The sequence below is a fragment of the Erythrolamprus reginae genome, chromosome 7 (assembly GCF_031021105.1).
Source record: "Erythrolamprus reginae isolate rEryReg1 chromosome 7, rEryReg1.hap1, whole genome shotgun sequence".
Taxonomy (NCBI): domain Eukaryota; kingdom Metazoa; phylum Chordata; class Lepidosauria; order Squamata; family Dipsadidae; genus Erythrolamprus; species Erythrolamprus reginae.
The window spans coordinates 15525124-15813481 of record NC_091956.1 but is presented as its reverse complement, the minus strand read 5'-3'; the positions used below and the strand labels follow the sequence as shown (position 1 = coordinate 15813481).

The window sequence follows — 288358 nt, the reverse complement described above, 5'->3', positions numbered from 1 at the left end:
AACATTAAACTGCAGTTTCCATTGCTTTGACCATTTATCTAGTAAAGCTAAATCATTTACCATGTTACAGACCCTACCAGGAATATCAACCCTATTGCACATTTTAGAGTCATCGGCAAATAGGCAAACCTTTCCTACCAAAACCTCCCCTATGTCACTCACAAACATATTAAAGATATTGGAACACTACTACTATGTCGCCCCAAGTCCTTCTTTTCATTAAACTGGGCATACACATTTCCAGGAATTTATTACAAAACGGTTATAGATTATGATGATACTCCCAGTGATGGGCTTCTACAGGTAGGGTCAGGTACGCAGAATTGTTAGAAAAATTTTGATTTATTTTTTTTCTTTTTTTCCCCTTCTGGGCTCTGGGTATGTTTTTCCTATCGCAGTAACTGAGTTTGAATGTGTATAATTTTAGAAGAGCTGTGTGTTTGTACATACACATTCAGTTTATATAGTAGATAATGCATTTTTGTGTGTGATAGATATTGATAGGCGATACATGAATGAATGATAGGTAGGTAGGTAGGTAGGTAGATAAAAACCCACCACTGCTTCAGAGCTTTGTTACTACTCAGCTCAGTGTGCAAAATGCCTGCAAGCTTTAACACGCATCACATCGGTGAAGAGTTTCCGAATAAACGTAAGCAGCAGAGAGTGAAAAACGGGCCCATTCAAAATGCTTCCACAGATTATGAGGTAATGTCTCATAGTCCGCTTGCTTAAGACCGCGGACATCTACGTTTGCTCAAACAGTTGTGGTCCAAAATTGCAGCCTGGGATCTGGATACCTGCAGGATCACATATTTCCGACAGGTGCCTATTTATCCCCCTTTTTATGCCTTTAAAGCAGTTTGTACAATAGCTAAAACTCCCACGGTGACGTTGCCTTCTTGCAGCAAAACAAGATTTATGTCAATTGGACACCCAGTCTAGTAATGCTTCGAACTATTTAAAATTAAGTTTGCTTGTGGAAACCATGTAAAAGAAAAGCAGGGGAGATGGAGATTTAGAGGCTGTGCTTGTGAGAAATCACTCCATTGCAAGTTTTGCTCCTTATTTATTTATTTATTTATTTGTTTGTTTGTTTGTTTGTTTGTTTGTTTGTTTATTCATTCATTCATTCATTCATTCATTCATTCATTCATTCATTGGATTTGTATGCCGCCCCTCTCCGTAGACTCGGGGCGGCTAACAACAATGATAAAAAACAGCATGTAACAATCCAATTAATAAAACAACTAAAAACCCTTATTATAAAACCAAACATACACACAAAGATACCATGCATAACTTGTAATGGCCTAGGGGGAAGGAATATCTTAACTCCCTCATTCCTGGCGGCATAAGTGAGACTTGAGTAGTTTACGAAAGACAGGGAGGGTGGGGGCAGTTCTAATCTCTGTGGGGAGTTGGTTCTAGAGGGCTGGGGCCCCCACAGAGAAGGCTCTTCCCCTGGGGCCCGCCAAACAACATTGTTTAGTCGGAGCTGGAGAAGGCCAACTCTGTGGGACCTTATCGGTCACTGGGATTCGTGCGGTAGCAGGCGGTTCCGGAGGTAATCTGGTCCAATGCCATGTAGGGCTTTAAAGATCATGACCAACACTTTGAATTGTGACCGGAAATTGATCGGCAACCAATGCAGACTGCGGAGAGTTGGTGTAACGTGGGCATACCTGGGGAAGCCCATGATTGCTCTCGCAGCTGCATTCTGCACGATCTGAAGTTTCCGAACACTGTTCAAAGGTAGCCCCATAAATAAAATAAATAAATAAATTATTGGTCTTTTAAATTTCATTTTTCAGCTTGTCTGTGTGGGTGGGTGCTCCCACTTACCGTATTTTTTGGAGTATAAGACGCACCAGAGTATAAGATGCACCTTAGTTTTTGTGGAGGAAAATAGGGAAAAGAATCTGCTTACCAGATAGTCATCTGGCTAGCGTCCTTAGCCAGCACATTATTTTACCCCCTGGTTAGGGCTTAAAAAAAACTTTATTCAGAGAGAGTAGCAATGAAAGAGCTTGCAAGCCAGTAAGAGCTGGGAACATTGTTAGGGCTGGAAAGAAACATTGAGATGCGCACACATCTCCGCGTGCCCAATGCATGCATGTGCATGCAGGTGTGAGATTTTGCTTCTGCGCATGTTGAACAAGTGAAATCTCACGCAAGGATCCTTGCGCGTGCAAGATTTTGCCAGATTTTGGGTGTTTCTTTGCTTCTGTGCATGCGCGAGAGCGTCCTCGCATGGGATTTCCCTTGCTGTGCATGCGCAGAAGCAAAATTTTGTGCTGGCGAGTGCTCGTGCGCAACAATCTCGGAGGATATATCAGTAGTGGCTGGTGAGTGAGTGGGGGTTGACGCTACTGTCACTACCAGTGCACTGCACTTCCAGCTTTGAGTCTCATTCATTCATTCATTCATTTATTAGATTTGTATGCTGCCCCTCTCCATAGACTCGGATGTACTCATGTGTACATCAGTAGTGGGTTCCTACCCGAACAGTAAGGGACGGTACACCAGTAGTAAAATTTGAGCTGTGTGCACAGCTTGGGATCTCTAATGTGCATGTGAGCGCAAACCAGTGAGATTTTGCTTCTGTTCATGCGCAGGAAACAAAATCTCGTGAGGGAACCTGTGCACGCACAAGATTTTGGTGATTTTTTTTGCTTCTATGCTTGCGCAGAAACAAAAAGTTGCCACAATCTCTCATGTGCTTGTTTTCCCTTATGGGATTTGGCTTCCTGCATGTGCAAAGAAGCCAAATCTCACTGGGTTGCACCCACACGCACACCCAAGACCCCAAGCTGCGCACACAGCTCAACCTTGACTACCGGTGTACCGTTCCCTACCGTTACAGCAGGAACCCACTATTGATGTTCATGCAGAATGCTTCGAGCCTACCGACTTAAAAATGGGCATAACGTTAGGGCTGCATTATGGACATTGTTTTTGAGTGGTGCGGTGGCCCTAGGGCAATGATGGAGAACCTATGGTATGGGTGCCACAGGTGGCATGCGGAGCCATATCTGCTGGCAGGCAAGCTGTTGTCCTGGCCTAGCTCCAACATGCATGTTTGTGCTGGCCAGATGATTTTTGGCTCACACAGAGGCTCTGGGAGGGTGTTTTTGGCTTCCAGAGAGCCTCCAGGAAAATGGGGGATGGCGTTTTTACCTTCCTCCAGCTCTAGGGAAGCCTTTGGAGCCCAGGGAGGCTGAAATACGAGCCTACTGGGCTCACCAGAAGTTGGGAAACAGGCCGTTTCTGGTCTCCAGGGGGTAGGGGAAAGTCTTCTCGCCCTCCCGGGGCATTGAATTATTAGTGTGGGCACTCGCGCACATACCCTTTCAATACCCGAGGAAAAAAAAGTTCACCATCCCTGCCCTAGGGAGTAGAGCTCTCATCTCACAATCAGGAGGCTGTGAGTTTGATTCTAGGTAGAAGCAGTTATTTCTCTCTCTGGGCACAATGAGAAAAAAATCTGCTGAACAAAACCTTTGCTTTGGCGATGGGAAGAGTGAACACCCTGCTAGCTCCATTCGGTTGCCCAGATTCCACCCCACAAGGGATTATGAGGTCGTTAAATGATGCTGATGCTGATTATTGATCTTTTTTTTTCATTCTTTTCAGATTGGGCAGTCCGAAGTTTACATCATAAGTCCCGAAACCAAAAAAGTAGTTATTGAGAAAAGCTTTAAAGAAATTTCCTTTTGCTCTCAGGTATATCCACTTTCTCGTTGCTTTTTTTGTTGTTGTTCTCTTCTCTCTGATTTCTCTGTTGGTTTTCATATATTATTATTATTATTATTATTATTATTATTATTATTATTATTATTATTATTATTATTATTATTATTATGTCAGTACAACACAGCAAACAAGATCCCTATGCTGGATTTCGTATTTCATCACCAGTCGGGCGCTTCCCAAGCACCTAGGACTGCATGATGTAGCGGCGAATTATGTGTGCCGATCCCAGTAAAGCAGCCTTTTGCAATTGACAGATGGAGATTTTGTCAATTCCGATGGTTTTCAAATGTCCGCTGAGATCCTGTGGTACTGCGTCCAGCGTGCCAAGTACCACTGAGACCACTTTCACAGGCTTATGCCAGAGTCATTGCAGCTCGATTTTTAGATCTTTGTATTTCACTAATTTCTCTAGCTGCTACTCCTCAATTCTGCTGTCTCCTGGGATTGCGATGTCGATGATCCATACTTTCTTTTTCTCCACGATCACAATGTCTGGTGTGTTATGCTTCAGAATTCGGTCAGTCTGAAGTCGGAAGTCCCACTATTATTATTATTATTATTATTATTATTATTATTATCATCATCATCATCATCATCATCATCATCATCATCATTACGATTGGATTTTTAAAAATGTTTAGTTAACTGTCCACTTGATTACAATCTTATACAAGAAGTCTTCAACTCACGACCGCAATTGAGCCCAACATTTCTGTTGTTAAGGGAGACATTTGTTAAGTGAGTTTTCCAAACCCCAACCCCATTTTATGACATTTCCTGCCCAGGTTGTTAAGTGAATCACTGCATTTGATGCTTTAGTAACCTGGTCATTAAGTGAATCTGGTTTTGCCCTGTTGACCTTGTTGGTCAGAAGGTCGCAAAGGTGGATCCCATGACCTTGAGACACACAGCTGTGTTCATAAGTACGAACCAGTGGGCACGAATTTTGATCACACAGGCATGGAGATGTTGCAAAGGTCGTAACTCTGAAAAACGGTCATGTCACTATTTTCCGCGTGATTGAAACTTCGAATGGTCACTGTTCTGTCGGGCTCTCTGGTAGACTCCTCCCAAAAATTCACAGGTACAAATTTCAGACACACAAACGTTTGAAAATTCAAAACAATGTTCTTTATAATGAAAATTCCCTTAACCTAAGCCCTCTTTTGGTATAGCAAAGAGCACTGGTCTCCAAACAAACTGGTAATTTGTACAAGTCCCTTATCAGTTCTGTGATACTTAGCTTGCAGCTGTGAGGCAATTCACAGTCCTTCTTCTTTCACAAAGTGAAACACACTTTGCTCTGGTTTAGTTTCAAAGCGGAGAAAAATCAGTCCACAAAAGGTCAAAGTCAGTAAAGCAGTCACGAAACACAACGATCAGATAATCCTCCACAATGGCCAAACCCACAGGCTGCTATTTATAGCAGCCTCACTAATGACCACAGCCCCACCCAACCACAGGTGGCCTCATTTTCTTTGATAATAATATCTCAGTTGTTGTTGCCTATGAATCGCTCTCCGCATGCGTGGCTGTATCATTAACTCTTGTTCTGAATCCAAGGAGGAGCTAGATAATTGATCTCCTTCTAAGCTGTCTGCCACACTCTCCTCCTCCCTGTCATTCATGTCTTCTTGTTCAGAGGAGCCTTCATCAGCAAATTCCACCGGGGGCAAAACAGGCCTGCAGCATGTGGATGTCTCCCCCACATCCACAGTCCTTGGGGCAGGAGCTGGGCCAGAGCTAACCATAACAGGTCACTAAGTGAACAGTGGTAAATCGAGAAGTACCTTCTACAATGGCACTGAAAAAAGTATTTAAGACCACTTTTCACATTTATGACCCCAATGCGTACTTGATCAAAATTCAGACCATTGGCCATTGACCCATATTTATGATGGTCAGAGTGTCCTGGGGTCATGTGATCGCCTTTTGACACCTTCCAATAAGCAAAATCGATAGGGAAGCATGACTTAGTTCATAACAAGGGTTACCAATTGCAGTGCTTCACTTAGCACTGGGCCGCAAGAGAGAAACATTGGGCTTGGTGAGGGTTATAATTGGTTTGTAATTTGGTTTGTAATTTGTCTGATTATTTATTTATTTTTATTTATTTATTTATTGTTAGAGTTGAAAGGGACCATGCAGGTCATCAAGTCCAACCCCCTGCCTGAGCAGGAATCCTAAAGCACCCCAGCCAAAGGGCAGTCCAATCTCCTCCTGAAAGTGTCCAGAGTTGGGGAGTTCACAACCTCTGCAGGCAGGTTGTTCCAATGGTTGAGCACTCTGACCGTCAGGAAGTTCTTCCTTACTTCTAGGTTGAATCTCTCCTTGGTCAGCTTCCAGCCGTCGTTCCTCGTTCGGCCCTCTGGTGCTCTGGAGAATAGAGTGACCCCCTCCTCTCTGTGGCAACCCCTCACATACCTGTATACAGCTATCATGTCCCCTCTGGCCCTCCTTTTCTCTAGGCTATCCATGCCCAGTTCCCGCAGCCTCTCTTCGTAAGTCTTGGTGTCAAGTCCCCTAATCATTTTGGTTGCTCTTTTCTGCACCTTCTCCAGAGTTTCAATGTCTCTTTTGAAGTGTGGTGACCAGAACTGGATGCAGTACTCCAGATGTGGTCTGACCAGGGCGTAGTAGAGTGGTATTAATACTTCCCTGGTCTTGGAGTGTATCCCTCTGTTGATGCAGCTTAGGATGGTGTTGGCTTTTTTGGCCGCTGCTGCATATTGCTGGCTCATGTTTAGTTGATTATCCACCAAGACTCCAAGATCTCTTTCACAGTTACTGCTGCTAAGTGGGGCTTTTCCCAGGCTGTGTCTAGGGTTGTTTTTACCAAGATGAAGGACTTTGCGCTTGTCGACGTTGAACATCATGTTGTTAGTGTGGGCCCATAGTGTTAATCTGTCTAGATCTTTCTGTATTTTGAGCCTGTCCTCCAGGGTGTTGGCTACCCCTGCCAGCTTGGTGTCGTCTGCGAACTTAATTAGTTCCCCTTCTACTCCCACGTCCAAGATGACGTCTGATGATATTCATCCATCATGTTTGAAGAGGTCCTTGAAATCAAATGGGTTGTGGGCTGTCCACAATGTGTCCGCAGGTGGCTGGTAAGGCCTATACATGTGATAGCAAACCTATGACACGCGTGCCACAGGTAGCACGCAGAGCCATATCGGAGGGCACATGAGACTTTTCCATGTTTCAGCTCCAGCATGCATGTGTGCACTGGCCAGCTGATTTTCGGCCTTCGGAAAGGCCGTTTCATCTTCCAGACACTTCAAGGAACCTTCCCTGAAGCCCCGTAGGCAAAAAAAATTCCCCCAATGGACAAACTGGAAGTTCGGAAAAAACGTACTTCCGGTTTGCCGTTGTGCTGTTTTTTGCACTCTGGAGGGTTCAGGGAAGCTTCTTCAAGCCCCGGAGTGTAACTCAACGAGAAAACCGGAAGTGTATTGTTCTGAACTTCCGTTGGCTGTTGGGGGATTTTTTTTTCACCTACCAGGCTTCAGAATGGCCTGTGCGCATGCGCGGGAGCAGCGCGGGATGGGGTGTATGTGTATGGGGGTGAGGAAAGGGGTGTGGGCACATGCACGCATGCTAGCACACTCTCACACACACATCTTTCGCCACCACTGGTCTATACGACCAAAGAATTTCTGCAACACATTGGGCGGACATATTGTAATTTGTTTAAACAATTAACAAATGAAGTGCTGATTTTATGAAGCTGGTTCCCCCCCCTCAAAGAATTGTGGGACCCCATGACCCAAATGAGGCAATTCCATGGAAATTCCCTAATGCTAAATGTGTTGCCAGCCAATAATGATTAAAGAAGCTTTTAGCCTAAATCCCACCAGGGTTATTTCTAAAGGAACTCAGTCATAAATCATAAGGAGTTTGTTTGCAATCATTTACTATGTCAGAGAGTATTTCTGAGTCAGCCCTTAGCTACTTTCCTCCAAGGTCAAATTCTGGTTTTTGGTTGTTGTTTTTTTTACTAGGCCAGCTGGAAATCTAATTTTTCCTAAATCCCAGTTCATTTAATGATTAACATGTAGCGTGGACAGTGGAAGAAAATATGACACCCTGTTTCTTAACCTCTATTGTTAAAGCAAGGCAGACGCTGCAATCGGATGCCTTCTCACTTGGAAGCTTAGCCCAGGGGTGGGGTTCTAACTTACCTCACCACCGGTTCACTTCCTCCCAGGCCACGTGGGTGCACCTCCTGGGCATGTGCGCGTATGCGCAGTGGCAAAAAAATTCAAAATAAATAATCCACCATCACTGCTGATGACTCTAAAGTGTGCAATAGGGTTGATATTCCTGGAGGCATCTGTAATATGGCAAATGATTTAGCTTTACTAGACAAGTGGTCAAAGCAATAGAAACTGCAGTTTAATGTTTCCAAATGTAAAATAATGCACTTGGGCAAAATGAATCCTCAATCTGAGTATTGTATTGGCAGTTCTGTGTTAGCAAAAAGTTCAGAAGAGAAGGATTTGGGGGTAGTGATTTCTGACAAAATGGGTCAACAGGGCGGTCAGGCAGTAGGGAAAGCAAGTAGAATGCTTGGCTGCATAGCTAGAGGTAGAACAAGCAGGAAGAGGGAGATTTGTGATCCCGCTATATAGAGCGCTGGTGAGATCACATTTGGAATAATACTGTGTCCAGTTCTGGAGACCTCGCCTACAAAAAGAGATTGGTAAAATTGAACGGGTCCAAAGACGGGCTACAAAAATGGTGGAAGGTCTTAAGCATAAAATGTATCAGGAAAGACTTCATGAACTCAATCTGTATAGTCTGGAGGACAGAAGGGAAAGGGGGGACATGATCGAAACATTTAAATATGTCAAAGGGCTAAATAAGGTTCAGGAGGGAAGTGTTTTCAATGGGAAAGTGACCACAAGAACAAGGGGGCACAATCTGAGGTGAGCTGGGGGAAAGATCAGAAGCAACATGAGAAAATATTACTGTAGTTTACTGGAAGAGATGCTTGGAACAAACTTCCAGCAGACGTGGTTGGTAAATCCACAGTCACTGAATATCTGGGATAAACATATATCCATCCTAAGATAAAATACAGGAAATAGTAGAAGGGCAGACTAGATGGACCAGGAGGTCTTTTTCTGCCGTCAATCTTCTATGTTTCTATGTCCTAGACTTAATACCAATCTTGACAAATAGCTATCCAATTTTATCTTGAAAATGTCCAAAGATGGACCCTTCAAGCTGCCAAGCTCTGTTCCAATTTTTCTGTTTTTAGGATTGCATTTCCTTCACATGTCCTTTGGCCTTTCATTAAAATATCTGTAGAATTCATTAGATTTTTAAACTAATTAGATTGGCCTCTTAACTCGCTGCATGAGATTTCCCCATGTCTTCTATCTCCTGTGTCATCTTAGAACGCTTATTAATATCACCAGATTTATTTTTCAGGCCTGGTTTCCTGAATTGACCAGCAAAAATGTCAGATAGTAATGTTTGCACAGATAAAACACATTTTACTATATTTTATTACGAGGGTTATCCAGAAAGTAAGGTTACAATTTGAAAAAAATTACAACGTGTGTAGAAATGGATAGTTTAACTAAAGAAATAAAAAACATAGATGAACAAGAGTATACTAACTGTTGGAGTAAGTTTTATGATTGGATGGAAAAAAGGGGGGAAAAGTAAAATTAGAGAGTTAATAAATGTTAGATAATTTGGGGAGTAAATGTCAGAGGATCAGTCACAAAAGGAAAACAAAGAAAAAGATATACCAGAATAAGATCTTTGCTAAAAGTTGATGTATATATGTAAATATAATCCATATAATAGTAAATAAGCACTATTAGAAGTGTACTACAGGCGCGTCACAAATTGTCCAACTTTTATTTCAATGTTTTGTGTTTGTGTGTTTTGTTGTTTGTATTTTGTGTGTTTAAATAAAGTCTATTTTTATTTATTTTTTAAAGTAAGGTTAAAAGGCACGTCGGTCTCATGAGGAATGTTCACGGGGGAATGGGTATTACTGTTGTGTAGCGGGAAAGATCATTTAACAATTTATGTTCCTTTGGGGTTTCTGCTAAATTACAAGTAGTTCTCTCCTTCCAGAAGTTCATTTAGTGATCACTCAAAGTTACAATGGTACTGAAAAAAGTGACTTATTGCAGTTTTCATACTTATGACCATTGCAGCATCCCCATGGTTGTTGTTGTTGTTGTTGTTGTTGTTGTTGTTATTATTATTATTATTATTATTATTATTATTTATTAAATTTGTATGTCGCCCCTCTCCACAGACTCGGGGCGGCATTATGTGATCAAAAGCTTGGCAACCGGCTATTATTTATGACAATTGCACTGTTACCCCCGGGATTCATGCGATTCCACTTTTGTGACCTTCTGACTGGCAATGGGAAGTCCAGATTCACTTAACAATCTTGTACCTTGGTTCCTAAATGCAGTGATTCGTTTAACAATGGTGGTGAGAAAAGTCATAAAATGGGGTAAAATTCATTTACCAATGGTCTTTCTTGGCCAGAGAAATTTGAGGCTCAGCTGTGCTCGTAAGTTGAAGACTGCCTGTATCCCATCAATGGAATTGCTTGCTCAGAGTATTTTTTTTACTCCTTGGATGTTTCTGGAGGACAAATAAGAAGGGAAAGTTTTGGAGAGTTCCTTTTTAACAGACTTAGGGTTTTTTTTTTAAGGAAGCTCAACTATAGTCGAATGTGATGTGAAAAAGATTATTTGGGAAAACTTTAGTGGAAGCTTCTCAGTCATTTGGGAAGAGTTGTGTAGAAGTTGAGTCACAGCAACTGGAGGTTTTATTTTTCTTGTTTTGGTTGGAAATGTTTTGTTGTTTATCCAAGTAGGTTCTTTAGCTTCTGTTCAAAGAACCAAGAAAAGTTCATTTGCCGTGACTCAACATTCAGTCAACATTATAAATGAAGCTCTCCTTTTTTCCTCCACGCCGTCATAAAACTGTTTATACTCTTTCCTTTATAAACATTTTGACGCAATGATTTCTTTGCAAGACAAAAATAACATACTTAGATATCAGAAAGGCATTTGACAAAGTAGAGCACAACCTAATTCTTGCTAAGTTAGGAAAAAGTGAAATAGATAGCATCACCACCGGATGGATTCGTAACTGGCTGACAAACCGTACTCAACGAGTAGTCCTTAATGGCTCTACGACTGAGTGGTTCTCAACCTGGGGTCAGGACCTCTTTGGGGGGGTTGAATGACTGTTTCACAGGGGTCACCTAAGAGTCTAAGACCACGGGAAAAGACAAATTTCCCATGGTGTTAGGAACTAAAGCGTCTGTTCTGGCACCTTGGAACATATTTTTACAATCTGACCAATCAAGCGTTTACAGTGGGGGCGTCCCTCTGACCTTCCTGCCAATCTGCTTAAAGCTCTGTTGGGAGAATTGGTACTAGACTTAGGGGGGTCACCACAACATGAGGAACTGTATTAAGGGGTCACAGCATTTGGAAGGTTGAGAACCACTGGTTACATGAGCAGTGGGGTACCATCTTAGGCACAGTACTCTGCAATATCTTCATAAACGACTTAGTTGAGAAATCAAAGGAGAGCTTACCAAATTTGCAGATGATACTGTGCTGGAAAGAATAGCTAACAGCATAGATGAGTGATGATGAACCTATGGCACGCCTGCCACTGGTGGCACGCAAAGCCATATCTGCCAGCACATGAGCTGTTTCCCTAGCTCAGCTTGAACACGCATGTGCCTGCTAGCCAGCTGATTTTCAGTTCACATGGAGGCTCTGGGAGGGCATTTTCAGCTTCTGGAGGGCCTCCAGGGAAATGGGGATGGTGTTTTTGCCCTCCCCAGGTTCCATGAAAGCCTCTGGAGCCTGGGGAGAGTGAAAAACTGGCCTACCAGGCCCACCAGAAGTTGGGAAATCAGCTGTTTCCAGCTTCCAGAGGGCCTCTGGGGGTGTGGGAGGCCGTTTTTGCCCTCCCTAGGTATTGAATTGTGGGTGTGGGCACTCACTCATGTGTGACAGCACACACACATGCGCTTTCAGCACCCGAGGAAAAAAGCTTCGACACCTCTGGCCTAGATGATAGGCTCAAGATCCAGATGGATCTCGACAGACTTGAACACTGGGCCCTATCCAGTGAATGGCTACCAAAATTTTTACTAGCACACTGTGGGCGTGGTTTATGTATTTTCTTTCAACATCTTTTAGTGCAAATTGGGTGCTCTGGGGTGTAGCTCCATTTTTGCTATCCCACTGCATTCCTCCCCCCCCCCCCCCTCCAGGCAGTAGCCCACCTCTGGCCCTTTCTAACAAAATGAAATTTGATGTAGAGAAAAATAAAGACCTACACATAGGTTAAAAAAACCCCAAAAGTATACAAATAAACTGAATGAAACCAGGCTTAGTGGCAGTGACTGTGAAAGAGAACTTGGAGTCCTAGTGGATAACCAGCTAAACATGAGCCAGCAATGTGTTGCGGCAGCCAAAAAAGCCAACACAATCCTAAATTGCATTAACAGAGGGATACAATCTAGATCAAGTGAGGTACTAATACCACTCTGTAAAGCCTTAGTAAGCCCACACTTGGAATACCACATTCAGTTTTGGTTATCACACTATCAAAGAAATAAAATTAATAATAATAATAATAATAATAATTATTATTATTATTATTATTATTATTATTATTATTATTTATTGTATTTGTATGCCGCCCCTCTCCGTAGACTCGGGGCGGCTAACAACAATGATAAAAACAGCATGTAACAATCCAATTAATAAAACAACTAAAAACTCTTATTATAAAACCAAACATACACACAAACATACCATGCATAACTTGTAATGGCCTAAGGGGAAGGAATATCTTAACTCCCCCATGCCTGGCGGCATAAATGTTGAGACTCTAGAAAAAATCCAAAAAAGAGCAACCAAGAAGATTAGGGGACCGGATTCTAAAACATACTACGAACAGTTGCAGGAACTGTTAGCTAGTCTAGTGAAGAGAAGGACAAGGGGAGACAAGATAGCAGTCTTCCAATATTTGACCAGCTGCCACAGAGAGGAGGGAGTCCAATTATTCTCCAAGGCCACCCAAGAGAGATTCAACCTAGAAATAAAGAGGAACTTGAGGGAGTCAACACTCATAAAGTTGTTTATACCCATTTCTTTATAAATGTTTTGATGCAATGATTGGTCTTGTAGGGGATTCGCCACGTGGATCACTTCGGATTCATCTGCAGAGAGCCTTCCAAAAAGAGAGGGTTCCATTTTGTGTGTTATGTATTTCAGTGTACAGATGAAGCCCTGGTAAGAACTCAAAAATAGCAATAAGCACTTAGGCTTTTTTTTTAAAAAAAATAAGTTTTATTAAATTTTTTAAAACAATGCAAACACATACAAAACATTAATAAGTCATTCAAGTAACTGTTCATTTGCACTTCTGTAGCATCAGCATGTCAAATTTAGTGCATTGTTATCCAACTATCTGATCGTTAACCTTTTTCCCTTAATGTCTATCATTAATTATATTTGTTTTATATTTGCAAAGCCTCTTACGACAACTAATTGCTAATTACTAATTGTTTACATATTTATTTATTGCTTATACATTATTCTTCTTATCTTTAAGCCATTTTTTACCACACAATATAAAAAATTTTACTGCAATCATTCTGCAATTTCACAGTAAGCCTACTCATTTTTGCACAATCTAACTTTTTTTAAAATTATAATAAAATTCTTTTCTATAATCATTCTGCAATTTCATGGTAAGCCTACTCATTTTTGCACAATCTAATATTTTCTTCATTACCATTGTTCTGGGTTTTTGTTTCTGCAAATGCTAACCTGGAGGCCGTTATTATAAAGTAGTAATTCATGTTTGTTTGTTTGTTTGTTTGTTTGTTTGTTTGTTTGTTTGGTTTTATTTATTTATTTATTTACTTACTTACTTACTTACTTACTTACTTACTTACTTATTTATTTATTTATTAGATTTGTATGCCGCCCCTTTCCGTGGACTCGGGGCGGCTCACAACACAATAAAAACAGTTCATGACAAATCTAATAATTTACAATTTAAAATATTTTAAAAACCCCATTATTAAGCAGACATACATACAAGCATACCATACATAAATTGTATAGGCCCAGGGGAGATATCTCAGCTCCCCCATGCCTGACGACAAAGGTGGGTTTTAAGGAGTTTACGAAAGGCAAGGAGGGTAGGGGCAGTTCTAATCTCTGGGGGGAGCTGGTTCCAGAGAGTCGGGGCCGCCACAGAGAAGGCTCTTCACCTGGGGCCCGCCAACCGACATTGTTTAGTTGACAGGACCCGGAGAAGGCCCACTCTGTGGGACCTAATCAGTTGCTGGGATTCGTGCGGCAGAAGGCGGTCTCGGAGATATTCTGCTCCGATGCCATGAAGGGCTTTAAAGGTCATAACCAACACTTTGAATTGTGACTGGAGATTGATTGGTAACCAATGCAGACTGTGGAGTGTTGGTGTAACATGGGCATACCTGGGGAAGCCCATGACTGCTCTCGCAGCTGCATTCTCCACGATCTGAAGTTTCCGAACACTTTTCAAAGGTAGCCCCATGTAGAGAGCATTACAGTAGTCGAACCTCGAGGTGATGGGGGCATGAGTGACTGTGAGCAGTGAGTCCCGGTCCAAATAGGGCCGCAACTGTTGCACCAGGCAAACCTGGGAAAACGCCCCCCAGGTTCGCCTAGTGCACCAGTTGCCCTTTCATAATCCCTAAAAGACATGTGTCTGGCTTTACTTCTAATTCATATTCTTTATCCAATTACTGATCATGTTCCAAACTTTCTTAATTACTGGGCATGACCACCAGAGATGATAATATGTTCCATGTTCAATTTTACACTTCCAACATTTTGGGTCTATATTAGGGTAGATTTTAGCTAGTCTCGCTAGGGCATAATGCCACCGGTAAAATATCTTATGTAAATTTTCTTACGCACTTAGGCTTATATACCACTCTAAGTGGTTTTACAGTCAGCATATTGCTCCCAACAATTTTGGGTCCTCATTTTACCAACCTCGGAAGGATGGAAGGTCTTTGAGCCACTCAGTGATATATGACAAATAGAGATTAGGCAGATAAAGACACAGATGACCAAAAAAAAAAAAAAAGGGAATGGTGACAGCACTAAATAACAATATAACACAGACTTTAAAAGGTTAAATCAGATCAACGTTAAGGTGTTTTGCAATATTTTTAAAAGGTTGGAGCTAGGGAATTTTAGTAGATTTTAGTAGATAAGGGAACTTTAAATATAAGTTCATGATTTCTATAGATTAATGTTTTTGATATTTAGGTAGTTTAAATATTTGAGAAAGGAAGATAGAACTGTTTGAATGGAAAACGTAATTTAGGATGCTCCTTAAAATGTTTTGCTTGAGAAGGAAATGTTATATATTGTTATTTTTATGCATTGAAGCTGTGTTTTTTTATTGTTCCATGTATGTTTTATTGTATGGTGGAGAAAAAAAAATTATAAAAAAAGGATTGAACTGCTGGCAGTCGGCAGAATTAGCCTGCAATGCTGCATTCTAACCACTATGTAACTGTGGCTCAAAAGCTGGCAAAAGGTCCAGAACTTTGATTTCTCTCTCTCTCTCTCTCTCTCTCTCTCCCCCTCCCTCCCTCTTTCTCTTTCTCTCTCTTTCATTTAGGTGGATGAAATCATGATGACCTTGAAACAGGCATTCAGCGTGGCAGCCAGCCACCCAAATTTCAAAGCCCAGCCACAGATCTGTGACGGATGTCCTATGCAAATTCTTCATAAACTCTGTGAAAAGATAGAAGGTAAGAATTGTCCAGGTTGGCCTAAGCGTGTTTCCTTGGATTCTTTTGGGAGTTAGGCGACAGATATATCAAAGGATTTTTTTTTTTTAAAAACTTTTTTAAATTTTTGGGGTGTATATAATTGCATCATTGTATAAATCGGTGGTTCTCAACCTTTCTAATACCGCGGCCTCAAATACAGTTCCTCAAGGGGTGGTGGCCCCCAACCAAAAGTCTAGTGCCAATTCTCCCAACAGAGCTTTAAGCTGATTGGCAGGAAGGTCAGAGGGACACCCCCACTGTAAACACCTGATTGGTCAGATTGTAAAAATATGTTCCAAGGCGTTAGAATAGACACGTTAATTCCTAACAACATGGGAAATTTGTCTTTTCTCATGGTTTTAGGCGACCCCTGTGAAACGATCGTATGACCTCCCAAAGGGGTCTCGAGCCCCAGGTTGAGAACCGCTGGTATAGATAAAGATGAGTGGCAGGTGGAGCTCTCAGTCAGGAGGCTGTGAGTTCCCTCCTTAACATGTTTCCCTTAAAATAAGACTCTGTCTTCAGCGTTTAAATCTACTTGGCCTTTCCTACCAGTTCGGAAACGCATGTTTTGCTTGCCTCGCTCAAGTGTGTGCCACTGTTGGGGTTGCTTTTTCACCCCCTGCTTTGAGCATGAGCAGAGGGTTTTAAAAAAGAAAATGACACCGTATGGGTGGGTGGGTGGAACCTCGTGCTGCCGTCGCTACTGATTCTCCAAACTACTGGCTGTTGTGGTCTGCCAGTGGCCTGTGAAGTTGGCAGCAAAGTCGGACAGCGAGGAGGCTGGGGAGGAATGGGGGTCAGGCCTGGAGTCGACAAAACAATGTCATCTGGCAGGACCCAGGGGAAGAGCCTTCTCTGTGGCGGCCCCGACCCTCTGGAATGAACTCTCCCTGGAGATCAGGATTGCCCCCACCCTCCTTGCCTTTCGCAAACTCCTTAAAACCCACCTCTGCCATCAGGCATGGGGGAATTGATTCCTCTGGGCTGTTTCCGTTTTATGTATGATTTGTATGACATGTATGACTGTTTTTTATATTAAGGGTTTTAAATTGTTTTTAATCATTGGATTTGTACTGTTTTGTTGTTGTGAGCCGCTCCGAGTCTTCGGAGAGGGGCGGCATACAAATCTAATTAATAATAATAATAATAATAATAATAATAATAATAATAATAATAATAATAAAGCAGTGGTGGCGAACCCTTTTTGGTTCATGTGCCAAAAGAGGGTTGTGTGCTAGCATGTGTGCATGAGTCCACACCCCTTCCCTCCCCCTCACGCATGCACACTTCCCCTCCATGCTCCCCCTGCACATGCGCACAATCCCCCGCCCCCGCTGAGCATGCACACAGGCCTCACTGATGCCTGGGACGGTGAAAAAACTGCCCAAGGGGCAAACCGGAAGTTCAGGAAATGCACTTTCAGTTTGCCCATTGTGCTTTTTTTTGCACTCCAGGGTTTTAGCAAGCTTCCCTGAACCCTCCGGAATGCAAAAAACGGCACAACAGGCAAACCGGAAGTGCATTTTTTGAACTTTCGGTTTGCCCCATGGGCAGTTTTTGGCACTCTGGGGCTTCAGGGAAGCTGTCCTGAAGCATCCGGAGGGCGAAACAATCTTTCCCAAGGCTGAAAATCAGCTGGCGTGCTGGAGCTGACATAGGGCAACGTTTCACGTGCCTACCGATATGGTTCTGTGTGCTGCCTGTGGCATACGTGTGCCATAGGTTTGCCATGATGGCTCTAAAGGCTGAGATGAGCAAGGCAGTGGAACAAGGGATGGGTTTATTTTCAGGGGGGAGGTCTTATTTTCGGGGGAGGACTTTTTTTCGGGGAAACACAGTAGGTAGAGGCAGATATTTTTCTCTCTGGGCACCATGAGAATATATCCGCCGAAATGATCTCCGCATTGGCGACGGGAAGGGCACCCGGCCAGTAAACATTCAGCTCCATTCAGTTTCTGAAGACTGCACCTCGCATGGGATTACGGAGTCTTTAAAAGAAGATGATGATTGTATAGATAAGGATGTCGTGAGGCCAAAACAAAGGCCTAACGCTAACTTAATGTTGATCTGTTTATTTCTTAGGGACTCATCCTTCTAAAACTAAGTTGGAACTACAAAAACATTTAACAGCACTGAATAACCAGGAGCAAGCCGCAATCTTTGAGGAAGTTCAGGTAACCAGTGATGGCCTGCTACCGGAACGGTAGGGTGCTATGTTCCGGTAGCGATTTTCGGGGTGCGTGTGCGACACGCCCCCATGCACCCCTGTGGAAGATTTTGCTTCTGTGCAGTGTAGAGCAAGTGAAATATTTCGTGAAGCGTTTTGAGTTTTTTTGTTTTTTGTTTAAATATAATCTTTATTACAAATGAATGGGGGAAGGTTGCCGATCAATTTCCGGTCACAATTTAAAGTGTTGGTTATGACCTTTAAAGCCCTTCATGGTATCAGACTAGAATATCTCCGAGACCGCCTTCTGCCACACGAATCCCAGCGACCGATTAGGTCCCACAGAGTGGGCCTTCTCCGGGTCCTGTCAACTAAACAATGTCGGTTGGCAGGCCCCAGGGGAAGAGCCTTCTCTGTGGCAGCCCCGACTCTCTGGAACCAGCTCCCCCCAGAGATTAGAACTGCCCCTAACCTCCTTGCCTTTCGTAAACTCCTTAAAACCCACCTTTGTCATCAGGCATGGGGGAACTGAGATATCTCCCCCGGGCCTATACAATTTATGTATGGTATGCTTGTATGTATGTCTGTTTAATAATGGGGTTTTTAAAATATTTTAAATTGTAAATTATTAGATTTGTCATGAACTGTTTTTATTGTGTTGTGAGCCGCCCCGAGTCTACGGAAAGGGGAGGCATACAAATCTAATAAATAAATAAATAAATAATAAATAAATAAGGGAATACAGAAAACAAAAGGACTATTTAAACATTGGTACAAATTTGTGTAATTTTAGAGTATGCAATTTTTAAAAAAGTATACATACTTTCATGGGTGAAAAGAATAAAGAGGAAAAGTTAGAGAGGAAGAGGAAGAGAGGGAGGGAGCAAAAAGGGGAAGAAAGAAAGAAAAAAGAAAAAAAGAGATGAAGAAAGAAAAGGAATAAAACTGCAAAGTGAGAAAGAAAGAAAACGAGAATAGATGGAGAGAAAAAAAAGATAAGAGATGAAACCAGCAATAAGCTGGTGTATCGTTTCCTTACGACGTAAAGTCCATATTTATCGTTGGAGTGTCGTTTTGATCATGTAACCATAGGCAGGCTGCAAGGGTCATAAGTGTGAAACAAACGTTTCCTTTTTCGGTGCTTTTTCATCATGATTTTGAGTCGTCAGTAAATGAGCGATCATAAGTCGGGGACCACCTGAGTTTGCAGCAATTTGCCGATGCGATGAGTTAAAAGGATTAAGCTGTCCTCTTTTCTCCCCTTCTGCAGAAAATTAGGCCCAGGAACGAACAGAAGGAGAATGAATTAATCATCTCTATCCTGAGAAACATGTACGAAGAAAAGCAGAAGGACCACGTTCACCTCAGGGAAGTTAAACAGGTCTGCAATTCCCTTTTTTCCCTGATATTTGTTTTGAAAGATGGGCGGGGAAAATATTTTTCTAACAGCAATCCTGTAGGAGAGCAGATACAGGCTGCAAATTTGGGGGAAATACATCTTTTTAAATTCCTGTAACCTCAGTTATTTTCTGTTATGCCCACCCCGGAAGAGGTAAACATTTTGTGCCCCCTCCAACTCTTCACTGGGAGGATCATTTGCAATATTTTGCATGGTTTTGCTAAAAAACCTCAAGCGCTTATCAGCGTGATTGGGGTGTAATGTGTTTAAGTGACACCTTAATTTATTTGGCTTCAGGCTGTCCACTGCCAACATTTTTAGACACAGTAAACATACCTGTCTTCCCTCATCTCCCACCATAGTCACAGCGAAGCCAAGCACTACATATGCTTCACCATATTTCCTCGTCTTAGCTGTTGGGAGACTTACGTTTTGTCTCATGATCTCCGTCTCTCTCCTCCTTTCTTTTCATCCCTGTTAAAACTTTTTTCCACGGTTTCTCTTAAGGGTTTGTTATCTGCACTTCATATCTCCTGCTCTGTGCTGTGTGCTATTGTTTGGTGAAAAAAAAACCCTACTTCCTGTGGCAAAAAAAATTCACATTCCCAGGGTCACACACACACACGGCATTGCTCCACCCGCCCACCCCCGGGTGGCCCACCCCATTATTTAAGAAGTACTGCTATACACCAAAGAGCTTGCAAATACAAAGCTATAGGACAGGGGTGTCAAATTCAAGGCCCAGAGGCCGGATGTGGCCCACAGGATGCTTAAATTTGGCCTGCGGCATTGCCCTAGAAACAGCAAAGGACCAGCCCACGATGCCTCTGCCAGTGAAAACAGAGCATGTGTGAGCTGGTCTATTCTATTCTATTCTATTCTATTCTATTCTAATATTTTTTGAAAAAGTTTTTTATAGAATAGAATAGAATAGAACAGAACAGAACAGAATTTTATTGGCCAAGTGTGATTGGACACACAAGGAATTTGTCTTGGTGCATATGCTCTCAGTGTACATAAAAGAAAAAGATACATTTGTCAGGAATCATGTGGTACAACACTTAATGATTGTCACAGGGGTCAAATATGCAATGAAGAAACAATCAATCAATTATTTTTATTCTCATACAGACATTTTCACATATTTATCATCTCATTTCTCCTTTCATTCTTTTACAAAACCTTTATACATATATTCTAAATTCATCTTATTGCTTTCTTAGTTCAAGGTTGTTGGGTTTTTTTAACCATCCTCATTTCCCATCTCATACAGTCCTCCCTTCTTTCTTCTTCCCTTCCCTTCGTCTTTCTCTTTCTAAACCTACTTCTCTTCCCTTTCTCTTTCTACAAGTCTTTTAAGGGGCATGCATAAGTGCACCAGTGTGCCTTCCGTCCCCTGTCCAATTGTCTCTCCTTATCTCATTTATCTTTTCTTCCTTTCAAATATGTTCACTTATACTTTTATATCTTTTCTTCTATTCTTTTCTTTACTTATATTATTACATATCTATTCTCTTCAATGTGTATTATGTATTGGACAAAATAAATAAATAAAGATAAATAAATAAATAATACATTTTTGAGCAGTTTTTCTATTACAAAAAATGTCCCCTGAGAACGAACTCTTTTATTATTATTTTTATTGTTATTATAGAAGGGGTTCCTGTTGATTTATCTTTATTTATTTTTTTCAAATGTATTTGTTATCTTAACATCCTAGACCGTGCAGTCCTCTGGAGAGAGCATGGGAAACGAAATGCCATCCAGCACAACTCGGCTCAAGCTTGACCTGCTCAAGAGCAAAGCCAAGAGGTCACTTACAGAATCCTTGGAAAATATTTTATCTCGCGTAAGTCCCTTTCGCATCTCTTGACATCCTGACGTTGCTGCGTTGAGTGTGTTGGCCTCCAAGTCACGAAAAAATGTATTTGGGCACCAAAATAAAGAACGATATTTAAAACTGAACCACTAAATGCGCAACTAGGTATGTGTTCAAAAGGATGGAAATGACGAATGACATCATTAAATTAAAATAACGAATGGCATTATTCAATTAGATAATTGGATTGGATTGGATTGGATTGGATTTGTATGCCGCCCCTCTCCGTAGACTCGGGGCGGCTAACAACAGTAGTAAAACAGCATATGACAATCCAATATTAAAACAGTTAAAAACCCTTATTGTAAAACCAAACATACATACAGACATACCATGCATAAAATTGTAAAGCCCTAGGGGAAAGAGTATCTCAGTCCCCCCATGCCTGGCGGCAGAGGTGGGTTTTAAGAAGCTTACGAAAGGCAAGGAGGGTGGCTCTTCCCCTAGGTCCCGCCAAGCGACATTGTTTAGTTGATGGGACCCGGAGAAGACCCACTCTGTGGGACCTAACTGGTCGCTGGGATTCGTGCAGCAGAAGGCGGTCCCTGAGATAGTCTGGCCCGGTGCCATGACATTGTTTAATTAAATTAAATCTAGGATACTGCAAAATCTCCATTCCCTTCCCACTCCAGGAGAAGGATACTGCAAAATCTCCATTCCCACCCCACTCTAGGGGAAGGGTACTGTAAAATCTCCATTCCCTTCCCACTCCAGGGGAAGGATACTGCAACATCTCCATTCCCACCCCACTCCAGGGGAAGGATACTGCAAAATCCCCATTAACTCCCCACTCCTGCAAAATCTCCCTTCCCACCCCACTCTCGGGCTGGCCAAGAGTGGTATTTGCTATTAAAAATCTCTGCTACTAGTTCTCCAGAACCTGTCAGAACCTGCTGAATTTCACCCCTGTATGTATTGTATATCTTTATCTTTTTAAATACATATAATAATACCAGAGTTTTCTTGGCAGGGAAATAAAAGCAAGAACCTCCTGGAAACTTCTGAAAGTATTGATTTGGACAGTTCCTTATCCAGCACGCTCAGTACTATAAGTAAAGTAAGTGAATTGTTCCATGTAAAACCAACACAAGCAAGAGAATTGGTTCACTTTACAGTTTTCTTTCATAAAATATTTAACTTCTGATAAATTCCTGCTGTAATTATTATATTTTATTTGTAAAGATCAAAACCACTTGATCCTAAATGTGCTGCTGAGCCTGAAAAATAGGCCTATCTACTTACCATATATATGTACATCTGAATAATTACTTAATATTGTATCAGTTGTTAGGATATACACCTGAAGTAATATTACAAGTAGAGCAGACGTAAAGTGAATGCTGAGTCATGGTGCTTCAGCAGAATGATGCAATCTGTTCTATGATCTGATTGGTCAGTACAGTGATTTTCAACCTTTTTTGAGCCGCGGCACATTTTTTACATTTACAAAATCCTGCGGCACACCACCAACTAAAATTACACAAAATGACACTCTAAGACAGTACATATTATACATGTTATCCCCCCTTGTGTGTGTGTGTATACACACTCTTGAACCATTTCCAGAAACAGGTGAGGGCTGGGGGTTTTCCCTCTCTTATTCTTTGGGTGCTTTTTATCATATGCTTTAAATCAAGAGTCACTTCTCTCTCTCTCTTTTGTTTCTCTCTCTTTCCTTTCATTCTCTGCCTCAATCATTTTCTCATCTCTCTTTTTTCTCCCCTTTTTTTCTCATTTCTCTCTCTTTCTCCCTTCCTCTCCTTCTCTCTCTCTCTCTCTTTCTTGCTTTCTTTCTCTCTGTCACTCACTCACTCTCTTTCTCTCTCTCTTGATTTCTTTCTCTCTCTTTCTCACACACTCTCTCTTTTGCTTTCTTTCTCTCTCTTTCTTTCTTTCTTTCTTTCTCTCTTTTTCTCTCTCTCTTGCTTTCTTTCTCTCTCTTGCTTTCTTTCTCTTTCTCTCTCTCTCTCACACTCTCTCTTTTGCTTTCTTTCTCTTTCTTTCTTTCTCTCTCTCTCTTGATTTCTTTCTCTCTGTTGCTTTCTTTCTCTCTCTTTCTCTCTCTTGATTTCTCTCTCTTTCTCTCTCACACACATACTCTCTTTTGCTTTCTTTCTCTCTCTTGCTTTCTCTCTCTTGCATTCTTTCTCTCTCTTTCTCTCTCTCTTGCTTTCTTTCTCTCTCTTGCTTTCTTTCTCTTTCTCTCTCTCTTTCTCTCTCCCCTCTCGCAGCACACCTGACCATGTGCCGTGGCACACTAGTGTTCTGTGGCACACCGGTTGAAAAACACTGGGTCAGTACATGTAAATAATGTAACACACCTTTTGTTTGGGTGTGGTCTGGTATGATGGTTTGTTTAGTAGTGTAATATAGTGTGGTCTGATAGTGGTTCGTTGGTTGGTGGTTTGTTCTGTAATATAGCAGAGTATACTGAAGAAGCAAAAGAACCTTCTGAAGAAAGAACTCCTGCTGTCGTGTCTTTGTTGAGAAAACTACCTTGTGCCTGGTATCCGCCACGTTTCCAATGCAAATTCATTTTTTAAAAAAACTATTAATTTTTTAGAATAAAAGACATAACAAGACGTACAATGTTTAACATAAAAAGGAGCTACAATTGCTCCGCTCAACATAGAAGTCTTCTTAATACAGAAAAAAAATCTAATTATAGTTAAGATCAATACAGAAAAGTAAACATATCAATCAAATATCTCTATATAATATATGCTATCATAGAAATTTTAACTTTTCAATACTTTCTACCAATTATATAATTGTGGTTTAAACCAATTCAGAAAAAAAAGATCTTATTTATCAAATATCTCTATATGGTATATTCAATCTTGTTCTGTCGGGCTCTCTGGTAGACTCCTCCCAAAAATTCACAGGTACAAATTTCAGACACACACACATTTGAAAATTCAAAACAATGTTCTTTATAATGAAAATTCACTTAAACTAAGCCCTCTTTTGGTATAGCAAAGAGCACTGGTCTCCAAACAAACTGGTAATTTGTACAAGTCCCTTATCAGTTCTGTGATACTTAGCTTGCAGCTGTGAGGCAATTCACAGTCCTTCTTCTTTCACAAAGTGAAACACACTTTGCTCTGGTTTAGTTTCAAAGCGGGGAAAAATCAGCACACAAAAAGTCAAAATCAGTAAAGCAGTCACGAAACACAACGATCAGATAATCCTCCACAATGGCCAAACCCACAGGCTGCTATTTATAGCAGCCTCACTAATTACCACAGCCCCACCCAACCACAGGTGGCCTCATTTTCTTTGATAATAATCTCTCGGATGTTGTTGCCTATGCATCGCTCTCCGCATGCGTGGCTGTATCATTAACTCTTGTTCTGAATCCAAGGAGGAGCTAGATAATTGATCTCCTTCTGAGCTGTCTGCCACACTCTCCTCCTCCCTGTCACTCATGTCTTCTTGGTCAGAGGAGCCTTCCACAGCAGATTCCACTGGGGGCAAAACAGGCCTGCAGCATGTGGATGTCTCCCCCACATCCACAGTCCTTGGGGCAGGAGCTGGGCCAGAGCTAACCACAACACAATCTAGTAAATTTAACTATTTAACACTTTATATTAATATCTTTTAAAAGTCTTTTTTTGTGTTCCAGCAGCTATAAACCCCTCTGCCAAGTTTTATAAAATTCTTTTTCAACTTGGTTATTCAACCTCCTCCTCCTCATATCTAATTCTGCACATTCCATAATCTTCCTAAAGACCTCTTCGTCTGTTTGGAATTTCCTTTTCTTTCCATTTTTGTGCAAAAACGATCCTTGCATCTACAAATTCAAAATAACTGATTTGTTCCTGAGTAATTTGATCAGTTTTTCGTGTGAGTAAAGGCTGTTTGAATTTAGAAAATCAGGTGGAGTGGGCTCCGAGACGCACGCCGGCAGAGAGTTTGGGGGGCATGAAATGTTTACTTCTTCTGGGGGGGGGGGGGGACATAACAGAAAATAATTGAGAAGCACTGGGTTAGCAGCAATGTTCCCTCTAATTTTTTTCGGTGTGGACGGAAAAGTATAGTGTCTGAGCGACAGTCCCTTTGGGACTGGGCGGCATAGAAGTATAAATAAGTAAGTAAGTAAGTAAGTAAGTAAGTAAGTAAGTTTTCCTTCTATCGTGTGGTGTGTGTCTTTCTGGACTAATTACACCTTATGATGGTAAAGACCGGGTTTCACGTTCAAGAGAAAGTTAGATAACTTTGGGACTGGGCAGCATAGAATAAATAAATAAGTAAGTAAGTAAGTAAGTAAGTAAGTAAGTAAGTAAGTAAGTAAGTAAATAAATAAATAAATAAATAAATAAATAATAAACAAATAAATAAATAAGAAAAAATCCTTTCTTTTTTATTAAAAGAAATTAATAATTAAAAAAAACCAAAATCCATTACTATTAAAACTAAAACAGCCAGCAAAACTATTAATAAAAACAGGTGAGGGCTGGGGGGTTTTTCTCTGTTATTATTTAAGTGCTTTTACCATATGCTTTAAATCAAGAGTCACTTCTCTCTCTGTTTCTCTCTCTTTCCTGTCATTCTCTGCCTCAATCATTTTCTCATTTCTCTTTTTTTCTCCCCCTTTTTTCTATCATTTCTCTCTCTCTCTTCCTTCCACTCTTCTCTCTCTCTCTTTCTTCCTCTCTCTCACTCTCTTCCTTCCTCTCTCATCTCTCTTTCTTTCTTTCTTTCTTTCTCTCTCTTTCTCTATCTCTCCCCCTCTTGCTCTCTCTCTTTTTCTCACTTTCCCTCTCTTGTTTTCTTTCTCTCACTCTTTCTCTCTCTCGTTCTCTCTCTCTTGCTATCTCTTTCTCTCCCCCCACTTTCTCTCTCTCTCTCTTTCTCACTTTCTCTCTATCTTGCTCTGTCGCTCTCACTCTCGTTCTCTGGAGGCTGGCGAAAGTGATTTACAATGTCGGACATGCGGGCCGGCGCGCGCTCTCCCCATCTCCCTGCCAGCCTGCCCGGAACATTCAAAATAAGAAAACCCATCACTCTTACTTTGAATGTTCTGGGCGGGCTGGCAGGGGGATGGGGAGAGCACGCGCCAGCCCACGCGTCCGACATTGTAAATCGTCTTCGCCGGCCCCCCGCTGTGGGAACACCTGCCCCGCCTCTCTTGCAGCAGAGGAGAAAGAGAGGCGGATCGGACGGGCGGGCAGGGGGCAGCGGTGAGTAGCCAGGGGCGCGAGGGGGCTAGAGGTGTGGGGGGGCAGGGGCGGCCGCAGCTTCGTGCGCGCCCTTGGAAAAGGGCGTGCGGGGGGGGGGCGTTTTGGGGTGCGCTGGCACAGGTGTGCGCAGCCTACAGGGAATGGTGGTTAGCAGCCCAAGTTCTTGCATCCAATGTTAATTGATCGGAATATAAGACACAGAGGAAAATGAAAATAGTAGGAAAATAGTGGAGGGGGAAAAGGGAAGAAGAGAAAGTGCGAGGTAAAATGGATGATTGGCTCCATCAGTGATGGCTAAATTAGCTTCTTTAATCAAAGAAAAGAAAACACACCCCCATTTGGAAACCACTTCTGGGTTTTGTGGTCAAGACAGAAAGAAATGAAACTTTGATTTGGGTTTTGCTGATGAGATCATTCACAGTTTTTGCTCCGTTCGACAGGAAACATCTGTCGGCGACCAGGAGAACCATTTCCCCCCAGATGGCTCTCTAAAACCAAATGGATCGGTGGACAATCTTGACCTTCTCTCAATCTCATCCGATGGACCATTTGAAGAACACCCTGCCCAATCATCCTACCAGGCCTTCAGGAGACGAGCCAACACCCTGAGCCATGTTCCGTTGGAAACCCAGGAGTCGTCTGAATCCGTTGAAAGCTCTCCGTCTGTTTCACAAAAGAAACTTCTGAGGTATCATTCCATGACCACAGAGACTACAAACCAGCAAAAGTAAGATTTCTAGCAGGGGAAGGGAGAGGCAGGGGGCGGAAATATTTACAGGTATGTCCACCTTTGACAAAGGAGAAGGATTCATTCTTTTGTCATAACCACAGCATGGTTTGAAACGTTGAGACCAGAGGTGGGTTTCAGCAGGTTCTGACCAGTTCTGGAGAACCGGTAGTGGAAATTTTGAGCAGCTCAGAGAACCGGTACTGGGAATTTTGAATAGTTCGGAGAACTGGTAGCAGAAATGTTGAGTAGTTCAGAGAACTGGTAAATACTACCTCTGTCTGGCCCCACCCCATCTATTCTCTGCCTCCCCAATTATTATTATTATTTATTATTATTTATTAGATTTGTATGCCACCCCTCTCCGTAAACTCGGGGCGGCTCACAACAATAACAAGAACAATGTAAGAACAAATCTAATAATTTAAAAAACACTAAAAAACCCATTATTAAAAGGAAACATACACACAAACATAGCATGTATAATCTGTATAGGCCTGGGGGAGATGTGTCAGTTCCCCCATGCCTGAGGGCAGAGATGGGTCTTAAGAACTTTACGAAAGGCAAGGAGGGTGGGGGCAGTTCTAATCTCTGGGGGGAGCTGGTTCCAGAGGGTCGGGGCCGCCACAGAGAAGGCTCTTCTCCTGGGTCCCGCCAAACGACATTGTTTAGTCGACAGGACCCGGAGAAGGCCAACTCTATGGGACCTAACCGGTCGCTGGGATTCGTGCGGCAGAAGGCGGTCCCAGCTGATCAGAAGCAAATTGGGATTTTGCAGTAACCTTCCCCTGGAGTGGGGAGGGAATTGAAATTTTGCAGTATCCTTCCCCTGCCACGCCCACCAAGCCAAACCACGCCCACAGAAAAGGTAGTAAAAGAAATTGAAACCCATCACTGGTTGAGATGATTAAACAGCATCTGCTTTCCATGGGGAATGTGCTTCATGAATGCAACTTCTAAGTCGTCTTTATTAATTATTGAATTGGTTACGCTTATTAACTGGGTGAAGGAGCAGGCAAGCATCTTTTGTGATTTTGGACGTAGGATGATGGTTAACGTGATTTATTACACATTTCTTAATACAACAGTCTACTCAACTAATGGTCAGCATTAGATTGGCCCTAGGTAAGAGTTCATGGAATTGAAGAGGAGGTTGGGCTTACATGCTTTATGAGTATGTAAGGACTCCAGGCTGATTCCAATCTTGACTCCACCACTGATTGCTATCTCTTGTTCTCCTACTATTATTTGGTCTCACAATGTGAAAAAGGATGTGGAGTGCAGAGATGTAAAAGATGTAAAAAAATAAAGTGCAGAGAAGAGCAACAACGATGATTAGGGGTCTTAAGGCTAAAACATATGAAGAACAATTGCAGGAACTGGGTATGTCTTGTTTAATCAAAAGAAGGACTAGGGGTGACATGATAGCAGTGTTCCAATATCTCAGGGGTTGCCACAATGAAGAGGGAGTCAAGCTATTCTCCAAAGCATTTGAGGGCAGGACAAGAAGCAATGGGTGGAAACTAAAGAAGGAGAGAAGCAACCTAGAACTAAGGAGAAATTTCCTGGCAGGCCTGTGGCTTTCCTGGAAATGCTACAAATGTGTATGCGAGCCAAGGCGGATTTTATTTCTCATCTAAATGTACGAGGGTCGCCCAGAAAGCAATGCACCACATTTTTTTTCTCAGCCTACAGTAATGGTACGAATACGAAACTTTAGATATACAGTACATTATTTGAATTGTCAGGAGTGCATGTGTAAAGTTTGCATTTCTTCAGAAAGAGAGCGGAGCTGCAGCAGTATTTTGAAATGGTGTCTGTAAATGATGCACGTTAGAAGCAGTGTGTCGTCATTGAATTTCTCCCTGCGGAAAAAGAAACTGTTGGAAATATTCACAAATGTTTGTGTATAGTTTATGGTGAATCTGCAGTCGACATAATTACGGTTATTCGCTGGGCACAGAGGGTGAGGCCATTAGAGGACGGTTCGGCAGAGCTCCAAGGCTTCATGACCACAACAAGGAGTGGTACCAACAGGGCATACACAACCTTGTGTCTTGCTGGAGGAAGGCCATAGAATGGGATGGAGATTACGTGGAAAAATAGAGAGTGTAGAAGAACCATCCTTCTTTCTTGTGTGTAAGTTTCATTGTGTTCAGTAAATAAATGATGGAGAAAAAAATGTGGTGCATTACTTTCTGGGTGACCCTTGTAATAATACAATAAAAGATGAATTGTTACCAGTAAAATAGGAAATGAAAAGGGGAACGTTAAAATTCTGAAATAATGACGTTCCATTGTCCTCTTTTTGAACCCTGTCTCTTCCACATTTATCGCAATGGTATTTCCAACTAGACAGGGCTTGTTCAGTAAAAGTGGAGTTGTTGGTTAGCCTTTGATGTCATCTCCCTTAGATTTTATTTTATTTATTTATTTATTCATTTGTCCAATACACAAATACATAGGAAGAAAAATAGACATGTAGTAATATATATAAGGGTAAAGTGAACTTAGAGGAGAGGATATATGAAAGGAAGAGAATATATATGATAGGTGAAAGAAAGGAAAGACAATTGGACAGGGGACGAAAGGCACACCAGTACACTTATGTACGCCCCTTACTGACCTCTTAGGAACCTGGAGAGGTCAATCGTGGAGAGTCTAAGGGAGAAATGTTGGGGGTTAGGGGTTGACACAATTGAGTCCGGCAATGAGTTCCACGCTTCGATAACTCGATTGTTGAAATCATATTTTTTACAGTCAAGTTTGGAGTGGTTCGTATTAAGTTTGAATCTGTTGAGTGCTCTTGTGTTGTTGCGGTTGAAGCTGAAGTAGCCATTGATCGGTAGGACTTTGCAGCATATGATCTTGTGGGCAATACTCAAATCGTGTTTTAGGCGCCATAGTTCTAGGCTTTCTAGGCCCAGGATTGTTAGTCTATTTTCATAGTGTTGTGATTCAGCCTGAGGCTCCTCAGGGACCAGCTGCTGGATCCAGGCCCGGAGGAGGAGGACAGTGAACAGAAGGGGGAAGACCAGGCAGACGGGGGAGAGGAAAGTCAGGAAGAGGATGAGGGGGAGCAGCCTGAGAGCCCCGGGGGGGGCCTCTCCCCAGCCAGTAGCCTGGCCTCATTGGATGAGGAAGCACAGGCTATAATTGACATGAGACAGCGACGTGCAGCTCAGAGACGGGACCAATTAGAAAAGTATTGGCATCACTGAATTGGCAACAGCTGGGTTTGGGTGTGGTTCTCCTCAGCAGGGTTTAAAAGGCAGGCAAGCCCTTTCAGCCATGTGGAGCGTTATCAACTGGAAGTTCTGTGACGCTGCTTTGCTTCTCGGCGTCTCTGATCTTGGCTTGTGGCCTAGAAGACTGGAAGACTTGGGGGAGGCGTATGTTTGTTATCTCCAGCATTGTTTTTGACAGCAAGAATCCTGTTTTACTTCATGGCCTTCATGAAACATCTTTGAAGTTTCAGCGTGTTCCTGTTTGTAAGGACATTTTCTGTTACCTGTGTTTGCTTTGAATTCTATAAACTGCCTTTGATTTTTACCAGTGTGTCTGGCTTCTCTTTTTGGGTTGGTGTTTGCTTCTGGAGGGACCCAGGCAGAACACATAGGATATTCTGTTTCGAGTGGAGGAGTGAAGGGCTCTTCTGGTGAAATATCTTTGGACATTTTCAAGGGTGTTGATGTCTGAGATGTGGTATGGGTTCCAGACAGATGAGCAGTAGTCTAGGATAGGTCTGGCAAAAGTTTTGTAGGCTCTTGTGAGTAGTGTGAGATTGCCTGAGCAGAAGCTGCGTAGGATCAGGTTAACAACTCTAGAAGCTTTTTTGGGGATATTGTTGCAGTGGGATTTAGCACTTAGGTCATTCGATATTAGTATTCCAAGGTCTTTTACTGAGTGTGGGTTGGCAGTGAGAGATTGTTTATTCAGTTCGTATGTGCGGTTTGGATTCTTTTTGCTGATGTGGAGGGTAGAGCATTTGTTGGTTGATATTTGAAGTTGCCAGGTGTTAGACCAGTCTGAAACAAAGTCCAGGTCTTTTTGGAGAGTGAGTGTGTTGTCAGTGGTGTTGAAAAGTTTCACATCGTCAGCAAAGAGAACACAGTTGCTTTCGATATGGTCACAGAGGTCATTGATTTAGAGAATGAAGAGAGTTCATGGGGAACGCCACTTATGACAGGGACGGGGGTGGAGATGGCGCTACCAATTTTGACAATTTGTTGCCTGTTTGACAGGAATGCAGTAATCCAGTTGTGGAGGAGTCCTGAAATGCCATAGGATTTGAGTTTTAGGAGTAGTTTGTCATGGACCATTGAGTCGAAGGCTTTGCAAAAGTCTATATAAATTGCATCAATGGATTTTCCTTGGTCGAGGTGGGTAGTCCAAATGTTTTTGCAGTGAAGTAGTTGTAGATCTTAGAGAGTGGCTTCTTATTTAGGACATCAAGTTGTCTTGCCTTGCTTTTATGTTCAGCACAAAGCAGAATGTTGCCCTTTGGCTTGGTCCAAATTCTTGGAAGCTCTCTGTTTCACGTGCTTGACAGTTGGTTTCAAACCCATACGAGGAATGGTGAGAGAAAATACGGGGACTTTTATAGTGACCTTCGGCGTCATTTGAACTTCATCTACGTTCAGTTAATAGAGTAAAAACTCTGGTTCAGCAAACATGTCACAACTCAATATATTGCATGTCCCTATTTTTGTCAGAAAAAGGCTGAGACTAGACTAGACTAGGAATAGAATAGAATAGGATAGGATAGGATAGGATATAGACTAGACTAGAAATTAAAGTAGACTAGACTAAACTAGACCAGACTATTTATTTATTTATTTATTTATTTAATTTAATTAGACTTCTATGCGGCCCAATACCTCAGTACTCAGGACGACTAGATTTGACTAGACTACACTAGACTAAATTAGACTAGATTATATAGAATGGAATGGACTGGAATGGAATGGAATGAATATAGACTAGAATAGAATAGAACAGAACAGAATAGAATCTATACATAGAATAGAATGGAATGGAATGGAATAGAATAGAACAGAACAGAACAGAACAGAATAGAATAGAATCTAGACATAGAATAGAATGGAATGGAATGGAATAGAATAGAACAGAACAGAATAGAATAGAATCTAGACATAGAATAGAATGGAATGGAATGGAATAGAATAGAACAGGACAGAACAGAATAGAATAGAATCTAGACATAGAATGGAATGGAATGGAATGGAATAGAATAGAATAGAACAGAACATAACATAATAGAATAGAATCTAGACATAGAATAGAATGGAATGGAATGGAATGGAATAGAATAGAACAGGACAGAACAGAACAGAATAGAGTCTAGACATAGAATGGAATGGAATAGAATAGAATAGGGAAAAGAGAGGATAAGAGGAAAAGAGAGGATAAGGAGAGGACAAGAGAGGAGAAGAGAAGAGAAGAGAAGAGAATAATGGAATGTGGACTAGAACAGAACAGAATAGAATCCCAAAATGGAAAAAAAATTCAAGAGATAACTGGACTTTCTACTTTTTCTTTGAAGACATTTCGCTTCTCATGCAAGAAGCTTCTTTGGTTCTGACCGGATGGTAGGGAAGGGAAGCTTCTTCAGTCAGAGCCGAAGAATCTTCTTGCATGAAAAGCAAAAGCAAAGGGAAAAAAACCCAGAAAGTCCAGTTGCCTCTTTGACAAAAAAGCACAGAACTTTGGGACAACTTGGCGTGTTAGCCTTCCTTTCCTGAGCTTTGCACCATCTGGGGTTGCCTTTCGAGCTCTACTAACAGCATGTTCCGCATGCACAGTTTGATGTGCAGGATTGGTACATAGAGTGCCAGAGAGAAAATTGGCCTTGATGCCGTTCCTATATTTCTTTTCCCAACTCTGGTGTCTCACCAAGCTTTCCAAAACTGAGCCTCTCAAGAGCTGGGAAACAGTCCCCTTTTAAAACCTGACTTCTGCCAAGCATGAAAGCTGTAAGCAGCAATACCTGCTCCATGCATCAGTGTATTCTGTCTACCTGTCTTCATTCTGACCTTATGATTATTATGCACCATCAGTAGATCCGTGTGAGAGGCAGAGATTGCAGGAGAAGCATGTTTCAGTAAAGGTACTTTGAAGGGCTTCTCGGTGCCACTTGCTGTGCATATTGGTTCTACTCTTCATTAAAGAGGTTGAGTTATATCTTTGTTTTTACCTTTCTGTGTGCATATTCTTTATTTGACCTTCCTTCCTTCCTTTCTTCTTTCCATCCCTTTATCCTTCTCACCTCCCTCTCTTTCCTTCCTTCTTTCTTCCTTTGCCTTCCTTCCTTCTTTCCTGCTTTCTTCTATCCATTCATCCAACTCACCTCCCTCTCTCTCCCTCCCTCCCTCCTTCCTTTTCCGTCCTTCCTTCTTTCCTGCTTTCTTCTATCCATTCATCCAACTCACCTCCCTCTCCTTCCTTCCTTCCTTCCTTCTTCCTTCTTTCTTCTATCCATTCATCCAACATCTCCTTCTCCTTCCTTCCTTCCTTCTTTCCTTCCTTCCTTTCTTCTATCCATTCATCCCTCTCCTTCCTTCTTTCCTTCCTTTCTTTTCACCCTCTCCTTCCTTCCTTCCTTCCTTCCATCCATCTATTCCCCATCTCGCCTTTCCTTTCCCTTTCCCGGTCTTCTCTTGCCTTCCATTATCTTCTTTTTTTCTTTCCTTCCTTCCTTCCTTCCACCCATGTATCCATTTTCTACCCCTTTCCTTTCTTCTTCCTTTCCTTTCCTCTCCTTTTCTCTTTCCTTTCCTTTTCTCTTGCTTTCCCCCCCTCTCCTCTCCTTCCCCTTTCCTTTCTTTCCTTTCCTCTTCCCTTTTTCTCCCCTCTCCTCTCTTCCCTTTCCCTCTCCTCTCTTCCCTTCCCTTGCCTCTCCTTGTCTTCCTCCCTCCCTCTCTGCCCTTCCTCCCTTCCTTTGAAATCTCCTTACCAGGGCTGCCAACAGCTCTAACCCTTCTACCTGTCAGGCATCACCAACTTCTGCCCTGCCTCCTCTAGCTCGACTTCCATCCTCAGCCTCCTCACCCAATTTCTTCAAGCGCATTAGGCATAACTCAAGCGGAGAACAAGGCAGGCAGGTCTTGCCAAAGAGGTGAGAAGGAGAGAGAGAGAGAGAGAGAGGATGGGGGTCTGTGTGGTTGGCAAGGCATCAGTTCACCAAGATTTTCACCGGAGGCATTTGGTACATTGCAAAGAGAAGTCATGAATTAAGCCGAAACAAGTCTTAGTTATGAGAAGTAATGGGCTGCTGCCTCCCAGGAGGGGGGGCACGCAGTGGGGGTAGTAAATGTATGCATTACTTATTAAATACTTAATAGTTTTTTTTATTGTCCTTCCTTCTCTATTACCTTAGTATGATCCTTAATTACTTTTAAAATAGGAAATAATTCAATAGTATGTTTTTATCCATAAACGCTTTAATCCTTTTAATCATCTGGAACTGAACATTTATAGCAATTCAAGAAAATTGAGCTACTTGCCTAATCTGTTATCATACTGAACCTTGTGGGTTCAGTACAAAACCTTAAAATGTTCCTGTGCTCCTCATGCTGCCTATCACTTGTCCTTTTTGTGGCTATTCAAGTAATGGGACTTTGTTGCTATGTCTCGGTGCAGCTAGGCTATGAGACCTTTGACATATGCTGAGCAGAGTTTAAGGACGAGTGTGGATGTGTGATACAGCCAGTAATGACACAGACTTAATATGCTAAACAAGTATTATTTACATATATACATATCTACAAGCACAAAGCAGAAATAATCAACAAACCGCACATAGCAGAAAAATACTCCCCCCTCAAAGTAAAAGACAAAAAGGTGACTGAGCTATCCAGCATCATCGACAGGAGAGGGTGCTGGCGCCCTCTTATGGCAAACCAGCCAAAGTCCTTAAAGAGATATTGCAACTGTAAAAATACAAACTACAATTGGTAGTTTAACATACTTGGCAACCACAAATACCGTTATGTACCATGTACTAACAGACTTAATCAACTGAAAAAGAGTCCAAGCACCTATTTGAAAACTTATCTTGGTTGGTAAGCCACTCCTATCCAGTCACACGACCTTTAAGCCACCCCCCCAGTCACATGATTGTCAAGCCACTCCCACCTGGTCACATGGCCAGCAAGCCACACCCACACAATAAGCCATGCCCACAGTGTGGCAGTAAAATTTTTGGCAGCCCTACACTGCTTCTATCCTTTTAAAATTGTTTTTTATCTTTAAACATCATAACATTTTTTTCACAAATCTACATCCAAATTTCATACTTTGCTATTCACATATCTATTTACAATATATCATATATTTCCATTGCCCCTATTTTTAGTCTTTCCCATACTTTCACGCCACCTTTCTCTTATTTTTCCCGTTGTACCATTTAGTCCAAACCTTATAATAATCCGACTCATTTTGTCCTTTTAATTCTATTGTCAATTTGTCCATTTCTGCGCACCTGTATATTTGATCAGTCAATACATTTGGAGGTTTGCCATCCTTCCAATATTGGGCATAACAGCAATTGTTGCTGCCTTCTTTTTAACCCTGTTTTCAGTGTTTGTAACACACTGTCCAAAGACAACAACAGATGTGGTTCCGTGGCCTTTCCTGTAAAATGGAATCAGCCTCCAAACAGTTGTCTTTAAAAAATTATACAGCAATGTTAGCCTTTGCTTTGCTTTGATTCCTATTGCATTTTTCCTAATTTGTTGCTTATTCTTTTCTCGTTTGTATTGTTCTCTCTTTTTTGTGTCTGTTTTTCCCGTCACGTTAAACTTCTCTCGTTTTGAGCTGCCCTTTTCGATTACGCCCAGCACCTACTACCGGTCCTCTTTCCAGAAAAAACTTCATTCTTCCTCTTCTGTACCAAATTTCTTAAAATTCTTGGCTCCAGTAGATGAAAATGTCACGTCTGACTTTAGGAAGTCCACCAGGTAGGTGGGTGGGCCTGCTCTTTCAATGGATCTCTGGTTCAGAAAGAAGAAGTTTAGCAGTTGAAGTTGTTGGTTCAAATGAGAAAAAAATGTCTTCACATTTGAGATCAGCTACATGTCTTGTTCCTGGCCCTAGCACAAAACTGGCTGGCTGTTGGGATCTTCTACGATTTGGGCTACCCCAGGATGATGGGGAGCAGTATCAGATTGCTACCGGGACAGATAAGGAGGTCATGGGATCAACTTTTGTGACCTTCTGATGAGAAATGTCAAGGGGGGAACCAGTATCACTTACCAAACGAGTTCCTAACTTTTCAGTGGAAAATTAGGGACATGGAATGACTTTAACCTGTAAAATAGATGGAATACTTCTCAGGAATAGATTATGGTAGGGTGGGGTAGGATAGGATAAAAATATAGAATAGAAATATAGAATGGAATGGAATTAGAATTAGAATAGGGTAGGATAGAAATATAGAATAGAAATATGGAATGGAATTAGAATTAGAGTAGGGTAGGGTAGGGCAGTGTAGGGTAGGGTAGAAATATAGAATAGAAATATAGAATTGAATAGAATGGAATGGAATTAGAATTAGAATAGGGTAGGATAGGATAGAAATATAGAATAGAAATATGGAATGGAATTAGAATTAGAATAGGGTAGGGTAGGGTAGGTTAGAAATATAGAATAGAAATACTGTAGAATGGAATGGAATTAGAATAGAGTAGAATAGAATAGAATAGAATAGCCCTTTTGGGACGTGAACCAAAAAGGTTCGCCATTACTGCTCTATGTCATGAGTACGGTAACTATAATATGAGAATGAATCAGGGGTGAAATTGAAAAATTTTCTTTACTGGTTCTGTGGGCATGGCTTGGTGAGTGTAGCAAGGGAAGGATACTAGAAAATCCCCATTCCCTCCCCACTCCAGGGGAAGGATACTGCAAAATCCCCATTCCCTCCCCACTCCAGGGAGAAGGATACTGCAAAATCCCCATCCCCTCCCCATTTTGGGGCCAGCCAGAGGTGGTATTTGCTGGTTCTCTAAACCACTCAAAATTTCTGCTACCGGTTCTCCAGAACCTGTCAGAACCTGCTGAATTTTACCCATGGAATGAATGCTGTATTATTTACCGCAGCAAGGTAAGTTGAAATGGTTGAAATGTTTCTTTTATCCAAAAAAGTGATTACATTTAATTGCTTCTGGATTTTGTGTTTGCAATGAAAGAAAAAAATATATGAAATTTTGATTCTGTTTTTGTAAATTCGACTTATTTTTTTTGTAAATTAGGCTTATTGTTGTAGAAATGGCTTCTACATAGTGCTGTGTAAAAGCAAAAAAAATGTAATTGTAATGTTGTTATCTTTGACTGTGCCTTTTTTCCCTTTTCCCCCTCTCCCTTCTTTTTCCCTTCCTCTCTTCTTACTTTTCCATGTTTTTTTCCTTTGTATTTTATACTTCAACAAACTAATTAAAAGGTTTTAAGTGTGAGCCGTAAGAGAGTGCTCTGAATATTTGGACAATTCAAAACATCCAATATTGAGTAATTTCTGCAAAGAAGCTCAATATTTAAAGAACAAAGCTGAGTAATTTTCTCTTTCCGATTTGGATTTGCACTCAAGGCTCCTTAGAGAATTTGTATCTTTGTTTCATTCGAAAATTTAAAAAAACCAAAACAATGACATCGAAACCATCCTCTGCTACCATGACAGAAATAGAGATAAATTACAGCCCGCGTGGACCATAATAAATCATTTCTGAGAGTCGATGGATTAAGAGAGAGAATCTGCTTTCAAACGAAGTTTCTTTTATTACAAAAACAATAAAATATAATGGAATGCCTTAAGAGGCATATTAGATGCATCTTACATCATGGCAGCTAACAGAGAATATAAAAGACAATATGGAGAATCTCAACAAGACGGAAATGATACATGAATGATGTGGCAGGATTTTACATCATAATAGGAGGAGCTAATAAAACACACTGTTAACTATTTAATTACTGAATAACTCTGAATGACCCAGAATGTCTCTGGGGCTGTCAATACTCAGCGTGACAAACAAAACCTGTTTTGCTATGGTAGCTACAAATAAATAAATTCTGTGACTTCTGATTTTAGGGATAACAAATCCAAGTCCAGTGAAGCAGATTTGGTACCCGAGACCCCAGTGAAGGCTCGACGGCATTCTTGGAGGCAACAGATATTTTTAAGAGTGGCAACACCTCAAAAAGGATGTGAATCTTCCAATTGGCATGAAGGTAAAATCCATCAGCTAAAGAGATCTACTATCTTCCTAACTATCTCTTCATCTTGCAGTATATCTTCATTTTTCCAGTATTATGCGAATATAATCCTTGTTGCTGTTAAGAGGTGTAATATTAAGTACATACTTTTCTTATCAATTTTTTCTGATATTCAGTGGTGGGCTCCATATGAGTGGGGAGGTGGACTAGATGACCTACAAGGTCCCTTCCAACTCTAATAAGGCAGTAGGGAAAGCAAGTAGAATGCTTGGCTGCATAACTAGAGGTATAACAAGCAAGAAGAGGGAGATTGCAATCCCGCTGTATAGAGCGCTGGTGAGACCACATTTGGAGTACTGTGTTTAGTTCTGGAGACCTCATCTACAAAAAGATATGGATCAAATTGAATTGGTCCAAAGACGGGCTACAAAAATGGTAGAAGGTCTTAAGCATAAAACATATCAGGAAAGACTTAATTAATTCAATCTGCATAGTCTGGAGGACAGTAGGAAAAGGGGGGGGACATGATCAGAATATTTAAATATGTTAAAGAATTAAATAAGGTTCAGGAGGGAAGTATTTTTTTTAATAAACTTTATTGATTTTTTCATTAAAAAAAACACACAGACATACAAACATTTAAACATGTAGTAGGGGTTACAATTACCCCTTTCTTCTTAGAGTTAATTTTAAATACAGAAAAAGAATATATTCTTAGTTCATTAAGTCAACATATTAATCTAGATGAAAAGAAGAATTTTGTTTATATATGCTAATAAACATAAAATTGAATTAATCAAAAGAAAAAATTCTAAAGTCATTTCAATATATTCATACATTTCTCATAACATTTAATTTTAATTTTTATTTTTATCTATCCACTTATAAACTATATTCCAAATAATATAAAAATCAGATTCTTCTTGGTCATTCAGGTATTTTTAATAGGAAAGTGAACACAAGAAGAAGGGGGCACAATCTAAGGTTAGTTGTTGGAAAGATCAGAAGCAACGTGAGAAAATATTATTTGACTGAAAGAGTGATAGATGCTTGGAACAAGCTTCCAGCTTATGTGGTTAGTAAATCCACAGTAATTGAATTTAAACATGCCTGGGATAAACATATATCCATCCTAAGATAAAATACGGGAAATAGTATAAGGGCAGATTAGATGGACCGTGAGATCTTTTTCTGCCGTCAATCTTTTATGTTTTTATGTTTCTAATAATATAATATAATCTAATGTTTATTACACTATTAGCAGACAGAGAGTCTTGTTAGATTTTCAGCTTCCTCCCGACCATTCCTCTTCTAATAATTATTTTCCCAAGGCTTAGGATTGATCTAGGAATTCAGACAAATTTTCAAAGTAAAAAAAAAATTCCCCCCTCTTTTTTTCTAATAAGATTATCCCGAATTGGGAGAATTGGCCCCTAGATCACCATTACTGCCAGTTTGTGAAGATGGTCCTTTCGGAGCAACCAAAGAAGACAGAAAAAAGACATCGGAGGAGTTGAGGGAACTTTGGAAAAAAGCCATTCTTCAGCAGATCCTCCTCCTCAGGATGGAAAAGGAAAACCAAAAACTGCAAGGTAAATGCCAAATTTCTCCAAAAAAAAAAATACATATATATTTTTGTTATTTGTACCAAAGACACGAAAAAGGTCATTTAAAGATAGCATGTTATGCATTGCTTGCTGGGTTTAATAATCCTCAATACTTTACCCATACTGAGTTTATTTTATCCTGATAGACACTTTGTTTATTTTTTAAAATGGCAAGCTTTTAAGTCTTATTCCTGGAAGGGCTGATAAGGGAGCTCAGACTTTTGTCTCTTTTCAATCCTTCAAAAAAAAAATGGATTCTTTCGTTTCAAATTATATTGTCATCTTAGTATGCCTTGCCTTGTCTTTATTTTTGAAAACCTTCTCTCTTCAAGCTTATAAATTAGATTAGATAGATAGACTATATAAATTATAAATGGGAGGGAGGGAGGTGGGGAGAGAAAGATTAGGTAGATTAGATAGGTAGGTAGGTAGAGAAAGAGAGGGGGGAGAGAGATTAGATAGATGGATGGATGGATGGATGGATGGATGGATGGATGGATGGATGGACGGACGGACGGACGGACTGGCAGACAGACAGATGATAGGCCGGAAGGCAGGAAGGCAGGTAAGGATATATACGGCATATTCGGGTTTCTTTCCGTATAGGATTCAGATATTTCTGGCAACGTTTCGATATATGGTAGGTAAATAGAGAGAGAAAGAGAGATTAGATAAAGAGAGAGAGAGAGATTAGGTAGGTAAGTAGAGAAAGACAGAGAGAAAGAGAGATTAGGTAGAGGTAGATAAAGAAAGGGGAAAGAGAGAGATTAGGTAGGTAGGTAAGTAGAGATAGATAGATAGATAGATAGATAGATAGATAGATAGATAGATAGATAGATAGATAGATAGATAGATAGATAGATAGATAGATAGATAGATAGATAGATAGATGTAGATATAGATATAGATATATATTCTTGACAAATGTATCTTTTTCTTTTATGTACACTGAGAGCATATGCACCAAGAAAAATTCCTTGTGTATCCAATCACACTTGGCCAATAAAATTCTATTCTATTCTATTCTATTCTATTCTATAGATAGATATAGATATAGATATAGATATAGATATGTAGATATAGATATATAGACATAGATATAGATAGGTAGGGAGACAGACAGACAGAGAAAGAGAAAGAGAGATAGGCAGGCAGGCAGACATTTGCAGAAAATGTGTTGATGCGCCTGTCTTTTGACCTGTCCTTCTTTTTTTCTCTTCTAGCTTCCGAAAATGATCTGCTAAATAAGCGCCTGAAGCTTGATTATGAAGAAATTACTCCATGTCTCAAAGAAGTAATATCCGCCTGGGATAAAATGCTGAACACACCAGGAAGGTCAAAGGTCAAGTTTGACATGGAAAAAATACACACTGCGGTTGAGAAAGGTGAGGGATCTCGAGGGATGCCAATGTGTTGGTGCTTCGGAAAGTGTAGGATTATCTTTTTAAACAGATGCAGTCATTGTTTATAAGAATATAGTGCCATGTTTTTCGGAGTATAAGACGCACCAGAGTATAAGGCTAGCGTCCTTAGTCTGGTCAGCTTCAGCACATTATTTTCCTCCCCTGGTGAAGGGCTTAAAAAACCCTTTATTTATTTATTATTTATTAATCAGATTTGTATGCCGCCCCTCTCCGCAGACTCGGGGCGGCTCACAGCAATAATAATACAATGTAAACAAATCTAATATTTAAGTTAATTTAAAACCCCAATTTAGAAACCAATCATACATACTAGCATACCATGCATACATTTTATAAACCTAGGGGGAGAGAAAGTGTCAATTCCCCCATGCCTGACGACAGAGGTGGGTTTTAAGGAGCTTACGAAAGGCTAGGAGGGTGGGGGCAACTCTGATATCTGGGGGGAGTTGGTTCCAAAGGATTGGGGCCGCCACAGAGAAGGCTCTTCCCCTGGGTCCCGCCAAACGACATTGGTTGACGGGACCTGGAGAAGGCCAACTCTGTGGGACCTAACCGGTCGCTTGGATTCGTGCGGCAGAAGGTGGTCCCGGAGATACTCTGGTCCGGTGCCATGAAGGGCTTTATAGGTCATAACCAACACTTTGAATTGTGACCGGAAACTGATGTTGGTGTGACATGGGCGTATTTAGGAAAGCCCATGATAGTTCTCGCAGCTGCATTCTGCACGATCTGAAGTTTCCGAACACTTTTCAAAGGTAGCCCCATGTAGAGAGCATTACAGTAGTCGAGCCTCGAGATGATGAGGGCATGAGTGACTGTGAGCAGTGAGTCCCAGTCCAAATAGGGCTGCAACTGGTGCACCAGGCGAACCTGGGCAAACGCCCCCCTCGCCACAGCTGAAAGATGTTTCTCTAATATGAGCTGTGGATCGAGGAGGACGCCCAAGTTGTGGACCCTCTCTGAGGGGGTTAGTGATTCCCCACCCAGGGTGATGGTCTTTATTCTGAGACAGTAAATATGAAAGAGCTTGCAAGCTAGTAAAAGCTGGGAACATCGTTAGCACCTGGAAAGAAACAGTTGGAGCAAGTAGAGCAATGGAAAAAACCTGCAAAGACTTAGGGCTTGGAAGACATTCTTCTTCCCAGAGAGTGACAATGAAAGAGCTTGGGAACATTAATAGCACCTGGTTAGGGCTGGAAAGAAACATCTGGAGCAAATAAAGCAATGAAAAAACAATCCTACAAAGACATGGTTTGGAAAACATTCTTCGCAGAGAGTAACAATGAAAGAACTTGCAAGCTGGTAAAACTGGGAACATTGTTAGCACCTGGTTAGGGCTGGAAAAAAACTTCTTCAGAGCAAATTAGAGCAACCGAAAAAACTCTGCAAAGACTTAGGGCTTGAAAAACATTCTTCACAGAGAGAAACAATGAAAGAGCCTGCAAGGCTGGGGAGATGGTTAGCAGCTAGATAGGGCTGGGGGCGGAGGGATAGCTACATTCAGAGTATAAGACGCATCAGCCTCTTTTAGGGAGGAATGCAGCTGCGAGAGCAATCAGGGGCTTTCCCAAATATGCCCATGTTACACCAACACTCCGCAGTCTGCATTGGTTGCTGATCAGTTTCCGGTCACAATTCAAAGTGTTAGTTATGACCTATAAAGCCCTTCATGGCACCGGACCAGATTATCTCACGGACCGCCTTCTGCTGCACGAATCCCAGCGACCAGTTAGGTCCCACAGAGTGGGTCTTCTCCGGGTCCCGTCAACTAAAAAATGTCTCTTGGCGGGACCCAGGGGAAGAGCCTTCTCTGTAGCAGCCCCGGCCCTCTGGAACCAACTCTCCCCAGAGATTAGAATTGCCCCCACTCTCCTTGCCTTTCGTAAGCTGCTTAAAACCCACCTCTGCCACCAGGCATGGGGGAATTGAGATACTCTTTCCCCCTAGGCCTTTACAATTTTATGCATGGTATATCTGTATGTATGTTTGGTTTTTATAATAATGGGTTTTTAAATGTTTTTAGTATTGGATTATTATTATATGCTGTTTTATTACTGTTGTTAGCCGCCCCAAGTCTGCGGAGAGGGGCGGCATACAAATCCAATAAATAAATAAATAAATAAAAGGGTGCGTCTTATATGCCGAAAAGTACAGTTTGTTATTGAATAGATGTATCATGCTTTGGACTTTTAATGATCATATTGCTGGAGTAAAGGTGACAATTACGATGTTAGTTATGGCCTAAATCAGTGATGCCAAACCTTTTTTTTTCAAGATCCTTTTGAAAGGGCATCCCCATTGAAAGCAATGAATTATTTTTAAAGCAGGCAGTTGGTCCATATCATATGTTGGTGGCTCATTCACCACAATTCTTTTTGTTTGTTTGTTCTTAAAATCTTTTGAAAAAGGAGTCCCTCGGCAACAACGGGGAGAGATATGGAACTTTTTAGCTGAGCTGCACCAACTCAAGCATCCATTTCCAAATAAGCAACATCCAAAGGACACGCCATACAAAGAACTCTTAAAACAGTTGACTTCCCAGCAGCATGCAATTCTGATCGATTTAGGTAAGCCTGCCCACAAGCAAATCTGCTATTAAACTAACTAAAATGAAACTAACTGTTCTCCGTTATCTGTAACTGCTTGAAGAATAGAGTAGAGTAGAGTAGAGTAGAGTAGAGTAGAATAGAATAGAATAGAATAGAATAGAATTCTTTATTGGCCAAGTGTATTGGACACACAAGGAATTTGTCTTTTGTGCATATACTCTCAGTGTACATAAAAGAAAATATATGTTTGTCAAGAATCATGAGGTACAGTGTTCCCTCGATTTTCGCGGGAGATGCGTTCCGAGACCGCCCGCGAAAGTCGAATTTCCGCCATGTAGAGATGTGGAAGTAAATACACTATTTTTGGCTATGAACAGTATCACAAGCCTTCCCTTAACACTTTAAACCCCTAAACTGCAATTTCTCATTCCCTTAGCAACCATTTAGATTATTACTCACCATGTTTATTTATTAAAGTTTATTTAAAAAAAAGTATTTATTAAAGGCGGACGAAAGTTTGGCGATGACGTATGACTGTGGTATAGGGGGGAAAAACAGCAAAGTATTTTTTAATTAATATTTTTGAAAAACCGTGGTATAGCCGTTTCGCGAAGTTCGAACCCGCAAAAATCGAGGGACCACTGTACAACCCTTAATGGTTGTCATTGGGGTCAAATAAGCAATGAGGAAACAATCAATATTGATATAAATCTTAAGGATACAAGCAACAAGTTACAGTCATACAGTCATAAGTGGGAGGCAATGGGTGATAGGAATGATGAGAAAAAACTAGTAGTCATAGTAGTGCAGAGTTAGTAAATAGTTTGACAGTGTTAAGGGAATTATTTGTTTAGCAAAGTGATGGCGTTCTGGAAAAAACCTGTTCTTGTGTCTCGGCAACAAAGGGGAGAGATATGGAACTTTTTAGCTGAACTACACCAGCTTGGTGTGCAGTGCTCTGTAGATCTGTAGCGACTATTTTGTATGACAGTGTGGCTGAGTTGTATCTGTGATCGTCTCCTTTTTACTCTCTCTTTCTTGTAGGCCGCACTTTTCCGACTCATCCCTACTTCTCATCCCAGCTTGGAGCCGGCCAGCTCTCCCTTTATAATATCCTGAAGGCCTATTCCCTCCTGGATCCAGAAGTAGGATATTGTCAAGGCCTCAGTTTCGTAGCCGGAGTATTATTACTACACATGAGCGAAGAGGAAGCCTTTGAGATGCTGAAATTCCTAATGTTTGATATGGGCCTTCGGAAGCAATACGGACCGGACATGAGTATTCTCCAGGTAAAGGACCTGCGTTACGTTTGATTGTTTGATTGTTTGTTTGATTGTTTAATATTTGTTTTTTGTTCTGGTCCAACTAAGGCAAATCCACAAATCTTTTCCCAAGGCTTGTGATCCAACAGAAAAAACATATAGCCCCTCCCTGGTACAAAGCTGAAGGGATCAGATCTGGTGGCCTAGAGGTTAGAAGCCCCAGGATCAAATCTCAGTAAGGGTATGGCTAGCTGATGAGGCCAGAACATGGCAATGTATGAGGAGATGGAGAGGGGGGAAATTTTAAAATTAAAAAAAAAAAAGAAATGATTGGACGAAAGATTTAAAAACCTGGACAGTTTTTAGTTGCATGTCCAGATGAATTGTGGGAGGGCGATATGAGGGATAATTTTGATAGGTTTGTTTAGTAGGCAATGTGTGAATTTTAATTTTAATTTTCAAGACTGGAACTCTAATTTTAAAAAATCACTACAAACAAAGGCATTAAAACTTAATTTCTTTGCCTGGTTGAACTTACTCTTGACTTATGGGTAGGGTCAAAACTCAGAACTGCCTTTCAATTGCATTGTCAAGGAATCCTTGGCTTACGACAGAGCCCAATATTCCTGTTGTTAAGTGTGAGATAGAAACATAGACACATAGAAGTCTGGCGGCAGAAAAAGACCTCCTGGTCCATCTAGTCTGCCCTTATACTATTTTCTGTATTTTATCTTAGGATGGATATATGTTTATCCCAGGCATGTTTAAATTCAGTGACTGTGGATTTATCTACTACGTCTGCTGGAAGTTTGTTCCAAGCATCTACTCCTCTTTCAGTAAAATAATATTTTCTCATGTTGCTTTTAATCTTTCCCCCAACTAACTTCTGATTGTGTCCCCTTGTTCTTGTGTTCACTTTCCTATTAAAAACACTTCCCTCCTGGACCTTATTTAACCCTTTAACATATTTAAATGTTTCGATCATGTCCCCCCTTTTCCTTCTGTCCTCCAGACTATACAGATTGAGTTCATTAAGTCTTTCCTGATATGTTTTATGCTTAAGACTTTCCACCATTCTTGTAGCCTGTCTTTGTACCCGTTCAATTTTGTCAATATCTTTTTGTAGGTGAGGTCTCCAGAACTGAACACAGTATTCCAAATGTGGTCTCACCAGCACTCTATATAGCGGGATCATAATCTCCCTCTTCCTGCTTGTTATACCTCTAGCTATGCAGCCAAGCATCCTACTCGCTTTCCCTACCGCCTGACTGCACTGTTCACCCATTTTGAGACTGTCTGAAATCACTACCCCTAAATCCTTTTCTTCTGAAGTTTTTGCTAACACAGAACTGCCAATACAATACAAGATGTTTGCTAGGTGAGCTTTGCCCCATTCTGCAACCCTTCTTGCCGCAGATGCTAAGTGAATCATGGTCGTTGGTACGTCAGTCAGCTGGTTGTTAAGCAAATTTGACTTCCCTGTGGATTTGCAAAAGGGGAAATCACGTGACCCCAGGATGTTGCTGTTCTGGTCTAGCTAAGGCAGCTCCAATAATCTCTTCTCAAGGCTTTATTTCTCTTTATACTGGATAGATTGCCACAGTTACAATGCAGGTATGCGAAGTCACATTCCAAGCTACGTTTGCAAAGCTATATTTCTTCTCTAATCAGCAGAGGAGAGCCTCTTTGATCTCGGCTTTTCTCGGAGTTATTTCAAATCTAAATTAGCACAGTTTATTGTGTTATATCAAAAGCTTACTTTTCGGAAGCGAGGAATGCATGCCATATTTCAACACGCAGTTTGAACGAAAGCGTCTTCATTTTCGATATATTTCACGAAATGATGCATTGGTTAATTTACACAATTCTAACTTGCGGATTCTAAACTTTTTCCCAAATGTCTGCCCCCTTCTCCTAAATCTCAGGTTCACCCAAGGGCTGTCAGCTACACACACACACACCCCACTATCTGAAGATGAACTGTTTTCCATGCTTTCTCCTACGCCCTTATCTCTACTACTCTCTGATAATTCTCTTAAATCAGGGTACATTAAAGCTTCTGTCTTTTTGTCCTCTTCCGAATCTGACACTTCCTGAGGCTGACAGGGAATACTCACAACAGTTGCAACCATTGTAAATATGAGCTGATTGCCAAGCATTCCAAATCGTGGTCATGAGGATGCTGCAAGGCATCGTAAGCATGAAAAATGATCACAAGTCACATTTTTTTCCAGTGACGTCGTCACTTCTGTCATTAAATGAACTGTTGCAAGTCAAGGACTGCCTGAAGCCATACCTCCTGACCACACAAATCTCACCTTCCATCCACCACTGACAATTGCGGTGAAAAAAAATCCTAATTCTTCTTTCCTCCCTGTTTTCTCTACATGGGGCTACCTTTGAAAAGTGTTCGGAAACTTCAGATTGAGCAGAATGCAGCTGCGAGAGCAATCATGGGCTTCCCAAGGCATGCCCATGTTACACCAACACTCCGCAGTCTGCATTGGTTGCTGATCAATTTCCGGTCACAATTCAAAGTGTTGGTTATGACCTATAAAGCCCTTCATGGCATCGGACCAGAATATCTCCGGGACCGCCTTCTGCCGCACGAATCCCAGCGACCGGTTAGATCCCACAGAGTTGGCCTTCTCCGGGTCCCGTCGACTAAACAATGTCATTTGGCGGGACCCAGGAGAAGAGCCTTCTCTGTGGTGGCCCCGACCCTCTGGAACCAGCTCCCCCCAGATATCAGAATTGTCCCCACCCTCCTTGCCTTTCGCAAGCTCCTTAAAACCCACCTCTGTCCTCAGGCATGGGGGAATTGAAATTTTTTTCCCCCTTCCCCCTAGGGTTATAGAATTTATACATGGTATGCTTGTTTGTATGATTGGTCTCTTAAATTGGGTTTTTTTAGATTGCTTTTTAATATTGGATTTGTTACATTGTTTTCTTTATTGTTGTTAGCCGCCCCGAGTCTTCAGAGAGGGGTGGCATACAAATCTAATAAAACTAAACTAAACTTTCTTCTCTCTCTTTGATTTGCTTGGCAGATCCAGATGTATCAGCTCTCTCGGCTCCTTCACGATTACCACAGAGACCTTTATGATCACTTTGAAGCCAATGAGATCAGCCCTACCCTTTACGCTGCCCCATGGTTTCTGACCCTGTTTGCCTCTCAGTTTCCATTGGGGTTTGTCGCTCGGGTGTTCGGTAAGTCATTCCAATAAGTGTTCCAACCTAGGCATTCCCAAACCACGAAGCAGATTCCTCATCCCAACAAAACCCATTTTCTTCCTAACATTTTGTTAAGTAGTGAGCACAGTGATCGTTGAGTTACCAAGGATGCACCTAAGAAACATGGAGGCTTAGCAGATTTCCAGCTGATAGCCCAGAGATACTGTATGAGTAGTGGTTCAGTAAGACAATCCAGATACATTAAGTGTATAAATATTATTTACTTTGGCAAATAGCTTAGTCAAGAACAATCCTAGTCACACAGAATTACACCAGTCAATACTCTCAATACATATATAATATTATAAACCTCTCTGAATACATATACAATACTATAAGCCCTATTTACAAAATACATTAAACCATCATTTGAACATACAATTCTACAGCATAGTCACACAGATAAACCAGAAAGAGCAGAGAGTAATGAGAGAAAGAGAGAGAGAGAGAGAGATGTAGGGATGGATGGATGGATGGATGGATGGACGGACGGACGGACGGACGGACAGACAGACAGACAGACAGACGATGGTAGGTAGGTAGGTAGGTAGGTAGGTAGGTAGATAGATAGATAGATAGATAGATAGATAGATAGATAGATAGACAGATAGATTAGATTAGATTAGATAGGTAGATAGGTAGATTAGATAGATGGATAGATGATAGATAGATAGATAGATAGATAGATAGATAGATAGATAGATAGATAGATAGATTAGATAGGTAGATAGGTAGATAGGTAGGTAGATAGACAGACAGACAGACAGACAGACAGACAGACAGACAGACAGACAGACAGATAGATAGATAGATAGATAGATAGAGGCAGATAGGCAGAGAGAGAGAGAGAGAAAGAGAGAGAGAGAGAGAGAAGTTTATGGCTCCCTCTTATGGCTAACTGCAACACTAGCTCTTAAAGCAATAGTGTGCTAATTCATTTAAACGTGCATTGATAGTTTGTTTATATATTGCCAAACCATATAGTACTAACACATTTCTCCTGTCTCTTCCAGACTTGATGTTTCTCGAAGGAACAGAAGTTATATTTAAGGTGGCTCTGAGTCTTTTGGGAAGCCACAAGCCTTTGATTCTGCAGCATGAAAACCTGGAAACCATTGTGGACTTCATTAAAATTATTCTTCCCAATCTAGGCTCGGTCCAGATGGAAAAAACCATTAACCAGGTATGCAGTGGAGCATTGCCAGGGAAATGTAGAAGCTGCGAAATGTAGAACAACTTCCTCTTGTAATTGAGACCAGTTTTTCCTGGCCGAACTGCAGCTTATTTAGAGAGTTAAGATGTTGGAATTTCCTTCTACGGAATTAACATATTTCTAAACAATAGGCAGATCTGTTTTAAGATGTTTTGGGTAATGGGGAAGGCTATATCCCCTGCTGCGTCTTCCTGTTTTATTTGGCACAGAGTAAGTTTTAGATGCCTGAACAACATCCTATCTTCTGCAGAGATTAGCATGAATATCCTAAGAAACATAACGCCGTGTTCTTTGCACATTTAAAAAAAAAAGCAAATTTGATACTGCACAGTCTAGTCTTTAGATTTAAGGCAAAATCATTGTGAAAGGGTAAAAACAACAGGGAGGTATAACAAAAAATATATCGAACAATAAAAGTTAATCCTCTTGACTTTTTCCCATTTTAAAAAAATGGATTTAAATCAGTGTATCCAATCTCAACTGTGCAGCTAGATAAACCTTTCTTATCTGCAGTGCTTTGGATTTGAAGGCAAGCTGCTGCTTTAGAATATTTGGACACAAACATTTTACTGGTCTTCTACTCTTTAAAGCAGTTCTTCAGTTAGTAACATCATTGTTAAGTGAATCTGGCTTCCCCATTGACTTTTCTGATCAGGAGGTTGCAAACGTTTAGGATAGACAGGAAATTCTGCTTAGGAGAATGCTGGCATTCTCAAATCCCCCAATTTCCTAGCAATTAAATACCCGTGCTTCACTATGAAACTATGTGATTGGGCTTAATAAATAGACAGTTAAAGCTTGAAAATTAATGTGTAGTTACAATTGGGTTTGATACTGACACTTAAAGCTTGAATGTTTAGAATGTGTAACTCCTTAAGATTATGTATAATGTGTAACTCCTTAAGATTATGTATAATGTGTAACTCCTTAAGATAAGAGCAGGTTAATATAAGGCAACTGGCAGTTGGAACAGAGTTATTTTCAGGTGGGGAGGGGGAGTAGAATGTCTAAACTCCCAGCCCACAGTCACATGCTGGCCACACTCATGCCCGGTTTAGCAAAGTGCTAGCATCAGAGCGTATTAATATAAGGCAACTGGCAGTTGGAACTGAGTTCTTTTCAGGTGGGGAGGGGGAGTAGAACATCTAACTCCTTAGCATCAGAGCATGTTAATATAATAATGTATAAGAAATACTAATGATCTGATGGTCGTTTCAAAAAATCCTTTCTTAGCGAGCATCTAGAAGCCAAGAGGAACATATGTGCCAAGTTTCATGTTTGTAGGCTTTACAGTTCTGCAGATTTCGTGATGATGCGTGATGGGTATTTGGCTTTTATATAGAGAGATGATGAGACAAATTTGATGTTCATGTGGTATTCCATTTATTTTTCCCTTCCCACGGCAGGTATTTGAGATGGATATTTCCAAACAGCTCCAAGCTTATGAAATTGAATACCATGTACTTCAGGATGAATTAATAGATTCTTCTCTCAATGACAATCAAAGGATGGATAAACTCGAGAAGGCCAACAGTAACTTACGGAAGCAAAACTTTGATCTCCTTGAGGAGCTTCAGGTATAGGCTGAGATCATCCGAGGGCATGGGGTGAGGTATCATCAGTACGCTGATGATACCCAGCTTTACATCTCCACCCCATGTCCAGTCAACGAAGCAGTGGAAGTGATGTGCCAGTGTCTGGAGGCTGTTGGGGCCTGGATGGGTGTCAACAGACTCAAGCTCAACCCGGATAAGACAGAGTGGCTGTGGGTCCTGCCTCCCAAAGACAATCCCATCTGTCTGTCCATCACCCTGGGGGGGGAACTATTGACCCCCTCGGAGAGGGTCCGCAACTTGGGCGTCCTCCTCGATCCACAGCTCACATTAGAAAACCATCTTTCAGCTGTGGCGAGGGGGGCGTTTGCCCAGGTTCGCCTGGTGCACCATTTGTGGCCCTATCTGGACCGGGACTCATTGCTCACAGTCACTCATGCCCTCATCACCTCGAGGTTCGACTACTGTAACGCTCTCTACATGGGGCTACCTTTGAAAAGTGTTCGGAAACTTCAGATCGTGCAAAATGCAGCTGCAAGAGCAGCCATGGGCTTCCCCAGGTATGCCCATGTTACACCAACACTCCGCAGTCTGCATTGGTTGCCGATCAATTTCCGGTCACAATTCAAAGTGTTGGTTATGACCTTTAAAGCCCTTCATGGCATTGGGCCAGGATACCTCCGAGACCGCCTCCTGCCGCACGAATCCCAGCGACCGATTAGGTCCCACAGAGTGGGCCTTCTCCGGGTCCCGTCAACTAAACAATGTCGGTTGGCGGGCCCCAGGGGAAGAGCCTTCTCTGTGGCGGCCCCGACTCTCTGGAACCAACTCCTCCCGGAGATTAGAACTGCCCCTACTCTTCCTGCCTTCCGTAAAGTTCTTAAAACCCACCTTTGCCGTCAGGCATGGGGGAACTGAAACATCTCCCCCGGGCATGTACAATTTATGTTTGGTATGTTTGTGTGTGTGCTTGTTAGTACATTGGGGTTCTTTTTTAAAAAAAATTTAAATATTTAAATTTATTTGACTCTATTTGGATTTGTACGATTTGTTTATGCTTTGTTGTGAGCCGCCCCGAGTTCGCGGAGAGGGGCGGCATACAAATCTAAATAATAAATAAATAAATAAATTTCACACATCACACGTTAAGCAAGCTATTAAACAATCAAAAAATAGTACATTTCCCTTTATCAAAAATTAATTTGCATGAATTTTTTTTTCTATAAACCAATTAGGCTAGTCGTAAGGTTTCACACACCAAAATTTAAAAATGATGTTCCTAATTTAAAATTTAAGGGTTTTATACACTTGGAACCATGAGTATATAAACAGAACAAAAGCCACTGCCTTCTAGCACTGATGATGTCACTTAATTAGATAATGAAACATCTGCAAGAACAGAATTGAATTCAGAGAGCATCAAGAACTAAGCCCCTTTGTTGTTGTTATTATTGTTATTATTATTATTATTATTATTATTATTATTACTTTATTCATTAAACATGAAACTCAGTCAACTGATCATTCAAAAATGCACCACAAATATCATTGACTAGTGCTAATGTTTGATATGGGTTGCTACCAGCATTATTATTATTATTATTATTATTATTATTATTATTATTAATAATAATAATAGTAATAATAATAATAATAATAATAATAATAATAATAATGATTTATTAGATTTGTATGCTTCCCCTCTCCATAGACTTGGGGAGGCTCCCAAGCTTATAATTATAATTATAATTATAATTATTATTATTATTATTTATTATTTATTATTTATTATTTATTATTTATTATTTATTATTTATTATTATTTATTATTATTATTATTATTATTATTATTATTATTATTATTATTATTATGACTTACCTAATTGCATCCAGTTTCGGTGGAAAATGAAAATCTGCCTCTCTCTCCTAGCAATTTGCCTCCTTGCAGCTTTAGTTTCACTTTCAGTTTAGCACTGGCCTCAAATCAGCTGAGGGTAAATTGCTGGGAGGCAGAGGCCAAATCGGGTTACATTCAGTGTATAAGACGCACCCAGGTTTTCACCCTCTTTTGGGGGGTAAGAGATGCATCTTATACTCCAAAAAGTGTGGTAGTCTGGGATGGTTCCCCTGGTGGCCTCCAAAAATTTGGAGTTCAACCCCGACATCAGTTATCATTGAACATGTCCATCAGGGCTGACAGCTGAAACGTAACGAGTGGGCTTTGTTGATTACTGGCGTTGTATATTCTGCCATCATCATAAATATCCTTTATTTAGCCAAAGACTCTAAAGTGTGCAATAGGGTTGATATTCCTGGAGGGGTCTGTAATATGGTAAATGATTTAGCTTTACTAGATAAATGGTCAAAGCAATGGAAACTGCAGTTTAATGTTTCCAAATGTAAAATAATGCACTTGGGGAAAAGGAATTCTCAATCTGAGTATTGCATTGGCAGTTCTGTGTTAGCAAAAACTTCAGACGAGAAGGATTTAGGGGTAGTGATTTCTGACAGTCTCAAAATGGGTGAGCAGTGTGGTCGGGCAGTAGGAAACACAAGTAGGATGCTTGGCTGCATAGCTAGAGGTATAACAAGCAGGAAGAGGGAGATTGTGATCCCCTTATATAGAGCGCTGGTGAGACCACATTTGGAATACTGTGTTCAGTTCTGGAGACCTCACCTACAAAAAGCTATTAACAAAATTGAACGGGTCCAAAGACGGGCTACAAGAATGGTGGAAGGTCTTAAGCATAAAACGTATCAGGAAAGACTTAATGAACTCAATCTGTATAGTCTGGAGGACATAAGGAAATGGGACATGATCGAAACATTTAAATATGTTAAAGGGTTAAATAAGGTTCGGGAGGGAAGTGTTTTTAATAGGAAAGTGAACACAAGAACAAGGGGGCACAATCTGAAGTTAGTTGGGGTAAAGATCAAAAGCAACATGAGAAAATATTATTTTATTGAAAGAGTAGTAGATCCTTGGAACAAACTTCCAGCAGACATGGTTGGTAAATCCACAGTAACTGAATTTAAACATGCCTGGGATAAACATATATCCATCCTAAGATAAAATACAGAAAATAGTATAAGGGCAGACTATGTGGTCTTTTTCTGCCGTCAGTCTTCTATGTTTCTATGTTTCTAATATCCTTGTTTCCTTGTTTATTCTTTCAAGCTGGCCAATGGGAAGATTCAAAGCTTGGAAGCCATGGTTGAAGACCTGCTTAATAACAAAGGCAAATTGGACCAGACTATTGTCACTCTGGAAGCGGAGAAGAAAGCATTGTTAGAAACTCTGAAGGAACTCCGCACACAGCCAGCAAACCCCAGTCGGAAAACTCTTCCCTCCGAACAAGGACGCACAAATGGCAGTAACTGAGAATTTAAGGCTCAGCATACAAGGGAGGGGGGAGCAGACCTCCATCCTTAAGCAACTCTTAGAATTTTTCATATCGCCCATGCCTTACCTTTTCTTCGTTTGATTTCTCAAATCATGGTTGAGAACATTTCTCAAATCATGTTTCCACAGAGGAGGAAACTGTTATGGAGCTTACTCAATGTGGAAGACCTTACTCGTCTACGTCTCACATTCTTTCAAATAATACAGAGGTGGAATACAACACACAGAACAATCTTTAAGCTTTACTATAATTTGACACATTTCCACCTGGTGGCAAACGTCTGACGTTTTTTACCCTGCAGTATCCTACACTTTTCATTCACCGTAGTTGACACTGAAAGCGTTGTGGAAATTCCGGGCTGAGCCCCAATGGGCTACAAACTTTTCAAGGAATTTTAGGGACAAGCTGGAGTGATTCCTTTCCCATTTAAGGGGCTAAGGTGTATTCATTTATGAGCGAATTTCTTTCTCCACAGTGGAAAGTGGGTTCTACTTATTCACAAAATGTGTTTTTAAAACTTGCTGGGGAGACACCGAGATCGTGAACCACAAAGAAGCCAAATGTCATCCTATAATTTTGGGGACTACACTTTATTGTTGCCAATGTGATAAATATGGATTTTTGTTACTTTTAATCTAATGTAACATGGCTGAATTCTTTGAGATCAGAGTTCAGGTGATACTTCTCCCTTCTCTCTGAAGCGTTCATATCTTTATAGTTGAGTATGCCTTAAAATGTTGCTTTATTTATTTTTGATTCATTATACCACGAGCTTTTGTTTTCTGAACACAAAGGTAGTCGTTTCCTGTTTTTATCCCAGTTAACTCAGTCAGATATCAAGCAATGGTAGTTGGTAACACTTCAAACATCGCCGTTAAAAATTCTGGAGCGACTTACAAATGAAAAGATATTCTCCTTAGAAGCATATTACACTGAACAAGATTATGGTATTTGGCAAATATTTGAGGTTTCATTACTGTGCAAATCACAATTTTAAGCAGAATGGTTGGTTACGATCAGTGATGGGCTGCCAATATTTTTACTGCGACACTGTGGGTGTGGCTTATTGTGTGGGTGTGGCTTGATGGTCATGTGACCAGGTAGGAGTGGCTTGATGGCCATGTGGCCAGGTAGGAGTGGCTTGACAATCATGTGACCGGGGGTGGCTTAAAGGTCATGTGACTGGGTGGGAGTGGCTTACCGACCAAGATAAGTTTTCAAATAGGTGCTTGGAATCTTTTACAGTTGATGTCACATTATTTGAAGAGCCACAGAAGCCACATTTTCAAGCAAATGTGCACATCGATGATTTTAAAAGATTTTATTTAGGTATATAATGATGATGTCTGCGTGGTTTGCCACTGATTGAAATAAATCTTCAATCTACACTACAAATGTAATTTGATTTAATAACTTTTTCATCCTGGGTGGGGGGGGCACAATGGTTTTTGAAAGATAATTTTAAATATCCTTGTCAAATTAATTCATTGGGCACTTGAAAGAAAAGCATAACAAACCAGCACCTCTCTCCCATGTGATGTAGTGTGCTTATTTTTAAAGTAAGTGTGGACTGCTTTAAATAAGCAACGTTCCTTGTTTTTAGAAAAGTTACACTGGCTCTTCGGAAAATAATGGTTGAAATTCAGCACGTGATTTTTGCATTGATAAATACAGTGGTAGCTCTACCTAAGAACACCTCTACTTATGAACTTTTCTAGATAAGAACCGGGTGTTCAAGATTTTTTTGGCTCTTCTCAAGAACAATTTTCCACTTACAAACCCGCGCCTCCGAAACTACCCGGAAGAGGCAGAGAGAAGCCTCCGTGGAGCCTCTCTAGGAATCTCCTGGGAGGAAACAGGGCTGGAAAAGGCAGGGAGAAGCCTCCTTGGGGCCTCTCTAGGAATCTCCTGGAAGGAAACAGGGCTAGAAAAGGCAGGGAGAAGTCTCCATTGGGCCTCACTACAAATCTCTTGGGAGGAAACAGGGCCAGAAAAAGTGGGGAGAAGCCTCTATGGAGCCTCTCTAGGAATCTCCTGGGAGGAAACCACCCTCCCTGTGGTTTCCCCAATCGCACACATTATTTGCTTTTACATTGATTCCTATGGGAAGAATTGCTTCTTACAAACTTTTCTACTTAAGAACCTGGTCACGGAACAAATTACGTTCATAAATAGAGGTACCACTGTATAGGAAATGACAATCTGATTTATTTTGCTGTTGTTTGGTTTGATGTTAGACATCCCACAGGTGGATATCTTTGTTTTTCCATAATTATTTCATATGGTCAGCATCAGACACTTGCCGCCGTATCTATACACAATTAGTGTGCCCAATAATATTGGATTTGGACTGACAATAACCCCATCTGTATGTTTTTTTGAACACTTAAAAAAAAAGCAATAAATGGTCAAATTTATGTGTGATGCTCCAAAAACCCAGAAAATCCTCGTCTCCTCTCTTCTCTTTTCACCTTTCTCTCCTCTCCTCTTCCCAATTTCTTAAATATAACTTTAACATTCCAAGGATTTCTAGATTATGGATTGTGCTTCTTTGTTTTTGCTAGAAATGAAGTTCCAATAGAACACGCCGAAATTCTGCACCTAGAAAATCGGAATTCTAGGTCATTCTGCAATGATGAATACTTTTCTCAAAAAATGGTGAAATACCGACCGTTTCCTTCATTAATATTTTTTCCAGGCAATGTATTTGCCGCAAAAGGCCAAGGGTCCAGTGCACTAAAAGAAAAATGGGACAATCGCAAACCGGCGAAGGCTTTTCGTATTTTGAATGTTCCAAGTGGGCTGGTATGGAGATAGGGAGCGCACGCAACCGCCCGTGCACCCCCGACATTGAATATCACCTTCGCCAACCTCCGCTGAGAAGAACGGAGAGAGAACGAGAGTGAGTGAGAGCAACAGACAGCAAGATAGAGAGAAAGTGAGAAAGAGAGAGAGAGAGAAAGGGGGGAGAGAAAGAGATAGCAAGAGAGAGAGAACAAGAGAGAGAAAGAGTGTGAGAAAGAAAACAAGAGAGAAAGAGAGAGAGAGAAAGCAAGAGAGAGAAAGAAAACAAGAGAAAGTGAGAAAAAGAGAGAGAGCAAGAGGGGGAGAGAGAGAAAGAAAGAGAGAGATGAGAGAGGAAGGAAGAGAGTGAGAGAGAGGAAGAAAGCAAGAGAGAGAGAGACAGAGAAAGCAAGAGAGAGAGAAGAGTGGAAGGAAGAGATAGAGAGAAATGATAGAAAAAAGGGGAGAAAAGAGAAATGAGAAAATGATTGAGGCAGAGAATGACAGGAAAGAGAGAGAAACAGAAAGTGACTCTTGATTTTAAGCATATGGTAAAAGCACTTAAATAATAACAGAGAAAAAAAACCCAGCCCTCACCTGTTTTTATTAATAGTTATGTTTTTGTTTTTTCTGGTTGATTTAGTTTTAATAGTGATGGATTTTGGTTTTTTTTAATTATTAATTTCTTTTAATAAAAAAGAAGGGATTTTTTCTTATTTATTTATTTGTTTATTTGTTTGTTTGTTTGTTTATTTATTTATTTATTTATTCTATGCTGCCCAGTCCCAAAGTTATCTAACTTTCTCTTGAACGTGAAACCCGGTCTTTACCATCATAAGGTGTAATTAGTCCAGAAAGACACACACCACACGATAGAAGGAAAACCAAAAGTCTTTATCAACAGAAAAGCAGAAAAACTCCCTTTTTAAATGTCAAAGGGATTTTCTGGTACACACAAGGCACAGATTAAATGCAATCCTATTTCTCACCCAGTAACTGGGAAAATTGAGTCCAATTCCAAAGTCCAGAAAGTCCACACACAGTCTTGAACAGGAAAACAGCAAAAACCACGATCTTGACGAAACTATGAATCAGATAATCTTCCACAAAGCTAAACCAGCACGCTGTTCCTTTTATCTGTAGCACTAATTACAGCAGCCCCACCCAACCACAGGTGGCCTCATTTATCTCCTGTAATAATCCTTCAGTTGTTCTCTCCTATGCATCACTCTACGCATGCGTGGGTCTGTCATAAGTTCTTGTTCAGAATCCAGGGATGATAAGGATGATTGATCTCCTCCTGGGCTGTCTGCCAAACTCCCCCCTTCCCTGCTACTCACGCTTCCTTCGTCAGAGGAGCCTTCATCGGGAGATTCTATCGGGAACAAAACAGGACTGTGGCATTTGGATGTTTCCCCCACCTCCACCTCCATATTCCTTGGGGCAGGAGCTGGGCCAGAGCCAACCACAACATAAGGACTACAAACTTAAGTTTTTTTGCTTTTTTTTAACGTGACAGACAACATTCTCGGGTTGCTTAACTTATTCCTGGGCTTAACACACAATTGTTGACCTTGTGCAGTGCTCAATGCTCTTTGAGGCATGCAGGGCATGAAAACACATGTCTTCTCAGGCCATGGCTATGGAAAACACTTGCTTTTCTCCATTGAGTTTTGAATTGTGAGAAGCTGCAGATTTTATCTTTCGGTATAAGGGTTTTTTTTCTCCACCTTAAAAACATACATACACAACAACGTATATATCCTCAAAAATTAACAATATATTTGTAAAATCTCTTGTATAAAGATTAATAAAACATCCTAAATCACATTTCAAATCCTCACTAATTATTCTGTCTGTCTAAAAAAGAAAAAAAAACAGACTAAAAAACCAGATAGAATAGAACAGAATTATTTATTGGCCAAGTGTGATTGGACACACAAGGAATTTGTCCTGTGTGCAGGTTTGGTTTTTAATAAGGGTTTTTAGTTATTTTAAATATTAGATATGTTATATGTTAGAAACATAGAAGACTGACAGCAGAAAAAGACCTCAAGGTCCATCTAGTCTGCCCTTATACTATTTCCTGTATTTTATCTTACAATGGATATATGTTTATCCCAGGCATGTTTAAATTTGGTTACTGTGGATTTACCAACCACGTCTGCCAAAAGTTTGTTCCAAGGATCTACTACTCTTTCAGTGAAATAATATTTTCTCACGTTGCTTTTGATACTTCAGATTGTATCCCCTTGTTCTTGTGTTCACTTTCCTATTAAAAACACTTCCCTCCTGAACCTTATTTAACCCTTTAACATAGGGTTTAATAAAATAACCCTTTAACAAAGGCTATAATAGTTACTGCAAATTCAATTGTGTTCATACAAATAGTTTTTTTTTAAATTAAATAGTAATTATACCTATTAAGGTAAATATTTTTGCTTATAGCTTTTTCTGTGGACATTGTCGCTTGATGCTCCAACAATAGTCAGCCATCATACGTACATCCCATCTACTTTGATTCCATGCCTCCATGACCTTCAAATCTTGGTGGAATCGCTCACCCTGCTCATCACTGACTGCACCATGATTTTCCAGGAAGTTAGCAAGTTAGCTATGTAAAAAATGCAATTTGATGCTCATGTTGCCTAATTAACTATTATATATATATATTTGTTTTCGTATTTATATATATATATATATATATATCTCACATGTTTTGGGATAGATAGATAGATAGATAGATAGATAGATAGATAGATAGATAGATAGATAGATAGATAGATAGATAGATAGCTGAAGGAATTGAATACTGTAGCCTAGAGGTTAATTATCTGCCTTACAAGGCAAAGGTTGCATGTTCAAGTCCCAGTGAGGGTATGGCTAGCTGATGAGGCCAAAATAAGGCTGAAATAGATCTATCCTAGTCTCCCTTAATTTTCAAATTCAGCAAAAAACAAAACAAAACACGTGACATATATATATATAACTTGACGTGGTAGAAGAAAACTAACTACACTTTTGAAACAAGTCTGCCTAATTAACTATAAAAAAGCTCAAAAATCAAACTCAACAGAAATCATGTTACAAATTGTTCCCCGGTGATATTAATCTAAAAAACGACTGACTAAACAGTTTTTCTTCGTTTTTCAATTCTGATAATCATTTCCTTAAGTCTTAAGTTTCAATTCAACCCATTCTAGTTTTCATTTGAATAGGTGTCACATATTTATCTATATTTTGAATATCTTTCCATGAGGGGGAATTGTAGTAGCATCCTTACAACTAGGTGGCAATGTTGTTCTAGCCAGTTACTGGAGACCAATTATGTTTGTCCAGAATTCCCTCTTTAAAAAGTTATTGTGGCAGCTCTCAGGCCTGAGAAGAGCGGGATGCAGCCAGTACATTGTTATGGGTCCCATAGAGCGCAAAGGAAGCCCATGAAAGGGGATTTTTTTTAAAAAAAAATATACAGAACCAAATTTTTAAAAAGAAAAAGATTTTCTTTGTTTATGGATCTATTTTATATTTCATTTCAGTTGATGAATAAATAGTGGTGAAATGCCATCTCAAAAATATGGAGCTCCAAAACAAAAGGGAAAAATGGAAATGACAGAGGAAGAAGAGAGAAAGAATGAAGAGAATGTGTAAAAGAATGAGAGCGTGAGAGAGAGAGAAAATGAATGAGAATAAACGTGAGAAGGAAAGGGAAAAATGAAAGAATGAATGAGAACGCGAGAGAATGAGAGAGGATCACAATCAGTGTTAAGTGAGAATGAAAGAATGTTAAATAATGAGAATGAAAGAGAGAATGAGAGAGAGGGGGAGAGAGAGGAGAAGGGGAGAGAGTGGGAAAGAGAGAGAATGAAAGAATGTGTCAAAGAATGAGAACAGAAAGAGAGAGAATGAGAGAGAGTGAGACACAATGAATGAGAATAAAAATGAGAATGAGAGAAAAAAATGAAAGAATGAAAGAGAAAGAGAAAAATGAGAGAGGATCAGAATCAGAAAGTGTTAAATGAGAATGAGAGAAAAATGTGAAAGAATGGGAATGAAAGAGAGAATGAGAGAGGGGGAGAGAGAGAGAGAATTCCTGGAGCAGACAATTCAAACTTACATAAGTCCAGTTTTTTTACTGCTTCTTCTCCATGAGATAACAAATTCACATGTAGTCCTCAACTTACAACAATTCATTTAGTGACCATTCAAAGTTACAGCAGTGCCGAGAAAAGTGATTTCTTATTGTTTCCCACACTTTATGACCACCGCAGCATCCCCATGCTCACTTGATCAAAGTTAAGTCATATTTATGGCAACTGATTCGCATTTATGACAGTTGCCATGATCTGGGGTCACGATTAAGCCCGATTCGCTTAGCACTCTTGTTGCTAAATGAGGACTATCTGTAAATTGCTCTAGCAGCCATAGTTCCCTCTAAGCTGAGCAGTGAGCAATCGCTCACTTAAAAATCATCATCAAGTCAGAGTTTTCCAAACCTGCCCAGAAGCCGAGAGGGAAAGAGTGAGAGGGAAGGAGAGAGAGAGGAAGAGAGAGAAACAGATAGAAAAAAGAGAGGAAGGAAAAGAGAAAGAAAAAGAATGGGAGTAAGGAAGAGAGAAAGAAAATCAAAATCTAGTTTGAAACTAGCTGAACTATTTAAGTGGCATTTTGATATTGATAGAGTTGCCCTATTATGAGCTCACTGTTATAGACACACAGTACAGTATTTTATTTTGAAATTCTCTGAGGCAAAACAGGGTGGGTTTTTTATTTGTTGTTTGTTTATTTATTTATTTATTTATTATTTCTGTGCCGCCCAGTCCCGAAGGGACTGCCGCTCAGACACTATATTTTTCCGCCGACCCCCCCCCCCCCCAAAAAAAAATTAGAGGGAACACTGCTAGCAGCGTCATTATGAATTCTGAGTAGGATGCAATAATAATCGTGCAGTTTAGCCTTTGGCCTGCATCAGGATGTTGAAAGCAACTTTTTGGGGGGGAAATTGGGCAATCTTTCCTGGGACTCTAAAGCTAGTCCAGTGCTTCTCAATTATTGAGTCTTCGGAGAGGGGCGGCATACAAATCGAATAAATAATAATAATAATTATTATTATTATTATTATTATTGTTGTTGTTGTTGTTGTTATTATTTTCTGTTTGCTCCCCTTAGGAAGAAGAAAACATTTCACACCCTCCCACCCCAACTCTCCGATCTGGGTCCCCAATGGAATTGTAGTGTTAATATTATTTTACTTCTTACAAGCTGCAAGCAAACTATTGTCTGGGGAAGGCTGCTCTACCCACTTACCTGGGAGTAAGTCACGCTGAACTCAGTGGAAGCTGTTTTCGGTTAGGCAGGCACAGGCTACCGTGGTTGGGGCCCTCTTTTGACACAAGGTCAGGCCAGCTTCATCAAGCTGATGTCTTGGGGTCGCCGGCCTGGCCCATAAGCACCGCCTTACAGTGAATGGTGTGGAAGGAGGCTTCAGGATGCCGTTCGAAGCTTTCATCCAACTGCAGAGGAGGCTCCTCCTGGTCCAGCAGCAGGTTCGTCACACCGTTCATGGCTCCTGCGGTGCCCACCGAGAACAACAAGAACCCACGCAGCCACCACGCCCCGCCTGGCCTCCTTCTTTTCCGGGCTGAGAGCAGTGTGCAACTGGAAACACACTCATCCTCCAGGAGAATCGATCGAGAGGGACCACACATTTTCCCCAGGGTCACACACGCCCCCCAATGAAGGGCTGCTCATATTCAGCGCTACTGGTGCATCCTCTGAATCTGTACAGGCAGTTCTTGACATATGGCAACCAAAAGAATAGAATATAGAATATAGAATATAGAATATAGAATATAGAATATAGAATATAGAATATAGAATATAGAATATAGAATATAGAATATAGAATATAGAATATAGAATATAGAATATAGAATATAGAATATAGAATATAGAATATAGAATATAGAATATAGAATATAGAATATAGAATATAGAATATAGAATATAGAATATAGAATATAGAATATAGAATATAGAATATAGAATATAGAATATAGACTATAGAATATAGAATATAGAATATAGAATAGAATAATTAGAATAGAATAGAATAGATTAGAATAGAATAGAACAGAACAGAATTCTTTGTTGTCCAAGTGTGACTATTCTATTCTATTCTATATTCTGTTCTCTTCTGTTCATTCTCTATTCTTTTCTATTCTTTTCTTTTCTGTTCAGTTCTGTTCTATTCCATTTCATTCATTCTATTCATTCCATTCATTCCATTCTATTCATTATTCATTCTATTCCATTCCATTCCAATTCTATATATTCTATATTCTATTCTACTCTCTAATTCTATTTTCTAATTCTATATTCTATTCTAAATTCTATTCTATTCTGACATCCATCACTCTTTCTGCTGCATTCCTGACCCGTTTTCACACAGTTTTCATAAATAGACCCGCGTGGAGTGCATTGTAGTAAACCAGCCAGGAAGCCAAGGGGTGTATTACTACGAGGAACACCTCTCTTTCCTTTTATCTAATTTTCTTGGGTGTATATTTCTGGAAGGGAGGGGGTGAAGCCACTCACCTTGTAGGCATGTGTTTTACTTGTCCAAATGATTATGTCATATAATAATTAATACTACTGTTATTATATGATATATATTTATATTGTACTATAGAATTATTATTAAGATATAATTATGGCAAGACATCAAAATTTGGGAGGAACTCAATGCGCCTGAAGAACCGGAAACTGTGATTTTTTTCATTCTCGTATATCTAACAGCCACCTAAGTTCTTAGGGGAACAAATATGTTAGCCAGAATCCCCTTGTTGTTGTGGTTCAGCCTGAGGCTGCTCAGGGACCAGCTGTATCTCTGCTGGCTCCATGCCCGGAGGAGGATGACAGCGCAGAGGAGGGGACTGAACAGTCGGATGGGGGAGAGGAAAATCAGGAATGGGATGAAGGAGAAAAGCATGAGAGCCCCGGGGGGGGGGGCTCTCCCCAGCCAGTAGCTTGGAGTCATTAGGTGATGACGCACAAGCTGTCATTGACATGAGACAGCGACGTTCAGAGCAACGAAAGGAGCAGTTAAAGAGATATTTTCACCATTGAAGTAGAAACAGCTGGGTTTGGGTGTGGTCCTCATCAGCAGGGTTTAAAAGGCAGGCAAGCCCTTTAAGCCATGTGGAGTGTTATCAGCTTGGTGTGGCGTTATCCTGTCTTGTTTCTCGGCTTCTCTGTTCCTGGCTTGTGGCCCAGAAACTTTGGAAGATCTGTGGGAGGTATAGGTCTGCTATCTACAGCTTTGGTTTGGCAGCAAGAATTCTGTATTGCTGCATGGACTTTTGGCCTTCGTGAATATATCTGAAGATACAGCATTTTCCTGTTTGTAAGGACATTTTCTGTTACCTGTGTTTTTTCTTGGATTTTATAAAACTGCCTTTGCCTTTTACCAGTGTGTCTGGATTCTCTTTTTGGGTTGGTGTTGGCTTCTGGAGTGACCCAGACAGAACACTTGTGGTGCATTGTTTGAAGGCAAACCAAATGCTAATTGAATATCTCAATTTTAAAATTAAAAATAAGACTGGGGAGAAAAGGGATGTGTGAACCCCAATTAACTTCAACAAATGCTGTCCTGCACATTGGCAAAAAGAATCAGAACACCAAATAGAAGCTGAATAAACAAGAACTTGCAGATGACCCTCACTCTGTAAAAGACCTTGGAATACTCATATCAAGTGACCTAAGTGCCAAAGCCCATTGCAACAACATCACCAAAAAGGCTGCAAGAGTTGTTAACCTAATCTTATGTAGCTTCTTCTCCCGTAATATCATGCTACTACCAAGAGCATACAAAACATTCGCCAGACCAATCCTGGAATACAGCTCATCTGTCTGGAACCCCCACTGCATATCGGACACAAGTACACCAGAAAGTGTCCAGAGATACTTTACGAGAAGGGCCCTCCACTCCTCTACTCGCAACGGAATACCTTATGCAACCAGACTTGAATTCGTGGGTGTAGAAAGCTTAGAATTACGTCGCCTTCAGCATGACCTAAGCATAGCTCATAAAATTATCTGCTACAATGTCCTACCTGTCAACAACTACTTCAGCTTCAACCACAACAATTCACAAGCACACAACAGATACAAATTCAAAGTGAACCGCCCCAAACTTGACTGTAGAAAATAAGACTTCAGCAACAGAGTAGTTAATGCCTGGAACTCACTACCTGGTACTCATCACCAAACCCCCAAAACTTTACCCTTAGACTATCCACTGTTGACCTCACCCGATTCCTAAGAGGTCAGTAAGGGCCGTGCATAAGTGTACCAGCGTGCTTACTGTCCCTGTCCCATTGTTCCCTTGTATCAGTACCCATCTTATGTATATACACAATATTACAGTGGTACCTCTACCTAAGAATGCCTCTACCTTTGAACTTTTTTATATAAGAACTGGGTGTTCAAGATTTTTCTACCTCTTCTCAAGAACCATTTTCCACTTACAAAACCGAGCCTTCAAAACAGTATCCAAAAAAGGCAGAGAGAAGCCTCCGTGGGGCCTCTCTAGGAATCTCTAGAAACCGATAAGGTCTCACAGAGTTGGCCTTCTCCCGGTCCCGTCGACCAAACAATGTTGTTTGGTGGGCCCCAGGGGAAGAGCCTTCTCTGTGGCAGCCCCGGCCCTCTGGAATCAACTCCCCCCAGAGATTAGAATGGCCCCCACCCTCCTTGTCTTTTGCAAATTACTCAAGACCCACCTTTATTGCCAGGCATGGGGGAATTAAGATATTCCTTCCCCCTAGGCCATTACAAGTTATGCATGGTATGTTTGTGTGTATGTTTGGTTTTATAATGAGGGTTTTTAGTTGTTTTATTAATTGGATTGTTACATGCTGTTTTTTATCATTGTTGTTAGCCGCCCCGAGTCTGTGGAGAGGGGCGGCATACAAATGCAATAAATAATAATAATAATAATAATAATAATAATAATAATAATAATAATCATCATCATCATCATCATCATCATCATCATCATCATCTCCTGGGAGGAAATAGGGCCAGGAAAAGCAGGGAGAAGCCTCTGTGGGGCCTCTCTAGGAATCTCCTGGGAGGAAACAGGGGCGGAAAAGGTTGGGAGAAGCCTCCGTAGGGCCTCTCTAGGAATCTCCTGGGAGGAAACAGGGCCTCCACCCTCCCTGTGGTTTCCCCAATCGCACGCATTATTTGCTTTTACATTGATTCCTATGGGAAAAATTGCTCCTTACAAACTTTTCTACTTAAGAACCTAGTCACGGAACGAATTAAGTTCATAAGTAGAGGTACCACTGTATATCTATGTATATTACAAATACATACTTGACAAATAAAATAAATAAAATAAATAAATTTGTCGAACTAATGTGAAAGGAGGCTCTCTCCATTTTTCATGAGCCATGTTTTTAAAGCTCACTCTATAAACATCGGCGGAGGACTGGTGTTCATCAGGACAGACCATCTGGGGTGAGAAATCCACCCATAGGCAGATGACGTATTTTGTTCTGGGTTCACTTAAGACCAAAGCAAGGGAGTAAGAAATGCTGAACTCGAGGTCTGTAGATGATACTCGTGTCTTGCTTGGGCAAATAAATGGAGCCATCCTCCGCAGATGACCACAAGCAGAAAGTTCAAAGCTTGTGGGAATCCAGTAGGCTTTGAGGGCTTGAGGATCAGAATAACAGAGTTGGAAGGGACCTTGGAGGTCTTCTAGTCCAACCCCTGACTCAAACAGGAGACCCTATATCTATGATGGTGAATCTATGGCACATGTAGTACATGGAGCCAGTGTTCTCTCTAATTTTTTGGGGGGGTGGGCGGAAAAGTATAGTGTCTGAGCGGCAGTCCCTTCGAGACTGGGTGGCACAGAAATAATAAATAAATAAACAAACAAACAAAAAACCCACCCTGTTTTGCCTCAGAGAATTTCAAAATAAAATACTGTACTGTGTGTCTATAACAGTGAGCTCATAATAGGGCAACTCTATCAATATCAAAATGCCACAAATAGTTGAGCTAGTTTCAAATTAGATTTTGATTTTCTTTCTCTCTTCCTTACTCCCATTCTTTTTCTTTCTCTTTTCCTTCCTCTCTTTTTTCTATCTGTTTCTCTCTCTTCCTCTCTTCCCCTCTCTCTCCTTCCCTCTCACTCTTTCCCTCTCGGCATCTGGGCAGGTTTGGAAAACTCTGAGTTGATGATGATTTTTAAGTGAGCGATTGGTCACTGCTCAGCTTAGAGGGAACTATGCATGGAGCCATATTGGAGGGCACGCAATGCATTGCCTTATGTCAGCTCCAGTGTGTATGCATGCACTGGCCAGCTGATTTTTCTGCCTTGGGATAGGCCTTTTCACCCTCCAGATGCTTTGGGAAAGATTCCCTGAAGCCCTGGAGGCAAAAACAATTGCCCAACGGACAAACTAGGAGGTGGCAAAGATGAGTTTTTAAACTCTTTCGGAAGGCGAGGAGGGTGGGACAGTGCGAATCTCCGGGGGGAGCTGATTCCAGAGGGCCATGGCCTCCACAAAGAAGGCTCTTCCCCTAGGTCCCACCAGCCGGCATTGTTTGGCCGATGGGACCCTAAGGAGACCAACTCTGTGGGATGCTCGCAGAAGGCGGTCTCGGAGGTAGTCTGATCCTATGCCATGCAGGGCTTTATAGGTCATAACCAACACTTTGAATTGTGTCCGGAAACAGATTGGCAGCCAATGCAATCCACGGAGTGATGACGAGATATGGGCATGTCTTGGAAGGCCCAATACCACTTGCGCAGCTGCATTTTCGACAATCTGAAGTTTCTGAACACTCTTCAAAGGTAGCCCCATGTAGAGAGCAATGTAGGGCTTTATAGGTAATAACCAACACTTTAAATTGTGTTCGAAGACCAATCGGTAGCCATTGCAGCTCATGGAGTGATGGTGAAATATGGGTATATCTCGGTAGACCCATAATGTCTCATGCAGCTGCATCTTGGACTAGCTGCAGTCTCCAAACATTCTTTAAAGGTCCTTCCCATCCAGTGAAAGGCTGCAAAAATTTTTACTACCACACTATAAGCGTGGCTTATTTTGTGTGTGTGGCTTGCTGGCCATGTGACCAGGTGGGAGTGGCTTGATGATCATGTGACTGGGGGTGGATTAAAGGTCATGTGACTGGCTTAAAGGTGGCCAACTTGACGTCATTCACGTCAAGAGTTTGGGTTAGCGTGCCTGGCCTCTCCTCGCCTCAAAGAGGTACAATTTCCCTTACTATTAGTAAACATCCAAAATATACTGTTTAGTTCTATGTATATATGCCATATGTGTACATACATATTACACACAGGCACACAAAAACATACATTATCTACTAACTAAACTGTATGTGGATGCACACACACAAACACAGTTCTACTAAAATTATACACATTCAACCTCATTTACTGTGATAGAAAAAACATACCCAGAGCCCAGAAGGGAAAAATAGAAAAAAATTCAAAAATTTTCTCTTGATTCTGCATAACTGACCGTACCCGTAGGCATAGTTCCCTCTAAGCTGAGCAGTGAGCAATCGCTCACTTAAAAATCATCATCAACTCAGAGTTTTCCAAACCTGCCCAGAAGCCGAGAGGGAAAGAGTGAGAGGGAAGGAGAGAGAGAGGAAGAGAGGAAGAGAGAGAAACAGATAGAAAAAAGAGAGGAAGGAAAAGAGAAAGAAAAAGAATGGGAGTAAGGAAGAGAGAAAGAAAATCAAAATCTAGTTTGAAACTAGCTCAACTATTTAAGTGGCATTTTGATATTGACAGAGTTGCCCTATTATGAGCTCACTGTTATAGACACACAGTACAGTATTTTATTTTGAAATTCTCTGAGGCAAAACAGGGTGGGGTTTTTGTTTGTTTGTTTGTTTGTTTAATATTTCTGTGCCGCCCAGTCCCGAAGGGACTGCTGCTCAGACACTATACTTTTCCGCCCACCCCAAAAAAAAATTAGAGGGAACACTGCCCGTAGGAGCCCATCGCTGCTCCCATTCCATTCTATCCTATCCTATTCTCACTCCACATCTCTATCTCTATCCTATCCCATTTCATTCAAACACCACTCAACTGGGAATTTGGAAACAAACAGACAAAAAAATCCTGGAAGAAAACAATGACAAATACCTTCAGTATTGCAGAAAACAAAATTACACAAACAGGCCTTTGAAGCCACACGAAGGAAAGGAGATTTTTATCGAATTGTGACATATCCCACTTTATGCAATATCAGAGGAATGATGAAGTTGAGAAGGTGGGGGGAGAGATGCACAGATGTAATGTGATATTTTATCATGTGCAGGAACAGGCTGTGCTTCCAGATGTGGCTGGGTTGCAATCTCTTAGCAGACCCTGCCAACATATCCACCGGCAAGGGGTGCTGGGGACAACAGCTGTGCAGTGTTCAAGAAATCACAGATTCCCCCTTGCAACTTTACTCTGTCGCATAGAGCAGAAAGCAGCAGGTTTTAATTCGTCAATAACCGAATTTGCTCAATGTAAGGAATCAGTGTCTCACTTTGGGTTCGGGATGCTCTGTGAAAATGAAACCATTATGGGAGAACCGTTCAAGCAGAGAAAATCTGGTTAGTTCCATAAACCCACATTTAAAGCGTGATAGAATAGAACAGAATAGAACAGAACAGAATAGAATAATGGAATGTGGAATAGAACAGAACGGAACGGAACGGAATGTAGAATGGAATGGAATGGAATAATGGAATGTGGAATAGAATAGAATGGAATGACATGGAATGGAATAGAATAGGATAGGATAGAAGGGAACAGAAGGAAAGAGAACGGAATGGAATGTGGAATGGAATGACATGGAATGGAATAGAATAGGATAGAATAGAACAGAATGGAATGTGGAATGGAATGGAATGGCATGGAATGGAATAGAATAGGACAGAATAGAACGGAATGGAATAGACTAGACTAGAATAGAATGGAATGGAATGGAACGGAACAGAACGGAGCGGAATGGAATGGAATAGAATGGAACGGAATGTGGAATGGAATAGAATAGGATAGGATAGAATGGAATAGAATGGAATGGAATGGAACGGAATGTGGAATGGAATGGAATAGAATAGAATAGGATAGGATAGGATAGAATAGAATAGAACGGAACGGAACGGAACGGAACGGAGCAGAACAGAACAGAACAGAATACGTTTAATAAAACTTTCTGTCATTAATATTCTATCATATCTCAAGACCTAAAATGGTCACCTAACATCAAAAACATCATCAAAAAAAGCACACAACAAAGAATGTTCTTTTTGCGCCAGCTCAGGAAGCTCAAACTGCCCAAGGAGCTGCTGATCCAGTTCTACACAGGAATCATTGAGTCTGTCATCTGCACCTCTATAACTGTCTGGTTTGGTCCTGCAACCCAACAAGACCAACACAGACTTCAGAGGAGAATCAGAACTGCAGAAAAAACAATTGCTGCCAACCTGCCTTCCATTGAGGACCTGTATACTACACAAATCAAAAAGAGGGCAGGGAAAATATTTACTGACCCCTCGCATCCAGGACACAAACTGTTTCAACTCCTAACCTCAAAATGTCGCTTCAGAGCACTGCACACCAAAACAACTAGATGCAAGAACAGTTTTTCCCCGAACGCCATCACTCTACTAAACAAATAATTCCCTCAACACAGTCAGACTTTTTACTAAGTCTGCACTACTATTACTACTAGTTTTTTCTCATCATTCCTATCATCCTTTTTCCTCCCACTTAGGACTGTATGATTGTAACTTGTTGCTTGTATCCTAAGATTTTTGTTAATATTGATTGTTTCTTCATTGCTTACTTGACCCCTTTGACCAGTGGTCCCCAAACTATGGCCCGCGGGCCGCATGCGGCCCACTGAGGCCATTTATCCGGCCCGCGGTTGAGTGACAGGAGCACAGGATGTGTCTGCATCCTGTGCTCCTGGCCAGTGTTCCCTCTAAGGCGCTCTGCCACACAGCCACGCATGCAAAACAACCCCCTTTGCTTTTTTTTTTGTTTTGGCTAAACTTTAAAAAAAAAATTCTCTCGACATACATTCAAACAATACAGTGTACCATCTAATTTTCCATGAACAAAATGCAGTATTTTGTTATTAACTAATATCAATGATCAAAAAAGTTGCAAAAGTTTTTTCTTCTAATATTGTCATCCAGGTACATACTTTTCTTTTAATTAAATTCCCTCCTTAATGTTCCTTCAAAAAGTACAACGCCAATTATATTTCTAACTTATTAATCATTATGCCAAAGTGCTTCCTTCTTTCTTTATACATTTTTCTATAAACCAAGAAAACCTCTTATAGCCAATCAGATGTTAACAAAAGAAAATTTTAAAAAAACATAAACATATATGAATTTCAGACTTCTTCCCCCCTCTAAATAGTATGTTCCCATTTTGTTTTTTACTTTAAAATAAGGTATGTGCAGTGTGCATAGGGATTTGTTCATAGGGTTTTTTTATAGTCCGGCACTCCAACAGTCCAAGGGACAGTGAACTGGCCCCTTGTGTAAAAAGTTTGGGGACCCCTGCCTTTGACAATCATTAAGTGTTGTACCACATGATTCTTGACAAATGTATCTTTTTCTTTTATGTACGCTGAGAGCATATGCACCTAGACAAATTCCTTGTGTGTCCAATCACACTTGGCCAATAAAAAATTATATTCTATTCTATCCTATTCTAATATACTGCCATAATGTAAATGTCCCCAATTCTTTGCTATTTCTATGGGTCAGGCACACATGCCCAGAAATAGACAGCAAGCAATGGACATAATCTGTGATGCTTCCTGTTTGCTGGGAGGAAAATTGCTGGGAGGCAGAGGCAGATTTGTCTTGTCCTTGTTTTCGTCCCCCAAAACTAACATACATCTTATTTATTTACTTATTTATTTTTGATTTGATTTGATTTGTATGCCTTATACTCTGAGAAATATATTAATTACTTTAATATCTGGAGTTCAATTATATTGGGAAACATAGAAACATAGAAGACTGGCGGCAGAAAAAGACCTCATGGTCCATCTAGTCTGCCCTTATACTATTTCCTGTAATTTATCTTACAATGGATATATGTTTATCCCAGGCATGTTTAAATTCAGTTACTGTGGATTTACCAACCACGTCTGCTGGAAGCTTGTTCCAAGGATCTACTGCTCTTTCAGTGAAATAATATTTTCTCACGTTGCTTTTGATCTTTCCCCCAACTAACTTCAGATTGTATCCCCTTGTTCTTGTGTTCACTTTCCTATTAAAAACACTTCCTTCCTGAACCCTTTAAAATATTTAAATGTTTCGATCATGTCCCCCCTTTTCCTTCTGTCCTCCAGACTATACAGATTGAGTTCATTAAGTCTTTCCTGATACGTTTTATGCTTAAGACCTTCCACCATTCTTGTAGCCCGTCTTTGGACCCGTTCAATTTTGTCAATATCTTTTTGTAGGTGAGGTCTCCAGAACTGAACACAGTATTATTCCAAATGTGGTCTCACCAGTGCTCTATATAGCGGGATCATAATCTCCCTCTTCCTGCTTGTTATACCTCTAGCTATGCAGCCAAGCATCCTACTTGCTTTTCCTACTGCCCAACCACACTGCTCACCCATTTTGAGACTGTCAGAAATCACTACCCCTAAATCCTTCTCTTCTGAAGTTTTTGCTAACAAAGCAAAAATGGAAGGAAAGGCTGAATAAGGCAGGGAAGAGTTAACAAGCAGAGATTAAGCCTTGAATTATTGCGCAGCCACAAAGAGGCCAAGACTGCCCCACCCACAAGATCTAGAGACCCTTATCTATCTGTTCACAAAGGAAGGCAAGCCATCTGAGGACAGTCCAGTATTATAGGACTTGATAAAGTACAGTGGTACCTCTACCTAAGAACACTTTTCCTTACGAACTTTTCTAGATAAGAACCGGGTGTTCAAGATTTTTTTGCCTCTTCTCAAGAACCATTTTCCACTTACAAACCCGAGCCTCCAAAACTGTAACTGGAAAAGGCAGGGAGAAGCCTCCGTGGGGCCTCTCTAGGAATCTCCTGGGAGGAAACAAGGCCGGAAAAGGTGGGGAGAAACCTCTGTGGAGCCTCCACCCTCCTGTGGTTTCCCCAATCGCACGCATGTTTGCAAATAATGTTTTCCAAGCTCTAAGTCTTTGCAGAGTTTTTTTCATTACTTTAACTTGCTCCAAGTAAGTTTCTTTCCCACCCTACCCAGGTGCTAATGATGTTCCCAGCTCTTACCGCTTGCAAGCTCTTTCATTATTATTCTGTGCTAATGTTTTCCAAGCCCTGTCTTTGCTTTTTTTTCATTGCTCTAACTTGCTCCAAACCTTTCTTTCCAGTCCTAACCAGGTGCTAATGATGTTCCCAGCTCTTACCCGCTTGCAAGCTCTTTCCTTGTCATTCTCTGTGAAGAATGTTTTCAAAGCCCTAAGTCTTTGCAGGTTTTTTTCATTGCTCTACTGTTGTGATTCCGTCTGAGGCCCCTCAGGGAACGGCTGATCCTCTGCTGGCTTCCTGCTCAAAGGGGGAGGATGAGGAACAGGAGGTTCAGGCAGACGGGGAGGAGGAATCTCAGGCTGAGGGAGAGGGAGGACAGCCAGAGTCCCCCGAGAGGGAGCTCTCCCCAGCAAGCAGCCTGGATTCCTTAGATGAAAATGCACAAGCAATAATCGATCTCCGGCAGAGAAGAGCAACACAACGAAGGGGACAATTAGCCAGGTACTTTCAGCACTAAAGAGGCAACAGCTGGGTTTGGGTGTGGTGCTCTCTGGAAAGGCTGAAAAGGCAGACCCACCCTTCCTGGCTTGTGGAGTATTATCTTTGGGAGTCCTGGGACCTGGCTGTGATCTTTGGCGTCTTGGAATTCTGGTTTGTGACTTTGAATATTGAAACCTTGGGGGGAAAAGGTGTGGGTCTTATTCTCTACAGTGGTGGGTGTGCCAGCAAGAAGTCTGCTGTATTGTCTGGCCATCAGGACTCTGCTGTGAAGTCTCATAGCCTGCCTGTTGGGAAGAACAGGTTTTTCTCTGTGTTTGTTTTTCAAACTATAAAGTGCTTTTGCTTTTACCAGCGTGTCTGGCTGCTTTTTCCAGTTGGTGTTGAAGTCTGGGGGCACCCAGACAGAACATCTACTAGCTCAGAACTTTTCTTTTCAGTCCAAACCAGATTCTAACAATGTTCCCAGCTCTTACTGGCTTGCAAGCTCTTTCATTGTTACTCTCTCCAAATAAGTTTTTTTTAAAAAGCCCTAACCAGGGGATAAAATAATGTGCTGAAAACGACCAGACTAAGGATGCTGGCCAGATGAATACCTGGTAAGCAGATTCTTTTCCCTATTTTCCTCCCCAAAAACTAAGGTGCGTTTTATACTCCAGTGCGTCTTATACTCTGCAAAATACGGTAAGTTTAGACTTAACTTTGTGGTGAATATTCTAATTTAAAGTGACCCATATTATACATTCAAGTAAAATGAACAAACAATTCTTTGTTGTATAAAGGAATTACGGAGGTCTACCAGAACTCATTGGCTTAATTATGGACAATTATGCCTAAACCAGACACGTTTTCAGCAAGTTCCTTTATCCTTTAAGTGTTCTTTTCTGCTCTGGGGTGGAGACCCATGGACAAGCATGGGGCAGAAATAGGCAACGAATCTGAACTTGGGTCAGACTTTGAACAATAAACTATATGACTCGGGGCCTTTTCTGTGGAATTCTTTACGGGGCTGAGGCAGCTACGCCCTGTTGAAATAATTCCAGCTAATCTGGTCGATCGGGTCAGAAGAAACGACGTCTCCAACTCCACCCTAGGTCCACACCCAGAGAGAAAGAAAATTGTGGAGCACGCTTTTGAACAGGCTGCAACAGCAACTGGTGTCAATTATAAACCGTCACCTTTTAATAAGCTGTGCATAAAAAAAATTCAGCAAACAATGCATAGGAAGCAAAGTGGCTTAGGAAACTGCCTCAACATGCTTTCTTTGCCAAATGTTTTATTTCATTTTTTTTTAGCTCTCCCTTCCTCCAACAGGAATGGGTTGTATCCCTCTGCCAACTAAGGTTATGACTGGTTGAAATATACGAGGCTGAAGTTAGCGATCGTACCATTTTAAGGAATGAGTTCCACAATTTCCTGCTATAAGTACAGTGGTACCTCATGATACGAACTTAATTGGTTCCAGGAGGAGGTTCGTAAGGTGAAAAGTTCATAAGACGAAACAATGTTTCCCATAGGAATCAATGTAAAAGCAAATAATGCATGCAAATCCTTCAGTAAAATCCCAAACTTTAGAAGGGAGGCGAACAGAGGGCAGGGAGGAGCAGCTAAAGGGGGCGGGTGGAAGAAGCAAGGCTAGGCTAAAGGGTGAGTGGGAAGGAAGAAAGGCAAGGCGGGCACCCCTCCCTTTTCTTTCTTCAAAAGACACCCTTTCAGTGCCTGTGCAAGCACGCTGTTTTCCCACTTTTTTAAATGCAAACTCTTTCCCCCTCCAAGCCGCCCCTCCCTTTTCTTTCTTCAAAAGACACCCTTTCAGTGCCTGTGCAAGCACGCTGTTTTCCCACTTTTTAAAATGCAAACTCTTTCCCCCTCCAAGCCGCCCCTCCCTTTTCTTTCTTCAAAAAAGGGGGAAAAAAGAAACCCCTTCATCCCAGCAGCAGTGGCTTGGGTTCGTAAGGTGAAAATAGTTCGGAAGAAGAGGCAAAAAAATCTTAAACACCGGGTTCGTATCTCAAAAAGTTCGTTAGAAGAGGCGTTCGTAAGATGAGGTACCACTGTAGTAGGTTTCTCCCAGTAAGGGGACTGTTGTGGTTCCGTCTGAGGCCCCTCCGGGAACGGCTGACCTTCTGTCGGTTTCCAGCTCAGAGGGAGAGGCTGAGGAACAGGAGGTGCAGACAGACGAGGAGGAGGAATCCCAGGCTGAAGAAGAGGGAGGACAGCCAGAGTCCCACCAGGGGGAGCTCTCCCCAGCAAGCAGCCTGGATTCCTTAGAGGAAAGTGCACAAGCCATAATTGATCTGCGACAACGAAGAGCTACTCAGAGACGGAATCAATTGGCTAAATACTTTCAGCATTAAAGTGGCAACAGCTGGGTTTGGGTGTGGTGCTCTTGGGAAAGGCTAAAAGGCAGACCCACCCTTCCTGGCTTGTGGAGTTTTATCTTTGAGAGTCGTGGGACCTGACTGTGAACTTTGGCGTCTTGGAATCCTGGTTTGTGCCTTTGACTATTGAAACCTTGGGGGGGGGGTTGCCAGCAAGAAGCTTGCTGTATTGACTGGACATCAGGACCCTGCTGTACCGTATTATATCCTGTCTGTTGGGAAGAACAGGTTTTCCTCTGTGCTTATTTTTTCCAGTTATAAAATACTTTTGGCTTTTACCAGAGTGTCTGGCTGTTTTTTCCAGTTGGTGTTGAGGTCTGGGGGAACCCAGACAGAACAGGGGACGGACAGTGACGGACAAATGGCAGGCACTTTACTAGAAGAACTCTCCACTCCTCCACTCGCAACAGAATACCCTGTGCAAGTAGACTTGCAAGCTTAGGTTTAGAAAGCTGAGAACTACGTTGCCTTAAACACAACCTAAGCCATAGCTCATAAAAACATCTGCTTCAACATCCTTCCTTGTCGTTGACTACTTCAGCTTCAACCACAACAACACACGAGCACACAACAGATACAAACCTAAAATAAACTCAACTGCAGGAAATACGACTTTAGTAACCAAGTAGTTGATGCATGGATCTCAGTGCCAGACTCTGTAATATCGCTGTTGACCTATCCCAATTTCTAAGAGGTCAGTAAGGGGTGTGCATAAGTGCACCAGCCTTCCGTCCCCTATCCTAATGTTTCTCTTTTACTAGTATCGTGTATACAGGGGTGGGCTACTGCCCAGATATGGGGGAACGCAGTGGAGTAGCGAAAATGGAGCTCCACCCCAGAGCACCCTAATTTGCATTGAAAGATGTTGAAAGAAAAGAATAATAATTTATTAGATTTGTATGCCGTTCCTCTCCAAAGACTCTTATGCTTATGTGTCCTGTATAAGCCGCACCCACTGTGTAGTAGTAATAATTTTGGTAGCCCTTCACTGCGTGTATATAAATATTATTATATATTTGCATACCACCAATACATACTTGACAAAACAAATAAATAAAAGAAAGAAATAAAAGAAATGGCAATTAATAAGTGGAGCACAAACTTCTGCATTCGACTCTGGTGTTGTCTTTTTAATTGTGTAAAAGCAGGAGAGTAAACTTTTTTTTAAATAAGGGGGGAAAAGAGAAGGTAGGATTTATTCAACAAATTAAACCTCATGCGACAGATGCTCCATTCAAGTCTGTACTTGAAATGCCTGCCATTGCTTTTGTTTCTGAATCATTAGCTTCTCCAGATGTTAGTTTACCTTTTCTGCTGCAAAAAAAAAAGATTCATAAGAGGTCAGTAAGGGGCGAGTACAAGTGCACTAAAGTGCCTTCCGTCCCCTGTCCTATTGCTCTCCTATATCTCCTATACCTTTCTTCTATTCCTATATCTCTTCTTCTTTCATTGATATGTTCTATTACTATATCTTCTTTTCTATTCTTTCTTAGATATATTTTACTATGAGTATATCCTCTATAACCTTCATCATATATTTTACTATGTGTGTGTGTATATATATATATGTCACCTGTTTTTTTGCTGAATTTGAGGGAGACTAGGATAGATCTATTTTGGCCTCATCAGCTAGCCATACCCACTGGGACTTGAACCTGCAACCTTTGCCTTGTAAGGCAGAGCATTATCCCTCTAGGCTACAGTATCCAATCCCTTCAGTTCTGCACCAGGGAAGGGTTACATATTTTTGTGTCGAATCACCCTGGTGTATTGAAGGAACATCACAGCTCCTTATTTGCCTCTCGGCCCAACCCAGGGCCATTTCCAAGGCAGTTAATTTTATTGATAGCCGACAATTCTATCTGTATGTGTCACATGTTTTTTTGCTGAATTTGAAAATTAAGGGAGACTAGGATAGATCTATTTCGGCCTTATTTTGGCCTCATCAGCTAGCCATACCCACTGGAACTTGAACCTGCAACCTTTGCCTTGTAAAGGCAGAGAATTATCCTCTAGGCTACAGTATCCAATCCCTTCAGCTCTGCACCAGGGAAGGGTTACATTTTTTGTGTGTCAAATCACCCTGGTGTATTTGAAGGAACATCACAGCTCCTTATTTGCCTCTTGGACCACTATACAGTGGTACCTCGAGATACGAGTTTAATTCGTTCCGGACCTGGGCTCTTAAGTCGAGCAGCTCTTATCTCGAACGACTTTTCCCCATAGGAATTAATGTAAATAATTTTAATTGGTTCCAGCCCTCAAAAAACTCACAAAGTTAGTCTAAATTATGCAGAAAGACATGTTTTTAATGAAGAAATGTACATGTACATATAAATGAATAATGAAGTTTCTTTCACTTAACTTGTAAACTTTCTTAAACTTTTAAATTTACATATGTTCAACTTCTCTGCCACCCAATCCTGTAGGACAGAGGTCCCCAACCCTTTTTGCACCAGGGACCGGCTTTAAGTGATCAAGAGAGGAATGGGTGAATGAATGGACGGAGGGTGGGAAGGAAGGAAGGAAAGAGGGAAGGGACAGGAACAGAGGAAGGAAGCAAGGAAACTTATGAAAGGGGAGAGTAAGAGAGGAATGAGTGAAGGGAGGGAGGGAGGGAAGAAGGTGGGAAGGAGAAAGAAAAGAAGAAATAGAGGAAGGGAAGGTAAAAGAGAGAAAGAAAAAGAGAAAGAAAGAAAGAAAGAAAGGGGGAAGGGACAGGAACAGAGGAAGGAAGCAAGGAAACTTATGAAAGGGGAGAGTAAGAGAGGAATGAGTGAAGGGAGGGAGGGAGGGAAGAAGGTGGGAAGGAGAAAGAAAAGAAGAAATAGAGGAAGGGAAGGTAAAAGAGAGAAAGAAAAAGAGCAAGAAAGAAAGCTGCAAGCACCCCCCCGAGTCCCCCAGGCCGGCTGCAACCTTTTAAAACACGCGCGCCGCTTCGCAGCTGTCCCCTGAAGCCGAACGCGGAAGTTAGCGTTTGGCTTCAGGAGACAGCTCCTTGGCGCTTGTATCTCGAATTTGGGCTTGTAAGTAGAACAAAAATATCTCTCCCCTCCCAGCTCTTATCTCGAGTTGCTCTTAAGTAGAGCAGCTCTTATGTCGGGGTTCCACTGTATATATATACCCACTAAATCCCTCATTGTGTATTGGACAAAATAAATAAATAAATAAATAAATAAATAAATCTCCCTCCCGTTCCTACTCAACAATGCACTGCTCCTCAAGGGCTCTTTTAAAAAATCCAGATGTGCAGGCCAGGTCAGGATTACACAGGCAGTAAGGAATACACCATATGGAGTTGGGTTCTTTCTGGCATGTTTCATGGAAGCAAGGCTGAAGGGAAAAAAACAGAGCTCCCAAACATTCATCCTGTTTATTTTGGGGATACTTTGAGGAGGTGGTACCTCAGCATTCACATGAAATAAGAGTCCCGCATCAAAAAAAAAAAAGTCCAATTCCTCAAAGTTTGCAACCAACTTTAAACAAGAAAACATCAGCTTATTCCTTGACTCATTGATTTTGGTTATATTTTCAACATTTAAGTCTACAGAAGTCTTTAATTTTTTTTAATCAGTTGATTTCTGAAAGGAAGCAGGGCAAAATATGTGCAGAGAAAATAAAATCTGAGGTGGGAAGGATTATTAACAAATTCACAGGACTGTTGTGATGGGCTGAAATCTTCATGAAATTATTGACTCGTTTTTAATGTCCTAGTTTAATAAAATAGAATAGAATAGAATAGAATAGAATTTTATTGGCCAAGTGTGATTGGACACACAAGGAATTTGTCTTGGTGCATATGCTCTCAACGTACATAAAATAAAATATACATTTGTCAAGAATCATGTGGTACAACACTTAATGATTGTCATAGGGGTCAAATAAGCAATGAGGAAGCAATATTAATAAAAATCTTAGGATATAAGCAACAAGTTACAGTCATACAGTCAACATGGGAGGAAATGGGTGATAGGAATGATGAGAAAAACTAGTAGAATACAAGTGAAGATTTAGTAGAAAGTCTGACAGTGTCCGAGTCTTCGGAGAGGGGCGGCATACAAATCTAAGTAATAAAATAAATAAATAAATAAATTATTTATTTAGTAGAGTGATGGCGTTCGGAAAAAAACTGTTCTTGTGTCTAGACATTTCTTATTTTAAAAAAGACGTTTGGTGGCACTGAGACTTTAAAGATAAAAATATATGGCTAAAAAGGGGGTTGGACTAGAAGACCTCCAAGGTCCCTTCCAACTCTTTTGTTGTCCATTCCTTCCTTCCTTCCTTCCTTCCTTCCTTCCTTCATTCATTCATTCATTCATTCATTCATTTATTTATTTGTTCATTTAAAATTATACACCTGCAAATCTCACATATACCATCGTGGGCAGCTTAGCAATTATTTATTTTATTTTTATTTTATTAGTAAAATTTATATGCCGCCCACTCCAGACAATTATTAACATTATTGTAACAACAATAAAACAGTATAAAAAAATACATTAACAAACCTTAAAAACCACATATACAGTGGTACTTATACATACAAACTTAATTTGTTCCATGACCATGTTCTTAAGTAGAAAAGTTTGTAAAAAGAAGCCATTTTTCCCCATAGGAATCCATGTAAAAGCAAATGATGTGTGTGATTGGGGAAACCACAGGGAGGGTGGAGGCCCTGTTTTCTCCCAGGAGATTCCTAGAGAGCCCCCATGGAGGCTTCTCCCTGCCTTTTCCGGTCCTTATCTAGAAATGTTCGTAAGTAGAGACGTTCTTAAGTAGAGGTACCACTGTATTCCCAATATAAAACCTGCATGTCTTTTCAGAAATTAATCCAGTTTTGTTCCGCAAAGGATTGCTATGGGCGTAGAATCTTAGCCTTCCTATGCAGTATTAGCAATCAAAATTTGATTCTTAAAGTCAACCTACAGTAAATATCTGCACACTGAGTTAATCAAATTGAATCTGCAGGTCACAGAAATATTCCCTCTGCAACCAGATGTTTAGAAACCCTGGGAAATGTCCGAAAGTGCCAAACATTCTATATTTCGGATCACGAATCCAAAGAAAACCCTCCAACGATACTTTTCCTTTTTTCTTTTCTTTTGCCCCGAAGCCCTAGAGGAAATGTCTTGCTTGCATCTGAAGATAATTTTCTTTTTTGACTCTTTAATTAATTCCAATGCAATCTAATTAGACCATGTTCAAATCATGCATTATTTATAAAGACAATTTGTAGTAAGCATCGGGATCTTCGGGAGCCAAAATCCTGACTTCATTTCATTCAAGAATAAGAGCCTGGCTGGTTTAAGGGAGCGTGAGATAATTTTTTCCAAGGGTGTAGCTTTAAGCAGGGTCATCCGTTTAGGGAGATGAGAGAGAAACTTTAAAAAAAAAAAAAGTAAGATGGAATTTTGTAGAGGGATAAAGGAATAGCTTTTATCCAAGGACAGGAAGAAAATATGCTACCAAAATAACAGAAAGTAATAGATAGAATAACAATGAAAATAGAATAGAATAGAATAGAACAATAACAATAACAATAATAATAACAATATTAACAATATTAATAATATTAATAATAATAATAACAATAATAACAATAACAATAATAATAATAATAATAATAATAATAATAATAATAATAATAATAATAATAATAATAATAATTTATTGGATTTGTATGCCGCCCCTCTCCGCATACTCGGGGCGGCTAACAACAATAATAAACACAACATGTACAATCCAATAATAAAAAACAACTAAAAACCCCTATTATAAAACCAAACATACACACAAACATACCATGCATAACTTGTAATGACCTAGGGGGAAGAGCTATCTCAACTCCCCCATGCCTGGCGGTATAAATGAGTCTTGAGTAGTTTACGAAAGACAGGGAGGGTGGGGGCAGTTCTAATCTCCGGGGGGGAGTTGGTTCCAGAGGGCCGGGGCCGCCACAGAGAAGGCTCTTCCCCTGGGGCCCGCCAAACGACATTGTTTAGTCGACGGGACCCGGAGAAGGCCAACTCTGTGGGACCTTATCAGTCGCTGGGATTCGTGTGGTAGCAGGCGGTTCCGGAGGTAATCTGGTCCATTGCCATGTAGGGCTTTAAAGGTCATGACCAACACTTTGAATTGTGACCGGAAACTGATCGGCAGCCAATGCAAGCCACGGAGTGTTGAAGAAACGTGGGTGAATCTTGGAAGCCCCACGATGGCTCTCGCGGCTGCGTTCTGCACGATCTGAAGTTTCCGAACACTTTTCAGAGGTAGCTCCATGTAGAGAATAGAATAGAATAGAATAGAATTATTTATTGGCCAAGTGTGATTGGACACACAAGGAATTTGTCTTTGGTGCATATGCTATCAGTGTACATGAAAGAAAAAATACATTTTCAAGAATCATGAGGTACAACAATGATTGTCATAGAAGTCCAATAAGCAATCAGGAAACAATCAATATTAATAAAAATTATTAAGGATACAAACAACAAGTTACAGTCATAAGTGTAACATGAGAAAATATTATTTTATTGAAACAATAGTAGATGCTTGGAACACACTTCCAGCAGATGTGGTTGGTAAATCCACAGGTACTGAATTTAAACATGCCTGGGATAAACACAGATCCATCCTAAGATAAAATACAGGAAATAGTATAAGGACAGACTAGGTCTTTTTCTTCCGTCAATCTTCTATGTTTCTATGTCCTCCAAAGAGAAAGCTAAGACCAGATAATAAGTAAGTTTTGAACTACCAAGCCAACATCCTGGAGTACCTCTTTCTACCCATCAAGGTTTGATTTCACAGAAGGTGGAAAAAAGAACCAACCAAATAATGTTAACACTGTTCCCAGGTTTCAATGGAGAATTTCCAGTTTGTACCGTGCCTAATTAATTACATCAATGACCTCTGTGATAATATCGCAAGCAACTGTGTGCTTTTTGCCGACGATGTGAAACTATTCAACACCACTGACAACACACTCACTCTCCAAAAAGACCTTGACTTTGTTTCAGGTTGGTCTAACACCTGGCAACTTCCAATATCAACCAACAAATGCTCTACCCTCCACATCGGCAAAAAGAATCCAAACTTCGCATATGAACTGAATAAACAAATTCTCGCAGCCAACCCACACTCAGTAAAAGACCTTGGAATACTAATATCAAACGACCTAAGTGCTAAAGCCCACTGCAACAATATCGCCAAAAAGGCTTCCAGAGTTGTTAATCTGATCCTACGTAGCTTCTCCTCTGGCAATCTCACACTACTGACTAGAGCCTACAAAACCTATGCCAGACCCATTCTCGAATACAGCTCATCTGTCTGGAACCCACACCACATCTCAGACATCAACACTCTCGAAAACGTCCAAAGATATTTCACCAGAAGAGCCCTTCACTCCTCCACTCGAAACAGAATACCCTACGAAAATAGACTATCTATCCTGGGTCTTGAAAGCTTAGAACTGCGGCGCCTAAAACACGATTTAAGTATTGCCCACAAGATCATATGCTGCAACGTCCTTCCGGTCAACGACTACTTCAGCTTCAACCGCAACAACACAAGAGCACACAACAGATTCAAACTTAATATTAACCGCTCCAAGCTTGACTGTAAAAAATATGACTTTAACAATCGAGTTGTCGAAGCGTGGAACTCATTACCGGACTCGATAGTGTCAACTCCCAACCCCCAACACTTCTCCCTTAGACTCTCCACGATTGATCTCTCCAGGTTCCTAAGAGGCCAGTAAGGGGCGTATATAAGTGCACTGATGTGCCTATCGTCCCCTGTCCAATTGTCTTTCCTTATCTCATATGTCATATATATTCTCTCCTTATCTATATCTATATATCTATATATAGATATATTCTCTCCATATCTCTTATATCATATATACTCTCTCCCTCCCATCTACTTCTCTTCTTTTTACTTTCTATCGTCATATATATTACTTAATGTCTATTCTCTTCCATATGTATTGTATATTGGACAAAGAATAAATAATAAATAATAAATAAATAATAATAAATAAATAATACTTAAGAAAGGAAAGAAACTTGTGATTAGATATTTATATTACAGTGTGCTTTCATGGGTTAGGATGTCCTGTTTGCTTTGTTCTGCTAAAAACATGTGCTTGCTCATACCTGCTGAAAACTAAAGTTGTTTCTTTTTAAAAAAATCTCAGCATGACTTATTCCAAGTTTAAGTATTTGTTATAACAGAGGATTCCTCATCTTTGCCAAAAATCCAGAGTATACAAATGTTGCCTGGGATTAATGCTGGCTTTCTTCATGGCACCTCACAGGTCTGATGCTGTCTCTAAAATGAACAAGCAGACTACCCAAAAAAAGTCATAGATTTAAATGGCACATGAAGCCATACTTGCTGGCATGTGAGCCGTTGCCCTAGCTCAGCTCCAATGCCGGCCAGCTGATTTTTGGCTCACACAGAGGCTCTGGGAGGGCGTTTTTGGCTTCCAGAGAGCCTCCAGAGGAATGGAGGAATAGAATAGAATGGTGGGATGTGGAATAGAATAGAATGGAATGGGATAGGATGGGATAGATAGATAGATAGATAGATAGATAGATAGATAGATAGATAGATAGATAGATAGATAGACAGACAGACAGACAGACAGACAGACAGACAGACAGACAGACAGACAGACAGACAGACAGACAGACAGACAGACGATGGACGGACGGACGGACGGACGGACGGACAGACAGACAGACAGACAGACAGACAGACAGATAGAGATAGATAGATAGATAGATACATACATACATACATACATACATAGATACATAGATACATAGATACATAGATACATAGATACATAGATACATAGATAGATACATAGATAGATACATAGATAGATACATAGATAGATACATAGATAGATACATAGATAGACAGACAGACAGACGATGGATGGATGGACGTACGGACGTACGGACGTACGGACGGACAGACAGATAGATAGATAGATATTTTTTTCATAGCCGACGTTCTATATTCTGTATGTGTAACATATTTTTGCTGAATTTGAAAATGAAGGGAGACTAGGATGGATATTGGCCTTGCTGTGGCCTCATTAGCTAGCCATACCCTCACTGGGATTTGATCCTGCAGCCTCAGCCTTATAAGGCAGAGAATTAACCACTAGGCCACAGGATCTCATCCTTTCAGCTTTGTATCAGGGAAGTGTTATATGTCTTTTTCTGTCGAATACAGAATACAGTTTGTCAGCTATGAAAAACTTAATTAACTGCCTTGGAAATGGCCCTGGGTTGGGCCAAGAGGCAAAAGGAAGCATTAAGCTCCTCCCATATTTGGGTATACCAGGGTGATTCGACAGAAAAACACACACACATATATGTGTATATGTACATATGTGCCACTGTACATATGTACATATACACATGTATGTGTGTGTTTAAGTAGAACGCCTCTACTTAAGAATTTTTCGAGATAAGAACCGGGTGTTCAACATTTTTTTTGCCTCTTCTTAAGAACCATTTTCTACTTAAGAACCTGAGTCTGGAAAAATTTCCCAGGAAATTTGAGAGAATTCCCAGGAAATTTGAAAGTGGCACGAAGGCCCGGCCAGTTTCCTGCCATTCCCCCTTTAATCCCGGCGGTCTCAGGCTTTTCTCAGCTGCCAGAGGAGCCTTTCGGTGGCGCTTAAGGAGGCTTTGGCAGTCCAGAGCAAACAAAGCATTTTCCTTTCTCTGGGTGCTTGGAGAGGGAATAAACCTCTGCCAGCACCCAGAGAAAAGAAACGCTCCATTCGCTCCGGTTTCTCTTTCTAGCGCAGTGTATGAGACGCAGTCTCGTGCCTTAAAGTTTTGGGGTCTTTTGATTCCTCTCACCTCACCTTCTTCCTTCGGCAGCGACTGTCCTCATCCTCTTCTTCCTCCTTCTCCTCCCACCCAAATTCCGAGCTTTTATTTCTTTCTTAATGGGTTTGCATGGTAGTGTAGTATTGGATTGTTACATGCTGCTTTTCATCACTGTTGTTAGCCGCCCCGAGTCTGCGGAGAGGGGCGGCATACAAATCCAATAAATAGATAGATAGATAGATAGATAGATAGATAGATAGATAGATAGATAGATAGATAGATAGATAGATAGATAGATAGATTATTAGCTTTTACATTGATTCCTATGGGAAAAATTGCTTCTACTTACAAACTTTTCTACTTAAGAACCTGGTCACGGAACAAATTAAGTTCTTAAATAGAGGTACCACTGTCTGAGCTGCAAATACTCTTCTCCATCAGTATTTCCTGGTCTGTCTGCATATAATAAAAGGTCTGAAATATTTTAAAAGTTGGCAAAACTGTACACCTTCCATAGACATGATTAGCTTTGAATTTCCTTCCACCTTTCTGTTTTATTGTTGTCTATTAGCAGAGCGTTTTATGGTACCCAGTAGACACAAATTGTTCTAATCGCAGCCATAAAACACCAGCAGAGATGTCAGGCAAAGATCTGGTACCACCCATCCTAAGTCCTTTGAACTAGATATCTCCTGACAGGTGCTGCCTGTCGTGTTAAGGAGGTTCTTGGAAGAGGTGCCTCCCAAAACCTCTGTGTTGACCTAAATTGTGCCTGGCTGGCTCTGTTTAAAACAAAGAAAGAAAGAAAATAAAAGTGATGCCAATTTCACAAGGGTTGCTATAAACACCCCGGCCCCAACAAGAAGAAGACAGGGTTTGCTATGCCAAAGCTTGAAACATGATAACTTGCAGGCATTGTTTTCAGGAGAAAAAAAATTGGAAGCCAACTTTATTTGCAGCTCGGCAGAGGAAATTTCCAGCGGGACTGTTATTATGGGTTAGGAGAAGTCAATACTTTATGGGTGCTTTAGGAAATAGAAAAGGGTTTTTTTTTAAAAAAAAAAAAGTGTGAAGTCTTGATTTCAACTAAAATGTCTTGAGCCAGCTTTGCTTGAAGGCGACTTCCGAATTCGACCCTGAAACTTCACCAAGTGTATTTGTGTACACTTTATGTGATCTGCAATATTAAGGATGAGCACGAGGTGGCAGCAAAGGGTTTAAATATTCTTCAACTTCTATTGAAACATAGAAACATAGAAGATTGACAGCAGAAAAAGACCTCATAGTCCATTTAGTCTGCCCTTATACTATTTCCTGTATTTTATCTTAGGAGGGATCTGTGTTTATCCCAGGCATGTTTAAATTCAGTTCCTGTGGATTTACCAACCACATCTGCTGGAAGTTTGTTCCAAGCATCTACTACTCTTTCAGTAAAATAATATTTCCAAGCATCTACTACTCTTTCAATAAAATAATATTTCTTCACGTGGCTTCTGATCTTTCCCCCAACTAGCCTTAGATTGGGGCCCCTCATTCTTGTGTTTACTTTCTTATTAAAAACACTTCCTGGTGCACCAGTTACGACCCTATTTGGACTGGGAGTCACTGCTCACAGTCGCACATGCCCTCATCACCTCGAGGCTCGACTACTGTAACGCTCTCTACATGGGGCTACCTTTGAAAAGTGTTCGGAAACTTCAGATCGTGCAGAATGCAGCTGCGAGAGCAATCATGGGCTTCCCTAAATATGCCCATGTCACACCAACACTCCACAGTCTGCATTGGTTGCCGATCAGTTTCCGGTCACAATTCAAAGTGTTGGTTATGACCTATAAAGCCCTTCATGGCACCGGACCAGATTATCTCAGGGACCGTCTTCTGCCGCACGAATCCCAGCGACCAGTTAGGTCCCACAGAGTGGATCTTCTCCGGGTCTCGTCAACTAAACAATGCTGCTTGGTGGGACCCAGGGGAAGAGCCTTCTCTGTGGCGGCCCCGGCCCTCTGGAACCAACTCCCCCCAGAGATTAGAATTGCCCCCACCCTCCTTGCCTTTCGCAAGCTACTTAAAACCCACCTCTGCCGCCAGGCATGGGGGAATTAAGATTCCTTCTCCCCCTAGGCCTTTACAATTCTATGCATGGTATGTTTGTATGTATGTTTGGTTTTTTATATTAAGGGGTTTTTAATTCGCTTTTAGTATTGGATTATTACCGTATACTGTTTATGATTGCTGTTAGGCGCCCCGAGTTTTCGGAGAGGAGCGGCATACAAATCCAATAAAACTAAACTAAACTAAACTTCCATCCTGAACCTTATTTAACCCTTTAACATATTTAAAAGTTTCGATCATGTCCTCCCCTTTCCCTTCTGTCCTCCAGACTATACAGATTGAGTTCATGAAGTCTTTCCTGATAAGTTTGATGCTTAAGACCTTCCACCATTTTTGTAGCCCGTCTTTGGACCCATTCAATTTTATCAATATCTTTTTGTAGGTGAGGTTGAAGACTTGAATTTCTGCCTTCATAGATAAAAGTACTCCATGCTGAGACACAAGGTGTTGAATATTTGCAATAGAATTAATTTGTGTTTTCCTTCTCTTCGCCGCACTGTAATTTCTTTTTTTTCAACCTCACAGATATAACAAAGCACCCGAAGTTGTTCTTGCAATTAATGTGTAATGCAGTTTAGGTCTTGTATTATATTCCAAATTTGCACACACCTTCAGCTAGTTAAAGAAAGTAATTACTTGCTGTCAACTAATTGCAAATATTCAACACCATGTGTCTCAGCATTGCCGAGCTCACAAGGTGACTGCAAAGATAAATAGGGAAGAACAAATCACCTACTACACCTAACATCAAAAAGTCGTCAACAAAAGCACAACCAAGAATGTTCTTTCTGCACCAACTCAGAAAGCTCAAATTGCCCAGGAAGCTGTTGATACAGTTCAACAGAGGAATTATCTGCATCTCCATAACTGTCTTTCTCAGTTCTGCAAGACAGACAGAGACTTCAGAGGATAATCGGAACTGCAGAGAAAAACAATTGCTGAATCATCAATAGTTAATTTTCTCTCGTTTCTGTTCTGTCGGGCTCTCTGGTAGAATCCTCCCAAAAATTCACAGGTACAAATTTCAGACACACACATTTGAAACTTCAAAACAATGTTCTTTATAATGAAAATTCACTTAAACCAAGCCCTCTTTTGGTATAGCAAAGAGCACTCGTCTCCAAACAAACTGGTAATTTGTACAAGTCCCTTATCAGTTCTGTGATACTTAGATTGCAGCTGTGAGGCAATTCACAGTCCTTCTTCTTTCACAAAGTGAAACACACTTTGCTCTGGTTTAGTTTCAAAGTGGGGAAAAATCAGCACACAAAAAGTCAAAGTCAGTAAAGCAGTCACGAAACACAACTATCAGATAATCCTCCACAATGGCCAAACCCACAGGCTGCTATAAATAGCAGCCTCACTAATTACCACAGCCCCACCCAACCACAGGTGGCCTCATTTTCTTTGATAATAATCTCTCAGTTGTTGTTGCCTATGCATCGCTCTCCGCATGCGTGGCTGTATCATTAACTCTTGTTCTGAATCCAAGGAGGAGCTAGATAATTGATCTCATTCTGAGCTGTCTGCCCCACTCTCCTCTTCCCTGTCACTCATGTCTTCTTGGTCAGAGGAGCCTTCATCAGCAGATTCCACCGGGGGCAAAACAGGCCTGCAGCCATAGTTCCCTCTAAGCTGAGCAGTGAGCAATTGCTCACTTAAAAATCCTCATCAACTCAGAGTTTTCCAAACCTGCCCAGAAGCCAAGAGGGAAAGAGTGAGAGGGAAGGAGAGAGAGAGGAAGAGAGGAAGAGAGAGAAACAGATAGAAAAAAGAGAGGAAGGAAAAGAGAAAGAAAAAGAATGGGAGTAAGGAAGAGAGAAAGAAAATCAAAATCTAGTTTGAAACTAGCTCAACTATTTAAGTGGCATTTCGATATTGATAGAGTTGCCCTATTATGAGCTCACTGTTATAGACACACAGTACAGTACAGTATTTTATTTTGAAATTCTCAGGGTGGGTTTTTTATTTGTTTGTTTGTTTGTTTGTTTATTTATTTAATATTTCTGTGCCGCCCAGTCCCAAAGGGACTGCCGCTCAGACACTATACTTTTCCGCCCACCCCAAAAAAAAATTAGAGGGAACACTGCCTGCAGCATGTGGATGTCTCCCCCACATCCACAGCCCTTGGGGCAGGAGCAGGGCCAGAGCTAACCACAACAGTTTCCAATCTGGAATGAACGCCGCCGGGACTAATAGTGACAAATCACTCCCAATCGGCTGATGGTCAGAGAGCTCGCTGTTGCTACCAGTGGGGGTTTGTGATCACCCCACGCGATTCACAAAAGATGCACCCCTTCTTCATCTTTCCTACAGAGCAACTCTGGTCCAGAATAGACCCCCCCAAAAGCTGTGGTTCAACCACTTCCCACGATGAGCTACCTTGAGAAATGATTGTGTCGTTCCGGCATTGGCTCTTCTCCCCCACTGCACTGCACACCAAAACAACTGAACACAAGAACAGGTTTTTTCCCCCCGAATGTCATCACTCTGCTAAACAAATAATTCCCTCGCCACTGTCAAACTATTCACTAAGGCTGCATTACTACAGTGGTACCTCTACTTAAGAACTTAATTCATTCCATAACCAGGTTCTTAAGTAGAAAAGTTTGTAAGTAGAAGCAATTTTTCCCATAGGAATCAATGTAAAAGCAAATAATGTGTGCGATTGGGGAAACCACAGGTAGAGTGGAGGCCCTGTTTCCTCCCAGGAGATTCCTAGAGAGGCCCCACAGAGGCTTCTCCCCACCTTTTCCGGCCATGTTTCCTCCCAGGAGATTCCTGGAGATGCCCCACGGAAGCTTCTCCCCACCTTTTCCGGCCCTGTTTCCTCCCAGGAGATTCCAAGAGAGGCCCCACGGAGGCTTCTCCCTGCCTTTTCCAGCCCTGTTTCCTCCCAGGAGATTCCTAGAAAGGCCCCATGGAGGCTTCTCCTCACCTTTTCCAGCCCTGTTTCCTCCCAGGAGTTTCCAAGAGAGGCCCCATGGAGGCTTCTCCCCGCCTTTTCCAGCCTTGTTTCCTCCCAGAAGATTCCTAGAGAGGCCCCATGGAGGCTTCTCCCCGCCTTTTCTGGCCCTGTTTCCTCCCAGGACTTCGGTGATTTTGGGGGAGGTTGAGTGATGATACTACAGAGTCTGGTAGTGAGTTCCATGCCTCCACTACTCGGTGACTAAAGTTATATTTCCTGCAGTCAAGTTTGGAGCAGTTTTCTTTACGTTTGTATCTATTGTGTGCTCATGTGTTGTTGTGGTTGAAGCTGAAGTAGTCGTTGACAGGAAGGATGTTGTAGCAGATGATTTTATGGGCAACGGTACTGAGTTCCATGCCACTAAGCAGTTACTAAAGTCATGTTTATTATTATTATTATTATTATTATTATTATTATTATTATTATTATTATTTATTAGATTTGTATGCCGCCCCTCTCCATAGACTCGGGGCGGCTCAGAACACAATAAAAACAGTTCGTGACAAATCTAATAATTTACAATTTAAAATATTTTAAAAACCCCATTATTAAGCATACATACATACAAACATACCATACATAAATTGTATAGGCCCGGGGGAGATATCTCAGTTCCCCCATACCTGATGACAAAGGTGGGTTTTGAGGAGTTTACGAAAGGCAAGGAGGGTGGAGCTAATTCTGATCTCTGGGGGGAGCTGATTCAAGAGGGTCGGGGCCACCACAGAGAAGGCTCTTCCTCTGGGGCCCACCAAACGACATTGTTTAGTCGACGGGACACGGAGAAGGCCCACTCTGTGGGACCTAATCGGTCGCAGGGATTCATGCGGCAGAAGGCAGTCTCAGAGATAGGTCATAACCAACATTTTGAATTGTGACCGGAAATTGATCGGCAACCAATGCAGACTGCGGAGTGTTGGTGTAACATGGGCATACCTGGGGAAGCCCATGGCTGCTCTCGCAGCTGCATTTTGCATGATCTGAAGTTTCCGAACACTTTTCAAAGGTAGCCCCATGTAGAGAGCGTTACAGTAGTCAAATCTCGAGGTGCTTAGGACGACGTAATTCTAAGCTTTCTAAACCTAGGGTTGTAAGTCTAAGTTGCGTAAGGTTAAGAACTCTTGAAGCCTCTTTGACGATGTTGTTGCTGTGGGCTTTGGCACTTAAGTCATTTGATATGAGTATTCCAAGGTCCTTTACGGAGTGAGGGTTGTCTGAAAGGTCTTGTCCCGGCCATAGGAGCAAGCCATGGGAATAGAAGCCTGTGCATTTATGGTTACATCATCTTGATGCTTGTTTACCATCCATTCCTCCAGCAAGCGCTCTAAGGACGGGCTGCAAATCTCCAGCCCTGCTTCGGACGGCTTCCAGATGTTATCTCTGCAGCTTCCTTACAAGCCAAAGACTCTTCCCCACTTCAACCTCAGCTCTTCCCAATCCTATTTAATTAGAGGCAAAAAGAGCAGCTGCCTGGCTGTCTGGGAGCATACGTGTGCAACCCTTCCCTCTGCTAAGCAGGACAGGGCGTGAGGGAATATCCCTGACGCTAATGAAGGGCGGGGTGGATCTGTGCGATCACGCTTCGCTGTCTGGTGAGGCAAATTCCAAATCTCCCCGTTGCACAATCGCCCCACTGCAGGAGCAGTGACTCGGCAAAGCCCAGGATGAGGTGGTATTATTCAGAGGGAAGGCTTGAAATCGAGCCACTGATCTTACCAGGATATATTCATAGTCATATCATTTCATTTTCTCTCTCCCCCCCTCTCCCTCTCTCTCCCCTTTCTATTTCCCTCCCTCTTTCCCTTTCTTTCTTTCTCTCTTTCCCATACCATCTCCCTCTCTCTTCCCTATCTATCTCCCTCCCTCTTTTCCTTTTCCTTCTCTCCCTCTCTCCCCTTTTTTCTCTCCCTCCCCTTTCTTTCTCTCTCTCTCCCTCTCTCTCCTTCCCTCACTTTCCCTCTCCCTCTTCTTTCTTTCTCTCTCTCTCTCCCTCTCTTTTTCCTTTCTATCTCCCTCCCTCCCTTTCTTTCTCTCTCTCCCTCCCTCTCCCTCTCTGTCCCCTTTATATCTCCCTCCTTTCCTTTCTTTCTCTCTCCCTTTTGTCTCCCCCACATCTTTCTATCTCCCTCCCTCTCTCTCCCCCTTTTTATCTTCCTCTCCCTCTCCCTTTCTGTCTCTCTCTTCCCCCTTTCTTTCCCTTTCTATTTCTCTCCATCTCCCTCCCTCCCCCTCCCTTCCTCTCTCTCTCTGTCCCCTTTCTATCTCCCTCCCTCCCTTTCTTTCTCTCTCTCCCCTTTCTCTCCCCCTCATCTTTCTATCTCCCTCCCTCTCTCCCTCCCTCTCTCCCTCCCTCTCTCTCCCCTTTCTATCTTCTTCCCCCTCTCCCTTTCTGTCACTCTCTCCCCTTTTTCCCCTTTCTATCTCTCTCCCTATCCCTCCCTTTCTTTCTCTCTCTCCCCTTTAACAAACTTAAAGTAAACAACTCCAAACTTGATTGAAGGAAATAAAACTTTGGTAACTGAGGAGTTGATGCATGGAACTCATTACCTAACTCTGTAGTATCATCATCTAACCCCCAACTTTACCCGTAGACTACTGTTGACCTCTCCCAATTCCTAAGAGGTCGTAAGGGGTGTGCATAAGTGCACCAGAGTGCCTTCCGTGCCCTGTCCTAATGTTTCTCTCTTTTACTAGTATCATGTATATAAACATTGTTATATCTCTGTCTACCCCCAATACGTACTTGACAAAACAAATAAGTAGAATAAATAAACAGAATAGAGAATAACCATGGAAGGGCTGCCCATTGCTGGCATTACTGGTGCGCTTCCAGTGACCGGCGTGTCGGTACGCGTGTACAGTGTATGCGCATATGTGTACTGGCACAACATTCAGCTTCTGTGCATGCGCAGGAAGAGAAATCTCACACGAGGACTCGTACATACGAGAGATTTTGCCAATTTTCATGCGGAAGCAAAAAATTCCAAAAATCGGCAAAATCACACACGCGCAAGATGTCATTTGCGGTGCATGCGCAGAAACAAAATCTCATGTGTGGGTGCATGTGCGTGCATCAGGGATGTACAGCTGCGTGCATGTTGAAATTTTTGCTACCGCACTATAGTGTGGCCCGTACCAGGTGCAGCCCGCTACTGAGAATAACTGAATCGAAAGGAAACTTGAAGATCTTCTAATCCACAACCTGCCCAAACAGTAGACCTTATATCCATGATGCTGAACCTATGGCACCTGGAGTCATATTGGAGAGCACGTGAGATGTTGCCCTAAGTCAGCTCCAATGCACATGCACGCGCTAGCCAGCTGGTTTTTCAGCCTTGGGGAAGGCCATTTTGCCCTCCAGAAGATTCAAGGAAGCTTCCCAGAAGCCTCCAGAGTGCAAAAAATGGCCCAACGGCCAAAGCAGAAGTTCGGGGAACAGACTTCTGGTTGTCCCATTGTGCTGTTTTTTGCACTCTGGGACTTCAGGAAGCTTCCTGAAGGCTCCAGAGTGCATAAAACAGCATAACGGGTAAACCAGAAATTTACCAGTTCATTCATCTGGCTAGCGTCCTTAGTCTGGTCAGCTTCAGCACATTATTTTATCCCCTGGTTAGGGCTTAAAAAAACTTTATTTGGAGAGAATAACAATGAAAGAGCTTGCAAGCCAGTAAGAACATAAGACCATAACAATAGCCATGCTGAATCAGGCCAAAGCCTAACGAGTCCAGCATTCTGTGTTACATAGTGGCCCACCAATTATCCATGGGGATCTTGAGCAGAAAGAGAAGGCAAAACTCTCCCTTTCCCTTGACGCCCAACAAGTGGTACCCAAGGGAATCCTGCTTGCCTCAACCAACATAGAGGCAGCACATGGACATCCATTTCAATAACCACCGATACACTTGGCTTCCATGATTCTGTCTAATTCTACCTTTAAGCTATCCAGGCTGACAGTTGTAACGACCTCTTCTGGAAGAGAATTCCATAAACCAATGGCCCTCTGGGTGAAGAAATATTTCCCTTTATTTGTCCTCACTTTCTTACCTATGAGCTTTAGGGAGGGCCCCCTCGTCCTAGTATTGTGTGATAGAGAAAATATTTTTTCTCTACCCATCTTTTCTATTCCATGCATGATTTTATACGCTTCAATCAAGTCACCCCTTAAATGCCGTCTTTCAAGACTGAAGAGACCAAGGCTGGAAATAACTGAAAAGAAACATTTGGAGCAAGTAACATAGAAACATAAAAGACTGACGGCAGAAAAAGATTTCATGATCCATCTAGTCTGCCCTTATACTACTTTCTGTATTTTATCTTAGGATGGATCTATGTTTATCCCAGGCATGTTTAAATTCAGTTACTGTGGATTTACCAACCACGTCTGCTGGAAGTTTGTTCCAAGGATCTACTACTCTTCCAGTAAAATAATATTTTCTCATGTTGCTTTTGATCTTTCCCCCAACTAACTTCAGATTTTGCCCCCTTGTTCTTGTGTTCCCTTTCCTATTAAAAACACTTCCCTCCTGAACCTTATTTAACCCTTTGACATATTTAAATGTTTTGATCATGTCCCCCCTTTTCCTTCTGTCCTCCAGACTATATATATTGAGTTAATTAAGTCTTTCCTGATACGTTTTATGCTTAAGACCTTCCATTATTTTTGTAGCCCGTCTTTGGACCCTTCAATTTTGTCAATATCTTTTTGTAGGAGAGGTCTCCAGAACTGAACACAGTATTCCAAATGTGGTCTCACCAGCGCTCTATATAGCAGGATCACAATCTCCCTCTTCCTGCTTGTTATACCTCTAGCTATGCAGCCAAGCATCCTACTTGCTTTTCCTACTGCCCGACCACACTGCTCACCCATTTTGAGACTGTCAGAAATCACTACCCCTAAATCCTTCTCTTCTGAAGTTTTTGCTAACGCAGAACTGTCAGTAGAGCAAGTAGAGCAATGGGAAAAAACCCTGCAAAGACTTAGGGCTTGGAAAACATTATTTGCAGAGAGAAACAATGAAAGAGCCTGCAAGGTAAGAGATGGGAAGATTGTTAGCTGGGGGAGAGCTACATTCAGAGTATAAGATGCACCCTAATTATCAGCCCTCTTTTAGGGAGAAAAAAAATGTGTCTTATACTCTGAATGAATATGTCCACGATGCAGAGTCTATAAATATTTTCATGGCTCTTTTTTTGACTCGTGCAATATACTTATTTATTTATTTATTATTTGGATTTGTATGCCGCCCCTCTCCGAAGACTCGGGCCTCAATGATCCCGATTATGATAGGATGAACTCCTGGGTGGGCAATATTTTTGGTTTTTTTTAAAAGGAGCCAATTATTATTCTCACCTGATCTCCCAATTCAAAGATAAACCAGTCATGCTTTCTGTTGTGGTTAGCTCTGGCCCAGCTCCTGCCCCAAGGAATGTGCAGGTGGATGTGGGGGAGACATCCACATGCTGCAGGTCTGTTTTGCTCCTGATGGAATCTGCCGATGAAGCCTCCTCTGACAAAGGCAGCATGAGTGACAGGGAAGAGGGGAGTTTGGCAGACAGCCCAGGAGGAGATCAATCATCTGTATCATCCTTGGATTCTGAACAAGAATTAATGACACATCCACGCACGTGTAGAGTGATGCATAGGAGACAACAACTGAAGGATTATTACAAGAGAAAATGAGGCCACCTGTGGTTGGGTGGGGCTCCAGTAATTAACGCTGCTGCTATAAATAGCAGAGTGTGGGTTTGGCCGTTGTGAAAGAGTATCTGATCGCAGTTCTTCAGGAATCCTGTGTTGCTGTTTTCTGGACTTTGTTGATTTTTCACACCTTTGAAACCAAAGCAGAGCAACGTGTGTGTGTGTCTCACTTTGTTGGAAGAAGAAGGGGTGTGAAGTTTCTTCACAGCTGCTAGCTAAGAATGACTGCTTCAGGGAAATTGTACAGACTACCCGGTTGTTTTGGGATGAGTGCTCTTTGCAATAAAAAAAGAGTGCTTAGTCTATTTTGAATTTTGTGATAAAGAACATTGTTTTGAATTTTCAAACTTGTGTGTGTCTGAAATTTGTACCCTTGAATTTTTGGGAGGCTCCTACCAGGAGCCAATTATTATTCTCACCTGATCTCCCAGTTAAAAGATAAACCAGGCATGCTTTCAAGGCTGGTGTTCCAAAGGAGAACTCTTCTAGCTTGGGAGCAGACACATTGCGTCACGGACTGAACTCACTGATTGTAAACAAAACTATTCTGGATGTTTTAAGGCTGTCACCATTGAGTGAGCAATGCTCCACAGAAGGGCAGAAGGCATCCAAGAAGGACTTGTGGTGTCTTGGATAAATCAAATGGGTTTGGGGAGTGGTGAGGAAACTGCTTTCCCAGAAAAGGCTTCCCAGAAATTTGGCTCCTGTGTGTCGCAAGGAACCATTAAAAAAAAAGTTGAGCAATGTCCAGCTGCAAGAAGCCTTTGGGTAATGGAGCAGAACTCTGTGGCAAAAATAAACTTTCATCAACAGAGGAGATGAATGACAAGCACATGCATTGGGCTTAGGATGTTGACTTTAGCAGGACGGATGGTAACTTTTCTTTTCTTTTTAAATATTTTTATTAATTTTTCACTTTCTAAAAAAAAGAAAGAAAACACAAAAGTAAACACAGAAGAAAATCAAAGAAAATCAAATTAACAATAGTATATGCAGATATTAGCATTAAAGTCACTATATTTATATTATATTAATTATACACTAGACTATAATTTGTTCAAGTATATAAATTAGTACATGCTTTTTCCATTAACAAAATGGAAAGTGTCATTGAACACACAAGGAATTTGTCTTTGGTGCATAAGCTCTCAGTGTACATTTGTCAAGAATCATGAGGCACAACACTTAATGATTGTCATAGGGGTCAAATGAGCAATGAAGAAAAAGCAATGTAAATAAAAATCTTGGGATACAAGCAACAAGTTACAGTCATACACTCTTAAGTGGGAATAAATTGGTTTTTTAATGGTTTGGGGGGGGTTGGACTTTTTAATTAGTTAATTGGATTTAAGATATTGTGTACTGTACATAGAAATTAAATAAATAAATAAGTAAGTAAGTAAACAAACAAACAAATGAATAAACAAACAAACAAACAAACAAACAAATAAATAAATAAATAAATAGGTGATTGGAATGATGAGAAAAAAACTTGTACTTGATCGAAGTGTATAAAATCATGCATGGGATAGAAAAGGTGGATAGAGAAAAATTCTTTTCTCTATCACACAATACTAGGACAAGGGAGCACTCCCTAAAGCTCATAGGTAAGAAAGTGAGGACAGGGCCGTTGGTTTATGGAATTCACTTCCAGAAGAGGTCGTGACAGCTGTCAATCTGGATAGCTTCAAGGCAGGATTAGACAGATTCATGGAGGCCAAGTGTATCAGTGGTTATTGAAATGGATGTCCATGTGCCACCTCTATGTTGCTTGAGGCAGGCAGGATTCCCTTGGGTACCACTTGTTGGAGGGTCAAGGGAAAGGGAGGGTTTTGCCTTCTCCTTCTGCTCAAGATCCCCATGGACAATTGGTGGGCTACTGGGTGACACAGAATGCTGGACTCGATGGGCTTTGGTCTGATTCAGCATGGCTCTTCTTAGGTTCTTATGTTCTTAGTAGAAATAGAAGTGCAGACTTAGTAAATAGTTTGACAGTGTTGAGGGAAATATTTATTTAGGAGAGTGATGACGTTCAGGAAAAAATGTTCTTCTGCCTAGTTGTCTTGGTGTGAAGTGCTCTGTAGCGTCATTTTGAGGGTAGGAGTTGAAACAGTTTGTTGTCCAGGTTGTGAGGGGTGCAAAAGGCCTCATGAATTTGAAGCAGGCAACCAGGTGTGATTTAACAATTTCGCAGCAACCCCCTCGGGTGACGTTTCCTAGCTTCTCCTCCATTCATCCAGCCCTTTGCTGGCAGGTTTGGGCTGGCCACCATCCATTTCTGCAGCTTTGTCTTTTGAAACGCAGCCAGCGTGCCATTCCTGCATGGCTCACAAGGCCTCTGCTGTTCTCTTAATAGATGATAGATGATAGATGGCTAAAAGGTAGGGCAGCTTTGTTTCATGGCTTCAGGCACGAGAGCAAAAGAGAGGGAGAAAAACAAGTATCGACAAACAAAATGATTCAGCTACTGGTTCATGTGAAGTGGATTAGCGGTACCAGATCTGAGCTGCAAAAATACAGATAGCCAGTAGGTAGCAGCAATAAGATACAGGAGAGATGGATTTTGCTGCCATCTATTGGTGTGATCTTTTTCCTTCCTTCCATCCATCCTTCCTTCCGTTCTTTTTTCTTTCTTTCTTTCTCTCTCTCTCTCTGTCCTTCCCTTGATTCTTTCTCTCTCTTTTTTCTTTCTTTCTTTCTTTCTTTCTTTTTCTTTCTTCCTCTTTCTTGTGCCTTCCCTCCCTCCCATTCCCTTCCTTCCTTCCTTTTTTCTTTCTTTCTTTCTTTCTCTCTCTCTGTCCCTCCCTCAATTCTTTCTCTCTCTCTCTTTCTTTCTCTTTCTTCTTCCTTCCCTTCAGTTCCCTTCCATTCCATTTCCTCCCTCCCTCCCTTTCTTTCCTTGTCAGACTGTCAGGTCTAGATAGATAGATAAACAGATAGATGGGTGGTGGGTGGGTGGGTGGGTAGGTGGGTAGGTAGGTAGGTAGGTAGGTAGGTAGGTAGGTAGGTAGGTAGGTAGATAGATAGATAGATAGATAGATAGATAGATAGATAGATAGATAGATAGATAGATAGATAGATAGATGAGATAGATGGATGGATGGATGGATGGATGGATGGATGGATGGATGGATGGATGGATGGATGGATGGATGGATGGATAGCATGTATAGCATTTAAACTTATAAAGCACTTCATAGTGTTTTTACAACCCTCTCTAAGCAGTTTACCGAATCAACCTCTTGCCCCCAACAATCTGGGTCCTCATTTTACCCACCTGGGAAGGATGGAAGGCTGAGTCAACCTTGAGCCAGTGGCAAGATTTGAACTGCTGAACCACAGCTAGCAGTAAGCGGAAGTAGCCTGCAGTGCTGCACTCCAACCTCTGTGCCACCGCAACTCATGTCATGAAGACAATAATACATGCTCTGTCTAAAAAAGAGAGGAAAGGTGTGTTTTAAAAAAAAAAACACATGAAAGGCACAGGAGATAAATCAATGGAAGGAGGCTAAAGTTTCACCTTTTTGTCCCCTCGTTCTTTCCAGGAGCAGTTCTGCTGCTCACGTGACTTGAATGCGGAACGTGATCAGGTGGCTGTCCTTAACTGCTGTCTAGTTGGCAGGAAGACCAAGAATCCAAGCCAAACTAAACTCTTGACACCAGAAACACAAAGCTAACTCAGATAAGCAAACAAGTAGTGATAGAGAGGCTGGTAGCATTCCCTACTCAATGTGAGGAGTAATAACCTACCGTTCTTAGAGGAAATGAAACTGGACTACAACCTAGAGTAAGCTAGAGACCACGTTGAGTTAGGATTCTTCTTAGGAGAATGACTTGCATTGATCCAAGCGCAGAGAATTTTTGAAACAACATTTTTCCTAGAGCAGTGGTGGCGAACATGTTTTCGTTTGTGTGCCAAAACTGTGTGAGTGTGTGCTAGCATGCGTGCATGTGCCCACACTCTTTCCCTCCCCCCACGCATGCACACACACCTTGCACTACCTCTACGCATGCTCACAATCCCTCCTTTGCTGGTACGAGATAAACTTTTCCCAGTAAGATAACTCAGCACAACGAGCTATCACAGATTATTTTATTGCAGGCATTCACATCATAACCTGGGATAAACATATATCCACCCTAAGATAAAATACAGGAAATAGTATAAGGACAGACTAGAGGAACCATGAGGTCTTTTTCTACTGTCACTCTTCTATGTTTCTATGTTTAACTCAAGGATATGATGCGATTCTTCTGCAGAGCAATCTTTCCCATTGTGCAGGTAAAAAGAGGTTGAATCATCCCCGGCTCTACACGTTGCTTCTACATGCTGGATTACTTAGTGAAGAACAAAGAACCCGCTGAAATGCTCTCTCCAATCACCCCTCATCCCTGGTCAGAGCCAATAGGAATACACAGATGTGGTCACACGTAAAACTACATTACCCAGAGTGCAATTTCACTGCATTTTCCCTAATGCAATGTCTTAAAGAAGCATGTCTTAATTCAATCTAACTATTTCTGTCTGTGGTGACAGCACATCTGCCCATCCCCACGCATGCACACAAGCCTAACTGAAGCCTGTGGTGGTGGAAAAACAGCAAAACCATTGCCCGTTGTGCTGCTTTTTGCACTCTGGGGCTTCAGGAAGCTTCCTGAAGTCCTGGAGTGCAAAAAACCCCAGCACAACAGGGAAACCAGAAGTGCATTTTCTGAACCTCCAATTTGCCCGTTGGGCTGTTTTTTGCCCTTTAGAGCTTCAGGAATTTTCACTGAAGCCTCCAAAATGAAAAAAAATAGCCCAATGAGCAAACCGGAAGTCATTTTTCTGAACTTCCAGTTTGCCAATTAGGCGGTTAGTGTGAAATGACCTTCTCCAAGGCTGAAAGTCAGCCGGCTAGTGCTGGAGCTGACATAGGGCAATGCCTTGTGTGTTCTCCGATATGGCTCCGTGTGCCATATGTTCTCATAGGTTCTCTGTCTGTATTCCCTAGGGCAGGGGTAGACAAAGTTGGCTCTCTATGACATGTGGACTTCAACTCCCAGAATTCCTGAGCTGGCATGATTGGCTCAGGAATTCTGGGAATTGAAGTCCACAAGTCATAGAAGAGCCAACTTTGTCTACCCCTGACCTAAGGAATACAGGCAGTGTGAGGTCTTTACCTGTTCTCTTACTTGATGAGGTTCAATCAACAGGTGGCTCAAATACATGGGAGGGTTTATTGATATCAAAATAATCATGGACCCGCCAAACGGTCATGCTCCAATATACTGTAGGTCAGCAATACACCTAGTCCTTAACTTATGGCCACAACTGAGCCCAGAATTTTTCCAGTGCTCTTCGCAGAACTAGTCACATGTGTGTATTAACTTCCCTAGTATGCCCATGTTACATCAATACTCGGCAGTCTGCATTGGTTGCCGATCAGTTTCCGGTCACAATTCAAAGTGTTGGTTATGACCTATAAAGCCCTTCATGGCACCGGACCAGATTATCTCAGGGATCACCTTCTGCTGCACGAATCCCAGCGACCAGTTAGGTCCCACAGAGTGGGCCTTCTCCGGGTCCCGTCAACTAAACAATGTCGTTTGGCGGAACCCAGGGGAAGAGCCTTCTCTGTGGCGGCCCCGGCCCTTTGGAACTAACTCCCCCCAGAGATTAGAATTGCCTCCACCTTCCTTGCCTTTCGTAAGCTTCTTAAAACCCACCACTGCCATCAGGTATGGGGGAACTGAGATATTCTTTCCCCCTAGGCCTTACAATTTACGCATGGTATGTTTGTATAGTTTGGTTTTATAATAAAGGGTTTCTTAGTTGTTTAGTATTGGATTGTTACATGCTGTTTTTTATTACTGTTGTTAGCCGCCCCGAGTCTGCGGAGAGGGGCAGCATGCAAATCCAATAAATAAATAAATAATGCTAGTCAGTTACTTTTCGGCCTTGGAGAAGGCCATTTTGCCCTCCAAGGAAGCCCCGTAGTGCAAAAAACCACCCAATGGGCAAACTGGAGGTTCAGAAAATTGACATCTGGTTTGCCCATTGTGCTGTTTTTTGCACTCGGAAGGCTTCAGGGAAGCTTCCGGAAGCCCCAGAGTTAAAAAACCCAAACAAACAGCCCAACAGTTGTTCTGTCGGGCTCTCTGGTACACTCCTCCCAAAAATTCACAGGTACAAATTTCAGACACCCACACGTTTGAAAATTCAAAACAATGTTCTTTATAATGAAAATTCACTTAAACCAAGCCCTCTTTTGGTATAGCAAAGAGCACTGGTCTCCAAACAAACTGGTAATTTGTACAAGTCTCTTATCAGTTCTGTGATACTTAGCTTGCAGCGGTGAGGCAATTCACAGTCCTTCTTCTTTCACAAAGTGAAACACACTTTGCTCTGGTTTAGTTTCAAAGCAGGGAGGGGCGGCATACAAATCTAAGTAATAAATAAATAAATAAATAAATAAATAAATAAATAAATAAATAAATAAATAAATAAATAAATAAATAAATAAATAAATAAATAAATAAATAAATAAATAAATAAATAAATAAAAATCAGCACACAAAAAGTCAAAGTCAGTAAAGCAGTCACGAAACACAACGATCAGATAATCCTCCACAATGGCCAAACCCACAGGCTGCTCTTTATAGCAGCCTCACTAATTACCACAGCCCCACCCAACCACAGGTGGCCTCCTTTTCTTTGACAATACTCTCTCAGTTGTTGCTGCCTATGCATCGCTCTCCACATGCATGGCTGTATCATTAACTCTTGTTCTGAATCCAAGGAGGAGCTAGATAATTGATCTCCTTCTGAGCTGTCGGCCACACTCTCCTCCTCCCTGTCACTCATGTCTTCTTGGTCAGAGGAGCCTTCATCAGCAGATTCCACCGGGGGCAAAACAGGCCTGCAGCATGTGGATGTCTCCCCCACATCCACAGTCCTTGGAGCAGGAGCTGGGCCAGAGCTAACCACAACACCGGGCAAACTGGAAATTCAGAAAATGGACATCCAGTTTGCCCATTGTGCTGTTTTACACACTCAGGGGTTTCAGGAAGCCTCCCTGAAGGCTCCAGAGTGCGAAATAGAGCACAACAGGCAAACCAGAAGTCCCTTTTTCTGAATTTCCAATTTGCCCATTTGGCCGTTTTATCACCATTCCAGGATTGTGCACATGCATAGTGGCAGCGCAGAAGATGTGCATGCGTGGCAGGAGGGAATGGGTGTGGGCACACGCACACATTTATTTGTTTATTTTATTTATCCGATGTTTATGCCGCCCTTCTCCTTAGACTCAGGGCGGCTTACAACAAGTTAGCCATAGCACTTTTTAACAGAGCCTGCCTATTGCCCCCACAATCCCCCTTTGGTTCACCATCTCCTAGTGTGACTGTTGTATGAATTGTTAATTGTATTTTTAAAATTAGAATTTTTTTAAATGATTGTTTATGTTATTAATTAACTCACTGTAATTAACTCTGCACAATGATGTTTCATCAAGGTGTTGCCAAGTGAAAATGAAATAATAAAAGTTTCCCAGAAGGAACAAATAATGTGGGACCGTCTTCCTCGTGTAAAAAAAGCACAACAAATTTAAGGGGGGAAATTATCCTCCGTTCCATTCCCACCAGCATCACCCATGTTTGTATGCTTTTGTCCAGAATAGTTTAGAAAACAAGAAATACATATTTTCAATGTGGTTAAGAACTAATGGGGAAAAAGTAGTTTGGAGAACATTATATTCCCTGGTGGACTTATTCTTTAAAAATGTATATTTATTTAATCAATTTATACTTGCTGAGAAATTCTATACGGCTTGCAACAAAACAATGAGTGCTGAATAAAAGCAACAGCCACAAAGAGAACAATCAGGCACTGACTTCATCTGAGTCCCCATCAGGGAACAGCGTAACAATTGAATAATTTACAAGCATCACTTGAAGACACGGTGAAATTAATGCAGCACTGAAGAACAGGAAATTCTTGCAGTCTTGAGGATCAATGGTCAACATGGATGAAGTTAAGAAGAAGTAAATTGCTACAATTTTACTGAAAGAGTAGTAGATCCTTGGAACAAACTTCCAGCAGACGTGGTTGGTAAATCCACAGTAATTGAATTTAAACATGCCTGGGATAAACATAGATCCATCCTAAGATAAAATACAAAAAGTAGTATAAGGGCAGACTAAATGGATCATGAGGTCTTTTTCTGCCGTCAGTCTTCTATGTTTCTATGTTTCTATGTGAAGGGCTGCAATTTACTACCACACTATGGGCGTGGCTTATTCTGTGGGTGTGGCTTGCTGGCCATGTGACCAGGTGGGAGTGGTTTGACAATCATGTGACTGGGGGTGGCTTAAAGATCATGTGACTGGGTGGGAGTGGCTTACCAACCAAGATAAGTTTTCAAATACCTGCTTGGAGTCTTTTTCAGTTGATGAAGTCAATTATTTGAATAGCCACCAAAAGGACAAATGATAGACAGCGTTATTTGTTGAGGAGCACAGTCACATTTTAAGGTTTTGTATAGAAACCACAAGGTTTAGTATGATAACAGATTAGGCAAGTAGCTCAATTTTCTTGAATCACTATAAAAGTTCAATTCTAGATAGTGATTAAAATGATTAAAGCATTTATGGTAAAAACATACTATTTAATTATTTCCTATTTAAAAAATAATTAAGGATCATAACAAGGTACTGGAGAAGGAAGGAAAATAACAAAACTATTAAGTATTCAATAAATAGTGCATAAACTTACAACCTGTTGTGGTTAGCTCTGGCCCAGCTCCTGCCCCAAGGAATGTGCAGGTGGATGTGGGGGAAACATCCACATGCCGCAGGCCTGTTTTGCTCCTGATGGAATCTGCTGACGAAGCCTCCTCTGACCAAGGAAGCGTGAGTCACAGGGAAGAGGGGAGTTTGGCAGACAGCCCAGGAGGAGATCAATCATCTGTATCATCCCTGGATTCTGAACCAGAATTAATGACACATCCACGCATGCATAGAGTGATGCATAGGAGACAACAACTGAAGGATTATTACAGGAGATAAATGAGGCCACCTGTGGTTGGGTGGGGCTGCTGTAATTAGTGCTACAGATAAAAGTGCAGCCTGGTGTTTTAGCCTCATGGCAGTTTATCTGATTCATTGTTTCGTCAAGATCATGAGTTTTGTGCTGTTCAAGATTGTGTGTGGACTCTCTGGACTTTAGAATTGGACTCAATTTCCCAGTTATTGGGTGAGCAATTGGATTGCATTTAACCTGTGCCTTGTGTGGACCAGAAAATCCCTTTGACATTTAAAAAGGGAGCTGTTTCTGTTTTTCTGTTTATAAAAACTTTTGGGTTTTACTTTTATCATGTGGTGTGTGTCTTCCTGGACTAATAACCCTGTAATTACAGGTGGTTGAAACACGCCGGCAGAACACTACCCCACTGCATCCCTCTCCCATGGGAGAAGCAGCCCATTACTGGCCCTGACCTTGAAGGATTCAGAATGAGGTGAATAAATCTATATAATAAAAAGGGGCCAATCAAGTTTTAGAAATCATATTTAGATACCATATTTTTTCGGAGTAACTTAGATATCTTCAAGTTGCCAAGGTTGGGAAACACTGCTCTAAGGCATAAATTCACCTCCAAATCAGCCAGTTTCCAAATATGTGTGTGTGTGTGTGTATGGAAATTGTGGAGAAAAAAAATAAAAAAACATATTTTAAAAAAGAACTTTCCCATTTCATGCCCTTCCTAAGGGCAGCCAAACCTTCGACACGCCTCCCTTCTGATTGGCAAGCTGTTCCTTCTTCCAAATTTGGAATCAATCTCCAATTAAGAAAAAAAATCAAACAGAGCAAAGCAAGAAAACTGGATACCGAATGTGTATTCTTTGGCCAGAAGCCCAGCAGAGAAAACTTCGCTGCGTGTTTGTTTCCAAAGTTTGCATCCTCACCGAGAACTTCAAATTTTGTCATTCTGCCCATCAGGTTTCCCCCTCTCAAGGAAATGTGGTGGAAAATATTTCCAGAGCCATCTTCATGCCAATGTCGAATGAGAGCCGGCTTTCTTTGCGATCGGTGGGTGACTAAACAGAAACCATTCCGATTTTCATTTAAGTTTAAGGCCTTCACTTCTTGCATGTTCAATCGAGACCCCCTATCCTTGTTTTCCAACAATGAGGATAAAATAATGTGCTGAAGCTGACCAGACTAAGGATGCTAGCCAGATGAATACCTGGTAGATAGATTTCCCCCTGTTCTGTCTGGGTCACTCCGGAAGCTATGACCAACCCAAAAAAATAAGCCAGACACACCGGTAGAATCCAAACACAGTTTTATAATGGTAAAGAGAAAAGAAGCCAACAGAAAATGTCCTTACAAATCAGGAAAACACTGGAACTCCAAATAGATACATGAAGGCAATTGGTCATACAGAAACACAGGGTCCTTAATGCCAAGACGAGGCTGTTGAGATAAGAGACATACACCTCCCATTGGTCTTCAAGACTGCTGGGCCATGAGCCAGGAACAGAAACGCTGAGACAATGCAGATAACAGCAACTCCACTCTGATAACACTCCACACTGCCGAAAGAGTTTGCCTGCCTTATAAACCCTTCCCTGCTAATGAGGACCACACCCAACCCCCAGGTGTTCCTCATTCGACGCTGATAATATTTCTTCAATTGATTCCTCCTTTGATCTATGCGTCTCTGTCGCATACTAATGACAGCTTGTGCCTCGTCATCCAATGATTCCAGAGACTCTAGAGAATCCAAGCTACTGGCTTGAGAGAGCCCCTCCCCAGGGCTCCCGGGCCTTTCTTCCTCGTCACTTTCCTCTCCGCTCTCATCCTCCCCCGGGCATGGAGCCAGCAGAGATGCAGCTGGTCTTTCATCTGACTCAGGCTGAACCACAACCTCTGCCTGCATTGGTCATGTGCTAGAAGGCAGGTAGATGAGCACATTGAGACAGCAAGAAGGAATGGTCAATTTGCCTCTCTGATTTTTGAAAAAGAGAGTTGAGCGTGGGATCCTTGGTGGTTTTCTTGTAGACATTTCGTCACCCAACTAGGTAACATCATCAGTTGATTAGAAGGCTTTATTATTATTATTATTATTATTATTATTATTATTATTATTATTAATTAGATTTGTATGCCGCCCCTCTCCGAAGACTTGGAACGGCTCACAACAACAAAACATTACAAATCATACATCTCATACAAACCATACATAAAACGGAAAGGGCCCAGGGGAATCAATTTCCCCATGCCTGACGACAGAGGTGGGTTTTAAGGAGTTTGCGAAAGGCAAGGAGGTGGGGGCAATCCTAATCTCCGGGGGGAGTTGACTCCAGAGGGTCGGGGCCACCACAGAGAAGGCTCTTCTCCTGGGTCCCTCCAGACAACATTGTTTCATCGACAAACTTGGAGAAGGCCAACTCTGTGGGACCTAATCGGTCGCTGGGATTCGTGCGGCAGAAGGCGGTCCCGGAGATATTCTGGTCCGGTGCCATGAAGGGCTTTATAGGTCATAACCAACACTTTGAATTGTGACCAGAAACTGATCGGCAATCAATGCAAACTGCGGACAGACTCGGTCGCTGGGATTTGTGTGGCAGAAGGCGGTCCCGGAGATATTCTGGTCCAATGCTCTCTGCTTGTATAACAGCGACCTGCCCTGTCAATGTTGGTGTGATGTTCTGGTTCTGTTTCCTGGGTTAGGTTGTTGTTTACTCTTTGTTTGGCTTGTGTTGTTATTTTATTGAATTGGGGTGTGGTTTACTGCTTGGTTGTTAGTCTAGTGTTAATCGTGGTGTTAACCTCTGTTCATCTGGGTGTTGCCGAAGTGTTTTGGTCTTTCCTTTTGTTTCCTTTTCGGCTTTTTTTTATTGTCTCTTCTGAATGGTTTGCAGGTGTTGTTTATCTCTATGTGCCTGTCGATGGCTTCTTTGATGAAAGAACAGAAGAAGGAAGAGGAACAAAAAACACTGCATGAATCAGCGTTGTGGACATGATGGTGCAAAATAATATTTGCAGGAAGGTAGGGCGAGGTCAAGGGAATAAACCATGTTTGTTTGTTTGTTTGTTTGTTTGTTTGTTTGTTTGTTTGTTTATTAATTAGATTTGTATGCCGCCCTTCTCCGAAGACTCGGGGTGGCTCACAAGTTTAGCTATGTTTCCTCTCCTTTACCAACCCCTCCAATTCTCAAGCCTTTAATTTCTTAAATTCTTATTCCCTTTCTGAGCTCTCTATAACATTTGCTTTACCATAAAAGGAAAAGGCACAATGGGTTTTAGAAAGGGGTTTTGGGGGTGGGGGGGAAATGCAGGCATATATTATTTAACAAGATAAGGTAACATCCTAGGTTTAGAAAGCTTAGAACAACGTTGCCTTAAACAGACCTAAGCATAGCCCATAAAATCATTGCTTACAACGTCCTTTCTGTCAACGAGTACTTCAGCTTCAACCACAACAACGCACGAGCACACAACAGATACTAACTTAAAGTAAACTGCTCTAAACTCAACTGCAGGAAATACGACTTTAGTAACCGAGTAGTTAATGCCTGGAACTCACTACCAGACTCTGTAGTATCATCACCTAACCTCCAAAACTTTACCCTTAGACTCTCAACTGTTGACCTCACCCGATTCCTAAGAGGTCAGTAAGGGCCGTGCATAAGTGCACCAGCGTGCCTTCTGTCCCCTGTCCTAATTCAATGTGATAGTATGTATGTGACAGTTTGATTTTAAACGTTTAGTTTTTAAGATAATTTTTAAATTAACTATTCTATTAATTGGCTTAGAAATATTTTATATATTGTATCTTTTTATCAAAATGTTGTAAGTCACCCCGAGTCCACAGAGAGGGGCAGCATATAAGTCCAATAAGTAAGTAAGTAAATAAGTAAGTAAGCAAGCAAGCAAGCAAGCAAGCAAGCAAGCAAGCAAGCAAGCAAGCAAGCAAGCAAGCAAGCAAGCAAGCAAGCAAGCAAGCAAGTAAGTAAGTGTTCTGCCGGGCTGTCTGGTAGAAGCCTCCCGAAAATTCACGGGTACAAATTTCAGACACACACGTTTGAAAATTCAAAACAATGTCCTTTATCACAAAATTCAAAAGAAACAAAGCACCCTTTTTGTATTGCAAAGAGCATTCTTCCCCAAAACAACCTTGTCGGCTGTACAAGTCCCTTAATCATTCCTTAAGTACTTAGTTAGTAGCTGTGAAGAAACGTCACAGCCCTCCTTCTTCCCACAAAGTGAAACACACACACACTTTACTCTGCTTTGGTGTCAAAGGCATGAAAAATCCACAAAGTTCAGACACAGCGAGGCACGATCCTGAAGAACTGTGATCAGATAATCTTCCATAATGGCCAAACTAGCACACTGCTATTTATAGCAGCAGCTCTAATTACTGGAGCCCCACCCAAACACAGGTGGCCTCTCTTATCTCCTGTAATATTTCCTCAATTGGTCTCTTCCATTGTCAAGCCACTCCCACATGGTCACATGGCAGGCAAGCCACTCCTACCCGGTCACATGACCATCAAGCCACACCCACAAAATAAACCACAGCCATAGTGTGGCAGTAACATTTTTGGCAGCCCATCACTACCTCATAGGAGTCTGTTTCCTCCTTCATTGCATCCATTGTCTTCAAGACTTAGCAGCTTTGAAACAGCTGCTGAGTTTCCACCCAGCAGGTGGCTGATCCAGGCCATTGAAAAAGTGAATGGATTGGATTCCCTCGGTCCCTTGAAGTGGCTGTGGCATATGGTCCATGGTCCATTTACTGCTGACTCAGGGAAATTAGAGCCTCTGTAAAACAAAACGATACTAGAAGTCCGTTGGCATCTGTTCCTGGCATTAAGGATGTGGCTTGCTAGGTGGAGCAAAGAGTGAGTAAACAATCATTGGAAGAAATAATAGTAATGAGCAGCTGTTTGGGTGAAAAGTGCAAAAAAACAAGCTGAGTTGCCCCCAAATAAAAGCATATGATAGCTTATGGCATGACAGTTCAGCCAATAAAATTATGAAAGGTTGTTTCTTCTTTCTAGGCAGTTCAAACTTCTGACTAGTTCTTCTCTATTCTTCTTTGCTTCCTCTTTTATCACTTTGGGTATCGAGGGAATTTCTGACTTCTTTTTCAAAATGGCCACATTGTGACTGCGATTCAGCACACCATCTTTATTGAGTCTTTCTCCTATTTTTCTTCCCTTCCTTCCTTCCTTCCTTCCTTCCTTCCTTCCCTCCCTCCCTCCCTCCTTCCTTCCTTGCTCTCTGTAAACCGCTTAGTTTTACTTTAGTTTGTGTAAAAGCACAATGAAGTCTATTGCTAGTCCTTCCTTCCTTCCTTTTCTTCCACCACTCCATTCTTTCCTTCCTTCCTTCCTTCCTTCCTTCCTTCCTTCCTTCCTTCCTTCCTCTCCGTAAACGGCTTAGTTTTACTTTAGTTTGTGTAAAAGCACAATGAAGTCTATTGCTAGTCTTTCCTTCCTTCCTTCCTTCCCTTCCTCCCTCCCTCCCTCCTTCCTTCCTTCCTTCCTTCCTTCCTTCCTCTCTGTAAACCGCTTAGTTTTACTTTAGTTTGTGTAAAAGCACAATGAAGTCTATTGCTAGTCCTTCTTTCCTTCCTTCCTTCCTTCCTTCCTTCTTTCCTTCTTTCCTTCCTTCCTTCCTTCCTTTCCCCATCCCTCCCTTCCATCCCCCCTCCCCCTCTCTTCCCTCCTTTTCTTCCTAAATAATTTTGGGGTTTTGAGGAAGGGAGTTGATTTTCTTCTTGGATATTTTTCTTTAAGAAAAAATACTTTCATTTTTTACTTAAATTGTGGTCAATCTTTTTTCTAACTACATGTATATATGTTGCTCAAAAAATAAAGGGAACACTCAAAGACCACATCCTAGATCTGAATGAATGAAATATTCTCATTGACTATTTCATTTGCACAACTATTCCACTTGCATAACAGCATGTGAAATTGATTATCAATCAGTGTTGCTTCCTAAGTTGAGAGTTTGATTTCACAGAAGTATGATTTACTTGGAGTTATATTCTGTTGTTTAAGTGTTCCCTTTATTTTTTATTTTTTTTGAGCAGTGTATTTTATTGAACATGATCAGTTATATTAATTTGTATGAAACTAACAGCCCTTTTAATGTATTCCATTCGTTTTACTCATATTCCCTCGCTGAAAATTTTGGGGTGACTTATACTTTGAATGTAGCTTTTCAAAGCTTTTTTTCCCCAGCCCTAACGAGGTGCTAACGATTGCAGGATTTTTTCATTGCTACTCCTTTTGAAACTTTTTTTCCAGCTCTAAGTCTTTGCAGGCTTGTTTTCATTGCTGCTCCCTCTAAAGATTGTTTTTTCAGCCTTAACCAGGGGATAAAATAATGTGCTGAAACTGACCAAACTAAGTTTGCTAGCTACATTTAGATTTAGGTTTAGGTTTAGGTTTAGACTTAGGCTTACTTTAGATTTAGATTTACTTTAGATTTAGATTTAGATTTAGATTTAGATTTAGATTTAGATTTAGATTTAGATTTAGATTTAGATTTAGATTTAGATTTAGATTTAGATTTAGATTTAGATTTAGATTTAGATTTAGATTTAGATTTAGATTTAGATTTAGATTTAGACTTAGACTTAGACTTAGACTTAGACTTAGATTTAGATTTACTGTAGATTTACATTTATTGTAGATTTGGATTCAGATTTAGATTTAAAGTTAGAGTTACATTTAGATTTAGACTTCAGATTTAGATTATTTAGATTTACATTATTTAGATTTACATTATTTAGATTTAGATTTAGATTTAGATTTTTTAGATTTAGATTTTTTAGATTTAGATTTAGAGATTTAGATTTAGATTTAGATTTAGATTTAGATTTAGATTTAGATTTAGATTTAGATTTAGATTTAGATTTAGATTTAGATTTAGATTTAGATTTAGATTTAGATTTAGATTTAGATTTAGATTTAGATTTAGATTTAGATTTAGATTTAGATTTAGATTTACTGTAAATTTGGATTTAGATTTAGATTTAGATTTAGATTTGGATATGGATATGGATATGGATTTGGATTTGGATTTGGATTTGGATTTGGATTCGGATTTGGATTCGGATTCGGGTTTGGATTCGGATTCGGATTCGGGTTTGGATTCGGATTCGGATTCAAAGTTAGAGTTAGATTCAGATTTAGATTATTTAGATTTAGATTATTTAGATTTAGATCATTTCGATTTAGATTTATATCTGGTAGGTAGATTTCCACCCCCCTATTTTTCTCCTCCAAAACTAAGGTGTGTCTTATACTCTGGTGGTTCCCCCCCCCCCCCCCCATATAGAGTGGCCTATTGAGTGAATGATAAATTGAATGTTTTTAAGTTCTTAGGATCTTCTTAAGTCTTTTAATCGTAATTCATTGGATCAAATTGTTTTACTATGCATTCTATGTTTGTTGTGAGCTGTCCCGAGTCCACGGAAAGGGGAGGCATACAAATCCAATCAATCAATAAATAAATACTCTGAAAAATATGGTATTTATTTATTGGATTTGTATGCCGCCCCTCTCCGTAGACTCGGTATATTGTATATATTAGAGGTGGAGGCCCTTTGAGAGCTGCAATTCAACGGAATTTCATTTTAACGTATACCATTTTGACAACTGGCCAGTAAAATCAACAAGTGCTTTTTTTAAAAAAAAGAAAATACACTCAAAGTGACAATTAAGTTAGTCTAAGCCTAAGGAAAAATACCCTACCACTTATTTCTTGGTTCGTACAACTGTGTTTTTAAAAGGAAAAACACGGAGGGGTATTAACAGTGCCTGCCAACTAACTTCAGTAGATAAAATAGGTATGCAGGGAGATTTGGGTAAACTCCCTGTCTACCAAGCCACACCCGACCGAGGCCCAATGAAACGGTCTCTCTGCAAGAACTCCAGCTAGTATGTTGTAACTGCAACAGGCTGAAGTCTCCAGAGAGGTTGAAATCACTGCCAGCCAATGAAGCAAACTGTTGTCCTAGTTTTCTCTCAATCTTTTGGCAGCTCCAAACTCCGGGTCCCATCTTGGGATAAATACCAGTATAAAGATTCCAACTCACGTGTCAGCCTTGTTTTGAAACCGAGGGAAGAGGTTTGCAAAAGATGTAACTTGCTGATGTTTTTTTTTTCTTTCTTTCTTTCTTTTTTAAACACTTGTTGATTTCACTGACCGGTTGTCAAGATAACTTTTCAAAGGAAATGCAAATAAAAATTCATCGGATAAACCAACACATAAATGGTGTGGTTTCCAATCTCACTTGCTGCCCCAATTCATTGTTCTTTTATTTCAGGGAATGGTGATTAGTTTTAAGTTTATATAAAGGCTTCCTTCCTTTTAAAGAGTTGATAATGTTGACATGACTCCTAGTTGTTTCCTGACATCCTCATTTTTGTTCCCAACTATACTGAAGCCGCTTAATCTGACACCTAGGAGTAGTGAAAAAGTATCATTGGACTTCCTCGTTTTATGTATACAGTGATCCCCCGATTATCGCGAGGGTTCCGTTCCAAGACCCCTCGCGATAATCGATTTTTCGGGATGCAGTGGTGCGGAAGTAAACACACCATCTGCGCATGCGCGCCCCTTTTTCCATGGCCGTGCATGCGCAGATGGTGTTTTTACTTCCGCACCTGGGAAGACCCAGCAGCTGAGGAGCCGCCTGCCTGCCTGCTTGTCCGCCGCTTTTCAGCTTGTCCGCCGCTTGTCCGGCCGCCACTTTTCCGCCCGCCGCTTGTCCGCCGCTTTTCCGCTTGTCCGCCGCTTGTCTGCTTTTCCGGCCACCGCTTTTCCGCCCGCCGCTTGTCCGCCGCTTTTCCGCTTGTCTGGCCGCCGCTTTTCTTGTCCGCCCGCCGCTTGTCCGCCGCTCTGGGAGTTGAAGACCTAGGGAAGGTTCCTTCGGCCGCCCACCAGCTGATCTGCTTGGCAGCGCAGTAGCAGCGAGGAGCCGAAGATGGGGTTTCCCCGTTGCCCACGCAAAGGGGAAACCCCATCTTCGGCTCCTTGCTGCTACTGCGCTGCCGAGCAGATCAGCTGGTGGGCGGCCGAAGGAACCTTCCCTGGGTGCCGCCCGCCGCTCGAGAGCAAGAGGGGGAGAGATAGAGAAAGAGAGAGAAGGAAAGAAAGAGATGAGAGAGGGAGGAAGAGAGTGTGAGAGAGGAAGAAGCAAGATAGAGAAAGAGAGAGAGAAAGAAAGATGAGAAAGGAAGGGAGTGACATCATCGGGTGGAAAAATCACGATATAGCGTTTCGCAAAGATCGAGATCGCGAAACTCGGGGGATCACTGTACTGCTCAAAAAAAACAAAGGGAATGCTTTGACAACACAATAAAACTCCAAGTAAATCAAACTTCTGTGAAATCAAACTGTCTACTTAGGAAGCAACATTGATTGACAGTCAGCTTCACACGCTGTTGTGTAAATGGGATAGTTGTGTAAATGAAATATTCAATGAGAATATTTCATTCATTCAGATCTGGGATGTGTTATTTGAGTGTTCCCTTTATTTTTATTTTTTTTGAGCAGCGTATTTTATATTGCCATTTGTTGCTTTACTGTTATTATATATTACATTGTTTTTAATTTATTGTGATTGTTGTGAGCTGCCCAGAGTCCTATTGGAATTGAGCGGCATATAAATGTCACAAACAAGCAAACAAATAAATAAACAAACAAACAGACAGACAAACAGTCTCACCTACTGCACCGTTTGCATCGATGCAAAAAACAGGATATAAAGCAACTCTTGGAACAAGGCTCCCATATGCCTGACTGTGACTCAAATATAATCGAAGACATAAGATAATATTTAATGGGGAGGGGGGACTCTACCCAACGGTTTGGAGAGGAGGCAAACCTATTTCACAGGTGCTTCACTTCACCAAGACCCTCCGTTTGGGTGGAAATAGCTGATTGATTGATTGATTGATTGATTGATTGATTGATTTTATTTGTCAAACATGTATAGGACAGTAGTAGTTTGTATAAACATAGCATAAATAAAAAGTATTAATAAAAGAGGACAATAAAACAGTAGGACAAGGACGGTAGGCACAATGCTGCACTTATGCACACCCCTTACACACCCCTAAGGAACGGGGAGAGGTCGACTGTAGACAATCTAAGGTTAAAGTTTTTGGAGTTTGGGGAAGAAACCACAGAGTCAGGTAGTGCATTCCAGGTATTGATCACTCTATTGCTAAAGTCCTATTTTCTGCAGTTAAGTTTGGAGTGGTTTACATTTAGTTTGAATCTATTACGTGCTCATGTATTGTTGCAGTTGAAGATGACATAGTCATTAACAGAAGACATTTTGGTATATGATTTTATGAACTATAGTTAGATCAGATCAAAGGCGATGCACTTGTAAATTGTCTCATCCCAGTATTTCAAGTCTGGTGGGAATAAGGTATTTTGTTGCGGGCGGAGGAGTGAGGAACTCTTCTTATTAAATACTTCTGGACTCTCTCGATTCTATTGATGTCTGATATGCAACGTGGGCTCCAGACAGGTGAGCTGTGTTCCAGAATCGGTCTAACAAATGTTTTGCATGCTGTCGTTAGCGGTGTAATATTGCCAGAGAAGAAGCTGAGTAAAATTAGATTAATAACTCTTAGTGCTTTTTTGGCGATGTTGTTACAGTGGGCTCTAGCACTTAGGTCATTGGATATGAGTACAGTGGTACCTCTACTTACGAGTGACCAGATTCTTAAGTAGAAAGGTTTGTAAGGAATCAATGTAAAAGAAATAATGTGTACGATTGGGGAAACCACAGAGAGGGTGGAGGGCCTGTTTCCTCCTGGGAGATTCTTAGAGAGGCCCCACGGAGGCTTCTCGATGGCTTTTCCGGCCCTGTTTCCTTCTAGGAAGAGGCAAAAAAATCTTGAACACCCGGTTCTTATCTAGAAAAGTTCATAAGTAGAGGCGTTCTTAGGTAGAAGTACCACTGTAGTCCAAGGTCTTTGACAGAGTGGGGATCATCTACAGGTTCGTTTACTCCAAGTTTGTATTTTGTATTCTGATTTTTTTCGCCAATGTGTAAGACAGAACATGCTACACGGTCAAGGGCCTTTTGAAGGGTAGCAGCATTGTCAGTGGTATTAAATAGTTTAGCATCACCAGCAAAAAGAACATAGTTGCTTATAACATGATCACAAAGATTGCTTTGATAAGGGCTGGCACAAAGGTAGGTTCTGTCTGAATCTTCAGCAGACTGCGGCGGGGCACAGTTTAATGGAAGATTTTTCCTTTTTCTTTCCCCCTCCCTCCCAGGTGTAAACTCTTCCGTAGGCGGCTTTGAAGTTGAGTGCACACCTGTTTAGATCCCAAAGAAAGAGAAACTAGTCTTTTCCCCACTCACGCTTAAAAATCAAATATAGCCTCTGGTATCTTTTTTTCAAAGTCAAATCCATACCTGTTGAGATTGTTCTGGAGTTAACTCTTTGGTTATCCACGGGAAGGAAGAGGAAGAGGAAGAAGGAAGCTGTACAGGCAGTTCTTGACATAAAACCCCAATGGCACCCAATAGAATAGAATAGAATAGAATAGAATAGAATAGAATAGAATAGTCAGGCCCAAAGTATTATGTGAAGTTAGAGGTTTTGGCTTGACACAGCAGCGATAGCGAAATTGGAGGGGTGAGAGAGAGAGAGAAATTAATACCAACACACATTCCTTTACACAGAGTCCAAGGTCAACTGAATTAATGAAGAAGCCAGTAATCCCTGCACCGGATTGGTCCACATGATTGCATTTGTGGGTGTGGGGATGTGAAATGAACTTTAACCTGGATGGGAACTGAAGGGAAAATCAGTATTGGAATGATCGTGCATCGAAGCCAAATTGGCCATGTTAATAAATCAACCCTTGTGTGAAAGCAATGTGATATATTTCTCAAATGCTATTTGGTTTGCTGACAAGAATAGAATAGAATAGAATAGAATAGAATAGAATAGAATAGAATAGAATAAAATAAAATAAAATAAAATAAAATAAAATAAAATAAAATAAAATAAAATAAAATAAAATAAAATAAAATAAAATAAAATAAAATAAAATAAAATAAAATAAAATAAAATAAAATAAAATAAAATAAAATAAAATAAAATAAAATAAAATAAAATAAAATAAAATAAAATAAAATAAAATAAAATAAAATAAAATAAAATAAAATAAAATAAAATAAAATAAAATAAATAAAATAGATAAGAATGAGAGTAGAATAGGGTAGAAAGCAACGTAGAATAGAATTTTTAATTGGCCAAGTGTGATTGGACACACAAGGAATTTGTCTTTGGTGCAGATGCTCTCAGTGTACATAAAAGAAAAGAGACATTTGTCAAGAATCATGAGTTACAACACTTAATGATGGTCATAGGGATCAAATAAGCAATGAGGAAAGAATCAATATTAATTGATTCTATTATGTTCTGTTCTGTTCCGTTCCATTTCATTCATTTCTATTTCTAAGATTGTTAAAAGTGATCCCAGGAATAATGCAATGGTTGTAAACATGAATCATTTGCCAAGCATCTGAATTTTTATCAATCTACCGACCGGGTATTCATCTGGCTAGCTTCCATAATCTGGTCAGCTTCAGCACATTATTTTATCCCCTGGTTAGGGCTGGAAAAAAACCTTCTTTGGAGAGAGTAGCAATGAGAGTAACACTACTCACCAGAGCCTACAAAACTTTTGCCAGACCCATCCTTGAATACAGCTCATCTGTCTGGAACCCACACCACATCTCGGACATCAACTCCCTTGAAAATGTCCAAAGATACTTCACCAGAAGAGCCCTTCACTCCTCCACTCGAAACAGAATACCCTACGAAAGCAGACTATCAATCCTAGGTCTAGAAACCTTAGAACTACGTCACCTAAAACACGATCTAAGTATTGCCCACAAGATCATATGCTGCAACGTTCTACCTGTCAATGACTACTTCAGCTTCAATCGCAACAACACAAGAGCACGCAACCGATTCAAACTTAATATTAACCGCTCCAAACTTGACAGTAAAAAAAATGACTTCAGCAACCGAGTTGTCGAAGCGTGAAACTCATTACCTGACTCAGTAGTGTCAACCCCTAACCCCCAACATTTTTCCCTTAGACTATCCACGATTGACCTCTCCAGGTTCCTTAGAGGTCAGTAAGGGGCGTGCATAAGTGCACCAGTGTGCCTTCCGTCCCCTGTCCAATTGTCTCTCCTTATCTCACTTATCTTTTCTTCATTTCAAATATGTTCACCTATACTTTTATATCTTTTCTTCTATTCTTTTCTTTATTTATATTATTACATATCTATTCTCTTCAATGTGTATTATGTATTGGACAAAATAAATAAATAAAATAAATAAGAAGCCTGCAAGCTGGTAAGAGCTGGAAAGATGGCTAGTACTGTGGTACGTCTACCTAAGAACGCCTCTACTTATGAACTTTTCTAGATATAAACCAGGTGTTCAAGATTTTTTTGCCTCTTCTCATGAACCATTTTCCACTTACGAACCCAAGCCTCCGAAACTGTAATCGGAAAAGGCGGGGAGAAGCCTCCGTGGGGCCTTTCTAGGAATCTCCTGGGAGGAAACAGGGCCTCCGCCCTGCTTTTACATTGATTCCTATGGGGAAAATTGCTTCTTCTTACAAACTTTTCTACTTAAGAACCTGGTCACGGAATGAATTAAGTTCGTAAGTAGAGGTACCATTGTAAATATTCTGAGTGCATCGCTAGAATTGCAATGTAATAAATTAGCAGCACAGTGATTAAATGAATTTGGCCTAAGTTTCAAAAACGGTCACAAGAAGTCCCTTTTTTTTTAGCGCCGGCTGTTGTAACTTCAAATGAACTGCTGTAAGTCGAGCTCACTAAATGCACCGCTGTAGGTTGAGGACTACTAGTAGAAAACCTTCCAGATCTCTTTCTTCCACTTCATAGAACCAAGGTGAGGTTATTTTAAGTCTTTCTCACACCCAGACTAAGTTATCGCTTACTTTCCGATAGCAGATCTTGTAATTTCTTCTTCAAGGTTATCTGCTCACTCTTTCTGCAGGCTGCAACTCTTGGAACTGTTACAGCTACAGATAAGATACTTAAGAGTAGATTTGATGGAAGCTTATCCAATTACACTTGGCAAAGAAAGTAAAATGAAGGACAAGGCTTTCCTTCCTCTCCAAGAAAATGAGAAGTGGAGACCATCCCATGAAATGGACCAGTTGGAAACATAAAACAGGTAAGGAGAAATGTTTCTTCACGCAGCCTATATTCAGTCTATATCTTGCTTCAAGATGTGGAGCTGGCCACTAGTTGAGCTTGAAAATGTTGTGGTTAGCTCTGGCCCAGCTCCTGCCCCAAGGACTGTGGATGTGGGGGAGACATCCACATGCCGCAGGCCTGTTTTGCTCCCGGTGGAATCTGATGATGAAGGCTCCTCTGACCAAGAAGACATGAGTGACAGGGAGGAGGAGAGTGTGGCAGACAGCTCAGAAGGAGATCAATTATCTCTCTCCTCCTTGGATTCGGAACAAGAGTTTATGATACAGCCACGCATGCAGAGAGCGATGCATCGGCAGCAACAACTGAGAGATTATTATCAAAGAAAATTAGGCCACCTGTGATTGGGTGGGGCTGTGGTAATTAGTGAGGCTGCTATAAAAAGCAGTGTGTGGGTTTGGCCATTGTGGAGGATTATCTGATCGTTGTGTTTCGTGCCTGCCTTGCTGACTCCGACCTTGGTGTGTTGCTTTTTCCCCGCTTTGAAACTAAACCAGAGCAAAGGGTGTTTCACTTTGTGAAAGAAGAAGGACTGTGAATTGCCTCACAGCTGCAAGCTAAGTATCACAGAACTGATAAGGGACTTGTACAAATTACCAGTTTGTTTGGAGACGAGAGCTCTTTGCTATACAAAAAGAGGGCTTAGTTTAAGTGAATTTTCGTTATAAAGAACATTGTTTTGAATTTTCAAACGTGTGTGCGTCTGAAATTTGTGCCTGTGAATTTTCGGGAGGATTCTGCCTGAGAGCCCGACAGAACAGAAAAGAGGACTAGAGACATTTCTAATTTTTTAAATAGAGGTTTTATTGTTTTTTCCATAATACATCCATAGGTGTACCTTAATTCTTAACAAAATACACATAGTTATACGTTTCTATTTAATAGTGCATGGACCAGTATCTTAATTTGCACCTTTTATACATTAACTACCCACCTGTTTCCTCCTTTATATCATATCGCTCAATTCCAGGTGGGACTTGCCATTCCCGCCGCTTCCAGTGCACTGCACATACACGCTTCCAGTCCCTGGTGTGTGCATGCATGCGTCCCGGTGATATTTTGCTTCTGCGCATGCAGAGGAAACAAAATCTCACGAGGGGAAGCACACGTGCGTGAGATTTCAGTGGGGGTTTCTTTGCTTCCATGCATGTGCAGAAGCAAAAAATCATGCATGTGTGCATCATCTCGTGAGGTTTTGCTTCCTGCGCATGCGCAGAGACAAGATCTCACCGGGACGCACACATGCCCAAGCCAGAGACCAGAAGCTGCACACGCAGCTCCAGTTTTACTACTGGTGCAACGTCCTCATCCGTTCAGGTAGGAACCCGATACGACTCACTTTCCCCTATCTCCCTCTCTTCCCTCTGCCTTCTTCCTCCTTCTCTCCCACTTCCCTACTTCCCTCCTCTCCCCTTCTCTCCTTCCTTCTCCATTTCCTTTTCTCCCTCTTAGCTTTTCCATGAGTATACAGTGATACCTCGTCTTACAAACTTAATTAGTTCCGGGACAAGGTTTGTAAGGTGAAACGTTTGTAAGACGAAACAATGTTTCCCATAGGAATCAATAGAAAAGCAATTAATGCATGCAAGCCCTAAACTCACCCCTTTTGCCAGCCGAAGCATCCGTTTTTGCGCTGCTGTGATTCCCTTGAGGCTCCCCTCCAGGGGAAACCCCACGTCCGGACTGCTGTGTTTTTGTGATGCTGCAGGGGAATCCCTTTGAATTGTGATTGGCAGCCAATGCAAGCCACGAAGTGTTGAAGAAACGTGGGCGAACCTAGGTAATCCTACAATGGCTCTCGCAGCCGCATTCTGCACGATCTGAAGTTTCCAAACACTTTTCAAAGGTAGCCCCATGTAGAGAGCATTGCAGTAATCAAACCTCGAGGTTTATTTATTTATTTTATTTGTCATACAAATATAGTATTGTATTGTAGTATGTTTAACATAATATAAGTATAAAGTAGAGATAGAAAAGATAAAAAAGACATTTGGACAGGAATGGTAGGCACAAAGGTGCACTTATGCACGCCCCTTACTAGATTCCATTCTTTCCTGCCCCCTCCACCAAAAATGTTTGGCAAAGATTATTAGGTTCGTCGTATTTATTTTTAAAGCCCAGACTCCTTTCGGTTTTGGCAAAAACAGTATCAAACGGAGAATTCCAAGTGATCTTTGTCGTGTTCCGTTTCCTTAACAACCTGCAAACATGACATTCATTCCCCATCATCCAGAAAGTAAGCGATGCCAACTTGTAGTTAGTTACCCATGGCCTGAAATCTAAACCCCGTGCAGTGCAACACAATAGAACATCGTTGCTCAATAACTGTCTCTGTTAGCAATTTTTTTTCCTCTTTATTTGCTCGTGCTTGGCAAACAACTCGGTCTACCTAAACTTGTGTTCTAAAATTTTGGTGAAACCTTGCAAGACAAAGTCAAGTTTATTGTGTTTTTAACATTACTGAAGTACAGATTTTAATTTAATTTAATTTAATTCATTTGACTTCTATGCCACCCAATCCTAATGGGACTCTGGGCAGCTCACAACAGTAAATAATACATACAATATAACAAAAATCAAATATTAGTTCATACTTTTAACTCAAGGCAATTGTGTTGTTCAGTTGGAAAGATACCATTTATCCTGTTCACAAAAATAGGCACGGGTAGCCCTCAATTTACAGCAACAACTGAACCCAAAATTTCTGTTGCTAAACGACACTGTTATTCAGTGAGTTTTGGATTTCAGTGGATCACTGCCATTCTTAAGTGAGTAACTTAAGTTGTTAAATGAATCTGGCGTGGATCACATGATTCCAAGGCACTTCAACTGTCATAAATATGAGACAGTTGTCAAAGCATCCAAATTTTGATCACATGACCACAAGGATGCTGCAAGAGTTGTGTGAAAATTGTCATGTCACTTTATCTCCCCCTATAACTTTAAACGGTTAGAATAGAATAGAACAGAACAGAACAGAATAGAATTATTTTATTGGCCAAGTGTGATTGGAAACACAAGGAATTTGTCTTTGATGCAGATGATCTCAGTGTACATAAAAGAAAAGATAGATTTGTCAAGAATCATGATATGCAACACTTAATGATTGTCATAGGGGTCAAATAAGCAATCAAATCTTTTTTTATTTTATTTTATCAAACAATTATAGGGTGATAATTTGTACAAATAAAACATTACGTAAGTAATGATAAAAAGTAACAAAAGAAGACAATAGGACAGGGATGGTAGGCACAGTGGTGCGCTTATGCACGCCCCTTACAGACCTCTTAGAAAGGGGGAGAGGTCAACTGTAGATAGTCTAAGGTTAAAGGCTTTTGGGTTAGAAGTAGAAACCACAGAATCAGGTAGTGCATTCCAGGCATTGATTACAGTACTCTGTTGCTGAAGTCGTATTTTTTGCAGTCAAGTTTTAAGCGGCTGACATTTAGTTCAATTCAATTCAATTTATTAGATTTGTATGCCGCCCCTCTCCGAAGACTCGATTTTGTGCTTGTGTGTTGTTGCGGTTGAAGGTGAAGTAGTCGTTAACAGGTAGGACATTTTGGTATATGATTTTATTAATTATAATTAAGTCGGAACGGAGATGCCAGAGTTGTAAGTTGTCTAAACCAAGAATTTCAAGTCTGGCGGAGTAAGGTATTTTGTTGTGAGAAGAGGAATGAAGGACTCTTCTTGTGAAATATTTCTGGACTCTCAATTGTGCTGATGTCAGATATGCAATGTGGGTTTCATACAGGCAATCATATTAGGAACCACTCAATATAAATTGTAAGGATACAAGCAAGAAAAAAAGAAAGAAGCTGTACAGACAGTTCTTGACATACAAACTCAATGGCAACCAAAAGAACAGAACAGAATAGAATTCTTTGTTGGCCAAGTATGATTGGACACACAAGGAATTTGTCTTTGGTGCAGATGCTCTTAGTGTCCATAAAAGAAAAGGTACATTTGTCAAGAGTACGACACAGAAACATAGAAACATAGAAGACTGATGGCAGAAAAAGACCTCATGGTCCATCTAGTCTGCCCTTATACTATTTTCTGTATTTTATCTTAGGATGGACGACACTTAATGATTGTCATAGTGGTCCAATAAGCCAGTGTTTTTCAACCAGTGTGCCGCGACACACTAGTGTGCTGTGAGACATGGTCAGGTGTGCCGCGAAGCTCAGAGAAAGAAAGAAAACAAGAGAGAAAGAAAGAAAGAGAGAGAGAGAAAAATAAAGCAAGAGAGAGAGAGAAAGAAAGAGAGAGAGAGAAAGAGAAAGAAAGAGAGAGACAGAGAGAGAAAGAGAACAAGAGAGAGAAAGAAAGCAAGAGAGAGAGCAAGAGAGAGAGGGGGGGGATGGAAGGTGGGAGAGAGAAAGAAATAGAGGGAGGTACAGAGAAAGAGAACAAAAAAGAGAGGAAGGAAGGAAGAGAGAAAGAAAGGGATGGAGAGGGAGAGAAAAAAGAAGAAGGGAGAGAAAGTAGGGAGGGAGAGAGAAATACAGCGAAAGGGAGGAAGAGAGAGAAAAAAAATTGTCCAAACTTTTTTGAGCCCCCTCCCCCCCTCAATGTGCCCCAGGGTTTTGTAAATGTAAAAAATGTGCCGTGGCTCAAAAAAGGTTGAAAATCACTGCAATAAGCAATGAAGAAACAATCCATTTTAATAAAAATCTTAAGGACACAAGCAACAAGCTACAGTCATACTGTTGTGGTTAGCTCTGGCCCTGCTCCTGCTCCTGCCCCAAGGACTGTGGATGTGGGGGAGACATCCACATGCTGCAGGCCTGTTTTGCCCCCCCCCCCTGGTGGAATCTGATGATGAAGGCTCCCCTGACCAAGAAGACATGAGTGACAGAGAGGAGGCGAGTGTGGCAGACAACTCAGCTCCTCCTTGGATTCAGAACAAGAGTTAATGATATAGCCACGCATACGGAGAGCGATGCATAGGCAACAACAACTGAGAGATTATTATCAAAGAAAATGAGGCCACCTGTGGTTGGGTGGGGCTGTGGTAATTAGTGAGGCTGCTATAAAGAGCAGCCTGTGGGTTTGGCCATTGTGGAGGATTATCCGATCGCTGTGTTTCGTGACTGCTTTACTGACTTTGACCTTTTGTGTACTGATTTTTCCCCGCTTTGAAACTAAACCAGAGCAAAGTGTGTTTCACTTTGTGAAAGAAGAAGGGCTGTGAATTGCCTCACAGCTGCAAGCTAAGTATCACAGGACTGATAAGGGACTTGTACAAATTACCAGTTTGTTTGGAGACGAGTGCTCTTTGCTATACCAAAAGAGGGCTTAGGTTAAGTGAATTTTCATTATAAAGAACATTGTTTTGAATTTTCAAACGTGTGTGTGTCTGAAATTTGTACCTGTGAACAGTGTTCCCTCTAATTTTTTGGGTGGGTGGGTGGAAAAGTATAGTGTCTGAGCGGCAGTCCCTTTGGGATTGGGCGGCACAGAAATAATAAATAAATAAATAAATAAATAAACAAACAAACAAACAAAAAACCCACCCCGTTTTGCCTCAGAGAATTTCAAAATAAAATACTGTACTGTGTGTTTATAACAGTGAGCTCATAATAGGGCAACTCTATCAATATCAAAATGCCACTTATTAAATAGTTGAGCTAGTTTCAAACTAGATTTTGATTTTCTTTCTCTCTTCCTTACTCCCATTCTTTTTCTTTCTCTTTTCCTTCCTCTCTTTTTTCTATCTGTTTCTCTCTCTTCCTCTCTTCCTCTCTCTCTCCTTCCCTCTCACTCTTTCCCTCTCGGCTTCTGGGCAGGTTTGGAAAACTCTTGAGTTGATGATGATTATTAAGTGAGCGATTGCTCACTGCTCAGCTTAGAGGGAACTATGCCTGTGAATTTTTGGGAGAAGTCTACCAGAGAGCCCGACAGAACCCAAGCAAGGAAAAAAGAAAGAAGAAAGGAGCTGTATAGACAGTTCTTGACATACGAACTCAATGGCAACCAAAAGAACAGAACAGAACAGAATAGAATAGAATAGAATAGAATTCATTGTTGGCCAAGTGTGATTGGACACACAAGGAATTTGTCTTTGATGCATATGCTCTCAGCGTCCATAAAAGAAAAGATACATTTGTCAAGAATCGTGAGTTGCGACACTTAATGATTGTCATAGGGGTCAATGAAGAAACAATCCATATTAATAAAAATCTTAAGGATACAAGCAACAAGCTACAGTCATACAGTCATAAGTGGGAGGAAATGGGTGATAGGAATGATGAGAAAAAACTAGTAGTAATAGTAGTGCACGTATTATCTAACATGAAACAAAGCCAACTTGCATAACCGTGCCTGTTTAAATCAAATGCTTCTTGTTAACAGGTTTATTACGGCATTCCTTAAAGGGATATGTTACACCTAGCAACAGGTTTTGTGGAATTATCAACTCAACTCAACTGCAAGCGTGGTTAAGAAAGCTTTTCTTGTTTCGTATTCCTTAATTACAAGAGGGAAATGTTCCTGTCGGCAAAGAGGTTGTTAATTTTTCAGTGGCAAAGGAGCTCTCCAAGAGAAAGTGATTTATTTTCTTTTTTTTAAATAGAAATTTTTTATTTACAAATACATATAACATGGAAACATAGAAGACTGACGGCAGAAAAAGACCTCATGGTCCATCTAGTCTGCCCTTATACTATTTCCTGTATTTTATCTTACAATGGATATATGTTTATCCCAGGCATGTTTAAATTCAGTTACTGTGGATTTACCAACCACGTCTGCTGGAAGTTTCTTCCAAGCATCTACTACTCTTTCAGTAAAATAATATTTTCTCATGTTGCTTTTGATCTTTCCTCCAACTAACTTCAGATTGTGTCCCTTTGTTCTTGTGTTCACTTTCCTATTAAAAACACTTCTCTCCGGAACCTTATTTAACCCTTTAACATATTTAAATGTTTCGATCATGTCCCCCCTTTTCCTTCTGTCCTCCAAACTATACAGATGGAGTTCATTAAGTCTTTCCTGATACGTTTTATGCTTAAGACCTTCCACCATTCTTGTAGCCTGTCTTTGGACCCATTCAATTTTGTCAATATCTTTTTGTAGGTGAGGTCTCCAGAACTGAACACAGTATTCCAAATGTGGTCTCACCAGCGCTCTATATAAGGGGATCACAATCTCCCTCTTCCTGCTTGTTATACCTCTAGCTATGCAGCCAAGCATCCTACTTGCTTTTCCTACCGCCCGACCATACTGCTCACCCATAACAAACAAATAACATTTAAAAACAGTGGACGTTACGTGACAAGTCCGTTTACATTTCTCGTGATATTCATTAATACTTGTTCGTACTTATATAGCTAATATTAATAATCCATTTACAGTTTCTATACATCCTTTCAAATAAGTCTTTCCCTCTTTCTCCCTTTTTTTCTTTTCCCTGATATTTAAGCTTCTGTTTCTTTCTCCTTAATCGTTACGTCTTTTATTTTAAACTATCTATTTTGAACTTTTCCATTTTTCCATCCGACAGTAAAATTTGTCCCAGCATTTATAATAATCTGAATCTAAATCAACAGTAACTGAATTTAAACATGCCTGGGATTAAACATCCTAAGATAAAATACTGGAAATAGTATAAGGGCAGGCTAGATGGACCATGAGGTCTTTTTCTGCCGTCAATCTTCTATGTTTCTATGTTTCTTCTTTATTTTTAAGTTCATATGTTAATGTATCCATTTCAGCACAGACTGTTATGTTTTTCAATTACCCCTACTTCTTTCAATATATCATCATTTTTCCGTGCTTGTGCAAAAGTTGTCCTCGCGGCTGTATTTATGGGTAGTATCAAGTACAATGGACTTTTTTCTAGCTTCTCTTGTGCTATTCGCAATAAAAAAAAGTTCCGTTTTTATTTCTATTTTTTATCTCGCTTTACATTTGTTTATTATTTATTTATTTATTTACTTACTTACTTACTTACTTACTTACTTACTTACTTACTTACTTACTTACTTACTTACTTATTTATTTATATGACGTCCCACTCTGAGGACTCGAGGCAGCTCACAACATGTCGAAAAACAATATACAGTATACATAACTAAAAAATCCAATTAATATAACTAAAACTTTAAAAAACACTAATAGAGTTAAAAATCATCCATTACCATTCATCCATCGAAACATACTACATTTGTCAGCCAGTGGTCTAGTTTCTAATGGCCATAAGTTTTGCGGCATAAATAGGTCTTTACATTTTTACGGAAGGCGAAGAGGGTAGGGGCAATGCAAATCTCCGGGGGTAGCTGATTCCAGAGGGCCGGGGCCCCTACCGAGAAGGCTCTTCCCCTAGGTCCCGCCAAGCGACATTGTCAAGTTGACGGGACCTGGAGACGGCCAACTCATGCGGCTTGGAGCCTCCATGAAACACGTGCTTTGCTGCTCCAAATGTGCATGCGCCTTCTGGCTTAGCCCCAGCTCTTTGATTCTCATGAGGAACACACAACACAAATCATCTGGTCTATATTTAAGTCATTAAGGAGGTCTGAGGCAGTCACCTCTTTTGAATCATACAGGATGAACCTCATTACTAATACCAGAATGGCTCTGGATGGTGGAATCCAACACGTTCCCAGCTCTTAAACATGTACAAGGAATTGGATGCGAAATGCAGCTGCTATTTTAATTAGTGCAACTATGATGGATTTTGGGGGAGCATTTTTGCTTTAATCAGCACAAACTCCACTTAACTGGACCTGTTCATTCATCTGAATTTTCTCTGAGTTTCTCTGCAAACTAAAAGTTCAGCCCACCAGCCTCAAGAGCAATTTTATTTGTCTGCCCTCAGCCAACTTCTAGGCTGCCATTTCCTGCTGTGTAACTTTTCACTGGCAGCAATTAATAAATCAAATTTAAAGCCATATATTTTAATGGGAAGTATGAGCTCACTTGGTGTGGGCTGCTTCCTGGGTTTTTTTCTGAAAGAAGCATTCTCGTTTCTTGTTCCACATCTATTTTGAATTTATTTTATTTATTTATTTTTGTCCAATACACAATGAGGGTTTTAGTGGGTATATATCTATATACACAAGTAGTAAAATACATGATGAAGGTTATAGAGGAGATACTCATAGTAAAATATATCTATGAAAGAATAGAAAAGAAGATATAGTAATAGAACATATCAATGAAAGAATAGAAGAAGAGATATAGGAATAAAAGAAAGGTATAGGAGATATAGGAGAGCAATAGGACAGGGGACGGAAGGCACTCTAGTGCACTTGTACTTGCCCCTTACTTACCTCTTAGGAATCTGGATAGGTCAACCGTAGATAATCTAAGGGTAAAGTGTTGGGGGTTTGGGGATGACACTATGGAGTCCGGTAATGAGTTCCACACTTCGACAACTCGGTTACTGAAGTCATATTTTTTACAGTCAAGTTTGGAGCGGTTACTATTAAGTTTAAATCTGTTGTGTGCTCTTGTGTTGTTGTGGTTGAAGCTGAAGTAGTCGCCGACAGGCAGGATGTTGCAGCATATGATCTTGTGGGCAATACTTAGATCTTGTTTAAGGCGTCTTAGTTCTAAACTTTCTAGGCCCAGGATTGAAAGTCTAGTCTCATAGTGTTGTGATTCCATCTGAGGCCCCTCAGGGAATGGCTGATCCTCTGCCGGCTTCCTGCTCAGAGGGGGAGGATGAGGAACAGGAGGTTCAGGCAGACGGGGAGGAGGAATCTCAGGCTGAGGGAGAGGGAGGACAGCCAGAGTCCCCCGAGAGGGAGCTCTCCCCAGCAAGCAGCCTGGATTCCTTAGATGAAAATGCACAAGCAATAATCGATCTCCGGCAGAGAAGAGCAACACAACGAAGGGGACAATTAGCCAGGTACTTTCAGCACTAAAGAGGCAACAGCTGGGTTTGGGTGTGGTGCTCTCTGGAAAGGCTGAAAAGGCAGACCCACCCTTCCTGGCTTGTGGAGTATTATCTTTGGGAGTCCTGGGACCTGGCTGTGATCTTTGGCGTCTTGGAATTCTGGTTTGTGACTTTGAATACTGAAACCTTGGGGGGAAAAGGTGTGGGTCTTATTCTCTACAGTGGTGGGTGTGCCAGCAAGATGTCTGCTGTATTGTCTGGCCATCAGGACTCTGCTGTGAAGTCTCATAGCCTGCCTGTTGGGAAGAACAGGTTTTTCTCTGTGTTTATTTTTCAAACTATAAAGTGCTTTTGCTTTTACCAGCGTGTCTGGCTGCTTTTTCCAGTTGGTGTTGAAGTCTGGGGGCACCCAGACAGAACACATAGGGTATTTTATTTTGAGTGGAGGAGTGAAGGGCTCTTCTGGTGAAGTATCTTTGGACATTTTCAAGGGTGTTAATGTCTGAGATGCGATATGGGTTCCAAACAGATGAGCTGTATTCGAGGATGGGTCTGGCAAAAGTTTTGTAAGCTCTGGTAAACAGTGTGAGATTGCCACAGCAGAAGCTACGTAGGGTTAGCTTTACAACTCTTGAAGCCTTCTTGGCTATATTGTTGCAGTGGGCTTTGGCACTTAAATCTTTTGTTATTAGTATACCAAGGTCTTTAACCGAGTGGGGATTATCTGTGATAATTTGATTATTCAGTTCGTATTTGGAGTTCAGATTCTTCTTCATATTGATCCTTCAAAAATCCAACATTGCTGTCAGCCTGTCCAGACACAGCAGAAACAAAAGGTGGCAGAGATCTTGCAAAGAGCTTATAGTCCAATTAGAACTGCTCTAGGCTCTGCTTGGACCAGTTAGTTTCTTTAGAGAGTGAGTGTTGGGCCTACACCATCAGGCTGCATTCTAGATTTTGCATTCTGCAGCAAACTGATTGCTAACTCTAACAGCAGTTCAGTTACGGATGTACTACTGTTGTATAGGAGAGTGATAATACTGATTTTCCCCAAATATAAGACATCCCCGCAAAATAAACCCTTCCCCCAAAATAAGGCCTCCTACAGAAATAAACCCTTGCCCAAAAATAAGCCCTTCCCTAAAAATAAGACTTCCCCTAAAAATAAGGTCTCCTCCAAAAATAAACCAATCCCCCCAAAAAAGCTCTCCCCGGAAAATAAACCCAGGCCATTTTTCAGCCATTTTTTTCACAAAAATGCTTCAATTTTTGTGAGAAAATGGGCAAGAACCAGCCCGTTTTTCACAAAAATTGGGGCATTTTTGCCATCCACAGCACTCAAGGGCTCCCTGCAGGCTCTCCAGACTCTTTCCCACCCAATTTTGGCAAAAAAAAATTGGCAAAAAAATTACCCTTTTTTTGCAAAAATTGGGCTGTTTTTGCCTTCTAATTACCCCCATCGAGCATGACTGGAGGAGGAATTCTAGGAGTTGAAGTCCACTAGTCTTAAATGGTGTCAAGTTTGAAGACCCCTGGGTTAGGGGTTAAAGGTGCTAGGGTATTCAAACTTGGCAAGTTTAAGACTTGTAGACTTCAACTCTCATTCCTGAGCTACCATGACTGGAGGAGGAATTCTGGGAGTTAAAGACCACAAGTCTTAAAGCGGTCATGTTTGAAGTTTGTAAAAAGTGTACAGTACATGGTTGTAAAAAGTATTATGCTACATTGGTATTTTATTAAATTTGGTTCAGAATACAGTGCTACCTCTACTTACGAACATAATCCGTTCTGTAACCAGGTTCTTAAGTAGAAAAGTTTCTAAGAAGAAGCAATTTTTCCCAGAGGAATCAATGTAAAAGCAAATAATGTGTGTGATTGGGGAAACCACTGGGTGGGTGGAGGACCTGTTTCCTCCCAGGAGATTCCTTGAGAGCCTCATAGAGGTTTCTTCCCACCTTTTCTAGCCCTGTTTCCTCCCAGGACATTCCTAGAGAGCCCCCACCGAGGCTCCTCCCCGCCTTTTCCGGCCCTGTTTCCTCCAAGGAGATTCCTAGAGAGGCCCCACAGAGGCTTCTCCCTGCCTTTTCCGGCCCTGTTTACTCCCAGGAGATTCCTAGAGAGGCCCTACGGAGGCTTCTCCCTGCCTTTTCCGGTTACAGTTTCGGTTTTTAAGTGGAAAATGGTTCTTGAGAAGAGGCAAAAATATCTTGAACACCCGGTTCTTATGTAGAAAAGTTTGTAAGTAGAGGCGTTCTTAGCTGAAGGTACCACTGTACTTTTTTCCTTGTTTTCCACCTCTAAAATCTAGATGCGTCTTATACTCTGGTCCGTCTTACACTCTGAAAATTATGGTGAAAGGCAGGGTCATTGGCATAACTCTAGTACCTTTTTCACTTGACATCATTCGTAACCCTCCTCCCGTGGTTCTCACGCTGTGGTAGGAGGCATCTAGTTTGTAAAAGTTGAGCATGAATATTCATTTGCCAGGGGAAGGAAAACAGCGTTCCTGGTTTATCAGGATGATCTATAAATGGAATTGAGTGGAATTAGTCACTGGCTCTTTATTAACGCACGATACATTTGGAGATAAGAGCTAGAATTTCGGCGTTGGGTTGTGAAAGGAAGTTATCGAGCCATATTACACTTCCTGTCAAAATGTTGCCATAATCGCTTTTGCTTTTATTATATCGTGTCTTCCTATGGCTCACTTTTCATACACAATTCCCATTTTCCCCACACTATTTTTTTAAAAACTTATTCAGTGGTACCTCTACTTACGAACTTACCGTAATTTGTTCTGTGACCAGGTTCTTAAGTAAAAAAGTTTGTAAGAAGAAGAAATTTTTCCCATAGGAATCAATGTAAAAGCAAATAATGTGTGCGATTGGGGAAACCACAGGGAGAGTGGAGGCCCTGTTTCCTCCCAGGAGATTCCTAGAGAGGCCCCATGAAGGCTTTTTCCCACCTTTTCCAGCCCAGTTTCCTCCCAGGAGATTCCTAGAGAGGCCCCACGGAGGCTTCTCCCTGCCTTTTCTGGCCCTGTTTCCTCCCAGGAGATTCCTAGAGAGGCCCCATGGAGGCTTCTCCCCGCCTTTTCCAGTTACAGTTTCAGAGGCTCGGGTTTGTAAGTGGAAAATGGTTCTTGAGAAGAGGCAAAAATGTATGTATGTATGTATGTATGTATGTATGTATGTATGTATGTATTGTTTGTTTGTTTGTTTGTTCGTTCGTTCGTTCGTTCGTTCGTTCGTTCGTTCGTTCGTTCGTTCGTTCGTTCGTTCGTTCGTTCGTTCGTTCGTTCGTTCGTTCGTTCGTTCGTTCGTTCGTTTATTTATTTATTTATTTATTTATTTATTTATTTATTTATTTATTTATTTATTGGATTTGTATACCGCCCCACTACGTAGACTCGGGGCGGCTAACAACAGTGACAAAAAACAGAATGTAAAAATCCAATACTACAACAATTAAAAACCCTTGTTATAAAACCAATCATACATACAAACATACCATGCATAAATTGTAGAAGCCTAGGGGGAAAGATTATCTTAATTCCCCCATGCCTGATGGCAGAGGTGGGTTTTGAGGAGCTTACGAAAGGCAAGGAGGGTGGGGGCTATTCTAATCTCTGGGGGGAGTTGGTTCCAGAGGGTCGGGGCCGCCACAGACAAGGCTCTTTCCCTGGGACCCGCCAACCGACATTGTTTAGTTGACGGTACCTGGAGAAGGCCCACTCTGTGGGACCTAACTGGTCGCTGGGATTCGTGTGGCAGAAGGCGGTCCCTGAGATAAACTTGCCCGGTGCCAAAAATATTTTTAACACTGTTCTTTTCTAGAGAAGTTCGTAAGTAGAGACGTTCTTAGGTAGAGGTACCACTGTACTGCTAAATCTGGTTGAACTGTGAGCAGCGCCTCCTTCGTTTCTCCTTGTGCATATTTCAAGTCTGGTGGACTGGTAAAGTTTAAGTCCCCAGGGGTTATTGCAGAGTTCTTTTTAAAAAAAAAAATAAATTAAGCTTTGCATTTATCCAGGAATAACTACACCTGTGCCTTAGGTGCATAAAAACCCAGGCAGCAAATCCTCCTTCAGCATAGTAGCGCTGGCTTTGAATTTCTTTCTTTCCTTGGAATGCATGGCAAAATTCCCAGAGACTGCAGCCTGTGTGTTCACTTCGTGGAAAATATATATATATATATATACGAAAAAAAACAAAAGAAGCTGACTCAGAAGAACCAGCATGAAATAGGACACCTTTTCTGACCTCTGCTATTGTTTGGAAAGGAATAAGCAGGAAGCAGGAAATAAAAGTTCAGGCTGTGGTTTAAAGCAAAAACAGGCAATGTTATAAACAAACATCGCAACTTAGTGAAACAGGAGGCAGAAATTTCCCAACTGGTGCCAAGCTGGGTTGCTTCAAATTAGTAATTGACCTCTCCAGGTTCCTAAAAGGCCAGTAAGGGGCATATATAAGTGCACTGATGTGCCTATCGTCCCCTGTCCAATTGTCTTCTCTTACCTTATCTATCTATCTATCTATCTATCTATCTATCTATCTATCTATCTATCTATCTATCTATCTATATACATATATATACAGTGATCCCTCGAGTATTGCGAGGGTTACGTTCCAAGACCCCTCACGATACTCGATTTTTCGCAATATAGTGGCGCGGAAGTAAAAACACCATCTGCACATGCGCGCCCTTTTTTCCATGGCCGCGCATGCGCAGATGGTGTTTTTACTTCCGCACCTGGGAAGACCCAGGGAAGGTTCCTTCCGCCGCCCAGCAGCTGATTTGCTCGGCAGCATCGGGGTTTCCCCGCTGCCCACGCAAAGGGGAAACCCCGATCTTCGGCTCCTCGCTGCTGCCGCGCCCGCCGCTTGTCCGCCCGCCGCTTGTCCGCCCGCCGCTTGTCCGCCCGCCGCTTGTCCGCCGCCTGCCTGCCCGCCGCTTGTCCGCCCGCCGCTTGTCCGCTGCCTGCCTGCCCGCCGCTTGTCCGCCTGCCGCTTGTCCGCCGCTTGTCCACCCGCCGCTTGTCCGCCGCCTGCCTGCCCGCCGCTCGGTGCACGAGAGAGGGAAAGTGAGAAAAAGAGGGAGAGCAAGAGGGGGAGAGATAGAGAAAGAGAGAGAAGGAAAGAAAGAAAGAGATGAGAAAGGAAGGAAGAGAGTGAGAGAGAGGAAGAAAGAGAGAGAGAGAAGAGTGGAGTATTTTTTAATTAATATTTTCTGAAAAATCGCGATATAGCGTTTTGCGAAGATCGAGATCGCGAAACTCGAGGGATCACTGTATTCATATATCATATATATTCTCTCCTTATCTCTTATATCATATATATCCTCTTTTTCCTTCTATCTTTATATATATTACTTAATGTCTATTCTCTTCCATATGTATTGTATATTGGACAAAGAATAAATAAATAAATAAATAAATAAATAATAATAATTGAATAATTGGAGAAAACCCATAGAAACATAGAAACGGCACAAAAAGACCTCACGGTCCATCTAGTCTGCCCTTATACTATTTCCTGTATTTAATGTTAGGATGTATATATGTTTATCCCAGGCATGTTTCAATTCAGTTCCTATGGATTTACCAACCACGTCTGCTGGAAGTTTGTTCCAAGCATCTACTACTCTTTCAGTCAAATAATATTTTGTCACGTTGCTTCTGATCTTTCACTCAACTAACCTCACATTGTGCCCCCTGGTTCTTGCGTTCATTTTCCTTTCACCCATTCCTAGCCACATCTAATTGCACGATTGTGTGGTTACTGTGGGTTTTCTCCTTTTCTTTAATTGGTTTTTTACAAGTTTATCATTTCTGCTGTCATGCCTTAAGAAGCTACAGTCGCGGTCCAGATTTTGCCCTTTCCTAGTTTCTCCTAAGCGTCAATGCAGGTAACAAAAACTAAGGTTTTATCTTAGGCAAGACAACCAAATGTACAGGTATAGAATAGATGGAACGTGAATAATAGCAGTAAGCATGCAGTTAGGGTTGCTGCCCCCACGTGGCAGGGGGAGGCAGTGGGGGTAGTAAGTTTATGCACTATTTATTGAATGTTGTCCTTCCTTCTCTAGGACCTTAGTATGATCCTTAATTACTTTTTAAAATAGGAAATAATTAAATAGCATGTTTTTACCCATAAATGCTTTAATCATTTTAATCACTATCTAGAACTGAACTTTTATAGCAATTAAAGAAAATTGAGCTACTTGCCTAATCTGTTATCATACTATGAATTTTTTTTTTTGCTCGCATCTCATCTGACTCTCACAATGTTACTTGCATCCAGGATGAAGTGATGAGTATGCAAGATTTTCCTTCCATCCAGCACAAAATGGCAAACCTTCATGTTTATTCTGGCCACCCACCATTATTGATGGGGCAGTAAAATATTTTGGATGTATTTCAGAATCATTTGCATTTGGCAAAAGTTAGGGTTATTTTTTTTCCAGGGTTGAAATTTCTATTCCATAATCCTGGGTAATCGCCTAAAATAATATTAGAGCCTCCCAAGTTTTTGTCCTACTTCTTACTTCACCATGTTCAGGAATAATATACAAAATCTTGCATGAAATCTACTTACTTACTTCCAGCACTCCCTTCCTTCCTTGGTTCCTTCCTTCCTTCTACCACTCCCTTTCTTCCTTCCTTCCACCACTTCCTTCCTTCTACCACTCCCTTCCTTCCTTCTGCCACTTCCTTCCTTCCTTCTACCACTCCCTTCCTTCCTTCCTTCCACCACTTCTTTCCTTCCTTCTACCACTCCCTTCCTTCCTTCCTTCCACCACTTCTTTCCTTCCTTCTACCACTCCCTTCCTTCCGCCACATCCTTCCTTCCTTCCTTCCACCATTTCCTTCCTTCCTTCTACCACTTCCTTCCTTCCGCCACATCCTTCCTTCCTTCCTTCCACCATTTCCTTCCTTCCTTCTACCACTTCCTTCCTTCTGCCACATCCTTCCTTCCTTCCTTCCACCATTTCCTTCCTTCCTTCTACCACTTCCTTCCTTCATCCCTTCCACCACTTCTTTCCTTCCTTCTACCACTTCTTTCCTTTCTTCCTTTTCTTCCACCGCTCCCTTCCCTCCTTCCAACCCTTCCTTCCTGCCTTCCACCACTCCCTTCCTTTGTTTCTTCCACCACTTCTTTCTTTCCTTCTACCACTTCCTTCCTTCTTTTTCTTCCACCACTCCCTTCCTTCCTTCCACCCCTTACTTCCTTCTGTCCTTCCTTCCTTCCTTCCACCACTCCCTTCCTTCCTTCCTTCCTTCCTTCCTTCCACCACTTCTTTCCTTCCTTCTACCACTTCCTTCCTTCCTTCCTATCTTCCACCACTCCCTTCCTTCCACCCCTTACTTCCTTCTGTCCTTCCTTCCTACCTTCCACCACTCCCTTCCTTCCTTCCTTCCTTCCACCACTTCTTTCCTTCCTTCTACCACTTCCTTCCTTCCGCCACATCCTTCCTTCCTTCCTTCCACCATTTCCTTCCTTCCTTCTACCACTTCCTTCCTTCATCCCTTCCACCACTTCTTTCCTTCCTTCTACCACTTCCTTCCTCCACATCCTTCCTTCCTTCCTTCCACCATTTCCTTCCTTCCTTCTACCACTTCCTTCCTTCATCCCTTCCACCACTTCTTTCCTTCCTTCTACCACTTCCTTCCTTCTGCCACATCCTTCCTTCCTTCCACCATTTCCTTCCTTCCTTCTACCACTTCCTTCCTTCATCCCTTCCACCACTTCTTTCCTTCCTTCTACCACTTCCTTCCTTCCGCCACATCCTTCCTTCCTTCCTTCCACCATTTCCTTCCTTCCTTCTACCACTTCCTTCCTTCCGCCACATCCTTCCTTCCTTCCTTCCACCATTTCCTTCCTTCCTTCCACCACTTCTTTCCTTCCTTCTACCACTTCCTTCCTTCCGCCACATCCTTCCTTCCTTCTGCCACATCCTTCCTTCCTTCCACCATTTCCTTCCTTCCTTCTACCACTCCCTTCCTTCATCCCTTCCACCACTTCTTTCCTTCCACCCCTTACTTCCTTCTGTCCTTCCTTCCTACCTTCCACCACTCCCTTCCTTCCTTCCTTCCTTCCTTCCTTCCTTCCTTCTGTCCTTCCTTCCTACCTTCCACCACTCCCTTCCTTCCTTCCTTCCTTCCTTCCTTCCTTCCACCACTTCTTTCCTTCCTTCTACCACTTCCTTCCTTCCTATCTTCCACCACTCCCTTCCTTCCTTCCACCCCTTCCTTCCTTCTGTCCTTCCTTCCTACCTTCCACCACTTCTTTCCTTCCTTCTACTTCTTCCTTCCTTCCTTTTCTTCCACCACTCCCTTCCTTCCTTCCTTCCTTTAAAGACCTTGAAGTTTTGTGTTTCATGCCAACAGGCTTTGAACGCAACCACCTGAGCCATGTGCATTTCAGTATCCTGTGATGGGGTTTTTTTCCCCCTATGCCTTTTCTTTTTCTTTCTGGTTATTTCAATTTTAACAGCAAGGATACCACAGAGGTCCTGGCATTGCTTTTCCTCTGCATCATCTAATAATTGTTTTTGGAAGCCTTTGGATACTATCTCCTATTGTTTCATAACAGAATAAAACAAATATGCATTGTATATCTAATTCAAAATTCCTCAAAGGAACAAAACAAGTAAAAGAGACCGCAGGGAAAAATGGGAAAGGACTCACAAAAAAGGGTTTTTTTCTCACTGGTAATTATCTGTTTCCTTTTCTTCTCTTCTCTTTTCTCATCTTCTCTCTTTCTTCTCTTCCCTTCCCTCGTCTCTTCTCTTTCCTTCCATCTTCTCTTCTCTTCCCTCGTCTCCTCTCCTCCCTTCACTTTTCCCTTTTCTTCCCTTCCCTTCCTTTCCTTTCCATCTTCTCTCCTCTCATCTCTTCTCCTCCCTTCCCTCTTCTCTTCTTTTTTCCTCCCTTCCCTTCTCTTCTCTTTCCTCTTTTGGCTAGGGGTATCTCCAAACTGCTGATTGTGCAGGATTCTACAACTGTGATTCAACAAGCCAACCCCCCCCCCCCTTCAAGGTGTTTACTGGAGAGTTTGCTGTCTCTTTTTAATCCGCACAAACTTTGCCTATGTCAGCAACCTTTCAAGGCCAACAGTTTTTAGTTTGCTTTTTGTTTGTAAATGCAGTTTTAAGGTCAAAGGGGACGGGAAGCTTTCTGAGTAACTCAGTTAATTTCAAGATGAAACTGATCATTGTGGCTTGGATCAGCATAATAGGATGTGGGCATCTTTGAATTGGAAAAAAATATTGAAGCCTTTTATTTATTAGAACCAGTAATGGGCTGGTGCCCCCATGGGGGGTGGGAGAACAGCGCAGTGGGGGTAGTAAGTTTAGATTAGATTAGATTAGATTTATTGGATTTATATGCCGCCCCTCTCCGCAAACTCGGGGCGGCTCACAACAATAATAAAAACAGTACATAGTAACAAATCCAATGCCCACCAATCTAATTACAATTTTAAATTTTAAAAAATTCATAAAACAATCCCAATATATATAAAAAACATGCACACAGTCAATCAATCAAACGGCAAAACAACATGGGCAAGGGGGAGATATTTTAGTTCCCCCATGCCTGACGACAGAGGTGGGTTTTAAGGAGTTTACGAAAGGCAGGGAGGGTGAGGGCAATCCTAATCTCAGAGGGTCAGAGCCACCACAGAGAAGGCTCTTCCCCTGGGTCCCGCCAGACGACATTGTTTAGTCGACGGGACCCGAAGAAGGCCGACTCTGTGGGACCTAACCGGTCGCTGGGATTCGTGCGGCAGGAGGCGGTCCCGAAGATATTCTGGTCCGGTGCCATGAAGGGCTTTATAGGTCATAACCAACACTTTGAATTGTGACCGGAAACTGATCGGCAACCAATGCAGACTGCGGAGTGTTGGAGTAATATGGGCATACTTAGAGAAGCCCATAATTGCTCTCGCAGCTGCATTCTGCACGATCTGAAGTTTCCGAACACTTTTCAAAGGTAGCCCCATGTAGAGAGCGTTACAGTAGTCGAGCCTTGAGGTGATGAGGGCATGAGTGACTGTGAGTAATGACTCCCGGTCCAAATAGGGCCGCAACTGGCGCACCAGGCGAACCTGGGCAAACGCCCCCCTCGCCACAGCTGAAAGGTGTTTCTCTAATGTGAGCTGTGGATCGAGGAGGACGCCCAAGTTGCAGACCCTCTCTGAGGGGGTCAATAATTCCCCCCCCAGGGTAATGGACGGACAGATGGAATTGTCCTTGGGAGGCAACACCCACAGCCACTCCTTCTTGTCTGGGTTGAGTTTGAGTTTGTTGACACCCATCCAGGCCCCAACAGCCTCCAGGCACCGGCACATCACTTCCACTGCTTCGTTGACTGGACATGGGGTAGAGATGTACAACTGGGTATCATCGGCATATTTAGGCACTATTTATTGAATACTTAATAGTTTTTTTACTGTCCTTCCTTCTCTAGTACCTTAGTATTTAAGTACTTTTAAAATAGGAAATAATTAAATAGTATGGTTTTACCCACAAATGCTTTAATAATTTTAATCATTATCTAGAACTGAACTTTTATAAAAATTAAAGAAACCTGAGCTACTTGCCTAGCCTGTTATCATACTGAAACCTGTGGGTTCGGTACAAAACCTTAAACTGTTACTGTGCTCCTCAACAAATAACACTGTCTATCATTTGTGCTTTTGGTGGCTATTCAAATAATGTGACTTAATCAATTGAAAAAGAGTCCAATCACCTATCTGAAAACCTATCTTGGTCGGTAAGCCACTCCCACCCAGTTACATGACCTTTAAACCACGCCCAGTCACACGATTGTCAAGCCACTCCCACCCAGTCACATGGCCAGCAAGCCACACCCACCCAATAAGCCACACCCACAGTGTGACAGTAAAAATTTTGGCAGCCAACACTGATTAGAACTCTAGAAACAAAATTTGTTGAGTGTTTTCTGTTTAATGCAGAGCCTTAAGATAATGAGAAACATTAAAATTGGTATTTAATTAATGTGGTGTTATAGCTACCAAATTTATGCTCCTAATGAAGAGAGAAGACAGGATTCAGCCATAGAAGGAAAACTATTCAGGGACACATAGCCAATCTGCAAATTATATGCAGAAATATTATTTATTTATTTTTATTTATTTTCTTTTATTCTACTTATTTGCTGCCCAATCCCAAAGGACCCAGGGCGGCTTACAACAATTTAAAATTACAAACAACAATAAAAAGAAGTCAACAAAAAAACAAGCTAAGTTCTAAAACTCTAATTTTTTAAAAAATACTCTAATATAGATGGGTCTACTGAGCTATTCATTCATAAACGTAGCTATATCTCATCATTATCTTTTATAGAAACATAGAAGTCTGACGGCAGAAAAAGACCTCATGGTCCATCTAGTCTGCCCTTATACTATTTTCTGTATTTTATCTTAGGATGGATATATGTTTATCCCAGGCATGTTTAAATTCAGTTACTGTGGATTTATCTACCACGTCTGCTGGAAGTTTGTTCCAAGGATCTACTACTCTTTCAGTAAAATAATATTTTCTCATGTTGCTTTTGATCTTTCCCCCAACTATAAATAACTCAAGGTGGGAACTATATCCAGCACACCTTCCTCCTCCTATTTCCCTACAACAATAACTTGGTGAGTCTCTGTGTGATTTGCTCGAAGTCACAAAGTTAGCTTTCATGCTTAAGGCAGGACTAGAACTCACTGTCTCCTGGTGAAAAACCCAACTGGTTTATGTGGTTAAGGCAGGACTAGAACTCGCCGTTTCTTGATTTCTAGCCTGGTGCCTGTTCTGTCGAGCTCTCTGGTAGAATCCTCCCAGAAATGCACAGATACAATTTCAGACACACACGTTTGAAAATTCAAAACAATGTTCTTTATAATGAAAATTCACTTAAACCAAGCCCACTTTTGGTATAGCAAAGAGCACTTGTCTCCAAACAAACTGGTAATTTGTACAAGTCCCTTATCAGTTCTGTGATACTTAGCTTGCAGCTGTGAGGCAATTCACAGTCCTTCTTCTTTCACAAAGTGAAACACACTTTGCTCTGGTTTAGTTTCAAAGCGGGGGAAAATCAGCACACAAAAAGTCAAAGTCAGTAAAGCAGTCACGAAACACAACAATCAGATAATCCTCCACAATGGCCAAACCCACAGGCTGCTCTTTATAGCAGCTTCACTAATTACCACAGCCCCACCCAACCACAGGTGGCCTCCTTTTCTTTGATAATAATCTCTCAGTTGTTGTTGCCTATGCATCGCTCTCCACATGCGTGGCTGTATCATTAACTCTTGTTCTGAATCCAAGGAGGAGCTAGATAATTGATCTCCTTCTGAGCTATCTGCCACACTCTCCTCCTCCCTGCCACTCATGTCTTCTTGGTCAGAGGAGCCTTCATCAGCAGATTCCACCGGGGGCAAAACAGGCCTGCAGCATGTGGATATCTCCCCCACATCCACAGTCCTTGGGGCAGGAGCTGGGCCAGAGCTAACCACAACAGTGCCTTAACCACTAGTCCAAACTGACTCTCATTGCATTTTCCTCCGGTGTCAAATTTTAAGCTACATGAAAATACTCATGATTATTATTTTATGAAATGAGGTGTAAAAAAATGCAAATAAATGTCACACACCACCAGTGATTAAGACACAAATTAAAATCCACACCCTCATTTATCATCACCGACAACTGTTTTGCATCTTAAGACATTTTTTCTAGACCCCCCCCCCTCTTTGCAACCCCTTTGCTGAATCCAATTACTTTGGAACTTGAGCTTATATTTTTACTGGCTGTTTCTACTGGTCCAAATTTGGTTCTTTATTTTGTTCGGTTTCCAACATTATGTTGCTGATGGACAGAGCAACAAAGCCTTGTGCCTCTCAGATATGACATTTCTTTCCAACATTCTTTTTGGGCTGGGAAGAAAGATAACATGGCCAAAAATTATTTGGTGGAGACAGCGATAAACAAACGTTGCTAAATCAGGAAATTTTGGAGCACGACGTAAGTTGTGAAATGTAGAAATTGCAATTTCAGTGTTAAAATTGTGACTCCTTGAGATTTTACCTTTATATTGGATTAAATTGTACCAATAAGAGAAAAATTGCAGCTATGGGGTCCTTGGGGCTAAGTCTAAGCTTTGTGATATCCTTGTGGACATTTCACTACCCAACTAGATAACAGCATCAATGCTAGAAGGGAGTTTTATACCACTGATGATGTTACCTAGTTTGGTAATTAAACATCTGCAAGGAAGCCACCAGGGTCAGATGGCACCATGCCCTCCATGTAATTTATTACCTTTGTGGGAATGCAAGAATAATTCGGCAATCCAACCCTAGTCATATTAGCTAAATCAAGAAGGAATTCCTTATTTTTCAGTGGCAACATCACAGTCTTTCATTTGAGGTCAGCTCACTCCTATCTTGGTTACTTGCTAGAAGAAGATGCAGCCTTTTTTTTATATGTTATAGAAACATAGATGATTGACGGCAGAAAAAGACCTCCTGGTCCATCTAGTCTGCCCTTATACTATTCCCTGTATTTTATCTTAGGATGGATCTATGTTTATCCCAGGCATCTTTAAATTCAGTCCTTGTGGATTTACTAACCCCGTCTGCTGGAAGTTTGTTCCAAGCATCTACTACTCTTTCATTAAAATAATATTTTCTCACGTTGCTTCTCATCTTTCCCCCAACTAACCTCCGATTGTGCCCCCTTATTCCTGTGTTCACTTTCCTATTGAAAACACTTCCCTCCAGAAACTTATTTATCCCTTTAACGTATTTAAATATTTTGATCGTGTCCCCACTTTTTCCTTCTGTCCTCCAGACTATACAGATTGAGTTCATGAAGCCTTTCGTGATAGGTTTTATGCTTAAGACCTTCCACCATTTTTGTAGCCCGTCTTTGGACCCATTCAATTTCATCCATATATTTTTGTAGGTGAGGTCTCCAGAATTGGACACAGTTCTGACCCCACAGTAGGTGAGGCTCGGTTACATTTTGTTGCTCTTGCTTTGGCTTGTCTTAAAACAGGAGCATTGTTCTTTATATTATTTGCGAGGAACCAAGAGTCTAATTAAATCGAGCAGGATAGAAATCTAAACAAATAAGTCCATCAAGGGAGATAATATGGCATGCTTATCGTAGTTGCAAATTTTGCCTCGTTAAAATAACAACATCACTAAGTGACATTCCTTATATGCCACCGTAAACAAATGATTCACAGTTGGACTTTCTCAGCTGCGCTCGGAGAAATATTTCAGAGATGTAACGTTGTTGTTGTTGCTATCGCTGTCGTCCTTGTTGTAACTTGCTGCTTTGCTTATCGGCTTCTTTAAAATAGAAACATAGAAGATTGACAGCAGAAAAAGACCTCCTTGTCCATCTAGCCTGCCCTTATACTATTCCCTGTATTTTATCTTAGGATGGATCTATGTTTATCCCAGGCATGTTTCAATTCAGTTCCTGTGAATTTACCAACCACGTCTGCTGGAAGTTTGCTCCAAGCATCTACTACTCTTTCAGTAAAATAATATTTCCTCACGTTGCTTCTGATCTTTCTCCCAACTAACCTCAGATTGTGCCCACGTGTTCTTGTGTTTACTTTCCTATTGAAAACACTTCCCTCCTGAACCTTATTTAACCCTTTAACCTATTTAAATGTTTCGATCATGTCCCCTTTCCCTTCTGTCCTACAGACTATACAGATTGAGTTCATTAAGTCTTTCCTGATAAGTTTTATGCTTAAGACTTTCCACTATTTTTGTAGTCTGTCTTTGGACCCATTCAATTTTGTCAATCTCTTTTTGTAAGTGAGGTCTCCAGAACTGAATACAGTATTCCAAATGTGGTCTCACCAGCGCTCTATACAGCGGGATCACAATCTCTCTCTTCTTGCTTGTTACACCTCTAACTATGCAGCCAAGCATTCTACTCACTTTCCCTAACCGCCTGACTGCACTATTCACAAAATCACAGCTTCCCATCCTTCTGCAACTTTTCAGGAGAACCTTAATATGTCCAGATTGCTAAAGAACATTGGATTATCGCCGAAAACCTTTTCTCCCAGTGCTGTGACCTCTTCTGTGGTTTGGTTCTCTGTTGTTGTGATTTCTCTTTTACTGGTACTGATGCTGTGTCTGTGCCAAGGAATTTCGAAAGCAAACATTGCAAGGGATCTGTGTTATTCTTTTAAAAACAAAGGGAGATTGGTGGGGGAGGTTCTCCATCCAGTTTTGTGTGTCAGTGTATATTAGCCCCGTTCCCTTTTGCTGACCTGGCCAGTTACGAATTCACTGTGGCTTCTGTCCGCTATAGAAGTAGCTCAATGGCTCCATGATATGTTGATTTATCATGAGTGGAGTTCGGGTTTTGCCCCGTGTAATATTTTGAGTGTCTATGCGACGTTTCGGTGAAATCACATTCACCATCATCAGGTTGAAGTTGTAAGCTTCGTGCTGCTGTAAATATAGTTTGTTTGCAACTGCCATTTGTTCCTTATAAATAGTGGTGGGGGTGGAGATTTGGTTTGAATGTAGCAAATAGATTGGGTGGCTATGTTTTAATGATTTGATTGGTTGGTGGAATCACATCTAGTTGAAGGATTGACATGGTGATGATTATGATATGTTTTTTTTGTTTAAGGCTGGTTTCCAAATCTCTGGTAGGCGGGACGTGTCATCTCGTTTGTTCGTGCTGAGGGGGTGTTTTTCTATCTCTATGGCCTCCATGATTATTCTTTTATATACGTGTTATATATATATACGGGGGTGGGGGATGCAATGGGGTAGCAAAAATGGAGCTCCATCCCAGAGCATCCAATTGGCATTAAAGATGTTGAAAGAAAATGCAGGGTGTCCTGCATAAGTCATGCCCACAGAGTGGTAGTAAAAAATTTAGTAGCCCTTCGCTGTATGTGTGTGTGTGTGTGTGTGTGTGTGTGTGTGTGTGTGTGTGTATGTATGTATGTATATATATATATATATATATATATATATATATGTTAAAATGTTTTCAGCTGGAATTTTAAAATTAAGGGAGACTAGGATGGTCCCATTTATATTAGAGAGGTAAGGAATCTTTGCATATATATGTCTGTGTGTGTGAGAGAGAGTGAGTGAGTGTGTATACACACACAATAAACAATAAACATATACTGTATATGTGTGTATGTTTTTCTGTTGAATCCCAGTAAGGGGTGTGGTCCAAATCCCAATAAGGGTCTGGCTAGCTGATCAGAGCTAAATACTTGAAAAGATCTATACTGGTCCCCCTTCATTTTCATTATCAGCAAAAATATCAGCAAAAATTATCAGCAAAAATATTTTATGCATGTCTATACATACACATACACATACACATATACATGTGTCTGTGTGTTTAACATATTTTTTCTGATAATGAAAAGCAGGGGTTCCCAAACTTTTTACACAGGGGGCCAGTTCACTGTCCCTTGGACTCTTGGAGGGCCGGACTATAAAAAAAAAAACTATGAACAAATCCCTATGCACACTACACATACCTTATTTTAAAGTAAAAAACAAAATGGGAACATACTATTTAGGGGGGTGGGGGGAAAGTCTGAAATTCATATATGTTTATGTTTTGTTTTTTCTTTTGTTAACATCTGATTGGCTATATAAGGTTTTCTTGGCTTATAGAAAAATGTATAAAGAAAGAAGGAAGCACTTTGGCATAATGGTTAATAAGTTAGAAATATAATTGGTGTTGTACTTTTTTGAGGAGGGAATTTAATTAAAAGAAAATGAATGTAACTGGATGACAAAATTAGAAAAAAAAACTTTTGCAACTTTTTTGATGATTGATATTAGTTACTAACAAAATACCGCATTTTATTCATGGAAAATTAGATGTGCTCCTGTCACTCACCCACGGGCCGGATAAATGGCCTCAGCAGGCCGCATGCAGCCCATGGGCCGTAGTTTGGGGACCGCTGATGAAAAGGAAGGGAGACTACTATAGATCTATTTCAGGCTTATTTGCCTTCATCAGGTAGCCACACCCTTACTGGGATTTGAACCTAGGGCCTCTGCCTTATATTCGACCAAAAAAAATCACACACACACACAAACAGACACAGAGAGAGAGAGAGAGAGAGAGAGAGAGAGATCAACACACATTTTCTGAATATGATGAGCAACCACAAATTTGTAAACAGGTGGTGGTTATAGGTACCACCAGTTCTTATTAAAGGACAACAATATTCAACCAAGCATGACATGAGACTATCTGTACAAGTCCCAGATTGGATGATAAGGAAAACATTTGCAGCAGGAAATATAATCTTCATGGGAAAACACCACTGACACAAACTGAAAAATGGCATTTTGCCGAGAGTTCTTGCATTTAGTCCTTGTTTTTTGAGGGCTCTGACTGTTGGTCCCCATTTTATCCGCCAATGTTGTGCAGCCTGAGCAACTTTCAGTAGAATTATTTTGCCGGAGAATTCAACGGTGGGCCGGTAAAGCTAAATCCAATATGCCTGTTGTGAGTTCTTTTGTTACTTCCCTTCCTGTCAGGAAGTCGTGTCTAACATTCAACACAATCCCTGGATCACGCGTAAAAAGCCTCCTTTTAGAGTACTGTTATAGAATTTGGAATAGATTTTACAATTGGCTACAAAATAGGAATCAAAGTAAGAAACAGGGAAAAAAAACCTAAAACCTGAACAATAAAATATCCATCTATATATGAAACTATAGGTTAAATTTCTAATGGCAAAGAACATGTACCGACTTAAATGGTGAAGTGAGAAAGCAGTATAGATATTTTGACAGGAAACAATGTAAAATATACTGCTCAAAAAATAAAGGGAACACTCAAATAGTACATTCTAGATCTGAATGAATGAAATATTCTCATTGAATATTTCATTTGCACAACCAGGGGTGGGCAGTAGGCAGGACAGGGTGGAACGCAGTTCCACCGGCGGAAATGAAGATGCGTGCACAATTCCAGCTCATCGGCAGCTGTCACTTCCTGGATTGCTCTCCTTTTTTCCCCAACTGCTGCTGCTGCGTCTGCACTCCTTGCTTTTTTCCTCTTTCCTCCTTCCTGGCCTTGGACGACCTTCCCTCTCACCTGCCCAGCTCCACTCCAGCCTCCTGCGGCCACCTTCCACCTAAAGTGCAAGCAGAAGCTGTTAAGTCTGTATATAACCAATGTAAAACTCTGTAAAAGAAAAGATCTTGTAAATACTGTTTAAACTATGAATAAACCTTGGCCGCGTCTGATTGGCTAAGACGCACGGCCGTTTCTTTTAGGCGCGAGCCTTAAAGGTATAAAAAGGGCTGTTTTGACACTGACAGCTCAGATGCGTTCCTTGCTGAAGTCACTTAGAGAGAGCTGAATAAACGGAACCATCTTGTACTTCTTGTCTGAGTCTCATTCATTTCACTGGTGACGAGAGAACGAAGAATCCACGAGTCAAGCATGAATCATCTCCAGATCGGCCGGGCTCCCGACTACTTCGACCCCGAGAAGTCGTCTTGGGACGCCTACATGGCGAAATTTGAAATCTTCCTGGAAGCGGCAGGAATGGGAGAAGCTGAAGACGACAGGAAGCGGGCGATCTTCTTGAACTATTGCGGGACTGAGATTTTTGACCTCGTCCAAACGCTCACCGACCCGCTTCCAGCTAAATCCGTTCCGTGGGACGACCTCCAAGCAAGACTGGCAAACCACTTCAAACCAACGAAGCCTGCCGTAGTCTACAGACATCAATTTTCCAGGATGACCCAGCGTGAGTCTGAGACAATCAATCAATTCGCCACGAGACTTCGCACGGTACTGTCAAAGTGCAAATTTGACAGCCCAGAAGCTCGCCTCACAGACGCTCTAATTTTTGGGATGAAGAATGCGACGGTCCGAAACAAAATCCTGACAGAGGACGACCCAACGCTTCAGTCAGTTATCAAGCTAGCTCAAACAGCCGAAGTAGCTGACGCGGCCGCCAAAGAACTAAAGGAACACGAAAAGAAGGAGACCGTCTCCAAAATCTCCGTTGCTGTTTCCCGCGCCGAAACCACAGATGACCTCAGCCCAGCTGCCACGGACGACGACACCTGTCTCCTGCTGCCATCCGAGCAAGCCAGACAACCCAGATACCAACGTCCCTCCAACCCATGCCCCGGTTGCCGAGGAAATCACCCACGACAGCGTTGCCCCTTCAGGGACGCCATTTGCCGCCGCTGCAATCGACGCGGGCACATCGCCGAGGCTTGCAGAGCGCCCCTTCCAGAGGAGTCCTTCTCTACACCCCGCCAACAACGTTTCAACAACCAGGCACAACAACCGCGAGACAACAAATTTTCCAGAGGCTTCAATCGCAGAAACGACTCTACCGCTAACCGTGACTACGCACGAGGTAAAGCACAAACTTACGTAAATTGCGCAACTGCTAAAGGAGGGAACAAGATTATCATCTCGCTACTTTTAAATAACAAACCCTGTAACCTAGAATTAGACACAGGCTCTAAGCATTCTATTATGCCTTGGGACAAATTCAAAATGTATATGCCAAATTTTCTTAAAACTGACTTTGTTAACTCAACTTTAATAATAAGGGATTTTCAAGGTAATGTCATACCTGTTTTGGGGAAAGTAGATGTGCCTGTAAAATTTAAAAATTGTGAATATTCTCTTCCTCTGATCGTGGTTGAGGGAGCCAAACACTCCCTCCTGGGGTTAACATGGATGTCTCCTTTGGGTATTGAAATACTGGGTCTTTGTCATGTAAATGCTGAACCTGATATTCCTAACTTTATCCAAGAATTTCCTGAGGTTTTCAGCCCTACTTTGGGCACCTATAATGGGGCCCCCATCTCCTTCTCTCTAGATCCCAAGGTACCCCCAGTCAGACTTAAGCCTCGCAGGGTACCCCTACCGCTATTGCCTAAACTAGACATCCAATTGGACAAACTGATTGCCCAGGGCATCTTAGTCCCTGTAGAACAAGGGCCATGGGAAACCCCCATAGTCACCCCAGTTAAACCTGATGGCTCCTTAAGGGTCTGTGCAGACTACAAAGCCACTATCAATAAAGCCCTTCAACACCATCCATACCCGATCCCAGTAGTCCAACAATTGCTACATTCCTTGGGGGAAGGGAGAGTATTTTCAAAAATCGACCTGGCACAAGCGTACCAACAGCTTCCAGTCGATGAGGCCACATCCCTGGCCCAGACCATAGTGACCCATAGGGGTGCTTTCAGGTGCACCCGCCTGCAATTCGGGGTCAGTACCGCCCCAGGCATTTTCCAAAGTTTCATGGAACGATTATTAGCAGGTATAAAAGGAACCTCCCCATATTTTGACGATATATTTATATCAGGAAAAAACCAAGCAGAATTAAACATGCGCATCAGAGAAGTGTTGGCTAGACTTCAAGATAAGGGGTTAAAAGTAAAACCAGACAAATGTGTGTGGGGAGCCAATAGCATAGAATTTCTGGGCTATAGAATAGACAGTGAAGGAATACACCCCACAGCAGATAAATTAGAGGCCATAACCAAAGCACCCGAGCCAAATAATAAGACAGAACTCCAAGCATTTCTGGGCCTTCTTAATTTTTATTCTGTCTTTCTGAAACAGAAGGCAACGGCAGCAGAACCGCTACACCGACTGCTGCAGAAGGGAGTTCCCTGGACCTGGGGCACAATGGAGCGCGAAGCTTTTCATAAAATAAAACAGTTATTGACCTCTAAAAGCGTAGTGGTTCAATATAGCTCAACTTTGCCCATAAGGCTCACGTGTGATGCTTCGGCGTATGGGGTTGGCGGGGTATTAGCTCACATAATGCCAAACAATACAGAGGCCCCCATCGCCTTCTTTTCTAAAACATTGTCCATGGCAGAGAGAAATTACAGCCAATTAGACAAAGAGGCATTGGCCCTAGTCTCTAGCATTAAGAAATTCCATTACTATCTCTGTGGGAGGAATTTTGAACTAATAACAGATCACAAACCCCTGCTTGGTCTTCTAGCTGCCAATAAACCAACTCCTCCCTTCATGTCCCCTAGATTAATAAGATGGGCTCTATTCCTGTCAGGATATCAATACCAACTAACACATAAGGGGGGAAAGTCAATAAACCATGCTGACGGCCTGAGTAGATGCCCCATGCCCGAGTTAGTCGCAGATCCAACCCCCACAGAGGATGTTTTACTAATTGACCTTGAGGAAAAATACCTGACCACTGCCAAAGAGGTGGCTGAGCACACTAAGAAGGATTCACTGTTGTTAAAAGTAATCAATTGTATTCAAAAAGGATGGTTGGGAGACTCTGAGGAAACTGGGCTGTCAGAATTTAAATCTAAGAGGTTGGAATTATCCTACTTGAAGGGATGCGTGTTATGGGGTGACAGGGTGGTCATCCCCAATACCTTAAAACAGAAGGTACTAAGTATGTTGCATGCAGGCCACCCAGGCATTGTTAGAATGAAGGGTTTAGCCAGGGGTTACTTGTGGTGGCCAGGTTTAGATAGGGACATTGAGCAATGGGTAGCAAACTGTGACCCTTGCCAGGAGTCACGACCCAATCCCCCGAAAACAACACCTCTGGAATGGGAAAGACCCACTGGGCCATGGTCCCGCATTCATATTGACTTCGCAGGGCCTATTGGAACTCAAAACTTTTTAATTGTGGTAGACGCTTTCTCCAGATGGGTGGAAATCATTGCTATGCAAAACATTACTACTTGTGCCACCATTAAGGCATTATACCATTTGTTTGCCACACATGGGTGCCCAGACATCCTAGTCTCAGATAACGGGCCACAATTGACTGCCAGACAATTTGAGTGTTTTTTAAGCAACTTAGGGGTCAGACACGCACTCACATCCCCTTACTCGCCATGGGTTAATGGCCTTGCAGAACTCTATGTACGTGTGGCCAAAGAAGCCTTGCGCAGGGCAGGCCCAGGGGAAATACAACACAAATTAGATCAATTTCTTCTAATGCAGCATATCACCCCAAATTCCATCACAAACAAAAGCCCAGCAGAGATTTTAATGGGTCGAAAAATAAGGTCCCCCCTGGACAGGTTGCACCCTCGTTATTGTACTCAAAATGTAAATGATGAAACATGTATAGCACCTGAAAGAAATATGTATCTAGGGCAACTTGTGTTTGCTAGAAATTTTGATGGGGGGTTGAGTTGGCTGAAAGGAAAAATAATGCAACAAACAGCCCCAAAATCTTATGTGGTACAATTGGAAGATGGCCGCACATGGAGGCGGCACATCGATCATTTAAGGGGGCGCATAACACCAAATGAAGAGCCGGCCGCTAACGGAAATTCTTCCCCCCAAGCAGACATTAATTCGCAACTCGAACTTTTGGAATTACAAAAGGACTTACCACGGCCAGATGCATCCTCCAGCGACGCCGAGCCTTCCTCCTCTTCTGGGCACGGTGCGCCACCAGCATACTTGTCTCCGCAGGCCAGAGCCCCAACTTGGGCCCAGCCGCGGACAGGAGACAACTGCGAGCCAACCTCCACCATAGACATACCAGCCGGTAATGATCTGCGCAGGTCTGAGCGCACGTCACGCCGGCCCAATCGATTGGAGGACTACGTCACTTGGCTCACTGATTGACAGTTTGACTCAACTAATGAGGGAGGGGTGTTAAGTCTGTATATAACCAATGTAAAACTCTGTAAAAGAAAAGATCTTGTAAATACTGTTTAAACTATGAATAAACCTTGGCCGCGTCTGATTGGCTAAGACGCACGGCCGTTTCTTTTAGGCGCGAGCCTTAAAGGTATAAAAAGGGCTGTTTTGACACTGACAGCTCAGATGCGTTCCTTGCTGAAGTCACTTAGAGAGAGCTGAATAAACGGAACCATCTTGTACTTCTTGTCTGAGTCTCATTCATTTCAGAAGCCATGGGTGGAAGCGGTGCTGGCAGCATTTATGCTTCTGGCAACACCCGTTCACCTAGCTACCCAGCTTGAGGTGGGGGGGCGACCCAGGAAGAAGAGCGCGGGAAACACAAAGCAAATTGTCACCCCAGCGAGCGACACTGGCAAGGTTGTACATCGAGGACTTAACAGTTCACTTGAACGAAGATGATCATTCAAGCCACTCCCACCTGATCACATGGCCGGCAAGCCACTCCTACCCAGTCACATGACCATTAAGCCACACCCACAAAATAAACCACACTCACAGTGTGGCAATACAAATTTTGGCTGCCCATTACTGTGCACAACTATTCCATGTGCACAACAGCATGTGAAATTGACTGTCAGTCAGTGTTGCTTCCTAAGTGGACAGTTTGATTTCAAAGAAGTTTGATTTACTTGGAGTTATATTGTGTTTTTTAAGTGGTCCCTTTATTTATTTATTTTTGAGCAGTGTATATTTTTAATGTTCATATTTGTATGTATTCTCTATTGGTTCAATTTTTTTTACTTGTATTTATTTTTCTTTGTCTTCGGTTTTTTTCTCTATTTGTATTTTATATTTGTGTTTTTTTAATGTTGGAAAATTAATAAAGACTGTTGTACATACTCTTGATCAGTTGGAGGATGCTGAAGATATCGAGGACTCAGATTCAGATAGTGTTTTTGAAGTAGTGGGGGGCCTGGGGGTACAGGTAGTAGAACAGGTGGGAGGCCAGCCACAGGATGGGGCTATGAATTCAGGATCTAGCGAGGGAGAATCAGACACGTCCTGGGTTAACCCTAAATTCAGAAGGATTCAGGAACATAGAGAGCAAAGGTCTGGAAGAAGATATTAAGAAGAGGAATGGGTTAAATATTGTAGTGAGGTATTTGGCATGTCAGGGGGCTAGTGGAGAAGAAGGGTGGAGTTTCAATGTTGCTGAAAAGAAATATGGAGGGGGTTTTTCGCCATGCTAAAGTAAGCCAAAGTATTTTGTATTGCATTTAGTCAGTGCTGCTGTTCTTTATAGCTATGTAGTTAGGAAATAAATCTTGTCTAATTGAAGCAGGAAAAGGAATGTGAGAAATGCGGCTAGAAGAGAGATAATGGACCTGTCTGGAATGTGTTGAAGTACAAGAGAGCAGAGAAATAAACGGAATTGCTTTATTCATAAAATGATGCATTTAATGAGAGTTATTTGTAATTACTAAACCAGAACAAAGACTATTTATTTTAAAAAACAATCATGTTACTTTTACCACGGATAAAAGTATTTGTTCAACAATCCAGAGTAGACAAGATTTTCCCCTCCAATTTTATGCTGCTTTGAAGAGTCTTTCTTAAGTCCTAGTGGTCAAGGATCTAGAGCTTCACAGTCCTATTTGTCAGTCATTATCTGGAATTTACTAGACTGCTGATTGAATCTGCTATCTGGTTGTCCAGCTAATCACACCTTCAGATGTAGTTGTGGAGCCCTGCCCCCATTGTTACTTTATAGAGCTCTCCTCCTTCTTTCACCTGCACTTCGATAACTGGCTGGTTTGGTTCTGCAACCCAACGCAGAACCGAACCAACCTTTCTTTCTTTCTTTCTTTCCTTCCTTCCTTTCTCCCTTCCTTCCTTCTTTCCTTCCTTCCTTTCACTTGTATTGTATGCTGCCTTCCGATTCTTTAGCATCCTACCTACAGAACTGCAATTATCTTTTCTGCTGCCTCACCCAGCAGATTTCCAGTCGGTATTTGACAGGGCTTTGAAAAGTAATTTGGGCGTGTCGATGACTTCCAGCCACCATTTCCATCTAACACTGGGGAGGCCAGGGAAGTGCTGATGGACTGCCCCAGATGTAGACCGCTTCCCAGTGCTTTACTGCCCTCTCCAAGCAGTTTACAAACCATCATTTTGTACCAAAAGTATTATCACCCCCAAAAAATCAGAGTGATCATTTTATCCACCTTGGAATGATGGAAGGAAGGCTAAGTCAATCTTGAGCTGTTCAGGATCGAACTCCTGGAGTTAGATGTGAGTTAGCCTGCACTACCGCATTGTAACCACTGCACCACCATGGCTCTTATGGTGTAGGGGGGATGAACTAGAAGGCCTCTAAGGTCCCTTTCAGCCTGATGATTCTATATTCTAAAGCCATCTTTGAAATCCCTTAACTCAACTTTGTCCATTTGAATTTGAACCATCATTTTGTACCAAAAGTATTCATCTAAATATGTATGTATGTATGAATGTATGCAGTAATGGGCAGCCAAAATTTTTACTGCCACACTGTGGGTGTGGCTTATTTTGTGGGTGTGGCTTGATGGTCATGTGACTGGGTAGTAGTGGCTTGCCACCCATGTGATCAGGTGGGAGTCGCTTGAACGATCATCATTGTTCAAGTGAACTGTTAAGTCCTCGACTTACAACCTTACCAGTGTTGCTTCACGTTTCCCATGCTCTCCTTCCTGGGTTGCCCCCCCCCCCCCGCCTCAGGCTGGGTAGCTAGGCAAATGGGTGCTGCCAGGAGCATAAATGCTGCCAGGCCGATTCCACCCACGCCTTTTGTTTGCACCTCAGGCAGGAGGTGGCCACGGGAGGCTGAATGGGAGCCGGGCAGGCGAGAGGGAAGCTCGTCCGAGGCCAGAAAGGAGGAAAGAGGAAAAAAGCAAGGAGTACAGATGCAGCAGCAGCAGCAGCAGCAGGATAAAAAAAAGGAGAGCCAAGACGAGACCAGTAATCCAGGAAGTGACAGCCGCCGGTCAGCTGGAGCTGCGCACTCATCTTCATTTCCCTGGTGGAACTGCATTGCACCCCATCCTGTATGTATGTATGTGACATGGTGGCTCAGTGGCTAAGATTCTGAGTTTGTTCGATTGAAAGGTCGGCAATTCAGCGGTTCAAATCCGTAGAGTCATAAGCGCCTCCATTTTTTTATGTGTTTACTTCTGTGCATGTGCAGAAGCTTGGTTTGTGGTGCGCACCCACATGGCACAGGTGGAAGAAAATCGGCAGCGAGCTAAGTTGGAACCCACCCCTGGTCTACAGGAAAATAACCAAGTTCAGAGAGTTACAACTATTTTCATCTATTGCTAAAAACTGATATCAATAAGAAATCTCTTTTAAGAGACAATTATGATAAAAGTAGAGAAAGAGAATTGTACATTTTCTGTCTCTCTTTTTTCCTCCTTCTTCCTTCTTCTTCCTCCTCCTCCTCTTTCTTCTCCTCCTCCTTCCACCTCTTTTTTCTTTTTCTTCCTTCTTCTCTTCTTTCTCCTTCCTTTTCCTCCTCTTTCTCTCCTCCTTCCATCTCTTTCCTTCTCCTTTTCTTCCCCCTCTTTTTTCTCCTTCCTCTTTCTCTTCCTCTTCTTCCTCCTCCTCCTCCTTGTCTTTCTTCTTCTCCTCCCTCCACCTCTCCCTTCTTCTCCTCCTTCTACCTCTTTCGTTCTCCTTTTCTTTCTCCTCCCTCCTCCTCTTTCTTCTCCTCCTCCTTCCACCTCTTTCCTTCTCCTTTTCTTCCTTCTTCTCTTCTTTCCCCTTCCGCCTCCTCCTCTTTCTTCTCCTTCCATCTTCTTCCTTCTCTTCCTCTTCTTCCTCCTTCCTCCTCCTCCTCTTTCTTCTTCTCCTCTTTCCACCTCCTCCCTTCTCATTTTCCTCTTTCTTCTCCTCCTTCCACCTCTTCTTTCTCCTTCCTTCTTCTATTTCTTCTTCTCCCTCCACCTCCTTGCTTCTCTCCCTCTTCCTCCTCCTCCTCTTTCTTCTTCTCTTCCCTCCATTTCTCCCTTCTCCTCCTCTTCTTTCCTGTTCTCCTCCTTCTCCTTTTCTCTCCTCCTTCTTAATATGTGTGTTTCATAATACAAGGGTGCCGACATCGGCAATTATTAGAGCTAAGAAACATGACAAACAAGATGACTTATTCATGAGTGACCATGTTTAATCACAGTATTCATAGGCAGAACAAATCTCTGAGCCTGAAATTCCATGTTCCAAACTTCAGAAACTGGGAAATAATTCATTCTAATAAATGCGTAGGAATTGGATCTATCTTGGGATCAAACAAATCTGCAAGACTAGAGCCGAATTTTAAATGAATTTACAACAGGCCAGGTATAGACTAGGAAATCTGCTCAATTAGCCTATCAAAGTGTGTCTAGTCTTGAGAAGACTAAAACCATTTTGCTGGGAAGGCATTTTGGTACTACAACTCATGTGCCTAATGTTTGACAGCCCTGTATAAAACACCTAAGCGTTTTCTTTATATATTCCCATGCAGCCTTTTTTTTTCTGCTTGCCTGCTGTGCCTTTTAGAAATTGACAGGTTAAAAGCCCAGGTGGCATTCTCCTAAATTATCCCAGGATAAAACCCCTGCAGAATCCTGAATTTTTGCAGCCTGTCAGTACTACCTACTTCACCAGTTGGATTTGTCAATATATGAATTAACCAGCAATGTATGTTTGGAGGACTTAGTATAATGTTACTTTAAGGGCTAGAGCTGCAATTACCCATAAAAGGGAGTCCCATGTGTTGCTCTGTTGTTGGTTGCTATTGAGATTAGTCTTGCTAATGCTTGCTATTGCTCTATTGCTCTTGCTAACACTAATTCTCTGATCCCACTCGCTGCTAGTTTTGTCTGTGTCATTATAATATTGCTGTGTGCTAATATATTGCTATGTGCTAAATATTGGTTTATGTACTTGCTGTGTGCTAAATATTGGTCTATGTATTATACTTATGGTATTGTATGGAACTGTGTGAGAATATTATTGGTTAGCTGCTGGATGCAGAACTATATATTCTGATATCTGGTTTGTGTTCTGTCGGGCTCTCTGGTAGACTCCTTCCAAAAATTCACAGGTACAAATTTCAGACACACACACTTTTGAAAATTCAAAACAATGTTCTTTATAATGAAAATTCACTTAAACCAAGCCCTCTTTTGGTATAGCAAAGAGCACTCGTCTCCAAACAAACTGGTAATTTGTACAAGTCCCTTATCAGTTCTGAGATACTTAGCTTGCAGCTGTGAGGCAATTCACAGTCCTTCTTCTTTCACAAAGTGAAACACACTTTGCTCTGGTTTAGTTTCAAAGCGGGAAAAAGCAGCACACAAAAGGTCAAAGTCAGTAAAGCAGTAAAGTAAAACACAACAATCAGATAATCCTCCACAATGGCCAAACCCACAGGCTGCTCTTTATAGCAGCCTCACTAATGACCACAGCCCCACCCAACCACAGGTGGCCTCCTTTTCTTTGATAATAATCTCTCAGTTGTTGTTGCCTATGCATGGCTCTCCGCATGCGTGGCTGTATCATTAACTCTTGTTCTGAATCCAAGGAGGAGCTAGATAATTGATCTCCTTCTGAGCTGTCTGCCACACTCTCCTCCTCCCTGTCATTCATGTCTTCTTGGTCAGAGGAGCCTTCATCATCAGATTCCACCGGGGGCAAAACAGGCCTGCAGCATGTGGATGTCTTCCCCACATCCACAGTCCTTGGGGCAGGAGCTGGGCCAGAGCTAACCACAACAGTTTGTATATGATTACCTGACTTCGATATGTATGTAGTTGACTGTTTACGGATTAATCTGTTGTATACATTATAAATAATATTTATACTCTAACTTATATTAGTCTGTGTTATTGGCTGGACAACCACCGTTGTTTCTAAGTTTAGGATTCTAACATTGGTTATAAGCTCAGTGTGGAATGCTAACACAGTCGGAATCTAGTTTTGGTTGCCACAATCTAAAAAAGATGTTCAGACTCTAGAAAGAGTGCAAAGAAGAGCAACAAAGATGATTAGGGGACTAGAGGCTAAAATATATAAAGAACTGTTACAGGAACTGGGCATGGCTAGTCTGATGAAAAGAAGGACCAGAAGAGACATGATAGCAATGTTCCAATATCTCAGGGGTTGCCACAACGAAGGAGTCAAGCTATTCTCCAAAGCACATGAGGGTAGAACAAGAAGCAACGGGTGAAAGCTAAACAAAGAGAGGCCCCACAGAGGCTTTTCCCTGCCTTTTTCAGCCCTGTTTCCTCCCAGGAGATTCCTAGAGAGGTTCCACAGAGGCCTCTCCCTGCCTTTTCCAGTTTGGGAGGCTCGAGTTTGTAAGTGGAAAATGGTTCTTGAGAAGAGGCAAAAAAATCTTGAACACCAAGTTCTTATCTAGAAAAGTTCATAAGTAGGTAGAGGTACCACTGTACATATCTAGAGAGAGGATTCCGAAGCCTGGATCTTTTGAAGAAACTTCTAAGTCTGGGTTGGGTGGCTGGGAGAGTACCATTCTTTCTCGTTTGTTGCTCCTGCTGCCACTTTCTAACTGATGGAAATGAGTCAGTGTAAACTGACGAGTGACAAAGATAGTCTTTTTGTCACAGTTTATGCTGAGCAGAAGGAAAAGGAGAAATCTGAGAACCCGTTTAAGGTGGTACAAGTCACGGATGTGTTGTAACTCACCCAGTGGGAACTGCCACCATCGGAGGCCAGCTTAGTAGGAATGAGAGTTGAACATCTATGGCAGTGATGGTGAACCTATGGCATGCGTGCCACAGGTGGCATGCAGAGCCATATCGGAGGGCACGCAAGCCGTTGTTGTATATCAGCTCCAGCGTCCATGTGTGTGCTAGCCAGCTGATTTTCAGCCTTGGGGAAGGCCACTTTGCACTCTGGATTGGAGTGCGAAAAACACCCCAACAGGCAAACCGGAAGTTTGGAAAAACAGATTGAGTGGGTGTGGCAAACTGAGCAGGCATGGTCAACCTAACGGGCATGGTCAACTCCTCAAACTACTGGCATGTTTCCTCTTCGCATTGGGTAAACCGGCCGAAGCCACACTGACCCGATGTTTCCTCTTCATATTGGGTAGACCAAGCCAAAGCCACACTGGCCTAATGTTTCCCCTTCACATTGGGTAGACCAGACTGAATATAATAATAATAATAATAATAATAATAATAATAATAATAATAATAATAATAATAATAATAATAATATGATCCACTGGAACTTGTGCTGGAACTACCATTTCCCAGTGGCAAAGAACTGGTGGGATCATAAGCCTGAAAAAGTGGTCAAAAATGAGCAAGTAAAACTACTGTGGGACTTCCGACTTCAGATTGACCGAATTCTGAAGCATAACACACAAGACATCCTGATTGTGGAGAAAAAGAAAGTATGGATCATCGACATCGCAATCCAAGGGGACAGCAGAATTGAGGAGAAGCAGCTAGAGAAATTAGTGAAATACGAAGATCTAAAAGTCAAGCTGCAACGACTCTGGCATAAGCCAGTGAAAGTGGTCCCAGTGGTACTTGGCACACTGGGCGCAGTGCCAAAGGATCTCAGCGGACATTTGAAAACCATCGGAATTGACAAAATCTCCATCTGTCAATTGCAAAAGGCCGCTTTACTGGGATCGGCAAACATAATTCGCCGCTACATCACTCAGTCTTAGGTGCTTGGGAAGCGCCCGACTGGTGATGAAATATGAAATCCAGCATAGTGATCTCGTTTGCTGTGTTGTATTGACATAATAATAATAATAATAATAATAATAATAATAATAATAATAATAATAATTTATTAGATTTGTATGCCGCCCATCTCCGATGGTCTAATGTTTCCCCTTCACATTGGATAGACCAGGCCGAAGCCATGCTGGCCCAATGTTTCCCCTTTGCATTGACCAGAACAGGCCGAAGCCACGCTAGCCTGATGTTTCTCCTTCGCATTGGGTAGACCAGGCCAAAGCCATGCTGGCCTAATGTTTCCCCTTCGCATTGGCTAGACTGGGCGGAAGCCATGCTGGCCCAATGTTTCCCCTTCATATTGACTAGACCAGGCCGAAGCCATGCTGGCAGTCCCTTACATTTTCCAGGACGGCCTTGCGGGCGGAATCTGACCACATCACAGAGTAGATGAAGCCTGCAGGCCTATTGATACACCTGGTCTATGTTCTTACCAGAGACTGGCTAAATGCAGGCAGTTTATAAACTTCTTTAGGCCTGACTTCCGAACATTATCCTGAGCGGCCATAAAATCAGTAATAAATGATTCGCAAAAGCAGAGAACCAGGCCTGGCTGAGCAATCAAAGAACTCGTAGATCAAACGGCTGATTAAAGTACAAAAGGGGTGGGGAATTAACACAGGACAAAAGCATCATTTCTTATTGGAGCAGCTAAGGCTGGTTCATCTTTGACTTACGAACCCGCTTGAACCCAAAATTTCTGTTTCTAATGAGAGGCATTTGTTAAGTGAGCTTTGCCCCATTGTATACCCTTCCTCGGCACCATCCTTAAGTGAATCACTGTGGTTGACAAGTTAGGGACATGGTTGTTAAGTGACTCTTTGGTTCCCCATTGACTTTTCTTCACAAAAAAAGGATCACTAATCCCAGGACACTGCAATGGTCATAAATATGAGTCAGTTGCCAAGAGGCTAAATTTTGATCACGTGACCATGGGGATTTTGGCAGTGGTCATAAGTGTGGAAAATGTCATAAGCCACAATTTTTCAGTGCTGTTCTAACTCCTCTTCCTCCTCTTTTGCTTCCTCTTTCTATTCCTTCTCCTTTTTCTCTTCTTCCTCCTCCTCCTCCTCTCCTCCTCATCTTCTTATTTTTGTTCTTCTTTTTGTTCTTCTTCATCTCCTCCTCCACCTCCTCTTCTTCTTATTCTCCTCCTCTTCCTTTTTCTTCTTCTTCTTCTCCTTCTCCATCTTCATCTCCTCCTCCTTCTCCTCCTCTTCTCCTCCTCTTCTTCTTTTTGTTCTTTTTTTCTCCTTCTACATCTCCTCCTCCTCCTCTTCTTCTTCTCCACCTTCTCCTCCTCTCCCTCCTCTCCTTCTTTTTGCTCTTCTTTTTCTCCTTCTTCATCTCCTCCTTCATCTCCTCCTTCTCATCCTCCTCCTCCTCCTCTTCTCCTTCTTCTTCTTCTCCTCCTCCTCCTCCTCCTTTTAGGCCACACCCACTACGGCAATGCCCATCTAGCAACCAGGCAAGAAAAACCCTTGCTAGAATCCCACCCATGGTTAGTTTCCCTAAACAGCATAATACTGTAGTAAAAGTTACCAGGAGTTGCAAAGCTGATAGCTATCTTAACCCTACCCTGAACCTCAATTAAATTTGAGATTTAAAATTCAGCCTGCCTAAAAATGACATTGCCTACATATATGTGTGATTTAATTGCAGTGAACTAATCTGCTTTGGAATTCAATTAAGTAAATGAATCTCTCTCTCTCTTTCTCTCTCTCTCTCTCCCTCCCCATCCCTCCCTATTCCTCCCACCCTCCCTCCCTCTCTCTCTCTTTCTTTGTCTCTCTCTCTCTCCATCCCTACCTATTCCTCCCCCCCTCCCTCCCTCTCTCTCTCTTTCTTTGTCTCTCTCCCTCCCCATCCCTCCCTATTCCTCCTACCCTCCCTCCCTCTCTCTCTCTTTCTTTGTCTCTCTCCCTCCCCATCCCTCCCTATTCCTCCTACCCTCCCTCCCTCTCTCTCTCTTTCTTTGTCTCTCTCCCTCCCCATCCCTCCCTATTCCTCCCACCCTCCCTCCCTCTCTCTCTCTTTCTTTGTCTCTCTCTCTCCATCCCTACCTATTGCTCCTACCCTCCCTCCCTCTCTCTCTCTTTCTTTGTCTCTCTCCCTCCCCATCCCTCCCTATTCCTCCTACCCTCCCTCCCTCTCTCTCTCTTTCTTTGTCTCTCTCCCTCCCCATCCCTCCCTATTCCTCCCACCCTCCCTCCCTCTCTCTCTCTTTCTTTGTCTCTCTCTCTCCATCCCTACCTATTGCTCCCACTCTGTGTGTGTGTGTCTCTCTCTCTTTCTTCATCCCTCCCTATTCCTCCTACCGCCCTGCTTTCTCTCTCTTTCTCTCTTTCTGTCTGTCTGTCTCTCTGTCTATCACTCTCTTTGTCTTACTCTCTCCACCCCCTATTCCTCCCACCCTCCCTCTCTCTCTCTCTCTTTCTCTCTCTCTCTCCCCATCCCTTCCTATTCCTCGCACATTCATTCGCTCTGTGTGTCTTTCTCTCTCTCTCTCCATCCCTCCCTATTCCTCCCCCCTCCCACTCTCTCTCTCTGTCTTTCTCTCTCTCTCTCTCTCTCTCTCCATCCCTCCCTATTCCTCCCACCCTCCCTCTCTCTCTGTGTCTTTCTCTCTCTATCTCTCTCTCTCTCTCTCTCTCCATCCCTACCTATTCCTCCCACCCTCCCTCTCTCTCTCCATCCCTCCCCATTTCTCTCACTGTCCCATTCTGTCTGTGTGTGTGTGCGCGCGCGCATCCATCGTTCCCTATTCCTCCCACCCTCCCACTTTCTCTGTATCTGTCTCTCTCTCTCTTTGTCCCTCTCTCTCTCTCTCTCTCCATCCTTTTTTTCCTCCCATCCTCCCACTTTCTCCCACTCTCTCTCTCTCTCTGTCTGTCTGTCTGTCTGTCTCTCCCCTCCCTCCCCCCTCCCTCCCTCCCTCTCTTCGTTTTGTCTTAAAGAAACACAGTTCTCCCTAATGTCAGTTTCATTTCCTGGAGGGGTTTCGTTCCACAATATGTCTCCATGCTTCATTCTGGCACAGCTTCTCCAAAAGAGGCCAAGCCACCCTTTCTGGTCAATAGTCCTTTTTTTCCCCCCTTCCTGGCTGGGCGTTGCAACCTATCAGCCACAACCTGCCCTTCTTCATAATCTCCGGCTCCTCGCCAGCATGCAGAAGGGAAACAGGTCCCAGTTACTTCGCTCCTCCTTCTCCTCCTCCTCCTCCTCCTCCACTTGGCAGCTTGACAAGCGAAGCTTGCTCTGAGCCTTGGGCTTAAAACACGGTGGCTTCCCAAAAAATGAGCTGGCAATGGAGTCTGCATTACTAATGCAGCTGGCTGCTTGCTTTTTTGGCAGGCGAGCGGACTCGTTTTTCCACTCGGCGTGCTGGCAGGAGGAGTCATAGTTTTTGCAAACCCTTCCCTTTGCAATGGGACTTTTTGCCATCTGGAATAGGGCTCCACTGTGGAGTGAGCTCATCGTTATCTATTGCGCTTTCCGTATTATTTACTTGCTAGATTAGCAGTAGCCTTTAGACTTATACACCGCTTCATGGTGCTTTTCCGTACTATTTACTATTTATCCCAATGTGTAGGACAAATGCTCTGTCCTACAAATTGGGAAAAGGAATCTAAACTCCAAATAGGAACTGAATAATCAAATTATCACAGATAATCCCCACTCCGTTAAAGACCTCGGTATACTAACAACAAAAGATTTAAGTGCCAAAGCCCACTGCAACAATATAGCCAAGAAGGCTTCAAGAGTTGTAAACCTAATCCTACGCAGCTTCTGCTCTGGCAATCTCACACTGCTTACCAGAGCTTACAAAACTTTTGCCAGACCCATCCTCGAATACAGCTCATCTGTTTGGAACCCATATTGCATCTCAGACATTAACACCCTTGAAAATGTCCAAAGATACTTCACCAGAAGAGCCCTTCACTCCTCCACTCGAAATAGAATACCCTACGAGACTAGACTTTCAATCCTGGGCCTAGAAAGTTTAGAACTAAGATGCTTTAAACAAGATCATATGCTGCAACGTCCTGCCTGTCAGTGACTACTTCAGCTTCAACCACAACAACACAAGAGCACACAATAGATTTAAACTTAATATTAACCGCTCCAAACTTGACTGTAACTAAAACCCTTATTGTGTATTGGACAAAATAAATAAATAAATAAAATAAATAAATATTATTCCGTATTATTTATTTGCTAGATTAGCAATAGCCTTTAGACTTATATACCGCTTCATGGTGCTTTTACAGCCCTCTCTAAGCGGTTTACAGAATCAGCATATCGACATCCTCCCACAATCATATCTCAAGAGCTAAAATGGTCACCTAACATCAAAAACATCATCAAAAAAGCACAACGAAGAATGTACTTTCTGCGCCAGCTCAGGAAGCTCAAACTGCCCAAGGAGCTGCTGATCCAGTTCTACAGAGGAATCATTGAGTCTGTCATCTGCACATCTATAACTGTCTGGTTTGGTGCTGCAACCCAACAGGATCGACATAGAATTCAGAGGATAGTCAGAATTGCAGAAAAAACAATTGCTGCCAACCTGCCTTCCATTGAGGACCTGTATACTGCACGAGTCAAAAAGAGGGCAGGGAAAATATTTACTGACCCCTCGCATCCTGGACACAAACTGTTTCAACTCCTACCCTCAAAACGTCACTACAGAGCACTGCACACCTGTTCTGTCTGGGTCCCCCCAGACGCCAACACCAACCAAAAAGAGTATCCAGACACACTGGTAAAAAGCAAAGACAGTTTATATACTGGAAAGCAAACACAGGTAACAAAAACTGTTCTTACAGACAGGAACACTATGAAGCTTCACAGATGTTTCACGAAGGCCAGGCAATAAAACAGGATTCTTGCTGGCAAAAACAATGCTGAAGATAATAAAACCCATGCCTCCCCCAAGTCTTCCAGACTTCTAGGCCACAAGCCAAGATCAGAACCACACCCAAACCCAGCTGTTGCCAATTCAGGGATGGAAATACCTTTCTAATTGGCCCCGTCTTTGAGCTGCTCTTCGCTGCCTCATGTCTATTATAGCCTGTGCGTCTTCATCCAATGAATCCAGGCTACTAGCTGGGGAGAGGGCCCCCCCCCGGGGGTCTCAGGCTGCTCTCCCTCCTCCTCTTCCTGACGTTCCTCTCCCCGTCTGCCTGGTCCTCCCCCTCCTGTTCACTGTCCTCCTCCTCTGGGCATGGATCCGGCAGAGATCCAGCCGGTCCCTGAGGAGCCTCAGGCTGAATCACAACAACACCAAGACAACTAGAGACAAGAACAGTTTTCCTGAACACCATCACTCTGCTAAACAAATAATTCCCTCAACACTGTCAAACTATTTAATAAGTCTGCACTACTATTACTACTGGTTTTTTCCATCATTCTTATCACCCATTTCCTCCCACTTATGGCTGAATGACTGTAACTTGTTTCTTGTATCCTTAAGATTTTTATTAATATTGATTGCTTCTTCGTTGCTTATTTGAACCCTGTGACAATCATTGAATGTCGTACCTCATGATTCTTGACAAATGCATATTTTCTTTTATGTACACTGAGAGCATATGCACCAAGACAAATTCCTTGGGTGTCCAATCACACTTGACCCATAAAGAATTTTATTCTATTCTAAAAAAAAAAATCTGGCTCCTCATTTGAGCCACCTAGGAAGCATGGAAGGCTGAGTCAAACTTGAGCCTGGTGAGATTTGAACTGCTGAACTACAGCCAGCAGTTACCTGAAGTAGCCCGCAATGCTGCACTCTAACCACTGTGCCACACCGGCTGGCTTTGGTTTGGGCTGCAAACACTGGATGTTCAAGATCCTATTAAAATTAATTTCGTCATACAGTGTTACCTCTATCTAAGAATGCCTCTACTTATGAACTTTTCTAGATAAGAACTGGATGTTCAAGATTTTTTTTTGCCTTTTCTCAAGAACCATTTTCCACTTACAAACCCGAGCCTCCAAAACTGTAACTGGAAAAGGCCGGGAGAAGCCTCCGTGGGGCCTCTCTAGGAATCTCCGGGGAGGAAACAGTGCCTCCACCCTCCCTCTGGTTTCCCCAACCGACACATTATTTGCTTTTACATTGATTCCTATGGGAAAAATTGCTTCTTCTTACAAACTTTTCTACTTAAGAATCCGGTCACGGAACGTATTATGTTAGTAAGGAGAGGTACCACTGTATTTTAGAGCCTGCAATCTGGGAGTAAAATAAACCACGGTGAAAGACAGGGATAGGAATGCTTACTTTGGAAGAAAATATACATCTTACTAAATAAGTCAAATATACCTTAGCAACCATTCCACAGTGGCAACAGAATTTATCTTTATAAACTACTTGCAGAAAATGCCTTACACCAAACTTTTACATCCTCTCTTCATGTGGACATATCTTTCTTGCTGTTCCTACCACCCGTTTGCAAGCTTTAAAGAAGATTCGCTATCATCCATAAATTAATCGCTTCTGAATTAATACCGTTAAGGATGTGGGCTAGAAAATGCCCTATGCATTTTCTCTTCCTCCGCCCCTCTGAACTAAAGGATAGGAAGGGAACGACAGAGGCAGATTTGCAAATGAACTGACTTTATTCCCTGTAGCACCTCAGGGCAAGACAAGAAGTCATAAGATCCAACCTGGAAATAAATAGGTATTTCCTGACAGTGGGGACAATTAAGCAGTTGAGGGATGGAGTCAATATTTCCTGAAGTGTAAATACCACGGTAAAGGTGGGTCTTGAGTAATTTATGAAAGACAAGGAGGGTGGGGGCAGTTCTAATCTCCGGGGGGGGAGTTGATTCCAGAGGGCCGGGGCCGCCACAGAGAAGGCTCTTCCCCTGGGGCCCGCCAAACGACATTGTTTAGTCGACGGGACCCGGAGAAGGCCAACTCTGTGGGACCTTATCGGTCGATGGGATTCATGCGGCAGCAGGCAGTTCCGGAGGTACTCTGGTTCTCTGAAGGGCTTTAAAGGTCATAACCAACACTTTGAATTGTGTAATATTTGTTTAGGATACTTTTTATTCCAGATTCCCAATAAAAAACCCTCTGGTTTTCAAGGGATTTTAAACCTTATTTTCATTTGTCAAGTACATATTGGTAGTATACAAAGAAATAACGTTGTTTATATACATGATATTGGTATTAATGAGAAAGAAACATCAGGACAGGGTACGGAAGGTATGCTGGTGCACTTATACATGTCCCTTACTGACCTCTAAGGAATTGGGAGAGGTCAACAGTGGATAGTCTAAGGCAGTGTTTTTCAACCAGTGTGCCGTGGCACACTAGTGTGCCGCGAGACATGGTCAGGTGTGCCGCGAAGCTCAGAGAGATAAAGAAAACAAGAGAAAGAGAGAAAGAAAGAGCAAGAGAGAAAAAGAAAACAAGAGAGAAAGCAAGCAAGAGAGAGAAAGAAAGCGAGAGAGAGAAAGAAAGAAAGACAGAAAGAGAACAAGAGAGAAAGAAAGCAAGAGAGAGAGCAAGAGAGAGAGAGAAAGAAAGCAAGAGAGAGAGAGAGAGAGAGAAAGACAGAAAGAGAACAAGAGAGAAAGAAAGCGAGAGAGAAAGCAAGCAAGAGAGAGAAAGAAAGCGAGAGAGAGAAAGAAAGAAAGACAGAAAGAGAACAAGAGAGAAAGCAAGCAAGAGAGAGAAAGAAAGCGAGAGAGAGAAAGAAAGAAAGACAGAAAGAGAACAAGAGAGAAAGAAAGCAAGAGAGAGAGCAAGAGAGAGAGAGAAAGAAAGCAAGAGAGAGAGAGAGAAAGAAAGACAGAAAGAGAACAAGAGAGAAAGAAAGCAAGAGAGAAAGCAAGCAAGAGAGAGAAAGAAAGCGAGAGAGAGAAAGAAAGACAGAAAGAGAACAAGAGAGAAAGAGCAAGAGAGAAAGCAAGCAAGAGAGAGAAAGAAAGCGAGAGAGAGAAAGAAAGAAAGAAAGACAGAAAGAGAACAAGAGAGAAAGAAAGCAAGAGAGAGAGCAAGAGAGAGAGAGAAAGAAAGCAAGAGAGAGAGAGAGAAAGAGAGGGAGGGAAGGTGGGAGAGAGAAAGACATAGAGGGAAGTAGGGAGGGAGGGAGAAAGAGAGCAAAAAAGAGGAAAGAAGCAAGAGAGAAAGAGGGATGGAGAGAGAGAGAAAAAAAGAGGGAGAGAAAGAGGGAGAGAGAAATACTGTAGAGCAAAAGGGAGGAATAGAGAATTTTTTTGTCCAAACTTTTTTTAGCGCCCCCCCCCCTCAATGTGCCCCATGGTTTTGTAAATGTAAAAAATGTGCCACGGCTCAAAAAAGGTTGAAAATCACTGGTCTAAGGGTAAAGTTTGGGGGATTTGGTGATGAAATAACAGAGTCCGGTAGTGAGTTCCATGCATTAACAACTCGGTTGCTGAAGTCATATTTTCTACAGTCGAGTTTGGGATGGTTTACTTTGAGTTTGTATCTGTTATGTGCTCGTGTATTGTTGTGGCTGAAGCTGAAGTAGTCATTGACAGGAAGGACGTTGTAGCAGATGATTTTATGGGCTATGCTTAGGTCAAAAGTCAACATAGTTCTAAGCTTTCAAAACCTAGGATTTCAAGTATGGTTGCTTATGATATTCTGTTGCAAGTAAGGGAGTGGAGGACTCTTCTCGTAAAGTATCTCTGGACACTTTCTAATGTATTTATGTCTGAAATGCGGTGTGGCTTCCAGACAGATGAGATGTATTCAGTGATGGGCTCCTACGGGTACGGCCAGGTATGCAGAACCAGTAGAAAAATGTTGATTTTTTTTTCTTTTTTTCCCTTCTGGGCTCTGGGTATGTTTTTCCTATCGCAGTAAATGAGGTTGAATGTGTATAATTTTAGAAGAGCTGTGAGTGCGTATGTGTGTGTGTACGTACATATAAAGTTTATATAGTAGATAATGTATATTTTATGTGCCTGTGTGTAATGTGTATGTACACATATGGCATAGATACATAGAATTAAATAGTATATTTTGGATGTTCAGTAATAGTAAATAGAAAGGGAAATTGTATCTCTTTGAGGCGAGGAGAGGCCAGGCACCCTAACCTTAACCCAAACCCTTGACTTGAGCGATGTCAAGTTGGCCACCTTTAAGCCAGCCACATGACTTTTAAGCCACCCCGTCACATGATCGTCAAGCCATTTCCAATTGGTCACATGGCCGGCAAGCCACACCCACAAAATAAGCCACGCCCACGGTGTGGTAGTAAAAAATGTTGCAGCCCTTCTCTGACTGTATTCGAGGATTGGTCTGGTGAAAGTTTTATATGCTTTGGTTAGAAGAGTGAGATTGATTCATTGATCTATCGATCTATCGATCTATCGATCTATCGATCTATCGATCTATCGATCTATCGATCTATCGATCTATCGATCTATCGATCTATCGATCTATCGATCTATCTATTTATTTATTTATTTATTTATTTTGTCTAATACACAATGAGGGTTTTAGTGGGTATATATCTATATACACATAGTAAAATACATGATGAAGGTTATAGAGGAGATACTCCTAGTAAAATATATCTAAGAAATAATAGAAAAGAAGATATAGTAATAGAACATATCAATGAAAGAATAGAAGAAGAGATATAGGAATAGAAGAAAGGTATAGGAGATATTGGTGAGCAATAGGACAGGGGACGGAAGGCACTCTAGTGCACTTGTACTCACCCCTTACTGTCCTCTTAGGAATCTGGATAGGTCAACCGTAGATAATCTAAGGGTAAAGTGTTGGGGGTTTGGGGATGACACTATGGAGTCCGGTAATGAGTTCCACGCTTCGACAACTCGGTTACTGAAGTCATATTTTTTACAGTCAAGTTTGGAGCGGTTAATATTAAGTTTAAATCTGTTGTGTGCTCTTGTGTTGTTGTGGTTGAAGCTGAAGTAGTCGCCGACAGGCAGAACGTTGCAGCATATGATCTTGTGGGCAATACTTAGATCTTGTTTAAGGCGTCTTAGTTCTAAACCTTTTAGGCCCAGGATTGAAAGTCTAGTCTCATAGGGTATTCTATTTCGAGTGGAGGAGTGAAGGGCTCTTCTGGTGAAGTATCTTTGGACATTTTCAAGGATGTTAATGTCTGATATGCAATATGGGTTCCAAACAGATGAGCTGTATTCGAGGATGGGTCTGGCAAAAGTTTTGTAAGCTCTGATGAGTAGTGTGAGATTGCCAGAGCAGAAGCTACGTAGGATTAGGTTTACAACTCTTGAAGCCTTCTTGGCTATATTGTTGCAGTGGGCTTTGGCACTTAAATGTTTTGTTATTAGTATACCAAGATCTTTAACCGAGTGGGGATTATCTGTGATAATTAGATTATTCAGTTCGTATTTGGAGTTCAGATTCTTCTTCCCAATGTGTAGGACAGAGCATTTGCTAGTTGAGATTTGGAGGTGCCATGTATTAGACCACTTAAGGTCTTTTTGGAGAGTTTATTACTGTTGTGATTCCGTCTGAGGCCCCTCAGGGAACGGCTGATCCTCTGCCGGCTTCCTGCTCAGAGGGGGAGGATGAGGAACAGGAGGTTCAGGCAGACGGGGAGGAGGAATCTCAGGCTGAGGGAGAGGGAGGACAGCCAGAGTCCCCCGAGAGGGAGCTCTCCCCAGCAAGCAGCCTGGATTCCTTAGATGAAAATGCACAAGCAATAATCGATCTCCGGCAGAGAAGAGCAACACAACGAAGGGGACAATTAGCCAGGTACTTTCAGCACTAAAGAGGCAACAGCTGGGTTTGGATGTGGTGCTCTCTGGAAAGGCTGAAAAGGCAGACCCACCCTTCCTGGCTTGTGGAGTATTATCTTTGGGAGTCCTGGGACCTGGCTGTGATCTTTGGCGTCTTGGAATTCTGGTTTGTGACTTTGAATACTGAAACCTTGGGGGGGAAAGGTGTGGGTCTTATTCTCTACAGTGGTGGGTGTGCCAGCAAGAAGTCTGCTGTATTGTCTGGCCATCAGGACTCTGCTGTGAAGTCTCATAGCCTGCCTGTTGGGAAGAACAGGTTTTTCTCTGTGTTTATTTTTCAAACTATAACGTGCTTTTGCTTTTACCAGCGTGTCCGGCTGCTTTTTCCAGTTGGTGTTGAAGTCTGGGGGCACCCAGACAGAACAATTACCGGAGAAGAAGCTATGTAGGATTAGGTTAACAATTCTTGAAGCCTTTTTTTTTTTTGCAATGTTGCTTTGGTTGGTTTTGGCACTTAAGTCATTTGATATTGGCTGAAGTTAAATTATTTCAGGAGTTCCCCATCTCTCTCTGGGGTTAGCTACAAGCTGTCGGGAGACGGTTCTCCTTTTAGTCCCAGCCTCTGGGTGTAATCTGTAAATAACAATAATATCAATATTATTACAAAGTCATTCAGAGCCCCGGATGCTCTCCGATCGAATGGAAGCTGAGAAAAAAGGAGTACCCCAAACGCCTCTCTACCCTTCGCCGTGCAAACAAATCCACTCTCTTGCAAAAAAAAAAAAAAAAAAGATCTCTTCCTTACCTTCCGCAATGCAGTTTTAGGCTTCGCTATGACTCAGTTGTTTTTGAGTCTTTGGTAGAATTAGTCACCACAGTTTTGTGCAGGGGGACGGAAGGTTTGCAGAAGCTGCTAAGAAGCTTCAGTGGGGAGGATTAGAGGAAGAAAAAAAACAGCTGTCTGGGTGACTTGTTGCAGCTGTTCTGAATGGATGCACAGAGACCGTGATTTATCTTTGGACATGGCATCCTGGTTAGCTAGGAAAGTCTCCTAAGGTGACTTGGAGTTACGTCAACAGATACAGTGGTACCTCGGTTCTCAAACGCCTCGGTTTTCATACATTTCGGATTTCAAACAAAATTTTCTGTAAAAATTTGCTTCAGTATCCAAACAAAAATTCGGATACTGAACAGAAAATTTTGTTTACTATCCGAAATGTAAGATCTGAGGGGACGAGGTCAGAGGGAATGGGAGTCGGAATCCTGACACACCCCTCCTGGCTGCCCTCTTAACAGCCTCCCAGTCTCTACCTTGTAACTGCTCCAAGCTGCAGGAAGGGTAGGGCTGGCTGCAATACCGGCAGCTTCGGGGGGCTCCTTTCCTCAGCGGTTCAGTTCGGTCCCTCCAGGCAGCTGCACCAACTTTTTCCTTCCCGGCGGTGGCGGCTCCGGCGGCTTCCCTACGAGGAGGAGCAGCGTCAGGAACGTCATGTGATGAAGGTAAGCCGCCGGAGCCGTCGCTGCCGGGAAGGAAAAAGTTGGTGCAGCTGCCTGGAGGTACCGAACTGAACCGCTGAGGAAAGGAGCCCCCCAAAACTGCCGGTATTGCAGCCAGCCCTACCCTTCCTGCAGCTTGGAGCAGTTACAAGGTAGAGACTGGGAGGCTGTTAAGAGGGCGGCCAGGAGGGGCGTGTCGGGATTCCGACTCCCATTCCCTCTCACCCCGTCCCCTCAGATCCTTATCCCATAGGAAATAGAGGAAATACTGTAGATTTAATTGGTTCCCAGCAAGTCAATGGGCTGGGAACCAATTAAACCCATTTCCATTATTTCCTATGGGATAAATTAATTCGGTTCTCAACCAAATCGGTTCTCAACCACACTTCTGGAACGGATTGTGGTCGAGAACCGAGGTACCACTGTATATCAATTGTCACTCTGCCCGCCTTATTTGGGGGGATTATTTTCCTTATCCAAATTATTTCTAAGCAGTAGGGTAGGGTCAGGTATGCAGAACCAGTAGGAAAATGTTGAATTTTTTTCCTTTTTTTTCCCTTCTGGGCTCTGTGTATGTTTTGCCTATCGGAGTAAATAAGGTTGAATGTGTATAATTTTAGAAGGGTTGTGCATGCATACACCAGTGAAGGGCTACCAAAATTTGTACTACCACATTGTGGGAGTGGCTTATGCAGGACGCCCTGCATTTTCTTTCAACATCTTTCAGTGCAAATTGGGTGCTCTGGGGTGGAGCTCCATTTTCACTACCCTACTGTGCTCCCCACAACCCCGTCCGGGCAGTAGCCAGTAACCCCTGACATACATATACAATTTATATAGTAGATAATGTATATTTTGTGTGCCTGTTTTGCTTCCAGTAGAATCTGTCTCCTCTGATCAAGGAAGCGTGAGTGACAGGGAAGAGGGGAGTTTGACAGACAGCCCAGGAGGAGATCAATCATCTGTATCATCTCTGGATTCTGAACAAGAATTAATGACACATCCATGCATGCGTAGAGTGATGCATAGGCGACAACAACTGAAGGATTATTACAAGAGAAAATGAGACCACCTGTGGTTGGGTGTGTAATAATAATAATTATTATTATTATTATTATTATTATTATTATTATTTATTAGACTTGTATGCTGCCCCTCTCTGAAGACTCGGAGCGGCTCACAACAAATACAAAGCACAAATCTAAAAAGCAATTATAAAAACCCATTATAAAACAGTCATACCATCCAATCAAACCATACATAAAATGAAACAGCTAAGGGTCAGTTATGTCCCCCAAGTCTGGCAGCATAGGTAGGTTTTCAGTAGTTTGCAAAAGGCAAAGAGCGTGGAGGCAGTCCTGATCTCCGGGGGGAGTTGATTCCAAAGGGCCGGGGCCGCCACAGGGAAGGCTCTTCTCCTGGGGCCCGCCAGACAACATTGTTTTGTCGATGGGACCCAGAGAAGACCAACTCTGTGGGACCTAATTGGTCGCTGGGATTCGTGCAGCAGAAGGCGGTCCCGAAGGTATTCTGGTCTGATGCCATGTACATATGTGTACATACATGTGTAATATGTATGTACACATATGGCATATATACACAGAATTGAATAATATATTTTGGATGTTCAGTAATTGTAAATAGATAGGGAAATTGTATCTCTTTGAGGTTAGGAAAGGCCAGGTACCCAAACCTTTGATGTGAGTGATGTCAAGTTGGCCACCTTTAAGCCAGTCACATGACCTTTAAGTGACCCCCCAGTCACATGATCATCAAGCCACTCCCACCTGGTCATATGGCTGGCAAGCCACATCCACAAAATAAGCCATGCCTTTAATGTGGTAGCAAAATAATTTTCAGCCCTTCACTGCTCTTGATGCGCTGATGATAGGCTCTTGATATTTGGCTTTTGGAGCTGGCTGATGCATCACTTTGGTCTTCTTTATGTTGATAAGGAGAGGTTGTCACATGCTGCTGCAAAATTATCCACACTGGTTTGCATTTCCTGCTCTGATCCAGCATTCAGGGCACAGTCGGGTCAGCAAAGAGGAGGTCATGTAGCACAGTCTCCTTTATCTTGGTGACAGCCTGGAGTCTTCGCAGATTGAACAGTTTCCCATCGGTCCTGTATCTCAGGCTAACCCCCAAGGAACTGTTCTGGAAGGCATCTGACAGCATGACTGAAAACCTTATACTGAACAAGGTCAGTGCCAACACCCACCCTTTATAATAACAACAACAACAACAACAACAACAACAACAACAGAGTTGGAAGGGACCTTGGAGGTCTTCTAGTCCAACCCCCTGCTTAGGCAATAAATCCTACACTACTTCAGACAGATGGTTATCCAACATGTGCTTAAAAACTTCCACTGTTGGGGCATTCACAACTTCTGAAGGCAAGCAGTTCCACTGATCAACCATTCTGACTGTCAGGAAATTTCTCCTTAGTTCTTAGTAGCTTCTCTCCTTGATTAGTTTCCACCCAGTGCTTCTTGTTCTATCCTCAGGTGCTTTGGAGAATAGGTTGATTCCTTCTTCTATGTGGCAACCCCTGAGATATTGGAAGACTGCTATCATGTCTCCCCTTCTTTTAATTAAACTAGCCCTGCCCAGTTCCTGCAACCGTTCTTCATATGTTTTAGCCTCCAGTCCCCTAATCATGTTTGTCGCTCTTCTCTGCACTTTTTCTAGAGTCTCAATATCCTTCTTGCATCATGGCGACCAAAACTGAATGCAATATTCCAAGTGTGGCCTTACCAGGGCCTTATAAAGTGGTATTAACACTTCACATGATCTTGATTCTATCCCTCTCTTAGTGTAGCCTAGAACTGTGTTGGCTTTTTTGGCAGCTGCTGCGCACTGCTGGCTCATATTTAAATGGTTATCCACTAGGTCTCCAAGATCCCTCTCACAGTTACTACTATTGAGCAATGTACCACATATACTGTACCTGTGTGTTTTGTTTTTCTTGCCTAAACATAGAACCTTACTTTTTTGACTACTGAATTTCATTTTGTTAGATAGCGCCCACTGTTCAAGTTTATCAAGATCTTTCTGAATTTTGCGCCTATCTTCTGGAGCAGGGGTCCCCAAACTTTTTACACAGGGGGCCAGTTCACTGTCCCTCGGACTGTTGGAGGGCCGGACTATAAAAAAAACCTATGAACAAATCCCTATGCACACTGCACATACCTTGTTTTAAAGTAAAAAACAAAATGGGAATGTACTACAGTAGAACCCCGACTTACGAGACTAATTGGTTCCGGAAGGAGGCTCGTAAGTCGGAACGCTCGTATGACGAAACATTGTTTCCCATAGGAAACAATGTAAAGTCAATTAATCCGTGCAACAACAAAAAAAACCGCTGCCGCCGAACGCGGAAGTTAGCGTTCAGAGACAGCTGCGAAGCAGCGCGCATGTTTTAAAACGTGGCAGCCGGCCTGGGGGGCTCGAAGGGAAGCCCCCGAGCCCCCCAGGCCGGCTGCAACCTTTTAAAACACGCGCGCCGCTTCGCAGCTCTCTGCTGAATCCGAACGCGGAAGTTAGCGTTCTGGATTCAGCAGAGAGCTGCGAAGCAGCGCGCGTGTTTTAAAACATCACAGCCGGCCTGGGGGGCTCGGGGGCTTCCCCCCAAGCCCCCCTGGCCGGCTGCCACGTTTTAAAACACGCGCGCTGCTTCGCAGCTGTCTGGTGAATCCGAACGCGGAAGTTAGCGTTCCGGATTCAGCAGAGAGCTGCGAAGCGGCGCGCGTGTTTTAAAAGGTTGCAGCCGGCCTGGGGGGCTCGGGGGCTTCCCCCCGAGCCCCCCAGGCCGGCTGCAACCTTTTAAAACACGCGGGATACGAGCGCTAAGGAGCTGTCTCCTGAAGCCGAAAGCAGAAGTTAGTGTTCGGCTTCAGGAGACAGCTCCTTGGCGCTCGTATCCCGAATGTGAGCTCGGGAGGCGAACAAAAATGTCGCTCCCCTCCCAGCTCTTATCTCGAGTAGCTCGTAAGTAGAGCTGCTCGTATGTCGAGGTTCCACTGTATTTAGAGGGGGGAGAAGGTCTGAAATTCATATATGTTTATGTTTTGTTTTTAAATTTCTATTGTTAACATCTTATTGGCTATACAAGGTTTTCTTGGCTTATGAAAAATGTATAAAGAAAGAAGGAAGCACTTTGGCATAATGGTTAATAAGTTAGAAATATAATTGGTGTTGCACTTTTTGAAGGAACATTAAGGAGGGAATTTAATGAAAAGAAAATGAATGTAACTGGATGACAAAATTAGAAAAAAACCCTTTTGCAACTTTTTTGATGATTGATATTAGTTACTAACAAAATAACACATTTTATTCATGGAAAATTAGATGGTACACTGTGTTGTTTGAATGTATGTTGAGAGAAAATTTTAAAAAAATCAACCCCCCCCCAAAAAAACAGTCCTTCCTTCCTCTGTCCCTCCATTCATTTCATTCTTCCTTCCTTCCTTCCTTTCTTCCTTGTTCTCTCCATTTCTCCTTCCTTCCTTCTTTCCTTCTTTCCTTCCCTCCTTCATTCCTCTCCACTTCTCCTTCCCTCCCTCTCTTTCCCTTTTCTTTCTTTCTCTCTCTCTTTTCCCTGTGCTCTTGTCACTCACTGGCGGGCCGGATAAATGGCTTCAGTGGGCCGCATGTGGCCCGCAGGCCGTAGTTTGGGGACCGCTGTTCTGGAGTGTTGGCTATTCCTGCCAGTTTGGTGTCATCTGCAAATTTGATAAGTTCCCCATCTATCCTGTTGGTTGACGCTGTTGTGATGGAAAAGGCCTCTGAAGCTTCTCCACTGTCCAGCACACGGGCCATCATACCGTCGTGAAATTGACGTACCATCAGGATGAATTTATCAGGGCACCCAAATTTTGACATGATGCATCACACGCCTTCGTGACTTAACAGTGTCAAAAGCCAAAGTGAGATCCACGAAGGTGGTGTACAATTCACGATTCTGCTCTTGACACTTTATCTTGAAGCTGTCTGGCTGCGGAGATCATGTCCACAGTGCCACGTTTTTTGCAGAAATCGCACTGTGCTTCTGGTAATAGTTTCCGGTCACAATTCAAAGTGTTGGTTATGACCTATAAAGCCCTTCATGGCACCGGACCAGATTATCTCAGGGACCGCCTTCTGCTGCACGAATCCCAGCGACCAGTTAGGTCCCACAGAGTGGATCTTCTCCGGGTCCCGTCAACTAAACAATGTCGCTTGGCGGGACCCAGGGGAAGAGCCTTCTCTGTGGCGGCCCCGACCCTCTGGAACCAACTCCCCCCAGAGATTAGAATTACCCCCACTCTCCTTGCCTTTCGTAAGCTACTTAAAACCCACCTCTGCCATCAGGCATGGGGGAATTGAGATCCTCTTTCCCCCTAGGCCTTTACAATTCTATGCATGGTATGTATGTATGTATGTTTGGTTTTTATATTAATGGGTTTTTAATCGTCTTTAGTATCATTACTATTGTACACTGTTTTATTGTTGCTGTTAGCCGCCCTGAGTCTCCGGAGAGGGGCGGCATACAAATCCAATAAATAAATAGATCCTGTTCCAGGTGGTCAGTCAGGTAGTTCAGCAACACTCATGCAAGTATCTTGCCTTCAATGAAGCCTCTTGTATTGGCACTTCTGTGTTAGCAAAAACCTCAGAAGAGAAGGATTTAGTGGTAGTGATTTCTGATAGTCTCCAAACGGATGAACAGTCGAGGGAAAGGGAGGGTTTTGCCTTCTCTTTCTACTCAAGGTCCCCATGGACAATTGGTGGGCCACTGTGTGACACAGAATGCTGAACTCGATGGACTTTGGCCTGATTCAGCATGGCTCTCCTTAGGTTCTTAGGTTCTTATGTTCCTTCAATGTGCCCAGCTGTAGGCGAGATATTCCTTTTGTTTCTTCAGCTGTCGAGCGACTGCAGTTCAAAGGCAAGATTGTGCCGCTGTGTTATCTGACTTTGCATGCAAATGTTGGCATTTTTCCCAGCGTGGAGGGACCTTGGCTTGCCTTCTCTTTGCTCTTCTTGCTTAATGCGTCTTTGCAGAAACCGTTCCACGAAATACCAGAGTCCAGCAACATTTAATCACTGCCCCGTCCTGAAACTTAAATTGATCTGTGTATTTACTTAAACAGGATCTTTGCAAAGGAAACAAAATGAAATGGAAAGGGGGGGAAAAAGGAACTATCCCTTCCACTCCTTAGTTTAACTTCCCAGGTCAAACAATTACAGAGGGCATAATACAGTGGTACCTCTACCTAAGAACGCCTCTACTTAAGAACTTTTCTAGATAAGAACTGGGTGTTCAAGATTTTTTTTGCCTCTTCTTAAAAACCATTTTCTACTTAAGAACCAGAGCCTGGAAAAATTTCCCAGGAAATTTGAGAGCGGCATCAAAGCCCGGCCAGTTTCCTGCCATTCCCCCTGGGTTTCTCTCTCTGGCGCAGTGTATAGGAGGAGTTCTGTCTGGGTTCCCCCAGACCTCAACACCAACTGGAAAAAACAGCCAGACACGCTGGTAAAAGCAAAAGTACTTTATAGCTTGAAAAATAAACACAGAGAAAAACCTGTTCTTCCCAACAGGCAGGCTAGGAGACTTTACAGCAGAGTCCTGATGTCCAGACAATACAGCAAACTTCTTGCTGGCACACCCACCACTGTAGAGCATAAGACCCCCACCTTTTCCCCCCAAGGTTTCAGTATTCAAAGTCACAAACCAGAATTCCAAGACGCCAAAGATCACAGCCAGGTCCCAGGACTCCCAAAGATAATACTCCACAAGCCAGGAAGGATGGGTCTGCCTTTTAGCCTTTCCAGAGAGCACCACACCCAAACCCAGCTGTTGCCTCTTTAGTGCTGAAAGTACCTAGCCAATTGGTCCCTTCTTTGTGTTGCTCTTCTCTGTCACAGATCGATTATTGCTTGTGCATTTTCCTCTAAGGAATCCAGGCTGCTTGCTGGGGAGAGCTCCCTCTCGGGGGCCTCTGGCTGTTCCCCCTCTTCCTCAGCCTGGGATTCCTCCTCCTCGTCTGCCTGCACCTCCTGTTCCTCATCTTCCCCCTCTGAGCAGGAAACCGACAGAAGATCAGCCGTTCCCTGAGGGGCCTCAGACGGAATCACAACAGGAGGCAGCTTCGCTCTGGGTTTATGGGAGGCACATGCTCCTCCTCTCCGCCTTAGAGTCCCTCTCTTTTTTTTAAGTCTTAAAGTTTTGGATTTTTTTGATTCCTCTCACCTCATCTTCTTCCTTTGACAGTGACTGTCCTCTTCCTCCTCTTCTTCCTCCTCCCACCCAAATTCCGAGCTTTTACTTCTTTCCTAATGGGTTTGCAGGCATTATTTGCTTTTACATTGATTCCTATGGGTAAAATTGCTTCTAGTTACAAACTTTTCTACTTAAGAACCTGGTCACCGAACAAATTAAGTTCTTAAGTAGAGGTACCACTCTAGTATGATTTTGCCATTCGTTGAAGCTAATCCTCGTACTTACAATACTGTACCAAAAAGAGGATACCTAAATAAGTGTAGTCAGCGGAACGAAGACTATATAAACTCCTGGGCCTTTACAATTTCATGTATGGTATGTCTGTATGTATGTTTGGTTTTTTATATTAATGGGTTTTTTAATCATTTTTAGTATTTATTGGATTATTATTGTACATTGTTTTATTACTGTTGTTAGCCGCCCCGAGTCTCCGGAGAGGGGCGGCATACAAATCCAATAAATAAATAAATAAATAATGAAATGTACACTTAAATTAATAATAGAAATTCACATGCTTCTGAACCGTTAGGGAAGGTAAGTAGATTTCACCGCTGCTGCCCAGAGTGACTTGGTTGAGTTGAACAGCATTCAAAATGAATGAATGAATGAATGAATTAATGAATGAATGAATGAATGAGCCAATCAATCCATCATCTACAGCTGGATAGTGGGGCTGGGCGAGAGACTCCAAAAACCCCAATTTCTCAATTTCTCAAAGTCCTTTCCAATTTGCAAGATTGATGTACACCTTTCACAGGTCGACTGAAGGAACATAGCCACATGAGCTCATTCTACTTTATCGCACGTTTACATGAGCCGAATCTTGAAGGCCCTTTGGCAGCCCTGCCCACTAATTCGTCCCGTCTCTAATCTGATGGTTCCCTAAGTAACATTTTTTTCTGGCCCTACCCTTCCAAGGTCATTCTTATATAAGCCATTCCAGGTGGCTTTGTGAGGCCCCAGCCATGATATTCTTAGCAACAATGTAGAAGTGATTTATGGCTATCTGCCTCCTTCCACTTTCAGTTTCGCAGTCTGGTTTATAGCGCCAATTCCCTGGTGGTCCCTCATCCGAAAAGTGTCATCCAGGGAAATAAGGGACCATAAAACTAGTTACTCATTAAACGGAATCCGTTGCAATGTTAGGCTCTTAAGAGTTTCTGGTAAAGGAAGGGCCTGTATAGAGGAGACCTCAGGTTCTCATTCTCGCTAAATGTCCAAACACAACCCCCAAGAATGAAGACCCAGGACACAGATCTTAATTTGTTATCAAGTCGTTGTTGCATTGGTGAGCTGCAGTGGTGCTTTTGAAAAATGTCGATCTTGCATGGGCTTTGCCAGAACTTTGATTAACTGCAGTATTTTTCTGAGTATAAGACACACCTTAGTTTTGGGGTAGAAAAATAGGGAAAAGAATCTGCTTACCAGATATTCATCTGGCTAGCATCCATAGTCTGATCAGCATCAGCACATTATTTTATCCCCTGGTTAGGGCTTAAAAAACATTATTCAGAGAGAGTAACAATGAAAGACCTTGCAAGCTGGTAAGAGATGGGAACGTTGTTAGCACCTGGTTGGGCTGGAAAGAAACTTATTCGGAGCAAGTTAGAGCAATGAAAAAACCCTGCAAAGACTTAGGGCTTGGAAAACATTATTTGCAGAGAGAAATAATGAAAGAATCTGCAAGATAAGAGTTGGGAAGATCACTAGCACCTACTTAGGGCTGGAAAGATACTTATTCGGAGCAAGTTAGAGCAATGGGAAAAAATCCTGCAAAGACTTAGGGCTTGGAAAACATTCTTTGCAGAGAGAAGCAATAAAAGAACCTGCAAGGTAAGAGCAGGGAAGACCGTTAGCACCTAGTTAAGGCTGGGGGGGAAAGCTTCGGGGAAAAAACTACATTCAGAGTATAAGACGCACCCAAATGTTAGGCCTGTTTTAGGGAGGAAAAAGGTGTGTCTTATATTCTGAATAATGTTCTGTCAGGCTCTCTGGTAGAATCCTCCCAAAAATGCACATGTACAAATTTCAAACAAACACACGTTTGAAAATTCAAAACAATGTTCTTTATAATGAAAAGTCACTTAAACCAAGCCCTCTTTTGGTATAGCAAAGAGCACTTGTCTCCAAACAAACTGGTAATTTGTACAAGTCCCTTATCAGTTCTGTGATACTTAGCTTGCAGCTGTGAGGCAATTCACAGTCCTTCTGCTTTCACAAAGTGAAACACACTTTGCTCTGGTTTAGTTTCAAAGCAGAGAAAAATCAGCACACAAAAGGTCAAAGTCAGTAAAGCAGTTACGAAACACAACGATCAGATAATCCTCCACAACGGCGAAACCCACAGGCTGCTATTTATAGCAGCCTCACTAATTACCACAGCCCCACCCAACCACAGGTGGCCTCATTTTCTTTGATAATAATCCCTCAGTTGTTGTTGCCTATGCATCGCTCTCCTCACGCGTGGCTGTATCATTAACTCTTGTTCTGAATCCAAGGAGGAGCTCGATAATTGATCTCCTTCTGAGCTGTCTGCCACACTCTCCTCCTCCCTGTCACTCATGTCTTCTTGGTCAGAGGAGCCTTCATCAGCAGATTCCAACGGGGGCAAAACAGGCCTGCAGCATGTGGATGTCTCCCCCACATCCACAGTTCTTGGGGCAGGAGCAGGACCAGAGCTAACCACAACAAATAATACGGTATTTTCCAAGCTTGTATGCAAGATACCCTCATTTTCGAATGTCAACAAAACTCAGTAAACCAGGCAGAAGTTCCTACTCATGGCCGCTACCAGTGTAATGCTCACACAGCTCTGGCTGACCTTAATGCTAAAGCTTTCTTCATACATTTTTTTTCTTTTTTCTTTTTTAAAAAAGTGCTTCTGACGTTTGAGATCTGCTCGCAGAACTAAAACAGTAATTTCCCAGTTTTCCATGCAATGTGGGTTCGCAAATATTTATGAGCTAGTGAGTCATCAAAACTGGAGCTTTGACTATTTTGGAAGTCGCCCATGCAATGAAGGGCTGGAAAAAAAATTTACTACCACACTGTAGGCGTGGCTTACTTTGTGGCATAGTTTGCCAGCCATGTGACCAGGTGGGAGTGGCTTGACAATCATGTGGCTTAAAGGGGGTGGCTTAAAGGTCATGTGACTGGCTTAAAGGTGGCCAACTTGATGTCACTCACCTCAAGGGTTAGGGTTAGGATGCCTGGCCTCTCCTTGCCTCAAAGAGATATAATTTCCCTATCTGTTTACTACTACTGAACATCCAAAATATACTACCAACACATTACACACCAGTACACAAAAGTATCCATTATCTACTATATAAACTTGTTGTGGTTGGCTCTGGCCCAGCTCCTGCCCCAGGGAATGTGGAGGTGGAGGCAGGGGAAACGTCAACATGTCCTAGGCCTGTTTTGTTGCCGGCAGAGTCAGGGAGTGCAGTTTCCTCTGACGAAGAAGAAGGGGGGGTGACTTGGAAGAGGGGGGGCTTGGCACACAGCCCAGGAAGCCAAGCACCATTATCTTCGGTCGATTTGGATGACGAAGTATTAGACCCACGCAGGCGCAGACTTATGCATCGAAGAGACCAGTTGAGGAAATATTACAGGAGATAAGAGAGGCCACCTGTGTTTGGGTGGGGCTCCAGTAATTAGAGTTGCTGCTATAAATAGCAGCATGCTAGTTTGGCCATTGTGGAAGATTATCTGATCGCAGTTCTTCAGGATCGTGCCTTGCTGTGTCTGAACTTTGTGGATTTTTCACGCCTTTGATACCAAAGCAGAGTAAAGTGTGTGTGTGTTTCACTTCGTGGGAAAAAGGAGGGCTGTGATGTTTCTTCATAGCTACTAGCTAAGTATTTAAGGACCGATTAAGGGACTTGTACAGCCCACAAGGTTATTTTGGGACGAGTGCTCTTTGCAATACAAAAAGGGTGCTTTGTTTCGTTTGAATTTTGTGATAGACATTGTTTTGAATTTTCAAACATGTGTGTATCTGAAATTTGTACCCGTGAATTTTCGGGAGGCTTCTACCAGAGAGCCCGGCAGAACATAAACTATATGTGTATGTACACACACACAAGCACAGCTCTTCTAAAATTACACACATTCAAACTCATTTACTGCAATAGGAAAAATATACCCAGAGCCCAGAAGGGAAAAAAAGAAAAAAAATCAAAATATTTCTACTGGTTCTGCATACCTGACCATACCCATAGGAGCCCATCACTGCTTCCACCTCTATTCTGATTAGTTCTGACCAAGTTACATTGGGTACAGTGGAATTTAAATGCACCTTATTCTGCCATACTGGATGGATGATGTCTGGCTAAAAGATCTTCATGACAGATCATTGGGAAGAAAAATCTCTGTGATTTTTTAATAGCCAACACCAACATGATGGCACATATACTCAATTGCCTCTTAATTAGGTGCTGCGAATTTAAAATTTAGGTCACTCACATCCCGGTATTCCTCTAGATGAAGAAAATGTGTGTTTCCCAACTGTATTTAAGCTTTGGCAATAGGTTTACTTCCAAAGTATACACGCCACTGCAATTTAGCATTATCTTTTTGATCAGTCTTCTAGGCTACTTCAAAATAAATGTGCGAAGTTGTCGAACTCACAGAGGTGATATTTGCCAGGAATGCAAAAATGAGCTGTATGACTATTTTATAAGGGTTTTTTAAATTGTTTTTAACTATTAGATTTGTATATTGTGTATAGTCTTGTTTTGAGCCGCCCCGAGTCCTCGGAGAGGGGTGACATACGAATCTAATAAATTGTTGTTGTTGTTGTTGTTGTTGTTGTTGTTGTTGTTGTTATTATTATTATTATTATTATTATTATTATTACATGCGCAGAAACAAAAAAAAATACCGAAAATTACTGAAATCTCAGAGACATGCACGTCCTCTCATGGGATTTTGCGCAGTAGCCAAATCTCGCTCCGACGTGCCTGCCCACCCGCTGGTCACATGCAGCTCCATTTCCACCACTGGTGCACCATCGCCCTGTCCAGGCAGGAACCCAGCCCCAGTAGCAGTGGTAAATTGGAACCCCTGCCTGCTTACGACCATGGGATTAGACTACAGAAACATTCTCTAAACCCATGACGGCAAACCTATGACACGCAGGCGGCCTTGCCTATTTGTCTTCTGGATTTCTGGCAGGCATGCACACACAATAATCAGCTGTCCTTTGCACACACAGCAATGCCAAAAACCAATGGGTGCATGCACGCTGGCCAGCTGATTGTTGGGTGCAAACCCGAAGGTTTGACTTTTTTGGAGTGCAATCCCTTCGCTTGCGCAGCAGTGCTGAAAACCGGCTTGCGCATGCCCGCTGGCCGGCTGATCGCCAGGCATGCATGCGTGCTAGAACCCAGAAGTTTGGCTTTTCTGGAGCGCAGTCCCGACAAGCACATATGCGCACTACCATGCATCGTTTTTAGCACTCGGTGCCGAAAAGGTTCGCCATCCTTTCTCTCAACTATACAAATGAGCACGCAGTGATTTCAAGCTGGACTTTCAGATATTTTTCAGTAAACAAAACCCAGCCTCTTCTCCACTCCCTTCCTCTGGCCCCCATCTGTTTCAAAAGCCATGGCGATTTCCCTGTTTGCTGAATCTGTAAATAAGTAATTATTTAGTTTACTTATTAAGGGGATACCACACCCTGACCAGGACGGAAAAACCAGCCTTACAGGATCATTCCTTCTCGCATTTCGGATGCCTGAAGTTTCGTTCTGAAGTTCTCTTTCACATATTCTAACGCCGAATTCAGAGCGGATAAGGTTTGCTCTGACTTTGGAATGAGATTTGCAATCGGCTATGTTCCAATCGAGCTATGCAAACGGTACGGACGCCCTGGATCGCCGGTTCTTTCCGCTCCTTTCATTCGGAGCCAAATTTCCCACAATTCTTGCAATGATGGCTTTTTTATTCCTTCCGTCCAGGCCGCCCAACATCCACATGAAAAACAAACAGAGCCCTTAGTTTGCAAGGGCAGAGAGAGATTTGTTAACCTCTTCTATCTCTCTTTTTTTTAGTGTTTTGGAAGCAGAAGGGGGGGGAGGAAGCTAGCAACATCTAAAGCTAAGAAAACGATAGTTTTTAACTAAGGGGAGGGGAGGAAAACCCGAGTTATTAAGACATTGTCTTGCATGGAAAGTTGAACTGCAACAACATCACCAAAAAGGCTTCAAGAATTAACCTAATCCTACGTAGCTTCTGCTCCAGTAATCTCACACTACTGACTAGAGCATACAAAACTTTCGCCAGACCAATCCTTGAATACAGCTCATCTGTCTGGAACCCACATCGCATTTCGGACATAAACACTTTAGAAAATGTCCAGAGATATTTTACTAGAAGAGCCCTCCACTCCTCCACTAGCAACAAAATACCCTAAGCCAGTGATTTTCAACCTTTTTTCAGCCGCGGCACATTTTTTACATTTACAAAACCATGGGGCACATTGAGGGGGGGGGGCGCGGCTAAAAAAAGTTTGGACAAAAAATTCCTCTCTCTCTCTCTCTCTCTCTTCCTCCCTTTCGCTCTATTTCTCTCTCCTTCCCTCTTTCTCTCCCTTCCTCTTGTTTCTCTATCTCTCCATCCCTCTTTCTTTCCCTCTTCCTTCTTTCCTCTTTTTTGCTCTCTTTCTCCCTCCCTCCCTCTATGTCTTTCTCTCTCCCACCTTCCCTCCCTCTCTTTCTTTCTCTCTCTCTCTCTGCTTTCTTTCTCTCTCTTGCTCTCTCTCTTGCTTTTTCTCTCTTGTTCTCTTTCTCTCTCTCTTGCTTTCTTTCTTTCTCTCTCTCTCATTCTCTTTCTTTTTCTCTCTCTTGCTTTCTTTCTCTCTCTCTCTTGCTTTCTTGCTTTCTCTCCCTCTTGCTCTTTCTTTCTCTCTCTCTCTCTCTTTCTTTCTTTCTTTCTTTCTTTCTCTCTCTCTTGTTTTCTTTCTCTCTCTGAGCTTCGCGGCACACCTGACCATGTCTCATGGCACACTAGTGTGCCACGGCACACTGGTTGAAAAACACTGCCCTACGCAACTAGACTTACAATTCTAGGTTTAGAAAGCTTAGAACTACATCGCCTTAAATACGACCTAAGCATAGCCCATAAACCCATCTGCTACAATGTCCTTCCTGTCAACGACTACTTCAGCTTCAGCCACAACAACACACGAGCATACAACAGATACAAACTTAAAGTAAACCGCTCTAAACTCGACTGCAAGAAATACGGTTTTAGTAACTGAGTACTTGATGCATGGAACTCACTAACTGACTCTGTAGTATCATCCAAAAACCCCTAAAACTTTACCCTTAGACTATCCACTGTTGACCTCTCCCGATTCCTAAGAGGTCAGTAAGGGGCGTGCATAAGTGCACCAGCGTGCCTTCCATCCCCTGTTCTAATGTTTCTCTTTTACTAGTATCATGTATATAAATCTTATTATATCTTTGTATACCACCAATATGTACTTGACAAATAATAAATAAACAAATAAACAAACAAATAAATAAATAAATTAAGAGATAAATGTTTGGACCTTGGTTTGTGTACATTTTATATCCAAATGGCTAAAGACATTGTTTGTTTTTCCTCTTTTGCTTACTTATTAAGTAAATGGTCCTGTTTACCTTTAAAAGAAAAAATCTTCCAACAGGTTTGCTCCATAGAGTAAATATATAAGGCAAAGTGCAAGCAAGAGTTTGGAAGTCAGGTACAAAGTCTGTGTGAATGAAGATCATGCGTGCCTCCGTTCCTGAGAATGTATGAAGGAGAGAATTTGACAAACATCCTGCATTATTTTATAGAATAATAGGGCTGGCTGGGACCACTGGTGGTCCATGAGAAAATTTTGGTGGTCTTTGTTAGTTGCAGTTTTTTTGTATTGCACTAAATCAGGGGACCTCAAACTGCAGTCCCTAGGATGGATATGTGCAATGAACATTTGTGTTGCTGCAGAAGTTTTTATTTTACTTTATTTATTTATATTTGTCAAACAATTATTGGATGGTAAATTGTATAAATAAAATATTAGAAAAGGAATGATAAAAAGTAATTATAGAAGACAATAGGACAGTAGGAGAGGGATGGTAGGCACAATGGTGCACTTACGGTATGTACGGCCCTTACAAAGGGAGAGAGGTCAATTGTAGATAATCTAAGGTTAAAAGATTTAGGGTTAGGAGTAGAAACCACAGAGTCAGGTAATGCATTCCAGGCATTGATTACTCTATTGCTGAAGTCATATTTTTTGCAGTCAAGTTTGGAGTGGTTGACACTTAGTTTAAATCAATTTTTATGCTTGTGTGTTGTTGTGGTTGAAGGTGGTCGCTAACAGGAAGGACATTTTGGCATATGATTTTATGAACCATGGTTAAGTCGGAATGGAGACGATGGAGTTGTAAGTTGTCTAATTGAAGAATTTCAAGTCTGGTGGTATTTTGTTGCGGGAAGAGGAGTGAAGGATTCTTCTTGTGAAATATTTCTGGACTCTCTCAATTGTGTTGATGTCAGATATGCAATGCGGGTTCCATACAGGTGAGCTGTATTCTAGGATTGGCCTGACATTGATCTGGTTAGCAGATCAATGTTATTACTAGGGAAGAAGCTGCGAAGGATTAGGTTAACAACTCTTAGTGCCTTTTTGGCAATGTTGTTGTAGTGGGCTATAGGACTTAGGTCATTGGATATGAGTACTTCAAGGTCTTTTACAGAGTGAGGGTCATCAATACATTCAATTCAAGTCTCTCCCTTAAGGATCTTTTTGTGTGGGTCAGAGTTAAATATTTATTGGAAGTCAGATAGCGAAGATCAGAAATAGTGGTAGCACTATATAATGATATAACACAAAACTTAGTTATTGATATTAGCTTAAACATATAGAACTTCGTTTCATAGAATATGTGATATATTATGAGAAATTTCCTCTATTTTAGATACATATAGAATCTCTATTAGCTATACGATAAGTTGATATTGTATTAATTAGTTTAATGGAGATATGAAAGTTTGAATTAAGAGTCGGATATAAGAGATTTTGTTAATGTTTATATTAATGTGAAGTAATGTCTTATCATAAGGTGGAGAAAAGACTTTTTATAGAGAGGTTTAATAATTGATCATGTGCAAATTTTATAGAATTTTTATAGAATGAGGAAAGAGAGGTAAAAGCCTCCACGGAATGATGAATAAGAAAAAGAAATATATATGTGTGTGTGTGACTATAAGCATTATTATGGTGTTTGTAATTATGTATTGTTTTTATTTCATGGTGGAGAAAAATAAATATATATATACCCAAAGATTTATACCCTGCCTTAGGGTGACGGTTGTAAGTGTTAGGAAACAGTTTTAGGCCACTTTTTTTCAATACCATTGTAATTTAACAGTCACTAAATGAACTTTGTAAGTTGAGGACTACCCGTAAATGCTGTTTCTTGGATGTTTTTAACAGCCAAGAAAAAATAACCTTGATATACAGATTATGCCTCTTGGCCCCACTGCACCTAGCAGTCTTAATCAGGTTCATGGGGGAAGGAGAGGCTAATCCTGGCCTTCCCTCTCCTTAAATGAACCTGATTTAAATCTGCTCACAGGGATGATCTCATTCCACACCTATTAGTGGACAAGCATTATAGGAATGTCTAGGGAGCTTCATGCATTATTTTTTTAAAGTTGCGAGTTACCACAGCTTCGCTACGATCTGTGGGAAGGGAGGACCTGCTCTAACGGTAGCTACAGGTAAAATGGATCCCAGAATTGACGTTGCGGAGCGAGAGATCCATTAAGCGGGTTTTGCTCTGTTTTACAACCTTCCTTGCCGCTTTTGTTAAGTGAATCGGTGCCGTTACTAAATTAGTAACACGGGTCGTTACTGGAATCTGACTTCCGCGTTGAGTTTGCTTGTCAGAAGGATGCAAAATAGGATCACATTAGCTCAGGAACTGAGGTGAAATGCTCTGGGTTTCACTCGTGCCTATCGATCGTCAGCGAGCAGGTCACGAAGGAAGTCTGAGGTTCCGCCCACCTGTCCAGATACTGCCATTTGGGTTCTTTGCGTTGTGATTTTATTTGTTTGTTTGTTTGTTTTGTTTGTTTGTTTGTTTGTTTGTTTGTTTGTTTCTTTATTCATTCATTCATTCATTCATTCATTCATTTATTGGATTTGTATGCCGCCCCTCTCCGTAGACTCGGGGCGGCTAACAACAACAATAAAACAGTATATAACAAAATCCAATACTAAAAACAGTTAAAAACCCATTATATAAAAACCAATCATACATACAGACATACCATGCATAAAATTGTAAAGGCCTAGGGGGAAAGTATATCTCAGTTCCCCCGTGCCAGGCGGCAGAGGTGGGTTTTAAGCAACTTTCGAAAGGCAAGGAGGGTGAGGGCAATTCTAATCTCTGGGGGGAGTTGGTTCCAGAGGGCCGGGGCCGCCACAGAGAAGGCTCTTCCTCTGGGTCCCACCAAGCGACATTGTTTGGTTGACGGGACCCAGAGAAAACCCACTCTGTGGGACCTGACTGGTCGCTGGGATTCGTGCAGCAGAAGGCAGTCCATGAGTTGTGTTGTGAATGCCATTATCCTCCGAGCATAAATTCTACTAGGAAGAAATTCTCTGCAGAAGAGAATGGAAAGGCATTTTTTTGGTGACTTCGTTACTAAACTATTATTAGCGTGATTACAGTTTCATGTGCGCTAATTCCCTCTGTGAAGCAATCCCTTCCATACCTGTTTTGCAAAAATTAGGGCAGCTTTATAAAACCACCTTTTTAAAAAAAAAAAAAAAAAGGCAAACATGAACAAGAACGTCTTGTTGTTAAGATGGTTAAGATAGGGATGATCTTAGCCTCAAAGGTTTGCATCTCTGTCTTCAACTCTGGAATTTGGCCCCTGTAGCTGTCACCGTTTTATTGCAATTAATGGCTACTAGAAGTTGCCACTGAAATTTCACCCCTTTGGAACGAATCTATGACGCAAAACGATCATATCATCTAATAAGAATATCATATTTTTCTGAGTATAAGGCACACCTTTTTCCTCCCTGATAATTTGGGTGCATCTTATACTCTGAATGTAGCTTTTTTTTCAGCCCTAACTAACTGCTAACGATCTTCCCAGGCTCTTTCATTGTTTCTCTCTGTGAAGAATGTTTTCCAAGCTCTAAGTCTTTGCAGGTTTTTTTTTTCATTGCTCTAACTTGCTCTAAATAAATTTCTTTCCAGCCCTAACCAGGTGCTAACAGTGTTCCCAACTCTTACTGGCTTGCAAGCTCTTTCATTGTTACTCTCTGCAAGGAATGTTTTCCTAACTCTTTGCAGGGTTTTTTCCATTGCTCTACTTGCTCCAAATGTTTCTTTCCAAGTGTTAATGATGTTTCCAGCTCTTACTGGCTCTTTCATTGTTACTCTCTCCAAATAAAGTTTTTTTAAAGCCCTAACCAGGAGATAAAATAATGTGCTTAAGCTGACCAGGCTAAGGACGCTAGCCAGATGAATACCTGGTAAGCAGATGCTTTTCCCTATTTATTCCCTATTAATTCCTCATTCCTGGAAGTTGTTTCAACTTTGCCATTGCTCTCAAAATGTTAGGTGAAGCATGTTTGATCCTCCCCGAAAAAGGATGCTGCGGCATTTTTTTCCATAAAAATAAAAGGAAGCTTGTTTATTTTTACGGAAAAGGACGCCGCTGCCGCGCTGCTGCTGTTTGGGTTCAGGTTCGGGTTCGGGTTCAGCAAACTAACCCGAACTTCACGGCAAAGTTGTGGCTGTGGGTCTTGCCTCCCAAGGATAATTCTATCTGTCCGTCCATTACCCTGGGGGGAGAATCATTGACCCCCTCAGAGAGGGTCCGCAACTTGGGCGTGCTCCTCGATCCACAGCTCACATTAGAGAAACATCTTTCAGTTGTGGCGAGGGGGACGTTCGCCCAGGTTCGCCTTGTGCACCAGTTGCGATCCTATTTGGACTGGGAGTCACTGCTCACAGTCACTTATGCCCTCATCACCTCGAGGCTCGACTACTGTAACGCTCTCTACATGGGGCTACCTTTGAAAAGTGTTTGGAAACTTCAGATCGTGCAGAATGCAGCTGCGAGAGCAATCATGGGCTTTCCCAAATATGCCCATGTTACACCAACACTCCGCAATCTGCATTGGTTGCCGATCAGTTTCCGGTCGCAATTCAAAGTGTTGGTTATGACCTATAAAGCCCTTCATGGCACCGGACCAGATTATCTCAGGGACCGCCTTCTGCTGCACGAATCCCAGCGACTAGTTAGGTCCCACAGAGTGGGTCTTCTCCGGGTCCCGTCAACTAAACAATGTCGCTTGGCGGGACCCAGGGGAGAAGCCTTCTCTGTGGCGGCCCCGGCCACAGAGATCAGAATTGCCCCCACCCTCCTTGCCTTTTGTAAGCTACTTAAAACCCACCTCTGCCATCAGGCATGGGGGAACTGAGATATTCTTTCCCCCTAGGCCTTTACAATTTTATGCATGGTATGTCTGTATGTGTGTTTGGATTTTTATATTAATGGGTTTTTAATCATTTTTAGTATTGGATTATTTTGTATACTGTTTTATTATTGTTGTTAGCCGCCCCGAGTCTCCGGTGAGGGGCAGCATACAAATCCAATAAATAATAATAAAATAATAATAAAAGTTCGGCCGAACTCGCCAAACCCGAACTTCGTGGGGTTCGCCCAACACTAGTTGTAAGTCGAGGACTTAACAGTTCACTTGAACGATGGTGATCGTTCAAGCCACTCCCACTTGCTCACATGGCTGGCAAGCCACTCCTATTCAGTCACATGGCCATTAAGCCATGCCCACAAAATAAGCCACACCCACAGTGTGGCAATAAAAATTTTGGCTGCCCATTACTGTGTGTGCTCATGAGTGTGGGGGATGAAATGGGTATGGGCATGAAGTGTTCGGAAACTTCAGATCGTGCAGAATGCAGCTGCGAGAGCAGTCAATGGCCTACCTAGGTATGCCCATGTTTCACCAACACTCCGCAGTCTGCATTGGTTGCCGATCAGTTTCCGGTCACAATTCAAAGTGTTGGTTATGACCTATAAAGCCCTTCATGGCACTGGACCAGAATATCTCCGAGACCGCCTGCTGCCGCACGAATCCCAACGACCGATTAGGTCCCACAGAGTGGGCCTTCTCCGGGTCCCGTCAACTAAACAATGTCGGTTGGCGGGCCCCAGGGGAAGATCCTTCTCTGTGGCGGCCCCGGCCCTCTGGAACCAACCCCCCCCCCAGAGATTAGAACTGCCCCTACTCTCCTTGCCTTTCGTAAGCTCCTTAAGACCCACCTGTGTCATCAGGCGTGGGGGAACTAAGACATCTGCCCCGGGCATATACAATTTATAAATGGTATGTGTGTATGTATGTGTGTTTAGAAAATGGGGTTTTTTAAATGTTTTTAGTAGACATTTAGATTTGTTGTAAATTGTTTTTCACTTTGTTGTGAGCCGCCCCGAGTCTGCGGGGAGGGGCGGCATACAAATCTAAATAAACATAAACATAAACATGGGCATGTGTGCATGTGGTAGCAGACATGCACACACTCTTCTGGCACGCAAACCAAAAATGGTTCGCCATCACGGCCTGTTTCAGACAAATGGTTATCTAAACTCTTCTTAAAAATCTCCAGTGATGGAGCACCCACAATTTCTGCAAGCAACTCGTTCCATGGATTAATTGGGTTGTCAAGAAATTCCTCGTTAGTTCTAAGTTGCTTCTCTCCTTGATTAGTTTCCAACTGTTGCTTTTTGTCCTGTCTTTGGAGGTACTTTGGAGGACACCTTCACCCCTTTTTCGTGGCATGCCCTCAAAGATTGGAACACTGGCTGCTATGGTGTTGCTCCTAGTCAGCAAAAATTTTTACTGCACTGTGCGTGCAGCTTTGGTTGTCTTCTGCGCATGCACAGGAAGCAAAAACGCGCTGAAATCTTGCGAGGGGACACGTGCGAGAGAGAGATTTTGGCAAATTTTTGTTTCTATGCATGCGTGGAAGCAAACAAATCATCAAAATCTCACGCTCGCGCACATCCCCGCACTAGATTTTGCTTCTGTGCTTCTGTGCAAATACAAAAAAATAAAGAAAAAAGATGGCGGTTGTTGGGTATTTTGATTATTATTAATATTATTTGTATTAGCGGAGTTCAGCTGGCTTAATTTGCAGCGGAGTTAGCATGGCAAGTAATAACACGTGGTTCAGAATCCCATTTGGTAGCAATGAATGACCACTCCTTCATAAAGATGAAAAATACAATCTTTACTTACAATTATGTTGATTCATGCAATTGATAGATTGCAGGCAGATAAGTTTATATTCCAGTCCATATTAATAACTTCTGGATGGTCCCATGTGTGAGGATGGCTTTGGATTTCATCTCACACATGTGTCCTCAGCCGAGGACAATGGAGCACACACAGAAGAAGGTAGAAGAGGTAGAAGAGCAAGAAGAAGGGGGGAGCATCTACCCTGCAGAGGTTTATATAGCCTGCAGGGTATCTGCCCCTTTTGGTCATCAAAAGGTGACACACTGGTCAGTTAATTGCGACCTGACCATAGAGATGTGTTTACAAGACAGTGCAAGCGTGTAGTAGAGTAGTTAAACCCAACAGCGGTACCCATAGAACTGGCAGCGGAATGGTCGTGCGTAAATTACGCAATCTGGCGGCCGCTACTGGCGCGCAGTCTCCTACCGCACCGGTAGCAACCCACTACTGCCCCCCACCCCTGCTTAACTTTGCAGGAAACGTTTTGTCTCTAATAATCCTAGCAGGTGGTTTAGCAGGTAGCAGGTGGATTGTTATTATTATTTTTATTTCTCTGGGTGATCTTTTGGCAGGTAGCTAAACTTGTTGTGCAAACCAAATACGCAGTGGTTTTAATAGGGATTTTTTTTTCTGCCTGTTGCAGGATTGCAAAACTACTTTGGTAATAGAGTAAGACCACAAGGAATTTATTCTCCAGGGACTTGGAACATGAAATAATTTTGTTCCCATATGCAAGTGCGATGCGAGTATAGCTAGTCCTTCGCTTAACGACAGTTCGTTTAGTGACCATTCAAATGTTTAACGCAGTGGCAGACCATCATTCCCAGTGCTACTGGAATGCGCTGGGAGCGTGCGATTGCATGCACGCCTGGGGCAGGATTCGGCTTCTGCACATGCACAGAAGCCAAATCTAACATGAGGATGTGGCGCAAGAGATTTCCCAAAAACCAGCAAGTACAGTAAGCAGTGTTCCCTCTAATTTTTTTTGGGGGGGGGCGGAAAAGTATAGTGTCTGAGCGGCAGTCCCTTCAGGACTGGGCGGCACAGAATAAATAAATAAATAAATAAATAAATAAATAAATAAATAAATAAATAAATAAATAAATAAATAAATAAATAAATAAATAAATAAATAAACAAACAAACAAACAAACAAACAAACAAACAAACAAACAAACAAACAAAAAACCCACCCTGTTTTGCCTCAGAGAATTTCAAAATAAAATACTGTACTGTGTGTCTATAACAGTGAGCTCATAATAGGGCAACTCTATCAATATCAAAATGCCACTTAAATAGTTGAGCTAGTTTCAAACTAGATTTTGATTTTCTTTCTCTCTTCCTTACTCCCATTCTTTTTCTTTCTCTTTTCCTTCCTCTCTTTTTTCTATCTGTTTCTCTCTCTTCCTCTCTTCCTCTCTCTCTCCTTCCCTCTCACTCTTTCCCTCTCGGCTTCTGGGCAGGTTTGGAAAACTCTGAGTTGATGATGATTTTCAAGTGAGCGATTGCTCACTGCTCAGCTTAGAGGGAACTATGACAGTAAGTAGACAACTGTCGCTCACTCCACTGCACCGCTTGCTTTCACCACAGTCATGTTTAGCAATGTAAATTTGGGGCTCATTTTCTGGTTGTAAGCTACACACCACCTGGTATTACATTCATCGGTTTTACGTTGTTTAGTAGAAATCTTTAGACTAACAATGCTGTTCCGCTGAGCCAAATGAGGTTGATTTGAACTTTGTAAAATCTGGACTTTGGTACGACTGTTTGCCTCAGAGGCGACAAATTTGAATTAAAAGGTTGTCCAGGCTAGAATAATCCAAACACGCATTCAGCCGAGGGTGGGCTTCAAAAATGTTAGCAAAGGGTTCTCTGCCTGGTTGCTGGGTGGATGTGGCCATGGTTGGCATGGCATAATCAGCCACCTGCACCATGGGGGGGGCGTTTTTGCCCTCCCTGGGCTGTGAAGGCTTTTATCGATCTTCCGGGAAGCCGAAAATGGCCTCCCTAGGCTCCAAAGGCCCTTCCAGGCTCCAGAAGCCTTTCCGAACTTCTGGTAGGCCCATTTTTGACCCTTCTGAGCCTCCGCACACACCTTGCACTTACCTGCATCTAAAATGGGCCAGCCAGAAGTGGGATTTTGTGGAGTTCTCCAAACTGCACAGAATCTTAGCTAGAGGTTCTCCCAAACCACTGCAAACTCCCAGTAGCCCCACCCCAGATTCAGTCTTCTCCCTTCTGTAGGGTTTTGGTCTTTCCTCTAGGTCGCTGCGTTATCCAATTGCTTCATCCCATTTCTTAACCAATTCAATAGGTCGAACACGTCTTTGTTCAGTGCCTGGTCCATTCTGCTAACACCACAACAGTGAAAAATCTGACCCACAGTCTAGAATGCAACAGCATAGATTGGGTTGGGTAATTTTTTTTTGTCACATAGTTGCACAAATTAGTTGCAACCAGCGACAGTCCACCATTCCCGGCGCTAATGGAACAGTCCAGGAGCTCGCACACGCCCGGTGCAGGGTTCACCTTCTGCGAATGTGCAGAAGCTAAATCTCGCACGAGGACACGTGCGAGAGGGATTTCTGAGAGGGGTTGCTTTCGCGCATGCACAGAAGCATAAAGACCCAAAAACAGACCAAAATAAGGTAACAGCTGCCGTGCCGCTCCGCTGTGCCGCTCCAGCCTGTCCACTCACCCCCTCGCCATTCTCCCATGTTGCTCGTGGCGGCTCCACCACATGCAGCTTCCTCACTCCACTGTGCAACCCCCCGTCCAGCCCTTACCTCGCTCCAGTACTTGCGCAATCTCCTGCAGAGGCACTGGCCTGCGCGGGGTGCAGACCGGGCAGCCCCACAACATTGCTCCCAAAGGCCATGACTCGCTTGGGGTACCATCATCACATGCGCAGAGAGATGTCTGCAGTACGGGGGAGCAGAGAGCAGGCTACGCGGCCGGAGGTTATTGCGAGTTTGGCTACCAGTTCTAAAGAACAGGTACAAACCAGCACTGGGTTTATGGCTAAGGATTCCTTGTCCATGTAACTGCCATCATTTCAATGATTAGAAGTATGGAAGAGGTAGATATATAGGCAGGGGTAGGCTGCTGCCTGTGGGGCGCAGCGGGGTAGCAAAAAGCCGGGGTGGCGCAGCAGGTAGAGTGCTGAACTGCAGGCCACTGACTTGTAGATCTGTAGGTCAGCGGTTCAAATCTCATCACCGGCTCAAGGTTGACTCAGCCTTCCATTCTTCCGAGGTGGGTAAAATGGGGACCCGGATTGTGGGGGCAATAGCCAAGCTCTGTTAAAAAGTGTTGTAAGCCGCCCTGAGTCTAAGGAGAAGGGCGGCATAAAAATTGAATAAATAAATAAAAAGGGAGCTCCACCCCAGAACACCCCAGAACACCCAATTTGCACTAAAAAATGCAGGGCGTCTTCTTTGGCCAGCCTCTGCGTTCTTCCCGAAAGTGTTTATAAACCCCAAAGCCAGCGACTCTGCTGCAAACGAAAGTGTCTAGGAAAAGTATCCGGAGATAAGATCTGGAATTAATTTTATGTGATCTGGGTTTCTGCCTCCCTCTCCTTTCCGAGTGGCTACACTATTCTATAGAACAGGGGTCTTCAAAGCTGGCTGGAGAATTCTGGGAGTTGAAATTCACAAGTCTTAAAGTTGCCAAGTTTGGGGACCCTTGCTCTAGAAAATAAAATGAATAATGCTTGAAACCTCATGTTTTGCCAGAAACCTTGATTTTGTTTGGTTGTCTGCAGGAAGGAGAGTTAAAACTTTTATGTGGAATGGAGCATTTGGGGATGTTCACTTACACTATGAAAGTAGCAAGGAACACTTTGGATTGTTGCCTTTGAGTAACTGATTATTTATTTATTTATTTATTTATTACTTAGATTTGTATGCCGCCCCTCTCCGAAGACTCGGGGCGGCTCACAACACGTGGAAACAAATCATAAATAATCTAACAAATTTAAAATTAAAAGATTTAAAAGACCCCATATACTAACAGACATACACACAAGCATACCATATATAAATTAAACATGCCCAGGGGAAGATGTTTCAGTTCCCCCATGCCTGACGGCAAAGGTGGGTTTTAAGGAGTTTACGGAAGGCAGGAAGAGTAGGGGCAGTTCTAATCTCCGGGGGGAGTTGGTTCCAGAGGGCCGGTGCCGCCACATTGTTTAGTTGACGGGACCCGGAGAAGGCCCACTCTGTGGGACCTGATCGGTCGCTGGGATTCGTGATTATCTTGTGAGTGACCATTTTAATCATGAAGGCACCTTTGTGACAATGCTCAAAATGTGCTTTCAAAATTCTAAGTGAGATGTTTCTGTCTTTTCACTGTTCTATAGCTGCTCACTTCTACGATGTGGGTGAATTCAATGACCTGCTTGTTTTGAGTATGGGTATTGTTTTGAGGTTCTTGGAAAATCCTTGGTTTGACATGATTGTCAAGCCGCTCCTTCCTGGTCACATGGCCGACAAGCAACTCCTACCTAGTCACATGACCATCAAGACACACCCACAAAATAAGCCACACCCACAGTGTGGTAGCAAAAATTTGGGTAGCTCTCCACTGCATATAGGAATTAAGCAAAAGCAGTAAATCTAGCTGACATGTGTATGGATTGTGGCTCCTGAACATGAGTTGTCACGTGTTGAGGAACTGGAAAAACAGACTCCTCACCACACCTCTTACTTATGACATATAATACCATGGCTGTATCAGATGAATCAATTCATTATACACGCTGGGATTGCTGCGACACCAAAATACACCACATCATTGGGACACAGTACACTTCCCGTGGTCAATTCTCTTACGTTCGCCCGGAAAATGTGGCAATAAAATAAATGCTTATGTTTAATGAACCGATAAATCTTTGGGATTTCAGCCTGATTAGGTTAACGTCTTCAGTGAAAACCAGTCTAAACTCAGAAATGTGGCATGTGCTTTTGAACCTTAGATGCAATCTTGGCTTACCAACAGTAAAGGGCTCCCCGTCACCAGCACTACTGGTGTGGTTTCAGTGACTGGCGCGGGCGCATGGGTGTCTGATGTGCACACATGTCAGCATGAGATTCAGCTTCTGTGTATGTGCAGGAAGTAAAATCTCATGCGAGGATGCTTGACTATGTGAGATTTCACTGATTTTTGGCAATTTGCTTCCACATAGCAAAAAAGCACCAAAAATCAGCATAATCCTGCGAGAGAACACATCCGCATGAGAGATCTCACTTCCTGCACATGCGCAGAATCTGGATCTTGTGTGGGCGCATGCATGCACACGTCACAGATGTGGTAATGTGCATCTCCATTTTTCCAACCGGGACTGTGTAGCGCAGTGTTTCCCAACCTTGGCAACTTGAAGTTATCTGGACTTCAACTCCCAGAATTCCCCAGCCAGCATTCACTGGCTGGGGAATTCTGGGAGTTGAAGTCCAAATATCTTCAAGTTGCCAAGGTTGGGAAACACTGGCGTAGCAGACCATCCATGCAACAGTCCACTCCTGCTTACGATCCACCACGGAGTCCTAAACGTCTCTTGCTAAGTGAGGCCGTTGTTAAGTGTGTCTCGCCCTGTTTTATGGCTTTTCTTGCCACAGTTGTTAAGTGAATCACTGCAGTTCTTAAGTTAGCAACACAGGTCATTGAGCAAATCTTGCTTCCATGCAGAAAGGGTGCACAAGAGGTGTTGTGGTTAGCTCTGGCCCAACTCCTGCCCCAAGGACTGTGGATGTGGGGGAGACATCCACATGCTGCAGGCCTGTTTTGCCCCCGGTGGAATCTGCTGATGAAGGCTCCTCTGACCAAGAAGACATGAGTGACAGGGAGGAGGAGAGTGTGGCAGACAGCTCAGAAGGAGATCAATTATCTAGCTCCTCCTTGGATTCAGAACAAGAGTTAATGATACAGCCACGCATGCGGAGAGCCATGCATAGGCAACAACAACTGAGAGATTATTATCAAAGAAAATGAGGCCACCTGTCGTTGGGTGGGGCTGTGGTAATTAGTGAGGCTGCTATAAATAGCAGCCTGTGGGTTTGGCCATTGTGGAGGATTATCTGATTGTTGTGTTTCCTGACTGCTTTACTGACTTGGACTTTTTGTGTGCTGATTTTTCCCCGCTTTGAAACTAAACCAGAGCAAAGTGTGTTTCACTTTGTGAAAGAAGGAGTGTGAATTACCTCACAGCTGCAAGCTAAGTATCACAGAACTGATAAGGGACTTGTATAAATTACCAGTTTGTTTGGAGACAAGTGCTCTTTGCTATACCAAAAGAGGGCTTAGTTTAAGTGAATTTTCATTCTAAAGAACATTGTTTTGAATTTTCAAACATGTGTGTGTCTGAAATTTGTACCTGTGAACTTTTGGGAGGATTCTACCAGAGAGCCCGACAGAACAAAGAGCATTGTGTAATGCACACAACCCCATCCTAAGTATAAGTCAGTCTGTTGGAACATCCATCATAAATACGAGGTGGTTGCCAAGTGTCCAAATTTTGATCACATAACCCCAAGTGGTTGTAAGTGTGAAAATGACCCCCCCTCCAAAAAAATCACTTTTTCAATGCCGTTGTAACTTTAACTGCCATTGTAACTGCCATTTTAACTAAACGAACAGTTTTAAGGGGAGACTACCAGCATGGCAATCAAGACCAGGGAGTGAAATACTCAGTGGGGTGTTTAAAACATCACACAACATCACAAAATAAAAAATTAGGCATCCGGTTATTCAAAGCATATCTTTGAATTCCCTCAGTTTAGAAACCTTCAAACTGGTTAAAATGATATAAATCTTTGTGTGGGTTTTTGTTTTGTTTTGTTTTGTTTGACATTTACTTTCTATTTAATCTTTATTGAGTTTTTAGTTATAAACAAACTACATATAAATATGTATAAACTACATATAAACTACATATAAACAAAAATACATGAAATATAAACAGATGATGTAAATACTAGCCACTTTTGCAACTACTGTATTTCATTTCCAGATATACTTACACTTCACAATATTACTTAGAACATAAGAAGAGCCATGCTGAATCGAGTCCAGCATTCTGTGTCCCACAGTGGCCCACCAATTGTCCATGGGGATCTTGAGTAGAAAGAGAAGGCAAAACCCTCCCTTTCCCTTGACCCCCAACAAATGGTACTCAATGGAATCCTGCCTGCCTCAACCAAAATAGAAGCGGCACATGGACGTCAGTTTCAATAACCACCGATACTCTTGGCATCCATGAATCTGTCTAATCCTGCCTTAAAGCTATCAAGGCTGACAGCTGTCATGACCTCTTCTGGAAGGGAATTCCATAAACCAATGACCCTCTGGGTGAAGAAATATTTCCCTTGATTTGTCCTCACTTTCTTACCTATGAGCTTTAGGGAGTGCCCCCTTGTCGTAGTATCGTATGATAGAGAAAATAATTTTCTCTATCCACCTTTTCTATCCCATGCATGATTTTACACACTTCGATCAAGTCACCCCTTAAATGCTGTCTTTCAGGGCTGAAGAGACCAAGGCGTTGCAACATGGTTTCATAAGGGAGGTGCTCCATTTTCTTCTTCTTCTAACTTTACATATATGTAGACGTACACACATATATCTATACTTCTCTATCCTACATCTATATTATTTACTAGTTTCTTTACATTTGTTGATCACATTTTAACAATTTTCCCCCTGTTTATTTAACTTGTTTGTATTATATAGTGATGTGCCGGTGTCTGGAAGCTGCTAGGGTCTGGATGGGTGTCAACAGGCTCAAACTCAATCCTGACAAGACGGAGTGGCTGTGGGTTTTGCCTCCTAAGGACAATTCCATCTGTCCGTCCATTATCCTGGGGGGGGGGGGATTATTTCCACAGCTAACTTTAGAACACCATATTTCGGCTGTGGTGAGGAGGGCGTTTGCCCAGGTTCGCCTGGTGCACCAGTTGCGGCCCTATTTGGACGGGGAGTCACTCATGTCCGCATCACCTCAAGGTTTGACTACTGCAACGCTCTCTACATGAGGCTGCCTCTGAAGAGTGTTTGGAAACTTCAGATCATGCAAAATGCAGCCACGAGAGCAATCATGGGCCTCCCCAGATACGCCCACGTTTTGTCATCACTCCGCGGCCTGCACTGGTTGCCGATTAGTTTCCGGACACAATTCAAAGTGTTGGTAATGACCTATAAAGCCCTACATGGCATTGGACCAGAATACCTACGGGACCGCCTTCTGCCGCATGAATCCCAGTGGCTGATTAGGCCCCACAGAGTTGGCCTTCTCCGGGACTAAACAATGTCGTCTGGCGGGACCCAGGGGAAGAGCCTTCTCTGTGGTGGCCCCGGCCCTCTGGAATCAAATCCCTCCGGAGATTCGAACTGCCCCCACCCTCCTCGCCTTCCGCCGGACTCTAAAGACCTATTTATGTCGCCAGACATGAGGTAATTGATGTATCCCCTTTTTGGCTAGTAAGATTTATGTGTGGTTATGATTGGGTAGTATTGACTTTTTAAATGATAGTGGGTTTTTAGCTATAGTTTTAATTATTGGATTTGTACTGCATTGTTTATTGTTGTTGTGAGCCACCCCGAGTCTTCAGAGAGAGGCGGCATACAAATCTAATAAATTATTATTATTATTATTATTATTATTATTATTATTATTATTATTATCATCATCTCTTCTAATTTCTAGTCACTTGTAAAAGTTTTCACATACGGTAAAAAATATCTCTTTCTTGTTTCTCTTCCTTTCTTGCAATTCATAAGTAAGCCTGTCATTTCAGCACAATCCATTATTTTATTAATTTATTATCTGATGGGAGGTTTTTTTAATAATTTGTTTTTGTTTTATTCAGAGAATTAAGGTAAAATGCACATTCTCCCCCCCCCCCAAAAAAAGAGAGAAATTTCATAAAAACAAAACAAAGATAGACTAAACAATAAAACAAAACAAAAAATGTGCTTGTATCTTTGGAAGTATTTTTTTTTTTTGCACCTGTTCCTAAATATTTTGAAATCAGGGTTGCAGGTAGTGCAAATGTTTTACGTTCTCAGAAAAAAAAAGTCCCTTAAGTAACTATGAAATATTGCCATTGTGGATTTCTTAATATGTGCATAGGTGGTGCAACAATGCTTAGTAGGACAGCCAAGATCATTGTTTCCCATGTCTAGGGTTTTCTTGCGTGGACTTTGCAAGCTGCTAAGATGTATTGAACACGAAGAATCAGGTGGAAAGATTTGGCATTAAAAGGTACCATTTGAGGTTGTCATTTAAAATGCTGTTCGTTTATTTGTTCATTTGTTCAGCTTTTGTTAAAGGCGAGGAGGGCGGGGGCAGTGTGGGAGCTGATTCCAGAGGGCCGGGGCCCCCACAGAGAAGGCTCTTCCACTAGGCCCCGCCAAGCGACATTGTCTAGTTCAGTGATTTTCAACCTTTTTTGAGCCGCGGCACATTTTTTACATTTACGAAACCCTGGGGCACATTGAGTGGGGCGGGGGGGGGGGGCTAAAAAAAGTTTGGACAAAATTTTTCTCTTCCTCCCTTTCGCTCTATTTCTCTCTCCCTCTTTCTCTCCCTTCCTTCCTCTTTCTTTTTCTCTCTCCATCCCTCTTTCTTTCTCTTCCTTCCTTCCTCTCTTTTTTGCTCTCTTTCTCTATCCCTCCCTCCCTCTATGTCTTTCTCTCTCTCTCTCCTTCCCTCCCTCTCTTTCTCTCTCTCTCTTGCTTTCTTTCTCTCTCTCTCTCTTGCTTTCTTTCTCTCTCTGAGCTTCGCGGCACACCTGACCATGTCTCACAGCACACTAGTGTGCCACGGCACACTGGTTGAAAAACACTGGTCTAGTTAACGGGATCTGGAGAAGGCGGACTCTGTGGGACCTGATCGGTCACTGGGACTCATACAGCAGAAGGCGGTCCCACAAGCAATCTGCCCCGATGCCATGTAGGGCTTTATAGGTCATTACCAACACTTTGAATTGTGTCCGGAAACCAATCGGCCGCCAATGCAGTCTGTACAACTGTAACTTGTTGCTTGTATCCTTAAGATTGTTTCCTCGTTGCTTATTTGACTCCTATGACAATCAAATGTCTCTTTTCTTTTATGTACACTGAGAGCATATGCACCAAGACAATCACACATGTCCAATCATACATGGTCAATTAATTCTATTCTATTCTCTAGTCTGTTTTCTATTTTATTCTATTTTCTAATTCTATTTTCTATATTTTCTATTCTATTTTATTTTCTATTCTATTTCTAATTAGATTAGATTTAGATTAGATTTATTGGATTTATATGCCGCCCCTCTCCGAAAACTCGGGGCGGCTCACAACAATAATAAAAAAACAGTACACAATAACAAATCCAATGCCCACCAATCTAATTACAATTTAATATTAGTAATTTCATAAAATAATCCCAATATATATAAAAAACAGGCACACAGTCAATCAATCAACAAAACAGCATGGGCAAGGAGGAGGCTCTTCCCCTGGGTCCCGCCAGACCAGTGTTTCCCAACCTTTTTTGAGCCGCGGCACATTATTCATATTTTCAAAATCCTGGAAAACACTGAAAGGGGGGGGGGCGGGGCGGGGGGGCGGGCTAAAGAAAAGTTTGGACAAAAAAACCCTCTCTCTTCCTCCCTTTCGCTCTATTTCTCCCTCTTTCTCTTTTCCTTCCTTCCCTTCTTTCTCTCTCTCCATCCCTCTTTCTTTCTTCCTCTTTTTTGCTCTTTCTCTCTCCCTCCTTCCCTTCCTCTATGTCTTTCTCTCTCCCTTGCTCTCTCTCTCTCTCTGTCTCTCTTGCTATCTTTCTTGCTTTTTTCTCTCTCTCTTGCTCTCTCTCTCTTTCACTGTCTTGCTATATGTCTTTCTTTCTCTTTGCCTCTCTTGCTATCTCTCTTTCTTTCTCTCTTTCTCTCTCTCTGTCTCTCTTGCTATGTCTCTCTTTCTTTCTCTTTCTCTCTCTCTCTGTGCCTCTCTTGCTAAGTCTCTCTTTTTCTCTTGCTATGTCTCTCTTTCTTTTTCTCTCTCTGCCTTTCTTGCTATGTCTCTCTTTCTCTCTATTTCTCTATCTCTCTTTCTCTGCCTCTCTTTCTTGCTCTGTCTCTTTCTCTGCCTCTCTTGCTATGTCTCCCTTTCTCTCTCTCTCTGCCTCTCTTATATGTCGGTTGACAGCTGCGAGCGGGAGCCCCAGGACGGAAGTACCGGCAGCGCCCCGCCCAGCTGGAGCTTCTTTGGCGTCGACGGCAAGTGTCCTTTGTGGCCCGGCGGGAGGGCACTGGCGATGGGAGCGGGGTGGGGGGTTTGGCCACAGCGGCCGCAGGCAGTCGCGGGGAGATGGCGGCGGCAAGAGGGAGCGCTCTCTCTCTCTCAGCTGACTGCAAGCGGGAGCCCTGACGGCGGCAGCTGGACATGCTGCTGGACATCGTATATGCCAGGCCCGCAGCGCCAGCATGTACGACTTCCAGCAGCACGTCCAACCGCCACCGTCAGGGCTCCCGCTTGCAGTCAGCTGAGAGAGAGAGAGCGCTCCCTCTCGCCGCCATCTCCCCGCGACTGCCTGCGGCCGCTGTGGCCAAACCCCCCACCCCGCTCCCATCGCCAGTGCCCTCCCGCCGGGCCACAAAGGACACTTGCCGTCGACGCCAAAGAAGCTCCAGCTGGGCGGGGCGCTGCCGGTACTTCCGTCCTGGGGCTCCCGCTCGCAGCTGTCAACCGGCTCCTGCTCGATGCCGCGGTTTTCGGCGCTCTCCTGCTGGGCCCCAAAGAAGGAAGGCGGGAAAAAGGCGCGAAGAATGGAGCTCTCCTTCTTCCTGCCTTCCTTCTTTGGGGCCCAGCAGGAGAGCGCCGAAAACCGCGGCATCGAGCAGGAGCCGGGGGACAGCTGCGAGCGGGAGCCCCAGGACGGAAGTACTGGCAGCGCCCCGCCCAGCTGGAGCTTGGTGGCACACCTGGCCATGTCTCGCGGCACACTAGTGTGCCGCGGCACACCGGTTGGGAAACGCTGCGCCAGACGACATTGTTTAGTCGACGGGACCCAAAGAAGGCCGACTCTGTGGGACCTAACCGGTCGCTGGGATTCATGCGGCAGGAGGCGGTCCCGAAGATATTCTGGTCCGGTGCCATGAAGGGCTTTATAGGTCATAACCAACACTTTGAATTGTGACCGGAAACTGATCGGCAACCAATGCAGACTGCGGAGTGTTGGAGTAATATGGGCATACTTAGAGAAGCCCATAATTGCTCTCGCAGCTGCATTCTGCACGATCTGAAGTTTCCGAACACTTTTCAAAGGTAGCCCCATGTAGAGAGCGTTACAGTAGTCGAGCCTCGAGGTGATGAGGGCATGAGTGACTGTGAGCAGTGACTCCTGGTCCAAATAGGGCCGCAGCTTGCGCACCAAGCGAACCTGGGCAAACGCCCCGCTCGCCACAGCTGAAAGGTGTTTCTCTAATGTGAGCTGTGGATCGAGGAGGACGCCCAAGTTGCGGACCCTCTCTGAGGGGGTCAATAATTCCCCCCCCCAGGGTGATGGACGGACAGATAGAATTGTCCTTGGGAGGCAAAACCCACAGCCACCCCATCTTGTCTGGGTTGAGTTTGAGTTTGTTGACACCCATCCAGGCCCCAACAGCCTCCAGGCACCGGCACATCACTTCCACTGCTTCGTTGACTGGACATAATTCTCTTCTATTTTCTCTTATCTTCTATATTCTATTCTATTCTCTATTCTATTTTCTATTCTATTCTCTATTCTATTCTATTTTCTAATTCAATTCTATTTTCTATTCTCTTCCATTTTATCTTCTATTTTCCATTCCACTCTATTCCATTTTCTATTATATTCTATTTTATGTTCTATTTTTTATTCTATTCTCTATTCTATTCTATTTTCTATTCAATTCTATATTCTATCTTATTCTATTTTCTATTATATTATATTCTATTTTCTATTCTATTATTTTTGGTGTGGTTTTTTTGCGCCCGCTGCAGCTTTGCCTCACAGGGCGGGCGTGTGCCGGGGCCTCTCCCTCGTGTGTGTGGTGTGTCTGTGTGTTTGTGTGTGTGTGTTTGCGTGCCCCATTCCAGGTGCGGCTTGACAAGCAGCGGGGCGGGGGAGGCAGCCAAGGCAGGGAGGGAAGGAAGGAAGGAAAGGCCGGGAGGGGAGGAGGAGGAGGGCCGGCAGCGCGGGCAGCGCCAGCTGGAAGGGCCAGTTTGGCAGCCGGGGCGGCTCCTCTTTTTCCCTCAGCCGGTCGGCGGCTGCAGGCGGGGCGGGGAGGTGGTGGGGGCGCGGTGTAATTAAGCCGCCGGCTTGTGGGCGCAGCAGGCCGCAACGGCGAGGCCCGGCCCGCCCTCGCCCGGCGGGGCCTCCTCCAGCCGCGCCCCGACCCCTGGCTGAGGCGCGGAAGCCTCGCCTCAGAGCCAGCCGGGGGAGACGCCCTGCCCGCCCGGCTGAGGGATGAGGCGCGCCCCTCCCTGACCCGGCCTCGCCTCGCCTGGCCGCCTCTCTCTCTCTCTCTCTCTCTCTCTCTCTCCCTTCTCCGCCCTCTTAGTTACCCCGCAGGCCCAGCCAGCCGCGCCGGCGTCATGTGACAGCGCTGCCTAGTGCCAGGAGCCCGGCTTGGGAAAGGGAGAAGGGGGGATTACAAAAAAAAAAGAGAGAAGGAGGAGGAGGAGAAGAAGAGGCCGAGCCGGAGGAAAAGAGAGAGAAAAGGGGGGGGGGAGAAAATATTTGCCCGGGCTCTACCCTACCACCACCAGCGCACCCGGCCGGCCCCCGGGACCGACTTTCGGAGGTTTGGGTGGCTTTTGACAAGTCCAAGTAAGTCCTGCCGAGGAGGAGGAAGGGGGAAAAAAGGGGCAGAGATGCGAAGGAGGCGCAATGGGGATCTTGGAAAGGGGTCTTGGAGGAGGAGGAGGAAAGGGGGATGGCGAGGAAGGCGCAACGTGTGTGTTAAAAAGGAGCGAAGGGGTCTTGAAGGGCTTGGGAAGAAGAAGAGGAAGAGGAGGAGGAAGGGTGATTGCGAAGAAAGCTCAATGTGTCTCTTAAAAAGGAGCGAGGGGTTTTGGAGGGCTTGGGAGGAAGAGGAGGAGGAGGAAGGGTGATTGCGAGGAAGGCGCAACGTGTGTGTTAAAAAGGAGCGAGGGGGGTCTTGGAGGTCTTGGGAGGAAGAAGAGGAGGAGGAAGGGTGATTGCGAAGAAAGCTCAATTTGTCTCTTTAAAAGGAGCGAAGGGTTTTGGAGGGGTTGAGAGGAAGAGGAGGGGGAGGAAGGGGGTCGTGAAGAAGGCGCAACGTGTGCGTTAAAAAGAAGCGAGGGGGTCTTGGAAGGCTTGGGAAGAAGAAGAGGAAGAGGAGGAGGAAGGGTGATTGCGAAGACGGCTCAATATGTCTCTTAAAAAGGAGCGAGGGGTTTTGGAGGGGTTGGGAGGAAGAGCAGGATGAGGAAGGGTGATTGCGAGGAAGGCGCAACGTGTGTGTTAAAAAGGAGCGAGGGATCTTGGAAGGCTTGGGAAGAAGAGGAGGAAGAGGCAGGGGTGCGAAGAAGGTGCAAAAAGGAGCAAGGGGTCTTGGGAGGAGGAGGAGGAAGGGGGTTGCGAGGAAGGCGCAACGGGTCTGTTAAAAAGGAGCGAGGGGTCTTGGAGCGCTTGAGAGGAGGAGGAAGGACGATTGCGAAGAAGGCTGAACGTGTCTCTTAAAAAGGAGCGAGGGGTTTTGGAGGGGTTGAGAGGAGGAAGAAGAAGAAGAAGAAGGGATTGCGAAGGAGGCGCAACGCGCCTGTTGGGGATCTTGGAAAGGGGTCTTGGAGGGCTTGGGAGGAGGAGGAGGAAAGGGCAATTGCGAGGAAGGCTCAATGTGTCTCTTAAAAAGGAGCAGGGGGTCTTGGAGGGCTTGGGAAGAGGGGGAGGAGGGGAAAGAAAGGGAAATTGCGAAGGAGGCGCAACGGATCTGTTAAAGAGGAGTACTTGGGAAGAAGGAACGGGACGACTGCGAGGAAGGCTTAACGTGTGTGTGAAAAAGGAGCAAGGGGTCTTGGAGCGCTTAGGAGGAGGAGGAGGATGGGGCTTGCGAGGAAGGTTCAACGCGTCTCTTTAAAAGGAGCCTTGGAGCTCTTGAGAGGAGGAGGAGGAAGAAAGGGGGATTGCGAGGAAGGCGCAACGTGTGAGTTAAAAGGCGAAAGGGGTCTTGGAGGGCTTTGGAAGAGGAGGAGGTTGCGAAGGAGGCGCAACGAATCTGTTACAAAAAGAGCAAGGGATCTTGGAGCGCTTGGGAGGAGGAAGAGGAGCAGGAAGAAGACAGGGGGATTGCGTGGAAGGCTTCACGGATCTGTTACAAAAAGAGCAAGGGATCTTGGAGCGCTTGGGAGGAGGAAGAGGAGCAGGAAGAAGACAGGGGGATTGCGTGGAAGGCTCAACGCGCCTCTAAAAAGAAGCAAGGGGTCTTGGAGCGCTTGGGAGGAAGAGGAGGAGAGGAGGAAGAAAAAGACGGGGTGGGGGTTGCGAGGAAGGCTCAACGCGTCTGTTGAACGGAGCAAGAGGGTCTCGGAGAGCTCGCGAAGAAGAGGAGGAAGGGGAAGAAGAGGAGTTGCGAGGCAAGGCTCAACTTCTCGATTGCCAAGACCAGGGGGGTCTTGGAGTGCTCGTGAGGAAGATGAAGGGGGGGGGAGGAAGGCTCTCCGAGGAAGGCGCAACGCGTCTGTTAAAAGGAAGGAGCAAGGGGTGTTTGGAGCGCCCGGGCGGTGGAGAGAGAAGAAGGAGAGAGAAAGCGGCTCTTTATCGACGTGGCGGCCCGGGACAAAAGTGCCTCGTTGCTTGGGTGCAAATCTTGGCAGCTGCAAGGCAAGAGAGAGGGAGAGAAGGGGAGAAAGAGAAGGGGGAGGGAGAGAGGGGGGAGGGAGGAAGAGGGAGAGAGAGAAGGGGGAGGGAGAGAGAAGGGGAGAGGGAGAGAGGGAGAGAGAAAAGGAGGGAGAGAGAGAAGGAGGGAGGGAGAGATGGAGAAAGAGAAGGAAGGAGGGAGGAAAAGACAGAGAGCTTTCCCACTAGGCACCCCCACCCCAGAGGCGGTGGAGTGGGGGAAGGGGGCTTAGTGGGAGGTCTTGGGGGGGGGGACCAGCAGCCTTTTGCCCCTTCAGATCCTGGGCTACATGGCAATTCCCAGGGATTTCCTCATCTGCAATTGGCTGGGAGGAAATGGGGAGGGGAGACAGAGAAAGATAATAATAACAACAACAGAGTTGGAAGGGACCTTGGAGGTCTTCTAGCCCAACCCTCTGCTTAGGCAGGAAATGTTGTTTTTAGAGTTCGGGAAGTCTCCTTTGTATCCACTTCCCCCACACACGCCTTTGTGTGTGTATGTGTGTGTGTCTTGAATCCTGGTAAGGGTAAGGGGATACAGTATATGTATGTATGTGTATATATGGTGATTTTAATACTCTGATGAAGTCAGTAGTGATTGACGAAAGCTCAGTAACTTTTCAGTAGTTTTAAATAAATTTTAAATGTTCCAGAGATCAGGATGGCTATTGCCTCTTCATATGTGTGTGTCTGTATGTTTGTGTGTGTGTATAGTCTCCTTTAATTTTAAAATTCAGCAAAAACATGTGATATATATATATATATATATATATATGTATGTACAGTATATATGTATGTATGTACATGTATATGTATACACACATACATGTGTGTGGGTGTTTATGCATAAATGCATGTATGTTTTCTGTTGAAATCCCAGTAACGGTATGGCTAGCTGATAAGAGCAAAATAGCTTGAAATAAATCTATACTGGTCTCCCTTCCTTTTTATTATCAGCAAAAATATGTTTTGCACACACATGTGTATGTGTGTAATAATATACATATTGATATACATATACACACATACATATAGGTCTTGGCATATTTGGGTTTTTTTCCCTGTGTAAGATTGAGTTGTGTGTGTGTGTGTGTGTGTGTGTGTATAGATAGATAGAAAGAGAGAGAAAGAGATACACTGGATTGGACCGTTTGATCCCCCTCCCCATTTTTGGGGTGGGGGAGAGGAAGAGTCTTTTGTCTGTGCTTGCCCCCAACCCACCTCCATGGGTGACTTGCTTTCTTCACACACAACAATGACCCTTTTCAATTCCCAGACCCAGAAACAACTTGGGGGAAATCCATTTAAATCCTTGGGCCGGGCATCGGTTCCTGCGATTGTTTTGAATTTGCCCAGGGTCCTTCTTAAATAAGGAGGTCAGATGATAGGGAAGGTGGCAATGTGAAACGCCTATTCTTTTAAAAAAATTATCTACTTGAAAAATGTATTTGCCATTCGTCTTAACTTGAACAGGCTCTTAAAAGATTTCTATAGAATATGTGTTTTCATAAACGTATGTTTTGACATGGATATACTGTGTTGTGGTCTTAACATTCCTCCCGGTTTTTAAAGCGTGCGCGCGCACACTGCGTGTACACAAACACCTTTATTTATGGGCACCTGTATTGATTTGTATTAAAATGGCAATAATACTATTTACATAACACCCCTAGAAATGCCAGTAAACAGTATGACTTTTAAACCTAATTGGAAGAGACATCAATATTTGACTTGTGTGTGGTGGTGTTGTTATTGTTGTTTTTCCTCTCCAAATATTGTGTTTAAGAAAAGTGTAATACTGCATACAGTACAGTATTTGGAAGGCTTGCAAAAGGCAGACTTTGTAGCGAGGTGCTATCCTTTGAACATAACTCAGAATCCCACTTCTCCAATAAATTAATCATTTCCAGGTGACAAAACTTTGTTCTTGATACCAGCCTTTGTGTCAAGCAGGGGAAATTCACTCTTAAAATTGTTGTTATCGTTTTAAGTTCTTTTCGCCTTGCTGAAAATGCCGTAGTTTACACTGGGCTCAGGTGCTTTTATTTTTTTCCCCAGTTTCTGGGAAAATGTAAACTTTGTATTGAAGCCATTAGCACATTGAGTCACAGTTTTAACTCTGCAAACTTTTCTTCTGCTGTCATAAAGATTTCGGCATCTTTGAGTACCGATAGTTTTCAAAACTTGCTGAAAGGTTTCACCGATTCTTAACCACAAACCTGATCAGAACTAGGTTCTATCAATCTATTGTTACTACTGTATTTAGGCTGAAGGCAACGATATATTTTGTGTGTGCTTGTGTGGCACTAAAGCTTCGCTTGACAGCATTAAGTGGCACACAATACGCAAAATATACAATCACCCAAGGGCTTGCCGAAAGTTGAACCAGCATGTTCAGACTTCTAACTTTGGCTTTTCATGGACGCTATACTGATAAACTTGAGGTGAAAATAAACTCAGAGAATAAGAGCGATTAATAAAGAAAGAGAGCTTATTCTTCAAGCCGTACTCCTTTCTTTTTTTACAAGTAGTCAGAACTAACACTGTGGCCGCTTATGTAAAGAAAAGTCTGTTTTCTTTTCCTGTCTAGATATTCTGCCCCAAATCCTCCCACCCTTCTTAGTTATAATAAACTAGGGCCACTGTTGTTCAGGTTAAAGATAGTGTAATCTGCAGAGCAATGGGTTAGGGGGGGAAAAAACTAGAATATTTCTTGTAGGGGTGGGTAAAAAGAGGCAAACACATTATTCAAAGATTACAGTGCTGTGCGTGTATTTACTTTGGCGTAAGCTGCATTTAGCCCATTTTTGACTCTGTTCCAAATAAGTGTGTATTGTATGGGACTGCTGGAGGCCCAGCATTTGTCCTTGTTATTATTAATTTGAGAGTTGGAGCCACCTAAATCTAAGATGTTTTCCACTTCTGAGTGGCTGAGAAAATGTAGACTTCGCTTTGTAGTCTGTGGCGGTGGAGGCTCGGGGTTTGAAAACTTTGCTTCTGTCATCTGGTGTCACGTTAAGCTAAGAAGAAAAGTTGTGTGCGGTTGTGCTTAAGGGCGTGAGGGTTAAACAACAGCCTTGTAAAAACAATGCCAAGTGTAAACAGCACTTTTTTAAAAAGAGCTCCGGTGTCCACATCTATCATAAGACATCTATGATTTATTGTGGCAGAAGTTTACCGAACATCAAGTGAATTTAGAAGTGGCATTTGCTCCTAAACGGTGGTTAATCCTCTTATTATGCTTTGTTTGAACAGAGCTGGATTCGTAACTAGTGCATGTTTGATTGCAACCGTTCGTTTAATGACCATTTGAAGTTACAACGGCGTTGGCAAGGGGGAAAAAAACCAACGATTTATAGAAACATAGAATATTGACGGCAGTAAAAGACCTCATGGTCCATCTAATCTGCCCTTATACTGTTTCCGGTATTTTATCTTAGGATGGATCTATGTTTATCCTAGGCATGTTTAAATTCAGTTATTGTGGATTTACCAACCACGTCTGCTGAAAGTTTGTTCCAAGCGTCTACCACTCTTTCAGTCAAATAATATTTTCTCACGTTGCTTCTGATCTTTCCCCCAACTAACCTCAGATTGTGCCCCCTTGTTCTTGTGTTCACTTTCCTATTAAAAACACTTCCCTCCTGGACCTTATTTAACCCTTTAATATATTTAAATGTTTCGATCATGTCCCCCCTTTCCCTTCTGTCCTCCAGACTATACAGATTGAGTTCATGAAGTCTTTCCTGATAAATTTTATGCTGAAGACCTTCCACCATTTTTGTAGCCCGTCTTTGGACCCGTTCAATTTGATCAATATCTCCTTGTAGGTGAGGTCTTCAGAACTGAATACAGTATTCCAAATGTGGTCTCACCAGTGCTCTATACAGTGAGATCACAATCTCCCTCTTCCTGCTTGTTATATCTCTAGCTATGCAGCCAAGCATTCCACTTGCTTTATGGCTATTTTTCAGTAAATCAAAATTCGGACGCTTGGCGACCTAGTTCATATTTAGGACCGATGATGTGTGTCTGGCATCAAGGGATTCCTTTTGGTGACAAGCAAAATTGATGGGAAAGCCAGATTCGCTGAACGACCGGGGTTTGCTAACTTATCCACTTGCAGTGATTCACTTAACAACCGTGACAAGAAAGGTCGCAATACGGAGCAAAGTTTACTTGGCAAATATCTTGATTAACGACGAAAAAGTTTGAGTTCATTTATTAAGTCAAGGAGGACTAATCTGTATTTGAGTTACGGCTTATTTCAAACAAACAAACAAACTGAGAGGAAATAGGGTTTAATTGGTTCTCGCAAACCTCTGTGAATCAGATCCAATAAAGCTTCCAGATTTTCTCAAACACAACTTTAGAAAAAGGGAGAGAAGATGGATCAATATGTCATATCACTGCGCGGCTATCGCTAAACCATGTAACTCATTTACATTATAAGGAAAAGCATATCTTCATGTTTAAAGATTGTTTCTGGTGTTTATCTCCCCTCCCTCCTGAAGAATGTATCTCAGATGTTGATATAAATGTAAATTTTGGCTGATTTCCCCGCAAGCATCATCGTATCTGTTTGATACACCATTAGATCCCAGATCTATAAGCCCCATCTAGTTTATGAAACTAGACATTTTCTAGTGTGAAAATGTCCAGAGATTGACAGTAGTAAACTCTTGTTATCTTGCAGCTATTTTTTTTTAATTTGTTTGTTTGTTTATCTGCCTATCTGTCTATCTGTCTGTGTATCTACTTCCATCCATCCATCCATCCATCTCTCTCTCTCTCTATCTTTCTGTCTGTCTGTCTGTCTATCTATCTATCTATCTATCTGTTTATCTATCTGTCTATTTGTCTGTCTATCTGTTTGTCTGTCTATCTATCTGTCTGTCTATCTATCTGTCTGTCTATCTATCTATTCGATTTTTGTGCCGCCCACTCCCTAGCGACTGGTCGGCTTACATTACATTACATTTAATTACGTAAAATAACACTGGCGTCTCATGGTGGCGTTGCCTATTTATACTCCATAATACCATATACTGTACTTTAATTGTGGCGTTATCTCCAGAGAACAGAGAATCTGTTATTGAACCAATTTTCATGAATTAAATGCAATAAGGTAGGCAGAGACGGGACAGACAATTGTCTGAAATGACATAGCAGGGGGGTTGGACTAGAAGACCTCTAAGGTCCCTTCCAACCCTGACGTTCTGTCAGCCTAAAACAGCGCTCTTTTTAAAATTATTGTTATTATTTGTAAACAGAACCAAAATCAAACTCTGCATTCCGACAGCATCAACGAGGTTCGTTCATTATTTTAGATTTTTTTTAAAAAAAAATTATTTAGAGTCACTTGAATATTTTGAGCGGCTCAATGCATAGTGGAGAAGTACATCCATTGAGGTGGCATTGTCTCCTGTAGATACTCTACCCTGGTGATGGCGAACCTACGGCATGGGTGCCACAGGTGGCACACAGAGCCATATCTGCTGGCATGCGAGCCGTTGCCTAGCTCACCTCCAACATGCATGTGTGTGCCGGCCAGCTGATTTTTGGCTCGCACAGCTCTGGTAGGGCGTTTTTGGCTTCCAAAGAGCCTCTGGAGAGGATGGGGGAGGGCATTTTTAGAATAGAATAGAATAGAATTTTATTGGCCAAGTGTAATTGGACACACAAGGAATTTGTCTTGGAGCATATGCTCTCAGTGTACATAAAGAAAAAGATACATTTGCCAAGAATCATGTGGTACAACACTTAATGATTGTCATAGGGGTCAAATAAGCAACGAAGAAACAATCAATATTAATAAAAATCTTAGGATAGCCGTCCCCGGTTCCAGGGAAGCCTTTGGAGCCTGGGGAGGGGGAAGCACAAGCCTACTGGGCCCACCAGAAGTTGGGAAACAGTCCGTTTCCGGCCTCCAGAGGGTCTCCTGGGAGCGGGGGAAGCTGTTTTCTACCACCCCAGGCATTGAATTATGGGTGTGTGCACTCACACATGCACAATAGCGCATGCGCACCCTCTTTCGGCACCCAAGGGAAAAAAGAATCGCCATCGCTGCTCTACCCAGTTCCCTACAGATAGACTAGAGACTGTTGTTTGGATTCATCTTCTGACCAACGGCTGTGTTTGGGGTGGGGTTGTTTGTGGTAGAAGCTATCCGCCCCCTTGTTCGTCGGATATGTCAGGAAAGGTCACCTAGATTTTTCTCTGGCCTTCCTTTCTTTTTTTCTTCCTTTCCAGCCAAGAGAGAGGGGGGGGGGAGAGGGAGACTGACTAGCGCTGTTTCCTGTTCTTTGTTTCAAGGCTGGGCTTTGCGTCACACATTCCAAGTAGCATATGTGTGTTCTTTCCTGTTTCAGGCTGTTTTCTGGTAGATCAGTAAGCCCAGACCTGTCCTCTTGTCACTGCCCAAACAACGTTCAGTCTCCACCCAGCGAATTATCATGTCTCCGCACACTCCAGATTGCCTAAAAAACGCCTGTGTTATGTCACCACAAAAGAGCCTTTTCACTTGCGTGCAGGCTGCAATCTTGTTTATTTAGAAGAGGAGAGGAGAGGAAATAGAGAAGAGAAGAGAAATACTAGAATAGAGAGTAGAATAGAGAACAAAATAGAGAACAAAACTAGGACTGGACTGGACTAGAATAGAATAGAATAGAATAGAATAGAGGGTTGGGTTGGGTTGGGTTGGGATGGGTTGGGTTGGGTTGGGTTGGGTTGGGATGGGTTGGGATGGCATGTAATGGAATACAATTAGAATTATTAGAATTAGAATTTTATTGGCCAAGTGTGCTTGGACACATAAGGAGTTGGGTGCCTATGCTTCCAGTGTACATAAAAGAAAAGATATGTTCATCAAGAATCATAAGGTACAACATATAATGATAGTCCGGGTACAAATAAGCAATCAAATCGCATTAGGAACCAGTCAATATAAATTGTAAGGATACAAGCAACAAAGTTATGGTCATACAGTCATTTGTGGGAGAAGATTAATAGTAGTGCAGATTTAGGGAATAGTTTAACAGTGTTGAAGGAATTATTTGTTTAGCAGAGTGATGGCGTTCGGGGGAAAAACTGTTTTTGTGTCCAGTTGTCCTGGTGTATCGTTTTGAGGGTAGGAGCTGAAACAGTTTATGTCCAGGATGTGAGGTGTCTATAAATATTTTCACCGCCCTCTTTTTGACTCGTGCAGTATACAGGCCCTCAGCGGAAGGCAGGTTGGCAGCAATTGTTTTTTCTGCAGTTCTGATTATCATCTGAAGTCTATGTCAGTCTTGTTGGGTTGCAGAGCCAAACCAGGAAAGCCATTCTCTAGGTTATATGCATGCGTAGATTCCACAGGAACATTCACCGTGAGTCGATGACACCTCTTTTATTCAGATTGTCTATTGTCTGAGCCACCAGTTCAGTAATAAAAGATAAACTTACTTCTCTAAAAAGTTTGGCCAAGTTTTGTCTAAGCTTTCTCCCACAAATAGTTGCGAATGCTTTTAGGGGATGGTTTTTGGTGTTATTGATGGTTTGGGGCGTTTTGGTGTTTTGGATGGTGGTTGGTGTTATCGCTCGTATTTTTATCAGTCAACGAGACCGACCAGACAGACAGATGGAAATTTATTCTGTCCGCCTGTCTGTCTGTCCAGCCAGCCTCAATTATAGAAGTTTTCCAGACATAGTTTCGGATAAGTGTTACCAACGGTGATCGAGCCACTGTATTCACGACGCAAGAAAACTGAATTTTGGAATTATGATGCAAAAAAATAATAATCAAAGTTTGTTGGAATTAGGAAGGCAAATGGATATATTGTTCAGTTTGCATTTTGTTCATCAGCCTGATGATATGGCTTAAGGCTCTCTTAGGAAAAAGGTCTTTTTTTCCTAAAACCAGAAAATTGTATTAGGCTTATTTGATCAGTAACACTCCTTGTTGAAAGTGCGTGGCCTATCACAGTGTTTTTCAACCAGTGTGCCGCGGCACACTAGTGTGCCGTAAGACATGGTCAGGTGTGCCGCGAAGCTCAGAGAGAGAAAGAAAGCAAGAGAGACAAAGAGCAAGAGAGAGAGAAAGAGAACAAGAGAGAGAGAAAGAAAGCAAGAGAGAGAGAAAGAGAACAAGAGAAAGAAAGCAATAGAGAGAGAGCAAGAGAGAAAGAAAGCAAGATAGAGAGAGAGAAAGAGAGGGAGGGAAGGAGAGAGAGAGAGAAAGACATAGAGGGAGGTAGGGAGGGAGAAAGAGCAAAAAAGAGAGGAGGGAAGGAAGAGAAAGAAAAAGGGATGGAGAGAGAGAAAGAAAGAGGAAGGGAGAGAAAGAGGGAGAGAGAAATAGAGCGAAAGGGAGGAAGAGAGAGAGAGATAATTTTTTTGTCCAAACTTTTTTTAGCGCCCCCCCCCCCCCCCCGCTCAATGTGCCCCAGGGTTTCGTAAATGTAAAAAATGTGCCGCGGCTCAAAAAAGGTTGAAAATCACTGGCCTATCAGATGAGAAACACCACACATTTTCAACAAGAGCAAGCAGGCTGAATGTGCTGAAGAGGAAGTTCCCAGTGAGAACTTGAAATATCTATATATTATTATGCTAGTAAATTGAGCTGAAGATGCATTTTTGCAGGCACCACTTCTGCCTATGACTATTTATAAACGAGCGAGACCAAGGAAGACATTTTCTGGCTGAGACAATGTCCCCAAGTTCAGCTGTGATACCGTGCTGTTAAAATATTAATTTCCTCGGCCAGCTTTGTATGAATTCCCAAAAAAAAGTAAACATGAAAATTGAACAGGCGTGTGCCACTATGTTTGTGCACAGAAGGAAAGATTGATTTTCCCCACACAACAAAAAATAACTTATTCAATCAAGGAAATGACATCGTTCCATTATTAGATAAGTAACTTTTTTAATAAAAAAAGGGCTTAAATTATTTCACCTTGCGCTTTTTTTTTAATGTAATAACATTTCGCTGCAGGTCCTCCTGGATTTAGGTTTACTAATGGTTTATAGTTGCAATGGTACTGAAAAAAAGTGATTTTGGAACGTTTTTCCACATTTTGTGACCGTGGTGAAATCCCTATGACATATTTATCTGAAGTTAGTTGGGGGAATGTTCAAAGGCAACATGAGAAAATATTATTTTACTGAAAGAGTAGTAGATCCTTGGAACAAACTTCCAGCAGACGTGGTTGGTAAATCCACAGTAACTGAATTTAAACATGCCTGGGATAAACATATATTCATTGTAAGATAAAATACAGGAAATAGTATAAGGGCAGACTAGATGGACCATGAGGTCTTTTTCTGCCGTCAGTCTTCTATGTTTCTATGTTTCTATATTTATAACAGTCACAGTGTCCTGCGGTCTTGGGAATCCTCTTTTGCCCACTCATTGGGGAAGCTAGTTCCACTTAACAACCGTGTTACTTACTTAACAAGCGCAATGATTCGTTTAACAACGGTGGACGGTAATACGTAAAAAGGGGGGCAAAACTAAGGTCTCACTTATAACTGAAATTTTGGGGCTCAATTGCGGTGGAGAGCAACCACCGCAATTGAGAACTGCCTGTAGTATCTTTTATGCCATACTGCCCCCGGTTAAGAGTAAGAAGTTTACGTGGAGTAGCAGGTGTCTATATTTGTACAAGGAGTTTGAGTAGGTGTGCATGTGTGTGAGATAAAAGTCAGGATGGCAGGGAACAGCCACCGGAGGGCGCTGCCATGTTGTTTCTTTGACCCACAAAGAAGTGGGGCATCTTTGTGACCTCCTTAGGGAATTAGAGCTAAAGGATGTAATTGAAGGCAGAGTGGGTGTGGTCTTAATAGAGATTGATTCACACACGTGTCGTGGTCCCTTGCTTGCTCCATTCAGTCACATGGAGCTCTACGTGATTGACCTCAGATTGAACAGATTAACAGAGTTGGAAGGGACCTTTGAGGTCATCTAGTCCAACCCAACCCACCCCACTTGCCCAAGCAGGAGACCCTACACCATTTCTGACAGATGGCAGTCCAGTCTCTTCTTGAAAGCTTCCAGGGATGAAGCTACCACAAATTCTGAACAACACAATAACAAAAGTTGTAGGTCATCTAGTCCAACCCCCCACCCAAGCAGGAGACCCTACACCAATGATGGCGAACCTATGGCACGTGTGCCATATCTGCCGACATGTGAGCTGTTGCCCTAGCTAAGCTTTTTGGCATGCGTAGAGGCTCTGGGAGGGCATTTCCGGCCTCCGGAGGACCTCCGAGGATGGGGGAAGGCATTGTCACCATCCCCAGGCTCCAAAAAAGCTTCTGGAGCCAGGGAAACAGTATCCGGTTGCTACATGGACGGTCGAGGATGCCCTTCCACTAGTGAAAATGGCGCTGCGCATGCTGCTCCAGCTGACCAGCAGGCAGGCGCGGGCATTGGAGTGAGATTTGCTTCCTGCGCATACTCAGGAAGCCATATCTTGCACGAGGATACGCGGGCGCATACGATTTTGGTGATTTTTGATGATTTTTAGCTTCTGTGCATGTGTGGAAGCAAAAAAATTGGTGGAATCTCACACACGCGTCCACACACAACATTCCTGCACATGCGCAGGAAGCTAATCTTGCTCCGACGCATGTGTGGGACGGGGTCGTAGAGCTCCATGGGAAGAGCACCAGTAACGGCGGCAAGTGTACGGGGGCCCCGAGTCTTTGGAGAAGGGCGGTATACAAATCTAAATAATAATAATAATAATAATAATAATAATAATAATAATAATAATAATAATAAGAAGAAGAAGAAGAAGAAGAAGAAGAAGAAGAAGAAGAAGAAGAAGAAGAAGAAGAAGAAGAAGAAGAAGTTAAAAAGTGTAATCCCCCCCTACTGGGGAGGTTGAAAAATGGGCCTACCAGGCACACCAGGAGTCAGGAAATGGTCTGTTTCTGGCCTCCAGAGGGGCAGGGGGAGGTTGTTTTCACCTCCAGCCTCTGGAGCCTGAAGAGGGTCAAAAATGGGCCTATCGGGCCCACCTGAATGTAGGAAACAAGTCATTTCTGGCCTCCGGAGACTTAAGGCAATCTGCTAGGCCCAAAATGGGATGCAGGAGGGGGTCATGTATGCATGAGAGGGGCGGGGCAGCGGGAGGGATTGTACGCATATGTAGGGGGCAGGGCATATGGGGGAGCATTGAATTATGGGCGTGGACATGCACAGACGCTTTCGGCACCCGAGGGAAAAACGGTGCGCCCTCCCTGCCGTACACCATTTCTGACAGGTGGCAGTCTCTTGAAGGCCTCCAGGGATGAATTCTGGGGAATTCTGGGAGTTGAAATCCACAGGTCTTAAAACTTGCCAAGGTTGGAGACTCCTGTGCTTAACCACGTTATGTTAACTACATTTTGAGTCCTACTGACTGGCAAATTGCAAGTAAATGACCAACGTTTAGCTGAAGAGAACTTTGAGCCTAAGTTGGCTTGTTTAATCAAATCACAGTTAACCATAACGATAGTCCAAAAACTGAATGACACAACATGGGTAATTCCCCAAAAGAAGCGAAATAACTTTTTTTCCTGCACTGTGCAAAAGAGAGTTGGTAGCATATGGGGCCTGCTGCAGTTTTTTGCTATTTGTTGCTTGTCATTCAGAAGGGATAGGCAGAATAAATATAAATATGTAAAGCTGATTTTGGGGGAAGGAAGGGAAGGAGGAGGGAGGAGAGGGTAGTAGGGTGGTTGGATGAATGGATGTATAGATGGAAGGAAGGAAGGGAAGGAAGGAAGGAAGGAAAAGAAAGAAAAGAAAGAAAAAAGAAGAAACAATGGTGGGTGGGTAATTGGGAGGGAGAGAAGGAAGAAAGAAAAGGGAGGGAGGGAGTGACGAGAGGGTGCGATGGATAGATGGATAGAAGGAATTAATGTGGAAAAGAAGAAACGGTGGGAGGGAGGGAGGGAAGGAAGGAAGGGACGAGAGGGTGGGATGGATGGATTGATGGAAGGAAGGAAGGAAGGAAGGTGGAGAAGAAGAAACTGGTGGGTGGGAGGGAAGGAGGAAGGAAAGGAGGGAAGGGACGAGAGGGTGGTATGGATGGATGTATGAATGGATGGAAGGAAGGAAGGAATTAACGTGGAAAAGAAGAAACTGGGTGGGAGGGAAGGAGGAAGGGAAGGAAGGAAGGGACGAGAGCATGGGATGGATGGAAGGAAGGAAGGAATGTGGAAAAGAAGAGTGGTGGGTGGGAGGGAAGGAAAGGAAGGGACGAGAGGGTGGGATGGATGGATGGATGGATGGATGAAAGGAAGGAAGGAAGGAAGGAATAATGGGGAAAGAGGAAGGTAGGGAAGGAAAGAAGGAAGATTAAGGAGTGATTTAAAAGGAGGTTACATTGCCAATGTAGAAAAAAGTTTTTTAAAAACCCTCAAAATAATGCCTATTGATTGATTGATTTGGATTTCGATTTGGATTTCGATTGGATTTGGATTTGGATTGGATTTGGATGCTGTCCAACTCCCAAGGGACTCAGGGCGGCTCAATATTTTATTATTATTATCTAGTATAAGATGAGCAGTAGCAGGTTCCTACCAGAACGGTAAAGGATGCCACACCGGTAATAAAAGTTGAGCTTCAAGCTCAGCTTTGGGTGTCCTGCGGGCACACATGTGTGTCGTGGTCTTTTCTTGCTTCTGCACATGTGCAGGAAACAAAATCTCGCAAGGGGATGCGCAAGAGAGATTTCAACAATTTTTAATCTATTATTTATTTATTCATTTATTAGATTTGTAAGCCACCCTTATTCGAGGACTCGGGGCGGCTCACAGCATATAAGTCAAAAATACAGTACAACGGCAAATCTAATTAAATTTAAAATTACAATCTAAAAATCCAATATTTAAAAACAATCATACCAGTTCAATCATACAACATATATCTCATTTCGTTGGCCAGGGAGATGACACCTAATTGCCCCAAGCCTGGCGACATAGGTGAGTCTTAAGACTCTTACGGAAGGCGAGGAGGGTGGGGACAGTGCGAATCTCCGGGGGGAGCTGATTCCAGAGGGCCGGGCCCCCCCGCAGAGAAGGCTGTACCCCTAGGCTCCTCCAAGCGACATTGTCTGGCTGACGGGATCTGGAGAAGGCCGACTCTGTGGGACATAATCGGTCGTTGGACTCATACGGCAGAAGGTGGTCCCGCAGGTAACCTGGCCCGATGCCATGCGCAGAAGCAAAAAAAATTCACCAAAATCTCATGTGCGCGTACATTTCCACACATTCCTGCTCATGTGCTGGGATGCGCGCCTCAGGACTCCCGAAGCTGCACGCGCAATGCATCAGTAGCGGCAAAAACAGAAATCCACCCCTGAAGATGAGACAGAAAAGAAACATAGTCATGTTGTCAATATTGCGGTAATTTACCTTTCAGCATTTCTGGAGTCCCTGAGGTGGGTTTTTTTCTCAATCGGGCCTACTTCAAAGGCCAGCGACATCGTCTGAAGACAAGCAGATGAACAGGAATGTAGACTTGACCAATCTTGGATTGCTTGCCAATTCCAGCTCACCTGAAGCAAGAGTAGAAAACCATATTTGTCTTTTCTCTTGCATGTGTGAGACAGACGGTCCGGTTCACTACCGTAGTTAGACTTTGCCTGTTACACAAACAGGCTGTTGTAAACGTTGGGGCAGCCATTTTGCAAGACTGGAGTTAAGTTGCAAATAGCCTTTTCCTCACAACGTTTCACTACGGTTCGTCCTGGATTTCACGTTTACTGACCATTCATAGTTAGAAGTGATATGCACCAAAACAAATTCCTTGTGTGTCCAATCACACTTGGCCAATAAAGAATTCTATACAACGGCAGTGAATAAAAAATGATTTTGTGAAGCGCTTCCTCATGATCACGCGATCCAAATTCGAATGCTTGGCCATCAATTCATATTTATGACGGTTGCGGTAATCTGTGGTCACTGGATCCACTTTTACGATCTTCTGATCCACTTAACAACCATGTTATTATCTTAACAACTGCAGTGATTCACTTAACAAATGTAGCCATAGAAGTCGTACAAATGGGGCAAAGATCATTTAAATTGGTTGCCGATCAATTTCCAGTCACAATTCAAAGTGTTGGTTATGACCTTTAAAGCCCTTCATGGCATCGGACCAGAATATCTCCAGGATCATCTTCTGCCGCACGAATCCCAGTGACCGATTAGGTCCCACAGAGTTGGCCTTCTCCGGGTCCCGTCGACTAAGCAATGTCGTTTGGCGGGACCCAGGAGAAGAGCCTTCTCTGTGGCGGCCGCGACCCTCTGGAACCAGCTCCCCCCAGATATCAGAGTTGCCCTCACCCTCCTTGCCTTTCGCAAGCTCCTTAAAACCCACCTCTGTCGTCAGGCATGAGGGAATTGAAATTTCCCTTCCCCCTAGGCTTACAGAATTTATACATGGTATGCTTGTATGTATGAGTGGTTATTTAAATTGGGGGTTTTTAGATTGTTTTTAATATTAGATTTGTTTACATTGTCTTTTTATATTGTTGTTAGCCGCCCCGAGTCTTCGGAGAGGGGCGGCCTACAAATCTAATAAATACAAATACAAATACAATACAAACAGTGTCTCACATAAACTTTGGGTCCGTTATGATCACGAGGCGAAGACTACTATATTTTTCGGAGTCTAAGACACACCTTAGCGGTGGCAAGTAACAACCCTGGTCCAAAGGATAAGTTATGGACACTCCATAAATGTCTGTAAAGTAGGCGAAATTTATGAAAATTAAGTGTATTTTGAATTTAACAGAGATTTGGATTGACTGAACTGCGTTTGCCACTGATTTAGTGTTGTGGTTAGCTATGGTCCAGCTCCTGCCCCAACGACTGTGGATGTGGGGGAGACATCCACATGCTGCAGGCCTGTTTTGCCCCCGGTGGAATCTGATGATAAAGGCTCCTCTGACCAAGAAGACATGAGTGACAGGGAGGAGGAGAGTGTGGCAGACAGCTCAGAAGGTGATCAATTATCTAGCTCCTCCTTGGATTCAGAACAAGAGTTAATGATACAGCCACGCATGCGGAGAGCCATGCATAGGCAACAACAACTGAGAGATTATTATCAAAGAAAATGAGGCCACCTGTGGTTGGGTGGGGCTGTGGTAATTAGTGAGGCTGCTATAAATAGCAGCCTGTGGGTTTGCCCATTGTGGAGGATTATCTGATCGTTGTGTTTCGTGACTGCTTTACTGACTTGGACTTTTTGTGTGCTAATTTCCCCCCGCTTTGAAACTAAACCAGAGCAAAGTGTGTTTCACTTTGTGAAAGAAGAAGGACTGAATTGCCTCACAGCTGCAAGCTAAGTATCACAGAACTGATAAGGGACTTGTACAAATTACCAGTTTGGCTGGAGACGAGTGCTCTTTGCTATACCAAAAGAGGGCTTGGTTTAAGTGAATTTTCATTATAAAGAACATTGTTTTGAATTTTCAAACGTGTGTGTGTGTCTGAAATTTGTACCTGTGAATTTTTGGGAGGAGTCTACCAGAGAGCCCGACAGAACATTTAGTGAACATGAATGAGAAAAAGACGGTGTGTTTCTGTTAACCATCTTGGTTTGGATTTCAGCTGTAAATCAGTGTTTTATTGTAACTTTAATGCTCTTAGTCAGAGGAAGTGCTTTATGAAGCGAGAGAGATTCTCTACAGCCAGCACGGAAGTGTTTTCATTCCAAAGACGTAGCTGATTCCAGTCCATAAATTGATATTTGGCAGACTCAGTCTGAGGAATAAATTTAACTCTTCTCTCAGCTACGTTTTCATTCAGGACCAGACTTTCCTTATATAGGGTTTATAATAGCCATTGTTTATGTGGATCCACCATAACAGCGACCGGAACAAAACACACAGCTACTGCTAGGGACTTTAAATTCAAACATTAGTCATAAGTAAGGCTTATAAAAAGTGATGTTTATTACAAGAGTCTTAATAGCTTAAACTAGTCTCTTCGGGGGAAAACATTCCGAGTTCATTGCATCATTTTTTTAAAATAAAATAAAATCATCACTTTTTTTCCTTGTCTCTCGTTTCTCGTTTGTTTGTTTTTTTCATTATTGGTACGTTGCTTCTTTTGGGATTTTCCCATCTTACTCATATCAAGAGCATGAAATCTTGATCGGTTTCTGGCTGTAGGCAGCTTCGCTGGTTCAGGTCCCCGTTGAGCACCTGCCACTCAAAACACTTTGTCTGCTTAGTTGGTTGTATTTGCGATATCCACAGTCGGATTTAATAGTTGAATGACTAAAGGAATGAATTAATTAAGTTGCCAGGAATGGAGTTGCCTTTTCAGCCAGGGTTGTTATCTGATACATAGAAACATAGAAGTCTGACGGCAGAAAAAGACCTCCTGGTCCATCTAGTCTGCCCTTATACTATTTTCTGTATTTTATCTTAGGATGGATATATGTTTATCCCAGGCATGTTTAAATTCAGTTACTGTGGATTTATCTACCACGTCTGCTGGAAGTTTGTTCCAAGGATCTACTACTCTTTCAGTGAAATAATATTTTCTCATGTTGCTTTTGATCTTTCCCCCAACTAACTTCAGATTGTGGCCCCTTGTTCTTGTGTTCACTTTCCTATTAAAAACACTTCCCTCCTGGACCTTATTTAACCCTTTAATATATTTAAATGTTTCGATCATGTCCCCCCTTTTCCTTCCGTCCTCCAGACTATACAGATTGAGTTCATTAAGTCTTTCCTGATACGTTTTATGCTTAAGACCTTCCACCATTCTTGTAGCCCGTCTTTGGACCCGTTCAAATTTGTCAATATCTTTTTGTAGGTGAGGTCTCCAGAACTGAACACAGTATTCTGATGAACTTTTAAAGTGTCTGCTATGAAATGAAGTGGTGGTGGAAGGATGAAATCGGCTGCAAGGAAGCTAGGAGGAGCCCTGTGCTTTGTCATCTTTTTTTGTTAAGTGTGATGCATACACGAAAAGAAGGCCAGTTTTTGGTGGCGCAGTTGCAGCGGCCATCTTGTGTCATTGTCGTTGTTTTGACCTCCCCTCCCTTGGAGGACTCTGCTCCTGGTATTTACATTAGCTTGAAATATGTATATCAGCAGTTCTCAACCTGTGGGTCGCGAACCCTTTGGGGGTCGAACGACCCTTTCACAGGGATCACCTAAGAAACCACATATTTCTGTTGTTCTTAGGTGACCCCTAGGACTGGGACACCACTCCTCTACCGGTCTCCAGGCAAGTCCACCCACATACAAATAGACTACTGCAATACAGTGGTCCCTTGACTTTTGAGGGGGATACGTTCCAAGACTGCCCATGAAAGTCCAATTTCCGCGAATTAGAGACACTTCCTTTCTTCCTCTCCCTCCCTCCTCCATTCCTGGTTTTACTTACCCCCAGAACCCGCAGGGGCAACGGGGCAGCAAGCTGGGGGCTTTGCTGCGCTCTAAGGCGCAGGTGGTGGCGGCAGAGGCTGGAGTGGAGGCCGTGGCAGCAGGAGGTGCAATCTGGGCAGCGGCAGCCGACAGAAAACATGTGGGCCACCAGACAGCTGAGAGGCCCGGTGACGGCACGATCCGCGGTAGTGGCAGGGGTCACGTGGGCCGCCAAGCGGCTGAGAGGCCTGGTGGCAGCAAGATCTGCTGCAGCAGCGGCGGCAGGGCTCCCGTGAGCCGCCAAACAGCTGAGGGTCCCTGCACTGGCGAGATCGGCAGTGGCAGTGGCAGCTGGGGTCGCATGGGCCGCCACACAGCTGAGGGCCCCGGCAGTGGCGAGATTGGTGGTGGTGATAGGGTTCGTGTGAGCCGCCAAACAGCTGATTGATTGTGATGTTGAAAGACAGCCGTTTTTGAATTTTATATTATTGTTGTTATTATTATTATCATCATCAACAACAACAACAATATAACATAGCAAATGAGATCACTATGCTGGATTTCATATTTCATCACCAGTCAGGCGCTTCCCAAGCACCTAGGACTATGTGATGTAGCGGCAAATTATGTACCCCAGTAAAGTGGTGTTTTGCAGTTGACAGATGAGATTTGGTTAATTCTGATGGTTTTCCAATGTCCGCTGAGATCTTTTGGCACTGTGCCCAGCGTGCCAAGGATGATGATGATGATGATGATATTAATAATAATAATAATAATAATAACAATAATAATTAGTATTAAGGATATTTTATTATTGTTGTTGTTGTTGTTGTTATCATCATCATCATCATTATCAACAACAGCAATACAACACAGCAAACGAGATCACTATGCTGGATTTCATATTACATCACCAGTCGGGCGCTTCCCAAGCACCTAGGACTGAGTGATGTAGCGGCGAATTATGTGTGCCGACCCCAGTAAAGTGGTGTCTTGCAGTTGACAGGTGGAGATTTTGTCAATTCTGATGGTTTTCAAATCTCCGCTGAGATCTTTTTGCACTGTGCCCAGTGTGCCAAGGATAATAATAATACTAAATCATATTAAATCATATAAATACTTAAATAATAATAAATAATATTAAGGATATTATTTTGTTATTATTATTATTATTATTATTATTATTATTATTATTATTATTATTATTTTGCATTGCTGCAGAAAAATGGCATTTGGAAGCTCACTTCCATGGATGTTACACTGAGCTGAAATACATCTGCAGAGATTGCAGGTTTTTTATGCTACCGTAGGTACTGAGAGGAGAGAAATTATGTTTGGGTTAAAATATTTCCCGTTAGTGTATTCAGCCCAGGTGGAAAGCTAAATGCGTTGTAGCAGCAAGATAAGAGCCGGTTAAGACTTTGAACAAGAAAATCACTAATGTGGAAAGGCTGAGATAGTCTGATTAAGTACTCAGATTGTTGATACTTAAGAAGTAAAGACACAAAAGATATACCGCCTTCTGCTGTATGAGTCCCAGTGTCCGGTCAGGTCCCACAGAATTGGCCTTCTCCAGCTCCCGTCAACTAGACAATGTCGCTTGGCAGGGCCTAGGGGAAGAGCCTTCTCTGTGGGGGCCCCAGCCCTCTGGAATCAGCTCCCCCCGGAGATTTGCACTTCCCCCATCCTCCTCGCCTTCTGTAAGGGTCTGTAGACTCATTTCTGTCACCAGGCCTGGGATGATTATTTATTTATTTATTGGATTTGTATGCCGCCCCTCTCCGCAGACTCGGGGCGGCTAACAACAGTAATAAAACAGTATATAACAATAATCCAATACTAAAAACAGTTAAAAACCCATTATATAAAAACCAATCATACATACAGACATACCATGCATAAAATTTTAAAGGCCTATGGGGAAAGTGTATCTCAATTCCCCCATGCCTGGCGGCAGAGGTGGGTTTTAAGCAGCTTACGAAAGGCAAGGAGGGTGGGGGCAATTCTAATCTCTGGGGGGAGTTGGTTCCAGAGGGTCAGGGCCGCTACAGAGAAGGCCTTAGCCTAAGATTAGATCTTAGCCCTCTGTGGTAGTTGTTTGAATGGGTATGATTGATTTTTAATATAATTAAGGATTTTAAAGTAGAATGAATTGGTTGACTGTTTTTATTATATATGGGATTTTAGTAGTAACTTTTAATTATTAGATTTGTTGTTGTGTTGCTTTTGTACCCTGTGAGCCACCCCGAGTCTTCGGAGAAGTGCAGCATATAAATCTAATAAATAATAATAATAATAATAATAATAATAATAATTAGTTTTAATTAATTGGATTTAGCGTATTGTATTTTATTGTTCCTTTTTATATGTTGTAAGCTGCCCCGAGTCCACAATCCATCAACCAACCAATAAATAAAATAAAATAAAATAAAATAAAATTGCAACATGAGTGCAGTAAAATATAGAAAATCCCGAGGAGTTTTGGCTTATATTGGTTTTAGTGCGAGGGTGGATTGCTCTTACCTCCTGCTACCGGTGTGCTTCGCGCACAGTATGGGGAGTTGCGCCTGCGAGCAGGTGCGCCCCCAGTGCATTTTTGCGCATGCGCAGGAAACGCACCAAAATCTCACAAAGGGAGGCGCAAGTTTTATTATTATTATTATTATTTATTAGATTTGTATGCCGCCCCTCTCCGGAGACTCGGAGCGGCTCACAATAACAAAACACAGTACAAATCCAATACAGTAATTAAAAAATAGTTTAAATCCTTAGTATAAAAACAATCATACACCCCAAACAAAGCCATACATAAAATGTAACGGCCAGGGGGAGTTAATTTCCCCATGCCAGGTAGCAAAGGTAGGTTTTTAAGAGTTTGCGAAAGGCAAGGAGTGCGGGGGCAGTCCTGATCTCCAGAGGGAGTTGATTCCAGAGGGTTGGGGCTGCCACAGAGAAGGCTCTTCCCCTGGGGCCTGCCAGACGACATTGTTTCGTCGACGGGACCCAGAGAAGGCCAACTCGAGTCTACGGAGAGGGGCGGCATACAAATTTAATAAATAATAATATTAATAACAACTCTGTGGGACCTAATCGGTCGCTGGGATTTGTGCGGCAGAAGGCGGTCCTGAAGGTATTCTGGTCTGCTGCCATGAAGGGCTTTAAAGGTCATAACCAACAGTTTACTTGCCGTTGGGCTGCTACAAAGGTGGGAAGTGTGAAAAATGGTCATAAGTCACTTTTTTCCAGTGCCGTCGTAACTCCGAACGGTCACTAAAGGAACTGTTGTAACTTGAGAACTGTCTGTACTTCATTTGCTTTTGAATGTCTGCTTTTCTAATCTTGTTCTCTTTCGTGGCTGTGTTTCTCTCTTCAAAGCTGAAGCTTAAGACAGGAAGCCAGATAATTTTCTGCTCCGATAAGGAATTCTTTGTCTCTCAGAACAGGCACTGACGCTCTAAGCAAGGTTTCATTGATTTAAACTTGGAAGATTTTTGTTCGCTTACTTACTGACTTGACTTAGAAGCTGTTCTAGGATAAAATGACTCCGAGAGGCTTATATGCCAATCTTCCAGTAGGAAAGTTAAAAGAGAAAAAGGAGGAACAGTATTAATCACATAACTATTAAGAGTTGCTGTTGGAATGTCATGGATTTTATACAACTACCCCAATATTCAGTAGAGATATATATTCTTCAACCAGTAGAAGGCAGTGTTTATAAGTTTGCACTTTCGTCTATGGTATATGCCAGTGATGGTGAACCTATGGCACGGGTGCCACAGGTGGCATGTGGAGCCATATCTGCTGGCAGGCGAGCCGTTGCCCTAGCTCAACGCCAGCATGCATGTGTATGCCATCCAGTTAATTTTTGGCCTGTATAGAGGCTCTGGGAGGGCGTTTTTGGCTTCCAGAGTGTCTCCGGGGGGGGGCGTTTTTATCCTCCCTCGGCTCCAGGGAAGCCTTTGGAGCCTGGGGTGGCCGAAACATGAGCCTACTGGGCCTACCAGCAGTTGGGAAACAGGCCGTTTCTGGCCTTCAGAGGGCCTCCCGGGGCTGGGGGGAAGCTGTTTTCACACTCCCCAGGCATTAACTTATGTGCATGGGCACTTGCACATGCGTAATATTATGTGCACACACTTTTTCGGCACCCGAGGAAAGAAAAGGTTTGCCATCACTGGTATATGCTATGTCTTCCTTCTGAATAAGACTTCCTGCTTCCTTCTGGCAGTTAAGCAGGAAACCACATGTGGACTGTGCACTGTTGAGCTATGTACAGAATTTCTAATCGTTGTAACTAAAATCCTTCCGCAATTTTATTTATTTTATTAATTTATTTATTGGATTTGTAGGCCGCCCCTCTCCTATCCATCACTTTTTTAACAACTTTCCAGTAATGGGCAGCCAAAATTTTTACTGCCACGCTGTGGGTGTGGCTTATTTTGTGGGTGTGGCTTAATGGTCACATGACTGGATAGGAGTGGCTTGCCGGCCATGTGACCAGGTGGGAGTGGCTTGAGCCAGGGAGGGGTACGCAGAACCGATAGAAAAATTTCTAATTTTTTTGTTTTCTTCCCTTCTGAGCTCTGGGTATGTTTTTCCTATCATAGTAAATGAGGTTGAATGTGTATAATTTTAGAAGAGCCCAGAAAGGGGGGGGGGGGGCAATCACATTTTTTTTCTACCCATTCTGCATATCTGACTTGTATCCATTGGAGCCCACCACTGCATTTACTCTACTTGTGACTACATAAGAATCCCACGCTAATCCCTCTTTTAACACCGTCCCCAGGTTTTCCAATTAACAAATAACTGTTAATTCCTAACGTGCATTAAGTCAGAAATTACCGTGTTTCCCCGAAAGTAAGACAGTGTCTTACTTTCTTTTTATCCCCAAAAGCCCCACTATGTCTTACTTTCGGGGTATGTCTTATATTGGAAAAAAAATGTCGAATTTTTTGTTTTAACCATAAAATTAACATTTATTAACAACCTGAACAGTATTGTATTCACCACAAAACAGCAGATGATACCCCAGTATGCCAGTGTGTATGTTTTACTGATGTATGATTAATAGTGTGCATTACCGTATTTTAAGAAGGAGGCGGCAGTGACAAGTGCAGGGGACGGCGCGGTGACGTATGGAGAGGGGGGCGGCGCGGAAGTGGGCAGGAGGCGGCGCTCATTTGGATCAGACGGAGGCGGCAGATGCAGTGACGTATGGAGGGGGGCGGCGCGGAAGAGGGCAGGAGGCGGCGCTCATTAAGATCAGACGGAGGTGGCAGACGCGGCGACGTATGGAGAGGAGGACGGTGCGGACGTGGGCAGGAGGCGGCGCGCAGCTAGATGAAAGGGAGGCGGCAATACCCCCGTGTTTCCCCGAAAGTAAGACACATGTCTTACTTTCGGGGTACGGCTTATATTAGCCGACCCCCCTGAAACCCCCGATACGTCTTACAATCGGGGGTGTCTTACTATCGGGGAAACAGGGTATTTGAATTGTAACCGTTTGCATCAGAATGAGGAGAAGGGAGATTGACGGTACAAAAGTCAGTTGCATTGTATTGTTTTTCTTTTTGTCGATTTATGTGGGCTCCACCCGAGGGTGGGGGTTGGGGACCTCTGTGATAATAGATCTTTTCTTCTCAGAAAACTCAAAGCACAAATGGGAAGGATTCTAATTAGATCACAAAGGCCCAGTGGAAGAAGCCTAGCCTGCACAAACAAATGCATTCTTTGTTTCCATCTCTTCGGTTGCTTTCAAGATCTGTTGAGGAATTTGGACTCAAATCCTAACTGGGTAATTTCTCAGGTTAAAGAATGTTCCGAAATAAAACCTAAATAGAAAACTTAGTGGATGAACCAAATTTATTTTTAAAGTTAGCTTATACAGTGGTACCTCTACTTAAGAACTCCTCTACTTAAGAACTTTTCTAGATAAGAACCGTGTGTTCAAGATTTTTTTGCCTCTTCTTAAGAACCCGAGCCCAGAAAAATTTTCCAGGAAATTTGAGAGCAGCACGAAGGCTCGGCCAGTTTCCTGCCATTCCCCCTTTAATCCCAGCCATCTTGGGCTTTTCTGGGCTGCCAGAGGAGCCTTTCGGTGGCGCTTTAAGGAGGATTTGGCAGTCCAGAACGAACAAAGCATTTTCCTTTCTCTGGGCGCTTGGAGAGGGAATAAACCTCTGCCAGCACCTAGAGAAAAGAAATGCTCCCTTTGCTCTGGGCAGCAACTGTCCTCCTCCTCTTCTTCTTCCTCCTCCTCCCACCCAAATTCCAAGCTTTTATTTCTTTCCTAATGAATTTGCACGCATTATTTGCTTTCACATTGATTCCTATGGGAAAAATTGCTTCTACTTACAAACTTTTCTACTTAAGAACCTGGTTACGGAACGAATTAAGTTCTTAAGAAGAGGTACCACTGTACTGCATGCTCGGGGTGGTAAAAGTTTAAAATACAGTAGTACCTCTATTTAGGAACGCCTCTGCTTAAGAACTTTTTTACATAAGAACTGGGTGTTCAAGATTTTTTTGCCTCTTCTCAAGAACCATTTTGTACTTAAGAATCCGAGCCCGGAAAAAATTTCCCAGGAATTTTGAGAGCGGCACAAAGGCCCGGCCAGTTTCCTGCCATTTCTCTCTCTGGCGCAGTGTATGGGAGGCAGCCTCGCGACGGGTGTATGGGAGGCACGTGCTCCTCCTCGCCGCCTCAGAGTCCCTCTTTTTTTTTTTAAGCCTTAAAGTTTTGGATTTTTTTTAATTCCCCCCACCCTACCTTCTTCCTTCAGCAGCGACTGTCCTCCTCCTCTTCTTCCTCCTCCTCCTCCCACCTAAATTCCGAGCTTTTATTTCTTTCCTAATGGGTTTGCACACATTATTTGCTTTTACATGTTTTCCTATGGGAAAAATTGCTTCTACTTTTAAGAACTTTTCTACTTCAAGCCCAAAACCAAAAGTCTCTGATTTTACTTAGAGTAACTTTTCTACCTGGTCACGGAATGAATTACAGTGATCCCCCGATCATTGCGAGGGTTCCGTTCCAGGACCCCTCGCAATGACCGGTTTTTCGCGAAGTAGCGCTGCGGAAGTAAAAACACCATCTGCGCATGCGCAGATGGTGTTTTTACTTCCGCAGCAGCGAGGAGCCGAAGATTGTGGTTTCCCCACCGCCCACGCAAACTCCTCGCTGCCGCTCGCCCGCCCTTCGCCCGCCCACGCCGTTCGCTCGCGCCGCTTCCCAGCTGAGTCCTGAAGCCAATTCGCTTCAGGACTCAGCTGGGAAGCGGCAAGAATGAATGGCGTGGGCAGGCGAAGGGCGGGCGCGCGGGCAGGCAGGCGGCGGACAAGCCGTTCGCTCGCGCGCGCCGCTTCCCAGCTGAGTCCTGAAGCCAATTCGCTTCAGGACTCAGCTGGGAAGCGGCGAGAATGAACGGCGTGGGCGGGCGAAGGGCGGGTGGGCGCGCGGGCAGGCAGGCGGCGGACAAGCCGTTCGCTCGCTCGCGCCGCTTCCCAGCTGAGTCCTGAAGCCAATTCGAACAGCGTGGGCGGGCGAAGGGCGGGCGGGCGGCAGCGAGGAGTTTGCGTGGGCGGTGGGGAAACTCCTCGCTGATGCCCGCCGCTCGCCCTCCCGCCAGCAAGAGGGGGAAGACCTAGGGAAGCCGCCCAGCAGCTGATCTGCCCGGCGCCATCTACGCATGCGTGCCCATAGAAAAAAGGGCGCGCATGCGCAGATGGTGTTTTTACTTCCGGGTTGCAAAATCGCCATATAGCCGTTTCGCAATGATCGGGATCGCAATACCCGGGGGATCACTGTAAGTTCTTAAGTAGAGGTACCACTGTAAGTCAATCTATGATTTTTTAAAAAACACAGATAGTTGTTGCAGTAATTCAATTACATCTCAAAAAGTTTAATTGCCTGAATTCAGTGAAATTTAAAATATTAACTCAATCGCTTCACATTAGACCGGCATTGAATTATAGAGTTTGGAACAAGACATTATCCTTTCTTTCTTTCTTTTTTTAACGTTACATAGAAACATAGAAACATAGAAGTCTGACGGCAGAAAAAGACCTCATGGTCCATCTAGTCTGCCCTTATACTATTTTCTGTATTTTATCTTAGGATGGATATATGTTTATCCCAGGCATGTTTAAATTCAATTACTGTGGATTTATCTACCAAGTCTGCTGGAAGTTTGTTCCAAGAATCTACTACTCTTTCAGTAAAATAATATTTTCTCATGTTGCTTTTGATCTTTCCCCAACTAACTTCAGATTGTGCCCCCTTGTTCTTGTGTTCACTTTCCTATTAAAAACACTTCCCTCCTGGACCTTATTTAACCCTTTAATATATTTAAATGTTTCGATCATGTCCCCCCTTTTCCTTCTGTCCTCCAGACTATACAGATTGAGTTCATTCAGTCTTTCCTGATACGTTTTATGCTTAAGACCTTCCACCATTCTTGTAGCCTGTCTTTGGACCCGTTCCATTTTGTCAATATCTTTTTGTAGGTGAGGTCTCCGGAACTGAACACAGTATTCCAAATGTGGTCTCACCAGCATTCTATATAGCGGGATCATAATCTCCCTCTTCCTGCTTGTTATACCTCTAGCTATGCAGCCAAGCATCCTACTTGTTACCGTAGTTTATACTGCTTGCTCGAGGTGGTAAAAATTTTAAATGTTAATCTATGATTTTTTTGTTGTTGCAGTAATTCCATTACATTTGACACTTGCAGAATCTCAAAAAGTTTACTTGCCTGAATTCAGTGAGACTTAAAATATTAACCGCTTCACAATAGACCGGCATTGAATTATAGAGTTTGGAACAACACATCATCCTTCTTTGAATTTTTAGGCACTCTGTTTTGAAATTTTAAACTGTGATCGCGTCCTAGAAAAAAGGTCAAAGAGAAACCAGGATCTTTTTCTCAGCTATGAATAACAGGCTTTAGAAAGTTTTGGGAGCAATCAATAAGTGAATTTCACAATGCCGTTAGAAGGGGGTCCTTCTTCCTTCCTTTCTCATGTGAAAATAGGAATTAAGAAAAACGCATTTACAAAACCATATGGGATCAGTAGGCGGAAGCAGGTAAGAGAGTAACCAAGATTGCAGTCTGGGTGGTAAACAACAGCCTTCGATTGAACCCTGGCAAGACTGAATATTGGTCTCTATATTTAATCAAATGCAATTCAGTGGTAAGAAAAGAGTAAGTTTCTATATTTCGGCAAGAAAAGCCAAAATGCACAGGTATAGAATAGTGGTACCTGGCTCAGTAGAAATAACTGCGAGAAAGTGATCTTAGGAATCCTACTGGACAGTCACTTCAGTATGAGCCAAAAAAGCCAATGCAATCCTAGGATGCCTTAACAGAGGCTATATAATGGAATAGAACAGAGAAGAGAAGAGAATAAAAAAGAGAATAGAATAGAATAGAATAATGAAGAATAGAATAGAAGGGGTGGGGTGGGGTGGAATAGTACCTGTGGTACCTGGATCAGTAGAAATAACTGCGAGAAAGTGAACTTAGGAATCCTACTAGAGAGTCACTTCAGTATGAGCCAAGAAAGCCAATGCAATCCTATAGAATGGAATAGAATTAGAATTATTAGAATTATTAGAATTGGAATTTTATTTATCAAGAATTAAGGAGAAACTTTCCAACAGCGAGGACAATCAACTAGTGAGACAGTTTTGCCTTCAGAATTTGTGGGTGTTTTATCACTGGAGTTTTTAAAGAAGGGACTGGACAACCCGTTGTATGAAATTGTATAGGTTTTCTTGCCTGAGCAAGGAGTTGGACCATAAGACCTCCAAGGTCCCTTCCAAATCTGTTATAGAAGAGAGGAGAGGAGAGGAGGAGAGAAAGGAGAGTAGAATAGAATAGAATAGAATAGAATTCTTTATTGACCAAGTGATTGGACATACAAGGAATTTATCGTGGTGCACATGCTCTCAGTGTACATAAAAGAAATGATATGTTCACCAAGAATCATAAGGTGCAACACTTAATGATAATCTGGGTACAAATAAGCAATCCAATCATATTGGGAACCAGTCAATATAAATTGTAAGGATACAAGCAACAAAATTATAGTCATACAGTCATTTGTGGGATCACCTGAAGCATTAATACAAATTTATAAAGCCTTGGTAAGGCCACACTTGGAATGTTGCATTCCGTTTTGGTTGTCATGATGTTGAGATTCTAGTGCAGAGAAGAGCAGTTGAGACGATTAAGGAGCTGGAGGCTAAAACATATGACGAACGGTTGCAGGAATTTGGCCTGGCTAGTTTGATGAGAAGAAGGACCCAGGGAGGCATGATAGCAGCCTTCCAATATCTCCGGGGTTGCCACAAAGAAGAAGGAGTCAAGCTATTCTCCAAAGCACCTGAGGGTAGGACAAGAAGCGATGGGTGGAAACTAAACAAGGAGAGAAGCAACTTAGAACGAAAGAGAAATTTCCTGACAGTTAGAACAATGAATCCGTGGAACAGCTTGCCTCCAGAAGTTGTGAATGCTCCACGTTTTTAAGACGTTTTTAAAAAGAAGTTGGATAACAATCTGTCTGACGTGGTGTAGGGTTTCCTGCCTAAGCAGGGGGTTGGACTAGAAGACCTCCAAGGTCCCTTCTGTTGTTGTTGTTGTTGTTATTATTATTATTATTATTATTATTAAGGAACTGAGTATGTTTAGGATAGTGACGGTAAACGTTTTCAGTACCAATTGTCCAAAGTGGAACATGTGCCGGATTTGCTTAATGACGGCACCACTGATATAACAAACACAGTTGCTGGCTTAACAACCGTGCCTGCCCCGAAAAAAGTGTTATAATAGGGTGTGCACAATTGTCTCGCTTAGCAGTGGACATTTTGGGCTCGTAAATTGCAGACACCTGTAAATACGATATCCCTCTGTATAGAGCGCTGGTGAGACCACATTTGGAATACTGTGTCCAGTTCTGGAGACCTCACCTACAAAAAGATATCGATAAAATTTAACGGGTCCAAAGACGGGCTACAAAAATTGTGGAAGGTCTTAAGCATCAAATTTATCAGGAAAGACTCAATGGACTAAATCTGTATAGTCTGGAGGACAGAAGGGAAAGGGGGGACACGATCGAAACATTTAAATATGTTCAAGGGTTAAATAAAGTTCAGGAGGGAAGTGTTTTTAATAGGAAAGGGAACACAAGAACAAGGGGGCACAATCTGAGGTTAGTTGGGGGAAAGATAATAATAATAATCATTTATTAGATTTGTATGCCACCCCTCTCTGTAGACTCGAGGCGGCTCACAACAATAACAAGAACAATGTAAGAACAAATCTAATAATTTAAAAAACACTAAAAACCCCATTATTAAAAGCAAACACACACACAAACATTCCATGTACAAACTGTATAGGCCCGGGAGAAATGTGTTAGTTCCCCCATGCCTGACGGCAGAGATGGGTCTTAAGAACTTTACGAAAGGCAAGGAGGGTGGGGGCAGTTCTCATCTCCGGGGGGAGCTGGTTCCAGAGGGTCGGGGCCGCCACAGAGAAGGCTCTTCTCCTGGGTCCCGCCAAACGACATTGTTTAGTCGACAGGACCCGGAGAAGGCCAACTCTGTGGGACCTAACCGGTCGCTGGGATTCAAGATCAGAAGCAGTGTGAGAAAATATTATTTTACTGAAAGGGTAGTTAGATGCTTGGAACAAACTTCCAGCAGACGTGGTTGGTAAATCCACAGGAACTGAATTTAAACATGCCTGGGATGAACATATATCCATCCTGAGATAAAATACAGGAAATAGTATAAGGGCAGACTAGATAGACCAGGAGGTCTTTTTCTGCCATCAACCTTCTATGTTTCTATGTTTCTATACACAAATAAATAAAATATCAGAGTGTGTTTGCTTCTTACCTTTTATACCTGGCCTTATTTGCATACCAAATCTTATTTCTCCGCTTAGCACAGGGCGTGAGCGAAATCTTATCACAACCTTGTCCTGTTTAAACAAGTTCTTTGCCTTGGCTTCAATCCACAGGGTGGAGCAAGCAGGGAGTTTTTTTAAAAAAACCTACACTGTGGTAGTTTTGTTTTATTTTATTTTTAACACGCGGGGCAAGGCTGTTTTCTTAAAGGAGCCAGCCTTCGTTATCTGATTTCTCATTAACGCTATCGACAATTCTACGTATCTAAAACGTTGGGCACCAGGAGGGTTGGTTTCTCTTTGAAGTCGGCTATTGATTTGACTTTGAAGAACATTGCTGAGTCCTCACCTGCAGTCTGGTTGTTGACAGAATTTACAGATTATTAAGTGTTGTGATTCAGCCTGAGGCTCCTCAGGGACCGGCTGGAGCTCTGCCGGATCCATGCCCAGAGGAGGAGGACAGTGACCTCCTCACTGGAGGAGGGGGAGGACCAGGCAGACGGGGGAGAGGAACGTCAGGAAGAGGAGGATGGAGAGCAGCCTGAGACCCCCGGGGTGGGGGCTCTCCCCAGCTAGTAGCATGGATTCATTGGATGAAGACGCACAGGCTATAATAGACATGAGGCAGAGACGTGCAGCTCAACGAAGGGGCCAATTAGAAAGGTATTTCCATCCCTGAATTGGCAACAGCTGGGTTTGGGTGTGGTTCTCCTCAGCAGGGTTGAAAAGGCAGGCCCGCCCTTACAGTCTTGTGGAGAGTTACAGTCTTGTGGGAGTCCTGTGACCTTGCTTCGATTCTCGGCATCTCTGATCTTGGCTTGTGGCCTAGAAGTCTGGAAGACTTGGGGGAGGCGTGGGTTTTATTATCTCCAGTGTTGTTTTTGCCAGCAAGAATCCTGTTTTATTGCCTGGCCTTCGTGAAACCTGTGAAGCTTCATCGTGTTCCTGTCTGTAAGAACAGTTTTTGTTACCTGTGTTTGCTTTCCAGTATATAAACTGCCTTTGCTTTTTACCAGTGTGTCTGTCTACTCTTTTTGGTTGGTGTTGGCGTCTGGGGGGACCCAGACAGAACATTAAGAGTTGGAAGGGACCCTGTAGGTCATTTAGTCCAACCCCCTCGTCCTAGCAGGAATCCCTACATCATTTCAGACAAGTGGCAGTCCAAAGTTTTTGGGGAGGCTGAAAAAAAACATAACTCCCGATTGCAAAACAATAAAAAACAAAAATGCAATTTTTACAGCTTATAAATTTAATTAATTTAATTTAATTAATTAATTATAGAGACTTTTTTTAAAAAACACCATTGTTGAAGGAAAGAGCATTTATATAATTCTTATTACAGTGATACCTTGTCTTACAAACTTAATTGGTTCCGGGATGAGGTTCTTAAGGTGAAAAGTTTGTAAGATGAAACAATGTTTCCCATAGGAATCAATGGAAAAGCAATTAATGCGTGCAAGCCCAAAACTCACCCCTTTTGCCAGCCGAAGCGCCCATTTTTGCACTGCTGGGATTCCCCTGAGGCTCCCCTCCATGAGAAACCCCACCTCCGGACTTCTATGTTTTTGCGATGCTGCAGGGGAATCCCAGCATCACGAAAACGAGCACTTCGTTGGCAACAGAAGTCCAGAGGTGGGGTTTCCCATGGAGGGGAGCCTCAAGGGAATCCCAGCAGTGGGAAAACGGGTGCTTCGCTGGCAACGGAAGTCTGGAGGCGGGGCATCTCAGTGGCTGCGGTGGGTTTGTAAGGTGAAAATAGTTTGTAAGAAGAGGCAAAAAAATCTTAAACCCCGGGTTTGTATCTCGAAAAGTTTTTATGATGAGGCGTTTGTAAGACGAGGTATCACTGTATTAGATTTGTTCCATTGTCTATACTGTTTTTATTGTTGTTGTGACCCACCCCGAGTCTTCGGAGAAGGGTGCCATACAAATCTAATAAATAATAATAATAATAATAATAATAATAATAATAATAATAATAATAAAGCTTCAGTCTTTTGGATTCTAGCCAGATGTTTAATAGCGACATTCAATTGGCACTCCTTTTGTCTTAAAATTTGGCAAAACTCAGAAGTCTATGAATTTTAAAACATCAAAGTTTTACTAATCAGTTTTACTGTTTAGTTTGGGGCTTGAATTATTCTCGTCCCGTTCTTTGCAACAACAGTTCATTTAGTCTAATACTGCTGCGGCTTAGAGGTGGAGCTGTCGTCCCACAATCAGGAGGTTGTGAGTTCAATCCTAGGTAGAGGCAGATTTAGGGTTTCCTACTTGGGCAGGGGCGGGGGGGTTGGACTCAGGGACAGATTGCTACTACTGCCGCTACCAGTGCAATACGTGCACAGCTTCGGTTGTCTTGCATGTGCGCGACCCCAGCCTGGTTTTGCTTCTGTGCATGCGCAGGAAGTAAAAGCATGCTGAAATCTCATGAGTGATTTTGGCATTGAATTAATATAAAGAACGGGTCCAAAGACAGGCTACAAGAATGGTGGAAGGTCTTAAGTATAAAACGTATCAGGAAAGACTGAATGAACTCAATCTGTATAGTCTGGAAGACAGAAGGAAAAGGGGGGACATGATCGAAACATTTAAATATGTTAAAGGGTTAAATAGGGTTCAGGAGGGAAGTGTTTTTAACAGGAAAGTGAACACAAGAACAAGGGGACACAATCTGAAGTTAGTTGGGGGAAAGATCAAAGGCAACATGAGAAAATATTATTTTACTGAAAGAGTAGTAGATCCTTGGAACAAACTTCCAGCAGACGTGGTTGGGAAATCCACAGTAACTGAATTTAAACATGCCTGGGATAAACATATATCCATCCTAAGATAAAATACAGGAAATAGTAAAAGGGCAGACTAGATGGACCAAGAGGTCTTTTTCTGCCGTCAGTCTTCTATGTTTCTATGTTTCTATGTTTCTAAGAAAGCCATTAGAATACAGGATGGTATTAAAAATCGATTATAGCTTCGCTTATCGTTGTAAAAGAAGGTGCGTACCTTGCGATTAATCATTCCTGTTCTCCTTAGGATTCTAATGAGCTTGCATTTTTTTAATTTCATAAAATGCCCAGTTTGAAATTTATTTCTCTTCGATTGATTGCCTGGCATTCTGAACAGAGTTCAAAAATTGATCATTCTTCCGTTGGTTTTCTATACATTTCTAGCGCCATCTATGGATGCAAATAGAGTATCTCCCGTGAACGGCTGAGAAGGCAGGTGGTCCTCGAATTACGACTCCCATTGAGTCCAGGATTTCTGTCATTTTAAGTGACATGTGTTAAATGAGCTTTGCCCAGTTTTACGACCTTTCGAGCCTCGGTTGTTAAGGGAATCACCGCAGTTGATAAGTTAGTGACTCGGGTTTTTAAGTGAAGCTAGCTGTGCTGGTCAAAAGGTCACAAAAGTGGATCCTGCATGACCTTGGGCAGCAGTCATAAATATGAGTCAGTGGCCAAGCATCTGAACTGCAATCACTTGATCAAAGTCACAACTGTGAAAAACGGTCGCCATAACTTCGAACAGTCAGTAAATAAGTGAAGTGTTGTGAGTCAAGGACTGTCTGTATTTCAGGGACTGAATGAGCTTATTTCAAATAGTCCTCGACTTACATCAGTTGGCATGTGGCTCATGTCCATTTTTCATACTTGTGACCATTTGCAGCATCCCCACAGAGACGTGATTTACATTTGGATACAATGGTACCTCTGCCTAAGAACGCCTCTACTTACGAACTTTTCTAGATAAGAACCAGGTGTTCAATATTTTTTTGTCTTTTCTCTTCCACTTACAAACCCGAGCCTCCAAAACTGTAACCGGAAAAGGCAGGGAGAAGCCTCCATGGGGCCTCTCTAGGAATCTCCTGGGAGGAAACGGGGCCGGAAAAGGCGGGGAGAAGCCTCTATGGGGCCGCTCTAGAAATCTCCTGGGAGGAAACAGGGCCAGAAAAGGCAGGGAGAAGCCTCTGTGGGGCCTCTCTAGGAATCTCCTGGGAGGAAACAGGGCCAGATAAGGTGGGGAGAAGCCTCCATGGGGCCTCTCTAGGAATCTCCTGGGAGGAAACAGGGCCTCCACCCTCCCTGTGGTTTCTCCAATCGCACGCATTATTTGCTTTTACATTGATTCCTATGGGGAAAATTGCTTCTTCTTACAAACTTTTCTACTTAAGAATCTGGTCACGGAATGAATTAAATTCGTAAGTAGAGGCTCCACTATTATTTTTTCTTTTCTTCTTTATGTTAATGTTTTTTTCTTTTTATGTTAAAAAGGGCTATTAAGCTAGAACTAAGGATTCAGAGATGTATATGAATAAATAAGGATATATGAAAATTGAATTTAGTACTCTTAGAGGTTCCTTTGGCATCAGTGTATTATATAGAGTAAAAATACTTGATTAGATGTATTAGCCAAGGGCATTGTAAATTTGAACAAGGATGTTGAAAACATTTATATTTGATTTTTCATGTGATAAAAGAAAGGAGGCAAGTACTTGTTGAAGGATAAATACCAAAAGCAAATGCATAATTATTGTATTATAATGTAGATGGAAGGTATATGATATTGAACATGTTTTCAGTTGGAGAATTTTTTTTTTTTAATTTAACGTAGGGGGGGAAATGCTGGATTCCTAACTTAACAACCGCGGCGATTCACTTCACCAAAAGGGCCAGAACAGTCGTAAAACAGAGCAAGACTCACTTCCCCAATGTCCTCACTTAGCGACATAAATTTTGGGCTCAGTTGTGATCTCCGGCACGCAACGTAATAGACGGTATTTGTATAATTGGAAGTTCTGCAAAAATTAAGGGTTCCGAGGAGGTGTTGGATAATGTGTGGTACACTCATTTTGGAAGAGCTAATTGTGGTGTTTTGCAAATAAAATCACAACCGCCCCTCCCTCTTTGGTTTCACCTTTCTTAATTCAGGAAGTCGGTTTCAAGATGATGGTACTTTGGTTATTTCCACTGGTTTAATAACTCTACTTACCTTCTTCGATTTTGGGGTGATGAAAGAAAAAAACTGGACCAAACCTTGCTTTCAAGTTAGAATTGTAGCAGGTCACAAAAATGTTGTGATAAAGTGTGTGTGTGTGAGAGAGAGAGAGAAATTTAGCATCCTAAACACAGAAACCCTGAAGAAAACTTGAAAACGTCTTTTCTCTAATTTTTGAGCAGTTTGTCGATTGCTGTAATCCACAATTGAAACGTGCCTTTGTTAATAATACTAAACACCGTACTGAAAGGATGTAAATGAAAAATTAAAACTGTCGTACCTTTCTTCCCTCCTGTTTCTAGAATCCAAGGTATTTATCTCGAAAGAAAATGTTAATGTTTGACCCCGTCCCTATCAAACAAGAAGCAATGGAACCAATTCCAGTGGTCAGTATTTAATAAATATTAATATTTATTCTCATTACACTGTAACAAGACCGTGTGCAATGCCATCCATATTTTGCAAGATTACAAAACAGGGTAAAGGGGGCCAAAGACGCATTTTGAGCATTTATAACAAATAAATTGGATTTATATCAAAACAAGTTGCCCTGGGCGGCATAGAAGTCGAATAAATTAGATTAAATTAATAAAATTAATTTAACTTATTGATAGAATAGAAACTAATTTGGTGTAGTCAGTAATGAGTTGCAGCCGATAACGGCTGGGATCGGGGCTCTGGTAGCGGAAATGGAGATGCGTGCATGCGCGCCTGAGATTCGGCTTCTGCACATGCGTAACAAGCAAAATCTCATGTGAGGATGCTCTCTTGTGCAAGATTTTGCCACTTTTCGGTGTCTTTGCTTCCGCGCATGTGCGGAAGCAAAGAAATCGCCCAAAATAGACAAAATATTGCACGCAAGAGCATCTTCACATGAGATTATTGTGCATGTGCAGAAGCCAAGGTTCGCCTGGTGCACCAGTTACGGCCCTATTTGGACCGGGACTCACTACTCACAGTCACTCATGCCCTCATCACCTCGAGGCTCGACTACTGTAATGCTCTCTACATGGAGCTACCTTTGAAAAGTGTTCGGAAACTTCAGATCGTGCAGAATGCAGCTGCAAGAGCAGTCATGGGCTTCCCTAGGTATGCCCATGTTACACCATCACTCCGCAGTCTGCATTGGTTGCCAATCAGTTTCCGGTCACAATTCAAAGTGTTGGTTATGACCTATAAAGCCCTTCATGGCATCGGACCAGAATATCTCCGAGATCGCCTTCTGCCGCATGAATCCCAGCGACCGATTAGGTCCCAGAGAGTCGGCCTTCTCCGGGTCCCGTCAACTAAACAATGTCGGTTGGCGGGCCCCAGGGGAAGAGCCTTCTCTGTGGCGGCCCCGACTCTCTGGAACCAGCTCCCCCCAGAGATTAGAACTGCCCCTACCCTCCTCGCCTTTCGCAAACTCCTTAAAACCCACCTTTGTCGTCAGGCATGGGGGAACTGAGGTATCTCCCCCGGGCCTATACAATTTATGTATGGTATGCTTGTGTGTATGTCTGTTTAATAATGGGTTTTTTTAATATTTTAAATTGTAAATTATTAGATTTGTTATGAACTGTTTTTATTGTGTTATGAGCCACCCAGAGTCTACGGAAAGGGGCGGCATACAAATCTAATAAATAAATAAATAAATAAATCCTCATGCGAGATGTTGCTTGCTACGCATGCTCAGAAGCCGAATCTCATGCCGACGGGCGCATGCACACCCACTAGGTGCACGGGAGGCCACAACGATCCAGGAGGGAGTACCGGTTGTGGCCGATAAGTGGAACCCCCGCCTGGGTGTAGTGATTAAGGTGCTGCTGGCCTAGAATCAGGAGACTGGGAGTTCTAGTTCTCCCTTAGACATGAAAACCAGCTGGGTGATTTTTGAGCCAATCACACCTTCTCAGCCCAACTCACATCACAAGGTTGTTGTTGAAGGGAAAATAGGAGGAGGAAGGAATATTAAGTATGCTCATTGCCTTGAGTTATTAATAAAGTAAGAAAGGCAGGATAAAAATCTAATAAATTACGTATTTTTCAGACTGTAAGACCACTTTTTTGTCTTCCCAAAAGGGGTGAAAATGTCTGTGCATCTTATGGCCTCCAAATGCGCCGTTTTGGGGCTTTTTTTCAGGTCTTTTTTCAGCCTACCTTGCGGGCTTTTTTCTGCACTTTTTTCCAGGGCTTTTTTCAACACATTTTGGAGGCTTTTTCAGATCGTTTTCAAGGCTTTTTTGGCCCATTTTTGAGGATTTTTTCTGCTCTTTGGGCTGGTTTTGAGGGGTTTTATGGCCCAATTTTGAGGCCTTTTTCAGCCCATTTTCAAGGCTTTTTTCAACCAATTTTGAGGCCTTTTTGGCCCATTTTGGAGGCTTTTTTCAACCAATTTTTCAGGCCTTTTGTGCAATTTTTGAGGGCTTTTCAACCCATTTTTCAGGCCTTGTTTGGCCCATTTTCGAGGCTTTTTTCAGGCCATTTTTAGGGTGTTCTCAGGCTGTTTTTGAGGCATTTTAGGGCCATTTTTGAAGTTTTGGGGGGGACTTTTGAGGGGTTTTTCAGCCCATTTCTGAGGCTTTTGTAGGGGCATTTACAATTTTGGGCAGCAGTATTGTCATTAGTAATACGGTTTTCAAAAAACATTTCTGTATATTCCGTGAATTTTAAATTTAAGTCTAATAGAACTCAAGTTACGTCACAGCAGAAACGATTCCCCATGGGTTCCTATTCTCCAGTACATTTATTTTTCTTCTTCTTCCTCTTTTCTGCCACTGTTTCCCATTCATTCCTGTTCTCTTTCTTTTCTTCCATAGTCGTTCCACTCTACTTACATGGACCACATGAAGCCCAACAAGTACAGCGTCATCTACTCCACACCAGATATGATGCCCAACAAATTCTACCAGATTCCAGACGGACTGTGCAGCGGGGTCCAGGTGGAGCCCGTCGACCTTACGGTGAATAAACGGAGTTCGCCGCCTTCCGCCGGACATTCTCCTTCCTCTTTCAAATTCCAGACTCTATCCCGGAGAGATTCCGCTGGATTATTAAATCTCCCGTCAACCAGCCCTCCGATGAAGAAACTGGGCCCCCCAGGAATGCAGCCTTTTACTATGCCCTTAACTATTCCTCCCGTCATGGCGGCTCTTTCCCGTCACGGACTAAGGAGCCCGGGAATACTTCCGGTTATCCAGCCCCTTGTTGTTCAACCCGTCCCTTTTATGTACGCGCCTCACCTTCAACAGCCTATCATGGTGTCCACGGTTCTTTCCGAAGAGTTGGAAAATCCAAGCAGCGTCCCAGGTAAACATCTCTCCAACTGTTTTGGTCTTTTGTTGACTTCTCTTATTTTATTTTTTTTAATATTTATTTTTTGGGGGAAGTCAAGCTAAAAGGCTCTGTTCATTTTCTGCTTCAAATGATGGCAATAGCACTAGGACTTAGACCAGTGATGGCTAACCTTTCTTTCCTTGGGTGGCAAAAGAGCGTGGGAGAGTACTATCGTCCATGCGCGAGTGCCCATACCCATAATTCAATGCCTGGGGAGGGCGAAAACAGCTTCCCCCGTCCTCCGGAGGTGCTCTGGAGGCTGGAAATGACCTGTTTCCCAACTTCTGCTGGGCTATTAGGCTTGTGGTTCACCTTCCCCAGGCTCCAAAAGCTTCCCTGGAGCCGGGGGAGGGTAAAAATGCCCTCCCCCATCCCCCTGGAGGCTTTCTGGAAGCAAGAAACACCCTCCAGAGCTTCTGTGCAAGCCAAAAATTACACACATGCACATTGGAGCTGAGCTAGGGCAACGGCTCGCGTGTCAACAGATATGGCTCCGCATGCCACCTGTGGCACCCATGCCATAGGTTCACCATCACTGGCTTAGACTCATATACTGCTTCAGAGTGCTTTACAGACCTCTCTAAGAGTCAGCAGCAATGGGCAGCAGCCGGTACAGCTGGAATTGCCGATTAGTTAGTAAAAATGACAATGTGTGCGCAGCTGTGCGCCCCCATATTCCCTGGCATGCACAGCAAGCAAAATTTCATATGAGGATGCTCACATGCGCGAGATTTCAGCAATTTTTGGCCTTTTTTTTTTTTGCTTCTGCGCATGTGCGGGAGCAAAGAAATCGGTGAAAATTGCTGAAATTTGCTTCTTGCTTGCGCAGAAGCCAAATCTCACACCGGGGATGCACACCTGCACAAGCCCGCTGACGGGAACGTACCAGTAGTGCCGATGGCAGCCAGCCCCTCAATGCACCCAGGGATGGGTTCCTACCAGTGCAGGCACTCTGGTAGTATTTTTTTGGCTGAACTGTGCATCTGAGCATGTGCGGAAATAAAGTCATGCAAGGGGACACATGCACGTCGTGATGCACACTGAGAGCAAAAGGTAAAAGGAACCCACCCCTGTTATCACCCCCAACAACCTGGGTCCTTATTTTACCAACCTTGGAAGGATGGAAGGTTGAGTCAACCTTGAACCAATGAGAATCGAACTGCTGACAAGTTGGCAGAATTAGCCTACAATTCTGCATTCTAACCACTGGGGGGAGGGAGGGAGGGAAGGAAGGAAGGAAGGAAGGAAGGAAGGAAGGAAGGAAGGAAGGAAGGAAGGAAGGAAGGAAGGAAGGAAGGAAGGGCTATAGCACTAATAATTATAATTTATTAATTTTGTATGCCGCCCCTCTCCGAAGACTAGAAATAGCACTTAGATTTATATACCACTTCACAGTGCTCTACAGCCCACTCTAGGTGTTTTACAGAGTCAGCCTCCTGACCTCAAACAATCTGGGTCCTCATTTTACCCACCTTGGAAGGCTGGAAGGCTGAGTCAACCTTGAGCCTGTGAAATTCGAACTGCTGACAGTCTGCCTGCAGTACTGCATTCTAACCACAGGGCCATTATTCATTATCCTGAACTTGCTGGTGTAAATGGAAGCGTATAAAGAGAGATACTGAACCATGGAGAGCATCCGTAGAACTGTAGAAAATCCATCTCCCTAAGCAATCTTTGGCTAGCTTTCCCTTGCTTTAAGGTTGTTATATAATATCATTTATTCTTAATCAAATAATTGGTATTATTCCATTAAGCACTTGGTGTTCCTATAGAAAGGAAATCTACAGATTAAATAAATCTATAGATTTATCTATAGTGACCAGAACAAAGGGCTGGGTTATAAGGTATACTATAAAACGGCACGGTCGTTTGGTTATGTAGATTGATTCAATTCTTCTCACTACAATAATTGATATTATTCTATGATATTAAGTACTTGGTGTTCCTATAGAAAGAAAAGCAATAGAATGGAAATTATGTAGATTAATTCAATTATTCTTAATAGAAGAATTGATATTGTTCTATTAAGCTGTTGGTGTACCTATAGAAAGCAAAACAATAGAATGGAAGTTATTTAGATTAATTAAATTATTCTTAATAGAATTAAACTTGCATAGATTAATTAAATTATTCTTAATAGAATAATTGATACTATTCTATTAAGCAGTTGGTGTTCCTATAGAAAGTGAAGCATAGAATGGATGTTATGTAGATTAATTCAATGCAACCCAAATGAAAGGTTTTTTCCTCTTTGTTTACCATTCACTGACTCTGCTTACTTACTTACAGTATCCGTCATTGAATCTTATGAAAAGCCAGCACTAATTAAAACTATCAAGGTAGAACCAGGCTTGGAATCACCAAGGAATGACTACTATCCGGAGCAAATGTCTCCTCCTATGATGACCTCCTTGTCACCTCCCATGCTACAAGAGTAAGTAGCTGAGAAGTATTTGAATCTCGCCAGTGGAAAAGTGAATTGCGGTTGAAAGCTAGATGGCTTGCATTTAAGGCAAGCTCAGCAACTTTGGATAGTTAAGCTAATTCACAGATCTTGTTTCCATAGGTATGAGGCTATTCATATACAGTGGTACCTCTACCTAAGAACGCCTCTTACTTACGAACTTTTAAAGATAAGATCCAATTCTCAAGAACCATTTTCCACTGAGCCTCCGAAACTGTAACCGGAAAAGGCAGGGAGAAGCCTCCGTGGGGCCTCTCTAGGAATCTCCTGGGAGGAAACAGGGCCAGAAAAGGCAGAAAGAAGCCTCTGTGGGGCCTCTCTAGGAATCTCCTGGGAAGAAACAGGGCCAGAAAAGGCAGAAAGAAGCCTCTGTGGGGCCTCTCTAGGAATCTCCTGGGAGGAAACAGGGCCAGAAAAGGCAGAAAGAAGCCTCTGTGGGGCCTCTCTAAGAATCTCCTGGGAGGAAACAGGACCGGAAAAAGGCGGGAAGAAGCCTCTGTGGGGCCTCTCTAGGAATCTCCTGGGAGGAAACAGGGCCAGAAAAGGCAGGGAGAAGCTTCTGTGGGACCTCTCTAGGACATTTCCTGGGAGGAAACAGGGCCAGAAAAGGCAGGGAGAAGCTTCTGTGGGACCTCTCTAGGACATTTCCTGGGAGGAAACAGGGCCAGAAAAGGCAGGGAGAAGCCTCTGTGGGACCTCTCTAGGAATCTCCTGGGAGGAAACAGGGCCGGAAAAGACAAAGAGAAGCCTCTGTGGGGCCTCTCTAGGACTCTTCTGGGAGGAAACAGGGCCTCTACCCTGCTTTTGGTTTCCCCAATCGCATGCTTTATTTGCTTTTACATTGATTCCTATGGGAAAAATGGCTGCTTCTTACAAACTTTTTTACTTAAGAACCTGGTCACGGGACGAATTAAGTTATTAATTAATTAATTATAATAAATAAATTATAATAATAAATTAATTAAGTAGAGGTACCATTGTATTGAGCAAGGGAAATAAAGAGCAATAAAGAGAATTAGGGGACTGGAGGCTTAAAACACATGAAGAACGGTTGGATATGTCTAGTCCCGTGATGGCGAACCTATGGCATGCGTGTCACAGGTGGAGGGCACTTTGTCCTCTCAGCTCCAGCTCAGCTCCAGCATGCACATGCAGCTGATTTTTTGGCCTTTGTAAAGGCGGTTTCATCCTCCCTGAAGTCCCAGAGGCAAAAAATATATCCCCCAACGGACAAACCAGAAGTTTGGGAAAACGCACTTCCGGTTGGCCCATTGGGGCATTTTTTTTTCACCGACCAGCAGTGTTGGGTTCCTAGCGGTGTGGTCCCGAGAACCACACTGATATGAACGCACTGATTTTCCGTGATTTTTTTTCCTAGCGTCTTTGTGTGGAAGAAGTCCTCAGCTGTGATTCAGACGAAGAATAAAGGTCAGCATTAAGATAAGGGCGGGCGGGAGTCCTCCTTCCACACGGAGGCGCTGTAAAAAAAACATTGCCGAAAGTCAGTAGATTCATACCAGTGCGCCTCTCTGGACCACACTGGGAGGAACCCACCAACGAAAGACTGCCGTATTCGCTACCGCTGTGCCCTCGTAGGCCATTGCGGGTGCGCAGGCATCTGGTGTTCAGACACGTGCCCATTGGCATGAGATTTAGCTCCTGCACATGCGCAGCAAAAGAAATCTCATGAGGATGTGCACACGAGCGAGATTTTTGCAATTTTCGAAGATATTTTTGCTTCGGCGCATGCGCCAAAGCAAAAAATTGGCGAAAATCGCCGAAACATTGCTCGTGCGAGCGTCTATACACGGGATTTCACTGTCTGCGCATGCGCAGAATCCAAATCTAACGCAGGCGCACGTCAAGGACACGCCGTTGCCTGTGCGTCCCGAAAATCACTACCGGAGCATAGCACCTAACCGTTCCGGTAGCGGGCCATCACTGGACCCCACCACTGCCTACCAAGCTTCAAAAAGGCCTGTGCATAGAAACATAGAAGACTGACGGCAGAAAAAGACCTCATGGTCCATCTAGTCTGCCCTTATACTATTTCTTGTATTTTATCTTACAATGGATATATGTTTATCCCAGGCATGTTTAAATTCAGTTACTGTGGATTTACCAACCACGTCTGCTAAAAGTTTGTTCCAAGGATCTACTACTCTTTCAGTGAAATAATATTTTCTCACGTTGCTTTTGATCTTAGAAACATAGATAGAAACATAGAAGTCTGACGGCAGAAAAAGACCTCATGGTCCATCTAGTCTGCCCTTATACTATCTTCTGTATTTTATCTTAGGATGGATATATGTTTATCCCAGGCATGTTTAAATTCAGTTACTGTGGATTTATCTACCACGTCTGCTGGAAGTTTGTTCCAAGGATCTACTACTCTTTCAGTAAAATAATATTTTCTCATGTTGCTTTTTATCTTTCCCCCAACTAACTTCAACTAACTATCTTTCCCCCAACTAACTTCAGATTGTGTCCCCTTGTTCTTGTGTTCACTTTCCTATTAGAACAAGGGGACACAATCTGAAGTTAGTTGGGGGAAAGATCAAAAACAACATGAGAAAATATTATTTCACTGAAAGAGTAGTAGATCCTTGGAACAAACTTCCAGCAGATGCGTGAGGGGCAACGCAGTGGGGGGAGGGAAGGGGCGTGGGCACTGTCACGCATGCTAGCACACCCACACACACCCTTTTGACACCCGCACCAAAAAGGGTTCGTCACCACCGCTCCAGAGAAATAAATGAAACCGAATCTTTTATTAGGAAAGCCAGCCAAAACAATGACCGCATTTGCTAAGCTTTTGCTTGAATTTTTTCCACATGTATGTAATGTTATTGACGCCGTCCGAAGACAAATGGGTATTTGAAGAAGTGAACTCTGGGGTGGGCCGTTTCAAAAGACGAAGAAGAAAAATGAGATTTTAAGTTCAAAATGTGGTCATTTTAACCTATGATTCAACTTAACGCAGGAATCATCCTTCAGTTATAGTCCAGCCCGGTAAGAGACCTTTACCGGTGGAATCGCCAGACACGCAAAGGAAGAGAAGGATACACCGGTGTGATTACGAAGGCTGCAACAAGGTGTACACAAAAAGCTCTCACTTAAAAGCCCACCGAAGGACACACACAGGTAGGAAGCAAGCGTTGCTTTCTTTAGGGGATGAGGGGTGGAAACCACCAGGCGAGGGTTGCGACTGACCTCCGCTACCAGAGCTGATGTGTGCGCAGTTCCGGGTGACACCCGCACGCCCGTCGGAGATAAATTTGGCTCCTGCGCATGAGCGGAATTAAAAAATACCACCGAAAATCACTGAAATGTCATGCGCCTGTAAAATTTTGCTTCCTGCGCATGCGCAGAAGCCAAATCTCGCTCCGACACGCATGCGCGCACGGTGGTCACCGGAAGATGTGCACGCAGCTCCATTTCCACTATCAGAATGCCATTACGCCTCCTCCTCCTCCCCCTCCCCGTTCCAGTAGGGACCTGATACTCAGGGAAGGGCTGCAAAAAATTTTACTACCACACTATGGCTGTGGCTTATTCTGTGGATGTGGCTTGACGGTCATGTGACCAGGTGGGAGTAGCTTGACAGTCATGTGACTGGGAGTGGTTTAAAGATCATGTGACTGGGTGGGAGTGGCTTACTGACCAAGATAAGTTTTCAAAGAGGTGCTCGGACACTTTTTTCAGTTGATAAAGTCCCATTATTTGAATAGCCGCCAAAAGGATAATAATAATAATAATAATAATAATAATAATAATAATAATAATAATAATTTATTAGATTTGTATACCGCCCCTCTCCGAAGACTCGGGGCGGCTCACAACAACAATAAAAAACAATATAATGGTACAAATCTAATATTAAAAAAACTAAAAACCCTATACAGTAGTCCCTCACCTATCGCGGATGTTGCGTTCCAGACCCGGCTGCGATAGGTGAAATCCGCGATGGGGAATTTATCGACTGATAGTACTTTAGGGGGGACACTCCCTGCTCCCTTTCTCCTCCTTCCCACCAGCTCCGGATGCCTGGAGGCGAGCAACGGCCGGCTAACCTTTCCCCCCCACTACTACTTACTCTGCGCCTTAGGAAAAGAAGGGGAGGGGGGCAAAAGAATCACCGCCCCCGAGCATTCCCGACCCACTGCTGTTCTTTGCAGCAGTTCAGCCAAACGTTGTCTTTTTTGCCTTGCCCCGGCTGGAAAGTCCCTGGTGAGCTGCCCCGGCTGGTTCTTTTTTCTCTCTCTCTCTCTTTTCTTTTCTTTTTTTTCCCCCTCCACCCGCCCAGCACTTCCTCTCCCGCCCTCGAGCCCAGTCTGGAAATCCCCACCGCGTCGCGTTCCTTTCTTTGCTCACGCTCGCTCGTTCGCACGCTGCCGGGAGCTCTTTCTACAACCCCAAGCACACCGCCACCGCCAACCACTAAGCGCGCCTCCAAAGACTGCCTTCTCGGCACTGGCGAGGCGGGTTGAACGAGGGGACGGGCCTCCGCCGGAGCTCAGTCCCCGCCCCACTCATCATTCGCCCAGCCGCGGGCTGGTTGGCTTGTCCTGCCCTTCCAAACTTCTAAGCGCCGTATCTGCCAACGCTGACTTCAAAACCCGCGATGAAGTGAAGCCGTGGTAGGTGAAGCACGATATAGCGAGGGACTACTGTATAATTAAAAACCAAACAGCACATACATACCAAACATAAATTATAATAAGCCTGGGGGAAAGATGACCCAAATCCCCCATGCCTGGCGGTATAGGTGGGTCTTAAGTAGTTTACGGAAGACAAGGAGGGTGGGAGCAGTTCTAATCTCCGGGGGGAGTTGATAGACAGCATTATTTGTTGAGGAGCACAGTAACATTTTCAGGTTTTGTACTGAACCCACAAGGTTCAGTAGGATAACAGATTAGGCAAGTAGCTCAATTTTCTTTCATTACTATAAAAGTTCAGTTCTAGATCATGATTAAAAGGATTAAAGCGTTTATGGGTATAAAACATACTATTTAATTACTTGCTATTTTAAAAAGTAATTAAGGATCAAACTAAGGTACTAGAGAAGGAAGGACAATAAAAATATTATTAAGTATTCAATAAATAGTGCATAAACTTACTATCCCCACTGCGTCCCTCCTTGTGGGGGCAGCAGACCATCACTGCCGATACTCATGGAAACCTTTTAAAAAAACCAGCTTCTACTGCAGGTAATCCTTGACTTACAACTTAGCGACCATTCAAAATTAGAACAGCATAGACAAAAAGTGAATTGCGACCATTTTTTCACACTTAACAACCGTTGCAGTATCCCCACCGTCAGAGGATCAAAATTCAGACACTCGGCAACTGACTCACATTTATGAGCTTGCCGGGTTCCCCCGGGATCTGGATTTCCACTTAGCAAATGTGTTGCAAACTTAACAAATGCAACTGCCTCGCCTAACAACGGCTATCGTTGGGGTTGTCAATTGCAGTCGTAAGGTGAGGACTTCTTGCATATTCCAACGCAAGCTTGTTTGGAAACAGGTTTTATACTGTGTTTAGGGATTTATTCCTTTCCCAGTGGATTTAACAGGCTGATATTTATTTTCTCCTTTGTACATTTTGCTTCTCTGTCTGATAGCTATAAGCTTATTTTTGGGGCCTTCTAGCTGTGACTCATTGGAATATTCACCAACACGCCCTGCTATATTGGCAGTAAACTCCTTCCCCGAAGTGCTGAATTGCATTTAAAAAGTTTATGATGTGCTTTTTAAAGTAAATAAAGAATTAAGGATACAGTGGTACCTCTACTTATGAACTTAATTCGTTCCGTGACCAGCTTCTTAAGTAGAAAAGTTTTGTAAGAAGAAGCAATTTTTCCCATAGGAATCAATGTAAAAGCAAATAATGCGTGCGATTGGGGAAACCACAGGTAGGGTGGAGGCCCTGTTTCCTCCCAGGAGATTCCTAGAGAGGCCCCACAGAGGCTTCTTCCCACCTTTTCCAGCCCTGTTTCCTCCCAGGAGATTCCTAGAGAGGCCCCACAGAGGCTTCTTTCTGCCTTTTCTGGCCCTGTTTCCTCCCAGGAGATTCCCAGAGAGGCCCCACAGAGGCTTCTTTCTGCCTTTTCTGGCCCTGTTTCCTCCCAGGAGATTCCTAGAGAGGCCCCACAGAGGCTTCTTTCTACCTTTTCTGGCCCTGTTTCCTCCCAGGAGATTCCTAGAGAGGCCCCACAGAGGCTTCTTTCTGCCTTTTCTGGCCCTGTTTTCTCCCAGGAGATTCCTAGAGAGGCCCCACAGAGGCTTCTTCCTGCCTTTTTCCAGTCCTGTTTCCTCCCAGGAGATTCCTAGAGAGGCCCCACAGAGGCTTCTCCCTGCCTTTTCTGGTTACAGTTTCGGAGCCTCGGATTTGTAAGTAGAAAATGGTTCTTGAGAAAAGGCAAAAAAATCTTGAACACCCGATTTTTATCTAGAAAAGTTCATAAGTAGAGGCGTTCTTAGGTAGAAGTACCACTATATTTTTTTTCCTTCTTTCCATCTTTCCAGTTTTCCCCCCACTTATTTATTCAATTAATTAATTAATTAATTCGACTTCTATGCCGCCCAATCCTGAAGAACTCAGGGCGGCTCACAATAATATAAAATTACCATATAAAATTACAAACAACAATAAAAAGAAGTCAAGGAGGAAACAATCTAAATTCTAAAACCCTAGTTAAAACTTGTAGTAGAACAACTCAATAACACCCGTGCATTCCAATTCATACACAATCATATTCATACAGGTGGTCAAGCTAGTTGTTGATTTAGGGCCCCCAGGCCTGCCAGCATAGCCAGGTCTTTGTGGCCTTAGGAAAAGCCAGCAGGGTGGGAGCAGTACGGACATCGGGGGGGGGGGGGGGAGTTGATTACATAGAGCAAGGGCGGCAACAGAGGAGGCTCTCCCCTTAGATCCCGCCAATCTACATTGCTTGGCTGACGGGATCTAGAGGAGGCCAACTGTGTGTGCTCTAATTGGTCTCTGGGAGTTATGTGGCATGAGACGGTCCCGTAGATCAGTGTTTTTCAACCAGTGTGCCGCGGCACACTAGTGTGCCGTGAGACATGGTCAGGTGTGCCGCGAAGCTCAGAGAGAGAAAGAAAGCAAGAGAGAGAAAGAGAAAGAGAGAAAGAGAACAAGAGAGAGAGAAAAAGAGAACAAGAAAAAGAAAGAAAGAGAGAAAGAAAGAGAGAGAGCAAGAGAGAAAGAAAGCAAGAGACATAGAGGGAGGTAGGGAAGGAGAGAGAAAGAGAGCAAAAAAGGAAGGAGGGAAGGAAGGAAGAGGAAGGAAGAGGGATGGAGAGAGAGAGAAAGAAAGATGAAGGGAGAGAAAGAGGGAGGGAGAGAGAAATAGAGCGAAAGGGAGGGAGAGAGAGAGAGAATTTTTTTGTCCAAACTTTTTTTAGCAGCACCCCCCCCTCCCCCCGCTCAATGTGCCCCAGGGTTTCGTAAATGTAAAAAAATGTGATGCAGCTCAAGAAAGGTTGAAAATCACTGCCGTAGATAATCTGGCCCTAAACCATACATGGCTTTATAGGTAATAAATGGTAGTGTCGCTGAAAGCCACTTGAAATGTTGCTGTGATATTTCTCAAATTTAGAAAGTTTGTATATTGGGGATTTGGGCCAAACTTAATTAGTATTCGGCTATAATCATTGGCCCAAAGGATAGCCTAAAATCCCAAGGTATTGAAAAGCGAACTAAATCAACCTCCCTTGAATTCCACTTTCCCTTAGCTAATTCTTAGCAGTTGCTAAGCTGCTTGAGAAGATTAATAATAATAATAATAATAATAATAATAATAATAATAACAACAACAACAACAACAACAACAACAACAACAACAACAGAGTTGGAAGGGACCTTGTAGGTCTTCTAGTCCAACCCCCTGCTTAGGCAGGAAACCCTACACTATTTCAGACAGATGGTTATCCAACATCATCATCTTTTTAAAAAAATTAACTTAAATATTAGATTTGTTCATACTGTTTTATTATTGTTGTTAGCCGGAGAGGGGCGGCATACAAATCTAATAAATTATTATGATTATTATGGATGGATGGATGGATGGATGGATGGATGGATGGATGGATGGATGGATGGATAGATAGATTAGAGAGAGAGAGAGAGAGATTGATAGTTTAGATAGATAGATAGATAGATAGATAGATAGATAGATAGATAGATAGATAGATAGATTAGATAGATAGATTAGATAGATAGATAGATAGATAGATAGATAGATAGATAGATAGATAGATAGATAGATAGATAGATAGATAGATAGATAGATAGATAGATTAGATAGATAGATAGATAGATAGATAGATAGATAGATAGATAGATAGATAGATAGATAGATAGATTAGATAGATTAGATAGATAGATAGATAGATAGATAGATAGATAGATAGATAGATAGATAGATTAGATAGATAGATTAGATAGATAGATAGATAGATAGATAGATAGATAGATAGATAGATAGATAGATAGATAGATAGATAGATAGATAGATAGATAGATAGATAGATACTTTTAGTGTTGGAGCATTCACAACTCCAACACTGGATTCTTGTGCATAGGTGTGGGGGTTTAATTCCTGATCATAGGGACTTTCGGTGAACTTAATGGTGTGGAAGAAATATTGTGCTTCTTGTAAGGTTATTTTTTTTAATGTATCATTAAAATAATTTCATGTTTCTTAAAAAAAGCATTTTCCTTTTTTTTTCTTCCCCCCCCCCCCCCCCAAAAAATTCCACAGGTGAAAAGCCTTACAAATGCACTTGGGAAGGTTGCACATGGAAGTTTGCCCGATCGGATGAACTAACGCGGCATTTCCGGAAACATACCGGAGTGAAACCGTTCCAGTGTCCGGACTGTGATCGCAGTTTTTCTCGTTCTGACCATCTCGCCCTCCATCGGAAACGCCACATGCTCGTCTGAACGTCTCACGTCTCTACCCTTTTCCAGGGTTTTTTTTCCTCTCACTTTTTATCTTTTCTTCTTTTTGACCTCCACGTTCTAATTCCGATTCAGCTGGACTGGATCTTTGTATTTTTAATCTCCTCACAACTTTTCTCCATGGTCAGTAAAAGAAAAAAGAAAAAAATGTTTCCTTGGCCCTTCTCGATTCTTGCCGTCGGACAGACCGAAAGAATGTGAACAATTTTATTTCCTGTTTTGTTGGTTTCCTGGGGGTGCTAAGCGCCCCCTAAATTTGCCAGCGAATAGATAGTAGATTTCCGTCAGACTTAAGACATCTTATAATAAAGCTGATTAATTTTGCCATTTAATCAGCCAGTATATATCGATGATACAGTTACTGGGTTTGGTTGTTTTTTTTTCCAAAATCCAGTTTGCTAATCCTTGCCAGAGACTTGTGTGCCTGTCGTGAAAGGATGCACAACTTCTTTTTATGCCCAGCAATGCAATGAATGGATATTTTTTTGAATATGATTGGTCAGAGAAATATGTTTTGGAAGACACACTTTCTTTATTTTTCGGATGCAGAAAATGAAATCCTCAACTCTGGGAATGAATGAAATATAGATATAGATATATATATATCTCCACTTATCTACAGAAAGCGGGAGTCCACACGGACGCTGATTTATCCTGATCCATGTTGCCTTTTTTTTTTGGTGTGTGTGGGGTTATGTAAGTTGTCCTTTTGTTTTGCCTGGGATCAAGTGTCTTGGTAGATTCGCCGAGAGAACACTTTCGGTGGGATGCAGTGATCTGTTTTTGTCATGCGACTGTGTGAATGGAACACCCATGGTACTCCTTGTGGTGTGACATTCATGGAATAAAATTGATTTAAAATCTACCTCGCCGGGGAAGTGCGACAGGCATAGAAATTTTTGTTCCACGCCTCGACATCTCCTGCCCTCGAGAACACCTCGACCTGCCTTCGCTGAGAAAATCACCATTCCAGCAAAATAAATTCAACTCTTCCTTGTTAGAAATGTATCTCCTATCCGAGACCGTTCCGTATTCCTAAAATCCCGGAGAAAAAGATTTACGGAGAGCATAGATTCGGTCACAGTGGGTCACAAACGAAGCCCCCCGTCAAACCGTTTTACCAGCTCGTATGAAAACTTCAGCAGCCGAGTATTTTTGTAATACTTTCTCAGTATCGATAATTTTCAAAACAAAAAGAATAAAATTGAAAGATTAGATAGTTTCATCCTATAAGTCTTTCATATCTTCAGAGATGCAATTTTTATATTTGTATTAAGGAAATGAGACTCGACGTAATCCACCAGCATTTTGTCCTTTTTGCAGCCTATGGTTAAATTCGTAGGAACTGTCTCTCGTATATTTTTTAAAAAAGGAATTTTTTTTTGTTAAAAAGAGGAAGTCGACGATAACGACGACAGCTAGAGGAACGAGCAGGAGAGGAAGGGATTGCAGAATATAAACGAAACACTTTATAAATTAAAAAAATCACATACATTTCGAGTAAATAATTGCTCAGGGGCAACTTGGCTTACTCAAAACTGCTTGTTGTATTGTTCCATAAATTGTATTTTAGCTTCAGTTGTTCTGGTATAAACTTTTTCTAGCACTTTCATCATCCTGTTCCCTCTCTTACTTTAAAAAAGTTGTATTACCAAACTCTAATTAAACCGGTGTATAATATAGAACACTGACTGGACCACGTCCATTGTTTCCGATACAAAGGTGTTCTCATGCCTCAGTTAAGTCTTCCGCAGTTCCTCAAAAAATACTAACTTAAATTCCAAATTAGCTGACCTAGCTTCATCTTTCCCATCCCCACATTTTTTGATATTTCTAAAATAAGATTCTCATAAGAAGTAGGTTATAGATCAGTGATGACAAACCTTTTTTTTCCTCAGGCGCCGAAAGTAAGTTGGTCATCACCTATAAAGCCCTTCATGGCACTGGACCAGGGTATCTATGAGACCGCCTTCTGCCGCACAAATCCCAGCGACCGGTTAGGTCCCACAGAGTGGGCCTTCTCCGGGTCCCGTCAACAAAACAATGTCATTTGGCGGGGCCCAGGGGAAGAGCCTTCTCTGTGGTGGCCCCAGCCCTCTGGAACCAACTCCCCCCGAAGATTAGAATTGCCCCCACCCTCCTCGCCTTTCGTAAGCGCCTTAAAACCCACCTCTGCTGTCAGACAAGGGGGAACTGAGATAATCTTTCCCCCTAAGCCTTTACAATTTATGCATGGTATGTTTGTTTGTATGTATGTTTGGTTTTACAATAAGGGTTTTTTAGTTGTTTTAGTATTGAATTTACATACTGTTATTTATTACTGTTGTTAGCCGCCCCGAGTCTACGGAGAGGGGCGGCATAACAATCCAATAAATAAATAAATAAGCGCATGCTATACACAGTAGCGGATTGCATCCAGTACAGGTGGGATCGGCGATCCATTAGCAGAAATGAAGATATGCACGCATCTCCATGGCCCCAACATGGGTGCGTGCATGCCTACGTGAGATTTGGCTTCTGCACATGCGCCGGAAGTGAAATCTCATGTAAGGATGCTCTCATGCTTGAAATTTCACCCATTTTTGGCGTTTTCACAGAAACCTCGTTCACGCATGCATCTTCACGCAAAATTTCGCTTCCAGTGCCTGTGCAGAAACCGAATCTTGTATCAACATGTCCACACCCGCCCGCCAGACACATCTGCGCTGGTCACTGGGAGTGTTCTGGTAGCACCGGCGAAGGGGAGCCCCCACCTGGCTATACTTCCATAATTGAGACTTTCCCTTCCCCCTAGGCTTATAAAATTTATGCATGGTATGTCAGTATGTATGATTGGTTTCTTAAATTGGGGTTTTTAAAATTAACTTAAACATTAGATTTGTTTACATTGTATTACTATTGTTGTTAGCCGCCCCAAGTCTACGGAGAGGGGCAGCATACAAATCTGATTAATAAATAAATAAATTCAATGCCCACACACACCACCCCCATGCGCATGGATGTATGATCCCACCTCGCCACTCCCCCATTTCTTGACTTCCAGTGGGCCCAGTAGACCCGTTTTCTGACCTCTCCAAACTCCAGAGGCCTCCCTGGAGCCTGGGGAAGGCGAAAACAGCCTCCCCTGCCCACACGGAGGCCGAAAATATCCTCCCAGAGCCTCCACGCGAGCCGAAAATCAGCTGGCCAGTTTATTATTATTTATTATTATTATTATTTATCAGATTTGTATGCTGCCCCTCTCCAAAGACTGTACACTGGAGCTGAGCTGTACACTCATGTACACCGGAGCTGAGCTACAACAACACCTTGTGTCAGCAGATATGGCTCCACTCATGCCATAGGTTCACCATCACGGTTATAGGTAGTCCTTGACCGCAACTGGAAGCAGAATTTACATTGCTTAAAAAAGGCGGCTCTTACGGACGTTGCGTCCGATTTGTCCAAAAATAATTTGGACACAATTGTTAAAGCGAATCTGTTAAGTGAATCATGTATTCATTAAATGTGAACTTTGCTTATCAAAGGCCAACTGGGAAGGTTGGAAATGGTGGTCATACTACTTTAGCTTGTTTTTGCAACCCAAGCAACCGAATGTTGACCTATTTGCAATGCGCAATTTCAGTTTCAGTGGCGTGCAATTGAAGCTGAGAGCTTGACAGAAAATTCAATTTATTTGATACTTCAAAACAAGGGCGGGCAACAGCTTCCTTCTTGCAACTGAATCTATGCAATTAGTTTGTTTATTTATTTATTTGTTTGTTTGTTTGTTTGTTTGTTTGTTCAATTTTTATGCCGCCCTTCTCCTTAGACTCAGGGCGGCTTACAACATGTTAGCAATAGCACTTTTTTAACAGAGCTAGGCTATTGCCCCCACAATCCGGGTCCTCATTTTACCCACCTCGGAAGGATGGAAGGCTGAGTCAACCTTGAGCCGGTGATGAGATTTGAACCGCTGACCTTCAGATCTACAAGTCAGCTTCAGTGGCCTGCAGTACATCACTCTACCTGCTGCGCCACCCCGGCTCAGTTCTTACCACATGTTTTATTTTTATGCTAAGAATTTGAAAATTGTGGAAGGCATGCAGAGGTAATCTTCGACTTAGGGCCACAGTTGAGCCCACAACCTCAGCTGCTAAGTGAGACAATTGTTACATGAGTTTTGTGACCTTTGCTGTCACTATTGTTAATTGAATCACTGCAGTTATTAAGTTAGTGATACGGGGGTTAAATGAATTTGGCTTCTCTCCATTGACTTCGCTTGTCAAAAGGAGAATCACCCGAACCTGAAACACTGCAACGATCATAAGTATGAGTCTATTGTCAAGAAGCCGAATTTTGACCCCGTGGAGGCCGCAACCGTTGAATGTGTGAGAAACAATCAAAAGTCACTTCAGCGCTGTTGTAAATTTTAACGGTCAATAAATGAATCGTGCCGCTGCCTGGAGGCTGTTGGGGTCTGGATGGGTTTCAACAGGCTCAAACTCAACCCCGACAAGAGGGAGTGGTGTGGGTTTTGCCTCCCAAGGACAATTCCATCTGTCCGTCCATTACCCTGGGGGGAATTATTGACCCCCTCGGAGAGGGTCCGCAACTTGAGCGTCCTCCTCGATCCACAGCTGATATTAGAACACCATCTTTCAGCTGTGGCGGGGGGGTGTTTGCCCAGGTTCGCCTGGTGCACCAGTTGCGGCCCTATCTGGACCGGGAGTCACTGCTCACAGTCACTCATGCCCTCATCACCTCGAGGTTCGACTACTGTAATGCTCTCTACGTGGGGCTACCTTTGAAAAGTGTTCGGAAACTCCAGATCATGCAGAACGTGGCTGCAAGAGCAATCATGGGCTCCCCTTGATCTGCCCATGTTACTCCAACACTCCGCAGCCTGCATTGGTTGCCGAACAGTTTCCGGTCACAATTCAAAGTGTTGGTTATGACCTATAAATCCCTACATGGCATCGGACCAGAATATCTCCAAGACCATCTTCTGCCACACGAATCCCAGCGACCAATTAGGTCCCACAGACTCAGCCTTCTCCAGGTTCCGTCGACAAAACAATGTCGCTTGCTGGGCCTAAGAGGAAGAGCCTTGTCTGTGGTGGCCCCGGCCCTTTGGAATCAGCTCCCCCCGGAGATTAGGACTGCCCCCACCCTCCTTGCTTTCTGCAAACTCTTGAAAACCCACCTATGTCACCAGGCATTATGTATTTTTTTTAATTTATTAGATTTATATGCCGCCCCTCTCCGTAGACTCGGCTCTGTGCGCCACCTGTGGCACACGTGCCATAGGTTCGCCATCGTGGGCCTTCAAGGTCCCTTCCAACCTCCATTAATCTGTTAAAACTAGACTTCCCAAATATCCGTGACCTGGTTCTGCTCAGTTCTCCAAATTACTTTTCTGCCCGTACAAGACAGACTTGGTCGAGCAAACCGTGTGGCTTGTTTTTTCTTCACGTGGCCCAACTATTTGGGACAACTAATTGGCCAAATCAGGAAATGTCAGTGATGCCCATTATCCAGCACAAGAATCTTGCAAAGCAGCTTGAAGAAGGTGTTGTTTTATGATTCGGTAAATGCAGATGTGATTTGAAGGCGCTAACTTTGCACACCTGTACCTGTTTCTGTGGATGTGTGGGAGACTGAAGATACGTCCGCCTTCACACACGACTGTTTCTTGTTCCCATCATTATTCTCTGCTATTTAATTCAATCTGTTGGTGTTCATCCATCGTGATCAAAGAGGACCTTGACATCTAAAAGGTCTTGGGCTGTCCACAGGTGGCTGGTAAGGCATGAAATGTTCTCTCGCATGTTGGGCAGACATGTGGGCACCATTGCCGTAGCCAGTGAAGGGCTTCAAAAAGAATTTACTACCACACTGTGGGTGTGTCTTATTTTATGGGTGTGGCTTGCCAGCCATGTGACCAGGTGGGAGTGGCTTGATGATCATGTGACCGGGGGTGTCTTAAAGGTAAAGTGACTGGCTTAAAGGTCATGTGACTGGCTTAAAGGTGGCCAACTTGACATCACTCACGTCAAGGGTTAGCGTTAGGGTGCCTGGCCTCTCCTCATCTCAAAGAGACACAATTTCCCTATCTATTTACTATTACTAACCCTCCAAAATATACTATTTAATTCTATGTATATATGTTTATACACATATTACACACAGGCACACAAAAGTATACATTATCTACTATATAAACTGTGTAGGTACAAAGATACACGCGTGCACAGCTCTTCCAAAATTATACACGTTCAACCTCATTTACTTTTGGGGGTTGAATTTGACCGTTTCACTGGGGTCGCCTAAGACCATGGGAAAAGACAAATTTCCCCTGGTGTTAGGAACTAAAGCTTCTATTCTGGCGCCTTGGAGCATATTTTTGCAATGTAACCAATCGGGCATTTACAGTGGAGGGGGGTGTCCCTCTGACCTTCCTGCCAATCAGCTTAAAGCTCTGTTGGGAGAATTGGCACTCGATTTATGGTTGGCGGTCACCACAACATGAGGAGCTGTATTAAGGGGTCGCGGCATTAGAAAGGTTGAGAACCACTGATGTATATAAACAGTGTTATATCTTTGTATATTACCAATACGTGGATGGATGGATGGATGGATGGATGGATGGATGGATGGATAGATAGATAGATAAATAGATAGATAGATAGATAGATAGATAGATAGATAGATAGATACATAGATACATAGATACATAGATACATACATAGATACATACATAGATACATACATAGATACATAGATACATAGATAGATACATAGGTAGATAAAGAAAGCAAGAAAGCAAGAAAGCAAGCATGAAAGTGGAAGAAAGCGCCCCCTGGTGACCACTCTTGTTCTTTAGCCTCATTAAACTGAGGGGACAAATCAGATTGCAAAGATCTGGGGGCGGGGGGATAATGCCTAAGCAAGAGAGGCAGTTCGGGCCCTGGTCTCTGGAGCCTGCTGCTGTATTTTAGGGCTTTGTGGCATTTTTCCCCAAAAGCAGAGTTAGCCCTTTTAGATGGGTGCTGCTTAGAAGAACCTTTGGGTTTTGAACCCTTGGGTGCTATCCTGGTGTTTTCTATGTCTTTCTCGTCTCGACTGAGTCAAAAAAATGGAGGCTCCGCCCAGCAGAGGAGGCGTGGCCAAGAATCCTTAGCAACTCAGTCTCTAGGCCGATAGACAGAAACACTGCAGTCAACCCTGTTTAGAGTTGCATGGCTCAGAAGTTGCCCAACCCAAATAGTCCAGCCACAGGCCAGGATGCCAGGAACTAAAGTCTTTGCAGATAATTGAAGACAAACCCAGCAGAAAGTTATTTAAGAAAATATGTACTTTTTTTTTTTTTTTATTTATTATTTTTAAAGACAAAACAAGACATACATACATACATACATACATATATACATACATGCAAGACATATATACTACGGCGCCTAAAACACGATTTGAGTATTGCCCACAAGATCATATGCTGCAACGTCCTACCGGTCAATAACTACTTCAGCTTCAACCGCAATAACACAAGAGCACGCAACAGATTCAAACTTAATACGAACCGCTCCAAACTTGACTGTAAAAAATATGATTTCAACAAACGAGTTATCAAAGTGTGGAACTCATTACCGGACTCAATTGTGTCAACCCCTAACCCCCAACACTTCTCCCTTAGACTCTCCACGATTGACCTCTCCAGGTTCCTAAGAGGCCAGTAAGGGGCGTACATAAGTGCACTGGTGTGCCTTTCGCCCCCTGTCCAATTGTCTTTCCTTTCTTTCACCTATCTTATATATTCTCTTCCTTTCATATATCCTCTCCTCTAAGTTCACTTTCACCCTCATATATATTACCACATGTCTATTTTTCTTCCTATGTATTTGTGTATTGGACAAATAAATAAATAAATAAATAAATAAATAAATAAATAAATAAAAATACAAAACCAAACACATAACAAAAAAAAGGAGCTCCAATCGCTTCGCTCAATATAGTAGTCTCCATAATAAGAAAAAACTTTTGTTTTAATTAGATCATTTCAAAGGGAAAAAAACCCACCTACTTCATATCTCTATTTATATACATTTCAACATAATAAATTTACATAGTCTTGGGTTCATTGAGAATTTCTTCTACTCAACCAAATATAGACCCTATCCCAGATTTTATAATATTCGGTCTCTTCTTGATTTTTTCAACCGCCTTGTCATCATGTCCAGCTCTGCACATTCAATAATTTTCCTAATTATTCTCATCTTCTTTTGGAACTTTTGCATCTTTTTATCTTTGAGCGAAAACAATTCTAGTAGCTAAAATATTTTTTAAATATATATATATATATACTTCTTCTTAGCAAAACTATTCTATATATTTACACTGTAACTACCTCACTAGACGATTTTACTGTACAGTGGTACCTCGATATACGAGTTTAATTCGTTCCAGACCCGAGCTCGTAAGTCGATCAACTCGCATCTCAAACGAATGCCTTTAGACTTTGTTTTTCGCGCCGAGATAACTGGAAGCAAGGAGATTCTTGCGCCACCTAGTGGAAGCTCAGCTCATATCCCGAATTTGAGCTCGGGTGTTGAACAGAAATTTCGCTCGCGTCGCAGCTCGTAACTTAGAATACTCGCATGTGGAGCAGCTCGTATCTAGAGGTAGTAGTACACTATAATCACGAGCCACACAATAACTACTTCAAGCCAAACTAATCTTCAAGCCCCAATATCTTCAAGCCACACCTATGCAACGGTGTAACATGTTATATACATTAGTCAACCAATCAGGTTGTAGCTCATTCTGTAGACTCACAGGGACTAAGCATTCTTTCAGTGTTACACTCATTTTGGTAATTACAATCTTTCTTTTTTGCAATTGGAATATTACATCAAGCTAGGCCTAGTCCTGACAAACCCATGCTTGAATTAGAATTTAAATCTAGCCGCCTTGAGTTCCCTGGAGTTTTACTTCATGCTAATTTAATGCTGACCATTAGTTGACTAGATCCTTGTGTATAAGCTAAGGCAGGGCTGTCAAACTCCTGCCCTGTAGGCTAGAAACATCAGGCCCATCCTCGAATACAGCTCAACTGTTTGGAACCCATATCGCATCTCAGACATCAACACCCTTGAGAATGTCCAAAGATACTTCACCAGAAGAGCCCTTCACTCCTCCACTCGAAATAGAATACCCTACGAGACTAGACTTTCAATCCTGGGCCTAGAAAGCCTAGAACTAAGACGCCTTAAACAAGATCTAAGTATTGCCCACAAGATCATATGCTGCAACGTCCTGCCTGTCGGCGACTACTTCAGCTTCAACCACAACAACACAAGAGCACACAACAGATTTAAACTTAATATTAACCGCTCCAAACTTGACTGTAAAAAATATGACTTCAGTAACCAAGTTGTCGAAGCGTGGAACTCATTATCGGACTCCATAGTGTCATCCCCAAACCCCCAACAATTCACCCTTAGATTATCTACGGTTGACCTATCCAAATTCCTAAGAGGTCAATAAGGGGCAAGTACAAGTGCACTAGAGTGCCTTCCGTCCCCTGTCCAATTGCTCTCCTATACCTCCTATACCTTTCTTCTATTCCTATATCTCTTCTTCTATTCTTTCATTGATATGTTCTATTACTATATCTTATTTTCTATTATTTCTTAGATATATTTTACTGAGTATCTCCTCTATAATCTTCATCATGTATTTTACTATGTGTGTGTATATATATATATATATATACCCACTAAAATCCTCATTGTGTATTGGACAAGATAGATAAATAAATAAAATGCTGTCCATGCCCAGTTTAGTGAAGAGGGGAGAATACTTCATGTAAATCCACTGTGATGACATGAATTTGATACCCCTGAGCTAGGGCACTAAACCTTTCTGAACTACAGTTCAATCTGTGATCCTATTCCTTCAATGAAACTATTTTGTGGTCCTTTGTATTTTACATACTTACCCAAGGAAGTACCATATTTTTCAGAGTATAAGACGCACCGGAGTATAAGACATACCTTAGTTTGGGGTGGGGGGGATAGGGGAAATAATCTGCTTACCAGGTATTCAACTGGCTAGCATCCTTTGTCTGGTCAGCTTCAGCACATTTTTATTTGTTTGTTGTTTGTTTGTTTGTTCATTCATTCATTCGTTCATTCGTTCATTCGTTCATTCGTTCATTCGTTCATTCGTTCATTCGTTCATTCGTTCATTCGTTCATTCATTTTTAATTGGATTTGTATACCACCCCACTCCGAGGATTCAGGGCGGCTCACAACATATATAGTAGTATATCTGATCCAATTAATATAATTTTAAAACCCTAAAAAACCTAAAATAATTTAAAACATTCATTATCATTCACTCCATAAAACACACTAAAAAGCAATTGTTGGGGGGGGGAGATTTAATGACCCCAGGCCTGGCAACAAAGATGAGTCTTTAAACGTTTTGGGAAGGCAAGGAGGATGGGGGCAATATGAATCTCCAGGGAGAGCTGATTCCAGAGGGCCAGGGCCCCCACAGAGAAGGCTCTTCCCCTAGGTCCCAACATTGTCTGGCTGATGGGACCCTGAGAAGGCCAACTCTTTGGGACCTGACCAGATGCTGGGATTCATGCAGCAGAAGGCGGTCTTGGAGGTAATCTGGTCCTATGACATGTAGGGCTTTATAGGTCATCACCAACACTTTGAATTGTGTCCAGAAACCAATCGACAGCCAATGCAGTCCCCTAGTTAGGGCTTAAAAAAAACTTTATTAGGAGAGAGTAACAATGAAAGAGCTTGCAAGCCAGTAAGAGCTGGGAACATCATTAGCACCTGAAAAGAAATATTCAGAGCAAGTACAGCAATGGAAAAAACCCTGCAAAGACTTAGGGCTTGAAAACATTCGTCACAGAGAGTAACAATGAAAGAGCTTGCAAGCCGGTAAGAGCTGGGAACATTGTTAGCACCTGGTTAGGGCTGGAAAGAAACTTATTTGGAGCAAGTTAGAGCAATGAAAAAAACAAACTACAAAGATATGGTTTGGCAAATATTCTTTGCAGAGAGTAACAATGAAAGAACCTGCAAGATAAGAACTGGGAAGATTGTTTTTTAAAAAAAATATTTATTGGGTATTTACAAATATAAAGACAATACACTGCCATAACAGATTGTTCAAAGGTGAGTACATTCATAATTATTGGTTACATCAGACATACACCCCTCTTCCCCCCTCCCTCCCCCGGCTGCCAGACTGCAGCTGTGTTTTAGATTTATTTTCCCGGTGTTGTGTAACAGCGATGTTCTCTATCTATATGTTTATACAGTTATTTATCTCAGATTTCTTTTTCTAAGTATTGCATTTATACTATTATTGTCATAGTTATAATGATATAATCTCTAAAAAAGGAGTCAACGAACAAATAAAATTTTACTTTTGTTTTTGTTTTGTTTTTCTGATTGTAATACGTTTGCAAGTTCAGCTTTGTTTTGGTTTTTGGTTCTTGCTCATTGCAAGTTTGTCTGGGAAGATTGTTAGCACCTAGTTAGGGCTGGGGGGAAAAGCTTTCAAAATAGCTATATTCAGAGTATAGGATGCACCTGAATTTTAAGCCTCTTTTAGGGAGGAAAAATGTGCATCTTACACTCCAAAAAATTCGGTAGCTGGTCTTCAGTTGAAGAATGTTACCTAATGCTTTCAGTAGAATGGATCCATTGTTACTTATTTCTCCTGCAACCAAAACCATTTTGGAGCCAAAAATGTCATAAAGTCATGAAAAGTGCCCCATATGAGTAAAATCCAATATGTTCCTTCTTATTCCTTCCGCTAATAGTTTATTTTCCTAGAGACAACATAAAGTTTTCATTTTCCAGGAATATCTAATACCACTAGATGTCGCCAATGTTCCATGAAGATTTTACACATTATACATATACAGTACAGTGATCTCTCGATTATCGCAAGGGTTCCGTTCCAAGACCCCTCGCGATAATCGATTTTTCGCGATGTAGGGTTGCGGAAGTAAAAACACCATCTGCGCATGCGCGCCCTTTTTTTCATGGCCGCGCATGCGCAGATGGTGGAGTTTGCGTGGGCGGCGGGGAAGACCCAGGGAAGGTTCCTTCGGCCGCCCAGCAGCTGATCTGCTCGGCAGCGCAGCAGCAACGAGCAGACGAAGATCGGGGTTTCCCCTTTGCGTGGGCGGCGGGGAAACCCCGATTCGGCTCCTCGCTGCCGCCGCGCTGCCGAGCAGATCAGCTGCTGGGCGGCCGAAGGAACCTTCCCTGGGTCTTCCCCGCCGCCCACGCAAAGGGGAAGACCCAGGGAAAGTTCCTTCGGACGCCCAGCAGCTGATCTGCTCGGCAGCGCAGCAGCAGCGAGCAGACGAAGATCGGGGTTTCCCCGCCACCCACGCAAAGGGGAAACCCCGATTCGGCTCCTCGCTGCTGCGGCGCTGCCGAGCAGATCAGCTGCTGGGCGGCCGAAGGAACCTTCCCTGGGTCTTCCTCGCTGATGCCCCCGCTCGCCCGCCCGCCGCCCGCCAGCAAGAGGGGGAGAGATAGAGAAAGAGAGAGAAGGAAAGAAAGAGATGAGAGAGGGAGGAAGAGAGTGTGAGAGAGGAAGAAGCAAGAGAGAGAAAGAGAGAGAGAAAGAAAGATGAGAAAGGAAGGAAGAGAGTGACGTCATCGGGTGGGAAAAATCGCGATATAGCGTTTCGCGAACAACGAGATCGCGTGTACTGTATCTATTGCAGTGTTTCCCAACCTTGGCAACTTTTATTTTTATTTATTTTATTTATTCATTTGTCCAATACACAAATACATAGGAAGAAAAATAGACATGTGATAATATAAAAGAGGGTGAAAGTGAGCTTAGAGGAGAGGATATATGAAAGAAAGGAAAGCGAATGCTGGCTGGGGAATTCTGGGAGTTGAAGTCCAGATATCTTCAAGTTGCCAAGGTTGGGAAAACTGATCTATTGTATGACAGAAAAGTATTACCATTCGCTTCTTGCAGCGTGCTATTTTTAATGTTCCAATTTATTTCAACTGTGTGGTTGGGGTGGGAAAAAAATGGATATACAGTATTCCCTCGATTTTCGCGGGTTCGAACTTCGCGAAAAGTCTATACCACAGTTTTTCAAAAATATTAATTAAAAAATACTTTGCAGTTTTTTCTCCCTATAACAAGGTTTTTCCCGGCCAATGACGTCATATGTCATCGCCAAACTTTCATCCGCCTTTAATAAATATTTTTTTTAATAAACTTTAATAAATAAACATGATGAGTAATAATCTAAATGGTTGCTAAGGGAATGGGAAATTGCAATTTAGGGGTTTAAAGTGTTAAGGGAAGGCTTGCGATACTGTTCATAGCCAAAAATAGTGTATTTACTTCCGCATCTCTACTTCGCGGAAATTCGACTTTCGCGTGCTGTCTCGGAACGCATCCCCCGCGAAAACTGAGGGAACACTGTATGCTGTATATGGTTCCCCAGTGCAGGTTATGGTTCCAGGAAAGTTCCAATAAAATAATAATAGTAGTGGCTGCAAGAAGATTGCACAGACTGACTGCAAGCAGCGGCGTGAAAAAGTAGCAACAATGGTGTGTTGGAAGATTTGCAAGAAACACCATTTGCCTGCAGGCAGGAACTAGTGAGGCCATAAAATAGAGAAAATCATAGAAAATGAAGGCTTTAGAATTCTTTGGGATTTTAGAATTCAAACAAGCCAGCACCTGCCACATAACATGACAATTGTCAGAATAATAGAATAACAAGAGTTGAAGGGGACCTTGGAGATCTTCTAGTCCAACCCCCGCTTAGGCAGGAAACCCTACATCACTAGAAACATAGAAACATACAGAAGATTGACGGCAGAAAAAGACCTCATGGTCCATCTAGTCTGCCCTTATACTATTTCCTGTATTTTATCTTAGGATGGATATATGTTTATTCCAGGCATGTTTAAATTCAGTTACTGTGGATTTACCAACCATGTATGCTGGAAGTTTGTTCCAAGCATCTACTACTCTTTCAGTCAAGTAATATTTTCTCACGTTACTTCTGATCTTTCCCCCAACTAACTTCAGATTGTGCCCCCTTGTTCTTGGGTTCACTTTCCTATTAAAAACACTTCCCTCCTGAACCTTATTTAACCCTTTGACGTGTTTAAATGTTTCGATCATGTCCCCCCTTTCCCTTCTGTCCTCCAGACTAGACAGATTGAGTTCATGAAGTCTTTCCTGAGAAGTTTTATGCTTAAGACCTTCCACCACTCTTGTAGCCCGTCTTTGGACCCGTTCAATTTTATCAATATCTTTTTGTAGGTGAGGTCTCCAGAACTGAACTCAGTATTCCAAATGTGGTCAAACAAATGGTTATCCAATATCTTCTTTAAAACTTCCAGTGTTGGAGCATTCACAACTTCTGGAGGCAACTTCTGTTCCACTGATTGATTGTTCTAACTATCAGGAAATTTTGCCTTAGTTCTAAGTTGCTTCTCTCCTTGTTTAGTTTCCACCCGTCGCTTCTTGTTCTACCCTCAGCTGCTTTGGAGAATTTGAATCCATTTGGTTTAACAATATAGAAGAAAACGCGAGAGATCGTTGCTCCATTTAGAATGAATGAAAAATTCATTTTAAAATGAAAAATCTGTATAGTGGACGTGGTGGTGCCTGGAGAAAGCCACGGCCAACTTGCCACAACCCATTCACTGAAGGACAAGAGTTACACAAGAAACAAAAGAAATGAGTTACACAAAAGTTACACATGAGTTACACAAAAGAGTTACACAATAACAAAAGAAATGGTGGAATAAAATAGTTTTAAAAAGGATGCAACAGGAGGCAGAGAAGGAAATGTGAGTGGCAAAAAAGTTAAATATTTTTTCTACTTCTTTTAAATAATTAAATAGAATTGTTAAATTGTCCCACAGCGTGTTGTACAATGGTGAGTTGGCTTTGGTGAGCTAGTCATGGTGAATTGGCTGTGGAAAGTTGTCCCACTCCGCCAATAGTAATAGTTGCCTTGAACACCATCGGTTTCGAATTTAGTAGCTGGAACAGCAAAGTGTACAATAAGCCATAACATAAAGTTGGAGTTGATTAATTAGAATTTGCGGGCTCCTACATGAGGCAATCTATGCTCTGATTGGTCGCTGTAAGTATAAAGGGGGAGTTCTCCTTTTCCCCCGCCTTTTTCGTTTCTGTGTTTTGCATGCTGTTTAATTTACCTCAGGATGTTCTTGTGTTCCTGACTAGGTAGGTAGGTAGGTAGGTAGGTAGATGATAGATAGATAGATAGATAGATAGATAGATAGATAGATAGATAGATAGATAGATGGGTGGGTGGGTGGGTGGGTGGGTGGGTGGGTGGGTGGGTAGGTTGGTAGATGATAGATAGATAGATAGATAGATAGATAGATAGATAGGTAGGTAGGTAGGTAGATGATAGGTAGGTAGGTAGGTAGGTGATAGATAGATAGATAGATAGATAGATAGATAGATAGATAGATAGATGGTAGGTAGGTAGGTAGGTAGGTGATTGATAGATAGATAGATAGATAGATAGATAGATAGATAGATAGATGGTAGGTAGGTAGGTAGGTAGGTGATAGATAGATAGATAGATAGATAGATAGATAGATAGATAGATGGTAGGTAGGTAGGTGATAGATAGATAGATAGATAGATAGATAGATAGATAGATAGATAGATAGATAGATAGATGATAGGTAGGTGATTGATAGATAGATAGATAGATAGATAGATAGATAGATAGATGGTAGGTAGGTAGGTAGGTAGGTAGGTAGATAGATAGATAGATGGATGGATGGATGGATGGATGGATGGATGGATGGTAGGTAGGTAGGTAGGTAGGTAGATAGATAGATAGATAGAGAGAGAGACAGACAGACAGACAGACAGACAGACAGACAGACATGTATATAAAACTACAAGTTTGTGTCTGACAGGTGCTGTGCAACTCCCTGACAATCAGCAATGACAAAGTCATTGGAACAGTTTACATCCTTTAATGTCATCAGTCAATATCTGCCTATTCCAGGACCGTGGGAAAGACTCAATCAGTGGCTAAAAATGCCAAATCCAGTCAAAACATCTGGCTTTGAGGCAACCAGTGATGCTCCTACAGGTACAGTCAGGTACGTAGAATTGGTTTTAAAAAATTGATTTATTTTTTTTTCTTTTTCTCCCCTTCTGGGCTCTGGGTATGTTTTTCCTATCGCAGTAAACGAGGTTGAATGTGTATAATTTTAGAAGAGCTGTGTGTGCATGTGTGTACATACACTTTATATAGTAGATAGTATATATTTTTGTGTGCCTGTGTGTAATATGTATGCACACATATGGCATTTATACATAGAATTAAAGAGTATATTTTGGATGTTTAGTAATAATAGTAAATAGATAGGGAAATTGTATCTCTTTGAGGCGAGTAGAGGCCAGGCACCTTAACCCAAACCCGTGACATGAGTGACATCATGTTGGCCACCTTTAAGCCAGTCACATGACCTTTAAGACACCCCCCGGTCACATGATTATCAAGCCACTCCCACCTGGTCACATGGCCAGCAAGCCACATCCACAAAATAAGCCACACACACAGTGTGTTAGTAAAAACTTTTGCAGCTTGTCTTCACTGGTGACAACCCATAAATATTAACAGACTGGTTGGAATTAGCCTACACAAACCCTAAATCTGTTTAAACTAGCAAGGACTTAAAAATCTAGACAAAAGAATACAGTACTACACAATTGCCACACACTACAATCAACGATCTGCTCCGTTTTACAATTTAAGCAACATACATTATTTCCAAAATGATCGGTTTGCCATGTAGTCAGAGGACAACTGCATGAAAATGTCTTTTGACTACAATCCAATGGTCATTTTTCTTGGAATAAATCCATGAAATTAAATCAGAGCAACTGAAGAGATTTTTTTTCCACAATTTTCTTTTAATTTTTTTGGACCACTTAAATAATTTTTAAACAAATCCAAGGTGACTTCTAGCAAAAATAAAACACAATTAAAAAAACCCTAGGAAGTAGAAAAGTCAGCAAAATTACACTTAATGAAAAAAACCATTTAAAAAATAATAATATTTACATTATGCCAAAGGAAGCCCTTTGGCATAATGGTTAATAAGGTAGAAATGGTTAATAAGGTAGAAATATAATTGGTGTTGCACTTTTTGAAGGAACATTAAGGAGGGAATTTAATTAAAAGAAAATGAATGTAACTGGATGACAAAATTAGAAAAAAAACTTTTGCAACTTTTTTGATGATTGATATTAGTTACTAACAAAATACCACATTTTATTCATGGAAAATTAGATGGTACACTGTGTTGTTTGAATGTATGTTGAGAGAAAAAATTTAAAAAATTCCCCCCCCCCAAAACAGTCCTTCCTTCCTCTGTCCATCCATTTCATTCTTCCTTCCTTCCTTCCTTCCTTCCTTGTTTCCTCCATTTCTCCTTCTTTCCTTCCTTCCTTCCCTCCTTCATTCCTCTCCACTTCTCCTTCCCTCCCTCTCTTTCCCTTTTCTTTCTTTCTCTCTCTCTTTTCCCTGTACTCTTGTCACTCACTGGTGGGCCGGATAAACGGCCTCAGTGGGCCGCATGTGGCCCGCGGGCCGTACTTTGGGGACCACTGTTCTAGTCCTTCTTTTCTATAGACTACCCATACCCAGTTCCTGCGACCATTCTCTATATGTTTTAGCGTCTAGGCCTTTAATTATCTTTGTCACTCTTCTCTGCAACTCTAGATTCTCAACATCTTTTGTATGATGTGGCGACCAAAACTGGATGCAGTATTCCAACTGTGATCTTACTTAGGTTTTATAAAGCGGTATTAATATTTGTAATACTATAATACTGCTCATGGATGATCATGAGCAGTGATCTCCAACTAGCGGTAAAAGCTACTTATCTTTTCTACCAGTTCGGAAGCACCTCCATTGCGCATTCTTTTTCACCCTCTGCACATGTGCCGAAGTCTTTGCACATGTGCCAGAGGGTTAAAAAAAGAGAAAATTGTGACATCTGAGCAGGTGTCGGAGCCTCGCACTGTCATTGCTACCGGTTCTCTGAACCACCAGTGGCTTGCCACTACCAGTATGCCCAAACCCGTCCGAACTGGTAGCATTTCACCTCTGTCCCCAACCTAGGAAAGGACATAAGATATATTTCTGCAAAGGTTCTTCTGGACATGGCTGTCAATTGCTCTTCAAGCGGGAATCATGAGTCCAGGTTGTGTACCAGTTTCAGACTGGGAGATGTCTCTCCCATTAAAAATAGCAAATGACGAACTACTGTGGAACATGAAAACAGCCATCAGATCTTGTTGGTATGAGATCAGATTCCTCTCCATCCATACAGTTCCTGTAAAAAAAAAGTTAATAGATTACAGGTAATCCTCACTTTATGACCACAACTGAGCCCAACATTTCCGTTGTTAAGTGAGACATTTGTTAAGTGAGTTTTGCATTGTTTGCACAATCTTTCTTGCCAGAGTTGCTAAGTGAATTGCTGCCATTGTTAACTTAGTAATATTGAGTGAAACTGGCTTCCCCCATGATTTTGCTTGATGGAAGGTCGCAAAAGAGGTTCATATGATTCTCTGGAACACTGCAACTATCATAAATATGAGTCAGTTGCCAAGCACCCGAATTTTGGTCGCATGACCATAGGGCAGTGATGGCGAACCTTTTTTCTCTCGGGTGCCGAAAGAGCATGGGTGTGTGCTATCATGCATGTGCAAGTACCCACACTCAGAATTCAATGCCTGGGGAGGGTGAAAACAGCTTAACCTGCCCACCCGGAGGCCCTCTGGAGGCCAGAAACGGCCTGTTTCCCAACTTCTGGTGGGCCCAGTAGGCTCGTGTTTTGCCCTCCCCAGGTTCCAAAGGCTTCCCTGGAACCGGGGCAGGATAAAAACATCCACCCGCATCCTCCTGGAGGCACTCTGGAAGCCAAAAACACCCTCCCAGAGCATCTGTGTGAAAGAAAGAAAGAAAGAAAGAAAGAAAGAAAGAAAGAAGGAAGGAAGGAAGGAAAGAGGGAGGGAGGGGCAAAGAGGGAGGGAGGGGCAAAGAGGGAGGGAGGGGCAAAGAGGGAGGGAGGGGCAAAGAGGGAGGAAGGAAGGAAGGAAAAAAGAAAGAAAGAAGAAAGAAAGAGTGAAAGAGGGAGGGAGGGAGGAAAAAAGAAAGAAAGAGGGAGGGACGGACAGAGAGAGAGAAGATGATGGAGGGAGGAAGAAATAAAGAAAGAGAGAGGGGGAAGAGAAAGAAAGAAAGAAAGAAAGGAAGGAAGAAAGGAAGAAAGAAAGGAAGAAGGAAAGAAAGAAAGAAAGAAAAAACCTACCCTACCAAAAAAAATCCTATAAAAAATGATGGCCAACTATGTGTTCGATTTGGATTGTTCGCATTCTTACCTAGAGCTCTTTAATGTCTTCAGAGTTGGGCAGATTAATCTGAAGAGCTGCACGTAGATTCGCCCAGAAAATCGCATGCTTCCGCTTGTCTTCTGGCCATTCTAAGTAAGTCCTCTTCGCCATGAGAGCTTTGAGTTTGTAGTACCTGGCAGGAATGCTGTACACCGATATGGACTCCAACAGAATCAGAATTAAACCTTCAGCGTTTTCAGTGAACAGCTTGTGGTGAGCAAAATACAACTCATAATGACACCACTCGCTTTGCACGAAATTGGGAGAGAGCACAAAGATGGACTTGTAGCTTTTCTCAATACAATCGATGATGTTTTCCACGATACTCTTCCCTGGAATGAAGTTCCTCTCGTGTTGGCAGATCCTTAAGGACCCGTCTTCCTTCTCCAGATTGGGGATTAGCTCAGTTTTGACCCAGTTGGCATCATGCTCGCTGTAGGAGACAAAGGCGTGGTATTGGATCCTCTCTGGGATCTCTACCGATTTATTCTTCCAGATCCGGTGCTTCACTTGGCTCCAGCGACAGATCATCCTGACATACCAGGGAACGTCAAATCGGACACAGAGGAAGACAACGACAACTACAACAAACAGAGTGACCCCTAAAATGACTGCAATCAAGAGACTCACGTTGCACTCCAATTCAGAAATATGGAAATCTTTTAAAAGAGTCCCCTTTAGATTGCTGGGATATTCACACATATAAATATCAGGCCAACCAACTAGTGTCACCGATTCTTCTTTCTGGAGATGAATGAGCGGCCTTAATTCACAGTGGCACCCGAAGGGATTGCGTCCCCCTTTTAATCTCTGTATATTCTGACAGGTCTGGAAGAATTCGGAAAACGCGTCGAGCACAAAATTATTTTCAACGTTAAGCACCTGGAGGTTTTTAAAACGGCCGCATCCAGGAAAGGCACCGAGTCTGTTGGAAGCCAAATTTAACTCCTTTAAAGCAGTCAGGTCGGCGATCTCTTTAGGCACAGCCGAAATCTGGTTACCTTGCAAATCCAACATTTGGATACTGTGCGGTAAACATCGAAAAACGGAGTCCGTTAACTTGTTGGAGGACAAATTCAGTTTCGTTATCTGCTCGCCCCAGTGGCATTTGGTGTCGCTGTCTTTGTGGTACAGTTGATTCTGACTTATATCCATATAATTCAGAGACGTCATGTGAGTTGTCATTAAACTCACTTTGGTGAGATCATCGAGCCGATTTTTTTGTAAAAGGAAAGTCTCTAGCATAGCTAGGTTTCCGCAACCTTGTAACATTGTGTCAGTCAAAGTGTTGTTTTTAAAATTTAAATACTTAAATCGACTAGGTTTCTTAGGACATAACATAAATAATATACCCGAATCAGAAAGAGTCAAGCTGTCAATATTCATGTTTGAAAAAGTTAGGTAGATAGTGTCTTGATCGAAGATGAGGGTATCAAGTAGTGTATATTCAATGGTTAAACTTTTTAAGGTTGAGTGATCGGCATTTTCAAAAGGTCCCGCATTGAATTCCGTAATGGTTGGATATAAAACGGTGAAATGGTCAATGCTTGAATTTTCCAGGGTTTTAAAGGTGCCGCTGAGATCTTTCCAAGTGAATTTCGTATCGATTATGGTCAGGTTTAGCACTGTGCTTTTTACAGTCAGCCCTGTCAGAAATGTTCTTAAGTCTTCCATTTGCTCTAACGGGATCTTAGAAAGTTCTAAACTTTGGGTACCGTTGAACCGCAGATCTGGGAGGAGGCGGACTTTTGCGTTTTGAGGAAGCACAATCCGAACCGTCTTTGCATTGAAGACTAGAAGGCCTCCTGCCCCGTGTTCATGAAGTTCTTCTAAACCCAGAAACAGCGTGTCCAAATGTAAATCTGCAAGAGCATCGCTGCTCAAAAGTTCTCTGACACTAATTCCCAAATAGTTCAGCTTGGTTGTTTTGGCGAACGCGGTGAAGTGTGGCAGGGCGGCAAAGTCGTTGTAGGCAAGATCTACATGCTTGAGGCTTTTAACAGGAAAACCAGAAACATTCCTCAGCACATTGTGAGATAAATCAAGGTACTCTAAGGCGCCGTTGTGCTGAAAAACTCCCAAATCAATTTCTCGGATAGAATTATGAGACAGAATTAGCACCTGCAAGTTGGGAAGGGAACGAAAATCAGAGATTTCCAATTTAGATATACTGTTATCAGACAGATCCAGAACTGTGGTTTCTGTTGATAAATGCTTTGGAACAGTAAGCAGGGAACTCTTTGAGTAGTTTGCTATAAGTCCCCTTGAGCTGGCGAAATTCCATAACATCGTTGCACATATACAAAGAGAGAGAAAATTATTTGTAGCTGGCATTTTCTTTCCAGCCATTATAAGACAGGTAGATTTTTAGGCCTTCTTCTCAATAGGACATCATTCTGTTCAAAAAGAGGGGGGGAAATCATGGTTAATATTATGATAGCCTTTAATATTTTACTGTTCAATACTCTTTATAATAAACAAAACCTTAACAGACTAACAGGAATGTCTGTTAATAATATATTAACCAGGGTGGATTTGATTTACCGTATTTTACGGAGCATAATACACACCAGAGTATAAGACACACCTTAGTTTTTGGGGAGGAAAATAGGGGAAAGAATCTGTTTACCAGATATTAATCTGGCTACGCATCCTTAGTCTAGTCAGTTTCAGCACATTATTTTATCCCCTGGTTAGGGCTTTTAAAAAAAACTTTATTCGGAGAGAACAACAATGAAAGAGCTTGCAAGCCAGTAAGAGTGTAAGCGTAAATATTGCAGAATATACAGCCTCATGCTACCCGTGTTTCCCCGAAAATAACACACTGTCTTATATTAATGTTTGCTCCAAAAATTGTGCTACGTCTTATTTTTGGGGGGTGCCTTATATTTCTCAAATAAGACAAATTCACAGGCAGAAAAGCTGACACCCCCCAAAGAAAGTGTACTGTATAGTACACTGATTACGGTACGGTACCTGTCAGTATGGCACCCACACACACAAATGACGGCACTTATATGGTACAACAGTATACTCCCGCTATTGCAGCTTCTGGCCACCAGAGGAACTACAGTCTACGCATTGTAGTGGAGACTGTAATGGCGGTGAGACAGCAGCAGACTGTGTCTGCTGTACTGGACGGTACAAAGCAATGGAAGGGGCCAGCAGGGGACGCCACATTATTACGGTACCGCTATGGACAGCTTTGAATGGTACCGTATGTTTTTCCACCGTACCGTATGTAAACTTGACTACGCCTTATTTTCGGGGGGTGCCTTATATTAGCAAATTCTGCAAAACCTCTGACATGCCTTACTTTCGGGGTACGTCTTATTTTCAGGGAAACAGGGTACATAACTGAGCTCCACTGAATATACTAATTATTAATGTATCTTCTATAGAAAACTATCTTCAGATAGATTTTTTTACTCCAAAACATTTTATTAAAAGAAATTTAATTAAAAATTTAAAAAATCTGATTTGAATTTTTAAAAATCTAATTTAGATTTTTTTTTAAAAAAAAACATTGATTTTTTTATCCACCCTGATATTAACAGAAAACTTCATATTCATTCAACATCTCCTAAGACATTAGAAACATCATTTGTTGCAAATTTCTCTGAAGTAATGGGATTACTCCCTTTCTACAATATCATTTTGTTCTGTTGATTTGGGAAGGAATTAAGCAGCATAGAATACAGTATTTCCTTTGTATTCTGAGCATTTATAAGATCATTTTGTGTATTTAACATTTATTTATTATTTATTTTATTAGATTTGTATGCCGCCCCTCTCCGAAGACTCGGGGCGGCTCACAACAACAATAAAAACAATATTCTAGCGAAAACAAATCTAATATTAAAAAGCACATAAAAACCCTATCATATTTAAAAAGCAAACAACACATACATATCCAAACATAAATAAAAAAAAGCCTGGGGGAAAGGTGTCTCAACTTCCCCATGCCTGGCGGTATAGATGGGTCTTGAGTAATTTACGAAAGACAAGGAGGGTGGGGGCAGCTCTAATCTCTGGGGGGGGTTGATTCCAGAGAGCCGGGGCCACCACAGAGAAGGCTCTTCCCCTGGGTCCCGCCAAACGACATTGTTTATTCGACGGGACCCAGAGAAGGCAAACTCTGTGGGACCTTATCGGTCGCTGAGATTCGTGCGGTAGCAGGCGGTTCCGGAGGTATTTAACTCTTCTAGTTTCTTTCTTACTCTGGGGGCCTTACAAGATGTTGTAACAGGAGCTACTTCCTCCACATTGGGGCTCATCTACATTCTTAAATCTCAGTAGCTAAATCCGTTTTCTCACAGCAGTCTCACCACATAGGTCTAGCTCTTATTGCAGCATTTAAAGAACATAATGTCATTTAAATCTTTTACTTCTATTTCAAGTTTTGCTACATTCAGGTTCTGTTAAATGACGCTTGCTGGTTTTTCATTCCCAAAACACTGCCATGGAATTTGATTGATCCCACACACCTTAACCTCACCTGTTTTGTCTTTGCTTATTTGTCTGTTGCTGCCTAATTCTCTTTGGTTCTTTAAAGCTTTCGTTTTCTATGGTTCTATTTTTAAATAAAATATAAAATATATAAAATATAAAATTAAAAAGAAAGAAAATAGAAAATATATAAAATATAAAACATAAAACAACGTAAAACGTAAAACACATAAAACATAAAAACACATAACACATAAAACGACATAAAATATAAAAAAACAGAAACAGAAACATAAAAAAAGGTTTGGGTGGGGATCATTCCAAGGATTTTCTCCCTTGGAGCAAATCATTACCAGTTCTAACAATGACTGCTATTATGTCCAGGGAAAATAACTTCCTCTTCCTGATCATTTCTTTTTTTCCTTTTTCCTTCCTTCTTTCCTTCCTTCCTTCCTTCCTTCCTTCCTTCTTTCTTTCTTTCTATGTCTGTCTCTCTGTCTTTGTATCTCTGTCTTACTGTCTGTCTCTCTGTCTGTCTGTCTGTCTCTATCTGTCTGTCTGTCTCTGTCTGTCTGTCTCTATATCTCTGTCTTTCTGTCTGTCTCTGTCTGTCTGTCTTTCTGTCTCTTTGTCTGTCTTTGTCTGTCTCTCTGTCTCTGTATCTCTGTCTTACTGTCTGTCTCTTTGTCTGTCTTTGTCTGTCTGTCTGTCTGTCTGTCTCTCTCTCTCTGTTTCTCTGCCTTTTTGTCAGTCTCTCTGTCTCTGTCTCTCTGTCTTTCTGGCTGGCTGTCTCTGGCTGTCTCTCTGGCTGGCTGTCTCTGTATCTCTGTCTGTCTTTCTGTCTGTCTCTGTCTCTCTGTCTCTTTGTCTTTGTCTGTCTGTCTGTCTGTCTCTCTCTCTCTCTCTCTGTTTCTCTGCCTTTCTGTCTGTCTCTCAGTCTCCCTGTCTGTCTCTGTCTCTGTCTTTCTGTCTCTTTGACTCTGTCTGTCTTTGTCTCTGTGTGTGTGTCTCTGTTTCTCTGTCTCTCTGTCTGTCTCTGTCTCTGTTTGATTTTGTCTGTCTCTCTGTCTATTTCTCTTTGTCTGTCTGTGTCTGTCTCTCTCTCTCTCCCTTCCTCTTTAAGACCCATCTGCTTCAAAAGAGGAAGTCAGGTTGAAACAACCCAAGGGGATTAGAAACACTCCAAAACTCAACAAGCAGCATACAAGTCTAAATAATAAATAATAATAATAAATAATAATAATTATTATTATTAATAATAATAATAATAATAATAATAATAATGAAAACCATCGGAATTGACAAAATCTCCATCTGTCAATTGCAAAAGGCTGTTTTACTGGGATCGGCAAACATAATTCGCCGCTACATCACACAGTCCTAGGTGCTTGGGAAGCACCGACTGGTGATGAAATACGAAATCCAGCATAGTGATCTCGTTTGCTGTGTTGTATTGATATAATAATAATAATAATAATAATAATAATAATAATAATAATAATAATAATAATAATAATAATGGGACGTTTGAAGAGCCCAAACCTAAATTTTGCATCCACCGGATGCATTTTTATCTTTGGAAGCTCAGATCCATCCAATCCCTCTGGATCGAAGTAGGGGGAAAGTCTCTGCGCTGCTTTTGAAGCGAAAGAAGCGCGCAACTCAGGGAGACAAGCTCACCTGTCCGCGTTTCCAGCTGCGCCTGGATTCAAGCCCGAAACAACGCCGGGATCTCGGGGGAAATGAACCTACCTCCTGCCCGGGTTCTTTGGATACGGTGATCCCACCAAAAGGGGCCCCTGGAGACGCGCAGACCCGGCGGTCGCTCGGCTTGGAACTACTTTCTGAGCCCTGCGAAAGTGGGCTCGCTTCCTCTTTTTCTTTGCCGGGAAAAACCCACCCCCGACAGACCCAACCTCCCCCCCCCTCCCTTCCGGACCCTTCCGGGCTCAGCAGCTCCAGCCAAGGGCGAGAGTTTGGGGGAAAGTCCGGCGGACCGAAAGTGAAAGTTAGAAGACGGGAAGTTTCATCCTCGGCTGGCACAAAGCGGTGCCCAGACTACAAGGCGGGGAAGGAGAGAAGATGAGAGGAGGGGAGGGGGGAGGGGAGAGGAGAGGAGAATTACAATACTGTATAGCAGTATTTTCCAACCAGTGTGCCGTGGCACACTAGTGTGCCGTGAGACATGGTCAGGTGTGCCGCGAAGCTCAGAGAAAGAAAACAAGAGAGAGAGAGAAAGCAAGAGAGAGAAAGAAAAGCAAGAGACAGAGAAAGCAAGCAAGAGAGAGAAACAAGAGAGAGAAAGAGAAAAAGAAAGAACGAGAAAGAAAATAAGAGAGAAAGAAAACAAGAGAGAGAAAAAGAGCAAGAGAGAGAGAAAGCAAGCAAGCAAGAGAGAGAGAAAGAAAACAAGAGAAAGAAAGAGAGAAAGAGAACAAGCAAGAAAGAGAAAAAGAAAGTGAATGAGAGAGAGAAAGAAAGCAAGAGAGAGAAAGAAAAAGAAAGAGAGAGAGAGAAAGAAGGAGGGAAGGTGGGAGAAAGACAAAGGGAGGTAGGGAGGGCGAGAGAAAGAGCAAAAAAGAAGGAAGAAAGAAAGAGATGGAGAGAGAGAGAAAAAAGAGAAAGGGAGAGAAAGAGGGAGGGAGAGGGAAATAGAGCGAAAGGGAGGAAGAGAGAGAGAATTCTTTGGTCCACATTTTTTTTAACCGCCCCCCCTCAATGTGCCCCATGGTTTTGTAAATGTAAAAAATGTGCCGCGGCTCAAAAAAGGTTGAAAATCACTGCTGTATAGAACACAACAGAACAAAACAGAAAGAAGGATGAAGAATGGAATAGAGAAGAGGAGAGCAGAAGAGAAGAGAATTACAATATAGAACACAACGGAACAGAACAGAAAGAAGGATGAAGAATGGAATGGAAAGGAATAGAGAAGAAGAGAGGAGAGCAGAAGAGAAGAGAATTACAATACTGTATAGAACACAACAGAACAGAACAGAAAGAAGGATGAAGAATGGAATGGAATGGAAAAGAGGAGAGCAGAAGAGGAGAGGAGAGAATTACAATATAGAACACAACAGAACAGAACAGAAAGAAGGATGAAGATTACATAGTTCCCTCTAAGCTGAGCAGTGAGCAATCGCTCACTTAAAAATCATCATCAACTCAGAGTTTTCCGAACCTGCCCAGAAGCCGAGAGGGAAAGAGTGAGAGGGAAGGAGAGAGAGAGGAAGAGAGAGAAACAGATAGAAAAAAGAGAGGAAGGAAAAGAGAAAGAAAAAGAATGGGAGTAAGGAAGAGGGAAAGAAAATCAAAATCTAGTTTGAAACTAGCTCAACTATTTAAGTGGCATTTTGATATTGATAGAATTGCCCTATTTTGAGCTCACTATTATAGACGCACAGTATTTATTTATTTATTTATTTATTTATTTATTTATTTATTTATTTATTTATTTATTATTTCTGTCCCGCCCAGTCCCAAAGGGACTGCCGCTCAGACACTATGTGTCTGAGTGTTCGGAAACTTCAGATCGTGCAGAATGCAGCTGCGAGAGCAATTATGGGCTTCTCCAAGTATGCCCATATCACTCCAACACTCCGCAGTCTGCACTGGCTGCCGATCAGTTTCCGGTCACAATTCAAAGTGTTGGTTATGACCTATAAAGCCCTTCATGGCACCGGACCAGAATATCTTCGGGACCGCCTCCTGCCGCACGAATCCCAGCGACCGGTTAGGTCCCACAGAGTTGGCCTTCTCCGGGTCCCGTCGACTAAACAATGTCGTCTGGCGGGACCCAGGGGAAGAGCCTTCTCTGTGGGGGCCCCAACCCTCTGGAACCAGCTCCCCCCTGAGATTAGGATTGCCCCCACCCTCCCTGCCTTTCGTAAACTCCTTAAGACCCACCTTTGCCGTCAGGCATGGGGGAACTAAAACACCTCCCCCTTGCCCATGTTGTTTTGTTGATTGATTGACTGTGTGCCTGTTTTTTATATATACTGTTTTTTATAAGATTATTAATTTAAATTGGAACTGGATGGGTGGGCATTGGATTTGGTATTGTGTACTGTACTGTTTTTTATTATTGTTGTGAGCCGCCCCGAGTTTGCGGAGAGGGGCGGCATATAAATCCAATAAACCTAAACCTAAACCTAAACTATACTTTTCCGCCCACCCCCAAAAAAAATTAGAGGGAACACTCATGAAGAATGGAATGGAATGGAGGAGAGGAGAGGAGAAGAGAAGAGAAGAGAAGAGAAGAGAAGAGAATTACAATATAGAACACAACAAAACAAAACAGAAAGAAGGATGAAGAATGGAATGGAATGGAATGGACGAGAGGATAGGAGAGGAAATGGAATGGAACTCTGCTCTTGGTGAAGAAAGACTTTCCTTTCTTCTCCTCTCCTCTCCTCTCCTTTCCTTTCTTTTCCTTTCCTCGTGTGTCCAATCACACTTGGCCAATAAAGAATTCCATTCCATTCTATTCTATTCTATTCTATTCTATCACTGTCAAATTGAGAACCAACCCTACGTCCCCCGACATCGGTCCCCAAAATTCAGCAATGCCCTCCCGGGACAGTGGGAAGAAAGACTACATGAACTCAATCTGTAGAGTCTGGAGGACAGAAGGGAAAGGGGGGACACGATCAAAACATTGAAATATGTGAAAGGGTTAAATAAGGTTCAGGCGACAAGTGTTTTCAATAGGAAAACACAAGAACAAGGGGACACAATAGAATAGAATAGAATAGAATAGAATAGAATTTTATTGGCCAAGTGTGATTGGACACACAAGGAATTTGTCTTGGTGCATATGCTCTCAACGTACATAAAATAAAATATACATTTGTCAAGAATCATGTGGTACAACACTTAATGATTGTCATAGGGGTCAAATAAGCAATGAAGAAGCAATATTAATAAAAATCTTAGGATATACGCAACAAGTTACAGTCATACAGTCAACATGGGAGGAAATGGGTGATAGGAATGATGAGAAAAACTAGTAGAATAGAAGTGAAGATTTAGTAGAAAGTCTGACAGTGTTGAGGGAATTATTTG

At 42.5% G+C, this 288358-nt stretch overlaps 3 protein-coding genes and 1 long non-coding RNA gene across 13 annotated transcripts in view; 2 read left to right on the top strand and 2 right to left on the bottom strand.

Moving 5' to 3' along the window:
• TBC1D1 (TBC1 domain family member 1) overlaps positions 1–56884 on the top strand; it is a 108669-nt gene extending 51785 nt beyond the window's left edge. For 2 of the 4 annotated variants that reach the window (XM_070757094.1, XM_070757095.1), the window contains 17 exons: positions 3637–3726; positions 12960–13064; positions 15460–15592; positions 17699–17790; positions 19054–19164; positions 20903–21031; positions 22032–22118; positions 26685–26971; positions 38079–38218; positions 39610–39795; positions 41034–41195; positions 43643–43801; positions 44828–45072; positions 48096–48255; positions 49293–49462; positions 50899–51069; positions 54224–56884. In XM_070757094.1, coding sequence (XP_070613195.1) covers positions 3637–3726; positions 12960–13064; positions 15460–15592; positions 17699–17790; positions 19054–19164; positions 20903–21031; positions 22032–22118; positions 26685–26971; positions 38079–38218; positions 39610–39795; positions 41034–41195; positions 43643–43801; positions 44828–45072; positions 48096–48255; positions 49293–49462; positions 50899–51069; positions 54224–54427 — 2631 coding nt within the window. In that variant the 3' untranslated portion in view covers positions 54428–56884. Of the gene's footprint in view, positions 1–3636; positions 3727–12959; positions 13065–15459; positions 15593–17698; positions 17791–19053; positions 19165–20902; positions 21032–22031; positions 22119–26684; positions 26972–35832; positions 35953–38078; positions 38219–39609; positions 39796–41033; positions 41196–43642; positions 43802–44827; positions 45073–48095; positions 48256–49292; positions 49463–50898; positions 51070–54223 lie in introns of all 4 variants that reach the window. The other 2 variants (XM_070757097.1, XM_070757096.1) reach the window with 2 other exon arrangements.
• Positions 56885–108665: 51781 nt separating this feature from the next.
• On the bottom strand, positions 108666–114244 carry LOC139170207 (uncharacterized). Its single transcript, XR_011559578.1, has 3 exons — positions 114165–114244; positions 110670–110872; positions 108666–109000 (listed from the first exon to the last, which is right to left on the bottom strand). It is a non-coding gene; the product is annotated as an uncharacterized lncRNA (long non-coding RNA).
• Positions 110540–261063, top strand: KLF3 (KLF transcription factor 3). Of its 5 annotated transcripts, XM_070757091.1 has the most exons (8): positions 110647–110952; positions 119924–120045; positions 120154–120333; positions 244914–244997; positions 247410–247899; positions 250216–250360; positions 253374–253534; positions 259179–261063. In XM_070757091.1, the coding sequence occupies exons 4-8, from the start codon at positions 244941–244943 to the stop codon at positions 259358–259360; spliced, it is 1035 nt and encodes a 344-aa protein (XP_070613192.1). In that variant the 5' UTR covers positions 110647–110952; positions 119924–120045; positions 120154–120333; positions 244914–244940; the 3' UTR covers positions 259361–261063. The 5 variants fall into 5 exon arrangements, with proteins under 5 accessions (XP_070613191.1, XP_070613194.1, XP_070613192.1 ...); XM_070757090.1 differs by lacking the exon at positions 119924–120045 and having other exon boundaries at positions 110540–110952; XM_070757093.1 differs by lacking the exons at positions 119924–120045; positions 120154–120333 and having other exon boundaries at positions 110610–110952.
• A 15902-nt stretch (positions 261064–276965) lies between these two features.
• On the bottom strand, positions 276966–285172 carry TLR6 (toll like receptor 6). Of its 3 annotated transcripts, XM_070757122.1 has the most exons (4): positions 285050–285172; positions 283347–283421; positions 278837–281244; positions 276966–277785 (listed from the first exon to the last, which is right to left on the bottom strand). In XM_070757122.1, the coding sequence occupies exon 3, from the start codon at positions 281195–281197 to the stop codon at positions 278837–278839; it is 2361 nt and encodes a 786-aa protein (XP_070613223.1). In that variant the 5' UTR covers positions 281198–281244; positions 283347–283421; positions 285050–285172; the 3' UTR covers positions 276966–277785. The 3 variants fall into 3 exon arrangements, with proteins under 3 accessions (XP_070613223.1, XP_070613221.1, XP_070613222.1); XM_070757120.1 differs by lacking the exon at positions 283347–283421 and having other exon boundaries at positions 284978–285172; XM_070757121.1 differs by lacking the exon at positions 283347–283421.
• Positions 285173–288358: the final 3186 nt, after the last annotated feature.

Excerpts from the sequence above, each read along its gene's own strand:
- TLR6 (XM_070757120.1), bottom strand. The coding sequence starts at position 281,197 with ATGGCTGGAAAGAAAATGCCAGCTACAAATAATTTTCTCTCTCTTTGT.
- KLF3 (XM_070757090.1), top strand. The coding sequence starts at position 244,941 with ATGTTAATGTTTGACCCCGTCCCTATCAAACAAGAAGCAATGGAACCA. Across the intron at positions 244,998-247,409 it reads CAATGGAACCAATTCCAGTG|TCGTTCCACTCTACTTACAT; the intron begins GTCAGTATTTAA and ends TTTCTTCCATAG. Across the intron at positions 247,900-250,215 it reads AAATCCAAGCAGCGTCCCAG|TATCCGTCATTGAATCTTAT; the intron begins GTAAACATCTCT and ends ACTTACTTACAG.